General features: G+C 50.8%; 6 protein-coding genes and 2 long non-coding RNA genes across 11 annotated transcripts; 1 reads left to right on the top strand and 7 right to left on the bottom strand.

The window, feature by feature from the left end:
• Positions 1–14,629: 14,629 nt before the first annotated feature.
• On the bottom strand, positions 14,630–15,576 carry LOC136992303 (uncharacterized). Its single transcript, XR_010884489.1, has 3 exons — positions 15,426–15,576; positions 14,997–15,056; positions 14,630–14,680 (listed from the first exon to the last, which is right to left on the bottom strand). It is a non-coding gene; the product is annotated as an uncharacterized lncRNA (long non-coding RNA).
• Positions 15,577–74,122: 58,546 nt separating this feature from the next.
• Positions 74,123–76,712, bottom strand: LOC136992332 (maestro heat-like repeat-containing protein family member 7). The gene is made up of 6 exons (XM_067298609.1): positions 76,689–76,712; positions 75,944–76,058; positions 75,392–75,532; positions 74,906–75,082; positions 74,404–74,559; positions 74,123–74,179 (listed from the first exon to the last, which is right to left on the bottom strand). The coding sequence occupies exons 1-6, from the start codon at positions 76,709–76,711 to the stop codon at positions 74,123–74,125; spliced, it is 669 nt and encodes a 222-aa protein (XP_067154710.1). The 5' UTR covers position 76,712.
• A 13,047-nt stretch (positions 76,713–89,759) lies between these two features.
• Positions 89,760–100,919, bottom strand: LSS (lanosterol synthase). Its single transcript, XM_067298697.1, has 21 exons — positions 100,832–100,919; positions 99,699–99,837; positions 99,185–99,293; positions 98,697–98,818; positions 98,268–98,364; positions 97,300–97,435; positions 96,960–97,068; positions 96,486–96,604; positions 95,936–96,033; positions 95,773–95,800; positions 95,078–95,134; positions 94,277–94,348; positions 93,519–93,569; positions 93,221–93,370; positions 92,790–92,886; positions 92,503–92,608; positions 91,887–91,952; positions 91,363–91,443; positions 90,912–91,082; positions 90,375–90,453; positions 89,760–90,037 (listed from the first exon to the last, which is right to left on the bottom strand). Exons 2-21 carry the CDS (start codon positions 99,775–99,777, stop codon positions 89,852–89,854), a joined length of 2,013 nt encoding a protein of 670 aa, XP_067154798.1. The 5' UTR covers positions 99,778–99,837; positions 100,832–100,919; the 3' UTR covers positions 89,760–89,851.
• Positions 100,920–101,929: 1,010 nt separating this feature from the next.
• Positions 101,930–103,999, bottom strand: LOC136992302 (protein S100-B). Its single transcript, XM_067298489.1, has 3 exons — positions 103,917–103,999; positions 102,835–102,987; positions 101,930–102,509 (listed from the first exon to the last, which is right to left on the bottom strand). The coding sequence occupies exons 2-3, from the start codon at positions 102,970–102,972 to the stop codon at positions 102,369–102,371; spliced, it is 279 nt and encodes a 92-aa protein (XP_067154590.1). The 5' UTR covers positions 102,973–102,987; positions 103,917–103,999; the 3' UTR covers positions 101,930–102,368.
• A 1,733-nt stretch (positions 104,000–105,732) lies between these two features.
• Positions 105,733–107,110, bottom strand: LOC136992301 (uncharacterized). The gene is made up of 3 exons (XR_010884488.1): positions 106,930–107,110; positions 106,387–106,423; positions 105,733–106,176 (listed from the first exon to the last, which is right to left on the bottom strand). It is a non-coding gene; the product is annotated as an uncharacterized lncRNA (long non-coding RNA).
• A 5,071-nt stretch (positions 107,111–112,181) lies between these two features.
• LOC136992300 (protein S100-B-like) lies at positions 112,182–114,266 on the top strand. The gene is made up of 3 exons (XM_067298488.1): positions 112,182–112,237; positions 113,171–113,323; positions 113,649–114,266. Exons 2-3 carry the CDS (start codon positions 113,186–113,188, stop codon positions 113,787–113,789), a joined length of 279 nt encoding a protein of 92 aa, XP_067154589.1. The 5' UTR covers positions 112,182–112,237; positions 113,171–113,185; the 3' UTR covers positions 113,790–114,266.
• A 3,251-nt stretch (positions 114,267–117,517) lies between these two features.
• Positions 117,518–120,483, bottom strand: LOC106492311 (zinc finger protein 436-like). Its single transcript, XM_013952110.2, has one exon. It carries the CDS (start codon positions 120,481–120,483, stop codon positions 119,392–119,394), a length of 1,092 nt encoding a protein of 363 aa, XP_013807564.2. The 3' UTR covers positions 117,518–119,391.
• Positions 120,484–121,279: 796 nt separating this feature from the next.
• DIP2A (disco interacting protein 2 homolog A) lies at positions 121,280–250,169 on the bottom strand. Of its 4 annotated transcripts, XM_067298694.1 has the most exons (38): positions 250,058–250,169; positions 216,788–216,859; positions 195,100–195,219; positions 185,720–185,839; positions 180,478–180,723; positions 173,750–173,878; positions 172,946–173,065; positions 170,322–170,519; positions 168,525–168,616; positions 167,177–167,287; positions 166,248–166,371; positions 165,860–165,969; positions 165,346–165,448; positions 162,331–162,395; positions 161,906–161,999; positions 161,267–161,386; positions 159,706–159,820; positions 158,473–158,612; positions 149,378–149,514; positions 147,869–147,949; positions 147,247–147,374; positions 146,003–146,117; positions 144,541–144,742; positions 143,926–144,035; positions 143,702–143,782; positions 140,445–140,568; positions 139,503–139,624; positions 139,078–139,189; positions 138,748–138,857; positions 138,134–138,264; positions 135,135–135,303; positions 133,312–133,482; positions 129,650–129,711; positions 128,342–128,399; positions 127,679–127,753; positions 126,801–126,975; positions 124,144–124,267; positions 121,280–123,284 (listed from the first exon to the last, which is right to left on the bottom strand). In XM_067298694.1, exons 1-38 carry the CDS (start codon positions 250,152–250,154, stop codon positions 123,032–123,034), a joined length of 4,716 nt encoding a protein of 1,571 aa, XP_067154795.1. In that variant the 5' UTR covers positions 250,155–250,169; the 3' UTR covers positions 121,280–123,031. The 4 variants fall into 4 exon arrangements, with proteins under 4 accessions (XP_067154795.1, XP_067154796.1, XP_013807567.2 ...); XM_067298695.1 differs by lacking the exon at positions 172,946–173,065; XM_013952113.2 differs by lacking the exons at positions 216,788–216,859; positions 250,058–250,169 and adding an exon at positions 196,254–196,336.
• Between the last annotated feature and the right edge of the window lie 7,585 nt (positions 250,170–257,754).

The raw sequence follows: 257,754 nt of genomic DNA, 5'->3' as shown, positions 1-257,754 counted from the left end.
AACAAGGCCACTTCCAATGGCTGCGGATGGTGACCTCTCTGCGGACTTGCAGAAGGGGCATTTTGGTAATGCTGAGCAAACAGGTTTGCATGTCTGCAGGAGGCTGCAGTCCCCTGGGTGGGTGCCTACAGCAGGCAGTTATGGGAGCCACGAGTGCGAAACGTGCTCCCAGCCAAACCTCAGTGTGACTGCTCTAAAGAGCCATATTAGGAAGAGGAGGCAGTGGGATACCAACAGCTTTTACAGGGAACATACAAGAAATCAGCGCTCGAGAGGCATCTGTTAGTGGTGCTATGAAGCAAACCTTTCCATTCCTATGGGAATCTGACCTCCCTGAAGGTCAGCCTCTTTGGGTCTTGTGCCTATGGACTACAGCTGTGACACTACTGTGCAATTAAGACTTTTAACCTGTTAGATACAGTCACAAATGAGTCATGAAATCCAGCCACTGGGACATGCCCTAAATGCCTTAAAATGCCAGCATGTCCAAAGCAAAGAGTCATGGTCTTTGGGGCATTCTTGCTCATGGATTTGCTCAGAGATTCATAGCACTGTTTGGAAATGTGCAACTCTAACATAGGTGTAGAGAGAGAGGAATGAAGGATGAGAACTGGAAAAGACTGAAAAGATGCAGATGGGAAGTAGTATTGAGTGGTGCAGTAGCGACACTAGAGTCTTTCTCAGAGGAACAACACACAGCCTGTGAATGGGCGAAATAGTATCTCTTTAGAGGTTTTAGGCGTTTAGAAACTCAATGCACCTCTGTGTCACGGTGGAACTGGGTAGCTTGTCACTACAAATCCTCATGGGGAGTCAGTGCTTGGATGGAAGAGCCCAGTCATCCACCAATACTGCCAGTGCTATCTCAGGAGAAAAACAGAAACTCTCTGAGACAGAGTTGGAAGATGTTTGCACATTCCTGTGGTCAGCTCAAGGTGAACTTCCAGGTTTTCTTTTTCCAGGCTGCTTATATAGCACAGCGGAGAGAGAGGCCACACACATGACCGTAGAAGAGACCCAGAAGTCATTTTTAGATTCATGTTCATACAGCGGAGAATAAGGGAGGTGTCTCATACACTGAGAGTTTCTAGCCTTGTCTGTAAAAGCCCTTGCTGCTTTGCATGCGCTTTCACAGCCCTGTGTCCTGCCCCTAGGGACAGGATGCGCCCTCACTGGTCTTGTCTGGCATGTGCTGTGGGCCTTGGTTTAGTGCTGTGAAGTGCTCAGATCTTCAGGATTATAGCTCAGCACCCTTTTCCTCACTAAACGGATTCCTTCTCATCTTCTTCAGGCGGTTAGTGTCACCGAGAGTGGGGCTGCTCCACATGAGGGGATGAACTGGGAGTGGAGATGGAGAAGGGACCAATGGGGTGCAGTCCCATAGGTCCTGAACACAGCAGCAGAGCTGGGTGTGGGTGCCAGGGTCTATTGACAGCCCCAGATAAGGTGAGAGGATGCACCAGGACCAGGAGCCAACCAGGGACATCAGTCAGGAACAGAGGATGTGGGGCCAGACAGAACTGGAGACGAGGCTGCAACAGAGGTCCAAGGAGTCCATCGGGGAGATGGGGCCAGAGGCAGGTACGCCTACCATGTAGCTCAGGCCAGGACTAGGTACTGGGTGCTGAGCTTAAATGGATCCCCTGGACCATGAGCAGGGGGTTGGGTGGAGGCCCCTGGTGAGGCTGCTCAGGGCAGTTAAGGCCTGTTGGTACCCACAAGACCCTGCTAGTTTGTAGTGTGCTGGTCTCCGTGGTTTTGTACTCAGCCATCCTTTTTCATTCAACAGTATCTTGACTGATTCTTTTTCTGTGATGATGCTACCTGGAAAGTGCTGTTCTCCAAGTTCTATGAAAATGGGAGATGTTTTCTCACACTAGTATTAGGCAACCAAGTCATTGTTTCTGACCTTCTACATTCAAGCAAGGTTCCCAGTATCACTTGGAAAAGCAAAGACAAGATATATCAGGCAGCCTTTTCAGTTGCTTATATAGATCAGGACCAGTCTGGACCCCAATTTAACAGAGTCTGTGATAGCTCTTAGCTAACCTGGTGTTTTGGCAGTGGATAGTGTTTTGATGGCAAAGCTCCTCAACAGAAGATGCCCTCGAGTTGTTTATCCACTACGGCTAGGACTGTCAGCAGAGGATAATTCTAGTACAGAAATAAATCTAGGTTTACCAAATAACTTGTGCTGTGTCTGTCACCTGTCAAGACCTGGACCAAAGCTGACTTCCTTGGTTGCTTTCTCAGGTAGTCCTTAGCCGATTATCTCTTATGACTGGATCAAACAGCTGGAATGCATTAAACACAGGGTTGAGACAAAATTCCAGTCTGACACTAAATTATAAAAGCCTCTTTTCAAACATTGGGAGTTGGCTGTGTATCTTCCATCCTGACCAAGTTTATTGTGCTAGGGACTTCTGACACTGTTTCGATGAGATGTACTGCACAGCTGAATGCCCTGGGTTGAGACGCTTGCTTACTTTACAAGTAACAGCCTGCTTTCTCAGAACTCAGCTGGGCATTGTGCTCATGAATAAAATATTCCCCCCCTCTATTTATGCATTTTGTGCAAAGAGAAATGAGCGGTGACAGAGCCAAAACCAGGAAACTGTTCTGGGAAACAAAAATAGGTTTCATTTCTATGACTGTCAAATGCTTGGATCCACACCAGACTGAGATTATGTGCCCCATATAGCAAAAAAATATCTGCTGCATGCCAGGCTGTGTGAGCAGTGGGATGTGATGTTGCAGCCGTATGACAGGCTGACCAGTTCACGGCAGGCTTCACTGGTTTCTAGTCCTTTATGGACTGAGTTGGGGTTAACCTTCCTGCTGTCACTTGGACTGTTTTTTTCTGTCCTTCCTCTTGCATGTGGTCCCTGGGGCACACAGCTGGCCAGGCTAGAAAAGCTTCTTGCTCAGGCACTGGAAAGGAGTCTGCTCTTCCCCAGCTGTTACTTGCTTGCATCCCCAGGGGGAAGCTGGGGCTGGGTGCAGGTTGGGGCCATCTCACTGACTTTCTGCTAACACTTCCATGGGAAAGGATGTGCTACATGGAAAATAAACCAAATATAGCTTTATTTCCCCTTGGGAAATAGGAGATTTGCTATGAAGGCATTCAGCTCCCTTTTAGCAATCTCAGCACCCCGATCCCTGGGGCAGGAACTTGCTGTGTTGGGGGAAGGTGTCACCAGAGGGAGCAGGCAAGGGCTGGGATGGCATGTGGAGCATGTATCTGCTTGCTAGCTTGGACTGGTGACCGCTCTGTTGAAATGCAGGGCAGGGACATTGTGTACCTTCAGAGCAGTAGAACATCCTTTATAGGAAATAGGGCTGCATTTCATAAAGACAACTATAACAGCCCACTCCAGGTGGAAATCCTGGTGGACAAGTGGACCACGAGCCAGCAATGCACGTTTGCAACAAAGATGGCCAACAGTGTAAAAGACCAGCAAAGGTCCACAAAGATGATTAAGGGATTGGAGCATCTCTCATGAGGAAAGACTGAGAGAGCTAGGACTCTTCAGCCTGGAGAAGAGAAGGCTCTGAGGTGATCTTATCAATAGGTATAAATATTTAACAGGAGGGTTTGAAGAGGATGGGGTCAGACTCTTCTCACTGGTGCCCTCACCACTGTGCTTAGTGTGCAATAGTGGCTCTGTCTGTAAGCAATGTCAGGTTGGTTGCAAGAAGACTGACCTGGCGCTCCCGAGGGAGCTGTGTTGGTCTTAACCTATTTTGCTCTCCTCTCCTCCTGTTGGGCTTTGTTTCAACACAGGCAATGATGTTTTGTTGCACTGAAGCACTAGAAGTCCCCAGCGAGGAGCACAGCCCTGCCCAGGATGGGGAGGGAGAGAGGACGCAGGTGCAGGAGGGCATGTGGCTAAGTGCCCCAAAGCGGGCTGTGAGCAAAGCTCATACCACTCTGGCTTGGGGGTGTGAGCACAGTGTTCCTGCAGGGGTGGCTGAGCCCTGTGTGTCCTAAGCGGAGGGCCCAGAAAGGAGCCCTTGCTGCTTGCTGGAAGCATGGGGAATCCAGGCACCAGAGACCAGAGAAGACAAGAAAGGCGGAAGGTGAGGAAGAGGCCGAGAGGCTTTCTCCGCCTGCCATGCAACCCCAGCTCCAGCATGGCTCCAGGGGTGCCCAGGGATTAAAGGGGCCCCTGTGAGCGCTGCTGTCCATGTGCTTGGGAGGAGGCTGCTCCAGGAGAGGAGAGGAGAGGAGAGGAGAGCCGTGTGCATTGCTGCCTGCAAAGGCGTGCTCCGGGGTCTTGGCTCTTTGGCTGCACAAAGTCCCTGCTGCCCACTATCCCCACCCCCTTGGCCCTCAGCCCTGAACTCCAAGCAGGTCTGGGGTGTCCCTGACAGGGGGTCGTAGCCATCACGGGGGCTGCCCAACCGCCCGCCCGCTGCGACCCTGGGCTTTGCATGGGGAGGGTGACTCTGTGGTTGGTGCGTGACGGTGACTCTGTGTGTTCGCGCTGTGGGGGTGATGCCATGTGTCAGAGCATCTAGCCTGCTTTCTGGCTGCTGCCAGGCAGGTCATTTTGGGGAGGTGCTGCGATCCGTGGCTGTGCCAGGGCAGCAAGGCAGCTCTGGGCCACTTTTTGTGTGTCTTTTTGGTTGGAGTTTGCAGGGGAGGAGCCTGGCCTGGGGCTTGGGGTGCTGGAGAGCGAGCCGTGTTGCTCTTGACCTCTTTTGCTCTCCTCTCCTCCTGTTGGGCTCTGTTTCAGCACAGGCGCTGCTGTTTTGTTGCACTGAAATGCCAGAAGCCCCTGGTGAGGAGCACAGCTGTGGCCAGGCTGGGGAGCAAGGGAGGAGGCAGGCGTGGGAGGAGATGTCGGGCGAGTGCCCCAAAGCAGGGAGCGAGCAAAGCTCAAGGCCACTCTGGCTTTGGGGTGTGAGCATCCTATTCCTGGAGGGGTGGTTGTGCCCTGTGCAGCCTAAGTGGAGGGCCCAGAAGGCAACCCTTGCTGCTTGGTGGAGGCAGGGGCATCCCGGGAGCATCTGCAAGGCCCCCGTGAGCGAGGTGGGGGGGGGGGGTGGCAGGCTGTTTTGGGGTCTGGGTGATGGGCACAGGCTGCTGGTGCTGCAGAGGCAGCAGCTGGAGCGTGCTCTGCCCAGGGGAAAGGCCACCAGGCTGGAAGAAGCAGGAGGCCAGCTAAAGGCAGGGTGGGTCTGCCCTCAGGACTTCTCGGGTGCTGTCCATGCCCCTGACCCTGTGGGCAACCCGTCCCCCTTTGCTGAAGGTCCTGTTGAGAGCCGCTGTCTGCATCTTGCCCTAGAGCCCTCACGGGGCAGCAGGAGTGTTTCTTTGAGTGCTCTGTGATCTCTGGGCAAACGGGTGTGAGCCCTGGGGCTGGTAGCAGAGCAGTGCCTGGAGGTTGTATTGCTGGGGGTCTGCAGTAAAAGGTGCCTTTTGTTCTCCTAGGTCCCTGCTGCTGTAGCACAGCTGGTGTTTTGCCCCTTGGCCTCCCGTCCGGCTGCCAGCTGCGCCCTGCTCCCAGTTCCATCGGTAAAGCAGCAAAGTACCCTGTGGTGCTGCCATAAACACCACGGCTGCCCGTGGGCACAGCACTGAGTGCATCTGGGCAAAGCCCCGCACCTGGCCAAGCCTCTTCTTGCTAAGGACTTTCGAGCATTGCCCGAGGCAGGTGGGGCTGAGGCCCGCTGTCCTGCTGGGCAGTCGGAGCCCCAGTGGCGACAGCAGTGGGAGCAGCAGGGTTAGAAATGTGGCTCAGGGCCCTCCCCAGCACAGCCTGCACCTTCCCTGCCTGAGGGGTGCCCAGGGACAGGGCTGCTGCCATCCCTGGGCCTTTGGTGAGAGTGACGTGGGGCCGATGATGTCGCCATCCCCCAGTGGCAGCTGCCTGGGGCCACCCTGTGACGCTGGCAGTGCCTGCGTGAGCTTGGTTGAGGGGGAGAGCCAGCTCTCCGCCTCGTTCCTCCTGAGGACAAATCCCCGGACGATGCTGAACCCCGGGTGTCTCCCTGGTCCTTGCTCTCTGCGTGGCCTCATTGCTGCCCGGTGGCCTCGGCCTTTGCAGCTGCCCCAGCTGGGCCTCAGCTGGCTGGGACGTTCTTGCCGCGGAGCTGGAGCAACTGGCCATCGGCACGGGGCACCAGTGCTCCGGCCTGCCCTCTCCTCGGCACCAGCTGTGGCCCCGGTTTCCCCAGCTGCATCTCACCCTGGGGCCCCTGCAGGAGCTTTCTCTGTGCAGCCCAACCCTGGGCCTGCTCAGCAGGCTTCTGCTTGCCTGCTGGCGTTGTGGCAAAGCCAGGGCATGTCCGAGGCAGGGCAGTGCTGGAGGTGAGGCAGGTGGGACGACACCAGGGCACTGGGAGCAGAGCACCGCACAGGCCTTGGGGCAAGGAGGCTTGGCAGGAGGAGTAAAAACCACCATGGACAAGAAAGCCTTGGCAGGCCCCAAAAGGTCCTCTGCCTCTTGCCAGGCCTTGCCATGCCTCCTGCCCAGGCGGCGGGGGGTGGTCTCAGCCTTGGAGGGGGAAATGGAGACATGCTGAGCCACGGGCGGTTAAATCCACCGGGAGGAGAAGACACAGGTCCTGCTGGAGGTTTTCTTAGCACAAGCTGGAGCAGTGCAGTGAGGCTTGAATTTCTGGAGAAGAGGCCAAGTGCAGCCGCACAGGACTCAGCCCCCTGAGGCCCCGGCCTGTCATTCCCAGGAGATGGGCCAAACACCCTCAGGTCCCCTGGGCGCAGGCTGCCAGGATGGGTGCAGCTGCAATAGTTATGATGTGCTCTGCTGGCTGGAGGCAAACCCACTCGGGGCTGCTGAACCCCAGGTGTCTCCCTGGTCCTTGCTCTCTGCGTGGCCTCATTGCTGCCCGGTGGCCTTGGCCTTTACAGCTGCCCCAGCTGGGCCTCAGTTGGCTGGGACGTTCTTGCCTCCATCCTCTTGACACTCTCCCTCCAGATATTTAAAGCCATCGATCAGATGCTGCCCCATTTGGCTTTTGCAGTCAGGGAGCCTGAAGAGCTCCCTTTGCAGAGGGGCTGGAGCCTCTAGTGCCTGTGCAGAGCTCTGCGCCCTGGGGCACTGGTGCCTGCATGGGCAAATCCTGCGGTGCCTGGCCACAGGCACTCACCGCCTTTGGTGTTCAAAGGGGAGCCCAGCGGTTCTTCCTCTCTGAGCGCAGGAGGGCAGGCTGCAGGGGACAGCAACGGGTGCAGCCTTGCCTTCTGGCGAAGGAGACTTTCCCAGCACGGCAGCTGACTTGGCTGCTGGAGCCAGAGCATCTCGGCAGCCATCGCTCTCCACCCAGCTGCTCCCAAGGTCCCTCCTCACAAGCAGCCGCTCCTGCTCCCACCCGCCGCTCCGGGCTCCATGCTGCCCCCGCCGGGAGCCGCCGCCTCCTGCTCCGCTACTGCTGCTGCCGCCATCGCTCCTGCGCCTGCGCCGCACGCGGCCCGACGGCCCCACCCACCACGTGACCGCCCCCCCCCCGCCCTGCCGGGAAGAGCACCCCGCGGCGGCTCCCCTCATTGGCTGAGGCGCGGCCGGCGCGCGAGGGGCGGGGCGCGGCCGTTGGGGCCGGCTAGAACTGGCTGGGAGCGGCCGCGGGCGGCTCTGGACTCTCAGGCTCAGGGCCGGTCGTAGCCTCAGTGCTGAAACCCCGCTGCTTGTGCTCGAAACAGTGGCTGCAAGGCACCGTTTGCCTCTTTCAGCTCCACAATGTTATTGCTTCAGCTTTCCCTCCAGAGGAGGGAAAGAAAACGCAACTCGCCTTGCTTCCATGCGCTTCTAAAGATAAATGCTGTCTGTAGGCGGGTGCCGAGCAGCCTCACCACAGCCATGCCAGCCCTGGTCTCTGCTGCTTCCCAGCGCTCCCCGCCAAGAAGGCAAAGAAACCCCCCACACCTGTGGTTGTGCCACAGCACAAGGAGCAGCCCCAGCCCTGGGGGCTGGGCACAGGTGCAAGAGCCTTTCCCCAGGACAGCTTGGCACCAGCATAGCGCCAAAGTCAACAGCTGCACAGAGGTGCAGCAGCTGCTGCCTCCAGCCCTCAGCTGCCATCTTCCCACCGCCCTTCAGCAGCCCCACGGCTGGCTCCAGCCCCAGGCTTGAAGGCTTCACGCAGCCTTTCTCTCCCTCTCTCTCTCTTTCTTCTTTCTTTTCTTTGGTGAGCAGAGGAGGAAAAAACACAAGCCCTGGAAGAAGAAATCCTCTGTTTGTCCCCTCCACACCCACAGGCCCTACAGCTACCGAGCTAATGTAGTTGGATGCTGGCAGCCCTCGTCTTCCTTCAGTTCTCTCTGTGGGAGTTTGGGGAATGAGTCCCCTTGCTGGGGCAGTGCCTAGTTCAAGAGGTGTGATGGGCACTGCCTCGCAAGTGCAGGCGTACAGGCCTGAACATGACTGCCACCTTGGGGCAGTCTGTGGCTGGAGAGATGTCAAGGGGATTGCAGGGCCTCCTGCTGGCATCATGAGATCCCCAGGGCCATGGAGGCTGGGGATGTGCATAGAGTTTGTGCCAGCCCTGCAGGGACAGCCCTGACACCTGCTTTCCCTCTGCTTTTCCCTGTGGATCTGCACACTGGAGATGGCTGTGGCACATGCCAACTCTGGCCAAAGCCTGCAAAGTCTGAGAGAGAGGAACTGGGAGGGAGAAAACATTCCTACAGGTGGGCTGGGAAAGGTCATTAGCACCTGGAGGAGAAACTTCATCCAGTTTGCCAGCAGAGCACTTCATAGCTATTGCAGCTGCACTTGCCCAGGCAGGCTGTTCCCAGGGCATCTGAGGGTGTTTGGTCCATGTCCTGGAAATGACAGGGTGGGGTACATGATGAAACTTCAGAGCCCCTGCCCACGCTTGGGCTCTCATCATGCCCATGGAAGAGCAGTGGGAGCAGGCTCCTGTGCTTCTTCAGCCAGTGGTCTTTGGTGTTCACCACAATCTCCAGCACATCTTTGAAGAGGTGGATGGAGAGCTCTCTGCCAGCCGGAGCCCTCCCTCCCGTGCTGTGCCTGGGCACCCTGGGGGAGGTCACAGCTTGGCGGTGGATGGGGAAGGGCAGAGGGCTCCCTGCCTCTTGCCTGCAGGGGCAAGCGCAGCCCTAGGGGAGAGCGAGGCTTCCTCCACAAACTCACAGCCAGGGAAGAGATGTCCATGTCGATGCCATCTGAAGTTGATGTCCTGTGCAGCGGCCAGTCCTCCAGCACACTGACCAGCTCCCGCAGCACCTTCCCCGCAGCCATGGGCTTCGACACCAGCACCCGCCACATGGCCGCGGCAGCGCTGCAGGCCCAGAGCGCTCTGTCAGCGGGTGCCGCAGCCACAGCGCTGTGGCCTGGGCAGCCCCACAGGGCCTGGCACACCTGCCAGCAGGAGGCCTCGGACCCCGGCCATGCCACCACAGGCTACTTACATGCTCCAGGAGGGAGGCATCGTCTGTCACAAGCACATCCTGCATGTGCTCAACTGCCTGCTCGTCATCAGTGCTGCCAGCCGTCATGCCCCCGATGGCTGTGAGGATGCCATCTGTCCTCTCAGCGGGCTGGAGGTGTTCCCCAAACATCTGCAGGAGAAAGGAGGGCAGCCCAGATAGATACGGAGCACCCAGCGGTGCCCCCGCACTCAGCCGTTGGCAGCGCCTGGGGCATGCGCACCTCGCGGGGCTCCAGCTCGCAGCTGCCCTCTGCAAGGGCCCCGTCGTCCTTCGCCTCCTCCTGCCAGGCCACCCTGGGGCGGCTGGGGGGTTGCTCCGCCATCCTGGCCACGTGGCAAAGGCTCCGCGGGGCTGCCCGGGGCCAACAGGGAAAGACCTGGGTGCACTCAGGGGGCTCCTTTGCCAGCCCCACTCACTCCCATCCTCTTCCGATGCTGTCCTCCCGGACACTGCCGGGAGCCTGGGGCAGAGCAGGGCGGGCTTGCATCCCCCGATCCTGCCCAGCCCAGCTGTGCCCCCTCACTCACCCAGTGGGAGCTCCTGGGGCACCCACCCCTCATGGGGCTCCAGCTCGCAGCTGCTCGCTGCAAGGGCCCTATCCTCCTCCTAGGCTATGCTGCAGGGGCTGTTCTCCTCCTCCTAGGCCAACGTGGGGCAGTTGGGGGGGAGTCTCTGCCATCCTGGGGGATGGACCCCCCCCCCCAACCATTGCTCCCAGCCACTGGCCTCATCCACTGCCATGAGCACCCCCCAGGGACACATCTGGGAGAAGGTGTGAAAGGAATGAGCCCCAAAGGAAACAGAGGGCACAGCCGCTTGCTGATGGTGGGCACCACTCTGGCAGCTGCTGTTTCTGGTCCACAAATTCCTGTGTGTGGGCTGGGGACCCACTTGGATTTCAGCGCTGAGGAGAGCTGCAGGCTGGGGAGAGCAGGCAGCAGGGACCTTCCCCCGCCAAAGAGCCGAGACCCTGCAGCGTGACTTTGCAGGCAGGAACGTGCATGGTGCCCCTCTCCTCTCCCAGAGCAGCCTCCTCCCAAAGCACATGGACAGTAGTGCTTGCGGTGGCCCCTTTCATCTCCGGGCACCCCTGGAGCCATGCTGGAGCAGGGGTCACATGGCAGGCAGAGAAAAGCCGCTTGGCCTCTTCCGCACCTTCTATGCGTCTCCTCTTCTCTGGTCTCTGGTGCCTGCCCTCCTGCAGGTGCAGTGGGCATAGGTGCCCAGGTACTTTCTCATCAAGGCAGGCTTTGCCTCCAGCCAGCAGAGCACATCATAACTATTGCAGCTGCACCCATCCTGGCAGCCTGCGCCCAGGGGACCTGAGGGTGTTTGGCCCATCTCCTGGGAATGACAGGCCAGGGGCCTCAGGGGGCTGAGTCCTGTGCGGCTGCACTTGGCCTCTTCTCCAGAAATTCAAGCCTCACTGCACTGCTCCAGCTTGTGCTAAGAAAACCTCCAGCAGGACCTGTGTCTTCTCCTCCCGGTGGATTTAACCGCCCGTGGCTCAGCATGTCTCCATTTCCCCCTCCAAGGCTGAGACCACCCCCCGCCGCCTGGGCAGGGGGCATGGCAAGGCCTGGCAAGAGGCAGAGGACCTTTTGGGGCCTGCCAAGGCTTTCTTGTCCATGGTGGTTTTTACTCCTCCTGCCAAGCCTCCTTGCCCCAAGGCCTGTGCGGTGCTCTGCTCCCAGTGCCCTGGCGTCGTCCCACCTGCCTCACCTCCAGCACTGCCCTGCCTCGGACATGCCCTGGCTTTGCCACAACGCCAGCAGGCAAGCAGAAGCCTGCTGAGCAGGCCCAGGGTTGGGCTGCACAGAGAAAGCTCCTGCAGGGGCCCCAGGGTGAGATGCAGCTGGGGAAACCGGGGCCACAGCTGGTGCCGAGGAGAGGGCAGGCCGGAGCACTGGTGCCCCGTGCCGATGGCCAGTTGCTCCAGCTCCGCGGCAAGAACGTCCCAGCCAGCTGAGGCCCAGCTGGGGCAGCTGCAAAGGCCGAGGCCACCGGGCAGCAATGAGGCCACGCAGAGAGCAAGGACCAGGGAGACACCCGGGGTTCAGCATCGTCCGGGGATTTGTCCTCAGGAGGAACGAGGTGGAGAGCTGGCTCTCCCCCTCAACCAAGCTCACGCAGGCACTGCCAGCGTCACAGGGTGGCCCCAGGCAGCTGCCACTGGGGGATGGCGACATCATCGGCCCCACGTCACTCTCACCAAAGGCCCAGGGATGGCAGCAGCCCTGTCCCTGGGCACCCCTCAGGCAGGGAAGGTGCAGGCTGTGCTGGGGAGGGCCCTGAGCCACATTTCTAACCCTGCTGCTCCCACTGCTGTCGCCACTGGGGCTCCGACTGCCCAGCAGGACAGCGGGCCTCAGCCCCACCTGCCTCGGGCAATGCTCGAAAGTCCTTAGCAAGAAGAGGCTTGGCCAGGTGCGGGGCTTTGCCCAGATGCACTCAGTGCTGTGCCCACGGGCAGCCGTGGTGTTTATGGCAGCACCACAGGGTACTTTGCTGCTTTACCGATGGAACTGGGAGCAGGGCGCAGCTGGCAGCCGGACGGGAGGCCAAGGGGCAAAACACCAGCTGTGCTACAGCAGCAGGGACCTAGGAGAACAAAAGGCACCTTTTACTGCAGACCCCCAGCAATACAACCTCCAGGCACTGCTCTGCTACCAGCCCCAGGGCTCACACCCGTTTGCCCAGAGATCACAGAGCACTCAAAGAAACACTCCTGCTGCCACGTGAGGGCTCTAGGGCAAGATGCAGACAGCGGCTCTCAACAGGACCTTCAGCAAAGGGGGACGGGTTGCCCACAGGGTCAGGGGCATGGACAGCACCCGAGAAGTCCTGAGGGCAGACCCACCCTGCCTTTAGCTGGCCTCCTGCTTCTTCCAGCCTGGTGGCCTTTCCCCTGGGCAGAGCACGCTCCAGCTGCTGCCTCTGCAGCACCAGCAGCCTGTGCCCATCACCCAGACCCCAAAACAGCCTGCCACCCCCCCCCCCCAACCTCGCTCACGGGGGCCTTGCAGATGCTCCCGGGATGCCCCTGCCTCCACCAAGCAGCAAGGGTTGCCTTCTGGGCCCTCCACTTAGGCTGCACAGGGCACAACCACCCCTCCAGGAATAGGATGCTCACACCCCAAAGTCAGAGTGGCCTTGAGCTTTGCTCGCTCCCTGCTTTGGGGCACTCGCCCGACATCTCCTCCCACGCCTGCCTCCTCCCTTGCTCCCCAGCCTGGCCACAGCTGTGCTCCTCACCAGGGGCTTCTGGCATTTCAGTGCAACAAAATAGCAGCGCCTGTGCTGAAACAGAGCCCAACAGGAGGAGAGCAAAAGAGGTCAAGAGCAACACGGCTCGCTCTCCAGCACCCCAAGCCCCAGGCCAGGCTCCTCCCCTGCAAACTCCAACCAAAAAGACACACAAAAAGTGGCCCGGAGCTGCCTTGCTGCCCTGGCACAGCCACGGATCGCAGCACCTCCCCAAAATGACCTGCCTGGCAGCAGCCAGAAAGCAGGCTAGATGCTCTGACACGTGGCATCACCCCCACAGCGCGAACACACAGAGTCACCGTCACGCACCAACCACAGAGTCACCCTCCCCATGCAAAGCCCAGGGTCACAGCGGGCGGGCGGTTGGGCAGCCCCCGTGATGGCTACGACCCCCTGTCAGGGACACCCCAGACCTGCTTGGAGTTCAGGGCTGAGGGCCAAGGGGGGTGGGGATAGTGGGCAGCAGGGACTTTGTGCAGCCAAAGAGCCAAGACCCCGGAGCACGCCTTTGCAGGCAGCAATGCACACGGCTCTCCTCTCCTCTCCTCTCCTCTCCTGGAGCAGCCTCCTCCCAAGCACATGGACAGCAGCGCTCACAGGGGCCCCTTTAATCCCTGGGCACCCCTGGAGCCATGCTGGAGCTGGGGTTGCATGGCAGGCGGAGAAAGCCTCTCAGCCTCTTCCCCACCTTCCGCCTTTCTTGTCTTCTCTGGTCTCTGGTGCCTGGATTCCCCATGCTTCCAGCAAGCAGCAAGGGCTCCTTTCTGGGCCCTCCGCTTAGGACACACAGGGCTCAGCCACCCCTGCAGGAACACTGTGCTCACACCCCCAAGCCAGAGTGGTATGAGCTTTGCTCACAGCCCGCTTTGGGGCACTTAGCCACATGCCCTCCTGCACCTGCGTCCTCTCTCCCTCCCCATCCTGGGCAGGCCTCTGCCCCTCACCAGGGGCTTTTCACACTTCACTGCACCACCACAGCATCGCTCCAAACAACCGCTCTGGGCAACTGCTCCAGCACTCACGAACCCTCACAGTAAACCAGCTTTTTCTTAGCTTCACACACAACTTGCTGCGCTTCACTTTGGGCCTCTTGCCCCTCAGCCTGGCACTGCGCACCACTGAGAAGAGTCCTGCTCCGTCCTCTTGACACTCTCCCTCCAGATATTTAAAGCCATCGATCAGATGCTGCCCCATTTGGCTTTTGAACTCACGGTGCCTGAAGAGCTCCCTTTGCGGAGGGGCTGGAGCCTCTAGTGCCTGTGCAGAGCTCTGCGCCCTGGGGCATCTCGGCAGCCCGCTAACTCCTGGGCTCAGCCCCGCAGGGGAAGGCAGCGCCGGTGAGGGCCCAGCTCCAGGTGCTTCCTCAGGCACAAGAGGTCATGGCTTTTCAAGGCAGAATCTCAGCAAGACCGCTGCCATCTTCCAGCCATTCCTGACCCCTTTGTGCGGGTACAGGGGGGCTTCTCCGACTGCTGGAAGAGGGGGGTTACGTTGTGGCTGCCACAGACTGCTGCAGGGAGGGCATGTCCTTCCCCTCTCAGGGTGAGCCCAGTTCCTTCACGGCCTGACTTTTCCACCAATTCATTTGCCCAAAGAAAAGACACTGACACGTGGTGAAGAGACACGGCTGCTCCTTTGGGGAAAGCCCAGCAGAGGGTGGACGGGCAGCACAAGCCTGGGACAGGCTGCACCTGAGGGCTGGAGCTGTCCTGCAGGCAGCGAGAGAGGCCAGGGACCCCCCGACTTCCCCGCACACTCAGGTGGCCCCTGTGCGCAGAGCAGCCTGGCATCAGGACACAGCCGAGCTTCAGCAGCAAACACAGCCACCTCGCAGAGGACAGTGCCACCTCTCCCACGCTCTCCTCAGCCAGTAGCACAGGCCTTCGTGGGTGCCTCCAGATGCAGACTGCCTCCCTGGAGCTCTCAGCAGCAGGATGGTTTGCGCCGCCAGGGAACAGATGGACGGGCTGATGTCCTCCTGCAAGCCTTGAAGGGCTGAGAGGGAAAGGAGGCGAGCAGAGATCAAGGCCCTGTATCTGCACAGGCCCCAGGCATCCCCTCCTGACACAGCCAGTCCCACCCGGCTCTTCCCACAGCCAGGAGGGAGCAGGGGGGACAAATGCATCGGCTGGGAGCTGCTGGCCAGGAATGTCCCAAAGGCGCCTGAAATCTTCTCTCTACTCTACCCACACCACCCCTGCTCTGCACGGGGAGCAGAGCCCTCCTCGCCTGGGGCAGGCCTGGCAGCTCCCTGCCCAGCATCTGTCTTCCTCCCACCAGCCCTGCCTGACACCCTGCTGCCCTCACTCACCCTCGCAGATGGCCTCCAGCTTCTGCCTGCTCCGGCCCCTCATGCGCCGCCCAACGAGCCCTAGGCACACACACAGCCCCCCATAAACCCTGCTCCACAGCCCACCCTCAGCAGCAAACACGGCCCCCAGCCCTGCCCACCTGGCCATGCGCCCACCTCCCCTCGGGCAAGGCTGACCCCAGGGCGCTTTCCCAGTGGGACACCCAAGGGCCTTGCTGTGAGGCACTGAACAAGGCTCCCACCAGCCCCACACGTGTGGCCAGAGATGGCAGAGGGTGACACGGAGCCCCCGGGCACCCAGGCCCTGCATCAGGCACTCGGGGCTGCAGCAGCCACAGTCGCAAGGCTGCTTCTTGCTGCCAGCGCAGCAGCCGGGGCTGGGGCCGAGCCGCCCCGGGACAGAGAGGGACCGCAGCGGTTGGGGCTCACCAGTGAACCTCACAGCCGCCTCTCGCAAGGACTCCTGGGGGTTCTGCAGGTACGACAGGCTCTGGCGCAGGTATTCTTCTGCTCTTCTGCTGCGCTTCGCCAGCTGGGGAGAGCACAAGGGCACGGCCTTGGCGCACACACCCCTCCACGCAGCCAGGCAGTCCCTCCAACCCGGACCAGCCTCCCCGGCCTTCCCCTGCCAGGACACTCGTGACTCCCACACACAAGCTGGTCAGTGCCGAGCTTTGGAGGGAGCAGAGGGCGGGCTGCTCCCCAGGCACGCTGAGGTGCCCTCCCGCTGTAGGGCCCAGCTGGGCCAGAGGCTGCTTTAGCATCCCATGGGTCAGCAAGGGGAGAGGAGCCTGGAGAAGAGCCCGCTGGGGCAGTGTGCTTGGAGAAGGGCAGCGTGAGTGCTGCTCCAGGCTGGCGGCTCTGCGATGCAGCCGTGGCGAGGGGCACAGCTGCCTGCCCCACACACTGGCCATGGAGGGGAACAGGCCTTGTCCGGGCTGGGTCTGGGCGCTTTGTGGCCGTCCTTACCAGGCACTCGCCGATCCTCCATGTCTGCGCTGTCTCAGCCAGGTGCCTGAGCTGCTGCCACTTGAGGAACTCGGCAGCACCAACGAGGGCTTCCTGAGAGACCTGCACAGCAGCAGAGACTGGGAGATGCCACCGCAGCCCAGGGGACAAGACCCTGCGACCCCCTCCTCTTGGCAAGCCTCAGGGCCTTTCCTGGCCCCCCGTGGGAAGAGGCAGCAGCTGGGCACCAAGTCTGCCACAGGGCTCAATGTCCCGGGCAGAGACGGGGAGCAAGCAGCACCTCAGGCACCTCGTCCTGCCTGGGCAGCACAGCAGAGAGCCCCGAGAGCTGCTGAGCTGTCGCCAAGGCCGGGAGGAGGCTGAAGGGCTGCAGTCGCAGAGACGCCTGCGCAGGACTCAGCCAGAACTACCTCCCACAGGCATTCCCCATGCGGGTGCTCGGCTCCCCGGCCTGCTCCATTGCCCAGACTTGTGCCCCGGCTCCTGAGCTGGCTACCCCGGACGCAGGACGAGGCCCCTGCCCGCACTGCATCTCCCTCCCCGGGGCTCTCCCCTCCCCAGGCTCGGCGGCTGGGGAACATGTGGGCTCCCCAAACCCCTTGCGGGTGCTGCCCCCTCTGCACAGACCGAGGGCACTGGGGGCGCAAGATGAACTTTGTGAGCAGGGTGTCGCTTCCTGCCGTGCTCAGGCCTTCGGCAGCTGGGGCATGCCCAGGGCCCTGAGGCATCTCCAGGGCCCCTGCTGGGGCAGAGCACAGGGGCAACAGGGATTGGGGGTCAAAGCCCAGCCTCGCACAGCTGCGGGGCCAGCTGCAAAGCCCCTAGGGACTCCAGTGCTTAGACATTTGTGGCCACGCACTCCAGCTGAGCCCTGTGGGACCCGGGAGAGCAGGTCTGGCAGAGGCCCATGCCCAGCTTCTCATCCGCTGCTTAGAAACTTCTACGCCCCTGGTTAGAAATGCATACCTGGCCCACGCTTGGGCTCTCATCATGCCCATGGAAGAGCAGTGGGAGCAGGCTGCAGTGCACTTGCTTCTCCAGCCGACGGTCTTTGGTGTCCACCACAATCTCCAGCACATCTCTGAAGAGGTGGATGGAGAGCTCTCGCACATGGCTAGACTCCTGGGGGGAAGGAAGAGGGGGCATCTCAGCACTGCCGGCTCCAAGACCACGGTCTCCCTCGCACCTGCTCCTGGCACTGCGGGGCCAAGCACAACACGGAGCAGCCGAGGGCAGAGAGGGCACTGGCTCAACGCACTCCTGCAGCACAGCACACCACGGGCAGCACGGGGCAATGATCCCAACAGCCACCGGGCAAAAAGGCTCCTGGCAGCGCCCGGGGCCTGTGGTGGGAAGCACAAATTCACGTGCTGGGGGCGCACGCACAGGGCAACACACCACAGCTGTGACCCCTGCACACAGCCTCACACGCACACCAGCAGCGCCCCCGGCTCTCCCCACAGCCTTACGTCATCAAAGAGTGGCAGGAGCTTCTCGACCAGCACTGGAGCGATGCAGGCAACCGTCTTTTTGTCCATGATGCGCACCACGTTAGTGAGCACCACCAGGGCCTTAGTGCTGACATCCCTGTCCACATCCCGCAGTCGCTCCATGATGACTGGCAGCAGAAACTGCATTTTTCTTACCTGTGTGAAACACAACGTCATTTTCTGAAGAAACAGAGCACTGCCCTGGCAAAAAAGCCTGGGATATCAGACACCAGCTTCCCCTCTGGCTTCCAAGAAGCTGCCACGGCAACTACTGCAGCAACCTGCCGCCAGGCAGGGCTTACCAGCACAGCCATGGCAGTGGGAGGGACTGGGGGCATAGGAAGGGGGGAGAGCACAGCACCGGCTCCTCTCCACCTGACCAGTCGCCCCCTTCTGTGCGTTCCCCAGCACCCCCCGCCCAGCCCCACGCTGCCCGCACAGCTTCACCCGCTGCCTTCTGCTCACCATCCTCGGGCTCTCGCAGAGCAGGACAAGGCCTCTGAGCACCAGCCCACGCATCACCCGGCGGTCACTCCGCAGATATCTCACAAAGAGGTTCAGGACATTATCAATCATCTTCCGGCAAAGGCCTGGGCAAGCCAGAAGCTGAAACACACGTTGCAGGCAGAAACTGGCAGAGCCGGCAGCACTCCCTGCGTCACGCAGTGCTGGATCCCACCAGCGGCGCAGGGGAAGGGCACCAGGCGCAGACAAAGCCTGGCCCCAAGGCAGCAGTGAGTGCCGAGAGCCCCGCGGGCCCCACTGCCTGCCCTGGGCCTCAGGCAGCACCGCACAGATCCCTCGCCTGCTCCTCCGCTCCTCTCCACCATCCACAAAGGAGGCACGAAATACACGTGCGGACAAGAGCTAGCCCACCACAGAGGGGCCAAGCCAAGGGGACAAATCGCAGTGCACCCACTACCCCAGCTCCACTCACTGCCGCCCACCCCGCAGCACAAGCGCAGCAGAGCAGACGGGTGAGAGGCACCCCAGAGGCACCCCTGGCAGCACGCTCACCTCCACGAGGAAAGCCATGGCGGGGATCTCCCGCAAGGGCTCCTGCAGCCGCAGCAGCGCTGACAGCCGGCGCAAGAAGAAAGCCCGCAGGCGTCTTGAGCTCTTCCTCATCTCTCTGGCACAGGGAAGAAGGCACCGTTGGGCCTGAGCAGCCCAGGCAAACGTCTTCTGCGATCGCATTGCCCCATCCCTCTAGACACTCCCCTACGGGCCGTGACAGGCAGGGCAAGGCCATGTCTGCACTCAGCTCCGGCAGCTGGCAGCATTTGCACAGGGGGGCATGGTCACTCCGCACCACACCTCGCCACGACAAAGCCCTTGCCCAGCATCATTAGGCTCCTTTTGGCGGGGGAGACTGGAAAAACACCCTTCCTGCCCTGAAGTCAGAGCTCCAAGGCGACCCATCTGCTCCTCCCCACGTCGCAGTCAGGCCCCCTGGGCTCTGCCAGTGTTCCTCTGGGCATCCTGCCCCTTCCCTGCTAGGCTGCCCTTGCCAGGGCTGCCTGCACACACACCCCGGGGCTCTGGGTGGCACGAGCCCAGGCCCCTCGGCAGGGCTCTCTAGGGCTTTGCGAGGGGACTGCTGCTGCCCATCACCCTCTCTTGGGCCTCCTAACACCGCATCTCCCCCAGCAGTGCGCAGAGCTGGGCAGCAGCTCTGGAGCAGGAGCTGCCTTGGCCGCTCTACTCAGCCATGCCTTGGTCACAAGGCCTGAGGCTGCAGCCCCTTTCTTGGAGTGCTGGGCACCCCTGCGAGCTCTGGGGAGCACCCTGTCTGCGGGGGAGAAACGCTGGGGCAGAGCAGGGACAAGGGGGCTCTCACCTGGCCAGCAAACCCACTCCCATGTGGTAGGTCTCAGCGCGGAGCAGCAGGTCCCAGCCACCCTTCCTCGCCAGGACCAGCACCTGGCTCTCGTAGCCAGCATGGCAGAGCAGTGCTTTCATGGTCCGCACTGTTAACCTGCGTGCGGAGCAAAGGCCAGGTCACGCTGGCACCCCTGGCCCTGCCTATAGGTCCACGGCAGAGACGGCGGGGCTGCGGTGGAGCACCTGGCGGGGCTGGTGGGAGCAGACTCTTCTCCTCGGCATTCCCTCCAGAAGATGTCAGCCTCTGCCAGCGTCAGCTCTGCACTGAAGGAAATCTGGAAGAGCAGCGCCAGGAAGAGCTGGGGGAAAAACACCTCTAGCACCTGCAGGCAGGGCGGCTGCTGGAGGATCTGCTGTAGCGCTCTGGTGGCCTGCAGAAAAAAAACAGAGACAGCTCTGGCTGCTGAGACGTCCCCGTTGCGCTGCCCGAGCTTGGGGGTGAGGCTCAGGCACTGCCCTGCGCCTTGGGAGAAGCAGCAGTGCCTGCCCTGGCTGTCTGGCCAGAGCAAAGCCATGGGAGCTCTTGGGGCTCAGCTCCTCTCTGTGACATGGCCTTCCTGCGATGGTGTGAACATCACCTTGGAGGGCCACATGCAGCCTGCAGGCCACCCTGGCGTCCCTGACCCAGCCCTTGTGGCCTGCCTGGCCTGTGCATTGGTCGTGCCTGCCCCTAACCATGCCCCGCACCCTCATCCTGCCCCCAGCCCACGTTGCCAGCGTGCCCAGCGAGGCAGGGAGATGCAGACAGGGAGGAAGACAGAGAGCCGCTCAGGCAAGCTCCGGCGCTGTGCACAGAGGGCCCAGAGCAGGCGCGGCAGCCCAGCGTGGTGGCGCGGCCGACGTCGGGCGCTGGCCAGGGCCCTGCCAGCCGCAGCCCTGGGGGAGGTCACAGCTTGGCGGTGGATGGGGAAGGGCAGAGGGCTCCCTGCCTCTCGCCTGCAGGGGCGAGCGCAGCCCTAGGGGAGAGCGAGGCTTCCTCCACAAACTCACAGCCAGCGAAGAGACATCCATGGCGTCCCCATCCGAGGTCACTGTCCTGTGCAGCGGCCAGTCCTTCAGCACACTGACCAGCTCCCGCAGCACCTGCTCCGCAGCTCCGGGCTTCGACACCAGCACCCGCCACATGGCCGCGGCAGCGCTGCAGGCCCAGAGCGCTCTGTCAGCAGGTGCCGCAGCCGCAGCGCCGTGGCCTGGGCAGCCCCACAGGGCCTGGGCTGCCCGCCAGCCCTGCCTCTGCCCACTGCCCCTCGCTGCCCTGCCCCACCAGGCACCACACGCCCAAGCTCAAGTCCCTTGTGGGGCAGGGAGGCAGCAAGGCGAGCGGGCTCAGGGGCTGAAGGCAGGCAGGCTTGGTCAGCTCTGCCTGCTGCAGCCCTGCCTGCTGCACCGGGGCTGCCACACGGGGACAGCGGGAGGGCCCAGCCCCTCAGCAGAGTACTGAAAAGCTCCACCTGGCCTGCAGCCCACATGCGATGAGCTCGAAAGGCTGCGGGGCCCCAAGCACGAAAGGCAGGAGGGCCCGTACCTGTCGCATGATGGCGAACAGCACAACAGGCTCACAACCACCTCCTTGGGGTATGCGCACGTCAGCAGCAGAAGAGCCCTGTCCAGGCTGAGCCGTGCAGACACCTCCCCGATGGACAGCACGCTTCTCCACATGCACCTCACCATCTCTGGCACCTGGAGGGGACACGGCTCAGAGTGGGGCTGCTGCCACACTGCAGCCGTTCGCCCAGCTCCCACCGAGAACGGCTGCCCTTGCCACCGCTCTGTGCTGCCCTCACAGGGGGTCGGGTCCCTGGCACGCCTGCACTCAGGGGAAAAGCAATTCCCCAAAGGCCTCCAGCCTCGGCCTCGCCACCCACAGGCTACTTACATGCTCCAGGAGGGAGGCATCGTCTGTCACAAGCACATCCAGCATGGCAGCAGCTGCCTGCGCGTCATAGGTGCTGCCAGCCATCATGCCCCTGATGGCTGTGAGGATGCCGTCCGTCCTCTCAGCGGGCTGGAGGTGTTCCCCAGACATCTGCGGGAGAAAGGAGGGCAGCCCAGATAGATACGGAGCACCCAGCGGTGCCCCCGCACTCAGCCGTTGGCAGCGCCTGGGGCATGCGCACCTCGCGGGGCTCCAGCTCGCAGCTGCCCTCTGCAAAGGCCGCGTCGTCCTTCGCCTCCTCCTGCCAGGCCACCCTGGGGCGGCTGGGGGGTCGCTCCGCCATCCTGGCCACGTGGCAAAGGCTCCGCGGGGCTGCCCGGGGCCAACAGGGAAAGACCTGGGTGCACTCAGGGGGCTCCTTCGCCAGCCCCACGCGCTCCCGTCCGCTCCCGTCGCCGTCCTCCCGGATACTGCGGGGCCGAGGCCGTGCCGGCGCCTGGCAACGCCGTGGGGTGTCACAGGAGCACAGTCACAAAGGGCCCCACTGTCACCCTAGGGGGGCCTGTCACCGGCCGGGGCAGGGGCAGGCTGTGTCCCCTCGGGGGCGCAGGGCCGGCTTGCCCCCCGTCCCAGGACACCTCTGGTTGCCCTCGGGCTGCCCCGGGGCCCCGATGGGCGTCTGGGCCCCTCAGGGCCGCTCCCACCCTCGCCTGGTCCCCCCGACCACTCTTCCCTGGCCCTGCCCTCAGCCACCCTAATGAGCGCCCCACGGGGACACACGTGGGACGAGGCGTGAAGGGCATGAGCCCCGAAGGAAACCTCTCCTCCACGCGGCACCCTGGCGGATGCTCCCTCACCGCCACCAGCCACCCCCTGGGGAGCACCACCAAACCCTGGGGTCCCCACCACCAGCCTGGGGGCCCCGGGGCCCTCCCAAACCGCTGGGCTTCCCTCAGCCCTCCCAAACCCCAACGCCCCACAGGTGGGCAGCAGGCAGCTGGAGGCATTTGGGGGAAATCAGCACCCTTGGGGGCCTCGCTGAAGTGCCTGTACACACGGGCATGCAGCAAGTGCAATAGATCGAGGAGGAGTTAGAGGTCTGCGTGCAGCTGCAGGGCTGGGATCTCATGGGGATCCCGGCCGTGTGGTGGGATAGCTCGCACGCCTCGAGTGGTGCAGTCGCTGCATACGGGCTCTTTAGGGAGGCCCAGGCAGGAAGACAAGCCTCCTCCAAGCCACACCTGCAGTGCTGTGTGCTGGGGAACCCACAACTGGACCACACGCACGTGGCCCTGCTGCAGCAAGGCCAGCAAGAGGCCACAAAGAAGATTAAGGCATTGGAACAGCTCTCAGGCGAGCAGAGGCAGAGAGAGCTGCGACTCTTTAGCCTGGAGAAGAGAAGGCTCCGCAGGCATCTTCTCAATGGGGACAAATAGTTGATGGCAAGCCCCGCAATGGCCACGACCCTCTGCCAGGGACACCCCAGACCTGCTTGGAGTTCAGGGCTGAGGGCCAAGGGGGTGGGGATAGTGGGCAGCAGGGACTTTGTGCAGCCAAAGAGCCAAGACCCCGGAGCACGCCTTTGCAGGCAGCAATGCACACGGCTCTCCTCTCCTCTCCTCTCCTCTCCTGGAGCAGCCTCCTCCCAAGCACATGGACAGCAGCGCTCACAGTGGCCCCTTTAATCCCTGGGCACCCCTGGAGCCATGCTGGAGCTGGGGTTGCATGGCAGGCGGAGAAAGCCTCTCGGCCTCTTCCCCACCTTCCGCCTTTCTTGTCTTCTCTGGTCTCTGGTGCCTGGATTCCCCATGCTTCCAGCAAGCAGCAAGGGCTCCTTTCTGGGCCCTCCGCTTAGGACACACAGGGCTCAGCCACCCCTGCAGGAACACTGTGCTCACACCCCCAAGCCAGAGTGGTATGAGCTTTGCTCACAGCCCGCTTTGGGGCACTTAGCCACATGCCCTCCTGCACCTGCGTCCTCTCTCCCTCCCCATCCTGGGCAGGCCTCTGCCCCTCACCAGGGGCTTTTCACACTTCACTCCAACACCACAGCATCGCTCCAAACAACCGCTCTGGGCAACTGCTCCAGCACTCACGAACCCTCACAGTAAACTAGCTTTTTCTTAGCTTCACACACAACTTGCTGCGCTTCACTTTGGGCCTCTTGCCCCTCAGCCTGGCACTGCGCACCACTGAGAAGAGTCCTGCTCCGTCCTCTTGACACTCTCCCTCCAGATATTTAAAGCCATCGATCAGATGCTGCCCCATTTGGCTTTTGAACTCACGGTGCCTGAAGAGCTCCCTTTGCGGAGGGGCTGGAGCCTCTAGTGCCTGTGCAGAGCTCTGCGCCCTGGGGCATCTCGGCAGCCCGCTAACTCCTGGGCTCAGCCCCGCAGGGGAAGGCAGCGCCGGTGAGGGCCCAGCTCCAGGTGCTTCCTCAGGCACAAGAGGTCATGGCTTTTCAAGGCAGAATCTCAGCAAGACCGCTGCCATCTTCCAGCCATTCCTGACCCCTTTGTGCGGGTACAGGGGGGCTTCTCCGACTGCTGGAAGAGGGGGGTTACGTTGTGGCTGCCACAGACTGCTGCAGGGAGGGCATGTCCTTCCCCTCTCAGGGTGAGCCCAGTTCCTTCACGGCCTGACTTTTCCACCAATTCATTTGCCCAAAGAAAAGACACTGACACGTGGTGAAGAGACACGGCTGCTTCTTTGGGGAAAGCCCAGCAGAGGGTGGACGGGCAGCACAAGCCTGGGACAGCTGCGCCTGAGGGCTGGAGCTGTCCTGCGGGCAGGGAGAGAGGCCAGGGACCCCCCGACTTCCCCGCACACTCAGGTGGCCCCTGTGCGCAGAGCAGCCTGGCATCAGGACACAGCCGAGCTTCAGCAGCAAACACAGCCACCTCGCAGAGGACAGTGCCACCTCTCCCACGCTCTCCTCAGCCAGTAGCACAGGCCTTCGTGGGTGCCTCCAGATGCAGACTGCCTCCCTGGAGCTCTCAGCAGCAGGATGGTTTGCGCCGCCAGGGAACAGATGGACGGGCTGATGTCCTCCTGCAAGCCTTGCAGGGCTGAGAGGGAAAGGAGGCGAGCAGAGATCAAGGCCCTGTATCTGCACAGGCCCCAGGCATCCCCTCCTGACACAGCCAGTCCCACCCGGCTCTTCCCACAGCCGGGAGGGAGCAGGGGGGACAAATGGATCGGCTGGGAGCTGCTGGCCAGGAATGTCCCAAAGGCGCCTGAAATCTTCTCTCTACTCTACCCACACCGCCCCTGCTCTGCACGGCGAGCAGAGCCCTCCTCGCCTGGGGCAGGCCTGGCAGCTCCCTGCCCAGCATCTGTCTTCCTCCCACCAGCCCTGCCTGACACCCTGCTGCCCTCACTCACCCTCGCAGATGGCCTCCAGCTTCTGCCTGCTCCGGCCCCTCATGCGCCGCCCAACGAGCCCTAGGCACACACACAGCCCCCCATAAACCCTGCTCCACAGCCCACCCTCAGCAGCAAACACGGCCCCCAGCCCTGCCCACCTGGCCATGCGCCCACCTCCCCTCGGGCAAGGCTGACCCCAGGGCGCTTTCCCAGTGGGACACCCAAGGGCCTTGCTGTGAGGCACTGAACAAGGCTCCCACCAGCCCCACACGTGTGGCCAGAGATGGCAGAGGGTGACACGGAGCCCCCGGGCACCCAGGCCCTGCATCAGGCACTCGGGGCTGCAGCAGCCACAGTCGCAAGGCTGCTTCTTGCTGCCAGCGCAGCAGCCGGGGCTGGGGCCGAGCCGCCCCGGGACAGAGAGGGACCGCAGCGGTTGGGGCTCACCAGTGAACCTCACAGCCGCCTCTCGCAAGGACTCCTGGGGGTTCTGCAGGTACGACAGGCTCTGGCGCAGGTATTCTTCTGCTCTTCTGCTGCGCTTCGCCAGCTGGGGAGAGCACAAGGGCACGGCCTTGGCGCACACACCCCTCCACGCAGCCAGGCAGTCCCTCCAACCCGGACCAGCCTCCCCGGCCTTCCCCTGCCAGGACACTCGTGACTCCCACACACAAGCTGGTCAGTGCCGAGCTTTGGAGGGAGCAGAGGGCGGGCTGCTCCCCAGGCACGCTGAGGTGCCCTCCCGCTGTAGGGCCCAGCTGGGCCAGAGGCTGCTTTAGCATCCCATGGGTCAGCAAGGGGAGAGGAGCCTGGAGAAGAGCCCGCTGGGGCAGTGTGCTTGGAGAAGGGCAGCGTGAGTGCTGCTCCAGGCTGGCGGCTCTGCGATGCAGCCGTGGCGAGGGGCACAGCTGCCTGCCCCACACACTGGCCATGGAGGGGAACAGGCCTTGTCCGGGCTGGGTCTGGGCGCTTTGTGGCCGTCCTTACCAGGCACTCGCCGATCCTCCATGTCTGCGCTGTCTCAGCCAGGTGCCTGAGCTGCTGCCACTTGAGGAACTCGGCAGCACCAACGAGGGCTTCCTGAGAGACCTGCACAGCAGCAGAGACTGGGAGATGCCACCGCAGCCCAGGGGACAAGACCCTGCGACCCCCTCCTCTTGGCAAGCCTCAGGGCCTTTCCTGGCCCCCCGTGGGAAGAGGCAGCAGCTGGGCACCAAGTCTGCCACAGGGCTCAATGTCCCGGGCAGAGACGGGGAGCAAGCAGCACCTCAGGCACCTCGTCCTGCCTGGGCAGCACAGCAGAGAGCCCCGAGAGCTGCTGAGCTGTCGCCAAGGCCGGGAGGAGGCTGAAGGGCTGCAGTCGCAGAGACGCCTGCGCAGGACTCAGCCAGAACTACCTCCCACAGGCATTCCCCATGCGGGTGCTCGGCTCCCCGGCCTGCTCCATTGCCCAGACTTGTGCCCCGGCTCCTGAGCTGGCTACCCCGGACGCAGGACGAGGCCCCTGCCCGCACTGCATCTCCCTCCCCGGGGCTCTCCCCTCCCCAGGCTCGGCGGCTGGGGAACATGTGGGCTCCCCAAACCCCTTGCGGGTGCTGCCCCCTCTGCACAGACCGAGGGCACTGGGGGCGCAAGATGAACTTTGTGAGCAGGGTGTCGCTTCCTGCCGTGCTCAGGCCTTCGGCAGCTGGGGCATGCCCAGGGCCCTGAGGCATCTCCAGGGCCCCTGCTGGGGCAGAGCACAGGGGCAACAGGGATTGGGGGTCAAAGCCCAGCCTCGCACAGCTGCGGGGCCAGCTGCAAAGCCCCTAGGGACTCCAGTGCTTAGACATTTGTGGCCACGCACTCCAGCTGAGCCCTGTGGGACCCGGGAGAGCAGGTCTGGCAGAGGCCCATGCCCAGCTTCTCATCCGCTGCTTAGAAATTTCTACGCCCCTGGTTAGAAATGCATACCTGGCCCACGCTTGGGCTCTCATCATGCCCATGGAAGAGCAGTGGGAGCAGGCTGCAGTGCACTTGCTTCTCCAGCCGACGGTCTTTGGTGTCCACCACAATCTCCAGCACATCTCTGAAGAGGTGGATGGAGAGCTCTCGCACATGGCTAGACTCCTGGGGGGAAGGAAGAGGGGGCATCTCAGCACTGCCGGCTCCAAGACCACGGTCTCCCTCGCACCTGCTCCTGGCACTGCGGGGCCAAGCACAACACGGAGCAGCCGAGGGCAGAGAGGGCACTGGCTCAACGCACTCCTGCAGCACAGCACACCACGGGCAGCACGGGGCAATGATCCCAACAGCCACCGGGCAAAAAGGCTCCTGGCAGCGCCCGGGGCCTGTGGTGGGAAGCACAAATTCACGTGCTGGGGGCGCACGCACAGGGCAACACACCACAGCTGTGACCCCTGCACACAGCCTCACACGCACACCAGCAGCGCCCCCGGCTCTCCCCACAGCCTTACGTCATCAAAGAGTGGCAGGAGCTTCTCGACCAGCACTGGAGCGATGCAGGCAACCGTCTTTTTGTCCATGATGCGCACCACGTTAGTGAGCACCACCAGGGCCTTAGTGCTGACATCCCTGTCCACATCCCGCAGTCGCTCCATGATGACTGGCAGCAGAAACTGCATTTTTCTTACCTGTGTGAAACACAACGTCATTTTCTGAAGAAACAGAGCACTGCCCTGGCAAAAAAGCCTGGGATATCAGACACCAGCTTCCCCTCTGGCTTCCAAGAAGCTGCCACGGCAACTACTGCAGCAACCTGCCGCCAGGCAGGGCTTACCAGCACAGCCATGGCAGTGGGAGGGACTGGGGGCATAGGAAGGGGGGAGAGCACAGCACCGGCTCCTCTCCACCTGACCAGTCGCCCCCTTCTGTGCGTTCCCCAGCACCCCCCGCCCAGCCCCACGCTGCCCGCACAGCTTCACCCGCTGCCTTCTGCTCACCATTGTCGGGCTCTCGCAGAGCAGGACAAGGCCTCTGAGCACCAGCCCACGCATCACCCGGCGGTCACTCCGCAGATATCTCACAAAGAGGTTCAGGACATTATCAATCATCTTCCGGCAAAGGCCTGGGCAAGCCAGAAGCTGAAACACACGTTGCAGGCAGAAACTGGCAGAGCCGGCAGCACTCCCTGCGTCACGCAGTGCTGGATCCCACCAGCGGCGCAGGGGAAGGGCACCAGGCGCAGACAAAGCCTGGCCCCAAGGCAGCAGTGAGTGCCGAGAGCCCCGCGGGCCCCACTGCCTGCCCTGGGCCTCAGGCAGCACCGCACAGATCCCTCGCCTGCTCCTCCGCTCCTCTCCACCATCCACAAAGGAGGCACGAAATACACGTGCGGACAAGAGCTAGCCCACCACAGAGGGGCCAAGCCAAGGGGACAAATCGCAGTGCACCCACTACCCCAGCTCCACTCACTGCCGCCCACCCCGCAGCACAAGCGCAGCAGAGCAGACGGGTGAGAGGCACCCCAGAGGCACCCCTGGCAGCACGCTCACCTCCACGAGGAAAGCCATGGCGGGGATCTCCCGCAAGGGCTCCTGCAGCCGCAGCAGCGCTGACAGCCGGCGCAAGAAGAAAGCCCGCAGGCGTCTTGAGCTCTTCCTCATCTCTCTGGCACAGGGAAGAAGGCACCGTTGGGCCTGAGCAGCCCAGGCAAACGTCTTCTGCGATCGCATTGCCCCATCCCTCTAGACACTCCCCTACGGGCCGTGACAGGCAGGGCAAGGCCATGTCTGCACTCAGCTCCGGCAGCTGGCAGCATTTGCACAGGGGGGCATGGTCACTCCGCACCACACCTCGCCACGACAAAGCCCTTGCCCAGCATCATTAGGCTCCTTTTGGCGGGGGAGACTGGAAAAACACCCTTCCTGCCCTGAAGTCAGACCTCCAAGGCGACCCATCTGCTCCTCCCCACGTCGCAGTCATGCCCCCTGGGCTCTGCCAGTGTTCCTCTGGGCATCCTGCCCCTTCCCTGCTAGGCTGCCCTTGCCAGGGCTGCCTGCACACACACCCCGGGGCTCTGGGTGGCACGAGCCCAGGCCCCTCGGCAGGGCTCTCTAGGGCTTTGCGAGGGGACTGCTGCTGCCCATCACCCTCTCTTGGGCCTCCTAACACCGCATCTCCCCCAGCAGTGCGCAGAGCTGGGCAGCAGCTCTGGAGCAGGAGCTGCCTTGGCCGCTCTACTCAGCCATGCCTTGGTCACAAGGCCTGAGGCTGCAGCCCCTTTCTTGGAGTGCTGGGCACCCCTGCGAGCTCTGGGGAGCACCCTGTCTGCGGGGGAGAAACGCTGGGGCAGAGCAGGGACAAGGGGGCTCTCACCTGGCCAGCAAACCCACTCCCATGTGGTAGGTCTCAGCGCGGAGCAGCAGGTCCCAGCCACCCTTCCTCGCCAGGACCAGCACCTGGCTCTCGTAGCCAGCATGGCAGAGCAGTGCTTTCATGGTCCGCACTGTTAACCTGCGTGCGGAGCAAAGGCCAGGTCACGCTGGCACCCCTGGCCCTGCCTATAGGTCCACGGCAGAGACGGCGGGGCTGCGGTGGAGCACCTGGCGGGGCTGGTGGGAGCAGACTCTTCTCCTCGGCATTCCCTCCAGAAGATGTCAGCCTCTGCCAGCGTCAGCTCTGCACTGAAGGAAATCTGGAAGAGCAGCGCCAGGAAGAGCTGGGGGAAAAACACCTCTAGCACCTGCAGGCAGGGCGGCTGCTGGAGGATCTGCTGTAGCGCTCTGGTGGCCTGCAGAAAAAAAACAGAGACAGCTCTGGCTGCTGAGACGTCCCCGTTGCGCTGCCCGAGCTTGGGGGTGAGGCTCAGGCACTGCCCTGCGCCTTGGGAGAAGCAGCAGTGCCTGCCCTGGCTGTCTGGCCAGAGCAAAGCCATGGGAGCTCTTGGGGCTCAGCTCCTCTCTGTGACATGGCCTTCCTGCGATGGTGTGAACATCACCTTGGAGGGCCACATGCAGCCTGCAGGCCACCCTGGCGTCCCTGACCCAGCCCTTGTGGCCTGCCTGGCCTGTGCATTGGTCGTGCCTGCCCCTAACCATGCCCCGCACCCTCATCCTGCCCCCAGCCCACGTTGCCAGCGTGCCCAGCGAGGCAGGGAGATGCAGACAGGGAGGAAGACAGAGAGCCGCTCAGGCAAGCTCCGGCGCTGTGCACAGAGGGCCCAGAGCAGGCGCGGCAGCCCAGCGTGGTGGCGCGGCCGACGTCGGGCGCTGGCCAGGGCCCTGCCAGCCGCAGCCCTGGGGGAGGTCACAGCTTGGCGGTGGATGGGGAAGGGCAGAGGGCTCCCTGCCTCTCGCCTGCAGGGGCGAGCGCAGCCCTAGGGGAGAGCGAGGCTTCCTCCACAAACTCACAGCCAGCGAAGAGACGTCCATGGTGTCCCCATCCGAGGTCACTGTCCTGTGCAGCGGCCAGTCCTTCAGCACACTGACCAGCTCCCGCAGCACCTGCTCCGCAGCTCCGGGCTTCGACACCAGCACCCGCCACATGGCCGCGGCAGCGCTGCAGGCCCAGAGCGCTCTGTCAGCAGGTGCCGCAGCCGCAGCGCCGTGGCCTGGGCAGCCCCACAGGGCCTGGGCTGCCCGCCAGCCCTGCCTCTGCCCACTGCCCCTCGCTGCCCTGCCCCACCAGGCACCACACGCCCAAGCTCAAGTCCCTTGTGGGGCAGGGAGGCAGCAAGGCGAGCGGGCTCAGGGGCTGAAGGCAGGCAGGCTTGGTCAGCTCTGCCTGCTGCAGCCCTGCCTGCTGCACCGGGGCTGCCACACGGGGACAGCGGGAGGGCCCAGCCCCTCAGCAGAGTACTGAAAAGCTCCACCTGGCCTGCAGCCCACATGCGATGAGCTCGAAAGGCTGCGGGGCCCCAAGCACGAAAGGCAGGAGGGCCCGTACCTGTCGCATGATGGCGAACAGCACAACAGGCTCACAACCACCTCCTTGGGGTATGCGCACGTCAGCAGCAGAAGAGCCCTGTCCAGGCTGAGCCGTGCAGACACCTCCCCGATGGACAGCACGCTTCTCCACATGCACCTCACCATCTCTGGCACCTGGAGGGGACACGGCTCAGAGTGGGGCTGCTGCCACACTGCAGCCGTTCGCCCAGCTCCCACCGAGAACGGCTGCCCTTGCCACCGCTCTGTGCTGCCCTCACAGGGGGTCGGGTCCCTGGCACGCCTGCACTCAGGGGAAAAGCAATTCCCCAAAGGCCTCCAGCCTCGGCCTCGCCACCCACAGGCTACTTACATGCTCCAGGAGGGAGGCATCGTCTGTCACAAGCACATCCAGCATGGCAGCAGCTGCCTGCGCGTCATAGGTGCTGCCAGCCATCATGCCCCTGATGGCTGTGAGGATGCCGTCCGTCCTCTCAGCGGGCTGGAGGTGTTCCCCAGACATCTGCGGGAGAAAGGAGGGCAGCCCAGATAGATACGGAGCACCCAGCGGTGCCCCCGCACTCAGCCGTTGGCAGCGCCTGGGGCATGCGCACCTCGCGGGGCTCCAGCTCGCAGCTGCCCTCTGCAAAGGCCGCGTCGTCCTTCGCCTCCTCCTGCCAGGCCACCCTGGGGCGGCTGGGGGGTCGCTCCGCCATCCTGGCCACGTGGCAAAGGCTCCGCGGGGCTGCCCGGGGCCAACAGGGAAAGACCTGGGTGCACTCAGGGGGCTCCTTCGCCAGCCCCACGCGCTCCCGTCCGCTCCCGTCGCCGTCCTCCCGGATACTGCGGGGCCGAGGCCGTGCCGGCGCCTGGCAACGCCGTGGGGTGTCACAGGAGCACAGTCACAAAGGGCCCCACTGTCACCCTAGGGGGGCCTGTCACCGGCCGGGGCAGGGGCAGGCTGTGTCCCCTCGGGGGCGCAGGGCCGGCTTGCCCCCCGTCCCAGGACACCTCTGGTTGCCCTCGGGCTGCCCCGGGGCCCCGATGGGCGTCTGGGCCCCTCAGGGCCGCTCCCACCCTCGCCTGGTCCCCCCGACCACTCTTCCCTGGCCCTGCCCTCAGCCACCCTAATGAGCGCCCCACGGGGACACACGTGGGACGAGGCGTGAAGGGCATGAGCCCCGAAGGAAACCTCTCCTCCACGCGGCACCCTGGCGGATGCTCCCTCACCGCCACCAGCCACCCCCTGGGGAGCACCACCAAACCCTGGGGTCCCCACCACCAGCCTGGGGGCCCCGGGGCCCTCCCAAACCGCTGGGCTTCCCTCAGCCCTCCCAAACCCCAACGCCCCACAGGTGGGCAGCAGGCAGCTGGAGGCATTTGGGGGAAATCAGCACCCTTGGGGGCCTCGCTGAAGTGCCTGTACACACGGGCATGCAGCAAGTGCAATAGATCGAGGAGGAGTTAGAGGTCTGCGTGCAGCTGCAGGGCTGGGATCTCATGGGGATCCCGGCCGTGTGGTGGGATAGCTCGCACGCCTCGAGTGGTGCAGTCGCTGCATACGGGCTCTTTAGGGAGGCCCAGGCAGGAAGACAAGCCTCCTCCAAGCCACACCTGCAGTGCTGTGTGCTGGGGAACCCACAACTGGACCACACGCACGTGGCCCTGCTGCAGCAAGGCCAGCAAGAGGCCACAAAGAAGATTAAGGCATTGGAACAGCTCTCAGGCGAGCAGAGGCAGAGAGAGCTGCGACTCTTTAGCCTGGAGAAGAGAAGGCTCCGCAGGCATCTTCTCAATGGGGACAAATAGTTGATGGCAAGCCCCGCAATGGCCACGACCCTCTGCCAGGGACACCCCAGACCTGCTTGGAGTTCAGGGCTGAGGGCCAAGGGGGTGGGGATAGTGGGCAGCAGGGACTTTGTGCAGCCAAAGAGCCAAGACCCCGGAGCACGCCTTTGCAGGCAGCAATGCACACGGCTCTCCTCTCCTCTCCTCTCCTCTCCTGGAGCAGCCTCCTCCCAAGCACATGGACAGCAGCGCTCACAGTGGCCCCTTTAATCCCTGGGCACCCCTGGAGCCATGCTGGAGCTGGGGTTGCATGGCAGGCGGAGAAAGCCTCTCGGCCTCTTCCCCACCTTCCGCCTTTCTTGTCTTCTCTGGTCTCTGGTGCCTGGATTCCCCATGCTTCCAGCAAGCAGCAAGGGCTCCTTTCTGGGCCCTCCGCTTAGGACACACAGGGCTCAGCCACCCCTGCAGGAACACTGTGCTCACACCCCCAAGCCAGAGTGGTATGAGCTTTGCTCACAGCCCGCTTTGGGGCACTTAGCCACATGCCCTCCTGCACCTGCGTCCTCTCTCCCTCCCCATCCTGGGCAGGCCTCTGCCCCTCACCAGGGGCTTTTCACACTTCACTGCACCACCACAGCATCGCTCCAAACAACCGCTCTGGGCAACTGCTCCAGCACTCACGAACCCTCACAGTAAACTAGCTTTTTCTTAGCTTCACACACAACTTGCTGCGCTTCACTTTGGGCCTCTTGCCCCTCAGCCTGGCACTGCGCACCACTGAGAAGAGTCCTGCTCCGTCCTCTTGACACTCTCCCTCCAGATATTTAAAGCCATCGATCAGATGCTGCCCCATTTGGCTTTTGAACTCACGGTGCCTGAAGAGCTCCCTTTGCGGAGGGGCTGGAGCCTCTAGTGCCTGTGCAGAGCTCTGCGCCCTGGGGCATCTCGGCAGCCCGCTAACTCCTGGGCTCAGCCCCGCAGGGGAAGGCAGCGCCGGTGAGGGCCCAGCTCCAGGTGCTTCCTCAGGCACAAGAGGTCATGGCTTTTCAAGGCAGAATCTCAGCAAGACCGCTGCCATCTTCCAGCCATTCCTGACCCCTTTGTGCGGGTACAGGGGGGCTTCTCCGACTGCTGGAAGAGGGGGGTTACGTTGTGGCTGCCACAGACTGCTGCAGGGAGGGCATGTCCTTCCCCTCTCAGGGTGAGCCCAGTTCCTTCACGGCCTGACTTTTCCACCAATTCATTTGCCCAAAGAAAAGACACTGACACGTGGTGAAGAGACACGGCTGCTTCTTTGGGGAAAGCCCAGCAGAGGGTGGACGGGCAGCACAAGCCTGGGACAGCTGCGCCTGAGGGCTGGAGCTGTCCTGCGGGCAGGGAGAGAGGCCAGGGACCCCCCGACTTCCCCGCACACTCAGGTGGCCCCTGTGCGCAGAGCAGCCTGGCATCAGGACACAGCCGAGCTTCAGCAGCAAACACAGCCACCTCGCAGAGGACAGTGCCACCTCTCCCACGCTCTCCTCAGCCAGTAGCACAGGCCTTCGTGGGTGCCTCCAGATGCAGACTGCCTCCCTGGAGCTCTCAGCAGCAGGATGGTTTGCGCCGCCAGGGAACAGATGGACGGGCTGATGTCCTCCTGCAAGCCTTGCAGGGCTGAGAGGGAAAGGAGGCGAGCAGAGATCAAGGCCCTGTATCTGCACAGGCCCCAGGCATCCCCTCCTGACACAGCCAGTCCCACCCGGCTCTTCCCACAGCCGGGAGGGAGCAGGGGGGACAAATGGATCGGCTGGGAGCTGCTGGCCAGGAATGTCCCAAAGGCGCCTGAAATCTTCTCTCTACTCTACCCACACCGCCCCTGCTCTGCACGGCGAGCAGAGCCCTCCTCGCCTGGGGCAGGCCTGGCAGCTCCCTGCCCAGCATCTGTCTTCCTCCCACCAGCCCTGCCTGACACCCTGCTGCCCTCACTCACCCTCGCAGATGGCCTCCAGCTTCTGCCTGCTCCGGCCCCTCATGCGCCGCCCAACGAGCCCTAGGCACACACACAGCCCCCCATAAACCCTGCTCCACAGCCCACCCTCAGCAGCAAACACGGCCCCCAGCCCTGCCCACCTGGCCATGCGCCCACCTCCCCTCGGGCAAGGCTGACCCCAGGGCGCTTTCCCAGTGGGACACCCAAGGGCCTTGCTGTGAGGCACTGAACAAGGCTCCCACCAGCCCCACACGTGTGGCCAGAGATGGCAGAGGGTGACACGGAGCCCCCGGGCACCCAGGCCCTGCATCAGGCACTCGGGGCTGCAGCAGCCACAGTCGCAAGGCTGCTTCTTGCTGCCAGCGCAGCAGCCGGGGCTGGGGCCGAGCTGTCCCGGGACAGAGAGGGACCGCAGCGGTTGGGGCTCACCAGTGAACCTCACAGCCGCCTCTCGCAAGGACTCTTGGGGGCTCTCCAAGTACAACAGGCTCTGGCGCAGGTATTCTTCTGCTCTTCTGCTGCGCTTCGCCAGCTGGGGAGAGCACAAGGGCACGGCCTTGGCGCACACACCCCTCCACGCAGCCAGGCAGTCCCTCCAACCCGGACCAGCCTCCCCGGCCTTCCCCTGCCAGGACACTCGTGACTCCCACACACAAGCTGGTCAGTGCCGAGCTTTGGAGGGAGCAGAGGGCGGGCTGCTCCCCAGGCACGCTGAGGTGCCCTCCCGCTGTAGGGCCCAGCTGGGCCAGAGGCTGCTTTAGCATCCCATGGGTCAGCAAGGGGAGAGGAGCCTGGAGAAGAGCCCGCTGGGGCAGTGTGCTTGGAGAAGGGCAGCGTGAGTGCTGCTCCAGGCTGGCGGCTCTGCGATGCAGCCGTGGCGAGGGGCACAGCTGCCTGCCCCACACACTGGCCATGGAGGGGAACAGGCCTTGTCCGGGCTGGGTCTGGGCGCTTTGTGGCCGTCCTTACCAGGCACTCGCCGATCCTCCATGTCTGCGCTGTCTCAGCCAGGTGCCTGAGCTGCTGCCACTTGAGGAACTCGGCAGCACCAACGAGGGCTTCCTGAGAGACCTGCACAGCAGCAGAGACTGGGAGATGCCACCGCAGCCCAGGGGACAAGACCCTGCGACCCCCTCCTCTTGGCAAGCCTCAGGGCCTTTCCTGGCCCCCCGTGGGAAGAGGCAGCAGCTGGGCACCAAGTCTGCCACAGGGCTCAATGTCCCGGGCAGAGACGGGGAGCAAGCAGCACCTCAGGCACCTCGTCCTGCCTGGGCAGCACAGCAGAGAGCCCCGAGAGCTGCTGAGCTGTCGCCAAGGCCGGGAGGAGGCTGAAGGGCTGCAGTCGCAGAGACGCCTGCGCAGGACTCAGCCAGAACTACCTCCCACAGGCATTCCCCATGCGGGTGCTCGGCTCCCCGGCCTGCTCCATTGCCCAGACTTGTGCCCCGGCTCCTGAGCTGGCTACCCCGGACGCAGGACGAGGCCCCTGCCCGCACTGCATCTCCCTCCCCGGGGCTCTCCCCTCCCCAGGCTCGGCGGCTGGGGAACATGTGGGCTCCCCAAACCCCTTGCGGGTGCTGCCCCCTCTGCACAGACCGAGGGCACTGGGGGCGCAAGATGAACTTTGTGAGCAGGGTGTCGCTTCCTGCCGTGCTCAGGCCTTCGGCAGCTGGGGCATGCCCAGGGCCCTGAGGCATCTCCAGGGCCCCTGCTGGGGCAGAGCACAGGGGCAACAGGGATTGGGGGTCAAAGCCCAGCCTCGCACAGCTGCGGGGCCAGCTGCAAAGCCCCTAGGGACTCCAGTGCTTAGACATTTGTGGCCACGCACTCCAGCTGAGCCCTGTGGGACCCGGGAGAGCAGGTCTGGCAGAGGCCCATGCCCAGCTTCTCATCCGCTGCTTAGAAACTTCTACGCCCCTGGTTAGAAATGCATACCTGGCCCACGCTTGGGCTCTCATCATGCCCATGGAAGAGCAGTGGGAGCAGGCTGCAGTGCACTTGCTTCTCCAGCCGACGGTCTTTGGTGTCCACCACAATCTCCAGCACATCTCTGAAGAGGTGGATGGAGAGCTCTCGCACATGGCTAGACTCCTGGGGGGAAGGAAGAGGGGGCATCTCAGCACTGCCGGCTCCAAGACCACGGTCTCCCTCGCACCTGCTCCTGGCACTGCGGGGCCAAGCACAACACGGAGCAGCCGAGGGCAGAGAGGGCACTGGCTCAACGCACTCCTGCAGCACAGCACACCACGGGCAGCACGGGGCAATGATCCCAACAGCCACCGGGCAAAAAGGCTCCTGGCAGCGCCCGGGGCCTGTGGTGGGAAGCACAAATTCACGTGCTGGGGGCGCACGCACAGGGCAACACACCACAGCTGTGACCCCTGCACACAGCCTCACACGCACACCAGCAGCGCCCCCGGCTCTCCCCACAGCCTTACGTCATCAAAGAGTGGCAGGAGCTTCTCGACCAGCACTGGAGCGATGCAGGCAACCGTCTTTTTGTCCATGATGCGCACCACGTTAGTGAGCACCACCAGGGCCTTAGTGCTGACATCCCTGTCCACATCCCGCAGTCGCTCCATGATGACTGGCAGCAGAAACTGCATTTTTCTTACCTGTGTGAAACACAACGTCATTTTCTGAAGAAACAGAGCACTGCCCTGGCAAAAAAGCCTGGGATATCAGACACCAGCTTCCCCTCTGGCTTCCAAGAAGCTGCCACAGCAACTACTGCAGCAACCTGCCGCCAGGCAGGGCTTACCAGCACAGCCATGGCAGTGGGAGGGACTGGGGGCATAGGAAGGGGGGAGAGCACAGCACCGGCTCCTCTCCACCTGACCAGTCGCCCCCTTCTGTGCGTTCCCCAGCACCCCCCGCCCAGCCCCACGCTGCCCGCACAGCTTCACCCGCTGCCTTCTGCTCACCATCCTCGGGCTCTCGCAGAGCAGGACGAGGCCTCTGAGCACCAGCCCACGCATCACCCGGCGGTCACTCCGCAGATATCTCACAAAGAGGTTCAGGACATTATCAATCATCTTCCGGCAAAGGCCTGGGCAAGCCAGAAGCTGAAACACACGTTGCAGGCAGAAACTGGCAGAGCCGGCAGCACTCCCTGCGTCACGCAGTGCTGGATCCCACCAGCGGCGCAGGGGAAGGGCACCAGGCGCAGACAAAGCCTGGCCCCAAGGCAGCAGTGAGTGCCGAGAGCCCCGCGGGCCCCACTGCCTGCCCTGGGCCTCAGGCAGCACCGCACAGATCCCTCGCCTGCTCCTCCGCTCCTCTCCACCATCCACAAAGGAGGCACGAAATACACGTGCGGACAAGAGCTAGCCCACCACAGAGGGGCCAAGCCAAGGGGACAAATCGCAGTGCACCCACTACCCCAGCTCCACTCACTGCCGCCCACCCCGCAGCACAAGCGCAGCAGAGCAGACGGGTGAGAGGCACCCCAGAGGCACCCCTGGCAGCACGCTCACCTCCACGAGGAAAGCCATGGCGGGGATCTCCCGCAAGGGCTCCTGCAGCCGCAGCAGTGCTGACAGCCGGCGCAAGAAGAAAGCCCGCAGGCGTCTTGAGCTCTTCCTCATCTCTCTGGCACAGGGAAGAAGGCACCGTTGGGCCTGAGCAGCCCAGGCAAACGTCTTCTGCGATCGCATTGCCCCATCCCTCTAGACACTCCCCTACGGGCCGTGACAGGCAGGGCAAGGCCATGTCTGCACTCAGCTCCGGCAGCTGGCAGCATTTGCACAGGGGGGCATGGTCACTCCGCACCACACCTCGCCACGACAAAGCCCTTGCCCAGCATCATTAGGCTCCTTTTGGCGGGGGAGACTGGAAAAACACCCTTCCTGCCCTGAAGTCAGACCTCCAAGGTGACCCATCTGCTCCTCCCCACGTCGCAGTCAGGCCCCCTGGGCTCTGCTAGTGTTCCTCTGGGCATCCTGCCTCGGGAGGGCTCTCTAGGGCTTTGCGAGGGGACTGCTGCTGCCCATCACCCTCTCTTGGGCCTCCTAACACCGCATCTCCCCCAGCAGTGCGCAGAGCTGGGCAGCAGCTCTGGAGCAGGAGCTGCCTTGGCCGCTCTACTCAGCCATGCCTTGGTCACAAGGCCTGAGGCTGCAGCCCCTTTCTTGGAGAGCTGGGCACCCCTGCGAGCTCTGGGGAGCACCCTGTCTGCAGGGGAGAAACGCTGGGGCAGAGCGGGGACAAGGGGGCTCTCACCTGGCCAGCAAACCCACTCCCATGTGGTAGGTCTCAGCGCGGAGCAGCAGGTCCCAGCCACCCTTCCTCGCCAGGACCAGCACCTGGCTCTCGTAGCCAGCATGGCAGAGCAGTGCTTTCATGGTCCGCACTGTTAACCTGCGTGCGGAGCAAAGGCCAGGTCACGCTGGCACCCCTGGCCCTGCCTATAGGTCCACGGCAGAGACGGCGGGGCTGCGGTGGAGCACCTGGCGGGGCTGGTGGGAGCAGACTCTTCTCCTCGGCATTCCCTCCAGAAGATGTCAGCCTCTGCCAGCGTCAGCTCTGCACTGAAGGAAATCTGGAAGAGCAGCGCCAGGAAGAGCTGGGGGAAAAACACCTCTAGCACCTGCAGGCAGGGCGGCTGCTGGAGGATCTGCTGTAGCGCTCTGGTGGCCTGCAGAAAAAAAACAGAGACAGCTCTGGCTGCTGAGACGTCCCCGTTGCGCTGCCCGAGCTTGGGGGTGAGGCTCAGGCACTGCCCTGCGCCTTGGGAGAAGCAGCAGTGCCTGCCCTGGCTGTCTGGCCAGAGCAAAGCCATGGGAGCTCTTGGGGCTCAGCTCCTCTCTGTGACATGGCCTTCCTGCGATGGTGTGAACATCACCTTGGAGGGCCACATGCAGCCTGCAGGCCACCCTGGCGTCCCTGACCCAGCCCTTGTGGCCTGCCTGGCCTGTGCATTGGTCGTGCCTGCCCCTAACCATGCCCCGCACCCTCATCCTGCCCCCAGCCCACGTTGCCAGCGTGCCCAGCGAGGCAGGGAGATGCAGACAGGGAGGAAGACAGAGAGCCGCTCAGGCAAGCTCCGGCGCTGTGCACAGAGGGCCCAGAGCAGGCGCGGCAGCCCAGCGTGGTGGCGCGGCCGACGTCGGGCGCTGGCCAGGGCCCTGCCAGCCGCAGCCCTGGGGGAGGTCACAGCTTGGCGGTGGATGGGGAAGGGCAGAGGGCTCCCTGCCTCTCGCCTGCAGGGGCGAGCGCAGCCCTAGGGGAGAGCGAGGCTTCCTCCACAAACTCACAGCCAGCGAAGAGACGTCCATGGCGTCCCCATCCGAGGTCACTGTCCTGTGCAGCGGCCAGTCCTTCAGCACACTGACCAGCTCCCGCAGCACCTGCTCCGCAGCTCCGGGCTTCGACACCAGCACCCGCCACATGGCCGCGGCAGCGCTGCAGGCCCAGAGCGCTCTGTCAGCGGGTGCCGCAGCCGCAGCGCCGTGGCCTGGGCAGCCGCACAGGGCCTGGGCTGCCCGCCAGCCCTGCCTCTGCCCACTGCCCCTCGCTGCCCTGCCCCACCAGGCACCACACGCCCAAGCTCAAGTCCCTTGTGGGGCAGGGAGGCAGCAAGGCGAGCGGGCTCAGGGGCTGAAGGCAGGCAGGCTTGGTCAGCTCTGCCTGCTGCAGCCCTGCCTGCTGCACCGGGGCTGCCACACGGGGACAGCGGGAGGGCCCAGCCCCTCAGCAGAGTACTGAAAAGCTCCACCTGGCCTGCAGCCCACATGCGATGAGCTCGAAAGGCTGCGGGGCCCCAAGCACGAAAGGCAGGAGGGCCCGTACCTGTCGCATGATGGCGAACAGCACAACAGGCTCACAACCACCTCCTTGGGGTATGCGCACGTCAGCAGCAGAAGAGCCCTGTCCAGGCTGAGCCGCGCAGACACCTCCCCGATGGACAGCACGCTTCTCCACATGCACCTCACCATCTCTGGCACCTGGGGGGACACGGCTCAGAGTGGGGCTGCTGCCACACTGCAGCCGTTCGCCCAGCTCCCACCGAGAACGGCTGCCCTTGCCACCGCTCTGTGCTGCCCTCACAGGGGGTCGGGTCCCTGGCACGCCTGCACTCAGGGGAAAAGCAATTCCCCAAAGGCCTCCAGCCTCGGCCTCGCCACCCACAGGCTACTTACATGCTCCAGGAGGGAGGCATCGTCTGTCACAAGCACATCCAGCATGGCAGCAGCTGCCTGCGCGTCATAGGTGCTGCCAGCCATCATGCCCCTGATGGCTGTGAGGATGCCGTCCGTCCTCTCAGCGGGCTGGAGGTGTTCCCCAGACATCTGCGGGAGAAAGGAGGGCAGCCCAGATAGATACGGAGCACCCAGCGGTGCCCCCGCACTCAGCCGTTGGCAGCGCCTGGGGCATGCGCACCTCGCGGGGCTCCAGCTCGCAGCTGCCCTCTGCAAAGGCCGCGTCGTCCTTCGCCTCCTCCTGCCAGGCCACCCTGGGGCGGCTGGGGGGTCGCTCCGCCATCCTGGCCACGTGGCAAAGGCTCCGCGGGGCTGCCCGGGGCCAACAGGGAAAGACCTGGGTGCACTCAGGGGGCTCCTTCGCCAGCCCCACGCGCTCCCGTCCGCTCCCGTCGCCGTCCTCCCGGATACTGCGGGGCCGAGGCCGTGCCGGCGCCTGGCAACGCCGCGGGGTGTCACAGGAGCACAGTCACAAAGGGCCCCACTGTCACCCTAGGGGGGCCTGTCACCGGCCGGGGGAGGGGCAGGCTGTGTCCCCTCGGGGGCGCAGGGCCGGCTCGCCCCCCGTCCCGGGACACCTCTGGTTGCCCTCGGGCTGCCCCGGGGCCCCGATGGGCGTCTGGGCCCCTCAGGGCCGCTCCCACCCTCGCCTGGTCCCCCCGACCGCTCTTCCCTGGCCCTGCCCTCGTGCACCCCGATGAGCGCCCCGTGGGGACACACGTGGGACGAGATGTGAAGGGCATGAGCCCCGAAGGAAACCTCTCCTCCACGCGGCACCCTGGCGGATGCTCCCTCACCGCCACCAGCCACCCCCTGGGGAGCACCACCAAACCCTGGGGTCCCCACCACCAGCCTGGGGGCCCCGGGGCCCTCCCAAACCGCTGGGCTTCCCTCAGCCCTCCCAAACCCCAACGCCCCACAGGTGGGCAGCAGGCAGCTGGAGGCATTTGGGGGAAATCAGCACCCTTGGGGGCCTCGCTGAAGTGCCTGTACACACGGGCATGCAGCAAGTGCAATAGATCGAGGAGGAGTTAGAGGTCTGCGTGCAGCTGCAGGGCTGGGATCTCATGGGGATCCCGGCCGTGTGGTGGGATAGCTCGCACGCCTCGAGTGGTGCAGTCGCTGCATACGGGCTCTTTAGGGAGGCCCAGGCAGGAAGACAAGCCTCCTCCAAGCCACACCTGCAGTGCTGTGTGCTGGGGAACCCACAACTGGACCACACGCACGTGGCCCTGCTGCAGCAAGGCCAGCAAGAGGCCACAAAGAACATTAAGGCATTGGAACAGCTCTCAGGCGAGCAGAGGCAGAGAGAGCTGCGACTCTTTAGCCTGGAGAAGAGAAGGCTCCGCAGGCATCTTCTCAATGGGGACAAATAGTTGATGGCAAGCCCCGCAATGGCCACGACCCTCTGCCAGGGACACCCCAGACCTGCTTGGAGTTCAGGGCTGAGGGCCAAGGGGGTGGGGATAGTGGGCAGCAGGGACTTTGTGCAGCCAAAGAGCCAAGACCCCGGAGCACGCCTTTGCAGGCAGCAATGCACACGGCTCTCCTCTCCTCTCCTCTCCTCTCCTCTCCTCTCCTCTCCTCTCCTCTCCTCTCCTCTCCTCTCCTCTCCTCTCCTGGAGCAGCCTCCTCCCAAGCACATGGACAGCAGCGCTCACAGGGGCCCCTTTAATCCCTGGGCACCCCTGGAGCCATGCTGGAGCTGGGGTTGCATGGCAGGCGGAGAAAGCCTCTCGGCCTCTTCCCCACCTTCCGCCTTTCTTGTCTTCTCTGGTCTCTGGTGCCTGGATTCCCCATGCTTCCAGCAAGCAGCAAGGGCTCCTTTCTGGGCCCTCCGCTTAGGACACACAGGGCTCAGCCACCCCTGCAGGAACACTGTGCTCACACCCCCAAGCCAGAGTGGTATGAGCTTTGCTCACAGCCCGCTTTGGGGCACTTAGCCACATGCCCTCCTGCACCTGCGTCCTCTCTCCCTCCCCATCCTGGGCAGGCCTCTGCCCCTCACCAGGGGCTTTTCACACTTCACTGCACCACCACAGCATCGCTCCAAACAACCGCTCTGGGCAACTGCTCCAGCACTCACGAACCCTCACAGTAAACTAGCTTTTTCTTAGCTTCACACACAACTTGCTGCGCTTCACTTTGGGCCTCTTGCCCCTCAGCCTGGCACTGCGCACCACTGAGAAGAGTCCTGCTCCGTCCTCTTGACACTCTCCCTCCAGACATTTAAAGCCATCGATCAGATGCTGCCCCATTTGGCTTTTGAACTCACGGTGCCTGAAGAGCTCCCTTTGCGGAGGGGCTGGAGCCTCTAGTGCCTGTGCAGAGCTCTGCGCCCTGGGGCATCTCGGCAGCCCGCTAACTCCTGGGCTCAGCCCCGCAGGGGAAGGCAGCGCCGGTGAGGGCCCAGCTCCAGGTGCTTCCTCAGGCACAAGAGGTCATGGCTTTTCAAGGCAGAATCTCAGCAAGACCGCTGCCATCTTCCAGCCATTCCTGACCCCTTTGTGAGGGTACAGGGGGGCTTCTCCGACTGCTGGAAGAGGGGGGTTACGTTGTGGCTGCCACAGACTGCTGCAGGGAGGGCATGTCCTTCCCCTCTCAGGGTGAGCCCAGTTCCTTCACGGCCTGACTTTTCCACCAATTCATTTGCCCAAAGAAAAGACACTGACACGTGGTGAAGAGACACGGCTGCTTCTTTGGGGAAAGCCCAGCAGAGGGTGGACGGGCAGCACAAGCCTGGGACAGGCTGCACCTGAGGGCTGGAGCTGTCCTGCGGGCAGGGAGAGAGGCCAGGGACCCCCCGACTTCCCCGCACACTCAGGTGGCCCCTGTGCGCAGAGCAGCCTGGCATCAGGACACAGCCGAGCTTCAGCAGCAAACACAGCCACCTCGCAGAGGACAGTGCCACCTCTCCCACGCTCTCCTCAGCCAGTAGCACAGGCCTTCGTGGGTGCCTCCAGATGCAGACTGCCTCCCTGGAGCTCTCAGCAGCAGGATGGTTTGCGCCGCCAGGGAACAGATGGACGGGCTGATGTCCTCCTGCAAGCCTTGCAGGGCTGAGAGGGAAAGGAGGCGAGCAGAGATCAAGGCCCTGTATCTGCACAGGCCCCAGGCATCGCCTCCTGACACAGCCAGTCCCACCCGGCTCTTCCCACAGCCGGGAGGGAGCAGGGGGGACAAATGGATCGGCTGGGAGCTGCTGGCCGGGAATGTCCCACAGGCACCTGAAATCTTCTCTCTACTCTACCCACACCACCCCTGCTCTGCACGGGGAGCAGAGCCCTCCTCGCCTGGGGCAGGCCTGGCAGCTCCCTGCCCAGCATCTGTCTTCCTCCCACCAGCCCTGCCTGACGCCCTGCTGCCCTCACTCACCCTCGCAGATGGCCTCCAGCTTCTGCCTGCTCCGGCCCCTCATGCGCCGCCCAACGAGCCCTAGGCACACACACAGCCCCCCATAAACCCTGCTCCACAGCCCACCCTCAGCAGCAAACACGGCCCCCAGCCCTGCCCACCTGGCCATGCGCCCACCTCCCCTCGGGCAAGGCTGACCCCAGGGCGCTTTCCCAGTGGGACACCCAAGGGCCTTGCTGTGAGGCACTGAACAAGGCTCCCACCAGCCCCACACGTGTGGCCAGAGATGGCAGAGGGTGACACGGAGCCCCCGGGCACCCAGGCCCTCCAGCAGGCACTCGGGGCTGCAGCAGCCACAGTCGCAAGGCTGCTTCTTGCTGCCAGCGCAGCAGCCGGGGCTGGGGCCGAGCTGTCCCGGGACAGAGAGGGACCGCAGCGGTTGGGGCTCACCAGTGAACCTCACAGCCGCCTCTCGCAAGGACTCCTGGGGGTTCTGCAGGTACGACAGGCTCTGGCGGAGGTATTCTTCTGCTCTTCTGCTGCACTTCGCCAGCTGGGGAGAGCACAAGGGCACGGCCTTGGCGCACACACCCCTCCACGCAGCCAGGCAGTCCCTCCAACCCGGACCAGCCTCCCCAACCTTCCCCTGCCAGGACACTCGTGACTCCCACACACAAGCTGGGCAGTGCCGAGCTTTGGAGGGAGCAGAGGGCGGGCTGCTCCCCAGGCACGCTGAGGTGCCCTCCCGCTGTAGGGCCCAGCTGGGCCAGAGGCTGCTTTAGCATCCCATGGGTCAGCAAGGGGAGAGGAGCCTGGAGAAGAGCCTGCCGGGGCAGTGTGCTTGGAGAAGGGCAGCGTGAGTGCTGCTCCAGGCTGGCGGCTCTGCGATGCAGCCGTGGCGAGGGGCACAGCTGCCTGCCCCACACACTGGCCATGGAGGGGAACAGGCCTTGTCCGGGCTGGGTCTGGGCGCTTTGTGGCCGTCCTTACCAGGCACTCGCCGATCCTCCATGTCTGCGCTGTCTCAGCCAGGTGCCTGAGCTGCTGCCACTTGAGGAACTCGGCAGCACCAACGAGGGCTTCCTGAGAGACCTGCACAGCAGCAGAGACTGGGAGATGCCACCGCAGCCCAGGGGACAAGACCCTGCGACCCCCTCCTCTTGGCAAGCCTCAGGGCCTTTCCTGGCCCCCCGTGGGAAGAGGCAGCAGCTGGGCACCAAGTCTGCCACAGGGCTCAATGTCCCGGGCAGAGACGGGGAGCAAGCAGCACCTCAGGCACCTCGTCCTGCCTGGGCAGCACAGCAGAGAGCCCCGAGAGCTGCTGAGCTGTCGCCAAGGCCGGGAGGAGGCTGAAGGGCTGCAGTCGCAGAGACGCCTGCGCAGGACTCAGCCAGAACTACCTCCCACAGGCATTCCCCATGCGGGTGCTCGGCTCCCCGGCCTGCTCCATTGCCCAGACTTGTGCCCCGGCTCCTGAGCTGGCTACCCCGGACGCAGGACGAGGCCCCTGCCCGCACTGCATCTCCCTCCCCGGGGCTCTCCCCTCCCCAGGCTCGGCGGCTGGGGAACATGTGGGCTCCCCAAACCCCTTGCGGGTGCTGCCCCCTCTGCACAGACCGAGGGCACTGGGGGTGCAAGATGAACTTTGTGAGCAGGGTGTCGCTTCCTGCCGTGCTCAGGCCTTCGGCAGCTGGGGCATGCCCAGGGCCCTGAGGCATCTCCAGGGCCCCTGCTGGGGCAGAGCACAGGGGCAACAGGGATTGGGGGTCAAAGCCCAGCCTCGCACAGCTGCGGGGCCAGCTGCAAAGCCCCTAGGGACTCCAGTGCTTAGACATTTGTGGCCACGCACTCCAGCTGAGCCCTGTGGGACCCGGGAGAGCAGGTCTGGCAGAGGCCCATGCCCAGCTTCTCATCCGCTGCTTAGAAACTTCTACGCCCCTGGTTAGAAATGCATACCTGGCCCACGCTTGGGCTCTCATCATGCCCATGGAAGAGCAGTGGGAGCAGGCTGCAGTGCACTTGCTTCTCCAGCCGACGGTCTTTGGTGTCCACCACAATCTCCAGCACATCTCTGAAGAGGTGGATGGAGAGCTCTCGCACATGGCTAGACTCCTGGGGGGAAGGAAGAGGGGCATCTCAGCACTGCCGGCTCCAAGACCACGGTCTCCCTCGCACCTGCTCCTGGCACTGCGGGGCCAAGCACAACACGGAGCAGCCGAGGGCAGAGAGGGCACTGGCTCAACGCACTCCTGCAGCACAGCACACCACGGGCAGCACGGGGCAATGATCCCAACAGCCACCGGGCAAAAAGGCTCCTGGCAGCGCCCGGGGCCTGTGGTGGGAAGCACAAATTCACGTGCTGGGGGCACACGCACAGGGCAACACACCACAGCTGTGACCCCTGCACACAGCCTCACACGCACACCAGCAGCGCCCCCGGCTCTCCCACAGCCTTACGTCATCAAAGAGTGGCAGGAGCTTCTCGACCAGCACTGGAGCGATGCAGGCAACCGTCTTTTTGTCCATGATGTGCACCACGTTAGTGAGCACCACCAGGGCCTTAGTGCTGACATCCCTGTCCACATCCCGCAGTCGCTCCATGATGACTGGCAGCAGAAACTGCATTTTTCTTACCTGTGTGAAACACAACGTCATTTTCTGAAGAAACAGAGCACTGCCCTGGCAAAAAAGCCTGGGATATCAGACACCAGCTTCCCCTCTGGCTTCCAAGAAGCTGCCACGGCAACTACTGCAGCAACCTGCCGCCAGGCAGGGCTTACCAGCACAGCCATGGCAGTGGGAGGGACTGGGGGCATAGGAAGGGGGGAGAGCACAGCACCGGCTCCTCTCCACCTGACCAGTCGCCCCCTTCTGTGCGTTCCCCAGCACCCCCCGCCCAGCCCCACGCTGCCCGCACAGCTTCACCCGCTGCCTTCTGCTCACCATCCTCGGGCTCTCGCAGAGCAGGACGAGGCCTCTGAGCACCAGCCCACGCATCACCCGGCGGTCACTCCGCAGATATCTCACAAAGAGGTTCAGGACATTATCAATCATCTTCCGGCAAAGGCCTGGGCAAGCCAGAAGCTGAAACACACGTTGCAGGCAGAAACTGGCAGAGCCGGCAGCACTCCCTGCGTCACGCAGTGCTGGATCCCACCAGCGGCGCAGGGGAAGGGCACCAGGCGCAGACAAAGCCTGGCCCCAAGGCAGCAGTGAGTGCCGAGAGCCCCGCGGGCCCCACTGCCTGCCCTGGGCCTCAGGCAGCACCGCACAGATCCCTCGCCTGCTCCTCCGCTCCTCTCCACCATCCACAAAGGAGGCACGAAATACACGTGCGGACAAGAGCTAGCCCACCACAGAGGGGCCAAGCCAAGGGGACAAATCGCAGTGCACCCACTACCCCAGCTCCACTCACTGCCGCCCACCCCGCAGCACAAGCGCAGCAGAGCAGACGGGTGAGAGGCACCCCAGAGGCACCCCTGGCAGCACGCTCACCTCCACGAGGAAAGCCATGGCGGGGATCTCCCGCAAGGGCTCCTGCAGCCGCAGCAGTGCTGACAGCCGGCGCAAGAAGAAAGCCCGCAGGCGTCTTGAGCTCTTCCTCATCTCTCTGGCACAGGGAAGAAGGCACCGTTGGGCCTGAGCAGCCCAGGCAAACGTCTTCTGCGATCGCATTGCCCCATCCCTCTAGACACTCCCCTACGGGCCGTGACAGGCAGGGCAAGGCCATGTCTGCACTCAGCTCCGGCAGCTGGCAGCATTTGCACAGGGGGGCATGGTCACTCCGCACCACACCTCGCCACGACAAAGCCCTTGCCCAGCATCATTAGGCTCCTTTTGGCGGGGGAGACTGGAAAAACACCCTTCCTGCCCTGAAGTCAGACCTCCAAGGTGACCCATCTGCTCCTCCCCACGTCGCAGTCAGGCCCCCTGGGCTCTGCTAGTGTTCCTCTGGGCATCCTGCCTCGGGAGGGCTCTCTAGGGCTTTGCGAGGGGACTGCTGCTGCCCATCACCCTCTCTTGGGCCTCCTAACACCGCATCTCCCCCAGCAGTGCGCAGAGCTGGGCAGCAGCTCTGGAGCAGGAGCTGCCTTGGCCGCTCTACTCAGCCATGCCTTGGTCACAAGGCCTGAGGCTGCAGCCCCTTTCTTGGAGAGCTGGGCACCCCTGCGAGCTCTGGGGAGCACCCTGTCTGCAGGGGAGAAACGCTGGGGCAGAGCGGGGACAAGGGGGCTCTCACCTGGCCAGCAAACCCACTCCCATGTGGTAGGTCTCAGCGCGGAGCAGCAGGTCCCAGCCACCCTTCCTCGCCAGGACCAGCACCTGGCTCTCGTAGCCAGCATGGCAGAGCAGTGCTTTCATGGTCCGCACTGTTAACCTGCGTGCGGAGCAAAGGCCAGGTCACGCTGGCACCCCTGGCCCTGCCTATAGGTCCACGGCAGAGACGGCGGGGCTGCGGTGGAGCACCTGGCGGGGCTGGTGGGAGCAGACTCTTCTCCTCGGCATTCCCTCCAGAAGATGTCAGCCTCTGCCAGCGTCAGCTCTGCACTGAAGGAAATCTGGAAGAGCAGCGCCAGGAAGAGCTGGGGGAAAAACACCTCTAGCACCTGCAGGCAGGGCGGCTGCTGGAGGATCTGCTGTAGCGCTCTGGTGGCCTGCAGAAAAAAAACAGAGACAGCTCTGGCTGCTGAGACGTCCCCGTTGCGCTGCCCGAGCTTGGGGGTGAGGCTCAGGCACTGCCCTGCGCCTTGGGAGAAGCAGCAGTGCCTGCCCTGGCTGTCTGGCCAGAGCAAAGCCATGGGAGCTCTTGGGGCTCAGCTCCTCTCTGTGACATGGCCTTCCTGCGATGGTGTGAACATCACCTTGGAGGGCCACATGCAGCCTGCAGGCCACCCTGGCGTCCCTGACCCAGCCCTTGTGGCCTGCCTGGCCTGTGCATTGGTCGTGCCTGCCCCTAACCATGCCCCGCACCCTCATCCTGCCCCCAGCCCACGTTGCCAGCGTGCCCAGCGAGGCAGGGAGATGCAGACAGGGAGGAAGACAGAGAGCCGCTCAGGCAAGCTCCGGCGCTGTGCACAGAGGGCCCAGAGCAGGCGCGGCAGCCCAGCGTGGTGGCGCGGCCGACGTCGGGCGCTGGCCAGGGCCCTGCCAGCCGCAGCCCTGGGGGAGGTCACAGCTTGGCGGTGGATGGGGAAGGGCAGAGGGCTCCCTGCCTCTCGCCTGCAGGGGCGAGCGCAGCCCTAGGGGAGAGCGAGGCTTCCTCCACAAACTCACAGCCAGCGAAGAGACGTCCATGGCGTCCCCATCCGAGGTCACTGTCCTGTGCAGCGGCCAGTCCTTCAGCACACTGACCAGCTCCCGCAGCACCTGCTCCGCAGCTCCGGGCTTCGACACCAGCACCCGCCACATGGCCGCGGCAGCGCTGCAGGCCCAGAGCGCTCTGTCAGCGGGTGCCGCAGCCGCAGCGCCGTGGCCTGGGCAGCCGCACAGGGCCTGGGCTGCCCGCCAGCCCTGCCTCTGCCCACTGCCCCTCGCTGCCCTGCCCCACCAGGCACCACACGCCCAAGCTCAAGTCCCTTGTGGGGCAGGGAGGCAGCAAGGCGAGCGGGCTCAGGGGCTGAAGGCAGGCAGGCTTGGTCAGCTCTGCCTGCTGCAGCCCTGCCTGCTGCACCGGGGCTGCCACACGGGGACAGCGGGAGGGCCCAGCCCCTCAGCAGAGTACTGAAAAGCTCCACCTGGCCTGCAGCCCACATGCGATGAGCTCGAAAGGCTGCGGGGCCCCAAGCACGAAAGGCAGGAGGGCCCGTACCTGTCGCATGATGGCGAACAGCACAACAGGCTCACAACCACCTCCTTGGGGTATGCGCACGTCAGCAGCAGAAGAGCCCTGTCCAGGCTGAGCCGCGCAGACACCTCCCCGATGGACAGCACGCTTCTCCACATGCACCTCACCATCTCTGGCACCTGGGGGGACACGGCTCAGAGTGGGGCTGCTGCCACACTGCAGCCGTTCGCCCAGCTCCCACCGAGAACGGCTGCCCTTGCCACCGCTCTGTGCTGCCCTCACAGGGGGTCGGGTCCCTGGCACGCCTGCACTCAGGGGAAAAGCAATTCCCCAAAGGCCTCCAGCCTCGGCCTCGCCACCCACAGGCTACTTACATGCTCCAGGAGGGAGGCATCGTCTGTCACAAGCACATCCAGCATGGCAGCAGCTGCCTGCGCGTCATAGGTGCTGCCAGCCATCATGCCCCTGATGGCTGTGAGGATGCCGTCCGTCCTCTCAGCGGGCTGGAGGTGTTCCCCAGACATCTGCGGGAGAAAGGAGGGCAGCCCAGATAGATACGGAGCACCCAGCGGTGCCCCCGCACTCAGCCGTTGGCAGCGCCTGGGGCATGCGCACCTCGCGGGGCTCCAGCTCGCAGCTGCCCTCTGCAAGGGCCCCGTCGTCCTTCGCCTCCTCCTGCCAGGCCACCCTGGGGCGGCTGGGGGGTCGCTCCGCCATCCTGGCCACGTGGCAAAGGCTCCGCGGGGCTGCCCGGGGCCAACAGGGAAAGACCTGGGTGCACTCAGGGGGCTCCTTCGCCAGCCCCACGCGCTCCCGTCCGCTCCCGTCGCCGTCCTCCCGGATACTGCGGGGCCGAGGCCGTGCCGGCGCCTGGCAACGCCGCGGGGTGTCACAGGAGCACAGTCACAAAGGGCCCCACTGTCACCCTAGGGGGGCCTGTCACCGGCCGGGGGAGGGGCAGGCTGTGTCCCCTCGGGGGCGCAGGGCCGGCTCGCCCCCCGTCCCGGGACACCTCTGGTTGCCCTCGGGCTGCCCCGGGGCCCCGATGGGCGTCTGGGCCCCTCAGGGCCGCTCCCACCCTCGCCTGGTCCCCCCGACCGCTCTTCCCTGGCCCTGCCCTCGTGCACCCCGATGAGCGCCCCGTGGGGACACACGTGGGACGAGATGTGAAGGGCATGAGCCCCGAAGGAAACCTCTCCTCCACGCGGCACCCTGGCGGATGCTCCCTCACCGCCACCAGCCACCCCCTGGGGAGCACCACCAAACCCTGGGGTCCCCACCACCAGCCTGGGGGCCCCGGGGCCCTCCCAAACCGCTGGGCTTCCCTCAGCCCTCCCAAACCCCAACGCCCCACAGGTGGGCAGCAGGCAGCTGGAGGCATTTGGGGGAAATCAGCACCCTTGGGGGCCTCGCTGAAGTGCCTGTACACACGGGCATGCAGCAAGTGCAATAGATCGAGGAGGAGTTAGAGGTCTGCGTGCAGCTGCAGGGCTGGGATCTCATGGGGATCCCGGCCGTGTGGTGGGATAGCTCGCACGCCTCGAGTGGTGCAGTCGCTGCATACGGGCTCTTTAGGGAGGCCCAGGCAGGAAGACAAGCCTCCTCCAAGCCACACCTGCAGTGCTGTGTGCTGGGGAACCCACAACTGGACCACACGCACGTGGCCCTGCTGCAGCAAGGCCAGCAAGAGGCCACAAAGAACATTAAGGCATTGGAACAGCTCTCAGGCGAGCAGAGGCAGAGAGAGCTGCGACTCTTTAGCCTGGAGAAGAGAAGGCTCCGCAGGCATCTTCTCAATGGGGACAAATAGTTGATGGCAAGCCCCGCAATGGCCACGACCCTCTGCCAGGGACACCCCAGACCTGCTTGGAGTTCAGGGCTGAGGGCCAAGGGGGTGGGGATAGTGGGCAGCAGGGACTTTGTGCAGCCAAAGAGCCAAGACCCCGGAGCACGCCTTTGCAGGCAGCAATGCACACGGCTCTCCTCTCCTCTCCTCTCCTCTCCTCTCCTCTCCTCTCCTCTCCTCTCCTCTCCTCTCCTCTCCTCTCCTCTCCTGGAGCAGCCTCCTCCCAAGCACATGGACAGCAGCGCTCACAGGGGCCCCTTTAATCCCTGGGCACCCCTGGAGCCATGCTGGAGCTGGGGTTGCATGGCAGGCGGAGAAAGCCTCTCGGCCTCTTCCCCACCTTCCGCCTTTCTTGTCTTCTCTGGTCTCTGGTGCCTGGATTCCCCATGCTTCCAGCAAGCAGCAAGGGCTCCTTTCTGGGCCCTCCGCTTAGGACACACAGGGCTCAGCCACCCCTGCAGGAACACTGTGCTCACACCCCCAAGCCAGAGTGGTATGAGCTTTGCTCACAGCCCGCTTTGGGGCACTTAGCCACATGCCCTCCTGCACCTGCGTCCTCTCTCCCTCCCCATCCTGGGCAGGCCTCTGCCCCTCACCAGGGGCTTTTCACACTTCACTGCACCACCACAGCATCGCTCCAAACAACCGCTCTGGGCAACTGCTCCAGCACTCACGAACCCTCACAGTAAACTAGCTTTTTCTTAGCTTCACACACAACTTGCTGCGCTTCACTTTGGGCCTCTTGCCCCTCAGCCTGGCACTGCGCACCACTGAGAAGAGTCCTGCTCCGTCCTCTTGACACTCTCCCTCCAGACATTTAAAGCCATCGATCAGATGCTGCCCCATTTGGCTTTTGAACTCACGGTGCCTGAAGAGCTCCCTTTGCGGAGGGGCTGGAGCCTCTAGTGCCTGTGCAGAGCTCTGCGCCCTGGGGCATCTCGGCAGCCCGCTAACTCCTGGGCTCAGCCCCGCAGGGGAAGGCAGCGCCGGTGAGGGCCCAGCTCCAGGTGCTTCCTCAGGCACAAGAGGTCATGGCTTTTCAAGGCAGAATCTCAGCAAGACCGCTGCCATCTTCCAGCCATTCCTGACCCCTTTGTGAGGGTACAGGGGGGCTTCTCCGACTGCTGGAAGAGGGGGGTTACGTTGTGGCTGCCACAGACTGCTGCAGGGAGGGCATGTCCTTCCCCTCTCAGGGTGAGCCCAGTTCCTTCACGGCCTGACTTTTCCACCAATTCATTTGCCCAAAGAAAAGACACTGACACGTGGTGAAGAGACACGGCTGCTTCTTTGGGGAAAGCCCAGCAGAGGGTGGACGGGCAGCACAAGCCTGGGACAGGCTGCACCTGAGGGCTGGAGCTGTCCTGCGGGCAGGGAGAGAGGCCAGGGACCCCCCGACTTCCCCGCACACTCAGGTGGCCCCTGTGCGCAGAGCAGCCTGGCATCAGGACACAGCCGAGCTTCAGCAGCAAACACAGCCACCTCGCAGAGGACAGTGCCACCTCTCCCACGCTCTCCTCAGCCAGTAGCACAGGCCTTCGTGGGTGCCTCCAGATGCAGACTGCCTCCCTGGAGCTCTCAGCAGCAGGATGGTTTGCGCCGCCAGGGAACAGATGGACGGGCTGATGTCCTCCTGCAAGCCTTGCAGGGCTGAGAGGGAAAGGAGGCGAGCAGAGATCAAGGCCCTGTATCTGCACAGGCCCCAGGCATCGCCTCCTGACACAGCCAGTCCCACCCGGCTCTTCCCACAGCCGGGAGGGAGCAGGGGGGACAAATGGATCGGCTGGGAGCTGCTGGCCGGGAATGTCCCACAGGCACCTGAAATCTTCTCTCTACTCTACCCACACCACCCCTGCTCTGCACGGGGAGCAGAGCCCTCCTCGCCTGGGGCAGGCCTGGCAGCTCCCTGCCCAGCATCTGTCTTCCTCCCACCAGCCCTGCCTGACGCCCTGCTGCCCTCACTCACCCTCGCAGATGGCCTCCAGCTTCTGCCTGCTCCGGCCCCTCATGCGCCGCCCAACGAGCCCTAGGCACACACACAGCCCCCCATAAACCCTGCTCCACAGCCCACCCTCAGCAGCAAACACGGCCCCCAGCCCTGCCCACCTGGCCATGCGCCCACCTCCCCTCGGGCAAGGCTGACCCCAGGGCGCTTTCCCAGTGGGACACCCAAGGGCCTTGCTGTGAGGCACTGAACAAGGCTCCCACCAGCCCCACACGTGTGGCCAGAGATGGCAGAGGGTGACACGGAGCCCCCGGGCACCCAGGCCCTCCAGCAGGCACTCGGGGCTGCAGCAGCCACAGTCGCAAGGCTGCTTCTTGCTGCCAGCGCAGCAGCCGGGGCTGGGGCCGAGCTGTCCCGGGACAGAGAGGGACCGCAGCGGTTGGGGCTCACCAGTGAACCTCACAGCCGCCTCTCGCAAGGACTCCTGGGGGTTCTGCAGGTACGACAGGCTCTGGCGGAGGTATTCTTCTGCTCTTCTGCTGCACTTCGCCAGCTGGGGAGAGCACAAGGGCACGGCCTTGGCGCACACACCCCTCCACGCAGCCAGGCAGTCCCTCCAACCCGGACCAGCCTCCCCAACCTTCCCCTGCCAGGACACTCGTGACTCCCACACACAAGCTGGGCAGTGCCGAGCTTTGGAGGGAGCAGAGGGCGGGCTGCTCCCCAGGCACGCTGAGGTGCCCTCCCGCTGTAGGGCCCAGCTGGGCCAGAGGCTGCTTTAGCATCCCATGGGTCAGCAAGGGGAGAGGAGCCTGGAGAAGAGCCTGCCGGGGCAGTGTGCTTGGAGAAGGGCAGCGTGAGTGCTGCTCCAGGCTGGCGGCTCTGCGATGCAGCCGTGGCGAGGGGCACAGCTGCCTGCCCCACACACTGGCCATGGAGGGGAACAGGCCTTGTCCGGGCTGGGTCTGGGCGCTTTGTGGCCGTCCTTACCAGGCACTCGCCGATCCTCCATGTCTGCGCTGTCTCAGCCAGGTGCCTGAGCTGCTGCCACTTGAGGAACTCGGCAGCACCAACGAGGGCTTCCTGAGAGACCTGCACAGCAGCAGAGACTGGGAGATGCCACCGCAGCCCAGGGGACAAGACCCTGCGACCCCCTCCTCTTGGCAAGCCTCAGGGCCTTTCCTGGCCCCCCGTGGGAAGAGGCAGCAGCTGGGCACCAAGTCTGCCACAGGGCTCAATGTCCCGGGCAGAGACGGGGAGCAAGCAGCACCTCAGGCACCTCGTCCTGCCTGGGCAGCACAGCAGAGAGCCCCGAGAGCTGCTGAGCTGTCGCCAAGGCCGGGAGGAGGCTGAAGGGCTGCAGTCGCAGAGACGCCTGCGCAGGACTCAGCCAGAACTACCTCCCACAGGCATTCCCCATGCGGGTGCTCGGCTCCCCGGCCTGCTCCATTGCCCAGACTTGTGCCCCGGCTCCTGAGCTGGCTACCCCGGACGCAGGACGAGGCCCCTGCCCGCACTGCATCTCCCTCCCCGGGGCTCTCCCCTCCCCAGGCTCGGCGGCTGGGGAACATGTGGGCTCCCCAAACCCCTTGCGGGTGCTGCCCCCTCTGCACAGACCGAGGGCACTGGGGGTGCAAGATGAACTTTGTGAGCAGGGTGTCGCTTCCTGCCGTGCTCAGGCCTTCGGCAGCTGGGGCATGCCCAGGGCCCTGAGGCATCTCCAGGGCCCCTGCTGGGGCAGAGCACAGGGGCAACAGGGATTGGGGGTCAAAGCCCAGCCTCGCACAGCTGCGGGGCCAGCTGCAAAGCCCCTAGGGACTCCAGTGCTTAGACATTTGTGGCCACGCACTCCAGCTGAGCCCTGTGGGACCCGGGAGAGCAGGTCTGGCAGAGGCCCATGCCCAGCTTCTCATCCGCTGCTTAGAAACTTCTACGCCCCTGGTTAGAAATGCATACCTGGCCCACGCTTGGGCTCTCATCATGCCCATGGAAGAGCAGTGGGAGCAGGCTGCAGTGCACTTGCTTCTCCAGCCGACGGTCTTTGGTGTCCACCACAATCTCCAGCACATCTCTGAAGAGGTGGATGGAGAGCTCTCGCACATGGCTAGACTCCTGGGGGGAAGGAAGAGGGGCATCTCAGCACTGCCGGCTCCAAGACCACGGTCTCCCTCGCACCTGCTCCTGGCACTGCGGGGCCAAGCACAACACGGAGCAGCCGAGGGCAGAGAGGGCACTGGCTCAACGCACTCCTGCAGCACAGCACACCACGGGCAGCACGGGGCAATGATCCCAACAGCCACCGGGCAAAAAGGCTCCTGGCAGCGCCCGGGGCCTGTGGTGGGAAGCACAAATTCACGTGCTGGGGGCACACGCACAGGGCAACACACCACAGCTGTGACCCCTGCACACAGCCTCACACGCACACCAGCAGCGCCCCCGGCTCTCCCACAGCCTTACGTCATCAAAGAGTGGCAGGAGCTTCTCGACCAGCACTGGAGCGATGCAGGCAACCGTCTTTTTGTCCATGATGTGCACCACGTTAGTGAGCACCACCAGGGCCTTAGTGCTGACATCCCTGTCCACATCCCGCAGTCGCTCCATGATGACTGGCAGCAGAAACTGCATTTTTCTTACCTGTGTGAAACACAACGTCATTTTCTGAAGAAACAGAGCACTGCCCTGGCAAAAAAGCCTGGGATATCAGACACCAGCTTCCCCTCTGGCTTCCAAGAAGCTGCCACGGCAACTACTGCAGCAACCTGCCGCCAGGCAGGGCTTACCAGCACAGCCATGGCAGTGGGAGGGACTGGGGGCATAGGAAGGGGGGAGAGCACAGCACCGGCTCCTCTCCACCTGACCAGTCGCCCCCTTCTGTGCGTTCCCCAGCACCCCCCGCCCAGCCCCACGCTGCCCGCACAGCTTCACCCGCTGCCTTCTGCTCACCATCCTCGGGCTCTCGCAGAGCAGGACGAGGCCTCTGAGCACCAGCCCACGCATCACCCGGCGGTCACTCCGCAGATATCTCACAAAGAGGTTCAGGACATTATCAATCATCTTCCGGCAAAGGCCTGGGCAAGCCAGAAGCTGAAACACACGTTGCAGGCAGAAACTGGCAGAGCCGGCAGCACTCCCTGCGTCACGCAGTGCTGGATCCCACCAGCGGCGCAGGGGAAGGGCACCAGGCGCAGACAAAGCCTGGCCCCAAGGCAGCAGTGAGTGCCGAGAGCCCCGCGGGCCCCACTGCCTGCCCTGGGCCTCAGGCAGCACCGCACAGATCCCTCGCCTGCTCCTCCGCTCCTCTCCACCATCCACAAAGGAGGCACGAAATACACGTGCGGACAAGAGCTAGCCCACCACAGAGGGGCCAAGCCAAGGGGACAAATCGCAGTGCACCCACTACCCCAGCTCCACTCACTGCCGCCCACCCCGCAGCACAAGCGCAGCAGAGCAGACGGGTGAGAGGCACCCCAGAGGCACCCCTGGCAGCACGCTCACCTCCACGAGGAAAGCCATGGCGGGGATCTCCCGCAAGGGCTCCTGCAGCCGCAGCAGTGCTGACAGCCGGCGCAAGAAGAAAGCCCGCAGGCGTCTTGAGCTCTTCCTCATCTCTCTGGCACAGGGAAGAAGGCACCGTTGGGCCTGAGCAGCCCAGGCAAACGTCTTCTGCGATCGCATTGCCCCATCCCTCTAGACACTCCCCTACGGGCCGTGACAGGCAGGGCAAGGCCATGTCTGCACTCAGCTCCGGCAGCTGGCAGCATTTGCACAGGGGGGCATGGTCACTCCGCACCACACCTCGCCACGACAAAGCCCTTGCCCAGCATCATTAGGCTCCTTTTGGCGGGGGAGACTGGAAAAACACCCTTCCTGCCCTGAAGTCAGACCTCCAAGGTGACCCATCTGCTCCTCCCCACGTCGCAGTCAGGCCCCCTGGGCTCTGCTAGTGTTCCTCTGGGCATCCTGCCTCGGGAGGGCTCTCTAGGGCTTTGCGAGGGGACTGCTGCTGCCCATCACCCTCTCTTGGGCCTCCTAACACCGCATCTCCCCCAGCAGTGCGCAGAGCTGGGCAGCAGCTCTGGAGCAGGAGCTGCCTTGGCCGCTCTACTCAGCCATGCCTTGGTCACAAGGCCTGAGGCTGCAGCCCCTTTCTTGGAGAGCTGGGCACCCCTGCGAGCTCTGGGGAGCACCCTGTCTGCAGGGGAGAAACGCTGGGGCAGAGCGGGGACAAGGGGGCTCTCACCTGGCCAGCAAACCCACTCCCATGTGGTAGGTCTCAGCGCGGAGCAGCAGGTCCCAGCCACCCTTCCTCGCCAGGACCAGCACCTGGCTCTCGTAGCCAGCATGGCAGAGCAGTGCTTTCATGGTCCGCACTGTTAACCTGCGTGCGGAGCAAAGGCCAGGTCACGCTGGCACCCCTGGCCCTGCCTATAGGTCCACGGCAGAGACGGCGGGGCTGCGGTGGAGCACCTGGCGGGGCTGGTGGGAGCAGACTCTTCTCCTCGGCATTCCCTCCAGAAGATGTCAGCCTCTGCCAGCGTCAGCTCTGCACTGAAGGAAATCTGGAAGAGCAGCGCCAGGAAGAGCTGGGGGAAAAACACCTCTAGCACCTGCAGGCAGGGCGGCTGCTGGAGGATCTGCTGTAGCGCTCTGGTGGCCTGCAGAAAAAAAACAGAGACAGCTCTGGCTGCTGAGACGTCCCCGTTGCGCTGCCCGAGCTTGGGGGTGAGGCTCAGGCACTGCCCTGCGCCTTGGGAGAAGCAGCAGTGCCTGCCCTGGCTGTCTGGCCAGAGCAAAGCCATGGGAGCTCTTGGGGCTCAGCTCCTCTCTGTGACATGGCCTTCCTGCGATGGTGTGAACATCACCTTGGAGGGCCACATGCAGCCTGCAGGCCACCCTGGCGTCCCTGACCCAGCCCTTGTGGCCTGCCTGGCCTGTGCATTGGTCGTGCCTGCCCCTAACCATGCCCCGCACCCTCATCCTGCCCCCAACCCACGTTGCCAGCGTGCCCAGCGAGGCAGGGAGATGCAGACAGGGAGGAAGACAGAGAGCCGCTCAGGCAAGCTCCGGCGCTGTGCACAGAGGGCCCAGAGCAGGCGCGGCAGCCCAGCGTGGTGGCGCGGCCGACGTCGGGCGCTGGCCAGGGCCCTGCCAGCCGCAGCCCTGGGGGAGGTCACAGCTTGGCGGTGGATGGGGAAGGGCAGAGGGCTCCCTGCCTCTCGCCTGCAGGGGCGAGCGCAGCCCTAGGGGAGAGCGAGGCTTCCTCCACAAACTCACAGCCAGCGAAGAGACGTCCATGGCGTCCCCATCCGAGGTCACTGTCCTGTGCAGCGGCCAGTCCTTCAGCACACTGACCAGCTCCCGCAGCACCTGCTCCGCAGCTCCGGGCTTCGACACCAGCACCCGCCACATGGCCGCGGCAGCGCTGCAGGCCCAGAGCGCTCTGTCAGCGGGTGCCGCAGCCGCAGCGCCGTGGCCTGGGCAGCCGCACAGGGCCTGGGCTGCCCGCCAGCCCTGCCTCTGCCCACTGCCCCTCTCTGCCCTGCCCCACCAGGCACCACACGCCCAAGCTCAAGTCCCTTGTGGGGCAGGGAGGCAGCAAGGCGAGCGGGCTCAGGGGCTGAAGGCAGGCAGGCTTGGTCAGCTCTGCCTGCTGCAGCCCTGCCTGCTGCACCGGGGCTGCCACACGGGGACAGCGGGAGGGCCCAGCCCCTCAGCAGAGTACTGAAAAGCTCCACCTGGCCTGCAGCCCACATGCGATGAGCTCGAAAGGCTGCGGGGCCCCAAGCACGAAAGGCAGGAGGGCCCGTACCTGTCGCATGATGGCGAACAGCACAACAGGCTCACAACCACCTCCTTGGGGTATGCGCACGTCAGCAGCAGAAGAGCCCTGTCCAGGCTGAGCCGTGCAGACACCTCCCCGATGGACAGCACGCTTCTCCACATGCACCTCACCATCTCTGGCACCTGGAGGGGACACGGCTCAGAGTGGGGCTGCTGCCACACTGCAGCCGTTCGCCCAGCTCCCACCGAGAACGGCTGCCCTTGCCACCGCTCTGTGCTGCCCTCACAGGGGGTCGGGTCCCTGGCACGCCTGCACTCAGGGGAAAAGCAATTCCCCAAAGGCCTCCAGCCTCGGCCTCGCCACCCACAGGCTACTTACATGCTCCAGGAGGGAGGCATCGTCTGTCACAAGCACATCCAGCATGGCAGCAGCTGCCTGCGCGTCATAGGTGCTGCCAGCCATCATGCCCCTGATGGCTGTGAGGATGCCGTCCGTCCTCTCAGCGGGCTGGAGGTGTTCCCCAGACATCTGCGGGAGAAAGGAGGGCAGCCCAGATAGATACGGAGCACCCAGCGGTGCCCCCGCACTCAGCCATTGGCAGCGCCTGGGGCATGCGCACCTCGTGGGGCTCCAGCTCGCAGCTGCCCTCTGCAAGGGCCCCGTCGTCCTTCGCCTCCTCCTGCCAGGCCACCCTGGGGCGGCTGGGGGGTCGCTCCGCCATCCTGGCCACGTGGCAAAGGCTCCGCGGGGCTGCCCGGGGCCAACAGGGAAAGACCTGGGTGCACTCAGGGGGCTCCTTCGCCAGCCCCACGCGCTCCCGTCCGCTCCCGTCGCCGTCCTCCCGGATACTGCGGGGCCGAGGCCGTGCCGGCGCCTGGCAACGCCGTGGGGTGTCACAGGAGCACAGTCACAAAGGGCCCCACTGTCACCCTAGGGGGGCCTGTCACCGGCCGGGGCAGGGGCAGGCTGTGTCCCCTCGGGGGCGCAGGGCCGGCTTGCCCCCCGTCCCAGGACACCTCTGGTTGCCCTCGGGCTGCCCCGGGGCCCCGATGGGCGTCTGGGCCCCTCAGGGCCGCTCCCACCCTCGCCTGGTCCCCCCGACCACTCTTCCCTGGCCCTGCCCTCGTGCACCCCGATGAGCGCCCCGTGGGGACACACGTGGGACGAGGTGTGAAGGGCATGAGCCCCGAAGGAAACCTCTCCTCCACGCGGCACCCTGGCGGATGCTCCCTCACCGCCACCAGCCACCCCCTGGGGAGCACCACCAAACCCTGGGGTCCCCACCACCAGCCTGGGGGCCCCGGGGCCCTCCCAAACCGCTGGGCTTCCCTCAGCCCTCCCAAACCCCAACGCCCCACAGGTGGGCAGCAGGCAGCTGGAGGCATTTGGGGGAAATCAGCACCCTTGGGGGCCTCGCTGAAGTGCCTGTACACACGGGCATGCAGCAAGTGCAATAGATCGAGGAGGAGTTAGAGGTCTGCGTGCAGCTGCAGGGCTGGGATCTCATGGGGATCCCGGCCGTGTGGTGGGATAGCTCGCACGCCTCGAGTGGTGCAGTCGCTGCATACGGGCTCTTTAGGGAGGCCCAGGCAGGAAGACAAGCCTCCTCCAAGCCACACCTGCAGTGCTGTGTGCTGGGGAACCCACAACCGGACCACACGCACGTGGCCCTGCTGCAGCAAGGCCAGCAAGAGGCCACAAAGAAGATTAAGGCATTGGAACAGCTCTCAGGCGAGCAGAGGCAGAGAGAGCTGCGACTCTTTAGCCTGGAGAAGAGAAGGCTCCGCAGGCATCTTCTCAATGGGGACAAATAGTTGATGGCAAGCCCCGCAATGGCCACGACCCTCTGCCAGGGACACCCCAGACCTGCTTGGAGTTCAGGGCTGAGGGCCAAGGGGGTGGGGATAGTGGGCAGCAGGGACTTTGTGCAGCCAAAGAGCCAAGACCCCGGAGCACGCCTTTGCAGGCAGCAATGCACACGGCTCTCCTCTCCTCTCCTCTCCTCTCCTCTCCTCTCCTCTCCTCTCCTCTCCTCTCCTGGAGCAGCCTCCTCCCAAGCACATGGACAGCAGCGCTCACAGGGGCCCCTTTAATCCCTGGGCACCCCTGGAGCCATGCTGGAGCTGGGGTTGCATGGCAGGCGGAGAAAGCCTCTCGGCCTCTTCCCCACCTTCCGCCTTTCTTGTCTTCTCTGGTCTCTGGTGCCTGGATTCCCCATGCTTCCAGCAAGCAGCAAGGGCTCCTTTCTGGGCCCTCCGCTTAGGACACACAGGGCTCAGCCACCCCTGCAGGAACACTGTGCTCACACCCCCAAGCCAGAGTGGTATGAGCTTTGCTCACAGCCCGCTTTGGGGCACTTAGCCACATGCCCTCCTGCACCTGCGTCCTCTCTCCCTCCCCATCCTGGGCAGGCCTCTGCCCCTCACCAGGGGCTTTTCACACTTCACTGCACCACCACAGCATCGCTCCAAACAACCGCTCTGGGCAACTGCTCCAGCACTCACGAACCCTCACAGTAAACTAGCTTTTTCTTAGCTTCACACACAACTTGCTGCGCTTCACTTTGGGCCTCTTGCCCCTCAGCCTGGCACTGCGCACCACTGAGAAGAGTCCTGCTCCGTCCTCTTGACACTCTCCCTCCAGATATTTAAAGCCATCGATCAGATGCTGCCCCATTTGGCTTTTGAACTCACGGTGCCTGAAGAGCTCCCTTTGCGGAGGGGCTGGAGCCTCTAGTGCCTGTGCAGAGCTCTGCGCCCTGGGGCATCTCGGCAGCCCGCTAACTCCTGGGCTCAGCCCCGCAGGGGAAGGCAGCGCTGGTGAGGGCCCAGCTCCAGGTGCTTCCTCAGGCACAAGAGGTCATGGCTTTTCAAGGCAGAATCTCAGCAAGACCGCTGCCATCTTCCAGCCATTTCTGACCCCTTTGTGAGGGTACAGGGGGGCTTCTCCGACTGCTGGAAGAGGGGGGGTTACGTTGTGGCTGCCACAGACTGCTGCAGGGAGGGCATGTCCTTCCCCTCTCAGGGTGAGCCCAGTTCCTTCACGGCCTGACTTTTCCACCAATTCATTTGCCCAAAGAAAAGACACTGACACGTGGTGAAGAGACACGGCTGCTTCTTTGGGGAAAGCCCAGCAGAGGGTGGACGGGCAGCACAAGCCTGGGACAGCTGCGCCTGAGGGCTGGAGCTGTCCTGCGGGCAGGGAGAGAGGCCAGGGACCCCCCGACTTCCCCGCACACTCAGGTGGCCCCTGTGCGCAGAGCAGCCTGGCATCAGGACACAGCCAAGCTTCAGCAGCAAACACAGCCACCTCGCAGAGGACAGTGCCACCTCTCCCACGCTCTCCTCAGCCAGTAGCACAGGCCTTCGTGGGTGCCTCCAGATGCAGACTGCCTCCCTGGAGCTCTCAGCAGCAGGATGGTTTGCGCCGCCAGGGAACAGATGGACGGGCTGATGTCCTCCTGCAAGCCTTGCAGGGCTGAGAGGGAAAGGAGGCGAGCAGAGATCAAGGCCCTGTATCTGCACAGGCCCCAGGCATCGCCTCCTGACACAGCCAGTCCCACCCGGCTCTTCCCACAGCCGGGAGGGAGCAGGGGGGACAAATGGATCGGCTGGGAGCTGCTGGCCGGGAATGTCCCACAGGCACCTGAAATCTTCTCTCTACTCTACCCACACCACCCCTGCTCTGCACGGGGAGCAGAGCCCTCCTCGCCTGGGGCAGGCCTGGCAGCTCCCTGCCCAGCATCTGTCTTCCTCCCACCAGCCCTGCCTGACGCCCTGCTGCCCTCACTCACCCTCGCAGATGGCCTCCAGCTTCTGCCTGCTCCGGCCCCTCATGCGCCGCCCAACGAGCCCTAGGCACACACACAGCCCCCCATAAACCCTGCTCCACAGCCCACCCCCAGCAGCAAACACGGCCCCCAGCCCTGCCCACCTGGCCATGCGCCCACCTCCCCTCGGGCAAGGCTGACCCCAGGGCGCTTTCCCAGTGGGACACCCAAGGGCCTTGCTGTGAGGCACTGAACAAGGCTCCCACCAGCCCCACACGTGTGGCCAGAGATGGCAGAGGGTGACACGGAGCCCCCGGGCACCCAGGCCCTCCAGCAGGCACTCGGGGCTGCAGCAGCCACAGTCGCAAGGCTGCTTCTTGCTGCCAGCGCAGCAGCCGGGGCTGGGGCCGAGCTGTCCCGGGACAGAGAGGGACCGCAGCGGTTGGGGCTCACCAGTGAACCTCACAGCCGCCTCTCGCAAGGACTCCTGGGGGTTCTGCAGGTACGACAGGCTCTGGCGGAGGTATTCTTCTGCTCTTCTGCTGCACTTCGCCAGCTGGGGAGAGCACAAGGGCACGGCCTTGGCGCACACACCCCTCCACGCAGCCAGGCAGTCCCTCCAACCCGGACCAGCCTCCCCAACCTTCCCCTGCCAGGACACTCGTGACTCCCACACACAAGCTGGGCAGTGCCGAGCTTTGGAGGGAGCAGAGGGCGGGCTGCTCCCCAGGCACGCTGAGGTGCCCTCCCGCTGTAGGGCCCAGCTGGGCCAGAGGCTGCTTTAGCATCCCATGGGTCAGCAAGGGGAGAGGAGCCTGGAGAAGAGCCTGCCGGGGCAGTGTGCTTGGAGAAGGGCAGCGTGAGTGCTGCTCCAGGCTGGCGGCTCTGCGATGCAGCCGTGGCGAGGGGCACAGCTGCCTGCCCCACACACTGGCCATGGAGGGGAACAGGCCTTGTCCGGGCTGGGTCTGGGCGCTTTGTGGCCGTCCTTACCAGGCACTCGCCGATCCTCCATGTCTGCGCTGTCTCAGCCAGGTGCCTGAGCTGCTGCCACTTGAGGAACTCGGCAGCACCAACGAGGGCTTCCTGAGAGACCTGCACAGCAGCAGAGACTGGGAGATGCCACCGCAGCCCAGGGGACAAGACCCTGCGACCCCCTCCTCTTGGCAAGCCTCAGGGCCTTTCCTGGCCCCCCGTGGGAAGAGGCAGCAGCTGGGCACCAAGTCTGCCACAGGGCTCAATGTCCCGGGCAGAGACGGGGAGCAAGCAGCACCTCAGGCACCTCGTCCTGCCTGGGCAGCACAGCAGAGAGCCCCGAGAGCTGCTGAGCTGTCGCCAAGGCCGGGAGGAGGCTGAAGGGCTGCAGTCGCAGAGACGCCTGCGCAGGACTCAGCCAGAACTACCTCCCACAGGCATTCCCCATGCGGGTGCTCGGCTCCCCGGCCTGCTCCATTGCCCAGACTTGTGCCCCGGCTCCTGAGCTGGCTACCCCGGACGCAGGACGAGGCCCCTGCCCGCACTGCATCTCCCTCCCCGGGGCTCTCCCCTCCCCAGGCTCGGCGGCTGGGGAACATGTGGGCTCCCCAAACCCCTTGCGGGTGCTGCCCCCTCTGCACAGACCGAGGGCACTGGGGGTGCAAGATGAACTTTGTGAGCAGGGTGTCGCTTCCTGCCGTGCTCAGGCCTTCGGCAGCTGGGGCATGCCCAGGGCCCTGAGGCATCTCCAGGGCCCCTGCTGGGGCAGAGCACAGGGGCAACAGGGATTGGGGGTCAAAGCCCAGCCTCGCACAGCTGCGGGGCCAGCTGCAAAGCCCCTAGGGACTCCAGTGCTTAGACATTTGTGGCCACGCACTCCAGCTGAGCCCTGTGGGACCCGGGAGAGCAGGTCTGGCAGAGGCCCATGCCCAGCTTCTCATCCGCTGCTTAGAAACTTCTACGCCCCTGGTTAGAAATGCATACCTGGCCCACGCTTGGGCTCTCATCATGCCCATGGAAGAGCAGTGGGAGCAGGCTGCAGTGCACTTGCTTCTCCAGCCGACGGTCTTTGGTGTCCACCACAATCTCCAGCACATCTCTGAAGAGGTGGATGGAGAGCTCTCGCACATGGCTAGACTCCTGGGGGGAAGGAAGAGGGGCATCTCAGCACTGCCGGCTCCAAGACCACGGTCTCCCTCGCACCTGCTCCTGGCACTGCGGGGCCAAGCACAACACGGAGCAGCCGAGGGCAGAGAGGGCACTGGCTCAACGCACTCCTGCAGCACAGCACACCACGGGCAGCACGGGGCAATGATCCCAACAGCCACCGGGCAAAAAGGCTCCTGGCAGCGCCCGGGGCCTGTGGTGGGAAGCACAAATTCACGTGCTGGGGGCACACGCACAGGGCAACACACCACAGCTGTGACCCCTGCACACAGCCTCACACGCACACCAGCAGCGCCCCCGGCTCTCCCACAGCCTTACGTCATCAAAGAGTGGCAGGAGCTTCTCGACCAGCACTGGAGCGATGCAGGCAACCGTCTTTTTGTCCATGATGTGCACCACGTTAGTGAGCACCACCAGGGCCTTAGTGCTGACATCCCTGTCCACATCCCGCAGTCGCTCCATGATGACTGGCAGCAGAAACTGCATTTTTCTTACCTGTGTGAAACACAACGTCATTTTCTGAAGAAACAGAGCACTGCCCTGGCAAAAAAGCCTGGGATATCAGACACCAGCTTCCCCTCTGGCTTCCAAGAAGCTGCCACGGCAACTACTGCAGCAACCTGCCGCCAGGCAGGGCTTACCAGCACAGCCATGGCAGTGGGAGGGACTGGGGGCATAGGAAGGGGGGAGAGCACAGCACCGGCTCCTCTCCACCTGACCAGTCGCCCCCTTCTGTGCGTTCCCCAGCACCCCCCGCCCAGCCCCACGCTGCCCGCACAGCTTCACCCGCTGCCTTCTGCTCACCATCCTCGGGCTCTCGCAGAGCAGGACGAGGCCTCTGAGCACCAGCCCACGCATCACCCGGCGGTCACTCCGCAGATATCTCACAAAGAGGTTCAGGACATTATCAATCATCTTCCGGCAAAGGCCTGGGCAAGCCAGAAGCTGAAACACACGTTGCAGGCAGAAACTGGCAGAGCCGGCAGCACTCCCTGCGTCACGCAGTGCTGGATCCCACCAGCGGCGCAGGGGAAGGGCACCAGGCGCAGACAAAGCCTGGCCCCAAGGCAGCAGTGAGTGCCGAGAGCCCCGCGGGCCCCACTGCCTGCCCTGGGCCTCAGGCAGCACCGCACAGATCCCTCGCCTGCTCCTCCGCTCCTCTCCACCATCCACAAAGGAGGCACGAAATACACGTGCGGACAAGAGCTAGCCCACCACAGAGGGGCCAAGCCAAGGGGACAAATCGCAGTGCACCCACTACCCCAGCTCCACTCACTGCCGCCCACCCCGCAGCACAAGCGCAGCAGAGCAGACGGGTGAGAGGCACCCCAGAGGCACCCCTGGCAGCACGCTCACCTCCACGAGGAAAGCCATGGCGGGGGTCTCCCGCAAGGGCTCCTGCAGCCGCAGCAGTGCTGACAGCCGGCGCAAGAAGAAAGCCCGCAGGCGTCTTGAGCTCTTCCTCATCTCTCTGGCACAGGGAAGAAGGCACCGTTGGGCCTGAGCAGCCCAGGCAAACGTCTTCTGCGATCGCATTGCCCCATCCCTCTAGACACTCCCCTACGGGCCGTGACAGGCAGGGCAAGGCCATGTCTGCACTCAGCTCCGGCAGCTGGCAGCATTTGCACAGGGGGGCATGGTCACTCCGCACCACACCTCGCCACGACAAAGCCCTTGCCCAGCATCATTAGGCTCCTTTTGGCGGGGGAGACTGGAAAAACACCCTTCCTGCCCTGAAGTCAGACCTCCAAGGTGACCCATCTGCTCCTCCCCACGTCGCAGTCAGGCCCCCTGGGCTCTGCTAGTGTTCCTCTGGGCATCCTGCCTCGGGAGGGCTCTCTAGGGCTTTGCGAGGGGACTGCTGCTGCCCATCACCCTCTCTTGGGCCTCCTAACACCGCATCTCCCCCAGCAGTGCGCAGAGCTGGGCAGCAGCTCTGGAGCAGGAGCTGCCTTGGCCGCTCTACTCAGCCATGCCTTGGTCACAAGGCCTGAGGCTGCAGCCCCTTTCTTGGAGAGCTGGGCACCCCTGCGAGCTCTGGGGAGCACCCTGTCTGCAGGGGAGAAACGCTGGGGCAGAGCGGGGACAAGGGGGCTCTCACCTGGCCAGCAAACCCACTCCCATGTGGTAGGTCTCAGCGCGGAGCAGCAGGTCCCAGCCACCCTTCCTCGCCAGGACCAGCACCTGGCTCTCGTAGCCAGCATGGCAGAGCAGTGCTTTCATGGTCCGCACTGTTAACCTGCGTGCGGAGCAAAGGCCAGGTCACGCTGGCACCCCTGGCCCTGCCTATAGGTCCACGGCAGAGACGGCGGGGCTGCGGTGGAGCACCTGGCGGGGCTGGTGGGAGCAGACTCTTCTCCTCGGCATTCCCTCCAGAAGATGTCAGCCTCTGCCAGCGTCAGCTCTGCACTGAAGGAAATCTGGAAGAGCAGCGCCAGGAAGAGCTGGGGGAAAAACACCTCTAGCACCTGCAGGCAGGGCGGCTGCTGGAGGATCTGCTGTAGCGCTCTGGTGGCCTGCAGAAAAAAAACAGAGACAGCTCTGGCTGCTGAGACGTCCCCGTTGCGCTGCCCGAGCTTGGGGGTGAGGCTCAGGCACTGCCCTGCGCCTTGGGAGAAGCAGCAGTGCCTGCCCTGGCTGTCTGGCCAGAGCAAAGCCATGGGAGCTCTTGGGGCTCAGCTCCTCTCTGTGACATGGCCTTCCTGCGATGGTGTGAACATCACCTTGGAGGGCCACATGCAGCCTGCAGGCCACCCTGGCGTCCCTGACCCAGCCCTTGTGGCCTGCCTGGCCTGTGCATTGGTCGTGCCTGCCCCTAACCATGCCCCGCACCCTCATCCTGCCCCCAACCCACGTTGCCAGCGTGCCCAGCGAGGCAGGGAGATGCAGACAGGGAGGAAGACAGAGAGCCGCTCAGGCAAGCTCCGGCGCTGTGCACAGAGGGCCCAGAGCAGGCGCGGCAGCCCAGCGTGGTGGCGCGGCCGACGTCGGGCGCTGGCCAGGGCCCTGCCAGCCGCAGCCCTGGGGGAGGTCACAGCTTGGCGGTGGATGGGGAAGGGCAGAGGGCTCCCTGCCTCTCGCCTGCAGGGGCGAGCGCAGCCCTAGGGGAGAGCGAGGCTTCCTCCACAAACTCACAGCCAGCGAAGAGACGTCCATGGCGTCCCCATCCGAGGTCACTGTCCTGTGCAGCGGCCAGTCCTCCAGCACACTGACCAGCTCCCGCAGCACCTGCTCCGCAGCTCCGGGCTTCGACACCAGCACCCGCCACATGGCCGCGGCAGCGCTGCAGGCCCAGAGCGCTCTGTCAGCGGGTGCCGCAGCCGCAGCGCCGTGGCCTGGGCAGCCGCACAGGGCCTGGGCTGCCCGCCAGCCCTGCCTCTGCCCACTGCCCCTCGCTGCCCTGCCCCACCAGGCACCACACGCCCAAGCTCAAGTCCCTTGTGGGGCAGGGAGGCAGCAAGGCGAGCGGGCTCAGGGGCTGAAGGCAGGCAGGCTTGGTCAGCTCTGCCTGCTGCAGCCCTGCCTGCTGCACCGGGGCTGCCACACGGGGACAGCGGGAGGGCCCAGCCCCTCAGCAGAGTACTGAAAAGCTCCACCTGGCCTGCAGCCCACATGCGATGAGCTCGAAAGGCTGCGGGGCCCCAAGCACGAAAGGCAGGAGGGCCCGTACCTGTCGCATGATGGCGAACAGCACAACAGGCTCACAACCACCTCCTTGGGGTATGCGCACGTCAGCAGCAGAAGAGCCCTGTCCAGGCTGAGCCGTGCAGACACCTCCCCGATGGACAGCACGCTTCTCCACATGCACCTCACCATCTCTGGCACCTGGAGGGGACACGGCTCAGAGTGGGGCTGCTGCCACACTGCAGCCGTTCGCCCAGCTCCCACCGAGAACGGCTGCCCTTGCCACCGCTCTGTGCTGCCCTCACAGGGGGTCAGGTCCCTGGCACGCCTGCACTCAGGGGAAAAGCAATTCCCCAAAGGCCTCCAGCCTCGGCCTCGCCACCCACAGGCTACTTACATGCTCCAGGAGGGAGGCATCGTCTGTCACAAGCACATCCAGCATGGCAGCAGCTGCCTGCGCGTCATAGGTGCTGCCAGCCATCATGCCCCTGATGGCTGTGAGGATGCCGTCCGTCCTCTCAGCGGGCTGGAGGTGTTCCCCAGACATCTGCGGGAGAAAGGAGGGCAGCCCAGATAGATACGGAGCACCCAGCGGTGCCCCCGCACTCAGCCATTGGCAGCGCCTGGGGCATGCGCACCTCGTGGGGCTCCAGCTCGCAGCTGCCCTCTGCAAGGGCCCCGTCGTCCTTCGCCTCCTCCTGCCAGGCCACCCTGGGGCGGCTGGGGGGTCGCTCCGCCATCCTGGCCACGTGGCAAAGGCTCCGCGGGGCTGCCCGGGGCCAACAGGGAAAGACCTGGGTGCACTCAGGGGGCTCCTTCGCCAGCCCCACGCGCTCCCGTCCGCTCCCGTCGCCGTCCTCCCGGATACTGCGGGGCCGAGGCCGTGCCGGCACCTGGCAACGCCGTGGGGTGTCACAGGAGCACAGTCACAAAGGGCCCCACTGTCACCCTAGGGGGGCCTGTCACCGGCCGGGGGAGGGGCAGGCTGTGTCCCCTCGGGGGCGCAGGGCCGGCTTGCCCCCCGTCCCAGGACACCTCTGGTTGCCCTCGGGCTGCCCCGGGGCCCCGATGGGCGTCTGGGCCCCTCAGGGCCGCTCCCACCCTCGCCTGGTCCCCCCGACCACTCTTCCCTGGCCCTGCCCTCGTGCACCCCGATGAGCGCCCCGTGGGGACACACGTGGGACGAGGTGTGAAGGGCATGAGCCCCGAAGGAAACCTCTCCTCCACGCGGCACCCTGGCGGATGCTCCCTCACCGCCACCAGCCACCCCCTGGGGAGCACCACCAAACCCTGGGGTCCCCACCACCAGCCTGGGGGCCCCGGGGCCCTCCCAAACCGCTGGGCTTCCCTCAGCCCTCCCAAACCCCAACGCCCCACAGGTGGGCAGCAGGCAGCTGGAGGCATTTGGGGGAAATCAGCACCCTTGGGGGCCTCGCTGAAGTGCCTGTACACACGGGCATGCAGCAAGTGCAATAGATCGAGGAGGAGTTAGAGGTCTGCGTGCAGCTGCAGGGCTGGGATCTCATGGGGATCCCGGCCGTGTGGTGGGATAGCTCGCACGCCTCGAGTGGTGCAGTCGCTGCATACGGGCTCTTTAGGGAGGCCCAGGCAGGAAGACAAGCCTCCTCCAAGCCACACCTGCAGTGCTGTGTGCTGGGGAACCCACAACCGGACCACACGCACGTGGCCCTGCTGCAGCAAGGCCAGCAAGAGGCCACAAAGAAGATTAAGGCATTGGAACAGCTCTCAGGCGAGCAGAGGCAGAGAGAGCTGCGACTCTTTAGCCTGGAGAAGAGAAGGCTCCGCAGGCATCTTCTCAATGGGGACAAATAGTTGATGGCAAGCCCCGCAATGGCCACGACCCTCTGCCAGGGACACCCCAGACCTGCTTGGAGTTCAGGGCTGAGGGCCAAGGGGGTGGGGATAGTGGGCAGCAGGGACTTTGTGCAGCCAAAGAGCCAAGACCCCGGAGCACGCCTTTGCAGGCAGCAATGCACACGGCTCTCCTCTCCTCTCCTCTCCTCTCCTCTCCTCTCCTCTCCTCTCCTCTCCTCTCCTCTCCTCTCCTGGAGCAGCCTCCTCCCAAGCACATGGACAGCAGCGCTCACAGGGGCCCCTTTAATCCCTGGGCACCCCTGGAGCCATGCTGGAGCTGGGGTTGCATGGCAGGCGGAGAAAGCCTCTCGGCCTCTTCCCCACCTTCCGCCTTTCTTGTCTTCTCTGGTCTCTGGTGCCTGGATTCCCCATGCTTCCAGCAAGCAGCAAGGGCTCCTTTCTGGGCCCTCCGCTTAGGACACACAGGGCTCAGCCACCCCTGCAGGAACACTGTGCTCACACCCCCAAGCCAGAGTGGTATGAGCTTTGCTCACAGCCCGCTTTGGGGCACTTAGCCACATGCCCTCCTGCACCTGCGTCCTCTCTCCCTCCCCATCCTGGGCAGGCCTCTGCCCCTCACCAGGGGCTTTTCACACTTCACTGCACCACCACAGCATCGCTCCAAACAACCGCTCTGGGCAACTGCTCCAGCACTCACGAACCCTCACAGTAAACTAGCTTTTTCTTAGCTTCACACACAACTTGCTGCGCTTCACTTTGGGCCTCTTGCCCCTCAGCCTGGCACTGCGCACCACTGAGAAGAGTCCTGCTCCGTCCTCTTGACACTCTCCCTCCAGATATTTAAAGCCATCGATCAGATGCTGCCCCATTTGGCTTTTGAACTCACGGTGCCTGAAGAGCTCCCTTTGCGGAGGGGCTGGAGCCTCTAGTGCCTGTGCAGAGCTCTGCGCCCTGGGGCATCTCGGCAGCCCGCTAACTCCTGGGCTCAGCCCCGCAGGGGAAGGCAGCGCTGGTGAGGGCCCAGCTCCAGGTGCTTCCTCAGGCACAAGAGGTCATGGCTTTTCAAGGCAGAATCTCAGCAAGACCGCTGCCATCTTCCAGCCATTTCTGACCCCTTTGTGAGGGTACAGGGGGGCTTCTCCGACTGCTGGAAGAGGGGGGGTTACGTTGTGGCTGCCACAGACTGCTGCAGGGAGGGCATGTCCTTCCCCTCTCAGGGTGAGCCCAGTTCCTTCACGGCCTGACTTTTCCACCAATTCATTTGCCCAAAGAAAAGACACTGACACGTGGTGAAGAGACACGGCTGCTTCTTTGGGGAAAGCCCAGCAGAGGGTGGACGGGCAGCACAAGCCTGGGACAGCTGCGCCTGAGGGCTGGAGCTGTCCTGCGGGCAGGGAGAGAGGCCAGGGACCCCCCGACTTCCCCGCACACTCAGGTGGCCCCTGTGCGCAGAGCAGCCTGGCATCAGGACACAGCCGAGCTTCAGCAGCAAACACAGCCACCTCGCAGAGGACAGTGCCACCTCTCCCACGCTCTCCTCAGCCAGTAGCACAGGCCTTCGTGGGTGCCTCCAGATGCAGACTGCCTCCCTGGAGCTCTCAGCAGCAGGATGGTTTGCGCCGCCAGGGAACAGATGGACGGGCTGATGTCCTCCTGCAAGCCTTGCAGGGCTGAGAGGGAAAGGAGGCGAGCAGAGATCAAGGCCCTGTATCTGCACAGGCCCCAGGCATCCCCTCCTGACACAGCCAGTCCCACCCGGCTCTTCCCACAGCCGGGAGGGAGCAGGGGGGACAAATGGATCGGCTGGGAGCTGCTGGCCAGGAATGTCCCAAAGGCGCCTGAAATCTTCTCTCTACTCTACCCACACCGCCCCTGCTCTGCACGGCGAGCAGAGCCCTCCTCGCCTGGGGCAGGCATGGCAGCTCCCTGCCCAGCATCTGTCTTCCTCCCACCAGCCCTGCCTGACACCCTGCTGCCCTCACTCACCCTCGCAGATGGCCTCCAGCTTCTGCCTGCTCCGGCCCCTCATGCGCCGCCCAACGAGCCCTAGGCACACACACAGCCCCCCATAAACCCTGCTCCACAGCCCACCCTCAGCAGCAAACACGGCCCCCAGCCCTGCCCACCTGGCCATGCGCCCACCTCCCCTCGGGCAAGGCTGACCCCAGGGCGCTTTCCCAGTGGGACACCCAAGGGCCTTGCTGTGAGGCACTGAACAAGGCTCCCACCAGCCCCACACGTGTGGCCAGAGATGGCAGAGGGTGACACGGAGCCCCCGGGCACCCAGGCCCTGCATCAGGCACTCGGGGCTGCAGCAGCCACAGTCGCAAGGCTGCTTCTTGCTGCCAGCGCAGCAGCCGGGGCTGGGGCCGAGCCGCCCCGGGACAGAGAGGGACCGCAGCGGTTGGGGCTCACCAGTGAACCTCACAGCCGCCTCTCGCAAGGACTCCTGGGGGTTCTGCAGGTACGACAGGCTCTGGCGCAGGTATTCTTCTGCTCTTCTGCTGCGCTTCGCCAGCTGGGGAGAGCACAAGGGCATGGCCTTGGCACACACACCCCTCCACGCAGCCAGGCAGTCCCTCCAACCCGGACCAGCCTCCCCGGCCTTCCCCTGCCAGGACACTCGTGACTCCCACACACAAGCTGGTCAGTGCCGAGCTTTGGAGGGAGCAGAGGGCGGGCTGCTCCCCAGGCACGCTGAGGTGCCCTCCCGCTGTAGGGCCCAGCTGGGCCAGAGGCTGCTTTAGCATCCCATGGGTCAGCAAGGGGAGAGGAGCCTGGAGAAGAGCCCGCTGGGGCAGTGTGCTTGGAGAAGGGCAGCGTGAGTGCTGCTCCAGGCTGGCGGCTCTGCGATGCAGCCGTGGCGAGGGGCACAGCTGCCTGCCCCACATGCTGGCCATGAAGGGGAACAGGCCTTGTCCGGGCTGGGTCTGGGCGCTTTGTGGCCGTCCTTACCAGGCACTCGCCGATCCTCCATGTCTGCGCTGTCTCAGCCAGGTGCCTGAGCTGCTGCCACTTGAGGAACTCGGCAGCACCAACGAGGGCTTCCTGAGAGACCTGCACAGCAGCAGAGACTGGGAGATGCCACCGCAGCCCAGGGGACAAGACCCTGCGACCCCCTCCTCTTGGCAAGCCTCAGGGCCTTTCCTGGCCCCCCGTGGGAAGAGGCAGCAGCTGGGCACCAAGTCTGCCACAGGGCTCAATGTCCCGGGCAGAGACGGGGAGCAAGCAGCACCTCAGGCACCTCGTCCTGCCTGGGCAGCACAGCAGAGAGCCCCGAGAGCTGCTGAGCTGTCGCCAAGGCCGGGAGGAGGCTGAAGGGCTGCAGTCGCAGAGACGCCTGCGCAGGACTCAGCCAGAACTACCTCCCACAGGCATTCCCCATGTGGGTGCTCGGCTCCCCGGCCTGCTCCATTGCCCAGACTTGTGCCCCGGCTCCTGAGCTGGCTACCCCGGACGCAGGACGAGGCCCCTGCCCGCACTGCATCTCCCTCCCCGGGGCTCTCCCCTCCCCAGGCTCGGCGGCTGGGGAACATGTGGGCTCCCCAAACCCCTTGCGGGTGCTGCCCCCTCTGCACAGACCGAGGGCACTGGGGGTGCAAGATGAACTTTGTGAGCAGGGTGTCGCTTCCTGCCGTGCTCAGGCCTTCGGCAGCTGGGGCATGCCCAGGGCCCTGAGGCATCTCCAGGGCCCCTGCTGGGGCAGAGCACAGGGGCAACAGGGATTGGGGGTCAAAGCCCAGCCTCGCACAGCTGCGGGGCCAGCTGCAAAGCCCCTAGGGACTCCAGTGCTTAGACATTTGTGGCCACGCACTCCAGCTGAGCCCTGTGGGACCCGGGAGAGCAGGTCTGGCAGAGGCCCATGCCCAGCTTCTCATCCGCTGCTTAGAAACTTCTACGCCCCTGGTTAGAAATGCATACCTGGCCCACGCTTGGGCTCTCATCATGCCCATGGAAGAGCAGTGGGAGCAGGCTGCAGTGCACTTGCTTCTCCAGCCGATGGTCTTTGGTGTCCACCACAATCTCCAGCACATCTCTGAAGAGGTGGATGGAGAGCTCTCGCACATGGCTAGACTCCTGGGGGGAAGGAAGAGGGGCATCTCAGCACTGCCGGCTCCAAGACCACGGTCTCCCTCGCACCTGCTCCTGGCACTGCGGGGCCAAGCACAACACGGAGCAGCCGAGGGCAGAGAGGGCACTGGCTCAACGCACTCCTGCAGCACAGCACACCACGGGCAGCACGGGGCAATGATCCCAACAGCCACCGGGCAAAAAGGCTCCTGGCAGCGCCCGGGGCCTGTGGTGGGAAGCACAAATTCACGTGCTGGGGGCACACGCACAGGGCAACACACCACAGCTGTGACCCCTGCACACAGCCTCACACGCACACCAGCAGCGCCCCCGGCTCTCCCCACAGCCTTACGTCATCAAAGAGTGGCAGGAGCTTCTCGACCAGCACTGGAGCGATGCAGGCAACCGTCTTTTTGTCCATGATGCGCACCACGTTAGTGAGCACCACCAGGGCCTTAGTGCTGACATCCCTGTCCACATCCCGCAGTCGCTCCATGATGACTGGCAGCAGAAACTGCATTTTTCTTACCTGTGTGAAACACAACGTCATTTTCTGAAGAAACAGAGCACTGCCCTGGCAAAAAAGCCTGGGATATCAGACACCAGCTTCCCCTCTGGCTTCCAAGAAGCTGCCACGGCAACTACTGCAGCAACCTGCCGCCAGGCAGGGCTTACCAGCACAGCCATGGCAGTGGGAGGGACTGGGGGCATAGGAAGGGGGGAGAGCACAGCACTGGCTCCTCTCCACCTGACCAGTCGCCCCCTTCTGTGCGTTCCCCAGCACCCCCCGCCCAGCCCCACGCTGCCCGCACAGCTTCACCCGCTGCCTTCTGCTCACCATCCTCGGGCTCTCGCAGAGCAGGACGAGGCCTCTGAGCACCAGCCCACGCATCACCCGGCGGTCACTCTGCAGATATCTCACAAAGAGGTTCAGGACATTATCAATCATCTTCCAGCAAAGGCCTGGGCAAGCCAGAAGCTGAAACACACGTTGCAGGCAGAAACTGGCAGAGCCGGCAGCACTCCCTGCGTCACGCAGTGCTGGATCCCACCAGCGGCGCAGGGGAAGGGCACCAGGCGCAGACAAAGCCTGGCCCCAAGGCAGCAGTGAGTGCCGAGAGCCCCGCGGGCCCCACTGCCTGCCCTGGGCCTCAGGCAGCACCGCACAGATCCCTCGCCTGCTCCTCCGCTCCTCTCCACCATCCACAAAGGAGGCACGAAATACACGTGCGGACAAGAGCTAGCCCACCACAGAGGGGCCAAGCCAAGGGGACAAATCGCAGTGCACCCACTACCCCAGCTCCACTCACTGCCGCCCACCCCGCAGCACAAGCGCAGCAGAGCAGACGGGTGAGAGGCACCCCAGAGGCACCCCTGGCAGCACGCTCACCTCCACGAGGAAAGCCATGGCGGGGATCTCCCGCAAGGGCTCCTCCAGCCGCAGCAGCGCTGACAGCCGGCGCAAGAAGAAAGCCCGCAGGCGTCTTGAGCTCTTCCTCATCTCTCTGGCACAGGGAAGAAGGCACCGTTGGGCCTGAGCAGCCCAGGCAAACGTCTTCTGCGATCGCATTGCCCCATCCCTCTAGACACTCCCCTACGGGCCGTGACAGGCAGGGCAAGGCCATGTCTGCACTCAGCTCCGGCAGCTGGCAGCATTTGCACAGGGGGGCATGGTCACTCCGCACCACACCTCGCCACGACAAAGCCCTTGCCCAGCATCATTAGGCTCCTTTTGGCGGGGGAGACTGGAAAAACACCCTTCCTGCCCTGAAGTCAGACCTCCAAGGTGACCCATCTGCTCCTCCCCACGTCGCAGTCAGGCCCCCTGGGCTCTGCTAGTGTTCCTCTGGGCATCCTGCCTCGGGAGGGCTCTCTAGGGCTTTGCGAGGGGACTGCTGCTGCCCATCACCCTCTCTTGGGCCTCCTAACACCGCATCTCCCCCAGCAGTGCGCAGAGCTGGGCAGCAGCTCTGGAGCAGGAGCTGCCTTGGCCGCTCTACTCAGCCATGCCTTGGTCACAAGGCCTGAGGCTGCAGCCCCTTTCTTGGAGAGCTGGGCACCCCTGCGAGCTCTGGGGAGCACCCTGTCTGCAGGGGAGAAACGCTGGGGCAGAGCGGGGACAAGGGGGCTCTCACCTGGCCAGCAAACCCACTCCCATGTGGTAGGTCTCAGCGCGGAGCAGCAGGTCCCAGCCACCCTTCCTCGCCAGGACCAGCAGCTGGCTCTCGTAGCCAGCATGGCAGAGCAGTGCTTTCATGGTCCGCACTGTTAACCTGCGTGCGGAGCAAAGGCCAGGTCACGCTGGCACCCCTGGCCCTGCCTATAGGTCCACGGCAGAGACGGCGGGGCTGCGGTGGAGCACCTGGCGGGGCTGGTGGGAGCAGACTCTTCTCCTCGGCATTCCCTCCAGAAGATGTCAGCCTCTGCCAGCGTCAGCTCTGCACTGAAGGAAATCTGGAAGAGCAGCGCCAGGAAGAGCTGGGGGAAAAACACCTCTAGCACCTGCAGGCAGGGCGGCTGCTGGAGGATCTGCTGTAGCGCTCTGGTGGCCTGCAGAAAAAAAACAGACACACCTCTCGCTGCTGAGACGTCCCCGTTGCGCTGCCCGAGCTTGGGGGTGAGGCTCAGGCACTGCCCTGCGCCTTGGGAGAAGCAGCAGTGCCTGCCCTGGCTGTCTGGCCAGAGCAAAGCCATGGGAGCTCTTGGGGCTCAGCTCCTCTCTGTGACATGGCCTTCCTGCGATGGTGTGAACATCACCTTGGAGGGCCACATGCAGCCTGCAGGCCACCCTGGCGTCCCTGACCCAGCCCTTGTGGCCTGCCTGGCCTCCGCATTGCTCCTGCCTGCCCCTAACCATGCCCCGCACCCTCATCCTGCCCCCAACCCACGTTGCCAGCGTGCCCAGCGAGGCAGGGAGATGCAGACAGGGAGGAAGACAGAGAGCCGCTCAGGCAAGCTCCGGCGCTGTGCACAGAGGGCCCAGAGCAGGCGCGGCAGCGCAGCGTGGTGGCGCGGCCGATGTTGGGCGCTGGCCAGGGCCCTGCCAGCCGCAGCCCTGGGGGAGGTCACAGCTTGGCGGTGGATGGGGAAGGGCAGAGGGCTCCCTGCCTCTCGCCTGCAGGGGCGAGCGCAGCCCTAGGGGAGAGCGAGGCTTCCTCCACAAACTCACAGCCAGCGAAGAGACGTCCATGGCGTCCCCATCCGAGGTCACTGTCCTGTGCAGCGGCCAGTCCTTCAGCACACTGACCAGCTCCCGCAGCACCCGCTCCGCAGCTCCGGGCTTCGACACCAGCACCCGCCACATGGCCGCGGCAGCGCTGCAGGCCCAGAGCGCTCTGTCAGCAGGTGCCGCAGCCGCAGCGCCGTGGCCTGGGCAGCCGCACAGGGCCTGGGCTGCCCGCCAGCCCTGCCTCTGCCCACTGCCCCTCTCTGCCCTGCCCCACCAGGCACCACACGCCCAAGCTCAAGTCCCTTGTGGGGCAGGGAGGCAGCAAGGCGAGCGGGCTCAGGGGCTGAAGGCAGGCAGGCTTGGTCAGCTCTGCCTGCTGCAGCCCTGCCTGCTGCACCGGGGCTGCCACACGGGGACAGCGGGAGGGCCCAGCCCCTCAGCAGAGTACTGAAAAGCTCCACCTGGCCTGCAGCCCACATGCGATGAGCTCGAAAGGCTGCGGGGCCCCAAGCACGAAAGGCAGGAGGGCCCGTACCTGTCGCATGATGGCGAACAGCACAACAGGCTCACAACCACCTCCTTGGGGTATGCGCACGTCAGCAGCAGAAGAGCCCTGTCCAGGCTGAGCCGCGCAGACACCTCCCCGATGGACAGCACGCTTCTCCACATGCACCTCACCATCTCTGGCACCTGGGGGGACACGGCTCACACTGGGGCTGCTGCCACACTGCAGCCATTCGCCCAGCTCCCACCGAGAACGGCTGCCCTTGCCACCGCTCTGTGCTGCCCTCACAGGGGGTCGGGTCCCTGGCACGCCTGCACTCAGGGGAAAAGCAATTCCCCAAAGGCCTCCAGCCTCGGCCTCGCCACCCACAGGCTACTTACATGCTCCAGGAGGGAGGCATCGTCTGTCACAAGCACATCCAGCATGGCAGCAGCTGCCTGCGCGTCATAGGTGCTGCCAGCCATCATGCCCCTGATGGCTGTGAGGATGCCGTCCGTCCTCTCAGCGGGCTGGAGGTGTTCCCCAGACATCTGCGGGAGAAAGGAGGGCAGCCCAGATAGATACGGAGCACCCAGCGGTGCCCCCGCACTCACCCGCTGGCAGCGCCTGGGGCATGCGCACCTCGCGGGGCTCCAGCTCGCAGCTGCCCTCTGCAAGGGCCCCATCGTCCTTCGCCTCCTCCTGCCAGGCCACCCTGGGGCGGCTGGGGGGTCGCTCCGCCATCCTGGCCACGTGGCAAAGGCTCCGCGGGGCTGCCCGGGGCCAACAGGGAAAGACCTGGGTGCACTCAGGGGGCTCCTTCGCCAGCCCCACGCGCTCCCGTCCGCTCCCGTCGCCGTCCTCCCGGACACTGCGGGGCCGAGGCCGTGCCAGCGCCTGGCAACGCCGTGGGGTGTCACAGGAGCACAGTCACAAAGGGCCCCACTGTCACCCTAGGGGGGCCTGTCACCGGCCGGGGCAGGGGCAGGCTGTGTCCCCTCGGGGGCACAGGGCCGGCTCGCCCCCCGTCCCGGGACACCTCTGGTTGCCCTCGGGCTGCCCCGGGGCCCCGATGGGCGTCTGGGCCCCTCAGGGCCGCTCCCACCCTTGCCTGGTCCCCCCGACCACTCTTCCCTGGCCCTGCCCTCGTGCACCCCAATGAGCGCCCCGCAGCACTCTCTGCTGGCATCACAGGGTTTGGGGTGCCTGGGAGACCTAGAGTCAGAGAAGAGACTACCCTGGAGGCCTTGAGCCCCAGTCACGTCACACACAGGCTGCTTATGTGCTCCAAAAGGAAGGTATCATCTGTCACAATCACATCCAGTATCCAACCCGACCTGCTAGCCATCCCTCTCTTCGTCCAAGTCCCATGCTCACCCCACACCTGGCAGTCCCAACCAGCGAGGCGCTCCTTACCCTGCTCATTTCGCTGACGTCCTTAGACCCCGAAAGCCAGAAGCTGTTGGCAGCTTCCCAGGCCTGCTGGAGCTGCAGGTGCTCTGGGCTATCCTGCGACAGCTCCCTGCCTGCACAGGAGGGGAAACGCAGGGCGGTCAGCAGGAAGGCTCCAGAGGGGGACATGGCCCACTAAGGCGGCAGGGAGAAGTCTCCCCTGGCAGATGAAGAGGGCATGCCAGAAAAGGCTGGGCAGCAGGACGCCCAGGGAGGGTCTGGGCCTATTGCAAGGCGCGGGAAGGGCAAATTGCTTGCAAGAATACAGAAAGGCAGAATGACTCCGAGCGGATGCTCTGGTCTGAGGCAAGACAGGAGGCCTTGGAGCAGCAGGTGCTGCCAAAGGTTTCCCAGGCCACCGCTCAGCACCACAGGGATGAGTGCCTGCTGTCTGGCTGCCCGTGACTGCAAGGACCCACCCGACGCAGCTTCTTACTCTCTTCCCGCTGCAGGAATCTGTACAGGTGCCAAAGAGCATCCGCTGCCTCGTGACTGCTCCCCTCGTCCTCGTTGGCGCAACACAGGGTGAGATGCCCCACCAGCTGCCCCACGATGGGGACATAGTTCTGCTCGAGGCTGGCAGAGCTGGCATCGATTCCTTCAAAGCAGCCGCGGGCCTGGGGGAGGGAGGCAGCGCTGACACCGGGCCTGAGCTCAGCATCAAAGCCCTCAACCCACGCGCCATGCAGGCCTGGATTCCCAGGGGAGCCAGAGCTTTGGTGGCCCCTGACTGCCCTGGCTCCCAAAGCAGCTGCGCAGCAGCAGCCAAGGCCAGGGACGGCTGCCAGACCTGCTGCGCCCACGGCATGCACCCAGGGCAGGCCTGGCCTGCACGGCGCTGGCGGCACAGCTGCCTCCTGAGAGAGCAGGGACCACAGGGGGAAGCCCAAAGAGACAGGCCAAGACCTCAGCTTCAGGGCAGGCTCTTGCCGAGGGCCCTAACCACTGCCCAGGCTGCCCTCAGAGGGAGCCCGCAGCTGCAGGCCACTCGGGGGTGATGACAAGGGGCCATGGGGTGGCTGGAGCTTGCCTGCACCACACGCTCCTTACCGGCAGCAAGAAAGAGCCGATCAGCAGATCACTCAGCCTCGCAATGCGTCCCACGGCCCTCTCACGCACAGCTGCTGGCTGGCACGCGGCGAAGGGCAGCAGCACCTGGGAGGAGAAAAGCTGCTGCTCTGCCCTGGGCCCTGACGGCTGCTCCAAGGCAGGCAGCTCTGCCAGGAGACACTGCGCTCACAGCAGAGCACCGTGGGCAAGCCCGCTCCCACGAGGGAGCCAGGCCCCTCCCGGCAGCGTGCTCTCTGCAGCTGCTGCTGGGCAGGGAGGGGTCCACCTGAGGGGGGATCTTCCCTTACAAATGAGGGACTCGTCCTGGGAACCCCACTCTTGGCAAATACCACACCTGCAAGATGTTCTGCATCTCCAGGAGGCCCGAGGTAGGGCAGTCGAGCGCCAACACCTGCAGCATGCTGTCCAGAGCGTCCAGGGTCTGCAAGGGGCACAGAGGGTTGAGGTGCTTCCTCCCCATTGCCCCTTACCTGCCCGAGAGGGCCTTGAATTCCTCCTGCCCGAGGGGGACACCCATGGTCCTGTGGAGCCCACGGAGAGGCCCCAGGGCAGGAGAGCTGCTGCACAGGGCCCAGCCTGGTGGCTCTGCCCGGCACCCTGCCCAGGGCAAGGCGAAGAAGGCATGGGGGTGGCAAAGCCAAGCCTAGAGCCTGCCCTGCCTTGGAGCTCTCTCTTGTCTCTCGGCACAGGGGAGCCAGGGACCAGGCCAGGCAGCCTGGCGCGCCTCCCTAACCCACCCAGCGCATACCTGGGAGTCGAGGGCAGCAGCCCGGCTCCGCAGCTCCTCCCTTGGAGGCAGGCAGAAGACGCTGCAGAAGCAGGCGTGCAGCAGGCTCTTCCTTTTGCTCTTCGCAAGCAGCCCGACTTGGCTGCAAGCACAGAGAGGGGCCTTTCAGTGCCTGCAGCTGGCAGCAGGACCTTTGTGCCCTGGCAAGGGGGATGCAGACCCGGGCGTGGCAGACCCACGGGGGATACCCGCACTACGTGGGGAAGCCACCTCTTCCCCCCACGATGCTGGCCAGGGACAGAGGACAGGCCTGGCAGCCACAGGGCATCGGGACCCATATCTCCTGCCTCACCCTTGGGGAAAGCTCAGGAGATGTGGGAGAGCCCCAGGGCCCTCTCTGCCCTCGCGTCTCCACCACCCTGGGGCCCAGCGCAGGCCCAGCAGATGACACCGGCAGACTCCTCCAGGATGGGGGAAGCCTCCCAGCTAGGACTGGGGCCACCGGCACGTCTGCTGCGGAGGCCCTGGCCAAGCCAGGGGCTGCGACAGCTACCTCATTGCGCTGATGGCAAGCATGACTTGCTGCCGCACCGCAGTGCCCAGCTGGTCGGTGGGCTCCTCTTGCAGCAGCACCTGCAGAGCACAACCACGATGGGCCATGGCAGCTGCCAGGGCCCAGCGAGCAGTCTGCAGGGCTGCCAGAGCCCAGCTGCCCCATGCCACCACTGACACCCAGGCGGCCCCCTCCTTGCCCAGGACCCAGCTCCCCCGCCTCCTCAGAGGCTCCAGCAGCCCCACACTGGCAGCGGCTCTGCCCACCAGCCAGGGCCCCACAGCCCCCCGTGCTCAGACACCCCCGTCCTGCCCTCATTGCTGGGCCACCGCCCCCTCCCTCCACCACGCCTGATGGCGGTCCCCTCTCCCCTCACCTCCAGCGACTCCGCCAGTTCCTGCCTGCACAGCAAAAGCTCCTGCCATAACAAGATATTGGAGGGGGCCGCTGTGCAGAGGGTGCGGACGCAGGCCAGGAACCGCAGCTTCTCAGCCGCCTCCTGGTACCAGGAGCAGAGGGACAAACAGAGAGCGTGAGAGGGGCAGGGGCACGGCCAGCAGCACCGCAGCACTGCAGGGCCTGCAGCCACGGGTGCGGCGCCTGCAAGGGAGCAGCCCTCCACGGCCAAGAGCCCTCCGGGGGCTTCTGAGCGTGGCGCACCCCCAGGCACCCACCACGAGATGCAGGCTCAGCCCAGCAGGCAATGGCGACACTCACCTTCCCTCGGCGTCTCAAAAAGGCGCGCATGTACCCCAGGGCTTCCGCCTCCTCTCTGGGCACAGTCAGGCCGGGAGCTGATGCAGAAAGAGAGCAGGCAGAGCTGCAGGGCTGCCAGAGGGAGCAGAGCAGACAGCCGAGCCCTCTGCCCCGCCGCACGCCTGCTGCCATGCACGCAGCCAGCCCCGGGCCAGGCACCTGCACTGGCCCACGGACACCCCGGCTGCCCTGGGCTCGCCAGGCCTGCGAGGTGCCCAGCGGACGGGGCGCAGCGCTGCAGCACAGCACTTTCAGGCCCCGCGGCCCCGGTACCCCCACGGCAGCCCCCACGGCAGCCGGGAGCCTGGGGCAGAGCAGGGGGGCTCACCCGGGGCTGCCCTTCTCCCCAGCCCCATCACATCCAGGCGCCCTTTGCCTGCCTCCCCTAGCTTCCAGCCATGGCCTTGCCGTGGGTTTCTGCTGTGCTCGAGGGTCTCACTGTGCTGCCATGGCAGGGACCCACATCCCCAGCCCAGCCCCGGCCCCAGGGACAGCAGCCACCGAGGGCTACGTTGGCCCCTGTCCCCCTGCCATGGGGGGATCAGGGTCACCAGGCCAGGAGAGCAGCTTCTTCTGGCAGCTATTTGCAAATGACATCCTTACCCTGCCCACAGATGGCATTTGCATCGGGCCAGGAGATGGGGGAAGAGAGCAGCATCCAGGGACAAGGGCTGCAGCACCCCAGCTTTGTATTAGCTTTTAGTTTCTTGCTGGAAGGGGAATCCCAGCACACTACAATATATTTTGCAACGAGGGGAGGTACTGGGCATCTGGGTGCACAGTAGGCCGGTATCACTGTAACTATTTAGGGCATCCTCAACTTGCCTTGTGTTGTGGGTGTGAGCCTATGGAGCTCCTTGCGCTGAAGCTTATACCATTAAGCCTTCAAAGTGAGTAAACCTCATGCAGAAATACCTAGCTTGCTGCCAATAAAAAATCACTAGGGCTAGATAAGGTATTTGCTTTTGGACAAAATTTCTAGTGTTTTTGCTTCTGAGTGTGGCATTCAAGCAGTTACCTGCTGCAACTGGACAAATATTAAAGCAATGGAAAGCCTTCAAGAAGTCCTTATCACATTTGTGATGAAAAAGCTTATAAGAGTGCACATGTAGGACTGTTCCTGGCACATTTCCTTGCTGAAGTTCTTACCTGCTACAGGTATTTGAGCTACCCCGTGTACTGAAATAAACTTCCCTCTGAGCTGCAGACGTAATTGGGTCTGCACATCTACCTTAATTGACAAAAACTGACATAGGGTTAAAGCACAACATGAGCTGCTCGGTCCTAGTGTTAAAAGGACTGCATATTTGACTGCATTGGACAGCAGGATCTATATGTGCAATAAAACTTGGAAATGTCTTTCACAATTACTTCGGATTCTTGCATATTAAACTAAATAGATTCATCCAAACCCTGTTAGTTGCAAAGAAAGCGGGGTTTAAGTTCTGGGTACTGCCTCTGAGAAATTCTGCATGTTTTGCAGAGTGATTCTGCTACTCAAGTGCAGGTCTCCAAGGAAAAGGGGTAGATCCCGTCCCCCTCCTAAAAATTGAACCATTGTTCTCCCATGCATCAAGTAGTATCTTGGGTGTAGTGTTCCTCAAGCCATCTCTGGGAACTACAAATGACTTCCAGGTCAGCGGTGGGTGAACAAACTGGGGATTGAAAACTCACTGAACTTTTATGATGAAGTGAAGTCAAACTGTGACTGCAGGGTATGGATCAAAATACTTAAGTGGAATAAACCAGGAATATGGCCTCTGTGCTGCACAGTTCACAGACGCCTGAGCCATCACTTTGGAAGTGTGTGGATGATGAACGCTGGTTGGGGATGGCAGGCAGGACCTGACCTTGCATTGCTTTGCTAAAGGCTTAAAATTAGCCTGAGGATGCAGCCATTCTGTGTGTTCCTGGGGAAAAAAAACAACTTGCTTTTGCTATTTGAGATCAGATGCAGGAAGCCAGTCCATTAGGCAAACTGAGAGTGCTGGTCCCGATACAGCCTCAGTCGCAGCGGTCAGGAGAGCAGATCAGTGCAAACAGCAGACATTGTACTAGCGGATACACTGCAGTTTTCTGGTTTTATTCCCCTCTCTGAACGAGGGCCTGCTACAGATACGGCGATGCTCTGAATTTTAGTCTCAGCATTCATGTCCTATTTCCCTCAGGTTTGGCCACCGCTGGACTTTGCTTTTCATGTCATTCCAAGGTTTAAATGTTGACTGGTTCTCAGACGCAGAGAAGCAAAAAGCTGATTAGCATTACTGCTAGCTCCAGGGCTGAGAAAACTTCTTGGGGGAAAGGTTGACATCAATTATTTGGATTATTTGGCCACTTAGGAAGAAAGCAGAGAAACTGAAAGACAAGACTGGGCTCCCTGTGGCTTGCAGAGAGCAACCTGGTTTGCTCTCTGGGGCAGCCGCATTGCCACGCTCTCTACCAGCTCCAGCCTAGAGTTGCTTTAAGGTAATTCACTCTGGCATCGCTTCATCTGGGACACGACAAAACAGGTGGAATTGGGTCAGATTAGCTTTGTTCTAGCAGAACAATACAGGTTTATTTGGATGCCCTTTTTTAAACCTTAGCAGAGGACTTCTGTGCAAGGAAGGCGTAATTCTTGCCTGTCTGACTTCAGAGATGAGAGCGAATCACTCTGGAGACCTGGGCAGTAGACCGGGAAACAGCTGCAGCCAAGCAGTACAACACAGCTGGCTGTGGGCTACTTATCACTTGACATAGTCAGTGTTGGATGGAAGCCCATAAACTGCTCTACATGACCCAGACACAAAATCCAGCAATATGTGCTTGGAAGTTGGTAGCATTATGCCAGGTATACACCGTATAAAGACCCAGGATCTTGCACAGGGACCTTCAGGTGGTTTTTGTCAACCCATAAGCTCAGGTAAATATATCATAGGACAAACCTTTCTCTTTCTAGACCCCCTGAATTTTTCCGGTTGTCTTCTTATTTTGGCACATCCCATGTTTCTCTCCCTTTGGGATGTCTCACTCCTGGAACACAAGCCCTTGCTGATAGATGCAGCTTCCCAGTGGTGTTTCTGGGTGCTGAGTAGGACAAGGCTCCACTTGGTTTCACCCACGCTGGCCTCTTCAGGTGCTCAGCAAGTGCATCAACTCGGCAGCAGCATTGAGAGCAGCGGAGAACAGGAACTTGACTGACACCATCATACCCAGGAAGCGGTAAAGGAGAGGGAGAGTCAGACATCCCCAGCCTCTGAAACATTAGCGTGACTTCCAAACCCATCCCTTGGTTGTTTCACCTCCCTGCTCATGCCTTTCCCTCCCAATTTTGCTGGTACTATAGAGAAAATATATCCACTGAAGTACCCTCAGCGCTTGCTTTCTCCCATGCCATGTTAGCCCTGCAACGTGCATGACTGTCAGAAGCTGACAACCTGTAATACTAACAGCAGAACATCATTTTTAGTGTTTTGCATTTTCATTTTGCATTAGTATATTGCATTTTCAACATATGTTTTGTAGCAGCTGGCTAAACCAATCTGAGATGAGCTTAATGCAGCTGGATGAGCTTAATGCAATTTTATACCTGTGTGCTGGAGACCAGAATCCCAGCATGGAGTGGACTATACAGCACAGATATATGCATGGAGCTGGACCAGACAAGGGCTTGTTTAACTTCTCTCTTTACCTCGTTGCCAGATGCGGCCTCACAGAGTTGGCAAGCGATGTGCTTGTGTCAGATATTAGAGTGCCAATTGATATGGAGATCCATATCTTTTTTATTCTGTACTTAGCAGAAAATAGCGCATCGCGTCGGGAGTGTTTTCAGGGCTTTGCTTTTGATCTGTAAAGCAGCGTGAAAATCCCTGAGCAAGTTTAATGATGCAGTAAAGCTAGAGCTTCTCTAGGAGTAAAGACTGTTGCCTGCTAATAAGTTAATCAACAAAGCCTGGCTTTCCAGGTGAAGAATTAATTAACCCCAAGTGCTTCACAGGCTGGCTGCCATAGTAACAAGGGGACAGGTGAGGGGGGACAGAAAAGGTTTGGTCTGAGAAGGTGAGTTTAAGTAGGCAACTCCCAATATGTAAGGCAGAGCATCTCCTTCCCCTTTACCCCTGCAAATGCTAAGCTTCCTGGGTCAACGCTTTTGTCGCAGTTTAGGGAGTCTTCTGCTTGCAGGCCAAAGCAATCTGTACTTCCAGTGTGGCTGAGCAACTTGAAGGTCCCCTGTCCTGCTCACCATCTGCATATGCTGCATTCAGCACAAGCACTGGGCAGGGGCGAGTCCGGGAGGGTAACACCACGGGGGCTGGTGGGTTTACAGCAATCCTACTCACCTTCACCGTGCTTTGCATTTCCAACAGGCCACGGGTGTTGCCTGTATCCGAGGCATAGGAAACAGCTTTCATACTCTATTTAGGAATCATAATTATGGTTTTGTACTCTGTACAGAAACCAGCTTAGTTTATGAGCTGGACATGTTACTTCTGCTTGTGGTAAGGAAATGGTCAGGTTGCTGGAAAAGCCAGCTGCCATTGATCCAAAGAAGTAACCAGTCCAGCATCCCAACTTCTGAAAGAAATCTAGCTTCCCAACTTCTTAGACATAATTGGTGTGTTTTTTTAATTGACCAGGACTCTCTTGGAAATCAGTTTAAGCTCAACTAGAGCAGCTGCATGAACAGCAAAAGCTGCAAACTAACTCCATGTACATGGAAACAAGAAGTATGAAAAATGTTTTACTTAAATATCAAACTTCTGGATCTCTTCAGTGACTTTTTTGGTCTTTGTCTCTCTTGTCTATCTTGATATAATCATATGTATGATATCCAGGGGATAAGAAAGTGCTATTAAATCCTACTTTAAGAGTAGAGCAGAAACTAAGTCCAAATCCCCATGGGTATTTAGGCATCCAAACAACCTCTGAAACCCTTGAGAACAAGGCACTTCTGTGTCTTGAGCTCTTCCCAAAGAAACCAGGTGAGGCTGCCCAGATAGATCTGCTCAGAAGCCAGGTTTGACATCATGTCTCCTGGCCTACCTGACCTCACCCCCCCCCCCTCCCACTCAGGAACAGGACAAAAACAAAGTTCAGGCGGAAACCCCAAATCAACAGGTTTGGTTTAGCTTTAAAGAGAAGCTATTTGCTGCCTAATATCTCTACTTTATCTGATCTAATGACACACATTAGCTTTTAGCCCATGACTCTCCCTCTGCATAACAAAGGAAACATTTTCCTACCCCAAAGCTGAAGGAAAGTTCCTGGAATTCCAAGGGAGGAAAGAAAATAAACACCATTCAATAAGTTTAGGGTCCTGCCTTGCAACTTTTACGATCATAATTTTGTTTGGTGAAAGAGCAAGATGTTCTCAAGCCAAAGACCTAGGTGGAAACCAAACTGCCACATCCTCTCAGGATGCACAACTCCATAACGCTTGAATCAGTTCAGCTGCAGTTGGAAGAAAGCTTGTTAAACACCACTCCCTGCTTGTGATCACATGCAAAGATGAAAACAAGATCATCTGTACAGGGCATAAATGAAGCTAGAGAACTCCGGTATCCATCATCACAGATCTTTGCCCCTTTACTAACTAAAGTGTTGGTAATGAAAACAGGATCACAGCGCTAAAACAGCTGCTTCTTTGCAGCACTCCTAAGGACATCATGTTGTTTTGAGCATTAGGTAACTGCATACCATTGGGGGAGGAAAAAAAACAAAAACAAACAAAAAAAACACTTGCAATAATATATGAAAGGACACTGGTTTTAGCAAGTTTTCCTATGATGACTTAAAAATATCTTCCTGTTTTTGATGGAGAACATTGAGGTGCTTTAAATGCACAGTATTATCACAGAGAGGTTTAAAGGAGCCCAGAATTTGAAAAAGGCAAACAAGGCTGTCAAAACAGCCCAAGTTGAGTTTGCTTGAATAAGCTTTTCAATTTAACAAGGGCAAGAGGATGGAGCATATTCTTAGCAAGCCTGGAGACCACACCAAACAGCAAGGGATACGTGGGAGGGCAGAGCAGCTACTAAGAGGCTGGAAAAAACAGACTGGTGACCCAAATCAGGCTACAGGCCGTTGCTGGACAAGCTCCCTGCTGCCTGGGACACACACCAGGGCAGGCCAAGGAGACCAGCATACAGCTACATACCACAAGCAACACCATTAGTAATTTATTAACCTGTCACTCAGCATGACTTCCAGCTCCGATGACAAAAAGGAAATGCCCCAACACACCACTGCCCAGAGGCATCCCCTCCTCTCCCCGTGACGGAGGGTGCCAGAAGGCACAAATGGCCTCCAGTGCAACTCATCCCCGCTAGAAAACTAGCGTGCCCGCTGCGCTGGGGGAAGGCTGGGGCCCAGGAGACCCAGGCTTCGTCCCTGACACCTCAGTGCTTTCTGCCTCAGTTTTTCTGTCTGGTTTTTTCAAAGCGGGAACAATGCTGGCAACTTCCCCTGCGAGGCTCTGGGAAGCCAGGTACCACTGGGAAAAATGGGTGAAGCACTCCTCTTTCCTAACCAGTTGGGGGGACAGATGCTCTTCCCCTCCCAGTGACGGCTCCAGAGCAGAGAGCACTTCAAAGGCAGTTTTTCGCACTCACACAGCGGAGGCTGGTTCAGCAGGGTGTATAGCGTACCCCATCACAATGCTGGGCACAGGGAAAACCCCAAATCCCACACTCTTGCTGCAGACAGACAACCTGAGAGAGCCGGGACAGCACAAGGGGAAAATAAAGACAGCTTTGCTCTACCCAGGATGAGAGATCAAGTCTGTCTAGATGTCTAATACAATATAGCTGGGCAGCTTTCTCTTTGCAGATCATAGTTTGATCCAAAAAGGCACCCTGATGCATGTCCTGTGGGGGAGGATATACCCAGAGAGTCTTTCAAAAAGCTGAGTCTTAGAAAAGGGTCAACAGAAAGCGAACGGGGACCCAGCGGCACCATGGCAGCACTCTCCTCCCTGGGAGAGGCAGTGGTCCAGGGCTGCGGTAAGACCAGCATTGAGATCCTGCAGGAGGAAATAGCCCTGTGCCCCCACGCAGCAGGCAATAGCAGAGACAATTTGGAGGCCACAGTGTCCGCAATGGCCCGGGCTCAGGCGGACAAGGCCTCCTCTGGGGTTTTCCCTGCCCCAGAGGAAGATCTGGGCTGCAGTTGCCCAGCGAGAGGGCTGCTGGGATGCAGCCGGGAGAAACGCCCCAGCGTCCAGATGGGGAAGACATTGCGGTAGGAAGTGTAGCTGATGGCGCATGACTTGTTGAACACTCCAGCAATGTTCTCCTGAGAGAGAGAGAGAGAGAAAAACAGCAAGGCGGTGTGAGTGACAGGGGACCCACTGCAACCCCCTCATCCATGCTCCTCACTGTAGCATCGCCCTCTCTGGAAGCACTTCCCTCTACCCCACGTGAGCCTTGGGCTGCTGTTTCACTACCACAAGCAGCCAGTTGTGTCCAGGACATAGGGCTGAGCTCATCTCCTCCCTGGGGCCCCCCCAGCAAAGCCCACAATTGGCTTCTCTCACAGATAAGAGAACGCGCTATTGCAATAGCTGCACGGTGCCCAGGACACCTGCAACACCAGAGGAACCCCTTGGAGAGACAAGAATGGATCTACGTACCTGAGGCCAGTCCCCGTTGGGCAGCTGTTTATCGATCAAGCTTTTGATGCCCCTTTCCAGCACGCTAATATCAGGGTACCTGCAAAGCACAGAAGAGATATAAACACTCCCAAATCTGGACTGTCCATGTACCCCCATCCACATGCTTAGGGAACTCAGCCACCTCCAGGCTCCCCATGCTTGTCCCCAGCATGCCAAGTGCTTTGGGAAGACCCCTTACAACCCTAGGACACTAGACATTATAAATATGGCAAAACTGTCCCAGGCCTGAGGCTTGAGGTTGTGACCCAGACTCCTGCTTTGCACAGGCCACCCTTCCCCCAGGCATCAAGAACCTCACCAGCCCGTGGATCACAGCTCCAGCCAGTCCCTCACCGCAGCAGGCTTGTGATCGACAGCATCTTTCAGGAAATGTCATATGGCACACGGCTGGGCCCAGGGCTCATGCCAGCTCTTCCCTATAACTTGGCCTGCATTTCCTATCTCACCGGGAACTCCAGGCCACGCAGTGCCTGAAGAGGCGAGGGCTGCTCCTACCTGACAGCCATGAGCCCCAGCAGGGCCCAGCACGTATTGTGGACCTGCGACGTGGCACTCTGCACATACACGCGCTGCTCGCATGACTCAAAGTCTTCTCCCCAGCCACCATCCGCCATCTGCTTGGAGAGCAGGAACTGGCAGGCCCGGGCCACCTCTCTGCACGCAGCCCTGCAACGATGGGGCAGAGAATCAGGTGGGGCTAGGGGCCAAGGAGAGTTTGCGCCCGCGCACCCCAGTCACAGATGGGAGCCATGCTCTACCATGCCCATGGTGGGGGGGCTGCCCGAGAGAGTTTGAGCCTCAGGCAGCGAGTGCCCTGGTTGTATCACAGGTACAAAATTTGGGAGGAGGAGAGCTTGGGCCAGCCAGGAGATCAGCTCAGCCCCACCACATGGTCCTGCCTCTGCCAAGAGAGAGGGGCAGGGGAACCATACTGCCCCTCACTCACCCGTTGCGGTACGTGTGCTGCATACTGGCAAACGCCTCCAGGCCAAACCAGGTGCCGTAGGTGAAACAAACCCCCCAGCTCCTAGGAGGGAGGGGAGAGCAGTAGTGTCAGGTTTGCACAGCCCAGGGTAGACGCAGGCTGCCACGCTGCTGTGGTCAGAGCAAGCGCAGAGCTAGGCAGAGGCACCGGACCCTGCAGTCCATGTTTGCTAAGGCACAACCACGTCCAGTCCCACCAGGACTGCTCCCAGCTCGCTCAGGAGGCAGCAGTCGCTCAGGCACCAGAGGAGGTGGAGCTGCACCAGCCCCCAGGGATTGCCCAGGCCTTGTGAGGCGTGCGAGGTGCCTGCTCCATCTGGGCTGGAGGGAGAGGACAGGAGCACAAAGCACGCAGCAGCTGAAGGGGGAGGAATCGGCCCCCACTTGCCCTTCCCACACATCCTGCCAGCCAGGAGCACTTGCCTCCATGGTCCCTCTTGACCTGGGGCTGCTGGGGGAAAGCTAGGCCCTGGGAGCACTGCTTACCCTTCCCACGACCCGTCGGCTCGCTGCGTCCTCCGACAGAAGTCCAGGCCCTTCTGCAGAGTCTCTCTGGTCAGGAGAAAGATGCCTGCTTCAAAAGCAGCCCAAGCTGCCTGTGCAGCTGTCGGTCCCTCTGAGGATTTGGTGGGCCCCCATTATAAGATGGCCCAAGAGGCAAGAGAGAGCAGACAGGCAGCCCCACGGTCCCCAGGGGGGACCCGACAGGATCTCACAGTCAAATCATGCACCATTTGGATGCTTTTCTGCCACGAGCTGGCACACGACAGGAAACTCAGCTGGCAACTGGCTGCCAGATCGAGGCAACTGCTAAGCGAAGAGACAGGCAGTTTCTTCACCAGTTCCCCCCCGCCTCATGCCATCAAGACAAGTGGCCTGTGCCCTGCTCCTTGAGCCAGGCTAGGCCCCAGCCTCTTATGGGAGGCTCTGGTTTGGAGATGTCAGCAGCATCCCAGCCTTGAATGTGCCAAGGGCGGCTCCACGCCAACACAGAGGCCCCTGACAAGGCTCAACAGGGCCTGTGACAACTGGGGCCGTGGCAGGCAGCATGGGTCACTGCAGCCTGTCTCCCCCCTGCCCCACTCTCCTCTGAGTGTCTCACCTGATCTCGGGGGCTCTGTGCTCAGGGAACACCTCGTGAAAGTGTCTGAGCGCCTGCATGACAGCCGACGTGCACTCCACGTAGGTGTAGTCAATCATGATGTCGCCTGCCAGTGGGAGGAGGACAGCAATGCAACAACCGGCAGCACACTGCCAACCCCTTCCCTGGCCCCAGTGCACGCTCACCCTGCAGAGGGACCTGGGGCAAAGCCAGGCACCTGCCGGGCACGGCAGGGCCAACCCCCTTTGCAGCGGGCGGGACAACCAGCCCCACACAGCTCCCCTTACCAAACACCTCCGAGGGGTTCAGCAGCTCCAGTAAGTGACCTCCTCGCTTGGTTTCATATGTGGCAAAGCCTCCATCGGAGTTTCTCATGCTCAGCAACTGCCCGGACAAGCAGAGAGTGGGGACTGGACTGGCCCACAGCCAGCGCCAACCCAATCCACCCCCGAGCCGGGTGTGAGGACAGAGTCAAGCCCACAAGGTTGGCAAATAATCCACATCCCAACCCACAGTCATAGGCACATCCAATCTGGACCATCACTCCAGAGACTTGTATCACAGTAAATATGGTGTCACCATTGCTATTAGCAGGCCACAGGCCTTGTACCAGCTTACCCAATACCAGGCCTAACAACTCATCAGGCCTTGCCTTCTCCTATTTTAGCTCAGTTTAGCTATCTGCACTTCTTGCAGCCCCAGTTTTTGCAGCACTTACCACGTTCACGGCATCAAAGAGGCGCTCAGAGGGGACGAGCTTGGTTATGAAGGGGCACTTCTCCTGCAGCAGCATCACCGACTTCAGCCCCTCTGCCGTGCAGTCAGCCACGATCCAGCCACAGTCCCGGGTGCTGAAGGGGAAGCCACCCTGGGGAAGGGTCAGGAGGGCTCAGCAGCTTCCCCCAGACTTGCTCGGCCCTTGCACAGAGGAAGTCACTGCCCCTCAGTCCCATCCCCTCTGCCCAAATTGCTGCCCCAGTTGCTCATCCCACAGCAGCCAGCTCCAGTTGTTGTACCTTGTTCATATGGCGATAATATTTCTGGTAGTCGGGTGGGTTCTCTGGGATCTGCAGAGGACAAGAGCAACAGTGAGGGCAGGCCAGAGATGGCTGGCAGCAGAGACGTGCTGAAACCATGGCAAGAACAGAGCTCTGTGGGCCTGAGCACCATCCACCCTTTACTGAGGGAGGCAGCCAAGACCAAAGGCTGGCTCTGGAGCAGCGAGAAATCACCTTTGGGCCTGATATTCTGAGTAAATCCTGTCCCCTCTTCATTGCTTTCCCACCAGGAAGCCATCCACTTTCAATGCTCCTTTTGCCAGCACCATAAGCAAGACCTATAGATGCATCTGTTGTCAAGCCACCCGTGACCCCACAAGTCTCGACAGCAGGAGCTGAGCCCACGTGGTTACTAGCCAAGGAAGCCAGATTTCCCAGCAGAATATCTCAAACGTGGTCACTGGGCAGGATGAGGGGCAAAGAGTCTCGAGCTCTGTTTCCCAGCTTTTCTTAGCCCAAGGAAGCCAACCCGTATGTCCCACAGGACTTTGCAGAGAGCCCTAGAGCCAGCCAAGGTCCTCTCCAAGTTGCAGAGGTCCTGTCCTTGATGTTCCCCAGCAAAAAGGATGCGGGAAACAAGAGGTTGTCCCCAGTGCTTTGCTAGTCCAGCCCTGCAGAAGAGCTCTTCAGAAGGCAGCAGAGGCATTAAACAGGGCTGTAAGACAACACAGTCTGCACAGCCAGCGCAACAGACACCACTGACCAGCTCTGCTCACCTGGCTGAACCTGAGGAACTCATGGGCGCTTTGGAGGCAGGACGTGAATTCAGGGATCTTCTGGGCTTCTGCCTGGAAACGGAGGCACACAGTCAGCAAGGAGCTGTGGCTGACACACATGTCCCTTGGGTAGAAGAGGAGGTACTGGGATCTCACTGACCTGCTGGTCTAGGTGCAATCAACTCCTGCCCTTCATATAGCTCTTCCCATAGGTTTGCATTCATACTTTGCTCGTATCCATCTGACTGTTTCCACTAGAAGCTTCTACAATTGGAGCTGAACTAGCTGTTGTTGCCGGTACTGGAGAGAGGCATTTGCCTGGCCAGGGTAGGGACTTATCTGGGCAACCACATCGCCCTCCCAAAAGCACACCCACCACAGCTAGCACCCCAGCGCTTCAAAGCGGGGATCCTGCATGCTCTCCCCGCCAGACGGGCAGGCTCCGGGGCCAAGCAGAGCACAGAGGAAGAGCCAGGGTTTTACCACAGGCTGCAGCAACAGGGAAACCGAACCTGACCCATTCGGCAACATCAAAGGCCTCTTGCTTTGAAAGCCGCTGGCAATGCTGGGCTGCGCCAGCTGCACTAGGCACCTTACGTGCCACTAGGGCCTGGGTGGTGGAGGTAACAGGTCAACAGCTCTGAGAAGGAGCATGTTCACCCAGCCCTGGTGTACAATGTGATGCCAGGATCCGCACAGCAGAGCTCGGAGGGGATGCGCAATTGGAACCACTGGTATTTGGGGATGGGCCAGGAGAGGCCACTTTCCTGAGGCAGCACACAGCCCTGAAGGGAGCATTACCTCCAGAAAGGCTTGGACGGCAAAGGCAGTATCCCAGAGCTGGGATCCATTTGTCCCCTGGAAGAGAGAGTAGGCAGTGAGAGGCAGCTGCCTGTGGCAAGAGGGCAGCCTGTCCCAGCCATGGGGTCTCTGGGGCAGCACCTCCCTCCTGCATTACCCCCCCATGAGCTCCCTCCCCCTTGCGTCTCAGTTCCAGGTTGTGCAGCACCATGGCTGATGCACAGGCACAGAGGGGACAGACACAGCAGCACAAGGATGGCAAGGGGATAGGAAATCAGACTGCCAGCACAGCCTGTGCCAGGCACAGCCAGGACAGGAGAGGCAGCCAGGGATGAGGAGCAGAGGGAGGCAATGGCCAGGAGAAGTATGGCTGTGCGCACATGCAGCATCTGAGCAGAGGGGCAGGGGCCTGCATCATTGTGTCTTCCTCCTTCTCCTCTCCCAGAGCCTGGGGGAATGAAGGGGACAGAGGCCTCAAGCTGCCCCTCGGCGGACAGCCAGACACAGAGAGGCAGACCAGCAGGACAGACACTGTCCACTGCTGGCACAGGGGGACACAGGGGAAGTGGCAGTGAGACAGGCAAGGTGAGCTGTTGGGACCTCAGCCCCAGCATGAGCAAGCTATCCCATCCCACGGGCTGCCACGGCACGCCTGGGTCCCTCTCAGTCACAGCCGAAATCCCACAGCACTTCACCTGCATCTTCATGCCGTCGAGGCCCAGCCTGTGGGAGAAGAGAGCACAGTGCTGCAGCGCAGGCACAGCGAGAGTGCTGGGAAGGGGGCTGGAAGCCACAGTGTGCTCACACAAATGGATCAGAACCCCGTGCTGTGCCAGGTGGGCCGTGCTCAGCCCTTACCAGAGATAATCTGGGATCCTGGAGACATGCTCCTGAAAAGCTGGGGAGTTCTCCCCATCCACGAACCAGCGAACCAGCATATTGATGGTCTTGGAAATCTGCCAAGAGAGCAGTATCATCACTGCCCTGGAGACAGCATCCTCCAGCCCCAGAGATGTACATCACTCCCACCCAGCACATAGCCCTGTAAAGGTCCCAGGCTTTGTCCCAACGGCTCAATCCATTGGGTCACCCTAAGTGTGGCACTCCGCCCAGCTCAGCCACGAGATTATCCCAGGGCTTCCCCCCAGATCATTTCCCTGGACATGGGGAAAGGTGCCCCTCATCAGGGACCACAGCTGCCCCCACGTCCGCTGCATCTCCAGTGCCCTGTTAGCTGTGAGCTCTTTAGCATTAGGAGCAGCAGCAGTTGTGCCTGAGCAAGATCCGTTGGTTATGGTTGCAGGTCACACTGTGAAGGGCTAGGGGACCCCAGCCTAGTCCCTCAAGGGCACAAGAAGAAATAGAGCCAAGGGAAGGGCTTTTAAACGGTCATTAGCAAGTAGCCTACCGGGCCAATGCTGATGCACTTGGTGAATCTGTCATCAGCTTTGATGTGGTCGTACAGCTCTGCCACAGCCCGCTGCCGCAGGGAGGTGCTGTGGTTGGCTTCGTACACATTCATGATGGCTGCAGGAGAAGAAAGGGACATGCGGTAAAAAAAAAAACCTGCCTTGTGCGGTCAGAGCCACTTGGTGTGGTTGGCTGTGCCACTGCTCACACCATGACTATTTGAGGGAAATATGGGGATTATTCTGCCCCAAAGAGGCAAGAGGAGCCGGACACAAGGCCCCACAGCTCTCATGGAGGCAGAAGCTTGTGGATCACATGATCAGAGTTTCCGTTCTGGATCCAGGACGTGCACTGGTAGCTGGCAGTAGACCTTAGAGAGCCATGGTACAAAGCAGCCTCAGCTCCATCACCAGCTTGTGCAAGGGCAGTAACATGGCAAGAGCCCTCCCGCCCCAGCCACCGCTGCACTCACCATAAGCCACCCCCAGAAGCCAGCTGTGCGGGGTGTACACATCGCAGGCGGCCACGTTGTTCCTCTGGGCTGGCCAGTCTATGCTGGCGTAGTCCTGCACGTACAGCTCCTGGCATGGGAGAACACAAGGCATCAGCCTGGCAGGTGCAAGCAAACACCCCGAGGCAGCTTATTGCAGACAGCTGGCTTTGCTACCTGGACAGAGAGACCACTGCCCCTGTGCAGGCAAGAGCTGTCACTTTGCGACCCAGAGGCTGGCCCCAAGGACATGGCTGGCACAGCGGCAGGTCAGGGAGCCACGTGTCCTTGTTGGGGAGCCCCACCAGGGTCACCTGCTTACCTGCCGCAAGCTCTGTATGAGCTCATCCTCTTCTGCTGACAGACGCTTGGCGTAACAGTAGCTCATGGGGAGGTAAACCTGGCGGCAGTGACACCAGAGCCGGGACGGGTGGGCTGGGAACCACGTAGGGAGCAGCCTGTTCACAACAGAGAAGGTACTAGCATGAGCGATAGGGAGGGCCAAGGGAGGCATGGAGAGATGATGTGCTGGCAGGGGGACGCCTGGAGCGGGGTGGGGTCCCTATCCCCTGCACCAGGCCCTTTGCTGCCAGTACAGCTGCAAAGGACAGAAGCGAACGTCCATGCAGCCTGGCCCCACGCAGACCCTCCTCAGCAAGGCTGCTCCCTCCCCACCAGGGCCAGCAGAGACCTTTCTTGGGCAAACTCAGGCAGGGCAGGGAGGACCCTGAGCTCAGAGAGGAGGCAGAGAAGTCTGACCGGGGACACCTCTCCTCCCAGTGCAGTCTTGAACTGAACTGAACGCATCCGATGACAAAGCTCAAGCAGCCCTTGGCACTGGGCACCCTCCGATTTCTCCCAGGGGAAAACATTCATCATACTCTTTCCCTCTCTGACACCAAGGAGCTGCTCAGGACCCTCTGAGCGACCACGAGTGTGGGGGTTAGAGCTGACAGCCTTACACACAATAAGCTCTGTCCTGCTGGGGCCCAGGTCTGGTTGACCATGAGAGCAGAAGATAGTGGTAGCAGAGAGCTGATGGATATATCAAGGTCCCTATGGGTAAAGCTAACAGGGCCAAGCTCCAGCATATCACTTCAGTGCAGCGTTCAGTCCTGTCCACCCGCTGTCTGGCCTTGCTGCTGGTCTCCCAGCTCACAAGTGGCCGGAGCAGCCCCGGCTGCAGGCGGGGTGAGCCCCGTAAACACCAACGCTTGGGAGAGCTTGGGGGCCAAGGCTGACAGCAGGACTGACAACACTCCCCACTTCCACACCAAAGGCAGCACATACCACATCTCTGGGAGAAGCGTGTTCATTCCCTCCCAGCTGTAAACGTTCAACACAGCCAGCCAAAACTTCCCCCACGAAGGGATTCCCACAGCACCTCCTGCAGAGAGGGATATTAGCTCTCGGGGCTAATGCAACCACGCCAGTTCCCTGCTTTCTCCCACATCGCAGGATCTACTTCTCCCCACGTTTCAGAGCGTGCCGCTGGGGCTGGGACACATGCCAAAAAAACAGCAAGCAGACCATAGCCCGGAAACAAAACATGCTTCCTCAGGCTTAACCTGAAATGCAGGTGCCATCAAGGGCGAGCAAGCGCATCAGCTCCTCCACTGCCTGGCAGCCCCCCACGCTCCACTCAGCCCTCGGGGCCGGCCAAACCCCTCTCACCGGTGTCCCGGCCCCACGGCTGCTGTACCAGGCAGCAGAGCTGACCTTTGCTGTGCAGGTTGACACGGGCCCGCACAACATCAGGGTCATCCGGCCCAACCCCCAGGATCCTCAGGGCTGTGTAGTTGAGCGCTGTGCCGAACACTGTCGATTTGTCTTCCACATGCCTGTCACAAGCACACACACAGGACAGCCATCAGACACAACCCACTGCACAGGGCTTTCTCTGCCAGGGCAAAATGGGATGCTAGGGATGACTGTAGAAAAAAAAGACCCAACCCGGGTAGAAACATTTTTACTCCGCACTGCCCTGAAACACGTTACGCTTTGGGATAGCGCCAAGGAGGAGATGCAGCCAGGCTCTCAGCTCCAGTGGGCTCTGTGGCAAGGCACAACCCTGGAGTCCTCCCCAAGCAGTCTGGCAGCCACCCAGAGGTATCATAGCTGCCACCTCCCGCTCCCCAAGCCCAGGCAGATTTGGCGGCAGCTCCACTTGGAGACACCACCACAAAAGACGTCTCTCTGCTACTCACAAGCCCCAGCCACCGTCCGGGAGCTGCACAGAGCGCAGGTAGCGCACCATCTCTTCCCGAAACCCTTCCGGCAGCTGGATCTTAGCAGTGTGGCAAGTGATGAGGAGACCTGGAAGATCAGGCAGACTCTCTCACCACATCCAACGCAGGGTGTTTACCCAGCTGAGAAGAGCGCGCCCTCTCCAGCCAGCACAGCCCAGGGCCTTGGCACGCTGCACCAAGACGTGACAGGGAGCCGCCCCCGTGCTCAGCGGTGACACTTCTGCCGACAAGGCAGAGACATGCCGGGACATAGCAACACGCTAAATGTGCCCAGCCACGGCCAATTCGCCCCTTCCCGCCTCGGCAGAGGGAAGGGCCTCCCGTTAGGCCACGTCCTGCCCCCAGCTTGCGAGGCCGAGCAACGCCGAGCAGAGCAGGCCCGGAGCACCTGGGGGCTCCTCCTCGCCGCGAGGCAAAGCTGAGGGGTCACCCAGCGGCGGGCGGCAGCGCCGAGCACCCCGCCGCGACCGACCTGGGAGCAGGAAGAGCGGCCCGCCGTAATCGCCGGCCCAGTGCCCGTCCTCGGCCTGCAGGCCGGCGTAAAACTGCATGCCGTTGCGGGCTGCCTCCCGCACCGTGTGAGCCGCCGGCAAGGGCCGCAGCACCTCATCCTGCGGGGAGACAGCACCTCAGCCTGGGGCCCCCTCCCCTCAGTCTGGGCCTCAGGAACCCCCCTTGGCCTGGGCCCTGGGGGCACCCCAGCCCCAGGGACGCCCCTCAGCCCCAGGGACACCCTCTAGTTGGGGACCAGAGGGCACCTCAGCCCCAGGGACCTCCCTCAGCCCCAGGACTCCCCCCCCAATTGCAGACTGGGGGCAACCTGAGCCCCAGGGACCTCCTCGAGTCCCAGGGACTCCCCCCAGTTGGGGGCCAGGGGGCACCTCAGCCCCAGGGACCCCCTCCCCTCAGTCTGGGCCTCGGGAACCCCCCCTCCAGCTGAGTCCTGGGGGCACCTCAGTCCCAAGGACGCCCCTCAGCCCCAGGGACCCCCCCAGTTGGGGACCCAAGGGCACCTGAGCCCCAGGGACCCCCCCCCAGTTGGGGACCAGGGGGCACCTCAGCCCCAGGGACCCCCCCAGTTGGGGACTGGGGGCCACCTGAGCCCCGGGGACCTCCCCGAGCCCCAGGGACCCCTCCCAGTTGGGGACCGGGGGGCACCTCAGCCCCAGGGACCCCCCCAGTTGGGGACCCGAGGGCACCTGAGCCCCAGGGACCCCCCCCCAGTTGGGGACCAGGGGGCACCTCAGCCCCAGGGACCCCCTCCCCTCAGTCTGGGCCTCGGGAACCCCCCCTCCAGCTGAGTCCTGGGGGCACCTCAGTCCCAGGGTCCCCCCTCAGCCCCAGGGACCCCCTCCAGGTGGGGATCAGGGTGCACCTCAGCCCCAGGGACCCCCCCCAGTTCGGGACTGGGGGGCACCTGAGCCCCAGGGACCTCCCCGAGCCCCAGGAACCCCCCCCGGTTGGGGACCGGGGGGCACCTCAGCCCCAGGGACCCCCCTCCAGCCCCCCCCCCCAGCCTGAGCCCTGGGGGGCACCGCAGCCCCGGGCCCCCCCCACCCCCGCGCCGCGGCCACCGCAGCCCCCGGGCCGCGGCCGGCGCCTCACCGTGTCCAGCCCGAGGCAGTGCGCCTCCAGCGCCGTCTGCGCCCGCCGCCCCGCCGCCGCCTCGCCGCCGCCGCCGGGCCGCAGGTAGCTCCAGGCCTGCCGGCCGCCCTCGCAGCTCAGCCGCCAGCCGGGCAGCGCCGTGGCCGCCGCCGAGCGCCGCGGGCCGCCGCGCCGCCGCACCGCCCTGCCGGCAACCGCCGCCGTTAGCCGGAGCCCGAGCCGGCGCCCGCGCCCCGCCGGCGCCCGCGCCCCGCCGGCACCGGCACCCGCGCCCCGCCGGCACCGGCACCCGCGCCCCGCCGGCACTCACCCGCCGTCCGCCATCCCGCCGCCGCCGCCGCTACACGCTGCCGCGCCGGGGCCGGGAGCGGGGCCGGGGCCGCCCCGCACAGCGCCGCCCTGGCCCCACATGGCCCCACGCGCCGCCGCCAATGGGGCCTCGGGGGCGGGGCCTCAGGCTCCGCCCCCGCCGCGCAGCACCGCCCCGGCCGGGCTCGGCGGCAGCGGCGGGGCGGCAGCAGCGGGGCGGCAGCGGCGGGGCGGGACGCGCGTTGCCGCCGGGGAGCCGGGCCGGGGCCGCCCGGCAGCGGGGGCCGCTGGGCGCGTGGGGCCGTTTCGCAGCGGGGAATGAGAGAGAAATGATGCTGACGCCCCCAAGCAGCTTCATCGCGCGTCGGTCGGCGCAGCCGCTGCTAGACCGTTCCTAGCTGCGCGGGCCTGACTGACGGATCCCCCCGCGCTGGGCACGGGGCAGCAGCGACGCAGGAGCACAGGCTTCACGGGAACCACCGCAGCTTTAGTTCTGCCTTTGCAAAGACGCATTAGCGCAAGGCCCGAGGACAAGCCCGCCGGCAGCGGCACGTCCGGAGCGGCCACCAGCCCGGCCGCGGTGCCTTTGCTTGGCCTCGGGGTGACTTTGGCGGCAGCCAGGCGGAGCGACGGCCCCGGACCTTTCGGGCAGGCTCCAGCCTTCGCCTGCAGCTGCTGCAGTGTGGGCTGGGCCGGGGAGCAGCCCAGAGCCTGGGAGGAAAGGAGGCGACTTCCACAAGAGCCTGGTTACAGCCCAACGGCCGGAGCAGCGTTTTATTGTCGCTGTTTCCATGCGCTCTGGAGGCTGCGCTAGTCTACGTTAGAGCACGGCGGCCGCGCCGGACGCATCCCTCCTTCGCCAGTGCCTCGGCACCACGCGCTGGGTCAGCCCTCTCCTCCCTGCCCACACCCTTCTCCAGCGCGCTCGGACGTCCGGCAGCGTCCGGCTGCCTCCGAGCCCGTGTGTGCCCCGCGCGTGCGGCCGAAGGGAGGGAGCTGCGGAGAAGGCTCCCGGGCCCCGCGGCCGCTGAGGCGGGCGCTGCCGAGCGCCTCTCGTGCGTGCACGGGCGCTTGTGCTCGCCAAGCGCGGAGCGGCAGAAGCTGCTGGCGTCCGGCAGACGCGGGGCCCTGAGGAGCTGCTAAGCGCTGCCGGCGTTTCCCGGGGGGAGCGCCCCGCCGGCCCGTCGCTCCGGGGGGAGCCGGGGCTGCGGGGCTGCTTTTCGCCGCCTCACTCGTGCTCGAAGAACTCGTGGCAGGCGGCGGTGACCATCGCCACGAAGGCTACGAACTCCTGGAAGTCGCACTCGGCGTCGCCGTCGCTGTCGAGCGCCTCCATGACCTTGTCGACGGTCTCCTGGTCTTTGATCTCCTGGGGGGAGAGGAAGGGGCCGCTGCCGGGGCAGGGGCGGAGCGAGGAGCCCCGCTCCGAGGAGGCTCCCGCTGCTGGCCCTCCCGCCGGACGCGTCCCAGCCCAGGCGTGCCGCGGGGACGGGGCCCCCGGAGCCCCTGGGGCAGGACCGTGCCGTCGTGGGGCAAGGAGGAGATTCCCCTCGCGCCCAGCCCCGACCTCCCCCACTGCGGCCGCGGCCGCTGCTCCGGGCCCGGCTGGGGGCAACGCCTGCGCCCACGCCATCGGCACGGGAGAGCGGAGGCAGCCGAGCCGGGCGCCGCGGCATGCCGGGGGCCGTACTCACGCCGAGGAAATGGGGGAGCTCGTTGTTGATGAGCTCCTTCAGCTCCGCTTTCTTCAGCTTGTGCTTGTCGCCCTCCTTGCCCGAGTACTGGTGGAAAGCGTCGATGATGGCCACCATGGCCTTCTCCAGCTCGGACATGGTGGCGGCGCGGCCCTGGGGCGGGAGGGAGGCAGCGGGTGCCTCAGCCCGGGCTGTGCCAGAAACGCCTTTGCTTGGCCAGCGCCGGCCCCGGGGAGCAGTGCCCGGCCGTGGCGCCGGCCCCGGGCGCTCGCAGCGCGGCGGAAAGGCCCCGCTGGCGGCTCTGGCTCGGGGACCGAGCCCCGGAGAGGCAGGGAAGGGCCCCCGTCAGCTGCCCCCAGCCCTGCTTGCAGATGCCCCCCCGGGAGCGGGGCGGCCGAAACCATTTCCTCGTGCCGTTTTCTCCGGGTGCCACCCCCGCCCTTAAGGACGTGCGGCGTCGCCTCCCTCCTTTGCCCCCCGCGCCTTGGCCCGTGCTTCGTCCGTCTCTGCCGCGGGCGCCTCGGAAAGCTGCTCCTTCGCCCGCCCCGGCGCGGGGTCCCGCCGCTCCTCCGCCGCCCGGTGGGTGCCGCGGGCCCGTCCTGCCCGAGCAGCGGGGGGACCCGAGCGGCACCCGGCTTTGGTGCCGCCCGCGGGAGGAAACAAGCCCGCGCCCCAGCGTCCGTCGCCCGCCCTCGCCCTGCAGACCGTCGCGGCAGCGTCAGTCGCCGGGCTGGCAGCGGTTCCTGCTGCCGCCACGGAGCAGCCGCTGCTCAAGGGCAGAGGTGCAAACCCACCCCCCGAAAGCCTCCGAGCGCCGAGAGCAGCCGCAGGCTTTATTTCCCGGGAGGCGGCTGCTGGACGAAGCGGCGCCTGGCCCCGGGCTCCCGTTTCGGCAGCCCCAGGAGCGACGCTGCAGGCACTGCGGTCGTCCCACGGCCGCCCCTCGGCCTGAGACCCTCCGCGGTGCCGCAGTCGCTCCGAGCCCCGTTCCGGGGGCGTTTCACGGAGGCCGGCGTGCGGAGCCCCCCTGGCACCGCCGCGGCTCGCCTGGTCCGGCCGCCCCCGGCCCCTTCCCCGCTCACCTCCCCGCCGGCGGCTGGGCTGCGACGCAGCGATGCGGCCCGGGCGCCCGGGCGGCCACCGGCTTCTTATGCCGGGGGCGGAGAGCCGGAGCCGCGGGCAGCGCTGCGGCGCCAATGGCAGCCCGAGGCGGGGGCGCCCCGAGCCGGGCACCGGGCACCGGGCCCAGGCTGCGCTGCGCGGGGATGCGCGCGGGGACGCCGGGGCTGGCAGCTGGCCCGCAGCCCGGGGAGCCGCCACTGGGGTGTCCCTGCCCCGAGCTGGGTGCCGGGTGCGCGCGGGCAGCACAGAGCCCCCCGACGTCTGGGGGCCCCGTCCCGGGGCTGCACCAGCCTCGTGGTGGGGGGACGGGGCTCATTTTCTTGTATGGGATGGGGGTTTGCCCTGCTGCAGCTTGTGCCCAGGCTGTTCGTCCTTCTGCTGTGCCCCTCTGACGTGGGGCTGGCTGCACCAGCCCTATAACCCCCACTGTGGCTCTATCAGGCTGCCAGTGGCTGAAAGACAGAGTTAGTGGCGGCAGCACTGTCTTTTTGGTGAGTGGTATTTATGGGGACAGTGCCAAATTCATGGGTATGCCTTTCCGTAGCCTCGCCAAAAGCCAGGTGACGTGGGTTTGGACTACAGAAGGGTGCTTTCACAAGGCTGTCACCTGGCCAGGGACCGACTCCACCACAGCAGCAAGGGAGGGCACGCGGTGTCCATTTTGGGGAGCGTGGCGCTGCTCCGTGGCAGGTTTCTTCTGCCTTCGGTGGTCGTATCCATTTCTTTCTTTGGCTTTGGCTGCCTAAATGCATCTTCAGGGGCACATGCTGGGCCCCAGTGTCACCCTTACTGGGGGGGGGGTGTCCTCGATGAGCTTGCAAAGCCAGCAGGATGAGACTGCTGAGTCCGAAGCAGCGTTTTGCAAACACTGCGACAGCCCCTCTGGATGTGTAGCCTGCCTTGTGCTCCCAAAATTGTCAGTGGCCCCTCTCCTCTGTTGAGGCTGGGCATGCGGGATGACCAAGTGGACCAGAGATGGGGGGGAAAGAGAGGAGATGAGAGAATGCAGTGGGGCAGGAGAGAGCAGGTGGGAGCCGGAGAGCTCAGACGGGAGCTTGAGTCGGAAAAGACCTCCTCTTCTCTGTGCTATTCCCATTTACAGTTGTCCCAGTTACTGTTCCGCAAAATGGTAACCAGCCAAATCCAATGTTTAAGTCCACTGGCTTTCCCGTCCCATCCCCAGCCCTCTCCCCCAAGCCCTCTGTGCTCAGCCAGCCCCACGGATGCAGCCACCCAAGGAACGATGGCTCCCTCCTATGAAGGTATCTGCCCTTCTCCCTCTCCCTTTCTGGCAGAGAAGGCAGTTGCACTGGTCTGCACAAAAACCGGTTCCTGTGAACTCTCTGGGACCCCCATTCTCCTTGCTGGGTGGCCCAGACCAGGCTGATGGTCCTCTTACCCCTGGCGCACAGGTAGGCCCCTGGGTGTGGAGAGATGTGGAGATGCTGGAGGGACATCCGGATCCCCCAGCCCTGGCACAAGTGTCCAGAGATGGGGGATCTTCATCCTTGGGAGTTTCTAACCTCGGCCAGGGGGATGGTGTTGGGGGTGGCCCTGTCCCGAGGGGGAAGTTGGAGGGGAGATGTCAGCAGCCCTGTCCCACCAACATGCCAGTGTCTGTACGTGCAGTAACAAGGCTTACAGGGGTAAGCTGGGAGGGCAGGGGCTGCAGGAGCCCTCATGCCTGTCCGTGCCCGCTGTGTGGTCATGTCTGTGTGGGCAGTGTAGCTCAGAAGTCCTTTCTGCCAGCTATAGAAACCATTTGGCCCAAGCAGAGGCGTTAAATGGACTTTTATTGAAAAGAAAAAGCTGTAAGCCTCAGTTTCTGGCAGAGACTCTTTTGCAAGGTTGGGCACAGATCAGACGGAGGCGATGAGATGGGGGAGCTGCAGGGCAGCAGGCGACGTCTCTCCCCAGATGCTCCTGGAAGTGCAGGATGAGCAGGTGGCCCATGAAGATGGACACGTGCCAAAGAAACCAGGTTTCCGTGGCATTTCAGTGCTCAGCAGTGATGTCCATGTGGTGGACCCGGTGGGTGGGGACCCGGTGGGTGAGGACCTGGCGGGTGGGGACCTGGTGGGTGGGGACCCGGCGGGTGGGGACCCGGCGGGTGAGGACCTGGGTGACCATGAGGTGCGGGCGGGTGTCCCGGCCTGAAGCAGCCTGGGTGCCCCGGCATGCCAGGCCCGGGGTGCGGTGGTGGTGGCCCTCCATGCGGTCCTGCAGGAAGAGGGGACGCGTCAGGGAGCGCGGCGAGGCCCCAGAGCCCTCCCTGCAGAGCCGATGCCCGCGGGGCCGTGCGATCCTGTTGGGGGGGTAGCCTGGCCTCGGTCCTTTGGGTGCCAGTGGTGACGGCACCAAACGGCTCCCAGGGCCGCGAGGGCCAGGTGGTGCCTGCGGCTCTGCCCCGGCCCCGCTGAGCCCCCTTACCTGGGTGGTGGTTCGACATCCTCTCGCCACCCCCCAGCTGCAAGGGAAGGACACGCTGTTAATGGCCTCTCTCGTAACCTAAGGCCACCGTGCAGGGTATCCCATGGGACCCGTCCCCCACCTGGGCAGCCCTGGCCCCCTCCAGCCCCTGACCCTCTGCAGAGCGTGGGCTAGGCGACGCCTTCGTGCTGTGAGCGGCCAGGACCCAGCTCGCCCGCTCCCAAAGCTGCCCCCGAGCACAGAGGCACCCATCTCCCCAGGGATCTCACCCCACCACAGGTCCTCCCGGCCGCCCCGTCCCCCTGGGTGTCCACCAACCCAGCAAAGGCCACTGCAGCGAGCACTCTGCCTTCAGTCGCTGAGCCAGGGGCTGTCTCCAGCCCGCCTTGGCTCAGGGCCTGCTAGACACGGCAGGGTCCTAACGGTGGGTCCTAGCCCCCCTGCATGGCTGCACTAGAGCTTTCTCGAGACCGTGCATAGCCCCCCCCACACACGTGCAACACGGCTGTCAGCCCCACTTGCCATAAATGTAAAATCTCAAACCTCCGCTTCGGTGGGCAGAGAGGAACCGCAACCTCTCCCAGCAGCAGCCCTGATCGCTGTCCTCGGCGCGGCTCTCCCTGGGGTGGTAGGACCAGCCCGCCGGCACCCTTTAAGTAGGTGGGCCCTGCCCAAGCAAGGAAGAATGCTGAGGGCAGGGCTGACACCCATAAAAAAATTCTGTGTGTTTTATAGGTGCTGTAACCATGGAGATGCAGGAAAACATCCGTGGGCCTGGGCACGAAGGTCTGCCCGGCCTTGTAAAAAGGTGGTCAGGGATGGGGTGAGGGAGGGTGGTGGTTTCCACCGTCTGGCATCAGCTGATGGGGTGAGTCAGGTGTCCCTGCCATGTACCCCGGACTATGTCCCGGGCACGGGTGCAGGATCCCGGGAGGGGTCCACCACGGGGTGCGGGACTGCAGTGCCCACGGGACGGAGCCTGGAGCATCTGGTGTGAGTATCGCCATCTCCCTCACCTCCACGGAGGTGCTTAAAGTGCCCGTCCTGACTTCACGGCAGCGTGGATGAATTCCCCTTTCTTCTCCCCCCTGCAGAAAAGCTCTTTATGCCTTATCTGCCCCTGCCGGGAAAGATGGAGTTTTTGTGAGAGCCGCTATAAAAACCATATCTGTCCTTGGAGGGAAACATGTAAACCAGAGATGCTGAAATTTCCACTGCTGTGTGTTGGGTGGGATTTTAATGATCACTTGCTTGAATTTGGCAATAAAATCTGCTCCTGCTGCCTTTCAGAGGGACCTGGAGTCCTTCATCCTGCAGAGGTGAGCCCACATCAAGCAGAACGCAGGATGGCCGGGGGGGGTGGTTCAGGTAGAAATGTCCAAATTCATAGCTGTAAATACCTGGGTTTAAAATCCAGCCTTGACTTCAAGGCGTTGGGTCAGGGACTGTCTGTGTCTGCCCAGCATTCGGCACAGTGGTCCCCTGGGCCCGGGGGCTGCAGGGATACAAGCGCTACTCCCAAATACAACATCTGTCGGCACCCCCGGACAGAAACACGCCTGTGAGATGATACCTGTTATACATATATACTACAAGTTGAATTTAAAAAGCTCCTGCACGAGCAAACAGCTGTTTGTCCTGCAGAGCCTCAGAGCTTATTCGGGAAGATACAATAAACTGATTTAACTTGAGAATTATGCAACTAATTTGTTATTTATTTTATAAATTAGGCTTAGTTCACACTCAGGTTCAACCCTGGGTACGTTCAGTGACAGTATAGTTTTTTCTGAATGACTTACAATTCTGGTGTCCTTCCCATGGATGTCATTATGTAGGACAGCGCCTTTGACTTGTGCCTGGAAACGCTTCCACTCTTGTACCACGGGTCCTCGCTAGGGAGAGCTGTGCTGCTTCTCTCATGGAGTTTAAATGGATAAAGGCAACCAGAAGCAGCTTAAAACAGTGATACGGGTATTGCATTTTGGGCTCAATAGCCAGCATTATTGTTATAACGAATCTCTCAAGATGGGCTCCACAAAGAGATCTGCAGTTCCAGTTCTACCAAAATCCTTGGACAATTTATGATAATATTTGTCTATAAAAGGCAACAATGGAAGACAAACCATTTGATTTTATTTTTCTATCTATATAATGAAGCTGCTTTAAAAATTTAGAAAATCTAGTTACGAAACTTGTATTTTTAATAATTGCCCGACTTTATTGCCCAGTCTTAGTAGCTGTCGTACTTTTACCTGGGGACATCATGAGACCTCAGACAGCATGGTCAATGCTTGGCTGAAGATCCTGCTATGCCTCTATATGCTTTAAAACATGTGCTTAATGCTAGACTAAAAAATGCAAGGGTACCTTAAAACTGTGGGACAGGGTCTCACATGTATCAAAAGAGGATTGATCAAAGGGCGTTGGCAAAACAGGGGCTAAATAAGGCTTTCTCTGCTGTGAGAGAAGACAGACCTGAAACGGTCGCTGAGAGCCACAATAGATTCAGTGGAAACGCAGGTGTTTTAGAAGCAGCTGAAAAAGAGTGATTTCCTTCTTCCTCTGTCCCTGTCACTGCAATCTGGATCCAGGTGGCCAGGGTGAGCGTTCAGCACCCTGCTCCACCACTGTGTCTTCCCTTTGCACACACCGCAGCCCTCTCACGCCATGGATGCCGTCTATTCCGGGAGCCAGAGAGATGTCACAGACCGGTCCTTTCTCATGGACGGGTTTGACGGAGAACACAGATTTTTCTAATGAACTTAAGAATAGTGTCTTGTTGTTTCAGCTGAATTCAGCCAGGAATACACCGAAGTTCAAGGCCACGTTTCAGATGAACGAGAGCATCCTGGTGTTTTCAACTTCAGAGAACTTGTTGCAGCAGCAGTTTGGTGTTTTCCTAAAGGGTTGCAAAAACTGCCAAGGACACAGCGCCCGGCTGGCAGCATGGTCCAGAGCTGCTCCTCTGCACAACCCGAGTGCGGGGTTGTGCCGGGAAGCTGGACACCAGCTATTTGAAGGGCCCGTGGGGGACGTGGCAGGGAGCCAGACCAAGCCCAGGATTTATGAGATGAAAACGGACATGTGGCTACCTCCATTTGTGGTTCCCGACAGGGAGGCACCGTCTTCAGCTCCTAACCTTGCAAATCTTTGTTGGCAGGAGAGATACCCCGCTCCTCCCGTGGCGCCAGCCTAGTCTCTGCTCTTGCTCAGATGGAGGCGCAGGGAACATTTGCAGAGGGGTGGCAGAGGTGACACAGGGCCCAGCAGGTCCTTCCTGGGGCAGACAGGCCCCCTCGGGCATTGTGGCCCTTCAAGCAGGGCACTGAATCGAGCCTGCTCTATCTCTCCCCATTGACTTTTACAGGCACCTGCCTGATTCCCAGATGCATCCTGGTGCTTCAGTTCCTAGGGCACATTTGAGGCTTCCCATGAGGGTCCCAGCTCATCCCCGGCTGCTGCGTTTCCAGGTTCAGAAACAGCCACAGCGACCACAGCACCAAGCTGGGGGATCTACAGCAGTCCGGTCTCTGCAAGGGTGCTCTGCGCACCGAGACCGTGAGCACAGCCCCGCTGAGCTAGAAACATCTTCTTCCCCCTCCCACCCAAATTCCTCCGCTTTCATTACTTTTCTTGCCCAGTTCAATGACCGCCAGCCTTTGTCTCACGGTCTGGCAGAGCCTGGTGCCACGACGCCGGAGAAACAAAGAAATACACTGGCTTTTCTCCCTGTGCGCGCTATGAAGAGCCCACATTGTGCTCTGCTGGGCAGAGGGAGGCAAGCAGAGTGCTGAAGTGTTGTGCTCGGCGTTGGGCTGTGTGAAACCTTCTGTTTCTTTAGACACATCAGTGCAAAGCGCTGGCAAGAAAGGGGTGACCCCGAGGAAAGCAGCCCTGCAGTTACAGTCTCCTTCGGGAAGATCAGGGCCGTGAATTTCCAAATATCGGGAGCAGCTCTTTGGGGAGTGCTGAAAGGGGTAAATCTGAAAGTGCGGATCAGTGCTGGCTCCCATGTCCAGGCCTCCGTGACTTGTCACGGGCCAGGTCAGAGGGGAACCTGGCCGGCAGAGCAGTGTTTGCAAGGGTTTGAACCTGGACAAGAAGCAGGGACGTCACTTGGAGCTGCTCGTTAGCAGCGGCAGGAAGGGGCCAAGGTCTCCAGGTTCCTGCCCGGTGCCTGGAGCTCCCTCCTAATCCCCCTGCTCCTTCCCACACTCTCAGCCACCAAGGAGCTCTTTACCTGTGAAATGTAGAAGCTCAGAATGAGCTGGGGTAAAGTGGACAGTGAGAATGGGCAGGAAAAAGAATTTCAAGACTGTTCGAGTTTTGATCTGCCAAGTGACAAGTTTTCTGTTCCATTTTAAGAACAGGTCACCTCACCGTTAAGAATGACATCAAAAAGTGAAGTGATGAGGCAGAACAACCTTGTCTCTGACTACAGTGATGTGCATTGATGCATTTCTTGGCCAAAGAACTAGCGAAAATATCGACCAAGATCAAATTGCTATTGACGGGGAAAAACACTGCACTCCTTTCCTGCTGACTGAGAGCCCCATTTGCATCCAGCTCTTAAAGGAACAAAAATATCCTTGGAAAAGCAAATGTTGCAAGATTGCTGACAGACCACCTCAGCTCTGGGAACACCACCGCCTAGGTGGAGAGCTTCTGAGTAACATGTAAGTGTTGCCTCAGTGGCTTTGGGGAAGAGGGATTGCCAGGGACTGGGTTGTCCAGCAGGCCTGTCTGAGGGCATCTGGGAGATGTTGCTGCATTTGTTTCCACTTCCATCATTTGGGTTACTCCACAGTTTGGGGCTACTTCCCATTTATTTCCCTCTGCCCAGAGCAGACCTGAGGCAGGCTGAAAGCTGGAGCAGCAGCACCTGAACATGTGTGTATCCCAGCTGCTCTTTACATTGCCTCTTCCAAGCAGGGACATTTCAGAAGAGGTCCAGGCCTTCATCCTGCCCCACAAGCACAAGGCTCTTAAGCCCCTCACAATTCTACACAGGAGCCAAATGCGGTAGAAAACGATGCTTCTGGCCTCTCCCTCATGACTGAGACTAACCTGTTTTCTTGGCAACAGAGGTGTCCAGTTCTCAGTGGGTCACACCAATTCTGAAATTCAATAAAGTCCAAAGAAATATTGCAAATATCAATTCTGTGCTGTGGTGGTGGCATCGCCTCCAGCTGTGCCGTGCATGATGCTGTAAGGGAATCTCAGCTGGAAAGCTTTTTTTCCCAAGCAAAAGTATATGTTTGGTGACTCAGGTTGGGGCACCATTGCCAAACAGTTTCTGTAGCTGGCAGGAAGGAGGTCTGAGCTCCACTTCCCGCGTGGACGTGGCTACCCAGCAGGTGCAGACAGGCATAGGGTGCCTGCTGTCCCCCCACACCAAAATGGGGCAGCCAGTCCCACGTCAGAGGGGCACAGCAGAAGGACGAACAGCCTGGGCACAAGCTGCAGCAGGGCAAACCCCCATCCCATATAAGAAAATGAGCCCCGTCCCCCCACCATGAGGCTGGTGCAGCCCCGGGACGGGGCCCCCAGACGTCGGGGGGCTCCGTGCTGCCCGCACACACCCAGCGCCCGGCTCGGGGCAGGGACACCCCAGTGGCGGCTCCCCGGGCCGCGGGCCAGCTGCCAGCCCCGGCGTCCCCACACGCATCCCCGCGCAGCGCAGCCTGGGCCCGGTGCCCGGTGCCCGGCTCGGGGCGCCCCCGCCTCGGGCTGCCATTGGCGCCGCAGCGCTGCCCGCGGCTCCGGCTCTCCGCCCCCGGCATAAGAAGCCGGCGGCCGCCCGGGCGCCCGGGCCGCATCGCTGCGTCGCAGCCCAGCCGCCGGCGGGGAGGTGAGCGGGGAAGGGGCCGGGGGCGGCCGGACCAGGCGAGCCGCGGCGGTGCCAGGGGGGCTCCGCACGCCGGCCTCCGTGAAACGCCCCCGGAACGGGGCTCGGAGCGACTGCGGCACCGCGGAGGGTCTCGGGCCGAGGGGCGGCCGTGGGGCGACCGCGGTGCCTGCGGCGTCGCTCCCGCTGCTGCCGAAACGGGAGCCCGGGGCCAGGAGCTGCTTCGTCCAGCAGCCGCCTCCCGGGAAATAAAGCCTGCGGCTGCTCTCGGCGCTCGGAGGCTTTCGGGGGTGGGTTTGCGCCTCTGCCCTTGAGCAGCGGCTGCTCCGTGGCGGCGGCAGGAACCGCCGCCAGCCCGGAGACCGACGCTGCCGCGAGGGTCTGCAGGGCGAGGGCGGGCGACGGACGCTGGGGCGCGGGCTTGTTTCCTCCCGCGGGCGGCACCAAAGCCGGGTGCCGCTCGGGTCCCCCCGCTGCTCGGGCAGGACGGGCCCGTGGCACCCACCGGGTGGCGGAGGAGCGGTGGGACCCCGCGCCGGGGCGGGCGAAGGAGCAGCTTTCCGAGGCGCCCGCGGCAGAGACGGACGAAGCACGGGCCAAGGCGCGGGGGGCAAAGGAGGGAGGCGACGCTGCGCGTCCTCAAGGGTGGGGGTGGCACCCGGAGAAAACGGCACGAGGAAATGGTTTCGGCTGCCCCGCTCCTGGGGGGCGTCTGCAAGCAGGGCTGGGGCTGGGGGCAGCTGACGGGGGCCCTTCCCCGCCTCTCCGGGGCTCGGTCCCCAAGCCAGAGCCGCCAGCGGGGCCTTTCCACCGCGCTGCGAGCGCCCGGGGCCGGCGCCACGGCCGGGTGCTGCTCCCTGGGGCCGGCGCTGGCCAAGCAAAGGCGTTTCTGGCACAGCCCGGGCTGAGGCACCCGCCGCCTCCCTCCCGCCCCAGGGCCGCGCCGCCACCATGTCCGAGCTGGAGAAGGCCATGGTGGCCATCATCGACGCTTTCCACCAGTACTCGGGCAAGGAGGGCGACAAGCACAAGCTGAAGAAAGCGGAGCTGAAGGAGCTCATCAACAACGAGCTCCCCCATTTCCTCGGCGTGAGTACGGCCCCCGGCATGCCGCGGCGCCCGGCTCGGCTGCCTCCGCTCTCCCGTGCCGATGGCGTGGGCGCAGGCGTTGCCCCCAGCCGGGCCCGGAGCAGCGGCCGCGGCCGCAGTGGGGGAGGTCGGGGCTGGGCGCGAGGGGAATCTCCTCCCTGCCCCACGACGGCATGGTCCTGCCCCAGGGGCTCCGGGGGCCCCGTCCCCGCGGCATGCCTGGGCTGGGACGCGTCCGGCGGGAGGGCCAGCAGCGGGAGCCTCCTCGGAGCGGGGCTCCTCGCTCCGCCCCTGCCCCGGCAGCGGCCCCTTCCTCTGCCCCCAGGAGATCAAAGACCAGGAGAGCGTCGACAAGGTCATGGAGGCGCTCGACAGCGACGGCGACGCCGAGTGCGACTTCCAGGAGTTCGTAGCCTTCGTGGCGATGGTCACCGCCGCCTGCCACGAGTTCTTCGAGCACGAGTGAGGCGGCGAGAAGCAGCCCCGCAGCCCCGGCTCCCCCCGGAGCGACGGGCCGGCGGGGCGCTCCCCCCGGGAAACGCCGGCAGCGCTTAGCAGCTCCTCGGGGCCCCGCGTCTGCTGGATGCCAGCAGCTTCTGCCGCTCCGCGCTCGGCGAGCACAAGCGCCCGCGCACGCACGAGAAGCGCTCGGCAGCGCCCGCCTCGGCAGCCGCGGGGCCCGGGAGCCTTCTCCGCAGCTCCCTCCCTTCGGCCGCACGCGCGGGGCACGCACGGGCTCAGAGGCAGCCGGACGCTGCCGGACGTCCGAGCGCGTTGGAGAAGGGTGAGGGCGGGGAGGAGAGGGCTGACCCAGCGCGTGGTGCCGAGGCACCGGCGAAGGAGGGATGCGTCCGGCGCGGCCGCCGTGCTCTAACGTAGACTAGCGCAGCCTCCAGAGCGCATGGAAACAGCGACAATAAAACGCTGCTCCGGCCGTTGGGCTGTAACCAGGCTCTTGTGGAAGTCGCCTCCTTTCCTCCCAGGCTCTGGGCTGCTCCCCGGCCCAGCCCACACTGCAGCAGCTGCAGGCGAAGGCTGGAGCCTGACCGAAAGGTCCAGGGCCGTCGCTCCGCCTGGCTGCCGCCAAAGTCACCCCGAGGCCAAGCAAAGGCACCACGGCTGGGCTGGTGGCCGCTCCGGACGTGCCGGTGCCGGCGGGCTTGTCCTTGGGCTTTGCGCTAATGCGTCTTTACAGAGGCAGAACTAAAGCTGCGGTGGTTCCTGTGAAGCCTGTGCTCCTGCGTCGCTGCTGCCCAGTGCCCAGCGCGGGGGGATCCATCAGTCAGGCCCGCGCAGCTAGGAACGGTCTAGCAGCGGCTGCGCCGACTGACGCACGATAAAGCTGCTTGGGGGTGTCAGTGTCATTTCTCTCTCATTCCCCACTGCCTAACGATTTCACGTGCCAACGACCTCAGTTTTCAGATGTGACCATCATGCTTTTCCCATCTGCCTCCCCGAGCTGTGGAAGGGCACACAGCCAGGGACAGACATGCAAGAGAGATGTCCTGTGCTCAAGGTAGAATTAAAGCAGTTTTGACAGCCCAGGTTAGTGCTCCTTTATTAAGGAGTCATTTAGCATCCAGGTTACTCCTGCCACATTTTTAACATCCTCATCAGACCTTGGGACTGCTCTCTTTCACCTATTTCCATGAGCAGTTAGGGACCTGAAGCTGTGCATGTGGACACCCAGTGGGGACAGTCTGTCCCAGAGCGTCCTGGGGTTATGCAGGGCGGATGAAGCTCTCATGACTCTGAGCCTGAGCCTGAATTCAGCAGATGGGTCTGATGTTTCAGCACAAGGAGCTGCAGGTGAGGCTGTCTGGCAGGCCTCCAAATCCCACCTGCCTTTTTCCATGGGCGAGGAATCCTTCCCCAAGACTGAGCCTTTCCAGTGGCTCTGCACAGCTTTGCAGTGGTCCTCAATGAAGAACTGAAGGTGTAACTCGTGGCTTGAGCCCTGGCAGAGCTGGTGAGGCGCAAGGCTGGCTCCCTTGTCCCTTGACTAGCAATGAGAGCAGGAGCAGGGGGTGAAACAGTACGTGCGCATGCATTTATGGCAGTAAGGCTGGTACCATCTCAGGGACCCCGTTGCTGGGACTTCACAGCAGCTTTACCTTGCACTGGAGAAAGCGCAGCAGAGCTGGTGTTTCTGGCCAGAGAGGAAGAGTGCTCAGCTTTGGCTTCCTTCGAGCGAGCACCAAGACTGCTAGCGGTGCAGGAGGCAGTGCTCAGGCTCCCGGCACCTGACCACGGCGTCCAAACTTGGTGTTGGCTTAGGAGGGCAGAGACATCACAGCAGGGTTCGTAGGAGGCTCAAAGGGCTAAAGCAACCCACCAACCTCCCAGTGGCAACAGCCTAGATACCTAAAAGCACCAGTCCTGATGGCACTGGTTTTCAGGCTCCAGCAGGGACAGACCACTCTGCAGGCAGGGAAGGTGAGAGGCTCATGAAATTATTAAATAATTTCTGGTTGTGCCCCCATCCCAGGCAAACAGTGAGGCGTGCGTTCTCCTACAAAGCCTCACTGGCCGTTCTTGAAGCCAGCGCTGGTTAAGAAGGATCTGATACTGCAACGAACCCAGCAGAGCTCAGAAACGCCACGTTTTTGTCTTTAGTGCAGACTCCTGCGTGACTCTGTGGAAAGGTTAGTTTGCTAACGCGGAGCTCTGGGGTCGCTCTGGGGGACCCTCGGGGCCCGTCAGCAGCACTGTAGCAGCAGAGCCTCCTTCGTGTTTGGATAGACCTGGGAGCGTTGCGCTTCTGACAGCCCACAGAATAGGATGCAAGTGATGTTAATAAACCAACGTATGGTTTATTAACATCAAATGCCCTGTCAAGACAAGAACTACTTACCAGTAATACAATACTGAAAGTTAGAAAGAGGAGAAAATACGATAAAAGGAGGAGTTTGAAGTGTTTACCAGACTCCAGATTAACTTCCAAAACTGAAGAAGTGACAGACAGGGGAGCGGATTTGGTTCATGCACGCATAATTCAAAACGTTGCCATCACCTTTTGCTCTGGGTGATTAAAATCTGCATTTTTAACTCCCTCTCCAGATCTCAGTGATAGGCAAAGCACATCTGTAAAAGGGAACCCTCCCTCTGAATTAGACACAGGATCACCAGCACTGGAGGAGCACTCACAGACCCCCACAAAAACGTTCTTCCAGAGAGAAGAGAATCTGATTTTATCAGAGTGCTGATTGTTGCTAACAGCCCATCGAAAAAATATTGTCTTGTTAATTGTTAATGGGATATGCATTCAGGCTGAGTCATACTACAGCAGCGTTTATGTGCTGACAGCAAGAAAAATAGTTTACCCAACACATTTAAAAAGACAAACAAAACACGTTTTTTTCCACAAATCATCCACAAATCAAACGAGGGCTTTTGCTTTTCCAGCCCCCAGAGGAGAAACATTCCTGGCCTTGTTGGATGGCGTAAAGCAATCCCGTTAACAAAGCGCCGCGCTGTTGGGCTGCATCTCCCACGTATGGAGACTCTGCACCGCAGGTTGCAACAGCATTGAGACGTGCCTGTCCGTCCTGGCAGCCTAAGTGACATAGTCCTGCTCCCTCCGTGCATTTAGCTGGAAAACACATTTCAAAAGAAAGTGGCAGCATTTCTGTGAATGATCCATGACCTGAATATTTTTCCCCCATCAGATATTAAATCTACAGGATTTGCCTAGCCTTACTTACTGCACTGTAACAGTCAGGGCATTAGAGCATATTTTCATTTTTTCCATTCTGAAATATTCTTGGCACTGATTTTTAATGTATAAATGCTGCATCCTGGACAGCGTGGACTTCCGATCTCAGGGAGAAGGCAGCTGACAGAGCAGGAAACTACAAGAGCAAAATGGGAAGATGGAAAAAAACATTAAAGAGCGATATGGAAAGAATAAAAATGATCCTTAAAAGGCCTGCTCTGTGTTTTCTTGCCACTAAAATTTTGATGCTGAGTGTAGGCATGCTATGTTACAAATACAGAAACAACCATTGTGCCACTGTCATCCATGTTTTGCAAAGAAAAATGTCAAAAATAAAGAAGAATTGTTATTTCGGAGTTACCTTTGCTAGCTAAGTTTTAAGAATGCTAGAAAAATCAGCAAATGCTTTTCACTTCTGGAAGCAAATGTTTTACTGCAGGTGGAGAACAGGTTTAGAAAAAAGTGACCGGAGGAAAAGATAGCAGTGTATATTATTTTAATAACATGTATCGAAATACAAAAAAGATAGAACTCTGCTTATACAGCACTGGCATAACAGAACTGGAAATAAAACCCAGTGTGCCCGCTTCCTCCTAAGTCACACAATTGGTCACAGAACAAAAATCTAAAGACTGTAGCAAAAATTTACATTAGAATTTGTCATGACAAGAAACTCTGGCTTAGAAACATCTCATTTGAAATATCTGACCGTGTAAATATTACAAGTATATTAACCAGCTGAATATAAACATCAGTTTAATATAACTTAAAGAATTATATCTTAGTATATGCAGCATCCAGTAAATTCTGAAGTGCAAAAAGTCAGAGAACTATTCATTGCAGTTTTGTTACCTGTAAATTAGTTATTAGATAGAATTCAGCTCTATTATCCGCTAACATGACTTCTGACCTGATACACTGCAATATTTTAATGTGCAAGCTTTCAGAAAATTCCTTTTCTGCCTTAAAACATATAGTTGTGAATACACTACAGAAATCAAAACCAGGCGCCTTTCCAAAAAGATCCTTAAAGTGCAAAATATGTGTTTTCACACAACGGCAGGAAAATAGTTAGTTTAAAAAAGTCAAGAACTCAGCACAGAAAATTGGGAACATGTACTTAAAATGAACCCACTGATTCCTTTTTTTCTGCTTTAATGAATTCCTGGGTAACAATAAATGATAAAGGCTCAAAGTAGCCTCATAGTACTGTTGCTAAAAATGACATAAAGCTTATAAAATTCGGTGCAAAGTGCTGGCTCACAAAGAACGTTGCTGCAATAAAGGCAGTTTTCTTAATGTTTTTCGTCTATTTTAGAAAGATATTTACCATTCACTGAAGTCTGACCTAACACATCAGGATAAATTTAAAATATTCTGATTCGACAGCAATCGTTTCATGGCATCCCATATCATTCCCTCAATGTGAGAACTGGCTAGCGTACCAGTTACAGCAATTTGTTAATTCAGAAGAAGACAGGGCTTAGAATGCCTTTGTTACCACATTTTACATTTCAAAAAGATTAGTTAAAAAAACCCAAATCATTCTTGTAGCTTTACTACAAGTTGGTATTTCAAATGCTAAACTCATTCAAATTAAGATGAATTACAGATTTTTGACACTTGCCTCGTAAGGTGAATAAAGTTGCTCTTTGGCAACATCACAATAAAACGCGCTGTGCTTTAAACGTATTTCATACACAGCATTATCTGGATGCTAAGTACAATGCCTTGTTGCAATCAACAGTGAGAAAAATGGAAAAGGCTCAAAGACGCTGTCCTCTGGCTATTTACAGTGCTTTTAAAAACAAATCACACTTTACAGGATAAATTCCTGCTTGTTTCTTAAATCCACTGTCAGCACCAGGGCAAAAAAAGAAGTACAAATCCATTTTCTGTAGGTGCATCCCCCCCCATCTTCCACAAATTTTTCCCCTTCATCTAAAACACTACAACTTAATTTGCTTCTCACATATAAAGAAACATCTCTTCTTCAACCTCTGTAAAAGCAGGTGCTTTGGTTGATCAGGAACCTTTCTCTACCTTAGAAAACGCTGCCCACATAAAACAAAACCACCGGAGCTCGTGAACCGTATGAAATTCCTCTGCAACCACAGACCATCGGCACGTGACGCCGACCCCCAGGAGCATCAGTAGATTCGTAGTTATCTGCTACGCCAAAGAGAAGCGTTTGCATTGCACTGCTGCTCAGGGAAATAATTCCACTGGGAAACGCTCTCTGGACTAACGCTGCTGCGGCACATCCTTTCCTTTCATGGAAACTAAGCCAGCCGCTCTTCCTCCCGTGGGCCATGGCGAGGAGGACCACGGACAGTCCTTGTCTGAGTGACGTTTACTGCCTGCCCTCCTGTTCCTGCTTTGGGTCAGCCTGCTGAGGCTGCTCGAGGCTGCTGCCGAGGTCCTCTTGGTGCTGCTGTTTCCGTTCCTGCCTTTTCCTTTCGGCCAGCGCTTTTGCCCGGGTGGTCATTGACCCGGGCCTAGCATCAGGCCTCTCTTCGTCCTGCTGGTGCTTTTTACAGTGTTTCTCGAAGGTGGAAATTTTGGCGTAAGTTCGGTTGCAAACCAGGCAGTGGTAGGGCCGCTCCCCACTGTGCGTCCGCATGTGCAGCTGGAGGTAAGAAGACCTGGAAAAGGCGCGGCTGCAGACGGAGCAGCGGTGGGGCTCGCGCGCCTCGTGGGTCTTCAGGTGCTGCTTCAGGGACGACGCCTGCTTGAAGGCCTTCCCGCAGGTGGAGCACTTGAAGTTCCTCTCGCCGGACTCGAGGAGCTGGTGCGACACGAGGTGCGCGGAGGAGCGGAAGTTCTTCCCGCACCGGTCGCACTTGTAGGGCCTCTCGCCGGTGTGCAGGCGGACGTGGAGGACCAGCCCGGCCTTCTGCGTGAAGGCCTTCTCGCACTGCGTGCACTTGAAGGGCCTCTCGCCCGTGTGCACGCGGCGGTGGGTCTTGAGGTGCGAGGCGCGCCCGAAGTGTTTGCCGCAGTCCTCGCACTCGAAGGGCCGCTCGCCGGTGTGGATGGCCTTGTGGCGCACCAGGTGGGAGGACTGGAGGAAGAGCTTCCCGCACACGGGGCACTGGTACTTCCGCTCGCCCGTGTGGGAGCGGAGGTGCAGGGCGAGGTGCGAGGAGGAGATGAAGGCCTTGCCGCAGAGCGGGCAGGCGTGGGGCCGCTCGCCGGTGTGCGTGCGCTTGTGCAGGACCAGCCCCGAGGAGAGGGCGAAGGCCTTGGCGCACACCGGGCAGCGGTAGGGCTTCTCGCCGGTGTGCACGCGGCGGTGCTTGGCGAGGGCGGCCGCCTGCGCGAAGGCCTTGCCGCACTGCTCGCAGCCGTGGGGCCGCCCCGCCGCCGTGGCCGTGGCCGCTGCCGCCGTGGCCGCCGGGCCCCGCCCGCCCCCCGCGCCCCGGGGCGGCCGGCGCGGCACCATGGCGGCGGCCCGCGCCCGCCTCAGCCCCGCCCCCCGCCAACGGCCGCGCTAACGGCCGCGCGCGCCCGCCCCGCGGGCGCCATTCCCCGACCCGGAAGCAGCCGCGCGCGGCGGTGGAGCGGCCGGGGGGGGAGGGGAGGGGCGTGCGCCGCGCGCATGCGCCACCGGCCCAGCCCGCGCGCCGCGGTGACGTCAGGCAGCGGCGCGGGCCGGCTCAGGCCGAGCGGCGGCCATCTTCGTGTGCGGTGGCAGCGGGCGGCAGCGAGGGGCGGCAGCGCCGCCGCCGCGCCGGGGGGTGGGGAGGGGAGGGGGCCGCACTTTTGGCGCTTCATCCATTAAAAAAAGCCCCGCCGCCCCCCTTTACGCTTCTGTAATTAACAAAACAAAAGGTTTTTAAGGTAAACGTGCTCCGTCTGGGCCGGCGCCCCCCTCGACGCGCCGCTTCCTCCCGCAGGCGGAGCGGAGCCGCATGTAGGCCGAAAGGCTGGCGCAGGGCCCTGCCCCGGGTGCCGGCCCCGCCGCTCGGCCTCCTCCCCCCACAGGGAGCGGCCCCGCAGGCGGCTCCCCGGCCAAGAACCTCCTGCTGAAGTACTGCAGGATGCAGGTATGAAACACCATGGCCATATTTAGGAACACCCAGCTTTGCATAACTGTAAAGGAATGTTACAAAAAAAACCCAAACCACCAAAACCTAAGTGTTAAACCAGCCAACATGCAGGTGAAAACAGTGCACTGTAGAAAAGTTACTTTTTGCGCTAAAGAGGCACGAGAAGTTTTACCATTCAGCAAGGCAAAGTTTCAAGAGCAGTTTTGAAATGTTTAATGTGCTTTTTGTTTTAAATCTTACTTTACAAGGCAACTTGTCTCACTGTCACCAATATCTCAATACAAAAATCTTACAATGCTTTATTTGCTAAAAAACTACAACATTAAAATTGGGGTTAGGTAGTTCTTTCCTTTTGCCAGCTGTTCAGTTACGAGGAGTGTCCTGTAGTCCATTGCTAAAGGTCACTGTACTTAAACAATAAGTTACACAAGTTCTGTACATAATTACAGTCAAGAGTTCCAAGATATGTAGCCGTATAATACACCACAGTCAAACACCATGAGGGCAAAGAATTACTATATATGAAAGCTTTTTGTTGAAGAATTTATAGTTTATTTGAGCAAGAGTCATTTGATGTCCTCCTCACAGGGGACTGACATCCATCTTTCTTAGGCACTGATCCAGGCAGAATTGCCTTGCAGAAAAACCTGGCTGTTTTGCCAAACTCATGCATTATTAAAAAAAATTCATGTAGCTCAAACTCTTTATTAGCTCTATAAAAATAATTATTTGCTAGACTCGTGCTTATCTTCAAATACAAGTAGTACTTGAATAATTTCACATTCTCTTTCTGAATTAGGTTCACTGCAGTGTAAGATCAGGCAGAAACTTCAAAACCTTAATTAGTCGAGTGGGACTCAACCAATTGGATATTTCAGCTTGAACAAAAACTCTGTCTAAATACAACTAAAAGATGAAAGTTTGTACCACAGCAAATCCAGCTAACTCTAACACTGAATATCTTTTCCATGGTGGAAAAAGTCACTATTATATAAGTTTTAGCACAGGATATTCAGGGAAAACATACTGTAAGATCATGCTTTGTAGACAGTTCTACTACTGATTCAGAGACTATTGACTTTGGAATGAAGTTTCAAAAACTTGGCTTTATGCAGGGCAGTAATTAACAGCTTAATGCTATGAAAACAAGCAACTTTACTACTTAACATGAAGTTATGAGAGCAAGAGCAATTAAGCCTCCTGCATCAAGTAGTTAAAACTGGATATTTATCTTTCATTATAAAGTTTATAGCATTACAGAGTCCAGCTTGGCACTGTAAGTAACCGTGTTACAGATGCAGTATTTGTTTTTGCTTGGTACGAAAAGGCTGAACAGCAGCATAATTGTTGTAATATTGAATCCAGGATTGGAATGAATTGTTTTCTTCTGAATGAGGATGAGTCAGTGATTTAAAATAAAAGGCTGCATTTTTAAACCTCAAATATGTGCAAATTCCTTTTGGTACAGTAGAGAATCTGGTAGAGATGCGTGCAATCTTGAAAGTTATGTGCCAGCACAGTTACCGCCAATATATTGCAAACAAGCACATGGAGAGTTAACTCCAAATGGTTACTCACAACTTTCAGTATTATTTGCAAGAGTCCTCCTCACAGCTGGTGTTCTCTCCCCACCCCACTTTTATGTCCTTTTATGCAGTGCATCAAGATATTGACATTCATAATTATTGTAAAAAAATTGGTCCATGATAGTTCTATTAAGTTTCCTTCAGGAATTCCAGTAAATTCTCCATCCTAAGACAGCTGTAACTGTTGTAATGGATTTTATGAAAGCAAACGCAATCTGAGAGATGAAGGCCCTTGAAGATCAGCATCTCCATTCTCCTAAGGTCTTCAGAAGCTTTTAAAAACACAAAGTGATTCAGATGCTATTCAGAAAGTCTCTAGATTTTGGTGCTTTAGCCTTGGTGTGATTTTGTGTTTTCACATGTTGTAGGCAACATAAATAGGATCCAGCTGGTCAGCTAAAAATCCATCTCTCAAGTGCATTCGTTGCTTTTCACCACGGGAATTGATAGGAATAACACCTGGGTCCACAATGACCACGACACCGACTATAAGGTAATGCTCTTCCAGAACGACATTTGTTACCAGTGCAACCAAGTCCAATGCTTCTTGTTCTGAGCCTTCTAATTCCACAACCACCACAAGCAAGTTGGTCCATGTAAATACAGCACTGTTGGTTTGATACAAATATTAAGTGTGAGAAAAAAAAATTCTATAGTCAAAGGAGTTAGTCAGAGAGAGACTCACTGGAAATAAATCTTCCAAGGACTTGAACAAAATGGTGAATGGGAACAAATGATGTAAGTAATAGTGATATGAAAATATTCATAAGTCAAGAGATATCAAAGCTGTAATTTCACAGGATAGTCTTTGCCACTTGTTTTTAAATTGTCCATATAGAAAATATAAGTGGGTCTTTTTCTCTTATATGCACACAATCATGTATTTAAGTCCTTTGCACTTATGCATTAAAATAAGAACCACTAAGTTTTCACAGTCAGTGTCTGCATGCTTGATATTAATGTACTTTTAAATTTCTCCAAATATTTTCAGAGAAAAAACAGAACCTCCTCATTTAATAATTATAGCAACCACTCTAGGACTAAAGAGGACTCATCGCCAAATGGCATATATTGTCCGTTTGTCCCAAATGAGAATAATTATATTAGAACTTACCATTTAAAAAAAATCCCCAAGATACCTATACCACAGCCAAGTGTATACATTCTGACAGCTAGGAAAATCCACAACACAAAACTTAAAGTGCCCTGCTACCCTGCTCGCATCCTGCCCTCCCCATCTTTCAGACTATGAAAATTAAACTCTAATAAAGTTGTGGGGGGGTTTTTGAGTGGGAGTGTGGGAAGGAGGGGAGGTTATTTTTCAGTTACTCTAACAGCAGTAGTTTCTAAAGCAAAGTTTGATAAATTCACTCTTTACCGCAGGCTGTCAATCTAGCCTGCTGCTCTGCAAAAACGTGACTCCAGAAGAAATAAAAGGATAGAGAGAAGTAATTCTAAGCCTCTTACCATTCCGCAATGCTCTTATGTGCTCTTATTACAGAGGTCTCTATGTCAATGGGATGATACCTCATTCCTCTGAGCTCCAGTGTTTCATCCAAAGAGCCTACCACGTACAGGGCATCATGCCTCTCTGAAATATAGCACAGACATTCAAAATATCATCAGGTCTGAAGAACAGACATCTTCGCTTGTACGTGTTTGTTCCTAGCGTTCTATGAATTTCACGGTGCTTCCTGGGAGAAGCACGCTGTAATACACATCAGGCTCTACCATTTGGAAAGAAAAGGATTAACAGCTCATTTAGCATTTCCTTTTGCTGGCTTAAAAAGGAAGAGGAACAGGACTGAAAAGAATTTTGGGGTCATCCAGTTCCACCCCCTCTATTACATACAAAACATAACGTAATTCCCCTTCATAAAGTCAGTCAAAATCCACTGTTAAAACATCTTTTTGTCCTACTATTCTTACTGAAGAACTTTTCTCCTCTTACGAATGGGCACATTCTTCCAATTTTCAAATTTAATTCACTTTTTACCTGCTTCTACCCACTTGTCCTCATGCCAACAACATTCTTCTGTTCTTAAGCTCCCCCAATTAATGCAGAGAGAACAATTCTGTTCCCTCCTTAGCCTTGGTTTTGCTAGGTTAAATAAGAGGAGCTCTCCTAGACCCTTCTTGCAGGACAGGCTCTCCGCATTGCCGTTTGTTCTGTAGCTCGGTTCTGTTTGAATTCACTTTTTTTCTGCACCTGTTTTAGGAACCTGCTCAATTGTTTAACTTGAAATTAAAAACACGCTGGGAAGCAGCAGTATATTTCATGCATACTTGCAAATAATTATCATACGTGGTCTCTCTCAAACTGGTAACAAATTAAGGATAACTGGCATTGTTCCACAGTGGAAAAAAATCCCCATGATAAATGATTTTTCAAAAAGCTACAAGGCACAAAAAGTTACTGTAGTAATCTGGTTCCTTGCCATCTGTAACTTCTCTTTTTTTGTGAGCGAGTGTCTGCTCAGAGATTCCAATTTCTGTAAGCTTCCAGCTTTCTCAAGAAGAGGGAGCCATTTCATTTTGAACAGTGACTGAAGGACAATTCTGCCAAAACATCCTGTGCAGAAGCTTGTGCTAAACAGCAGTACAATGCGCATAGGAGGTTAAGCAACTGCCCTAGAAAAATCTGAGTGGGGGAAAGCAAGGAAAGCTGAGAGCACCCTGGCTGAGTCTTTTCTAACGTGATCTGCCAGCTCTTAAGGAGAAGATAACATGCAATAAACACCTTTTTCGGGGAGCTGGATCTACCTTATGATCTGCTGGGACTGCCTCCCTTTGATGCTTCAGGAGCTCAGGAGCAGCAGGCCAACAAAGTACTGCTCAGTTTAACTGTTGCACAGGTGGGGGCCTGGTGCCAAGAAGGGACCATCCTGCCTAACGGTTGTAGCTGTGGGCGGATGCCACGACTCTGATGCAGACTGTTCCTTCACTGGAGCGTACTCTCTGCGCTCCGATGGCACTGACTGTGGAAGAGGGAGGCCTGCAGGAAACTACTCTGGAGGAGATGGAACTTCATCTGCCTAGTAGTGAAGTGAGCTGCAGGGACTCCTCCAGCAGGAGTGACAGCACCCACCTTACTTGTTTGCGAGAGCCCAGGGGGAGACTGAATCACAGCAGAAGAGCGGCCTGGAGCACATCCTTCTCTTAGTGACTGATATAACAGAGTTGCATCACAGACCATTTCTGAATCCCGGAGAACTGGTATCCAATGCAACAGATGGGGTAGCTCCTCAAAAGCCTGGGCTTTCAACGAATCTCTCTCCTTGCCCACTCTCCTTCACATAATGGAGAACTAAAGGTAGAGTGGAAGTGCGTGGGGTCCCACAGACAGTTATATTCCAGAAGTGGGAACACTGCTTTTCTATCTTGTATAATGAATGATTAGACAAAACGTAAAAGGTGTCTGCGACCTCTCTACAGCTAATTATCCAGTGACAGACACACAGACACACCCACTGTAGATACCACTATTCACTGAAGTCTAATCACAAGTTACAGTAGATATATTGCTAATGAGTGATAAGCATTCAAACTTGGGATGTTTAGAGATTATTATTATATACATTTTTTTAAATACATGATGATCAAGAGATACCTAATTCCATATTCCAGCCCAACAGAAAAAGGAGCAGAGTCTTTCCTCCAGGTACTTAAATATCTCAAATTCACTTCTGAAGGGCTGGGAAATCATTGCTATTTGTGCATGTCCTAAAACCATGGCATGAATTGACAGTATTCTCTAGATCAGCACTGAAATACCACATTTTTGTCAGTAAGGAAAAAGGCACAGGGGAGAAGTAAGTAGAATGGCACTAATGCTTTAACTGATGTGCTCATGGCATTTTGTCAAAGTAGAAATAAAGGACGAGGATCCTGTTTTCTAAAGCTATCAAAAGGGCATTATGAATTTCCCATTTTGCATGATTGTCCAGTATCATTATAATCAATGAATATATACAGCGTAAGAAAATGTTCCTTTTACCTTCAGCACTTATCTTTTATGGAAGCCAGTAAAAACTTGCAGGACAGCTTACTCTTTGCTAGCTCAGCTACCCCGAACTGTTTTAAACAAATCCTTCTGTATTTTCTTTATAAATGTTTTCTCTCACCTCCGCTAGCATCAGTAAGCTCTGTTCTGCGCAGAAAGCCAAGGTATCCAGTCCGTGCCCAGACAGTCTGAGTGTCTCCAAAACTCAAGCGAGCAGTAAAGTGATCAGCGTGCAGTGCTTCCTCTCCATACACTGTGTAGTAACCGGTAGCATTATGTGGACTACTCACCCATATCTAGGGGATAAAAAAAATGACAGAAGGGAGCTATTCCCATATAAACATAGGTTATTTTGCCAGATCCAGGCAGCATAATTTCTTGATTTAAGAAAATCTGTTCCATTGACAATTTTGCTGTTCCTAGAATGACAGAAGTTATTTTAGAACAGTCATTCACTGACTTCTGCCCCATAGAAAATGACTAGGAAAAAGGACTAAAAAGTGAGTTTTCTATACATGTAACTTAGTAGAGAGGAAAAATGAACTAGGCATTTGGCTCACCAGAAAGGAAAACTTTTTAACCAAAGGTCTTCTATTAATAGATCTTAATACACTCAAATCCAAATGCATATAGAACAGAGATTAAACCAAGCAGCAAATTATCTCGGTGCTACTCTCCACTGATGGAGTACATAATGAAAACAAGACAACGAGATATTCACTGCATCTTCTAGCTGCCAGTCAGACACAGACTAGTCACCTGGTACCACCACTTGGTATGCAATATTTTGGCAGAGGAGGGAGCAAACTTTGCAGACGTTCACAGAAGCATGCAAATGTTTTGTGCTTCTTTGTGACAATTTCAGCTCTGTGCAATTCGTTTGCTTGCCACATTAAGGTGATCACAGTTATCCCACTAAGAGACAGGCATTTACCTAATGATTCATCTATATATTAAATCACTGCTGATAAATAAAGTACAAGAGCATCAACGCTTTACCTCTCCTAAATGCGAGTCTCCCAGAGGTCCCTTGGTTTCTGTGTGTGCTATGATAACCTTTACCCCTGGAAGAATCTGCGACAGGAAGCAAATGTGTAAAATAGAAGTTAAAAGTTGAATTCATCAAAGGAAAGGTAAGTTAATAATGCAGTGCCATAGCAGCCAGCAGTCCCCCCAGTTCTTCCCTTTCTACTCCCCTCTGCTTCACAGATATCAACCATGTTTTCCTACAAAGATGCTTAATCATTTAAACACTGAGCAGCTGTTTGCAGCTTGTACTTAGCTTTGAAGTTGATATATCTATTTCACACCTGAAAACTGCCTTCTGTGTGAAGGCCTGTGATTTTTCCAGCTGTATCAACAAAACATCCTGTTACTTCACTTTGAGCTTTGCTTCATTTTAACTAGCTGTTCCTTTTAAGCTCACTCTCTCTCTCTAGTGCCTCTCCCAGATACACTGTGATTAGTGAAGCACATACAGCATCTTACCGCACAGATTCTGTACTGAGCTCCAACAGAAGCAGCTCAGCACGCAGATAACGGTAGCGAGGGGATAGGACTACTCCGTGCTTTCTCAAGTCTGGATAGCTCCAAGTGCAAAAATAAAACAACTCACAAGATAGCTGGATGCTGCTTTACTCTAATGCTCTCTAAATCTCTCACCTTCCCAGACTCCATAAGCGGCAGACTGTGTGGAGAACCTCTCTCTACCAAACGTACCCTGAGAAGATAAAAGAAGAAATTTGTACAAAGACTTATGAAGTACAGTGAAGTTAAATATGTGTATTCCATAAGCTGACTTCCAACAACTGAGATTTAAGCGTGCAAAAATTAGAGAAGATCAGTAGTCACAACAGCTGTGGGTTAACAGAAGCCACTGATTTAACATTATCAATGGTGCCTTTCCTTTAATTTTTCTTAATGGCATTATGTTACTTTAAATACAGAAACAAATACATACAAACATGTATACATATATACATATGTATATGTGTGTATACATATGTATATGTGTGTATACATATGTATATGTGTGTATACATATGTATATATATACATATATATGAATCCTACTAAAAATACAGCCTGAACTTGTTACTGCTAGCAGTTGTATCAACCAAGTTAACTAAGAGGCAAGATAACAGAAAAATCACAACTACAGAATAAACTCTGATGGAAAATATCCTCAGCAAGTTTGCAGAAGACACCAAAGTGTGGGGGGGCAGTCGATAGGCTATAGCGCAAGCCTGACACTCAGAGAAACCTAGGAAGGCTGAGGGAATTCAGTTGGTTTGGCCTGAAGAATGAAGTCTAAGGGGGGATCCAACTGCAGTTTTCCACTACCTAAAGGATTGTTACAGAGAAGATGGAGCCAGATATCAAAGTTGCGCACCAAAAGGACAAGAGGCCAGGAACATAAGCGGCTAGAAGGGAAATACTAAGGAGAACTTCCTCCCCAGACCAGGGGCACACCCTCATGAGAGGTACCCAGAAAGGAGGAAAATGCCCATCCTTGGAAATTTTCCAGACTTAACTGGACCTGGCCCAGAGTAACCTGATCAAGCCTTGAAGTTGGCCTTGCCTTGAGCAGGAGGTTGCGTGAGGGACATCCAGAGATCCCTCCCCACCTAAATGATTCTGTGACTAACCAGCCAACTGGCAAGTGACCATTTGCTCGCAGGTACGGTTAGGTAAGAAACAGCTAATCTAGATTATATGTGATCTTGATGAATAGACAGCAAGTTAAGTGAGGGTTTAGAAAGGAAGAGCAGAACAAGTGATGGAGGGGAGGCCGGAAAACTTCCAACACAAAGTGGCCATTAAGAGATTCTCTAGGATGGGGTTCCTTGCCATACGATAATGAGGGATTAACTGCTGCCAGGAGTATTTCAACACACCAGTGCAATGCAACGGGGCTGAACTGTCCCCTCCACAGACTTCCAATAGTTAATGCTTTAACATAATCTGTACCTGTCATGTCGAAGTGCTCTCATATCTACATAGACTGTTGTTGGATCTGGTCCTGCTGTTCCCTAGGAATACAAAAGAAAGAAGGAAATTGAACGGAAGCCAGAAAATCCTGTTCTCATTTTCACATCCATACTGCATAAATTCACACATTCCTCTCCCTCTTTTACCGATGCTTATAAATTACTGCCCTACTCTACTAGAAATATAGTAAAACAGCCCCTCTATAGAGTGACTGCCATAAAGCTTTGATGTTTTATGGTAACCAGTAAATGAATGCACAAATGAAGTATGTATTTATACAGGTAAAAGCCTTTAAGTGCACCAAATTTTGTTTTTGTATGCATCTCTAAAAAGGCTACATAGCAAGTGGAAAGCATGTCAGCACCAACCTCTGCAGGCACATAATCCCTTTCCCAGTGCTCAACCGTTCTACTTTGTAACAGTTTTGTCAAGTTTCATTTAAGAAGAAACAAAACCATTTAACTAAAAGATACCGAACCAACCCAGACCTTTTCAAGGCTCCTGCCAGTTACTGCCTAGACAGAGGCAGATCTCTGTTGCAGTCAGAGGCTGATAACCTCTCTCACGAGAGGTTATACTCCTAAAAGAAATCCACTTCCTCACATGGGAACAGGGGATCTTTTTTTCCCCAGCAGTACTTAATCTCAAAGCAACTAAAACCTACTGTGAAATGCCTACTTAAACTTAAGCTGAAAAAAATAGGCAGACACACCATGTCTATCCCCCATCCCCCCCCCCCCAGGGGAAACAACAGTTTCTCATTTATTTTAGAGAGAAATGCTTAAAATGAGGCCACTGTGTCATCAATTTAAGATTACAGTGCTAGAATAGCAACAATGTCTTTATAGTGACATTGCTTAATACTTTGTAGCACCACTGCACTCAATGTTCCTGCCAACCGTTCCAGATTAACAGTATGATCTTTAAGAATAATCCATTCTTTAGTATTAATCCTTGCTATACCCAGTTTCTGCTTGTTTGAGAAAGTGTTTGTACTTCAGCTACAAGTGTTCTTTGTGAATAAAACCAAACTCCTTTAGAAAAAAAACTCGCTTGATCTGTTTCGGGTGGAAACTCCCTTATATGGGACACATTATTTACAGAGCAACACTCTAGCACGAGATTGACTTTAGGACATTACAAGCACACACATGCAGCACTATACCTGTTCAGCCAGCTTGCCCAGCCTGTTTGGCTGACAGAGGGACCACAAACAGAAGTAACAGAGGCCATCAAAGTGAGTGAAACAGAGAGAAAGGGGAAAAAAAGAAAATACAAACAAAGAGGCACTGGAGACATGAGATACACACAGCAAGATAAACAAAAAAACTCATACTGTTTTAGAGTGAAAAGAATATTCCCATTTCAGATTCCTCAGAGTCCAGCACTTAAGTGGTTCACTGGGAAACATGCAGGTCCCGCAAAATAAACCAGAAGAGATTCAAGCAGATACTATGTAACACCTATTTCCTTATCGTAACTCCCTCCTCCATCTGCAAGTATCTAAAGGCTGCTTATAACTTCAGAAATACCTCTTCAGTAAACCAGTCCATTAAGGTTGGAAGATATTATGTATTTATTTGCATGCTAACTTGTATCAAATATCTATTCGGTTTGGTTATTAATCTATATTCACTTAAACACAACAGTGCCGAATACAGGCTTTGTTTTGGAGAAATGGGGGAAAGCAGAAAAACAAAAAGAAGGCTATTGAAGAGTGGTAAACAGAGATGAAAAAAGGTATAAAATGAGGGGGAAGCTTAACTGCCCAGCAGCACTACATTCTTGACAGTTTTCCTGAAATATTTTTCACATTGTCATCTTAGAAATGCATTTAACATTCTGGGAAAATACAGGGGCTATTTACTTAGCATAAAACAGAGTATTCTACAATAAAAAGAGACTGAGTATTTCTCATATCTGCTTGTGAATTATCAGAAGGAGCTCTTGATATAAGAAGCTGTCAGCAGGATGTTATTACAAGTATTTTCTTCTAGATTCTGAAGGCTGCTCTTAGATTAATTTGATAGTTACGTGCTTCCACATTTGACTGCAGAGAAAGCTCTTTACTTGGCCCTAAATTGATCTCTTCTCACTTATTTTGGACAGTTTGAACAGCAGGTATTCAAAACTGGCTTTCTAAATCCTTATTTAGATAGGAAATTCAGAAAGCTGCTCTTTGGCACTTGGCATCTGAAATGTTGTATCCAATGAATTTAAAATCCTTCTGCACAGCCTTCTTAATTTCATCTGCAGTCTTATTTTTCCATCTGATTCATAAAATTGCTCTGACCTCATTTCTTTTTAACTGTTTATCTAGGGGTTGTTAAAAATCTTTTCCCTTTTAATGTGTGAAAGAAACCATATATTTCTAAAGGACAGTTACTAACAGCATCATATTTGAGAAGCTCAGGGCCCAAAGTGTGTGCATCTGTCTCTAATGGGAAAATCGAGGACAACATTAAAATATATTCTGAGAGGAAAAAAAAGCTTTCCTTCCTCTAGGGAGCACCAGCAAAAAAAAAAAAAAAAAAAAAAAGGTGTGTTTTATAAAAGCACAGTAACAATTTTTATAGAACCAGCTGGTCCAGCCAGCTTGCATTAGTGAGCATGAACTGGACCAAAGTTCAGTTCATGCTCATTTAATTGTCTGCAAATAAAATTTACAATTACACACATACTTAATGCACATGACATCTTTGGAACTCCTCACATATAAAAAGCTATGTACTGGCACATCTGAAACCTGAGCAGTTTATTTATTAGCTCAAGTATAATCCAAAAATCCAGGGTGCTTTCCAATTTCTACACCATGCTTAATACTCTTGATTTTAGGCAAGCTATGGCATGCACACTTTTTTTTTTTTCTAATTAGAGAAGAAACACATCCATTAAAAGAGTTAGATGTAAATCTGATTAAATTACTTAGATCAGATTAATTTCAGTTGAGTACTGAACTACCACAGACAGACCTGGACCATAGCACGCCATTATCCCTAGTCTGGGAAGTAGGGCTATGTATTTAAAAGGCATATTATCCCCCTCAAAGCTTCCAATTTTATACCTTTCATTGAAAGAAGTCCAAGTCTCACATGAAGCGAGACAAACATATCTGCATGATAATAATGCTGATTTGAGAGCCTTCAAAACAGAAAAAGCCACCAACCTTGTCAATTTTCCTTGGTCTTTAAGGCAGAGTTTTTATTTGAGGAACTCTACCTTCATTTAATTCCACATAGACAAGCTACTTTTCCAACAGGCAAAATCTGAATCACATGAAAGCTGAAATAGCATTGCTTGAAATATTTAAGATGTTTATCAATAAGAAGCTCTGTATTTAATTTAGTACTGCTCCTTCACGGTAGGAAGGAAGCAAGTTTCTTAACACCGATCCTCCATATTAAAGAGGCATCTCAATTGCTCAGTTAGCACGAAAAGGAGAAACTATCATAATTCACATTCCTCACCACAAGCATGCAAGAAGATCTTCAGGGCTTATTTAACTTGAAGAAGAAAGCACATAATGAAGCTGCAGTTTATAAGGTTCATTAGAAAAAAATTACATACAGCTGACTATGATTTCCTATGCAGTTCTCAGATATGCTGTGGTTAAATGGAAGGAATAAACAGCTTAATCTCACCTGTAAGCAAATTGCTACATTGACCCGGCACCCAAAGGTAGTGCTCACTGCACGAGCAGAGAGGCCCAAGTCTTTGAAGAGCTTAGAGAAAGACTGTGTTAATGTAATCCTTGGTCTCTCCTCCGCAACCACCATGCATGTTCGCACACAGGACAGGTTAACGCCTTTCATCTGTTTGAGAGATTTGGTAAAGAAAACGATACATTTTAAAAATCAACATTTCTAGAAAATGTCGAGGTCATTTGAATTTGAAGGACAGCCTGACTTTAAAAACACTAGAACAACTGTCTCCTGGAGGAAGGCTCTCAGGAAATAGAACAAATAGATACAAACATTAAAAAAAAATATATGATCATCACCACCCCCACCGTTGTTTTTCTTGTGGTCAAGACTCAGCAACAAGTTTGCCTAAAAAAATAAAGGCTACACCCCCAGGTTGGCTCATAAATACTCTCCCCTCAAGGCCCTGACCCTGACTATCCACGCTGTACAGATATGGGTCATTCCCTGCTCCCGTCTGGAGAGAGGCAACTCTCCCCTTTGAAACGAAATCTGAGCACAGTTAACAGCACAGTTTGTTTCGATGTCTGATCCGGTTAAACGGCATCGACCTGGACTGCACTCTGTGGGGCTCCATCCATCCAGAACAACCCTCTAGCACTGTGCCAAGAGGCTTTGCGCTCTCATGGCGGGGCTTGACGGACCATTTACATCATGTAGCACTCTGGTGGGCTGCAACACAGCCACTCGTGGTTTTGAGCTGAAAAACCACAACACATAGTTGTCTCAGGGCTGGGCAGGCACCACGTGAAGTTCACAAGAGACCTGCTCACTCCACGTAGGACGCAATTCAGATACAGGCAGAGCGCTTGGGAGGATATTAGCTCTCAGCAGCAGGACTATGAGCCTGTAGCAAGCGGCTCAGGGCCAGGATTCACTTTACAGCGAGGCCCAGGAGGACAGAGGAACAGACTTTGTCTATATGGAGAATAAGCACAATGCAGCTTCATTCTTGCACACAGGCAGCTGCCAAACATTCCCAGCTAAAGTGCTGAGCAGCTTAGTTACTAAAGCCATGGGAACTCTCCTGCTATTGAGACAGAAGCGCCTCTTCAAATAAATTAAGTTTCAGTTAAGAAATTTCCCTCAAAAGAAGAGAAAAAGATGCAGAAGCATGTAATTACTACTGTTAGTGAACCTAATTATTTTGGTTTACAGAATTTGTTACTCTTCCATATGCTCTGTATAGGAAGTTGAAATTCAAAAATAAGTCCAGACATCCATTTCTGATGATGCAAAATTGCTCAGATTAACGGATAACTCTCCAGTTTCACCATATACTAAGACTTACAGCTAAGACTTTGGCATGGCACAATTTGCTGTCTCTGCGTACCAATGGGCAATAAATCAGCTTTACAAATCAGCGCTTTTGGTGTGAGGAAATCTGAAGGCAGGGGACACCTGCCAGGCTTGGGTTTTTTTCTTTTTTTTATTGCTTTCTTTTTCTTTCAGACAAGAAAAAGTTGTTCGGCTTGCTAAGTATTTTGCCCAGAATTTCACAAATATTTATCAGTGCGAGAGGCAGTACAAATAAGTCAAGTTGAAAACAGACTTCTTTCAGAAACGTGGAAGCTGAAACTTCCAGCACATTCAACGCTTGCCTAAAGCAAGTCCGAAAGGCTTTCAAAGAAACAGAGAGGAGTCCATCTTATACAAGCTAAAATGAAATAATTTCAGAAAAATACTTTATATGTCATATAGATAAAGATATATTATATGATACATGATATATGTCAGTATGTTAAAAAATTAAGTCCTCCTACCCGCAGCATATCAGTCTGCGTTCCAAGCCCTTTGGTGCACATCTCCATCACCGAATAAGAGCAGAATGTGACACGCACTTTGTACTGACTTACAGCAGACAACCACAGAGACACGTTGCTCTCCAGCTCAAGAGGAGGGACTAGAATAGACTGATGACCTGAATATACGCTAGAGAGGGGAAGAAAGATAAACACAAAGAACTTCAAGCCATCATAAAAAAGCCAAAAGTTACAGAAAGTCAAAATGAAGCAAAGGAATACGGAAAAAAAAATCGAGAGCTGGTTATCTATTTAAATTTCAAGTTATCTTCTCCGTAAAAAGCAAGTATCTCACTGTGGTTTCAAACTGATTAGTTGGGTAAAAGCTACAGGTTAAAGCCACAAACTTTAAGGCAAGTATATACATGCGGCTCAGTAAATTGTGCTGAATTTACACACTGCCTTCAACTTTAGGCAAGTCTCCATTTTCAAATGAACTGTACCGAGAGGAGGGAAGAAAATGTTTGTGCCACCCCATAAGCTTTCATGCAAAGCCTCCTTCCCATGATCGGCTTCCCTTGGCAGGCTGTGCCTCCTCGCCTATTCTTGGCGGCGTAGCTGGCTCTCAAACCTTTTCTTGACGCCCGCCTGGAGGCGCAACACGCTCTCTCATCACAGTTATACCATTGCTAGCATACATTTGTTGGGGAGAAGGGGAAACCCTCTGGCTGTTACAGTTCACTAAATGAGTACTGCCCGTCTGTCCTTGGCCTACGGCCCAGCATCACCCATGGCAGACTTTCACAGTGAAGTTGAAGAGTAGCTATCCTCCTTGGCCCCCGTTTCCTGTGGGGAAACGTGTTCACCTCCATCCTTACTCTTTCTTCACGTTGTCCACAAGCAGCCTGGTATCCAGCACAGACTGCTTGCAACTGCGTGCTTGGAAACCAGCACCACTTGTGTCTGCCTCAGGCAAAAGCACCTCTAATCTGCTTTCTGAATCAGAGAAGAAAAGCTGCATTTGGTAGTGAAGATACTGTTGCAAGGAGCTCACAGATAAAACAGGAAACATGAAAAAGCGCCACTTTCTAATGAATGTAACTTACTTGCTTCCAGATGCCCCCAAAAATCTTTAAAATTGGCCTCCTGCCCAGAAAAACATTGCATATTTGCCATTTTCCTCACTCATATTCAAGTGTAGGATAAAAGTAAAACCCAGAATACTAAAGCTACTTTCATTAGAAGTTTCGTATAAGGATTGCGTGAAAAGAACACAAACAGCCCTTGTGCCAGAAACACCCCCTAGCTGCAAATTAGGAAGCACTGAGAGAAGAAACCTTTCCAATTCAGCAACGAAAACAAGAAGGGCACTTAACAAGGCCAACTGATGCACGTCCAAACTAAAGAGCAGAAGAACAAATCTGGCCGTCCTGTCAACAATTTCTGACAGCCTAGCAGGGAATTAACACTGGTGAAGTATTTAAACGGAATATACATAATTTAATCATAAGGAAAAGCAACTGCTCTGTTGACAGTTTTAAAGCATTGCAGATAAGCTCTGAAGCGTTAGTGGACTAATTTTCCCATTCACCTTGTGTTCATTCCCTTCTTTTCATGCCACCCTCTTTCACTTTTCTGCCAAGTGAAATCTAAGATGTCTTTTAGTCCATGAGTGATAGTCTAAGAACAAAAGCTAGAAAATGCTGAAGTGGCCATTACAAAGAGAACTTCTGACACTAAAGAGTTACCGTATTTTTGAGACAGTGTTACAGTTAGCGGTTACAATTGATAATTAAGCTTTGAGAGTCAGGCTAGTGAAAGCGCACCTTTTCATTAGAGTTAAAGGGATCTTAATATTGCAAAGCTATATCTCACCATTCAAGTTTTTACTGCACTTCTCCTAGCCTTTGCTATAGGGCCTGCCAGTTTTTGAACAGTGTTTATGTGAAGTATTTGGCCTAGAAACCAGTTAACATGAGTGGAGAGAAAGTCAAATTCAGAATCATGTCATTTTTTTATTTTTATTTTTTTTAAATATCATAAATGACCAAGCAGTCTTAAATTGTCAAGTATTTGTTTAAAGTAGTTACTATCAAAAAAATCAGAGTGACATGGCCCTCTGTAAAACGAGGCTTAGATAAAACAACTCATTTTGCAAGACTAATAGCATCTCTGATCGCTTTCAAGAGGTAGCTTGACACACCTGCTGCCATTTCTCCTGACTAAAGTTGGTGTGTGTTTGTAGCTGGCACTATTTTTTAAGTTGCTGAGCAGATAAAAATCATTCTGTAATAAAACAAAGTCTTTCATACAAAATTAGTGCCCCATAAATCAAAAACAAAGCAATACCCTCAATTAAAAAAAACCCGACATTACATTAACTCCTGGATAGAAAGCATGACGTGCAACTCCCTTGCCCAAAAAAATTTTTTAAAAATCCAGTTTTAGATTTTAACTCTTCCATCACTGAGATTTCTTTTTCCCTCCACCCTGCCTCACTTTACTGATGTTATAAATTATCGAACGTTACCAAAGTTAACTTTTTGCATTCTTTCAACACACTTGTTTCCCTGTTTGAGGGACTAGAGAGGCAAAGTTAACTACAGTGAACTAAATTTTAGTGAACTTAACTTTATTATCTGTTTATAAAATAACCTTTCATATTCGGTTTCTTTATTTTTAATTAAATATCTAAAACGCACTATTTTTTTTTCCATACTGGACACATTTCGTATGCTTTAACCAATTTGAAGATTTAAAAGGCAAAAACAATTTCACAACTGTGCAAGACGTGTTGCATTACAGTAGTTTATCTGACTGAATCAAAGAAACTCTCATTGGTTTTCAGACATTAAATTGCTTGCCTTAGCGATATTTATTAGTGCACAACAGTAAAGTACCTATAACAAAGTCAATTGGGGCTACTTTGACAGTCTAATTCACTACCGGTCACTCTGTTTCTAGAGAAGGGAAGAGTGTGCCGGGGATGTACGAGTAAGCCCAACTTTTAAGTCACCTACCTGCACAGGCACCATAGCGCAAATCCCAAGCCACAGTAAGGGTCAAGGCAGATGGCAATCTGACGCGAAGGGTACAGCTCGCACTGTAGCTTTATCGAGCGACATAAGGCACTTGTAGCTGCGTGTGACATCTGTAAGAGAAAAACAGGCTCTCTCAAGAACAATTAAAAAAAAAAAAAGGGGTTCACATTTAACAACTGATGGAAACATTTATTATAGAAGATACAGCAACGGGTAATGATTTTTAAGCACTTTTAAAACAGGAAAGGGATCACAGCCCAAAATTGCGTAGGTGCTTTTCGGGCTATCAGAATACGACGTGTCTGTAGTCACACAACATCTCTGATAAGCACAACAGAAAACATTCATGAACATTAGCACAAACGCTGTCCCCTTCAGACCCCTCAGTGATTGTTCGGATATAAGACTGAATACTTCCAAAAATGCATCAAGAATTTTTAATGTCACGCAAACTTGAAAATAAACCTTTTGAACAGTAAGACATTTCTTTTACCATTTTTATATATTTTTTTCCTCTGGCAGGATGCAATAAATACCGAATATACCTGTACACGAGGAAATTAAATATATTAACATCTGTTCTATTACTCTACCTTTACTCCTGCTAATATACCAGTAGTAGATACACTGAAGTCCAAGTATGCCAACATATCTGGAGATGGAGGTCTAAAAATATTAGCCAGCTTCTTTTTAGGCATATCATCTATTTAAAATATGTAACAAAAAAAGGATATCGTATTACTATTTTGGAATAAGAGCACAACAATATAGCATTAACACAGGATATTTTCTATAGTTTATGAACAGATACATTGGTGCAAAGCAAGAAACATCCATCCAGTTAGCCAGCTATTATGTAACAAGATAAATAATTCAGTCTCCACGCTATTTATGCTTTATCTTAGTGGGTAAACATTCTGTACCTGTATCCAAAATAGTGGGCCATGTTTTAATATCTACAGCTGTTGCAGCTTCCTTGGACTTCAGCAGTTTCATTATCGCTTGTGTGGTAAGTATACATGCAGATTTACTGACCTGTAAAAAGACAGCATTAAAAATATTTATAAAAGCAATAAATGCATGTTCCAGTGATTTCATATCCATCCAAGGCAGATAAACAGTGAGCTGAATGCAAAGAAAAAACACTGAAAATAAAGCAAATAAATTACAACAATAGAACATTTTAAACCAGCTTTAAAAAAGGTATTTATTAGCACACTAATTTTTCTCAAGCTTATTTTGCCTTGTCTGAGGCAAAGCAATTCATCAGGCCGTGTTACTAGCTGCATCAACAGCCCAACAACCACGAGCATTAAAAAAAAGCAGTGTCTTACGTGTATACACATACCTCTACAATCATTTTGACGGTGGGCAGAGTGGTAGCAAGATTCTGTGGATGAGGGGGGCGAACGGTGATAGGTATACAACCAGCGTATAAGCAGCCATAGAAAGTTGCTATTAGGTCTACTCCTGTAAAGGATATTTGTTAAATTAAGGCAATGTTATCATAACATGAAAATCTAAATAAGCACAGAAAAATTTTAATAAAACGTAAGGATTTCTTGGTCACAAAGGTCTTTTCAAACCAATGGGCTGCTCTTGGTCATGCCCAGGTCTATAAGGTTACAATATTACACATTTCAGAGTTAGCAGGAATTATTCAAACCCTTCAAGTTTGTAGAATATACTTGCAGGGACAGCAGAACAAAGGAAATTATATAAAAAAAACAAACCTCAAGGTATTGTAGGTCATGAAGACGACAAATAAGATACTTTTAAAAAAGTATGCATCTGTTTTTCACAATTATCACTATGAAAAATGCAATTATCCTACTTCCAGAGGGTATTACTTCTTTCCTGTTGCACACCTGTAAACCCACAGTAGCAATACACAAGTCTGAGATCCAAATTTCACTTCCAGCAATAGCCATTCAGGAGGTTCGAATAACCGGCCTTTTCCTAATCTAATTTTCCATGGGTACAGATACAGTTTTATTCCCTTTTCTGAGGCTGAAAATCCAGAATCTTTCAAGTAGTTTAAATCAAACTACTTTCTCCTAACTGTCCAGACATCTGGAAGGGGGTAGATGAAATATATTTGGTAAATCTAGTTTGTCATTTGGAGAAACAACTGATTAACAAAATGACAAAGAGGAAGTCTCTCCTTTGACACAGTAAGTCACTGCTGCATACCACCACCTTAAATGGACATTTGAATGCTCTACCTTGGCAAGATTTGTTTTTCCTGCGATGCCTAACCTTACGGGTTTTGCTGTCTGTACTGCCTTACCTGGGGGATAAACCAGGGCTACGTGGTCACCAACATTCAGTCGTCCTTTCTCCAGCAGCGCAACCGCCACTCTCTCTGCTCTCTTGTGCAACTGTATGCACGACGCAGTGCTGGCCACAGTGCCCTGCGCAGAACAGAAGCAACTTCGGAAAACTTTGCGGAGAACACTTTGAAACGGTGTAACGTACTTGCTGCTGGTGCGATATTTCACTGTAGTTCTTTTTAACAGTAGGGCAAAGAGATTTAAAGACTCAGAATATGCTCGGGGTTTCAGAAACCGTGCCGATCGTTCCATGAACGCTAGAGAATTTTGTATGGACAATTTCAAGCTTCAGACAGTGAAGCAGTTTCTAAATGCAGATGCTGCTACAAAAAGAATACCTTACAGATTTTGAAATTTGCAATCCAAGTATGAAAACACCGTAGTAAATGTACAATTTTTTTTTTAGCAGCAAGTGAAGCATTGCATCAGGTTTGTCTTACTCAGAGGTGCATGAAGATGGGGATGTTACAGAAAGCTCTCAATCTTAAACATTTTGCAGCCTGTTTATGCTACATTGACAGCATTACCTTGCTCTCACTGACCTTTTTTAAATTCTGTTTCTCCATCTCTTATTACCTTCTCTGCAGATCGCTAATGATTGTAACAATTACAAGTTCTACTGCGTCGGGAAGGGGACCAGGAGAAGTTATTCCCAAATAACCACCGTTTCAGATGCACTGTCCAAATGTACGTTTACACTAAGAATACACACGCCGCAAACAGTAGAGCCCGGAGACTTCTGCTCTTCTGTTTCCTAGCTAGGCTGTAAACCTGAACAGTTTCTCTATATCTTCAACTCGCAGGAGTAAAACGTGGGATACACCTTGCATCTTTGCATTACTCCTAACAACAGCTTAACGAAGCTTCTGGGACAGAGAGGACAGCAGGTATACACATAGTCAAAGGTACTGGCAGTTAAACTTTTTTTTCCCCCCCAGTAAAACTTCACCTGGCTGGATGACTGGTGGATGACACAGTAGATGACTAAGCAATAAACCCTCCCAGCTGTAGGTTACCTCAAAGTGCATCTCTAAATCTTCCAGGCAGCAAAGAATTATGGAATTACTCTGCCGAGCATAGTCAAACCTCTAGATGCCTTTGTAAGCAGAATTCTTAAGTGTGAAAGGATTCAGCTGATGTCTTCGGTACAGATATTCTTTTAAAAGGTCAAAGAGGCAACCTGAGCTCTGGTTGGAATGCACTGAGACTTCTGCTTCAGCGCATTTACTATCTGTCTTGTAGAAAGTGGATTTCCCACAATTATGTATTCAGAAAGTCTTCACATGGAAACAGCTGTGTCTTTTTTTTTCTTAAGCAGTCACACAAAAAGTCATGGAGAGCACAAAAGGTTTAATCATATTTTTCGTGTGAAGACAGAAAAGATCCTTTTGCTATCCAAAGAAGTGATGCCTCAGTCTGAAGGCTGTTAGTTTGGGATGTATCTGTTTCTAAGACTACAAGCCGGTTCAAGAAAGTTTGGTGGGACAACCACCTCAAGAGAGGCAAACGAACATTCACAGAGACTGAATCAACCCTCCTGCTGTACTGACAGGATATGCCGGACATTTGCTGTGATAGTAAGTATTCAGTTTTAAGTCCAAGATGAACTGCCACATGCAATCCTCAGCCCAGGCTTTCAGCTGACTGATCCAAGGCCTAGCGTGGTGTGGAATGGCTTTGGCACTCTGGCTCAGTTTTACTAGGAAAATTGTTGTTGGAGTGTGAAAAAGTCTGCGAGCTAAAGCCATGCACAATAAGAACAGTAAGAACAGAAGTGTACTTGTTGAGATAGGAATGGTTAGCAGCTCAAGGATCCAGAATAAAAATACTGACATGAAAAGGTATAAAGCCTTAAAGAAGAAAAAAGAAGAGTAGAGAATGTGATGACATCAACTCAGCAACATCAAGGGTCAGCCTGGTCCAGGAAGCAGCAAGAGCTGACACTTCCCCACCAGAACGATGCCTGCCGGGCCATCAAAAGACTCCTTGGTTCTCTCATGGAGAGTGGCAAACATGTTAATGTTTTTGCATTGTAGCTTGCTAGTCCCAGCTGTTTAAGGCACATGTTAGCCCACAGATAATTGCTTTGTGTTTAAGTTGTGCATCTCCTTTTTGCAGAGTCTCTTTCTGAAGGGTAAAAGTTGCCTGAATGAAGTGACCCAGATAGGGAATTCTTTATTCTTTATACTAAAAACACCCCCTTCCAAAGACCTTTTCTCTGAGAGAAGAATAAAGCAATTCTTTGGCTTTTAACAATAACCATACTGAAGCAGCAGCTTCTGCTAAAGCAGAGTCTCACGAGAAAAGTGAAAACTTTGAACCATGTCCTAAACCATTTTGGCTTTCTGAGTTACAGGAGCACACAAAGGCAAAGCTTAAGCCATCCTTCAGTTCCTGAGGCTGCCGCTGGATGTTCCTAAAGGACATTCAGTATTTCACATGTCTGGGACACAAGCACAGCACAGTGTACATCTAATTTGTTACTGGGCTGTTATCATCACTGGAAGGGAAATTATTGAGGACAGGCTCAAATCAAAATTTACTCCAGGAGACCAACTTTGCCTCCTGGAAAGAAAGGAGGGTAGAATGAGGAAAAAAAACAAAAAGGTGCCAGAACAACAGCAGAAGAATCTAAACCATCTGAATATTCTGAAATGTGCACAACAGTACTGCTCCTTAAGCCCAGGAAGGTTGTGAAGTTCTGAGGAACATACAGAACCGCACTATTTTTTAATGCCCCTTTATGAAGTGTCGGACGCACAGGGTATGCATATACTCCAAAACTACTGACAGTCAAGTGCGGAACAGAATGGCTGTGAGCAAACGTGATCTACTTGGAAACAAGACAGCTACCTTGTCATACGCCATAAGGGTTCAGACAACCCTTGAGCAAAATAGGTATATAGAGCTCCTAGTCTTGTGCTCAGTGACAAAGGCACTACTGTGGCTTCCAGTAATGTGACAAAATGTTATGTAGCTGCTGGAAATGCAACTGCTGCAGTTTTTTTAAGCTAGGCAGAACACCTACTGAAATTCCAGATACAGAGTAAAAATTTAACCACTTGCTAACTAGCAGTAATTTACATCTGCTTCAAAACCATGACATCCCACACCGTCAAAATCTGACACATTTTAGGGAGAAGTCTATTTGTTACTTTCTTAGAATCCAAACAATCATGTACTGATCTCAAAATAAGACCTAAGTGCATCTCACCTTGGAATTTAACAACAAGAAGAGAGGATGGTCTGGAGTTGTCTGGGCTCGCCACTGAAGAACGTCTGCTAAATACAAGAACTGAAACAGAAAGAAAGAACAAAAAACACACAGATTCACTCAAAATGCATCAGGCTCAATTTCACCAAAATACCATAACTGCCCTTGCCTCATCTTGAACAGGCTGATTCAACTATTTCATATTACCAGGAAGTCAGCGTTACCTTTCTCGCTTGGTCATTATCTTCCAGCTGGGTAACATCTCTCCCTGAGGCTTGTGCAATTCTCTTTCCTGCAACAAGGTTTCCTACTATCATTGAAGCAGGACCAACATCTGCATTTTAAAAAACAGCACAAAATGAGAAAACAAAAAACAATCTAAGGAACATACAGCAATCGACAGTTCGGCCTGCAGATTACTATAACAACACACGCAACTTAGATCTGAAAAAATGAAAAGCTAAAATCCAAAGTCATATCTCATGGAACAAGAGAGTAGATAATAAGGTACACTAAAATAATCAATCATTCAGGTCTGTCTGTACTTCCGTACATTACTGACCTTTAAGATAGCCAGTACAGGACCCATTTGCAACACAGCTATGGAAGCGTGAAATTGGTACACGCTAGCTGTCCTTGCATTTATCTAGGATTTCAGCCAGGCCTTAAAGCCCTTGCTGAGCTCTTTGCTGCGGTGGCTACACCGTTAGCTCTGCCAAGTTAGGAGGCTTGAAGCCGCCTGACACGCACAGCACCGAGCTGTCACTGTGCCTCTGGATCACACCCCACATACACCCTCAGGAACAGCTGTGCAGAACAACACATCCGGGTTTACTCACCTGGCTGTTTCTGTCGAGGCTTGGGCAGGTTAGTAACACAAGTATGTGGACACATTAAGACATTACAAGGGTGCAGAGCCCCCTCTAAAAACCGCTGCTTGGTTTCTGAAATATGGATTCCTCCAAGTGGAGCCTTTGGCAAAGTGTTGGCTGGCACCAAGGCAAGACAGTAGACGCCCACTTGGTGAATGCTATCAATTGCCTTGATAGAAAGAAAAGAAATATGTCCTACATTATAACCTAGGATGTAGCTAAAGCAAGAATTTGAATTCAAGTCATGTAATAACATTAAAATTTTTACTTGCACCACAATTTGCAAATAAAGGGTCCAATTCTGCACTCACTGAACTCATAGAAGTTGTGCCATGACTTCAATGGGAGCAGGAGCAGACCCAGGACTTTGCTTGTGCACTCTATCAAGGGGATGCCACCTGCACATCAGGGATTAGGAAAGTCTCTTAAAAGTGGGCAAAAAGTGCAGAGAGATTTTAAAAAAGCCAAAATTATATCACAGCAAATTTAGCACGTATGGCACAATCACAGAAGCGCAGTAGAACATAAAACCACAAAAATAGGGAGGAAAACATTTTGTTGCCTAAAACCTAGTGTCTATTTCAGCTAAGACACTTCTAAAAAGAGAATTAAAATAATTTTTTTCACTGTGAAAGGCAGTCTTTCTATTACCGGGTATGATCTCTGAAGGTTACAAAACCAAAATTAGATAGAAATCATTATTACACAATTGTCTTCTGCTTAAGAGGCATCTCCCCTTACATTGTTCTCTCTACTCCTCCCTTCAATAATCCCCTCATCTGAATCTTCTCCCTTAATTGCGCTCTCACTTCCTTAGAACTGATTGATTAATTCTGAAATCCTCAAATGTTACTGGGGAAAGTTACTCAAAGCAGCTGCTCTTGTTAATGGTAGTCAGAGGAGAGAAAGTACTCCTCCACCATCTAAAATGCAGCTGCCAGAATTCTTCCCCCCCTGCCAAAGAAACACTAGAATGCAATCAAGGGAAAAGAGTTTCAGTGCTTACTGTTGGAGATCAAAAATGCGGAAGTTGGTGATACATAAAGATTTTTAGGGTTTGTTTTATACCAGGCACAACATTCCCTGAGAAGTTTTCAGGCACCTAACTCTCCCAGCCAGTATGAAAGCAGCAGAAATTCATATAATTAAAAAAAAACCAACCCAAAACAAAAAACTCCAAACTATCATTTTTAGGAATTTAAGAATTCTAGCAATACGAAATCAAAAGCATTTTGAAATAAAATCTTACTTTTTATAAACTGTGCTTAACTGTCAACCCTGAAATACTTTCAGAAGTCAGCTTATTACAGCTGTTTGCAGTTATACTGAGAGTTTATTCTTACGGAAAAAAAAAAAAGATGCTCTAAGATTCTCATTTCATACGTTAGCCTTATTCACCTGCAAAGAGAGAAAGGACAGATCTGACTACCTGTAGAACCCTGCTCATCCACTGAAAACTATCCTCCTCTGACGCATCAGGGCGCTGCTCTGCCACAAGCACTATTCGATCATCATGCAAAACGGTCACAGAAAACACTGCTATCCTAAAACACAAAGGACAGAAGAATGATAGATGCAACGTATGATGAACATAGCATGGCTTATTATAATGCGAAAATGACTGAAACCCTCAGTGGTGCTGTGTTCCAACAGACACAAGCATTATTCATGCCAGATTTTCACAAAATCATGGACAAATTTAGGACAAATGTGGGTGCCTTACTGTTATTTATTTCTTCTGGAGTCAAGTGAATTTGCGGTCACTAATGTAGTATGTGTTTATCACAGGCAGGTTCCATACATGCAAGGGCTGTGCAAGCCTTCCCTATATAACTCCATCATGCACACTAAACTTGCTGCACCTACCTACCACCCTCTCTCCTGAAAGGAGGTAAGAGAACTGTGCCATATTACTGGATATCATATCTAGCAATACTTGCACTGACAAGTACTCCCCTTGGTAAATTAAATTAGTCTTAAGCCTACATCTTCCGGGATAAAATATTAATAGTGCCTCAACCAGGTATATGCCAATATTTGTGATAAGTGAACTGCAGAAGTGATACAAAAATGAGGGAAGCTTGACTTTTAAAGTCAGTAATAGTCCCTTGTGTCACTGCCACAGCCACAGAAGAAAAAAAACACTTGAACTGAATGACCCTGAATGGAAGAGCAATATGGGTGGTGATACAACAGTGTCTTTGAAAGTCCTTCAGAAGTCTCAAAACACTCCTAGTTTGTTCTTTAGAATATGCTGCAAAGTTCTTCTCCTAGGCCACTCTGCATAGAAGAACTCGTGTGGGCAAAGGGACTTGCGTTTTATATTCTGTAGCAAGATTCATTTGACTGTCTTGAGAAATATTTTGAAAAAAGTTTTAAATAGAAGCTTAAAGACCTAGGTTTACACTACAGGAAAGTAACTTTACATTCAGAAATCTAATATGCCCAAATCAGGTTGTCAGTTTTTGCCTTCCGGGTTAGCATGGACAGCAAAGTTCTCTTATCTGGCATGCTATACAACCTTATGCCACCTTTCCTGTAAAATATATATGTAAAAATTCACATGCAGAATTCACACAGTCTCATAATTGTTGATCGTGTGTGTCCGCGCATGTGTGTCTGTGTAACACCACCAAAAAGGAACTAATGGTGGTGAAGTTTTAAGATACTCACCTTCCTCGGTAGACAAACTTCATTGGTTCTACTGCCAGCGCGGTGGCTACCACGTCATCTGCATTGTGCCTGCGGCCGCTCACTGTCATCAGGCCATCCAATTTTCCCACCACAAACACCAAATAGTCCTGAAAAAGAGACAGAATTAGAAATAAAGAGGGGGGGGGAAAAGCCCCCCAAACTCCTACAACGTATGCCCGCCCAAAGCACAATGATATTCTCAAGATCCACGTGAGGCCGCTGCCTCCAACGAAGAATTTTGTTGAGTGCACGTGTGCTCGCAAAGGAGACGGCTAGCTGCCGACACAGGCTGCCCAACGCAGGTACACGCACACCATCTACTTGAGACAGGATCCCCACGGCTGGCGCCAGTCAGGAAGCAGTCAGAAGACACAGGCTGACTGCTGTTGAAAAAAATCTATGAATACTCTTGCTTAGAAGCGGAATGCTAACTTATTTCACTTTTAGCTTCGCTTCCTCTGCGAGCTACCCTAGCAGCCTTTCTATTCTGTTTCCCCAAGGCCTCCTATCTCCTCTTCACTGCACGTCAGCTCACTTGGGTGTTCACTTAAGAGTTGGGAGTCAGGACAGAGTCGGGCCAACACGGCTTGTTTGCACTTACGGGACCGACAAAGCCTAGCAATCCTGTTCTTGTAAAGGGTTGATCTGAAACAGGCACACCGGCTGCTGTCACTGGAATAGCCTGAAAGCACACAGAAAATAAAGTATTCAGACACTCATAGTATTAATAAGAAAACTGAAGTTAAGATGCTTTCTGCCTCTGCTTCGTTGCAGCTCCACATTCAGTTAAAGAATTACCCGACTAATGTCAGCATTTACTTCCATGGCTAGCAGGAACGACAGCTTTTTGAATAACGAAGAACACACCAGTTCTTAACTCTGCACCAGCCGTCTTTCCTATCCTTCTCTCAATTACTTAACCTTCATAATAAGACACCACACCACCTTTTAAATCTGGTTTTATATTCTGCACTACTATAGCACTTAATCAGAAAGTCTGCTACTACTGTTAATGCTCCCCTTATGAAATAGGTATCTAAGTATAATCACTTCAAATGTGACAAATGCTGTATTATCCAGGCTATCAGAAAGTTAAGTTTGCTGCAATTCTGGGGCAGTCTACAACAGAGAACCAGAATAAAAATAGCAAGTTCACCAGCAAGTTCCTCTCATCTTCTCACCTGGTTTCCTTGCTGTGTATTTTCTTGACTATCTCATTACCTCGAGTTTCTCACCAGTTCTCTCATGAGCTAATGACAGTGCAGAAAGCTAAGCCGATTAAAGTGCTGAGATTTGGCAAATATACAGAAGGAGCTTTTCTGAAAATGAAGATTGTGGACAGGATTTCTTTCATCTCTCTGTTAGCATTTCAGAAAATACTGTGTTTTCATTTGGGGGTGAGGAGGGAAAGGTTATGTCTATTAGGGAAAATACAACAGTGGGGTACAACTGTGAGGAAAAACCTGGGCAGAAAGAGTGCTTTTGCTTCATTTTGACAAACTATAAGGCTGTGACTGTTCTTCTGTCATCCTTACTACATCTTGTCTTCAGTCCACCTAGGAACATAATTTAAGATTGCACTGAACTACAAACTGTTGAGTGTTCTAAGCCTTACAGCAAATGAACACTCACAGTGTTTATTACACTGTTTATTACTCATCAAGTTCATATCGAAAAGTACATACTATTTGCAATACATAAATGAAGCTTATTTTAAAATAATGTATCATATCTGAACGGCTTGTGAATATCAGACTGAATTCTAAAGCTACGTCCCAAGCTGTGCACCAACAAACTTAAGCAGTCTCTGAGTAACTTTACATAAGACTGAGGTGTTAATACAGAACTAAGAGGAATTTTAATAACATACACATGAAACTGGATTACAGAATGTAGAAGCAGCTGATTGACTGCCGATGGTAGTTTGTATTTTGGTTATAAGAGAAGAAAATTCAAGTTCTGGCACGCAGAATGAAGCAAAGTGTGTTTCGCCGTGGCTTTTTATTAACAATCTAAAAAAGCAAGCTAAAGGAAGAAATAAATTTATTTGCAAGAACACTAAAGCTGTACCAATGAAAACTTTATATTACACAAATACAGAAATACAAACCTCAAACACGTTCTTGGTGATTCCAAGGAGGCCAAAATACGCCATCCCTGTTGCACCTGAATTCACACATATTTCTCCAACCTCATCAGCTTTACATAGATAAGGAGTGCCATCCACCTTCACAACGCACACATTCGCTAAAGGGTGAAGAGAAGAAGGCAGCAGAATCACGACACAGGAATGTTTCAGTAACTGACACAGATTGGTTTCCTACTGACAGGCAGATAGGATTTTGATAGCAATTACCTATCAGCTATAGCAAAAACACAGCATGCAACAGAGCTTTATCTATCTTTTTGACAGCCTGTGTAATGTATTCGGCAAGATTAGATAACAAAGCAAGTTCTCAAATTTATTTTTTCCTTAGTGTTTCACAGCCTAGACATCCTCAGCTGCAACGGACGCCAAAACTGGAGTGATTGCTTTTCAATATAAAGGCGGACGGTTATCACATACAGGAGTAAATGAGAATAAAGATGAAAAATGTGTAGATACCAATTACAGACTTACAATTCCTTTCATTTTACTATTGCACACATTGGTATTCATAGTGTCATCCTTTAAGTTACATGAAAAATACATTAGAAATGGGAAGAGAATTAAGCGATTTTATTCTTCCACTGCTAGATCAATGATTTTTTCTACATTATGTCTTATCTTCCTTTAAAGCAGGCCAATCTTCCAAAAGTTATTTGGAGACCATGTTATAAGACAGCTCATCTCACATTAACCAGCAGAATCCCTTTCTGAATATACTCCCATGACTACGTATTCTCTCTTTCCCATCTTCAGTTTGATGACCTTCAACTCATTTAGAGGATTCTGTTTTATAAAGTTCCTACAACTATTATCTTTACCAATTTTTTTCTGAAATTTCAGAATTTTACCTATACCGAGATATTTTCAATCTAGGATATACATACTTGTAAACCAATTATTACACTGACCTTTGCTGCTGCCACTGGTCATATTTGCCTTCTGAAGCCCCTGCTCTTTTAGAGGTTTCTCTGGCTAACTAGACCCCTTACTTACAGCAGTCTGGATTTGTCTTTTCCCAGCCCCAATGGGAAGGGAAAAAGGATAAGGACAGAGAGGGCATGATGGAGCAAGGCAGTTTAGCTTCACAATTAGATGTTAAGATTAACAAAGAAATAAGAGTGGCCCGTCTGGGTCAAAACGACATAAAGAGAGCTTTTAAAAAACAGAGACTATGCCTTAAATCAATTTTCTACCCTTTTGCATTGCACCTGCTTCCAACTCAGATTCTCAGAGCACTTTGTGGTCACGTACAGTACGTTAAACACTCCCCCCACCCCTCCTCTCCCCTGCCTAACTATAAGAGCCCAGAGGTATGAGAAATCTATTTAGATGGTTTATTTATATCACGGTCTTTTTGAATGTTTCGGCCCTGGAGCACATGTCAGATTAGAAGCCCAGATAAGGCTAACAATAGCTATTACGAAGGAGTGTATTACTGTATTTTAATTTGGTCAGCCTTTAGCAATATACAGTAGCCCTTACTTTTGCCACTATTCAACCAGCACCAAGAGAAATCACAAAAAGAAAGTGGCACATTTCATCTGATACTGATAATACATGATAGAGCCAGCTCTGCTGCAACTAGGAACCAAGAACTCCTCTGGCAAAACAGGCTCTTAGGTGCAATGATAAGTCTCAGAGAGGTGTTCAGCCCTTGTATCTGAATGGGAGGGACAGTCATTCACCCTACTGATAGATCAACCTCTAAATTATCATGGTCTCATGAAAATTATCTATAAAAAACCCCCCAGCATTTATTGTATTCAGGACCATGCAGCGATAATCTTTGCTGACTAAATAAGGAGGTATCATTCCAAAATTCTGGAATAGGGCCAAGTCTGAAGTAGAACAACAGTTGCTGAAAATGATGTGCATGAACCAGAAACTTGGAATTAAATTACACAGTACAAACCATCAGTTCATGATTTAGTCATGCACAAGCTCATTTTGCGATTTAGGAGGAGAAAGCTGAAAAAAGGCAGTTTAAAGTTTCATGGCAAATTGAAACAGAGAATAAATACTTTATTACTGCAGGAAACAGTTTTGAGATTAACTCAAATTATCTATAATACTTGAACAATGATGCAGAATGAAGTATTAATAACTGGAGATAGCACAACAATTTGTAGATATACACAAATGCTGCAGTCCTCAGCTCATTCACAAACATGGAAAAAACAACAGACTAGCTTACAGTTCTAAAATGATAGTCCACCTATGAAGCCCAGAGACAATCCTATCATCCTGATCAAGTCAAAAGAAAATACTTACCAGTAACCAGTGTGTGATATATGTAGTCTACATGTACATTCTAACAGCAAGCATAGTTCTGCCCTGCCAATTGATACTGCAAGGTTTTCCTCTTGCAGTATCTGTAGAGTGTATACTCTTGCTTCTCTTCTTTTTCTGCTTCATGTGTGATATACAAGAGAGTGCATCTACCACCATTTCAGTCTCTCTCAACAGCTTCGCATCTGAAAAAGAATTAGAGAGAAGGGAAAGGCAGATGGGATAGGAATGTACATGTGGACTACACTTCACGAAGAACAGTGATTACTGGCAAGAAAGCTTTCTTCGAATGAGTCCACATGTACATTCTTACAGATGGTGACTCCCAGCTGTTACCCTGCCATGAAATTTTTGGCAGAGGATCAGAATCCTATCGTGCAAACAAATGACTGCACCAATGCCCTACCAAAGACTGGATCAGCTTTGGATGTTTCAGGAGGAGCACTGAGTGCAGAAGGAACGTCAGACACCTGCAGAGCAGATGACTGGAACAGAAATACCAGGCCGTGCTGCTACCAAAGGTGCCTGGTGTGTGTTAGAAAGTGCTCTCCTGCTCTACTTTCATGGTTTCATAGGGAAGCAGTATGCAACTGATAATCCATTTGGATTGTTACTGCATGCCAGCAGAGGAGATCCATGATCTTCTTGTAATGAAGAAGCCTTCCTAGACAGCCGGGGTCAATGAGAATAAAACCAAGAAGGCCCTCCTGGTATTGGAAGTGTAAGTCACAATTTGCTCTAGAAGCACAAAGCCTTAGGAAAAATGCCAAAAGGCTAGGATAAACCACCACTTGTTCCAGAGAAATCTAATCTCTGAAGAAAACAGCATATGGTGATGTTCATTGCAAGGCCCTGAATCTATCTCCCTCGTCCAGGAGAAGAAGCACTAGGTATAAATAAAAAGTCAGCTTTCTGGACAAGAATGAATAAGCATCTTGACTCAAAAGGAGGTCCGGTCTAGAATCTAAACTCAAAGGGAGGTCCCAACAAGCATCCAGAGCACAAGATTTAAATTGGAAGAAAACATCTCATTTTAATTGTACACACTGCTACAGATCCCCAAGAGAAGTAGCTCCAGAGTGGAAGACTGTTGTGCCATCATGTGGTAGGCTGAAGCCAAGTGGAACACACAAAACTATGATTTGCTACAATAAATTCTGCAGACTGAGTGGGAATGAAAAGTTGCTTCTTCGCATTACAAGAAAGCTAGGGATGAAGACTGAAAGCATCACAAAGTAGTCCCATAACAACAACTTTTACAAATCAGGCACTGAGATGAAGGAACCAGATTTCTTTGCAATGAAGATGCATCACGATAGCTACCAGAATCTGGGAAAACATTTGCAGAGCCATGGACAGAGCAAACAACGACATCTAAGACATCCACAAACTGGAGACATTAAGTAGGCATTCTGTGGTTTGAGATGTGAACCATTCTCCTCGATCTTCTGGGAAGGTGTTGAACAAAGTTACCATCCAGAACTTGAAACTGTAGATGCGGTAGCTGACGTTCATCTTGCAGAAGCCTAAGAGAGGGCACCGACCCAAACTTTTCTGCTTGGGTGTAAGAAAGTAATTGATGCAGCAAACTTTTCATTAGCCTGCATTAGCATAGGATATCCCTACAAAGGGGATATAGGTCTTCTAGACAAGAGACTGTTACCTTCATGTCAAAGAAAGAATGCGAGAAGGACCCCTGCAAAAGAATGAGAATGGCAAATCAGAAAGTAGCAGCAAGGCAGACTCAACTGAGTACCCCGAGCATTCACTTCCAGGTCCAAACATAAGATATGACATGTTTCCAAGATGATAGATGACATGTCAAACACATCCCAACCGATGGGGAAGTTGGAGGCACAAAACAGGCAGAGGAAGAGAGGTTTGGTACTCTCACTAGCACCTTTACTAGTCCAATCAGAAAAAAAGAACTGATGACTGTGATGAGCCAAATACTGCTCTTAGCAAGGCTGGTTCCCAGACAGGAGCTCCCTAGGCAGGGTGTGTAAAATAGCCTGAGGTGGTCGACATGTGAGGCAGAACATCTTCCCTCCAGGAGCTGCAGAGGAGATCTCAGGGGAATGCATACTAGATTCTCTTAGGGATTCCCATGCTGTCTTTCATGGGAACATTTCTTCGTGGATACTTCCACTTCCTTGGTGACCCTTGTGACTGGCATTTGCAGTAGGTGATGAAAGTGAACAGCCAAGGCAATTGAAGAGCGTGGGGCATCAAGAGAGGCCTATGGCTTACACAGCAGTGACATAAGACTTCATGCCGGTGCTGAGGGGCCTGCCTCATTTGCTGAATAAGATCCCACCATAACCTGGTGGATCCACAATATCTCAGAACAAATAGCAAGGTCTGAAGAAAATGAAGGCAAAAGTGGACGCTTCAGCCATGACCTTTTAGCCAGATGGCTCCTGAATAAACTATACCAGGGATCTTCAAGTACTGAGATCAGAATCACTTGACTTGGCTGAACAAGCCTCAGCATGGCTACCAGCTCTGGGCTGGAAGATGACTTTCACAGCACACACCAAAAAAAAATTCAGGAATGTGAGCTCCTGTGTCCTAAGATGTTCGAGTGACTAAGGCATGCAGTTGTCTCCAAGACATTGCAAACACATTCAGTGGGGATCAGAAGATGGATCACGGTCATCTGGGGTGGCACAAGATTCAAATTAGGCCTTCGGTGAAAGCACTGCAATCAAAGGAAAAGAAAAAAAGGGAAACGGGCGAAAAAGCAAGACTCATCAAGCAGCAGGAAAGGAAATGGTGGTGAATATGTTCTCTCCTGTATGCCAAACACCAAGTGAGAAGGGGCAGAGCACATCATCCATGAATACTCCAAAGAAAAAAGCTTAAATCTTATAAGGCAAAGTAAAAGTATATCCACTGTTAGAATGTACATGCAGACTCATTTGAAAAAGTCATTAATTTCCTTAGTTCCTTTAGCACACATCTATAAACAATTGCTAGCTTTTCTACTTTCTTCATCATCTGAAAGCTTTTTCTTCTTGCCTTTTTTTTTTTTTTTAAGAGACATTCACAGCGAATAAAATACTTAGATTGTCCTCTAGAAAGCACTCTATTGTTTATGTTCTAACTTAAGGAATGTACAGAGACACTGCTGTTAATATGTACCCTCAGGGATGGAATCTTTATTGTTTTGTCAAATTGAAGCTAATCTGTCCTAGATACTAACGTTTTGATGAATGTGAGAGTTTAAAAACAGTTAATTAAGTTGTCCAACTCTGGCTTAATCTACAAGTATTTTTGCCACTTAGTACTATGTTCTGAAATAGCGACAGTCATCAAAGACAAGTCACATCACTTCGAGACACTAGATGGATACACACTGGTGACTATTATCCCCTCAAACATGTCACTCCTTGGTGCTTACTAACACAGAAAGTCATGTTGGTATTGTCAATTGTCTGTAAATGGCATCCTAAAACATATGGAACAGAAGGGTCCTGACAACGCTCCAAAACATTCAACAATGGAGAAGGAATTTATTTGTCAAAGATCCCCCAAACTACCCAGTTGTGCATTTCACAAGAACAGGGACACATTTAGCATTTGCAACCTGCATGGAAGAGGAAGATGAAATGACTTACCCACAAACATGCAGATAATTCATCCAGCATCCTAAGGCAGACCTGAATCTGCTCACTGAGCAAATGCACTACAGAAGATTAACCACATGAGCTTCCAGCTGTAATGCTTGGATATGAAGAGGAGCATCAGGTGCAACACACCTATAAGGCTATGTGCCTTAGTGTAGTCAAGCACTCTCCACTCAGAGAACAAGCCTACAGCAAAGTCAGGAGGAGGATCTTCATGCATTTAAATGATCCAAAGATTTTAACTGATGCTGAATCAAGTACCACTTTTCTGAATTTTAAATGCTGGATGAATGCCAAGTTCAACCTCAGTCAGCTCACTAAATGATTCATAACTATCTGAAAGGAATGCAAACTTGTTGCCTACATGTTCCTGAGACTAATCAATAATCAAAGCAGAAGAAACTAATTGTGAATGCAGCTAAATTTTGATGGAGTTCCAAGAGGACATCAACAGCCTGAACAGCCAAACTTGACAGCAGTAGTAGTATAAGCCATCTGTATTCCGGCTGAAGTGCAAAAATAACCATTCTGCAGGTTCAGATGCAGAAGCCAGTCTTGTCTGGAAGGACCCAGAAGGAGGCTGGCTAAGCTTAAGAACCTGAATTTGAACTTCCAGATGAAGAAAATCAGAACCCATTAAGCCAGATTAATTAAGTCACCATGCTTCTTTCTTTTCTGCTCATGATCCTTGAGCATGCTCTCACATTCAGGTCATATGATGACGAATAGTCATTATTCTTGATGGCTGTACTCACCCTGGCCTACCTTTACAGCATTACTTCCTAGAGTTTAAGTTGAAGCAGAAATTCTGGTGTTGTAGATTAACCGCCTGGCTATCTTGACTCAGATCTGTGATGTCAGATCTGTAAGAGCATGCTCAAGGATCACAAACAGAAAAGAAGGAATATGGTGACATAATGGTAACTGCTGAAATCAACTGAACACAAGGATTTTTCTGTGTAGGATTGTTGGCCTGTGACCACAGACACCACTTGCCTGAGGACACTTGGCACACTGAACTCCAACAGGATCTGCAGAACGCATACAATCCTGTGAAACATATCTAGGAGTGTATTTAAAATCCTCCTGCTGGCCACAAGGCCCTTGCTCCCAAAAGAGCATTGCGGACATCCTGCCTTGCCCATCTACCTTGAGGGTCAGAGTAGAGATGTTCAAAAGTTCTGCAGTTAAAATAAGTAGGTCAGGCATGAATCTCAGTACCAAGGGCTTCTTTCCCTTTATGTACAGAGGATATGGCCAGTCAGGGGCTGAGATGCAGAGATTCTGCTTACTCTCTTATTGGTAGCAGGAGGAAGTTCTGAACCTGAATTTAAGTTCAGTAGGACTAACTACCATCATCCTTAGCGGTGACAAAATGCTTCTGGGAATAATGAGGAAAATGATCCAACATCAGCATGACTTTCTACAAGATGGCTTGAGATTTTTATCAGCAGGCTAAAGAGGAGTTTGCCTCCTCTTACTGATAGGAGGACCTTGATGTCTAGAGAAGAGGTGCTTGCTGAAACAGCAGAAAATGGCTTTTCCTTTCATCCTTCCTTACCTTGAATAAATGCTGTACAGAGGAGGGGGACTTTGGAATCATATCTCAGCATAGTATGAGGTTTGTAACAAGGCTACACCAAGAACAGCAAAGCCACAAGTGCCAAGGGCATGACCAGAATTAATCAGGTTCTCTGGACACCACACAGTAGACCCAAAGGAGCAAAGAGAATTCCAAGGAATCTGCATCTCATCCTCTCCAAGTACACCCAGCCCAAGTCAGGACAGGGCTTGAAGCTGCTGGTACTCTCAGACAGATGCTGCCAGGGAATCCTACATCACCAAGCTTTATGTTGCAACCTTCAGTACTGGAATAGAGTGCACCAAGTGGTCTTTCGGCACGCAGACAGAGGCCAGTCATTGCCCACTGTTTTTTGTCTGGTTTGGCACTTAAATTTTATTAAGTTTCTTTAGTGTTTTCTAAATTTCAATACATGATTCCAGCCTCAAAGGAGGACAGCAGGGAAGAGTCAAGAAGCTTTTGCTACAATCCGCACAATGGGGCTGGGGAACGATGCCCATAGATACCTTAGGAAGTAAAGGGGACCAAACAGATGTTACTAAGAATCTGAGCCTAATCGAGGCTCACCAATCTGCTGGGATGTCCACAGTCTGGAACTCCAAGTGTGACAGCTTTATCAAGAGAAAAACCCAAAGCCACTGCTTCCTGAACTTTCAAGTAATTGGGAATCACCTACACATCCAGCACCAAATAGAACATGTGCTTCACAAAGACTACCTCAATTCAGAGAGCTTGACAGGAGTACATATACTTAGTATCAGGTTCAAAAATGAAAGACTTCAATGCTATCTTAAGTGTCTAGGCCACATAGAAATACTAATAGGTGACAGGCTACATGTCAGGGTAAAGCTAGGTCTTGAAATGTTGGAGGGCTAAGTGATAAAAATAAGAAAGCAGCAATAAATATAAAGCCTACAAAATCAGTAAACCATTGCCAGATATTGAATGATCTCAACTAAAAGACTGCTCTCATTCACATTGTGACGGCTGAGAGGAACAGAGGTGTCGTCTTGGCCTGCATATGCTTCTATGTTATAGAAACAGTCTTAGATCACCACTGCAGATATTGCTGAAGAGAAGAGCTTTCACAGCTCCAAGAGCTCGTGGCTTGGAGTACAAACACATGGACTGTCACTCAAAGAAAGAACCGCTAGGTGAAACAAAATATCTCAGGTACAAGTATTTCTAAGATTTTTCTTCTTCTCTCATAAAAGTTTTGTTCTGCTTTATTTGCTATTATGCAACTATATGTCAGTTAACACTAATGCTAATTAAGGAACAATAAGACAACACTGCAAACCAGCCAAGAGCAACTGCCCATACCAAAACTTATGGTCAGATTCATATTTATTGTAGGTTAATACTCCACTACAAATTTTTAAACTATTTGAAAGAGTACTTCATCTTCTAGTGTTTAGGTGATATGTCAAAACATAAGGCCACATTATGCTGAAAGTATTTAGCATTTGACAGTTTTGTTTATGTGATCAGCACAAGTATAAAGTAAAGATAAATTATGTGGAGTACGATTAAAGCTACATGAAATGTTTTCCTACCTCCAGGCATAATCTGACCAACATCCTGTACAGTTAGCACTGACAACTTCTCTTCTGTATCCACTCTTATCACACTGAAACTCAAACAGTTCATAGATAACACTGCTTTTCCTGGAGGAGGCCCACCCAGTTCTGGAGGTCTGAAAAACAAAGATCAAATCCAGATATGAATCAACAGACCAATGGTAATACAGTCATCAAAAACATGGTGCAAGTCTGTCAGGCCTGTTATTAAGGTTAACAGAATTAATGGTTTCTCATCTTACACAAGCGCAGTATTCAAGCAAATTATGCCAGGATCTGACTGGAAATGTATTTTATTAATGAAAAAAGAGATGGAATAAAACATGACAGAGCTTACTCCCAGCCTAGAAAGTTACAGAGAGGTTTTAGTTCTATTATGTGTAATGAAGTGTCAAGAATAAGCATTCCAAGGCTAACTTTTCTGAACACCAGAAAAATTAGGAAGTATTTTGAGGACTTCAGCTTTCTGTATCTCTGAACAGAACTGACTATTTTGTGATAACTCTCCAGCTTTCAGGCTGGAACAGAACAAAAGATTCCCAGCATTTTTGTAAAACAGTTCTCCAAGTGCATTTTTTTAAAATTGAGAAAGGTCAGTTCTCCCATCAGAGAAAGCACTCTGCAAAATCTCAAATCCTTTTGTTTCAAGTTTTCTTGAAATTGGTTTTCTGAACAGCACATTTTGATTAAAAACACTGTCAAAAAGCTCCAGCATACTCTATCCACATGTCAGCTTTATAATCAAAGTATTTCCTTTTTTCAGAGCATCCTTTGCAATCTCCTGAACTCCCGTAGTATTTTTTAGGCCAGTTACAAAAAGGTTTTTCCCTTTAGCTCCCTAGTTAGAAGACAATGTGTATAAAGGACTGAAGATTCCTCATCATCTTCCTACTGTATAAGTACCCATCCTAATAATGATTTTGGGGCATTTTCTAGAGGTCCTCCAACAGAATCAAAGATGCGACCTCACTTTCCTGAATGGTAAATAAAAAGAAAAAAATTTTTAGAAAGTGTTAAGCAAAAAAGGTTTCTTTTGTTTTTGAATACACATGTCCTTCATTGAAGGAGATATCTGTAAACCTCAGACCTCCTCTGTCTGGGTCTTAGGGCATTTTTATGTTGTACTCTGTTCTGACTACCATCTTAAGAGCAGATACAGTTCAATAATAAAGAAGTGTTTTCAGTTTGTTTCTCGCAAAATAGAATTACCTGCGAATAGCAACAGTTAGCGCCTCTGAAGAACTAGCACAGGGACAGATTACTTCTGGTCTCAAACCTCTGGACTGAAATACATTGAGGAACGCATCACATGAAGATATAGACCCTGTAAAGAACAATCACACAATTGGAAACATTTTGTCAAGGGCAGGGAAGTTTGATCTGCAGAATTTCAAAGTCTATGTTTACTCTCAGTTCAGCTGTACAAACATGATTGCAATCTTGCACAAAAACAACACACTTTCAAAATGTCTAAAGGACATCCCAGTCTATTAGTAGATGCTACTTTTGGAGATAAAATAGTGGTTAACAACTAATTCACAGAATGAAAATCACGACTGCCTACCCTCTCTGGTGGCACTCAGCAACACTTAACGTTACCGAAAATCCTTGAGTGATCTAGTGAATATTCTGTCTCTAAGAGTAACCGCATCTGAGAAAAGTCTTTAAATGTTTTCTATAGAGATCAGAGAACCAAAGAATTTAAAATTAACATTAAATGCTTCTGAAAAAATCTTCATTTGCATTCAGAACTCTACCTGGCCTTTAGCACTCAGGCCAAAATCTGAAAGGACACCTGATCACTTAAACTTTGTGTTTTACAAGACCACAATCATAGCACGTAAAATAACGCGCGACAGTAAACTTCACTGATCATCCTATATCCTGTGTATAATTTCACGTCACTTCCTATAACATGGTACAGCACTAACAAAAAGATATAATGAAAAATGCGCTTACACAGCTACACATGGCTAAGAAATGCAAACAGTAGTGAAAAAGCAGTGACATTGAGAGTACAGTCAGTATTTTACTGTAGAATGAACTGCTTTCTAAGCATCAGGTCTGAAGCACTGCTTACAACAAATATAATCTTAGCAAGACCAGTTCAAGCTTTAATCTTTGGCAGACATGACTTGCTGACCTCTCATCATTCAGCTGTCATCTCCACAGAGTCTGAAATACTCTAGATTTTGCAGTGTAAGAGAACAGCAAAATAAAGCAACTAATGCCTATCCATGCCTGTGGCAAAACCCCCCTCCCAGCTGCTTTCTCATCAAATTACTGTAAAACACCATTGTATGACGGACAGCAAAAGGGAAGACCCTACTGCATGTTTTAGTTAGAGATGTCATTGGCTTGACTTAAGGTTTTGACTGAACTCCAGTTTTTATGTCCTTGCACACTATTGAGACAAGCCCTGGGGCACATACAGAATCAGACACACTGCAACTCAAAGACCTTATGTCCACATGCAATACGCAAGCGGCTATTCTGAGACTGGCATTATGATTTACTTGAAAATGATACAATTTCTTTTAAATTACATTGCCAACTATTCTTTATAGAAAGAGAACATTTTCTAGGAAAGTTTTGCTCCAGTGTCCTTGGCAAAGAAGTGCCACTGCCCCCTCTCTTTTGCTGAAGATGAACTACAGCCAGTGCTGCGGAGCTCCTTCAGCACAGGTTCAGAGTTCCACGATTTACAGTGCGCTTCACTTCATCTTGGACAGAGAACTACCACGGATCCAGAAAATGCACTCATACTCACATGGATTGGCTCCATCTGCCACTATTAACATTCGTAAAGAGCTCAGACTGACATCTCTTTGATCCCTCTGAGCTAAAAGTGACCAATGCATATCACGTGATTTTACTACTGCTACACGGGCTGAAAATAGGAAAAGAGACAACAATTATGTTGTGTGTGCATACTGACCAAAATAAATTAAAAATTATATATAAATATATGTTTATGCATTTACTTAAACGTATGAAACAAATTACAAAAGCAGAAAACAAATAAATGCCACATGTCTAACTGCTATGACACGTGAATACTCAGTGTCTCCAGATGGACTTGATTTTAGCATTTACTAAAACTATAAATTCAAATACTGAGATGAGAAACACACTTGTCCTTAAAAGTCTATCAAAAGAAGCCAACGCAAAGATTGATCCCGTTTGTCACTCATCAACGAATCTATCAGTACATCTAACATTGAAAGGGACTACCCGATTCCTAAAGCTGAGGCATCACCCTACGCACTGGTGGCAAAGGAAGTCAGTTGGATAATAGCAGTGGCTTATAGTTGAGCATATATTTTACACAAACAGATTTTTCTTTAATTTAATTTTGCCTTCTGTTTCATCCAGGAAGACACGGGTTACGAAAGAATATTAAGGTTACCTTTGTATGAGCAAACTTTCTGTATCCATGAAAGTGGATTAACCTTCATTAATGCATAGGGAATACTGATGACATGCATTCTGTTCATAACGCTCTATGGGAAAAATATTCAAAAATAAGTTTTAAAGTGGCTCAAAGAATACACAAAATGCACAATACCTTAAAAAAAATAAAAATCACAGCTGCAGTGTCAACTCTCACATTTAACTGCTAGTGAAAACTATGTGCATAGTCAATAAAAACATAAGTTATATCTGCAAAGTATATTACCAAAAAATAGTATTTTATACTGAAAAATATAATTATTATAATATAAATAGTTGGAGACTGATACATTTTATGACCTCATTCTGATACCAATGCTCTACCCCCAACAAGAGATGCTCTTCCCTGCAAACATTTCTTTTTTTAATTCAAATACTCACTGTTAGTACTCCATGCCAAAGACCAGCATCTCTTTTGAAATCCAAGACATTTGTTAGTGTTTCAGCTGAAAACAGAGAAAAACCCATCACATTTAAGAAGCACTTTTATCAGAACATTTAAGGATCCAAGATACTTGCTAAAGTAGATATGATACTTGCAGGACGACTAGGAAATCAAAGCTTTATTGCCAAGCTATGTTGTCTATACAACAGGCTGCTTAAGCTGAAAGTGTCTTATATTATTTATTGCAATCATCTTTAAATTATGATTATAGACTAAACTATCACACAGTATTTAAGACCAAGTTCTCATTATAGTACTGTTTTCAGGTGCTTGTTACCTTCCTTAACTATGCAGACCAAAACTTTGTTTTCAATGCCAACTGATGAAATTTTCCACTAACAAAAACATTTCGGCTATATCCGAAAGAAATAGGTTCGTCAGAAATATTACCATACCTGTACTAAGTTTTCTTTAATGCTTTCTATGAGAAATTCAAACACCTTACGTGTTTTAAAACACGGAAGCAAAGTTCTGCATCAGATTTAGCCTGATTTGAGGGGGCTAGCTTTTATTGTCAGGTGAAAACCTTGCTTATCACTAATAGAGAATGGTTGCAGGTAAAAGAATTCTTTTTTGGTGGGTTTTATTTTTCCTTTTAAGGTTTGAGAAAGTACGCAGCTATTTTCCAATAAATAAAATACTTCAGTAAATGAGCCATATATCCTTTCATTTTCCAGGTGACCGAGAACTCAAGTGCTCTGTGATAAGTACCTAGGTCTCAGCCATGAGCACGTAGATAGAGAAATGCACATCTTCCATATCCTCAGTGCTTTTCAACCTTCAAGAAAAACATACTGCACATAACCGCATTGGCTGGAGAAAACAGTTGGCAGTTTCACATCTTTAGATGTGACTCCATATGTCCCAGGATAGATTAGCACACTCTACCGCATTACGCATGTTGAACCATGACATTCTTCCAGGCAGCAAACAGATTTCAAAGAGAAAAGCTTTTGGTTAAGGGCAGCACAGATGAACCCAAGTACAAGTTCAGTGCCGCATGCAACTCTCAGCTATTCATCAAGGGAACCACTGAAACTGAGTAGATCTATCACTTGCTTCAAAGCTCTGTGGAGACATTCTTTTGTGGGCCATGATTAATCAAAAAGGAGAACCCTTTCTTTCTGAATATAGGGCCTACTGAAGCCAAAATCTTGAAGCTACAAGGGACTAGGAACAAACCAAAGGGCAAAGCTTTATACCGAGTATGGTCTATACAGAACAGAAATCTCACAACAGCATCTGTAGGATGCAGCAATAGAAATGTGAAAAATAAACATCCTATAGGATGACAAGAGAATTCAGTCTCCTCCGTGAAGAGCTGAAATGTTGATGGCTAGCATCTGTACTTTGCATTTTTTTGAAAATTAAGATGTTTAGCCTCCTTCAGTCCAGAGCTGATTGCCATAATCCTTTCAGGAATCAGTAACAGCTGTAAATCCTTTACCTCCAGGATGGGTGTGCCCTCTTATCTCCCACCTTTCTTGTAGCAGGCAGCTGTCATGAGAAGGTGTCTTAAAAGGGAAATGGAAGATGGGCCTCTTTGATGACAACTCTAAAAATCATACAGATATCCTACTGTGATAACCTCTCGTCCACTCTCATATCACTTGTATGGAATTTGGAGAGCTATGGGAGTCAGCCAACTGCCCAAAGCAGGAAGGAAAAAAATGACTGAAAGAATGCACAGTTAGTGACATCTGCTCATGCCTTCAAATGTGTTATCTGGAAACATAGACCTAGTTCAAGTTATTAGGCTAGATGACTTGCACTGGTAGAATTTATAACTTTGAGCGTTAGGGAGGCAGGGTCATCACAGAAGGAGCAAGAACAGTAAAGCCAAGCAAGACAAGGCTTTTGTATATAATTCTCACACTCTCTTGATCAACACTTTCTTTTTCAGGGATCAAATGTCACACTCCTAGGAATCACAAAGTAGAATAGTTATAAGGACCATGAAAGATATTACGTCTCATTGAGTTCCAAGTCGAGACTTCAAAGGGAAGGTCAGTAACTTCAACCTCCTGAGAGAGCAGAAGCTGTATAATTGGCAGCCAGCCTGCCTGCACAGCACACCTGCCTGCACTGTCAGAGCAGCTCCAGCCCATCTGGATGATGAACTGGCAGCATCCAATGCTTAAAGAGATCTGAGCTACCCAAATGGCCTCCGGGATGAGTGGGAGAAAGCTCCCTCAGTCTCTGCTGGGAGGACTCCTCTAACTCCGCATGTAGTCATCTCAAACTTGACTGTATTTAGCAATAAGCACTTGGTAATTCATATAGGCAGTTATGAGGACAACTAACATCCGAGCCCTTTTCCCAAAACAGTATCCAGCTTTGTGGCCTTCAAACTCCCTCAGAGCTGCCGAGAGTCACCTCCTTAAGAGTCTGCCACCAAAAACAAGGGCATGAAGTGATGAGGTGACTGAACAAAAAATCAGTTTCAGCAGGGATTGAAAAAAAAAAAACTAGTATTCAGGAGAAAAGACATGGCAAAATTGAGGTGGGTTAGTCCAGTTCTGAACTGGCCCCCTTACAGCTACCGAAATTAGTCAATGCATTCAAAAGGTATTAGGGAGGGAAAAACAGATTCTTAGCAAAAAGGCAAAAGTCTTAGAAGCTGCTTTCAGGAGGATGGAAATCAATATAGCCATTACCACTAACAGATTTACGAAGACTGAAAAATCCAAACTCTTGAATAAAATCAGTAAGGATCTTAGGTTCAAGAAATAATAATACACATTGACTGTTGTTTCACAAATGGCTTCTTACTGTCCTTCACATATCATATCAATTAGAAACAAATAAATCAATCTTTCCCTTTTGCAATGGAAGCTACCACTACCTATCTGAAGTTCTTCTAAGGCAGTAAATATGATTTTGCAACATCATTATTCTGAATATTCAAGCACCTACGAGCACCATTTGAAAGCTGTACCTCTGTAACTTACCTTCTGAATAGCCACACGCCTGAGTCAATGCATGACAGTGTGCCAGCATGGAAGCATGAGATATAGTAATGCCCACTGTGCTGCCCTCTTTGCTTGTCTTGTACTGAAAAGACAAAGTTTACACAAGCATTAGTTTAACAACAAATATGGAGAATTTACAGTAGTGAACTGAAAGGATTTTTTATTACAAAGCAGGGACGTACTTTTTAAAAAAATTTATATATTTATGTTCAGAGTATACACTAGCATCATATGAAATCTGACCATTTCTCTACCTCACATGTTTATCTGTCCCAGGGATCCCAAATGCCAATTATCCCCAAACTTTAGTCTGACTCAGCAAAACCACTCATACGACAGTTTTCGTGGCAAGCTCTAGGGAAACATTCTTGTCCCACAGTGAAAAATGTTGTAGCCATCTCTTCTGTAGCATTAGGAGATTAAAGAAAGAAAATATGCTGTGACATAAACCACAGTACTATAACTGCAGGTTAGGCATATTATGTTGCATCACCTCAATATAAGCAATCTCAGCACTGGCATCCCGTACTTGCGGATGCCAGTCCTTAGTCGGTTTAGCCAGATGCTTCCCATCAATCACAAACCAAATGAGACGTGGCCAACCTTCAAAGAAAAACAAAAAATTACTGTCACTACACTTCTAAAATCAGTTTTTTTCAAGTATTCTGGGATAGCAACAAATAGGCAAGCAAAAGCTCCAGCATCATACTGCTGCTGGGAAAAAGTGTGATTAACTCGGTTGGGACATACTGTCTTGGCAATGATGCCAGTTTTTCTTTGTAAGCTGTAAGTACGCAAAGTCATAAAGGTGATTTAATAGCAGGACGCAATATATAACATTCTTTATCCTATAAAGAAAGAGGAATAGTTTAAAAACATACCTTTGAATGTAACTACTTCTCCAGTCTGAGCTTTAGGAAGGCCTTTTTGACAAGCATCAGTAGTTAAAGCTAGTGTTACTCCACAGCTGCCCAAAAGAAATCCAATCTGTTGGCTGCCAGCATCCTACAGAGAAACCATAATATTATGGCAAACTTGCAAATAATCGAGCTTTAGTACAGTTTACTGCAACCTTCCCTTGTTTAGAAAGCCAATGTATGTGGAAAAAACGAACTTCTGGCCAATAAGGCCTTTACACAAGACAAAGCATTGAAGTCTACATTCAAAATAGTTAAGCTTTGCTTACTGCCAGCCACATTAGACATGGCAGTATATCTGGCAAGCAACGGAAGCAATGTAGTGGCAAAAGCAAAGTTGCACATCCCTCTGCAACACTACAGGAAAGCTTATAAGCTCTGGCAAAACACTGAGCCAATTAGATGCCGATTCTGGGTCCTGAGCGCCTGCAGCTTTTCAGCTCTGATTTCACATCTGCCCCAATCACTTCAATGGATCTGGGATTACCTAGGTATTTTCAATGTCTAGGGTGGCTCTTGCCTCTGCTCCCATTATCCAGCATAAGGGAGCTGAAATTACAGCATATCTACGTTATATTCGGAGCAACACTTTCACAATTCTCTTCAAAAAGAGCAAATTAAAATAATGTCTACAAGAACGTATTCTAACAAAGTTAACTTACTAGCTTCATGCAATTGCCCCCCTTTCTCTTTTAATATTCTCAAATATTAAACACCGTCCAAATATTTAACATGCCCTACACACTACCAAATATTGAGAAGCAGAAGTTCAGCTGGCGCACCATACTGCTTTCTTCAAGTGCAGGCTTTCAGGGGTCTCCTACAAGGACAATTGGATCCACAGTCCTCCCTTTATTTATGAAGCCATAAAAACTTTGGATGCATTCACCTACCTTTCTTGTTAGCGGAACTTCTATTGGGACAGGAATAAGTTCTGCCAGGAGACATCCATAAAATGCCACCATGAACATCACTGGATCACTATTAGGAAATACAAGAGCCACCTGCAGCAATACATGAAAACAACAAGAGATGTTTTTTTTCCAGTTTAATTCACAAATTTAAAAATGCATTCACAACACTGTTCAGGTTCATAGCTATACTAACAACAGAAATACTAAATATTGTGATAATAGAGTATTGCAAGTCATAGCATTATATGACTTCCTTCAGCTAAAGCTGCTCCTGTTTATCCATACAGACCATCTTTGCTGTCTTGTCTGTAGTACAGCAATTGGTATATAGAAAACACATGGATAACGAAAACTATCCTTGCTGGTCTTTTCAACCTTTGTCACAGGATCTCAGTAGAAATTCTATGCTTGTGGCCAAGCTGAAGGACAAAACACATGCTATCGCATGAAGACAGAAGGTTACTTTACGAAAATATTTTCATAGCTGTCACGTATTGTTCAGATAACCGCATAAAAAAAGCTGTGCGTGGGATAAGGAAAACACTCGTTTGACTTTATGCATCTACTCTTTCCATTGCTAGCAATAAGAACAACAGCTTTAGGAACAGACTTGTTAGTGCTACAAATTCTGTCTGTTGTCTTCAAATTGCTATTGTGCTGGTAAAAGGCTAAATTAGCAACTTAAAAAGTACTTGCTAATGGATTTCGAGATCTACCTGTACTCAGAGTTGCAAAGAGTAAGGCAAAGCATATTGTTTTTACAGCTGAATTATGTAGCTGAAAGCTGTTTTCATAATAGCTACATTTTGGACATCTAGATATTCACAGAAAAAGGAAAAGAAAGGTAACTGGAACCAAGCCTCTTCTCACTTCCTCTAAGACACCAACATTTCTTCCTTGAGGTTTACCTAGAAGTAAGATTGGGAAATACGAGCAGGGCAGGAGCAGAATGCAGCTGGCCAGTCCTGGGAGTCACTAAGCTACTACCGAGAACCGAGCACCTAGCTCCTTATGGGATTCTCTGATACTCCCATCAGGCTGAACAGCCCTGGCACCTATGAGTAGGACGGAATGGAAAAGGCAGAATTAAAAGGGAGCGACGCTCTCCTGATAGGTATCGCACTGTGATAGAGGCATTACAAGCCACCTTTGCTGGCAAAGCAGGTCCTTTTGGAGACGGCCCTGTCTTACACATCATAAAATCCAGCACGTTGCTAAGCACTACAGAAATGAAACAACCACTAGACCTGAAAGTCAGAAATACCATTTATTTTAGATTTAAACATTAATTTCTGTTTATTCTGATGCAGCTCAAACCAAAATATACCCGGTCTCCAGGCTTGAGTAGCGGTTCATTCTTAGCAGTCAGCTTGTTTAACAGGGTATACGCTAACTTCAAGCTCCGACTCCACAACTTGCCTAAAGAAAGAACAAATACACAAATGAAAAAGTAGTAACCGAAATTGTAACATTTAATCGGCAAATCTGAATGCGTGACACGCACTAGACAAATTGATTGCATTAGAACAGAATTAGCAGGCACATGAGTAAAAATACCGGGGAAAAGCCAAGACTGATTTTGTGAAGGCAATCACAACTCACAAACCCACTAAGTTCTTCCAAGGTATCGGCGCACATGCACACACACAGCAAGTCTGCTTGACATAATCTAATTGGATTTCCAAAATGCGTTTAACATGGCTCCTTACTACGGGCTCTTAGGGAAAGAAGCTGCCTAGGGATAAAAAAACAAAATCCTAACCTGGACAAAAAAAATAATTAAAGCTCAGAAACAAAGAGTAGGAACAAATGCTATAAAACCTGACTCTGTGAAATGTCAGTTCAGCGTTCGGTAGCAGTCTACACAGCTTTCAATAATTAGGAAAAAAAAATGAATCCAAAGCTACTAACTACAAGGACGCTCATTTGACACAATATAAAAATCTATCAATATTTACTTTGTAGCCTTCAAAAAATAAAAAGAGAGTTTTGCTAAAAAAAAGGTTGTTCCTAAAAAACTGAACACCAGCAAAACCTTTCCACTGCAAAAGGTAAGTCAAAGGATGAAGAACCCAAAGAAACGTTTTACTTGTGCTAGCCAGCATGCATTTGTAATACACAGTTTTCTAGCACAGTATCTTATTTTGGACTGTCATCCACACCCAATCCTTTAGACACGCAGCAACCACACACCCCGGTTATTTTGTGTTTGTCAATCTCCTAAACTTCCTCATTCAAGAATTTTTTGCTGTGTAATTTCGAGTTATACACAAAAAAGTTATTCAGGACTCAAGCATATCAAAACAAATACCTCTACTTTATACAAATGGCCATATAATGCAGTTAGCAGAGAGTCCAAATACACTTTTGAGCTTGTTTGTTTGTTGTTGCCGTTTTTTTAAAACGCAAAACTAAACATGATCTTTTAAAAATTTTCAACCTCTCAAAGCTCCAGAGTTGCAAAGGAACAAAACTAATATACCTGCTCAATTACATTTCCCATAAGCATACATCACATGTAATAATTCAAAACATGAAATTTTAATATTCCAATGTACTGTACAATGAAATACAAGTAACATACTACTGAGCTGCCTTGGGGGACACAATTCTCTTCTAAAAAAACCCCATAATTATTGTAATACTTCTAGTTCATTGATGCAAATACGTTTCACATTCCACCATAACATCCTTAATATGTTCCGAATTACAAGTCATCTCTATAAGGATATGCAAGAATAGGTATGCATGCTAAAATCAAGCATCCACTCTGCAAATCAGAAGAGTTCATTATTAGTCATCTATTCCTTCCTACTATTTCACACAAGTCTCTCTTTGGCTTTCCTTTGCAGGTTCTTTTAAGCAAAAGAGCACAATTTTTTTTAAGTTGATGTACAGCAGCTTGTAAAGAATCTACATAATATATACATTTTTTTCTTCATTAACATTGTTTTTACTGTTGTATATGTCAAAACAGATAAGTGACCAATGAATTCACAATCTGCATCTGAACAGCAGCCTCAAAGTGTCTGTCACTAGCACAGTCAGCCCATTCCAGGTAAACCAAACTGTTCCTTCCATAATGACCATCTGATTCTTTCTTACAGTTATCACCAATACCTACCATAGGTGAGCGTATAAATAGCTTTGCCGGTAGTATCCAATGCAGTCAGGCAGGGGGCTTTTGGCTGAGTAGTTCCCCAGCGCTGTAGGGCAGCCAGCAGAGAAGGGGGCCAGTTGGTTACCACACCTAAGGGTTCACCTTTAAGGACATTCATTTGATTTCCCTCAGGCTTTGGTTGATTCGGATCAGGCTGTTGCACTAAAACCAGAGAACAGTAAAATGACATAATATCAATCCTTACGAAAGGCGCAAATTACACTTAGACTATTCTATGAATCACTCTCACCTTCCTCTTCCTCACAGCTATCATTACGTCTCCTCTGCTTTATGATGATGCTACGCTAATCATCTGTGGGTTTCACAAAAAAATTACCATCATTTTGGAGTTCTGATTCCACATTAGTCAAAGGACCTGGCCAGAGGAACAGAATTTGAATCCTGCGTTCACTCTTTTGGAGTAAATCTCTTTGGAAAATGTTTTCTGCTATTTGTTCTGCATGTCTATTTAAATGCAAGCCTACACAAAGTCGAGAAGCATTATCAGATAGAATGGCTTCAGTGAGAATAGGATCTTTTTTTGCTGCACCAAATTTCCAACTGGTTAATGATGAACGACACTCTGTACTTCCATAAAAGTATAGAAAAGTACACAAGACGTACATACAGAACAACCCAGATGAAATGGTCCCGGCAGGGATTGTTTAAGTTTGAAACGTCGCAGCTAATGGAATATTTTGTTTGATTACTGGATCATTTCTCACAACCATGTAATATTGTTGGGTTTGCATAATATTTGATGTTCGAGTAAACTGCTGTTAAAATTGTGTCCCAAGCTACCTAAGAAGCTGAAGTGTCTTGATCTTGGCTAGCAAAATGAATTCATAGCTGGATTTAGCTAACAGCCAGTATCTGCAATAACTTAAAAACCAGAAGTTCTAAGAGATGTTCTCTCTGTTCTCCACAATGACATGCATTCAATGAAAATTTGCCTGGAAAGTCTTTAGGGGAAAAACTAGAATTAATGATTTCACTTTTTAAAGCATCAGACAAATAGTATGCGAAATCTAGTAGCAGCTGCTCGAAAAACGGTAGCCACAAGAATGTTTTATTTGTAAGACTATGAGAACAGGACAAAAATTCTCCAAGATTAACCAATACAGCTGGTTTTAAAGAAGGCTACTTTTTAGTAAGCAATTTGTATGTAGGGTAGAAATACTACTCTTTCTGCTTAGACACATGCCTGCAAAAAGAAAATGAAACAGCTTTTTTAGCTGAGCAATACCTGCAGAGCACACCTAACCTCTATCTTCTCATGCAGTGCACAGACCAGATGTACTGCACAGTGCACTCCATGCATTTAATTCTGCTGAACCTCTAAAATCATGAAATTTTCTGCATTCCAAAAAGCCAATATTAACATGCACGCAAACAATATTATCACAATCAATTCCAGTCACTAGTAAGAAACCTTTGTCATCTAAATATATCTGGACATTGACCAGCTAAAAAGCAGCTTTTCAGAAGAGGACCTGGGGGCACTTGTGGACAAGTTGAACGTGAGTCAACAGCATGCCCTCAGGACTCAGTCAACCACATATTGGTCTATTATATTAGCAAGAAAGTAGCCAGCAGGGTGAGAGAAGGAACTCTTTCCCTCTGTTTGGTACTCAATGAGACCATATCTGGAGTACTGTTCCAGTTTTGGGCTCCCAAAACATTAACATACTGGTGAGAATCCAGTGGAGAACCACCAAGATCATTAGGGGGACGCTGCTCATGACATATGAGAGGCTGTAGGAGCTGGAATTGTTCAGCCTTAAGAGAAGACTAAGGGGGGAATCTTATTGCCATCTACAACTACCTAATGGGAGGATATGGAGAAGCAGCCAGACTCCTTTCAGAGGTGGAATGTGATGGAACAGAGGGAACAGGCACAAGGTGCAACACAGGAAATTCCAATTAGATATATTGAAACATTTTTCCACCATGAAGGTGGCCAAATACTGGAACAGTGGCCAGAGAGGCTGTGGAATCTCCATTTTTGGAGGTACTCAAAACTTGACTAGACACAGCCCTGAACAACCTGATCTAGTTAGACCTACTTTGAGCAGGGGGTTGGACCAGAGACTTCCAGAGGTCTGCTCCAACATAAATTACACTAGGCTATGCACAGATTTACTCCAGAGAATACCCCCTATAAAATCTCTAATAATCACAAGGTAGAGCTTAGAATCTCTCAGGCAAAAGGTGATTGTAGGTCCATCACCAAAGAGTACATGATTTCTGGATGCCCCAATGAAGTTCTTGGCAAAATTGTGAACAGAAATGCACTGAGTATCTGTAAGTCACTAGGATTCACTAGTTCATCACACTGGTCCAAGTCAGGCTGAATCAGAAGTTTCCAAAGCAAGGGAGTAGGGCAGAGTACAACTATACTGAGGGGAAGGATTGAGTTGAAGATTATGCTTCACTTATGACAGTATATGACCTCTCTCACTAGTGTAACCACCCTATCATGATTTGTTTTCTGCTGGGAAGAGAAAAAGGAAAGACGGCTTGCTAAGAAATGTCAGTACTTGCTTGGGTAGTTATATAAACAGGGAAAAATTTATTTGAAAAAATACCTTCGAGCAGTTCTTCAAAATCATCAACAAAAAACTCTTTCAAGGGTGGGCGCTTTGGTCTTTTCAAAGTATTTAGAAGCTGCTGGATTTTAGAGGACACTCTGCTATTCACTGGCACACCTGCCAAACAGAAAAGCCTTATTACTTACCATATGTTAACAAACATACACTAAAACACACATGCTGCCACATTGCTGACATCACCACTCTAAGCTCAGCACAGCTTTCAAGTGGAAGAGTTGTTCAAGACGAGAGTAACTTGTTTGGGAAAACAGCTCTAATCGATAATAGTTTCAAATATGTATTTGATTTGCTTTAAAAGAATGTTATTCCTAGGTATTTGCCTGCTGACGATACGTTCTCATACTTTAATCTAGCTTTTCAAACTGCTTACTCCATGAGATTCCAATATAAATCTCAAGAGTTTTTTTTTTTCTTCCAGAATATAGGTATTTGCTATAACTTATGTTAGCTCAGTTCTGAAAGGTGTGAAAATGCAATAAGAATTTTGGAAAAAAAAAAGTGAATCTTACAATATTTTACAGTGCTAGCAATAATCACAACACAAAATCAGGCAGAATACAGATGACATTTACAATTCCTTATGTGATACTTATATTTTAATAGCCTTTAATATAAGTATGTATGTTTATATCTATATTATGTGATAATTAAAAAATATGAGGCAATATAAAATCATAAATACATTAAAACATAAATAATTAAAATATAAAATTAAATTTTAAGACTAAAGGGCTTTCATTGTCAAAAAATTGAAAGGTGAGAAGTTTATATTATAATCACCATCTGCAGTTTCCAAAATGCTGCTGTTGTAGCCTCTGGGAACTCCTCGTACTGAAGCTACTTGGGGGCGCTCATGATGCAAGTGTTCCACCAGGCCTGTGGTTACATCAGGAGGTGCAGAGTGGTTATCTGCAGAAACATAAGAAACAGACACAGAAGCTCATCAGTCATCTTAAGATTCAATATATGCAAAGTTGCTTCTTAGAGCATTCTCACTGTTTTCTCACTTTTTTTTTTTTTCATCTCTCAGAGGTGAGGGGAAGAGATACTGCATTGTATCTTGAAAGGAACAGTAGTGGCCTTCCAGGATGCTTATAAGCTATTCCAACTTTTGAAGTGATTCAAACAAATGAAATAACTAAGTGATGGCTGTCTCCCTCACTTCCTGGTGATTACCAGGAGATTCATCATGAGTAAACAGCAGAGGTCTAGAAAGAAAGTCTGTCTCACAACTTTTAGTAGAAATATAGGCTCCCAGAATCTTGCCACAAAACAGAAATGATTATCTTAAGTCCCACGAGAAGAGAAAGGAACAAGCATAAAGCTTCAAAGAAGGGAACTTTTGACCCAGGATAACATCAAGTGCTTATCTAGGTTATGCAGGCTGTAAGAGGAAGAATGTTTCACTGAGAAATACAGATTGAGATTAAAGATGGTAAAGGTAACACAGTTAGGTCCAAATGCATCTTGCAGATGGACATGGAGAGATGAGAAACTCCCTCAGAGGAAAGTGACTGCTGGATTAAAAGTTGTCACCTGTAGTTCATAGGACCAATAAGTCCAACTATGCTACAGTTTTCCATTTGTGGCTGTTCTTACTGCTTGTTTCTCACAATCTCTCAGTGATACTGCAGGTAAGACTTCTCGTTTACTTTGTGGTACAGACAGGGTGCGTTCTTCACATGGCACATAGGCATCTATCAGCGAGAACAGCTGGAACGCCTGTAATGCTCACTTAAAAAAACTGTCATGTAGATGTTGGCATCACACATTTCTGCACACCAGCGCTCACAAGAGATGAAGCCCAGGGTTTTCTGAGGCATGGTGGGGTTACTTACAGCCCGACGTGACAAGCAGTTAATTTTAATGTTGTGTGCTACAAGTAGCAAATACTTAAATGATCTATAAGGTACTTTTACATAGAGAAAGCAGGGCAATTCTCAAATGCTGATATATTCACAAGGGCTTAGGAACTGCCTTGTAATAACTTTGAGGCAAAAAAGCCTGCTTTGCTTGGAACTGCACCATCTTTCTGTGCTACAGACCACTATGAGGGAATACTGCCACTCCAAAACTGGGACCCCTCTTGCTGAATGGTTTTGAATGCAAACACGTGCACTGCTGATATCAAGAACCAGAGACCCAAACATGCAGAATCCTAATGAATAAAAATAAAAGTGCAACAGGGAAAAGTCAGAGAGCTCTGCAGTGAGGCAAGGAAACTGATATACCTTAAAGGACCTTGATACGCCACAAATTGTGCATCAAGAATTCATCAAGGCATAATGAGATATAGGCACTACTGTGAAAAAAGTACTTTAGCCCACTCATCCTGGGGAAGTGATTAGCACCAAGATGACTAGTATTTATAGCTCTGTTCACAGATTTCCAAAGGTGAAATACAAATCACTAGTAGAGCTCCAAGCAGTTTTAGAGGGATCATCAGAAGGGAAAAGTAAAGCCATTCCCCTACTTTCCGACCTTCATCACTGCAATGCCAACTTTTGCCTTATAGATACCGGTCTTGCCAGGTACTAAGGGAGGAGCACGAACTTCTTTGACATGGGAAGGGACAATGTACCACTTGATCTCTCTGACAAGTTCCAAGTTACAATCAGTTACAAGAAAAGGTGACTCCTTTTGCTAGTGTGGCTTCATCAGTGGAATATCCCAAAACAGCATTAATTAGGTACTCAGAAAATAATGTAAGGAAAAAGCTGTTTGGGAACACTCACAGAAAAAAGACTGGTTTTGGGAACAGCTCAAAAACCCACACAAGACAATTAGAAGGTTCAGCAAACAAGCCAAAACCCTATTAATAACCATCCTCAATTGAAAACAAGCACATAAAATAGCAATATATGGAAGTGCCGATCCACAGCATTTGAGTTATCTTACAAGCACCTCAGAGCCAGGTTTCATGAAAACGAATGTCCCTAACCATAGGAAGAGAATGGAAGGGGTCTTTACGAGCAACTTCTCGGCTGTCTACAGCTACTTTATCCTACATACAGCAGAGAACAGACAACCCATTGCAGCTCTGTGCTGAGAAGGCAAGATTCTTTCTACCCAAGTATGAGGAAGAAGTTCAATTTTCAGGATTATTTGTGCTCAGATAAAACCACGCTAGCTTCATTAATTATTTAGGCACTTCGTTCACGTATGCCCATGAGAATCCATGAAACGGATCTGTATCATCTACTGGGTACCGTGACAAAACATAGAAGAAGTGGTGAGCCGTCAAAAAAAAAAGTCTGAACAGACATGACTTGAGGAAGAAAGGTTAATTAGATTTAGTCTGAAACGCCTTTCCATTATTGATTAGAAGTGACAGAGAGAAATGCAAAGGAGAGCAGCGCCCAAGAAAGTATGGAAGACGGCACAGAAAATTAAAAACTAGGTAGCAGACAGAAAGCGATCTCTAATGAGGAACCTTAGCGTGAAGATTCAGACTCTATAGAAAAGTCCCATTCCCGACCTCGGCAGGAAGACAGTTTAGACCCAGAGACTGCTGCATCTGATTGTTTTATCTCCAGGAAGCCACTTGACCAAAACAGACATTCAAAATAAGTTTATTAAATTGTATTGGAACAACAATAAAAAGCAAACAAGCCCAGCTAGAACACAATAGGGTCCACACACAAGCCGCTACTTCATTCCTGTATTTCCTCTTCAGTTAACTCGTTGAAACCCTGTTTCTAGCACGCTTGGCTCTTACAGACTGCAGTGGAGCTGTTGAGAGAATCACTGCGGTTCAAAGCACCAACTCTTGCACCCCTGCTTCCCCCTTAAGAAAGGGGATTATATTTTTAAGTCTTTCTATAAATAGGTCATGGGTCAAATATCCTGATTATCCATTTCCCCAGACAATCCGCAAGAAGGAATTTGGGAAAGACGATACGGCTGAGACTGTGACCTTGTAAAAACCCGGACACACTGCTACCCTTACTCATTCTGAAAAAAAATTTTACACTAAAAGAAAAAAAGCCCCAAGAACAGATGTAGATGCTGTCCTTGCTTTTACCGATGAAAGACAAAGATATCGCTTTGCACAAGATGCGCATTTATTTAATTTTACACCACCCTCTAACTTTGCACTTTAGCACTGCAGTCTATTGCTCAGACTGCAATTTAGTACGATCTCGTCATTATAAATGCAAACTGGAGAAGACGAATCACAAGGGAACAAACTGCTAAATTTAAATTCTCTGACAAATCAAAATTATGAAAAAAGTTATTCAGTACACACTCAAAATATAGAATCTTTTAATATAACATAGCATTGAAAAGACGTAGGATGTCCTTTATATCGCTTACGTCAACAAATTAAGTGAGAAATTAGCTAAACTTATCTTATGCTCTAGGGATAAATCACAGCAGCACATTGTGAAAGTACTCTGATATATATCAATAAAAAAAGGGAGTTACAACATAAAAACTGAATAAATTTTCATATTCTTATGAGCAAGGAAGTCCACAAACATGCTGATGAATTATTTTAACATAAAAAATATTAAAACTGAACTGCTATTGGACATGCATGAATGCTAGAAATGAGAATAAAAGTCGACAGAACATGGCAGGTATTCCAGAAACGAGGAAGACTTCTTTTGCAAAGAGACATTTAATCCTTTTTGTCAAAGGCATTGGAAATTTTACCTTTCTAAATATTTTTTGGAGATTGGCTCTAAGCTTAATGATTTCTGAACTTCCTTCCGGGTATATACTATAATTGCATATTTATTTCCCACACACAACATTTCAAACCACTCCACTGCACACAGTCACATGTTCAGCTATTTAAACTCTGAACTTTCGACTGTTAATAAGGCATTAATTTTGTATATGATTTTCATGAGTAAATAGTCTGGATGGATAGGCCTTAAGTAGTTGATTGTGAAACCTGATGTGTATTTATATGGCCTGAGATATTTCATATAACAGGATGTTGGGTTACATTTTGCGTATGTTGTTATTCTGTTTTGTAAGTTTTTACAGCTATGTTAAAAATTTCACTAACAATCATACATACAACAAGGCTATTCTTCCAAGTTTATTTGTTAATTTTAAGGAGCTATATATGATCTCTTTGAATCCATTACACGAAAACCCAGCTGCCCTCAAAGAGCAAAGCAAGCTGTAGGAATATTCCAACTTATTTCCATCCAATAAGTACAAACCCCACAAATTTCATACTTTAAGAGATTCTGAAGTTAGCAGGCTTTCCAATATTGTTGCAGTGTATCCTGCATGCTGGACACTTTGCAGTGGAACTATGACCTGGCAGCAGCATCTCAAATCCCTAAACCTATAAATAAATAAGCTTGAAAATGGGAAGATAAAAATTTATAGATGCGTTTACAGGCAATGAAATGGGTACTTTTGGTACAGACAGGAAAAATCTCATTAACAAGGAAGATGCCCCAAAACTTAACCTAAGAGAAAAATCTATCTAACTAGTTTATTCATCACTGATGAAGCACAGGAAAAAAAGGCAAATGCTGCCCATAACTTTGGTAAGAGAGAAAGAAAACAAAAAACAACATTTCAGTAGGCAGCAGCTTTCTAAGGCAACAACATCAAACAGGGTTGGGGGAAGAAGAAGAAGAAAAAAGCAAGTTTTGCCTTCTGTAAAAGCTTAGAAATCAGAAGTCCTCTCCACATTTCATTTCCAAATTAAAGAGGTTCGTCTTCAAAACAGAAGGAAGCAAATGTAAGTAGCAAAAAGGCAGACGGCCCTTCTCTGAGACTCCCCGACATCAAAAGAGGTAGGGAAACACAGAGGGGGAACACAGGGAAAAAGCTACTCCCTCCTCCTAACTCGGCTCCGCTTGCAGGAGAAAATTGCCAGCGCTATAGAAACTTGGATGTCAGACATGACAAAAAGATTCAGCCCCCCTTTCTGCCAGCACCTACTCTGTGCAAGAGACCCAGAGAATCCCTTTTTTGGGGAGCCAGTAGCTTCCTCTCTTCCTTTCGTAATGTGCTTTGGGAGTCTGGGAAAGCGAAGCTTCCAGTCAAACCGCAAACATGCAGTTAAGCCCACGGCTACTAGAAACTAAAGCTGATGCTCCCAAAATAATATAAGGTAGAAGTATACTGGCAAAGAACTACGAATCAACCCTCTCCAGGACAGCAGCCTCGCGCTGGATACAAAGACGGGAACACTAGTATTAGAACAAGAGAAAACCAGAGGAGAACTGTGAACTATTTGTATCACCTAAAATAAAAGTCTGAAGAATACACGATTGGGCTGTCAACAGATTTTGAAGATAAGAGCTACACCAGCTAAATTAATGGGTATTTGAGAAATATATTTGTGCCTTAAATTCTCGTGTGTAATGGATAGGGAAGTTTGTATACTCGGTTTTAAGTCTGCTGAAGCATTTCAATATCTGCATTCTCCTTATCTGATTTAACTCGTTCTCTGTACTGATTTATTTGAAGACTGTCTGTATAGCGTACATGCGCATACAGCTACAGTTAAACAAAAAGGCAGGTAAGTAGGGGGCCAAAACATGAAACCTTCAGGAACAATATACAAGTGATATTGATTGCGTATTACTAAAAATATGAGATAAGAACTTCATGTTGTAGTCCCAGGTGAAATACAAATCTAACTCTTCATTTTATTTGCTTTTTCTAAATTACTTCCCAAAATGATAAATTACTTGAAATGCAAAGTTATTGTTCCTCCTCCAGGTCCTGTTCCAGTTTTACATTATTGTACATCTGTTGCATACACACAAACCCACCATTTATCTTCACTAGAGTGTAGGAAAAACATTGTAAAAATTATTTCTACACTGAAAAAGCAGTCCTTTCTCCCTCCCTACCAAATCTCCTAAAAGCACAAGACCAGTGCTCTGCATTTTGGACAGAAACAAAGTAACTTGAAGTTCTGGACCCTCAGCATTATAGAGAATGAGAAAAAATTCCCATTTGCATTTTGGCTTACCAGTGCTTCTACATTTTCACTTTGGTTCCATTATAAAGCATTATTATTCATGACTTTAAATTTAATTAAAGGAAAAAAAATCACATTTCAACTTGAAATCCAACTTTGTCAGTGCCTCTGATTTCATAACTTTCCAAAAGATACTAGATGTTTTTATGGTTGTTTGGATGTTTACCGCTTGAGTTACTGTTGAAATCCACAACCTGAAGTTATCTAGGCTAAATGAATGCAGAGCAGAAAGCATGCATCAAAAATCTGATCCCTTTCAAATTCTGATTTTTAATCTACTACAATTTTCACTTTAGAGAGTTTCTTGATAAATTAAGCATTTTATCAAGAGAAGGCATGTTCAGATCTCATGAACAACTGGTTTGGTTTAAATTAAATACATATACATCATACATACCTGGTCTGTGGACTGGACATTGTAAGGCTACTTATGGATACCTTCTGGTGAAGCACAGCACTCATACCTGACTTTTGTGCTTATCCCTGCTTTGGGTTTTTTAATTTGAGTTTGTTTTAACCACACAGGCAGTTCTTTACTGACCTAGCTGGGTGTGTGCCATGAGATCTGCAAGCACAGTGGCAGCAGCGGTGGCAGTAGCAGTATTGGAAGCAGCGGCAGGTTTCCCTCCGGGATGAGATGAGGTGGAGGATGCAGAGGATGAGGTGGAGGAGCCCTGAATAACCCGGTTAAGCCAGGGCTCTACGTTGGAATGGCTCTGGAACGGAGTGGAGGTGATCCGCCCTTGCCGACGTAACGAGCCCTCATCTTCTGATGCTGACGATGTGTCTGTGATTAAAATAATGATGACAGGCATGTAATGTGGGAATGACCCAACAGACGGGAACATGAAGTTTTTCCATGTTCTCCCCGTAGCGTTCTCATGTGCTAAACACGAGATGCATGTATTAAGCAAATGGTATATTCACATGCACTAATTCTGCTCATTGCCTTTTTTTTAGGTTAGCGTAACAACTTCTACACATTATAGCTAGAAAACACTTGAAGCAAAGTTTCATTTACTTCCTGTTTTTGGAAAGACAGACGACTTGAAGAAGCTACTGCCTAAGCTACCTAGTACAGTCACCAACCAGTGTAAGCGGGCACACCATACCTATTCCATTGAGAGAATATTTCTATTCCGAACAGATGAATTGGGACTCATCCTCCCTGAATAAATTCTATTATGTTTTGGGAGGTTTGAGGTTTTTTTGGAAAGTCTTCGCTTACAGATTTTCTTTTGACCACATTTTTGAAAACTAATTACTAAAAAAGCACGGTATTAGAAAGTTCAATAAAAGTCATTTCATTAATCTAAAAATAATTTTAAAAGGATTAAAAGGTATGTATTTTAACCACACAAACTGATACTAATGAGCACTATATAGAAATGCTTAGTTAAGCATCTTTTCACTGTGGATGTGTATTTGTTGCTGTTAAAGTCTGATTAAGGGCTCCTATTTTAGTTACCTTCCAGTTATTCACAACTTGCCAGAAGTTTCCCCTCTGTACTCATTCCACATTTATTATCTGCTTGACAGCAATTAAAAAGGTCTCTTAAAGATCAAGTTCTGGTTCCGAGTGAAAAACAGAAACTTTTGTTACAGAAAAATCTTCTCTTTTTTAGTTTGACTTCTCCCATCAAAACTGTTGCGATGTGAAACTGAGGCTTGTCACAGAGGTGACCACTACATCGGTTGGACATTCAGTCTCTTCCTAAAGAAGCTGCTGCATTTTAAGGACTAGAACCTCAGCATGTTTTTTTTTCCTCCCTCTTCTAGGTTAATGAAAGGAAAGCTGCTAAAACAATGCACTTCCTATATATTGATAAACTTCTCATTAAGTCAGTTCGTGAATAGCTCCTGAAACAACGTACTGCCCATATACTGATAAACTCCACGTTAAATCAGCTTGTAAAAAGCAGCTTTAATTCACACGTAGTGGCCAGGACAATTAAGAAAAGGTACTGCAGACAGAAGACCACAGGAATGGTCGAAAAAAATAGCGTCCACTAACGAAGATATATTCTAGAGTCTTTTCCAGATGCTCAGATCCTGCATGATGGTGGGAGTTACCCCAGAAATTCTGCAACCTTAGCTTTGGCATTTTTTTAATCCCCTGAACGCTTAACTGTTCTTAAACAAGTAAAAGCCCAAAAATCAGAAAGTATTTCATAAGGATCCGGTTTGATGCAATGGCCTTTTCAAAGCTAAAATTGCAGCGCTCTCACTACTTGACCACCCCTAGTCAAACATGACAAGTTTTGAATGAAAATACCCCAACAATTGATCTTTGAGAAGATACAGCTGTGGTAGATCACCATTCCTGGGTCTGTCCCCCGTGCATTTCTGGTCTACTCCCATAGTTGTAGTTTTTGGCTGCTGACTCCCTCTCTTCCTGGAGAGGAGCCAGACCAACTCCTTAGTGCTCGCAACCTTCTCTTTCTTTTAGGCAGAAGGCAAAAATAAACAATTTCAGGAAAATCTAACAAGATAGGATTCCAAACACTCAGGTTTAGCAAAAATGCATTTGTGATTTATTATCACTTCAGAGTAAGAGTACAGAAAAAATGGTTTCTCAAAGGATACGTATTCTCACAGTGTCCCTTACCCAGACATTAAATTTAATGAAGTCTTTATAAAAATCGCTAAGATTGCAGATATTTTATGTAAGCCAAAAACAACTTTAAGCTTCTAAACTTCACGCTATAAACGAAAATGTGAAATTAAATGAGATGCTCGTAGGAACAGAAACATTCGAATAACAAAACACAGTTACAGCAGGAAAAGTAGCAAGTTGATGTCAGTAAGTGAGCTCTCCGACAGTCACAGAGTTAAATGTCGGCCCTTGATGTGCTGCGCGCAGAATGCTATGTACTTGGCTTGCAATTCTTCCTGGCTGGGAGCTGACCCAAGATAGCCACAGAAACCACCACCCTTTGGACCAAACATGCATCGAGACTACAGCTGAAGTTCTGATCACATGAAATCAGTCCAGGGAAGAGCAGAGACTCACCGAGAGGAAAACAAAAGTGCATTAAAATTTTTGGAAGAATGACTGATAAAAGCAGTTCCAGTACTGCCTATCAAGGGAGTTGGTTTTGAACCTAACATTGTGACTGGAATCCGATGCTTCCTTCCTGAGCAGCGCGAGTAACTGCTTCTTGCACAATTTCAGCTTTTAAATGCTAAGAAAGCCTGATTTTAACTGCATTAACTTCTGCTAATACACGGATTTTGAGGTAGAGTTTAGCGGTTCAAGTCTATACATTCCCAAGTTCTCATATTTAGACAAAGCTATGTGCACTCCCGTAACACGGTACTTATTTTGCAGCACAATCTTTCTTGAAACCTTTACCAGTTAATATAACTTGCTGGTTTGGGGGTTTGGTTTCAGCTTTTGCGGGAGGGAGGAAGGCGACCACCTCCAGATCCAGCAAGTCTTCTGTAATCTCCTCGCCAGCGCAAGGATCTGTTGCTGGTGCTTGACAGCAAAAGTCGCAACTCCAGGGGTGACTCAGGTTCTCTGCAATGCAAGATTTGTCTTGCCGAGCTGGCTTCGCAAATAAAGGGAAACAGTCTTAGCCACGGAAAGACTACCCTTGTAAATAAATATAGCTGAAGCAAATCCGCAGAATATTTTTTAAATGGCTGGATCTTTCAGTGATACAAAACTCATCCAGTGATCCACTCTCTTATAGAGAGAACGAAAGGAAAATCCCAGATCCTGTAACTAGTCACCTTCACTTAAATCCAACATGACAATTCCCAGAGACAGAACTTAATTCTTCTTATACCACATCAGTTAGGGTGCCTCTGTATCCTATTAAAGCCCAGCGCAAGTATATTTGGCATTTGCGCTAAACACTTGGAGAGGCACGTTAGAAGACACCCTCTAGCAGCTCCTGGTTAACAGCAATTTTTTCCTAAAAAGAAAGAGTGAAAAATCCACTTCCCTGACACCAATAAATTCCAGTGCATTCCTGAGCAGGGTACTTCACAGGAGCTTATCTTATCTCAGCTCCGTAACCATGCTTCACAACAAAGCATGCTGGAATGTATTTGATATGACCTGAGCTGTACGTGCACATACAGGGAAGCTAGCTAAAATTTTTGTAGAGTCTCTCAAAATCCCCAAGACTTTTTCTCCTCTGAAGCAGCATGCAGAATTGTGACCGCAGACTGAGTGGCTGTAGCAGCAACTGCAGGGGGAACCATGAGAACTACTTCAAATCTGTCCTGAGGGTTTTGAAAATAGAAGGATATTTTGGTTAACTCAAAAAGAACTGCAAGGAGTTTCCTTCTAGTTTTAAATACTAAGGGAGACGAGAAAAATCTGGCTGAACCCCTTGCTCCCTTAACCCACACAGCTCAGCTCCTGGATGCCAGCTATTTTTGTATACCAAACTTCAGCACGTTCTTTTCTTGTCACAGTATACCTCACTCCAAACACAGAGTAACTAGGAACGTTATGGGAATAAGAGAACAGGATAGAGTGATGCTATATAAAAAGCATGACTGATTGTTCCATCAGAATTTATTTTGGACAGCGAGGAAGACTATTGCCTTTAAGGGCCATAAACAGAAGCTGTAGGACTTCTCTCCTGAAGCCTCAACATACAGATACAATTTCAATTTAGGCAATTCTTGACAACTTTCACATACAAAAACAACATGTATGCAAGATGCGTGACATGCATGCAACATGCTTTGATAACCACCCTGCTGAAATAGTAGCTTCCAAGTAAATGAATGCTAGAAGAGTAAGCTACATATCTTAAAGGAAAAAAGCGTAAAGGTGAAGACAGACCAGATTCAAGACTACAGAAGATATTATTTCTTTTTAACTAATGAAAATAACCAAAAAAAACCCACAGAAGAATATTATACAAAAGCATGCAACTAGCAAAGAAAATAAAATTTCCTCTGAGGAAGAACAGAGACAAGAAACACAGCCCAGGGTGCAAGAGAGCAGCACATCAGAGCTCCTCTTACTGATGGGGGCTAAGGAAGAAAACCGCTGGAGAAGGGCACTAGAGGTCAGTGTGCTTCTACTCCAGGGCCACATTAAGAAGGACCATACTAAGAGCACATCATTCAAAACTTAAGAGCTTAGGGGAAATTCCTTTTCTTTGTGTGCAAGATACGGGCCCCAAAATATTTGGCTTGCTAGCACAACATGTATCTGGAGAAACATTTTTCTCAACCTCTAGAGAATTCATTGTGAGACAACAGGAAGACCATTTTTTTTCCCTTAAAGTTTTAAAGAAAACATTCTGAGCTAAACAACCTAAACAACTATAGCGTATGATTACTTGAATGTTTTAAGTTGCCCACAGTCGAGACGGTCTGATGAACGTTCTGCAAGCTAATGCAGCAACTTAATACTTCAGCATTTTCTTCAACTCAAAGGAAAGGATCTTATGCAACATGAAATAAGCTATTTACAGCCCTGACACGCTTGCCAGGATTACGTCTTTCCAAGTGAGACTTTATGTATGAGAACGCACTTAATGCATAAAGGGCAACTGCTCACCCTAGCTGTTAGAGCTTTCACGTGGACCTCGGCAGCTACAGTCTCTCTAGGTGAGAGACTAAAAATCTTGAGGAAAGACACATCAAAGAACAAATCCAACCAACACCTGATTTATCAGGAATTACAGCCATGAATATGGAAGAAGTTTATTGCAACATACTTCCAAAAGTAGTGGAACAAAGCAGTGGCTTTTTGTATTTTGCTATTAAGTTTACCTGGCAAGATTTACATATGTTAACTCAGTAGATACCTGGAGGCGTGTACGTTTCTACTGAAGAGTGCACAAGAACGGATCGTCTTTTCGAAGGCATGGGCATTTTTCTCTCTTTGTATTTCGCCAGTGCTGCTTGTACTGCTTCAGTGTGGACGTCTATATGCAAATAAACAAACAAACAAAAAAAAAGGTTAAGAAATTAAGTTTAATCGTGATTTCCTTCTAGAAACACAGAAAGCCTCAATTCCACCTTTTACAAGGTGAATACAAAGTACAAAAGCTGAATCACATTATAACCCTTATGGCTTTAGTCCTGGATATTTGGACTGCCTACTAGCATCCATTTCTCACAGTTGCAGAAAGGAGGAAGTTCTCAGTCTCAAAGGAGCAGCATTTCTTGGAGAAGAGAAAGGTCTAAGGCTAAGCCACGGTAGCACAGCTTTGAATTCTCAGGCAGAGACATCTGCACTTATTCGGTCTGGGAGAAATACAGTTGAGACCTATGGTATCACTGCTCTCTCCCCAATTCAGTTCAGAAGCAATTGATGCAAAATTAAAGGGAGGATATAAGCAAGGAGGGTGCGGGGAAGAGCTTTGATTAGGAAGAACACCCTGAAAACCAATGTTGAAGTTACCAAACACCTAGAACATCAACTGAGCTATGAATTTTTTTTATAATAAATTTCAGTGCAGATACTGTAAATTGACAGCTGTGTTGGCTTCTTCCTGCCTCAAAATCCACAATGGGAGAAGAAATATATTATGAAAAATCTGCACCAGAAGCTCCTATAAAAGAGTGGAAGAAGCAGAAAGAAACTGCTAAATACACACGAAGAATCAGGGAAGGGGCACAAACTTTCCATTTTCCTGAAAGCAGAAATTATGCAAATATAGTCATTAGGTATATTTCAACTTTTCTTATTTTTAAGCTGCAACTAAATTAACTGAGATTAAAAAGGAATTTACTGTTCAGTCAAATCAGGACCACATTGTTGATAAAGTTTAATGAATTTAAATAATTATAAATTGTCTTCAACAAATGTTGCACTTCCATATAGCTTTTGACACCAAACACATGAAGCTCAGGCAGAAAAACAATTGCAAGAAACGGACAGATGTCAAGGAGAAAAGAGACAGACCAAAATACACTTAAGCTTATGACCTAAGACTGCAACTCGTGAAAAACTGGTACAATGCAGACACACTTGCAGGTAGCTACAGCTGGCCAAAAAGCAAGTATTTTGGTAAGACCAAAGCATATAGCCAGTAACATTTCTTTTATACAGAAGATGCTGTAGCAGAATTGCAGAATCACATTCAATTTGCAAAAAGAGCTGTATTCTTTTCACTGAGTATCATCTAAGGCTGCAAATATTTAACAGTGGGTTGATAAACCTGTAAGTATGAAAGAGAAGGATCTTTGAGGATGACCTTAAAAGTATTCTTAAATTAGTGAATATATAACTAACTCTATTTACAGACAAGTTATTCCAAACACAAGCGCAGAAGCTGTAGGTCTCAGCTGCGTCCCACCCTGCGTACGACACCCACAGTCTGCGCATCATTTTCGGCACAAGGCGTCGCTCCTAAACCTTACTTCATGGTAGCACGCGGTCAGCAACGCTAGCAAAGAGGTCGTCTTTTTGACAGATGCAGAGCTCCTGCGCTTGCTAAAGGCGCCTCCTTCCGGCACTATCCCAAAACTTATTGGATCATGCTCAGCATGACCTTCTTCCTAACAATTTTGGAAAATGCTGATCAATTCTAGTTAATTCTGACAACACAAGAAGGCTCAAGGGAAAGCTAATCGGTACGTATTTTTATGAAACTGAGATTTTCCAGCATCCCAGGGAGCGAAAGACTATTAAGCAGCAGAGCACAGCGCAGGAGACCAATATGAACTTGTAGGACACCGTTTGCCCCCAAGTGCTGGATAAACACCTGACGTTTGGGGGACGAGTCTTCAATTCTCAATTTCAAAAAGAGATTACAAGTGTAAAGAAACGGGTCTGCTACCTATAACTTAGAAACCTGATTACGCACCTAGGCAGAAAGCGTTGCATGTAATATAATATTTGTAGCCAACTATAACGACAGATTTTGGCAGAGGAAACTTTCTTTCAAAACTTCTCTTCTAAGTAAATTAGCCCCAAATCACCGCAGCTTAATTCGAGACATCTTTTCCTAAGTTACATGGACACTGCTCCATTTCCAAACTTCAAAACTTCTTCTACTAACTTTCAGGCCCTCATTGCACAGCACGTTTCCCTTCCAGAAATGAGTTCAAACTGATGTCGTGAAAAAAGCAAGCTAAAACCCTTTGGCAGAAGGTCACAGCGCCTTTCAGAGAAATACCAAAAATAAAAACAATCCAGAGGGGAAAAACCCACGTCCCACTCTTAACCAAAATCAGGAAGCTCCTTTTCTTAGTCACAAATCTACACGAAAAACAAACCGTTTCCTTCAGCCAGGCCAAGCAGATGAGAAAAAATAAATAAAAATAAATTTCAAAAATTTCAAAAAAAAAATCAAAATAAGTGCTGTGCTTATGGTACCAGAAGCCTGCTAGCTCTTTTTTTAGTAACTGTCACTTCTCATGTCTGCAGCTCCTCCAGATAATCTGTTCAGTGCTGCATTTAATACATACGTGCAAGTATATTATATCACCTGTGTATTCTCACAAATACGTTAAAATTTACTTTTTTTCTTTTTATTATTTGTGCGACTAACCTGAGAGGTTCAGGGACACCGCTGTTGTGAGAACATCACCCAGCAAACCTCTGCTTTTGGAGATAAGATTTTTTTTTTTATCCCAGCCGCTGTGCTAGATTCCTGCTGCCATCGCTCACAGCACAGATTAGTTAACAGGTGCTTTCTGAGTTTAAAATTCGCTACCCTCCCCACCCACCCAACACACATGCACCTGGACTACTCCTTTTTGCCTAATCTTGGGGTCTCCTGCTGCCGCTTTTGGATTTTTTTTTGGTACGTGTCCACCTTTGTGCTTGTGGATGCCCAGAAACGTGACGGAAATCTCTTACTTTCGTGAAACTCCCCAAAGTTAAAGCAGAACTGAACACGCCTGTCACTTCACTGTGCTGCTTAAATGCACCGAGGACGCTGCTGCTATCCGTTGACTTGAAAACAGTATTTAGATTAAAAGTTATTTTTGCTTTAACATTTGATAGGAACGAGTGGGACAGAACAAAAGGCATCTATTTTCCAGGAAAAGTCTTCCAAAAGAGAAAAATAACACACAACTTTTACGAGTCTGTAGTAAGTAGCTCAATAAATAACCTTGGAGATAAAAATAAATAAATAAAATGAAAGCATTTCTTAACTAGCTGCATATTTAGGGAATGGAAAGGACTAGCGGAGGCAAGGATGTGCTCAAGTACAGTGGGATAGGTCATAACATCATACAGATTTGGGGTGGCAAGCAAGCTACTTTTATTCCATTTCCAGAAGGCAAAATCAGCACCTCCTTCTCCTCTAGCCCCCTCATCCTCCCTGAAACCTGGGAAATACTACATTACATGATAAATGTAACCAGAAGACTGTCACGATTAATTTTTTTCTGCCTTCGCGTGTTATTTTCCTGGTGCCGACTTCATCAGCTCCTTCTGTATTCACTTAAGAAGTATTTCCACGTTCAAAATTCTCTTTTAATACCTTGTCCTTAGATAACGACTGGGTAGGACCATCCTCTATCAGCCAAATTAAAGTAACTGGTTTCACCTTCCTGGAACGCTTTGTTCTTTTTCCACGTTTCCTTTAAGAGCTTTTCTACATCAAGAAGACAGCGAAACCAACTTCACTAATAAAGCGGAGAAGGAATTAAATAATTTTAAGGAAACAGAACACTTGGGGTACAAATATTCAAAAATTTTTATAAATTAAAGTTTATCTGAACGTAAAATTGCAGAAGGAAACTGTCTAGCATCGCCTATTGCTAAACTCAAACATTTACTTATGATTTAACATGCAATAGGTAAGAAATGTAGGGTTCAGCTTTCTCCACCTAATTAAATAACTACATAATTAAATAATAAATAAGTAAATCAAATCAAACCTAGCATTGTCTGTATTATGCCATGTTTCTGAGAACAGGGAACACAAACGTTCAGCTGGGCACACTGAAAGAGATGAACAGCAAGCCCAACTCTTAATTAACATAAAGATTAAGCCTACCAAAGCGAGGAAGAAATACACGTGCTTCCACCCAAAAGCAAAATTCAACAAAGGGAAGTGCAGGGTCCTGCACCTGGGGAGGAATAACCCCATGCAGCAGTACAGGTTGGGGGTTGACCTGCTGGAAAGCAGCTCTGCGGAGAAGGACCTGGGAGTGCTGGTGGACACCAAGTTAAGCATGAGGCAGCAATGTGCCCTTGTGGCCAAGAAGGCCAATGGTATCCTGGGCTGCATCAGAAAGAGTGTTGCCAGCAGGTCGAGGGAGGTGATTCTCCCCCTCTACTCAGCCCTGCTGAGGCCACATCTGGAGTACTGCGTCCAGTTCTGGGCTCCCCAGTACAAGAGGGATGTGGCACTACTGGAGCAAGTCCAGCGAAGGGCCACAAAGATGATTAGGGGACTGGAGCATCTCTCTTATGAGGAAAGGCTGAGAGAGCTGGGCCTGTTTAGCTTGGAGAAGAGAAGGCTGAGAGGAGATCTTATCAATGTGTACAAGTATCTGAAGGGAGGGTGTCGAGAGGATGGGGCCAGACTCTTTTCAGTGGTGCCGAGCGACAGGACGCGAGGCAACGGGCACAAACTGAAACACAGACACTTCCATCTTAACATGAGGAAAAACTTTTTCACTGTGAGGGTGACAGAGCACTGGAACAGGTTGCCCCGAGAGGTGGTGGAGTCTCCTTCTCTGGAGATATTCAAAATGCGCCTGGATGCAATCCTGTGCAATGTGCTCTAGGTGACCCTGCTTGAGCAGGGGGGTTGGACTAGATGATCTCCAGAGGTCCCTTCCAACCTCAGTGATTCTGTGATTCTGTGATTCTGTGAAAAGAAACTGTCTTGGGGGAGAGAAAAACACAAAAACAAGAACAGTTGTAGTTCACAATTTTTATTAAGCTGCAGCAAACTATCAGCTTCCTATTTATTGATGCAAAACACACTTTTTTGGGGTAGTTTCTGTTGTAGCAAACCATATCATCTTTTCCTCCACCTCATTTACCTATCTACATCTTCCTTCCTTCAACATCTCTTTAAAAAAAGATGGGGGAGGAAAACTTAGGGAACAGCCCCTGGTTTATTTATCACCAAAACTGTTACACCATAAACCCCCTAGCTACTAGCAGAATAGTGTTTTTCTGCCCTGCCAGTTGCCTCTGCTTGTTTATCAGCCTGATTCTCGTCCCTGTTTTAGGCACAGGAGCAAGAATTTCTACAGGTGTTCAAAGAAGAATGGAATTAAGCAGCTCACCGGTTGCACCACTGGGATTAATTTAAGTATAAACACTTTGGCATATAGATTGGAGAGGTTAAATCTGTTAAGTGGTCCAAAAAGGGAAGTCTTATAAGCTAATAACTGGGGATGAAGCCTTCCAGTTTTTATAGATATTCTAAGAACGCATTATTGCGCCCTCCACACCGAATCTCTTTCACAAAAAAACACTTCTGCTGGAAGCTCTGCGTTTACTTTGTCCTGCTTTAAGTGTGAAATGTTATTTCTCATATTAATAAAACTGGTATGACTGCAGCAGGGCTGGTCGAGCACATACAGGATCAGCCCCTTGCGCGCTGCCGTGCGGGCACCACGGCTGCACACCGAGACCTGCGGCAGATCCCCAGATGCACCTTCGTCTGCTCCTTCAAGGCTGTCAGCAGAACAGGCTGCGGATTACGGCTCTCTACCCAAAAAGGCATCGGCAACAGGCCCAGCGGTGATAGGCGGCAATGTAATTACTTGGAAAAAACGTGAAGAAGTGGAAAGCAAAAGTGTAGTTGCCACGAGAGCATCTTCAGACACCCTCAATGCTGATCGGCTAACTCGCGCGCTTAACCAAAACCATGCGGCAGCGGAGCCTGACGGTCTTCACTAGAAGCGGCGTATCCCGACGGAAGGCAAGCCAGCAGCAACGGCAGCAGACGGGATCGCCGAGGGGTCCCTGAGCTGTGGGTAGAAGGTGCTTACGGCTCAGCGGCCCACACCGACGCCTGCAGAGTCTCTGCAGTTCTCATCTCCTCCATCACACCGCTGTCATTAAATAGAAGGAAAAATCTAGTTCGAGCGCGGTAATGGTAACCGCTCTTCCGGGAACACTTTCACTGTTGAAAAATTTCTGGTAACATTTACCGCTTGAAGACAAAAATCTGTGGCTAATGAAGAAATTTAAAGTTAATTTAAATGGAAGATGACTCTAGGAAACTATAAAAAAAATCTGCTTACAGCTAGCGAGCAGCAGATGAATTGCATCTAAATGCAAAAATGTTTCTCTTGCTTATTTTAAGTAATTTATGTCGATGGTTCTAAAATAACTATAATTGCTCCAGAAGCGATACTATTTTTTATATATATATAAAAAAGCATTCTGTCCTCATCAGCTACTCTCAAAATGGACATAGCAGAACAGATGAGATACAAGGAAAGGAAAAAAGAAAGAAATAGAAGGAAAGAAAAAAAAGAAGAAACTAGAAAAAAACCTGAAGCCTAACGAACAAATACGGCATACAGTCGATTGAAGAAGCAATCGCATCCAGAATGACAGCCTGAAGCTGTTTATCCCGCGTTATATTTAAATTTCACCGTACGTTGACACGTGTTAAGAGGTATTGTTTCAAAATGTTTGCGGTAGACATCTTTTTGGTTGGTAGAAACTGCTTTTAGCACAGCCAGAACCTCTCAGATGAATTCGGATTGCTTTTAAGCTACTGCGAAGCACAGTGATGACTCTTATTTATGCCAAAGTATTTGGAAGGAGGGGGGAAAAAGTTATTTACCAGTAACTGCTGTTCTCCGAGACACGGAGTCGACATCTGTACTCACACTCCATGTATGTCTAGATCTCACAGCAGAAATAACAACGAAAAAGAGCACTGATGCTGCAGTAAAGCATTTTCAAATTCAAATCAACTCGATGATCCAACGTGGGTTAGAATAAGGGTGGCAATACTTTCAAAGAGTAAAAATCCGTTCAAAAGCCTTGCATTTTTCTTTCACTCTACCTTCTTCATGTAAATAAAGGAGAGAAACACTAGTTCAACAAATTTGAAGTCCTTTTTCTAAAAACTGGAGAGGGAAGAGAAAAGGTTACTGGCTTCTGAAAGCTCTGTCTACATAATACATCATACATAAGCTTAACATAGATCAAATGAATCAAGTAAATCCTTTACTATTTGATTTTGATACTATCTGAGCACACTAAGTCTTGCCATATTACCACTAATGGGAAACAAAAATCCAATTTCTTACGTTACAACTGAGAACTTTTCCCCAAAGAGTTTAAATTCCCAAGGCCAGAACGCATTTTAGGCATGAATTTTAAATGAAACATGAGTTAGAGGAGCAGTGATGGGAAACCACAGAATGACGTGACAGTCCGTTGGAAACACTACCTGGCATTTTGGCAGCGGCCAGTCATAAGTACAAGAAATAACCTAAAAAAATCCACGTATCAAGCCTCATCTCAAATAGCTGCCCGCCGACAGGACTGCCTGGATTTAGAGTCGCTGGGAAAGTCTCATATTGAAATGTAAAAATATCAGCGAAGCCGGAAACCAGCAAAACTGTGAATAGCACTTCAGAATCGGATCGAAGCCGATTCAAAGAAACTTAAATCATCAAGACCATAGAAATATTAACTGAAGCTCCAGGAAAAAAAGATAATATTTAAAAGCCATCTCTATTCATTTGGAAGTGTGCTAGCAGAAATTGCTGAAGTTCACACACTGCTACGCCTTTTACACTGTAAGACTACAGAGCCCTATGCTAAACTTTCCCCAAATAATACCAGTAATATGACAGTTCCCCCCAACCCAAATTAAATAAGACTTGTGAGGCTCTAAGACAGAAAAAGTGGCCAAATACACGTTTCTTTAGGCCCTCTTAGTTCTCTTTGCTAACGGTTCCCAAGTATTCCCTGTTGTAAGTGTACTCTTTTTTGCAAATTTTAATTTCTGTTAGACTAACAGGAAAGGATCAAATGCCCCTTTAAATAAATTTCTACATGATTTATGACTCAGCTTGTAATTTACTTGGACTCTACTTAGCACTAACTTGGAAATCAGGGCTGTAATTCAGCCACTAAATCTTATTTTTTGAAGTATATTCACCAGTAGAACTATCTTGCAGATACACTTGAAATGCAAAGGTTAATTTAAATGACAATTTGTGCATTACTCTGAAACATCTCACTTAATTCTGATACTACGCAATCTTCCCTGAAACGGAGAAGTTTTTCTTTGCATAGCTGACTACATACACCATTCCCAGGTGTCCTTATAGATCCTCAGACTATTTAAGGTTTCTCATTCACCTTTTAATTATTCATAAAAAGCCCACGCAGATGTATCATCTCCATTTTTGGAGCAAGGTTTTCTCAAAGTAAGTGTCATCAATGCAAATACGATGCAGTTAGTACTGCGGCCAAGCAGTTACACGGCAAGGTGACACAAGACCAACAACCTATTAAGGAAATTTAGTACATGTCATTACTTGCACTCCCTCATCCCCAAGAGACATTTCTGAGACATATAATTACCCTGGAAAATAAACAGAAAAACTTCCACTTAAAAGCCTGAAGGTATTTAGAAGAAAAAAATTCCCCAACACCTGCCTTTCTCACTATTGTGACAAGGAATTTCACAAGGAAACAATGTATTTTAACCACCTGAAAAGTAACAATGGAAACAGGATGTGATGAGGATACAGATATTTTCGCAGAAGTTTCCAAAACAGGTTTGTCGCAGTGGTGTCCATTTAAAATTAATGTAGAATATCCATTGTGACATTTCCCTTTTTTGTGCATTTGCTTTAAATCAGGAAACATTTGAAAGTGAGCTATGGTAAATATGATAATTCTATAATCTTCCTGTTTAAAACAAGAAAACAAAACAAAACGCACTCTATAGTCCTCAGAGTGTTTAAATATGTGTTCTAAAGACCGGAAACCTGATCAGCAAACAAGAGAAATCTGTTCAATGTGGTGTAAATTCACAATAAGGAAAACATAAGAAACAATCTACAATTTCTACAATGTCTACAATTTCTTCCTCTCCTAGCGTTTCCTCCATTCTGGAATTCAACAAAAGCACTTGTGTATAGAAATCCACAAAGCTTCCATAAAAACATTCCTTAGTTTTTCCCCTCTTCCAAGGCACTTCCAGCTCACTCCCGGGTTGTACGCACTGCTTTGCTGCTGCACTTTGCCTGTTAAGACACCTTCTATTTTTCTTTTTCTTACCAGATCGGAAGCGCTCATCCCTTGAGTTGGTAGAACGTGACTTCTGCTGTTTGGACACAGCAGCTGTAGCTTGCGAAGAGCCCAGGACTCGGTTCTCTGCTTGCAGGGATGGATCCACACCTGAAACACAGTTTCGCTTCAGTACAAGTTCAGGTTCCAAATAAAACATCTGTTTCATGTTCACATTATTCCACCACCCTTGATACCTACTTACAAACCAACTGCAGCACTAAGTCTATTCCTTTAAAAACCTCATTTTCTTATTTTAAATTGACATTATTCGAACTAAAACCTAATTTGATGTTATCAGCATTTTACCCAGAATAAGAAACACTTCTGAACAACTGGAAAACTACCTTGCTCTGTTCAGGAATAAATAATGGAGATAGAAAACTGAGAAAGAAGTGAGGAAGGGTGATGTTGTTGCTACATCCCAGATGCATCCAGCTGGCTGCAGGGAGGAGGGGAAGGGAACCAAACTCCTCTTAATCCCTGAACTCAACTTACTGTGAGATGACGAGAGAAAAAACCGCAAGCCATCCAGCACTAAGATGCATCTAACCCTATTAACATAAAGGTAAGCCTGAAAAATACCCAGCAGAAGAGAAAACCCATTTCCACAACCAAATCAATTCAAGGTTGTTTGCAAGGATGACTAGAATTATGCATCAGACCTGGAGCTGCTGAAGAGTCAAGGTGACGCTGCTCTATTTTTCAAATAACTTGAACAATTCTGTCAAATTCCTGTTGACTCCACAAACGAGACAGCCAGTTTGAGTATAAAACTTGGGATGTGCATACCTGTTTAATCTGTACCCATTTCACAGAGCAAAACCCAGAAGATTCGTATTTTATAAGAACTCTCAATTCTCTAATAGAAATTTGACAGATAAGGGCAGAATTAATCTGTCAGCTTCAGCCATCTAAAGACCACTCTTCTAATCTCGGTTGGCTAGTACTTTACATATGCCGGAAAGAAATGCAGATCCTTTCTGGACACTGTTTATTCCATCCCCTAAAAAGATAACTAAAGTAAGAGGAACCGACCTGCTCTCTAGGACATCTCCTCTGCACCAGTCCAGGATAGGACTCTAGACAGATAACCTAGAGCCAACATCTATCTTTAGCCTAAAGTTCAGGAAGATGAATCCTACCTTTACACTCTAGCATGGCAGAAATAAGAATCAAAGGGGTGGACAGTCCTTCGGTAGCTATTAAATATCCCTTATTACTCCTCACTCCTGAAAAAGAGGAGACATGCTTCTGGCTCTTGATAGATCTGCAGGGACTAAACAAGCTTGAATTACAACCACTCACTTATACTTGCAATTTTTTTTCTCATCCATTATACATCTATGCTTAAACTATAAAACCCCAGACTGAAAACTCTACGGGTGCTCTCTGAAGATACATGTCACACTGAAAGCAATGAAGCACCAGAACAAAAATAAAGGAAGAAGTAAGTGGTCTCTTTGGCTTGTATTGCCGTCTCTAAAACTGGTGAATAATACAGTCTTCAGAAGAAAGTGCAACAGGCACAACATAACATGTAAAACATTTCTGATACTATATTGCAGAGGAGAGGGGTTTGTTTTTTTGTACTAACCTGTCACGAATTTACGCCCTTACTTGGTTTATTTGGCCTACTGTCGAGCTTAATAGTAAACTGTCTTTAATCCAGGTAAGATCTGCTGCACCAAGTTTACTATGTTACCAGCTCTTGTGCCAGACCAGACTAAGTTTCATCTTCCACTATTTTACTCCTTACTTCCCTTGAAGGGCTTATGCCTTCTTGCTTGTGCTCAACCTCACTAGAATTAGCCACAATACTCTCCAAATCCCGATAAAGTCAGAAAGCAGCTTTCGGTGAACTCAAGCCATCAGTCTTGAGGCAGCAGTGCCAGTTCTTTCGGAAGGAAAAAGTAAAACTTTAAAAGGCAAGAAAGTATTCCTCTTCCCCTCAATGGGTTTGTGTTCCCTCTCCTTCCCCCAAATGCATACCAAGAAAGAAATCAGTAATTAATTAGTAATAAAACTCATACTTGTAAGAGATTTGTTTTTTTAAATCTTCCTGGTTGGACCTGTTTCTATATATCATTTTACTTCGGTATCTGTTAAGATCATTTGCAGCTAATTGTTAATAGTTCTGGGTACTCAAAATGGCAAACTTGAATTAGCCATGAGTTCTGGAAATAAATATGAGCCTCAGTAGTATAAAAGGAAGTAACACAAAACTTAATCAGTGTGATTAGTGTAAGAAATTAATCCAACCCCAGAGAAGCGCTTCTATCTTTTACAATTTGCAAATACACTCACTCAAGGACGTTTTCCTATCCTCCAAAAGCAAAATTTTTGAAGTATATGAAGGGTTAAGTAACATCAAATGTATCGAACCACTCTGCCAATAGGGAAAATGTCCCAGGCCAGAGAAGAAACTGAAGTTCCCAAAGGAGAAGAGGCAAACGTGGAGCTCTGCAAGCATCAGCTATTTCAATGCTAACCAATATAAAGAGATAATATTTCTTGCAACACTTGAACAGAATCTTGCTTCTAAAAGGAAAGACAATTTACCATACCAGCTGAATTGATTCAACATATCTTACACTTGAACAGTGGTGCAACCACTTCAGAATTGGATTTTACATTTCATGTAAGCAAAAAGTTTTACATCTCCCCAAATCAAGAGCCCAGCTGGATTTGTTGGTTCGTAAACAGTTAAACAAACTTCTTGAATTCATAATCGGTGAAAAAAACGGAGGCAAGCCATCTCCTCAAAGCCTGGGCCAAGAAAAGAACAGATGCAAGCAGCTAATGTGATAACTGAGGGGGCGAAGAAGAGGAGAAAAGGGATGAGCAGCTAAGCTGGGAGTCTCCCGAAAATAGATTGCCTATTTATGAAACTTTCCAACAACGGCAAATCTACATTAGGAGGGTACCCATCCAAAAATGGGCCAAACGTGACATCAGTTTTGTGTGATCTTGTCTCAAAGGACCTCGGAGAAGGAGGCAACAAAAGAGGACGAGAATGATAATTTTTGTGCCTTTTCTTCCTGGAGAAGAAAAAAAGGGGGAGGTGGGAGTTATTAATTGCAAGTGGAGGAAGAGATTAATGTCCTACTCAACCTGCCTTTCTCCCTGGACGTGAAATATCCCGTTACTGCTGCCTTCGTCTGGTTTCTGTAGCTTTTGGGCTGCAGATGTGCAGCAAGCAACCGCAGAACCTTGGAGTCCGGACCCACAAGGCCACGAAGACCCTTTCCTGCTCTGATCCCGTGTGCCTTGCAAAGCTGGTCAGCATAACCTGACATTGCTGCATTGGGCACACGAGTTTAGTCCTTGAACATACGGGGAAAAACAGGAAGCTTTAGATGGGAAAAAACGAGCAAACGTGGAATATTAACCAACCGAAGACAAGCTGCAGTGGAACGCTCCTGAGCCACGTGCAACTTGAGCATTGGTATTTGGCCACTCCAATATTGGGGTTTTGAGGAAGAGGGGACCATAAATGAACGCAGCAGACTGCATCAAAGCTCACCAGCTCCAAGAGCAGAAGCTTCTCCTCCACCAACTCCTTCAAAGCACATTTCTGCGGATCAGAATTAGGGTAGTTGTATTGCAGTGAAATACATACTAGTGAGCTGCAGAAGCTCCTTTTAGGTCAGGATGGCGCACAAAAATCAGAAACCAAGCTTGTGTTTCTGTAGGTTAAATCTCCCTTTTCCCTTTCTCAGAGAAAAAGGTTTCAGGTCATAGCGCAAAGCACCAAGAACAAGCTCTGGAAAATACCGCTTTTTTTGTAAAAATAAGGTGACTAAGGTGACTAGAACTTGCACCTAAAGCTTAAGCCATGTGGTTACATACCAGAAAAATCCTGTTCTGCAAGGCTGGTGAACTTGTTAGTTTGTTCCGGTACTATGCAAATCACTACCTTCCTACCCTTTAGCAAAACTAGATGGATAATTAGGCTAACCCCCCCTCCATCCACAGTAAAGACAGACAGATCTTTCCAAATGTAACATTTTAGAAACTCCCCATTAGAGAAACTCCATCCCCTATCACTATATCCTGTCCATTTTGAACTTATCCCCAAGCAAGCAAGAATGGAAAGTCATCTTAAAGAGCCTGCCGGGTAAAATGCACGTTCCAATTAATTGGATTGAAGAGGGTGAGATTAAAATTAATATTGGGATTATAATCGTTTTTTTCCATCCACCAACCTTGTAGAATTAACAGAGCTAACACTGACATTTCTTGCAATTTTGTTTTATACATGCACAAATTATTACATCGCAACAGGCAACGATTAGTTTGCAATACCAGGAAAGCTCTCCGCTGGCATTGCTGGGGAGGGTGCAAAAAAAAACTTAACAGACAGCTCTCGTTTGTATTACACAGCTTGAGTTTGCGAGCTCCTCAGGGTAAAGCGGCACCTGTCTTTTATGGCTGAACAAAACCTCAGCACAATGCACCTGAACCTATACTGTTACCTTAACAAAATAAGGAATAGCAACTTGAAGACAGTTTTTTTTCCCCCCCTCTCTGAGGTTCTGGCCACTAGGAAAGTCACATTCTGCAATCTCTCAATTTTTGGATAAAACAAGTACAGCAGTAATATTTCCACAAATACGGATTAAAAAGCGCGCTTGCTTTCAACACAGACAAAAACCCAATCCAATTTGTTAAACTAAACACAAAATACTTTGCAAGACAAACACAGATTAATGCTGCCTTAGACTCGCTGGCAATTTGCAGTATTCAGAGGAAAATCTCTCCTAAGTAAAGTTTTAACTGTAGAATCAAAACCGAGTTAACACAGAAAACTTTCTAGAAGTCTCATAAGCTTCCTAAAGCTACTATAAATAAGAACTAATACATGGTTTTGGTGGAACAATTACAACTGATGGTCTCAACATAGAAGACCAGCATTTTACTAATGCTACAGATAAAAAGTACTTTCGTTTTGTAAGCTATTTTGTATACATACAATTATAGCTACAAACAAGTTTTTCCCACTTAGCCTCCATAGCAAACATGTTACACCTGTACATGTCAATTAAAACATACATTTAACCACAGCATAAAATCAAAATGCTGCATGGAAGAGAGAAGACTGATTTGAAAGTGAGAAAATTTGTGATCCATACTGACTTCTGAAGAAGAGTGAGCTGTGTATTTTACAGCAATAAATTTGTAACCACGTAGCATGCGAAAACATGCTGCTGAATTACGAACAAGCTCGGAAGCAGAAAAATTCCAAGTAAAGCGAGATTTAACAGCCATAACCCACCAACTTTGCTATTCTGTACGAAACAGCACTTGAGCAAAGTGCATGTATTAAAGTCTCCCCCTTCCTACTCAAAAAGCTTTATTCCTCCTATCTATCAAAAGCACAGACCTCACTGCTGGAGGACTTTCCTGGGGAACGTACTTGCAGAGCAGTTGCCCTCCTGCCTCTTCCATCTTGTCTACGTAAGACAAGTAACTAAACAGTTTTTGAAGACTTTTCCCCCATGCCGCAGCAAATTCTTCTCCGTGACAGTTATTAAACATTTGAATCTAATTATCTTTGCAAAAAAACCCACTCACACCGAAATGCATCTCCCAAAATAGAAATTCAGTAATTTCATTTCTAAACTAGGTTAATTTATGAGAGAGAGTCGTACCAGTTTACTAGCCAAATCTTTCAAAAATCTCTTCTCTCCAGTTTTAAAGGTAAACTGAAAAGTAAAAGCAAAGCAGTTAAGACGCGGCAAAATATCCACTCATCCCAGGTTTACTTGCGTTGCGTTATCCATTATGCCTCCAGCCATTCCCAGTCTGCATAAAAGGACATCTCACATTAAAGAGATGGCTTTGCAGAGAGGAGGGGGAAGAGGGAGGCCCGAGAGGTAACTTTAGGCTCCGTGCGCATCTTACGTAGTCCACTGTTAAGTCTTTGGGCAGCTGTTGGACTGGTTCTAGGAATGAGAAAGGAGCACAAGAAGAAAAACACAGGTTCAAAGTGCTAAAGAAAGGAAAAAGGAGTACGACAAAGCAGAAACTACGACAAGGGTGGGAAACTGCCGGCCTGGCTCTAGGCCAGCCTTGCAGGCTGTTCAGCCCCGCTGCGGCGCCTCCTCCGTGCCCACCCCAGCGCTCTACCCTAACCCGAGCACCCCCTGTGCTCCCTCCGCCCCCCCCCCCCCCCAGTGCCTCACTGCTTTCTGATGCCACCCAACACGCAGGTAGGGCTCGGCACCCGACAGGGGAGGTTTACACCAAGGAACACAGTGTTTCTCGGTTCCCCCCTCTGCCTTTACCTGGCCCAAAGGATAGAGATGCTTTCTGGAGTTTCTCAATTTGAGAAAGTCTAGATGAATAGGTAAGGTCCTTCCTGGCAGGGTTTTCAGGTGGATGGATGCACGCAGCAAGGCTCCTTCCCAATTTGTATGACTTTGCACACCACGGCACGTGCGTGTCTGTGCAGTGGATTCACACATCTAACCTCTCAACCTCACCCTCACGAGGGCAGCCCATACTCCTCAGTCTTCTCAACCAAAGGTGCACAGCTGTGCTAACGTGTACCTAGCTTATCTAGGATCTCTCTTGACTTTTTGATCTGAATAGCCTCACCTCAGTCGTGAAGCTTCTTGTCCTTCCTTGGGTCATAGCTCAATCTTACCATTCCTTCCACTCGCACCACATCCCAGGGCCTATTACCTGATACACACATTTTCAGCTTGAGGTCTGAAAAGACAGAGGTGTTCGCAACTTCTGGGCCAATAAAACTGAACAAGGGTCTACCCAAATTCATTTATTAGCTGGCACAACATATCAGAAAAACATGAGTTAAGAAAAAAGAAAGAAAAGAGCAGCTTATACATACATTACACTTGATCTCATCTTGTGCTGTTCTACAACTTTTTCCTCTACACTGACTGCAGATAGAAATTTTTTGCTAAAAAATCACCAAGAACAACTCTTCACTAGATAAACTCCCTTTCTATGAATGTTATGAAGAGCCGAGTTTCAAGGATCTCTCTCCCAAAATTAAATGGTGGGTACAATAAGCATATTACTCAATAATCTGCTTTGAAGTTCAGCTGATAAATTTCCATTTGGAGAATATGAAACACTCAAGGGCTTTCTTCCGCCTTCTACTGAAGGAAGCATACTACAGCAACGAAAAATACAGAAACATAGAAAATGAGCCCCAGTCTAGCCAGGGAACTAAACTGCCTAGAAGATACTGACAGCAAAAGGCACAGCAATTTAGACACTGTGCCAAGGCTGGCAAGGAGAACATCTATGTGACCTTAGCTCAAGGTTTTGCTTCTTAAAAGCTTTCGCTTCACTATCATATTTCAGGATGGTGTTGGCTACATCACTTTTGCAAATTTGGGTGTATCTGCTGAGCCAGTACTGATGGTGTCTATTTAAGCACACGGATTAGGAAGGGGAAGCTACCAAGGATGATAAATGCAGCCAGGTTTTAGTCCCTTCCTGACAGCAACAAAGGTATTGAAACTGTGAGTCTGAGCAAAGTAGAAGGCATTCTTTACTGAAAGAGTCCCTGAAACAGCAGCAGCAACGCTTCACAAGCACAAAGGAGTGCTAAGGGCTACCATCTACAAAACATATCTAAGAAAACCAGGACACATGAATCCTGCATCCTAGTCCACATTATTTCTAGGACATGCATTATCTCTAGGCAAAACTCTGGGATCATAGAAGCGAGGTTTTAGCTTTTAAAATGTGATGAGAACATGTATTTACCTGGATGTTTCCAATAGAATGAAAACTTTTGAGTTTAATGTACTACTGTAGAGCATTTGATCATTTGCTCTTGGTTCTGCCAGAAGGTCTATGTCATGATTCATAGTGACCCAGCCTCTAAATCTCCAATCAAATATTCTATAAGATCCACATAAAAGAGACTATCTTTAAAAGGATGCGATTAATAAGCTCTACGCTATCTAGGTGACCTCAACCATCAATTTTCTAGGTGGCAACCATCGACTGGTTATCAAATGAACGGTGAGGAAAGATGAATGGCTTGGACCTTGAAGTTCAGACGACTTGAAAACCACCCGCCTGAGAACTGATTTCTGTGATGTATTCTGTATACAAAGAGAGAAATCTCCAAAATTTAGTTTCTTCCCTTGGCAGCAAAAACAAAAACATCTGTTGTACTTAGATGGATATGGCTAGGTTGATGGTGGAAGACTCCTACCTTTCATTAAAAATTTACCACAAAAAAAATCATGGCCAATTTTATAGCCCAATTTCCATATTCAACTTCCCAAACTAGAAGAATGCACTATGAAATTCGGTCATAAAGATTTCCCAGTGCGATACTAAAATCACTTAATTAAAAAGGCACATGAACAACAATCGCTTGATATTTTCAGAAACTGTTAGCTATAAACAGCTTCTTAAACTAGCCCACCTGACCACATTAAATTTTCATATGCTTTATGTAAACTAATTATACTAAGATTCAAATTAGCCTATTAAGATCTGGACATACCTTGAACACAGCTGTTTACAGCACTAGTATAAAGTGGATGTTTTAATTCAGTAGCATGCATAAAGACCATAATTGCTCTCTCTCCCTCTTTTCTTTTTATTCCCCCCCTCCCCTTCTATAAGGAAACTTTAAAAGCTATTATGAACTGCAAGGCACCAGAGTAAACTGCACGTTCCTCAGAAAAGGAACTACAGAACAAAGTGGTACAGGGCTTGTGAAACTGGTCCCGTTCCAATTGAATTACTAGGATGACAGCCCACAAAGTACAAAAAAAGATATTTCATAGTTATATAAAATTAAAAGTAACGTATCCTTGTTAACAGCAGATGCACTTTTCAGAGACTGAAGCAAGTTCAAGTGACTGCAGACTCTTATACCCAGTCTCCAACGTTAGCTGACTATTCTGTAAATAATCTCAGTCTACAATATGCCCTTATATTTGGCAGTGTCAAAAGAATATGCACTCAGCAGTTATCAGGTAACCAAAAGTATCACGATGCAAGAAATATGCTTTTGATTTTCAGGACTTCATATGGCCAGAACACAACACTCAGCCATACTAGGCTGTACTGCTAAGTTATCTTAAGTAGCACCAGAATAGCGACTGCAGTCACAGCCTGAGTTACACAGATAGACAGGCAATTTTAATTTAAACATTAACATTGTAAAAAGTTCAAACAGAAACCAGTAAACTAATAAAATGACCATTAGGAGGCTACAGTGTAGATGTCCACAGTCTCATGAGTTAATTTTACTCATGGAGTTCATTTTGCTATGAACAGCAAAATTCAGAGCTTCAAAAGTTTTCAACAATAACACTTATTCAAGCTTTAGGGAGGTCCTTTATTCTTGTAGATACTCATTGGAAGAATCACTTTCTCCTTCAGTGTAACCTCTTGCAGTCAGAACATGAGGCCTGCTTTTTTAGGAGACATGAAGGACCTGTTTTTTTTTTTTCCAGAAAAGTCTGAGCAGGCTTTTAGAAGAGGTTTAGAAGACTGCACGTATTTGGCTTGCCAGTAAGGACAGATGCAACAATTATCTGCTCTCTGTGCACACGAGCACACATGGTGCAGTTGGCTCATGGGCCTCAGTCTTAGGATCCACTTGGCCGACACAGATGAACATCTCAGGAGGATGGATTTCACTGACACCCCCAAAAAACTAGCCACAGTGCTACTGAAAGGAGGTTCAACAGGACAACCCAGTGGCATCATAGAGAAATCCTATTTCCACATTAGCAGCCCTTATGGAGGAGGAATGTCTCCATGCAAGAAGGCAAGAGGATAATGGGGGAAAAAAAAAAATCCATAAGTGTGTCTGCTAAGACAGCCAGATCTCCCCATGAATCAACAGACATCTCTTTTCTGGGGGCAAAAACCCCACTGACAAAGGAAACTACAGTGCTGGATGCTTACATTGTGCACCAACTGTCTCAATTTCTGACGGCATCAGAAATGGCCACATGATGACTTGCCACCTGGGTGGCAAGGAGGAAGTTTTTAAAATGTACCAAGCATAGTCCTACAAAACATCAGGGAAGAAACCAGCAGACACAGTCCGTGGGGGCACCAGTAATGCAGGAAAGGTGGGACAAAGGTTTTGGGGTTACAACTTAAGCTTTTAGAAAGGAAGCTGAAGACCAGCATCCTCATGGTAATGCAACTATACCGGGTAACAGATGCAGAATTACATCAGGAGATGGAGACTACGAGTACCCGAGAAAACTGTGTAACAAAAAATGTTTCCAATTCATTGAAACTGATGAACTTTTGGAACGGGAAGCTTTTGGAGGAAGGACAAGATTAAATTTAGAATTTAGATTTTTAAATTTAGAACTTAAATTTCATCTGAATCGAGCTGCTATGTGAAGTCAAGAAGGCTATATGCTGAATGGTGGAAAGCAGAGGAAGTACCTGTGCATGGAAACACTCCATAACACACACCTTGCAATGCCTCCCTAACTATCAGAGAAAGCTGGAAACCTCCCTTCATCTTAAGGGAGGAGAATGGGGGCCCTCCATTCTTCTCATGCCACACAGTGACTGCGCACATCCACCTATAGAGCTACGTAGTTATACAGCCACTGTCCCACCATGCAACTACAGTAAAAAATGTCAGTGAAGGACTTCATCCCTCAGTAAATCATTCCTGTTCTCAAATTCTTCTGAAAGATGGCCAAAAAGTCTTTCATGACTGGAAACCTCCTGACTGCTGTGGCACCCTTCACAACCTAGAGAGAGGAAGAGGAGGGAGGACCCAGAATATACTGACCCACTATCCTTAAGGGTCTTGGTGATCCTTTTCCCTGTGTCCCTAACTGAGGCCTGGAAACTTTTCACCTGACTTCAGTGATGTGCAGCAGGTCTCAGGAACAAGGGCACAGGGAGAAGCAGTAGCATCGCAGCAAGCAGAGTATCTACAAGTGCATGGAAGCAGAATTAACACTTGTGGCAGATGCTGTCCCCCACCCCTGTCTTACAAACTAGATGATGATCTCTTCCGTTTTAAAGAAATTTCACTTTTGAATGTTTTATGGTTCCTCCTTCCCTCCCATCCAAGAAAAAAAAAAAGATATTCCTTTATAAGGTTCTCATCTTTTCATTTTGAATGAGGCCCCCCCAGACTCTCTGTATTACTTTTTTCCAAGAGCCTCCTCCAGTCGTGTTTTGCTGAAACTTGATCAAGACTAATGCTCCCACAGTACTGTCTGGAAAATGATGGGGAAGAGGGACTTATCCTACAGGCCAGGGCCAGCAACACCTACACAGGGCTGTTTCCCATTCCAACCTTGCATCTCAACTTCTTCAGAGAGAATTACAGAAGAGAAACACTAATGTAAGAAGTATGGAGTAGCACCTTCATATGGTCACAACAGAAGCCCCTCAGCTAATACCTAACACCAATCTCCTCCTCAGTACAATATGATCAGATGGAAAAAGGACAAAGGGAATTTTAGGGCTGTTTTTCCTGCTCACACAGTACCCAGGGAACTGGTCAGGCTGTAGTTACTAACACTAGCTTTAAGCAATCGGGACAACTCTGGATAAACCAGAAAAGTTGGCTGGTACTGATAGCACCACGTTTACTTATGATAAGCCCTTTGTTGAACCTCTCTGCTGTTGAACTAATATGTAACTAATTCACATTGGCCATTACCACACCCTTCTGCAAACACTTTGAGGAATTCTGCAGTACGATTCTTCGGGGCAGCCATCCAACTCACATAACCCATTTTACATTGAGGAATAAACTCTCCCTCTGCTATCCTTGCACATAATCCACCCCCTCTTCTGCTGACTCTTGAAAGCAAATAGCTGCAAAGCACAAAAAAAGGGGGGGGGATAACATCTAAGATGCTTATTAATGTTTTGGGGGTTTTAATGACCCAAACGAAGGAAAGCCATAAGTGGCAAGTTTGGAGCAGAGGAAACTGCAAACCAAATCATAATAAGGTTTGTGCAGAAAAATAGTATCTCTCCCCGCATCATACAACTCCTGTGCATCCACGGGTTCTTCATTTGTAGCAGACATACCAGCTGGTAGGAAAAAAAGCCAGCCTGTTGGACTCAGCATCACATGGCTACCAAGCAATACTACCACTAACGATACTGGTCATGTTTTAAAATTTCAAACTGCCTCTATAAAGCCCACGCTTATAAAGATGTTGATGTAGTAGAAAGTATCAGCTCTTGGGAACAGACTAGCGAGTAGAGGACGCTGACTGAATAGCATTCCTTTTTTAGACCTCAAAGAGCTCCTTAGAGATCTGGGAAAGAGCAGGCTAAAATCACTTGTCCTTATTTAAAAAAAATCTGAACCTTTTTTTTTAAACCTAAAAAAGATTATCTGTTTCCTTTAAGACTATTTTACCTTAATTATATATTTAAGTAAAGAAACTCCTTCTCCAGCTGAAATATAAGAAAGCATTAGTAACAAAAGTGAAAGATATCTCAAGTATGCTTTAGTGTATCTCGGATCAGAGCAATATGAAAAGTTGGCTTAACTGATACCTTTTAATCTGTTTCATGATCTTAACACCACACTACATTTAGATCTCATAATATTAAGATATCAAATCTATTCACAGGCGTGTTTTTATGGTATTAAAGAAGCTATATACTTAGGTTACTTGTCATCTACAAAATGCAACATTTAGGGCCACATTCAACTTAATGAATCAACCTATGATCTGCTGCTATGTATCATTTTTTCTGCATTTTTATAAGTATTTTCATAGATATTTTATCTTAATAATGAATATTAGAAACAAACTTATTATTTTGTTAATGGCAACCAATTTGCAGATTTTTGTTCTCATCGGTTACACTATTACTGTAAGAAAAAGTACATTGAGAGACATACAAGTCTCTGAATATCAACCACAGGCAATCCCCAAGACAGCAAATTTGCTAGCTACCAACAACAATGCAAAACTTAGCACGGTCACAGTTAATTTTTTTGGATAGTGGTACTGGGAACTTGCCCTCAAACCTTGGGCGGCTTTTTTTTTTTTTTTTTTTTTTTTTGTCCTTTACAGTGTCAGGAGATTATACTTTATGCCAGATTTCACTTACCTAAGTTTTTTCAAAATTACTGTTAATCTGGACTAACACTCTGGGTTCACAAACACTCAATGTCTTGCAAATAACAGCTCTCAGAGGAAAACACAGAATATGTGTTGTTTCAAATATATAAAGTGGAAGTACGTCTAGCTTAGTATTTACTCTCCATTCTTGTCTTCTTTATATTTGCTTTATTGTTACTTATCATTAACAGATAAAGCAGCAGTGGCAGTTGTACTATGCTTAATTTACTACTTATTTATTTTCTTCCAAGATAAATTCATAAAAGTAATCTTAAAAGTATTTGACCAAGATTAAAGACATTTGGAACTTCACGTGAAACCTAGTAGTCAAAGAGATGATCAGAGGAAAGCAAGGTGTGAAAATTATGAGTGTTAATTTGGCACAGATAGTTCTCACCAAATTGTCATGTCTGTTTTGGTACATAATGAGAAACTAATAGACAGACTAGTTCACAATGGAAAGATATCCATATTTTAAAAGCTGTCTTCACAAGGAGGTCTATCGGTAATGCCAACAGATATTCTTTTGGGAAACACACGTACTTTTTGCAAGAAATCAGATTCCTAACTACAGGAGAGTCTCCAGACTTGTCAGCCCACCATCTATCGCAGACAATTCACTACAAAAGTATTTGAAAGACTTGATAAACAGAAGGCCAGGTAATGTTTTCTTTGGGAATTGATGTAACAAGAGAAAAGCTTTGGCCTCCAACTTGAAGGTCTTGAAAGACTGATGTCACAGCAAGAGAAGCTTCCTTACAGCTGATGAAGAAATGGTCCAATATACACTTGTTCTGCTGGTCCAAATATATTCACAAAAACTTTGAAAAGTTAACTTTGCATGAATAGAGTTTATATACTAGATGAGGTACGCTTTGCCCTCTCAGCATTAAAAAAGCCAACATGAACATGCTGTCATGCATTCTGGCTAAGTGAAATTGTGTAGCTGATCCAGAACAAATCTGTATTATTGGATGATTCAGTGCAGATCCGCTCCCGATTGCAAAGCTATAGCCTCAAACAGAAGCAATTACCTTCATGACATTACATGTCTTCCCTGCCATCTCCGGATCAGATGGGCTTGACTTTATCTCATTTCTGCTTTGGCTTGGAACTGTTCTTGAATCTTTAAGATCACCAATACCTACCATGCTCCTCTTTACTAAAGTATTTTAAGCTTTTATAACAGTTCGGGCTACATTCTATTAACTTCTCCAACTGCTTCCAGAAGAGAAGAAAAAAGTCACCACTTGTTGCTTGAGAGAAACAACTTCTGGAAAAAGGAAGCCCATCCCAGTTTTTTAATCTCACCAGCAGAGCTCTGCCAGGATTTTTCTAGCTACCAAACTGAGATCTCTCTTGGATTCACTCAGAGAATAACCTTAGAATTCATTCTCAGTGTCCTCACAAACTGTAAAAACAGGGAAAAGCAGGTTTACATATCTTTTTTCTCCAGACATACAGCATTCATTTAGGCAACAAAAGTTGTCAAAGTGTCTATCATCTGGGAGGAGTATTTTATTATCACAAGACTATTAAAAACACATCCTAGTGGGGAGAAAACACCTTAGAGCTCTCAAAGAATGAGTTTATATTATTACATTATAGTAATGAGTATTCTTAAGAAGCACTGCAGAACACTTTTGAACTTTAGCTGACCTATCTATTGCACCAGAGATGAATTTCCAACAGCTGACAAATAGATCTCCGGCTTCTAGCCATTTTTTGCTATACTTTTTCATTAGTTGGTATTTTGAAGACTTAAAGACCAAATAATCCTTCATGCGAAGAAACCACAAATTAATACAGGGAAAAGGTCAATGACTTCACGGCATTTTCGTAAAAAAAATCTTGCACATCTGACTTTCTAGATTAAGATATTTTAAGTGAGTTTTGAACTACTGAGACTGATTCATTTTCAGGAATTTTTCTGCCCACACTTCCTTTCTTTTATTTGTAGTATTAACCTTTGAACATTGCCTCTTATCCACAACTTGCAGAAGGCAGATTCTCAGGTGGTACCAACTGCAAGGCAGATTAGCACGCCAGCTGTATTCTGCCAGAGTAAGCAACAGCAACAATGAGAACTGGAGACCACACGGATACGCGCACACGCTTGAAAAAACTAGTGGAACGCAGCACGTACTGCCAAAATTCACGTAGGTAGCTACGAAAAGAACCAATTCTTTGGCTGCTCGTGATGCAATGGTGGCTGATACGAGAGGTTGCAAGGAGTTCAGGTGGTTTTGCTTGCTTCTAAAGACCAGCATCTACATCAGGCAAGAAAGTCAGCACTCATTTTGGGTGTAAATGCTACCACAGCCTGTGAAGGAACTGGTTGAGAGACTGTAATTTTTCCTATAACCACAGCAAAAACGCTCTGGTTTGCCAGTAACACTTCCTCTCCTGGAGTTGACTCATAGTCCAAATTTTACCGACCAGATTTCCTACCTTGAGGTTCAGTAGGTACAGCTACTTCTGCTGAGTTCCTGAGCACCACAGCAAAATACAACGTAATGTAATACTGCAACTCTAACGGTTTAAGAATATTCATAAGGTGAGCCTAATAAAGAGGTAGTATCTTAATTAGATCGACCTGCGTGGTCGGAGGAGCAGGGGAGACGAAAACAGACTTCCCAGGCATACAGATCTCTCTCTAGCTCCTTTATCAGGATTCCCCCACAGGGACAGGCGGAACAACTGAAATGGTAAGATACAGCACATAACCTTTTCCATGTTAACAGTAGTGCTAAGATACGGAATCGGTCTTTAAATAAGAATCTAGCAAATCATTTACCAAAAGATCTGCCCACCAGAAATTCGGAGACATTTCTTTCAAAGCCTCAGTAAAAACGCTTCTGCTTTGAGAACGAAAGGAAAAAGGGCACGGCAGAACCAGGAGGTCAGAGGGATGGGCAGTTCTTGGAAAGGCTCTGCTGGCCGAGACTTTAAAACTACGGAAAATATTTGTTTCTTAAAGAAATTGCCTTCACACCTGGTAGGCGAGCAGGAAAGCAGCACCATAGCTGTGCTAGCGCCTCCACAGTAATGCATATTTAACGAAAGGAAACACAGATTTTGCTTCCAAGTGACTGACTGGTTGCTGTCAGAACCTCGGAGGATCTTATTCTGTCTTTCCCCTTGGTTAAAACAGTTTCATAATGGTTTCCAATGCCTGGAGTACCAGCTAAATTCAGGTAACCATTAAAAAGAAATCTACATTTACCGATACATCATATATGAATGCAAAGAAGAAATAAGATTTATTGCACATTCAACAACCCATCATGATATTCCACTTCCTGAGATGAAATTTTTAACGTCAGTGACAATTAAAACTTTACAGGTAAAAATTACCTCTTCCTGAAATTCAATAGGAAAAATAGACAGTGCCCTGCGGCACACCAGCTTGCCTACTTCATAATTTCATTAAGAGAAAATAAATGCTCTCAAGGACACTTGTGTCACTTCTCTCTGTCCCTGACACAAGAGGTCAGCTATAATCTGTGAAAAGTGTGATTGTGACAAATAAAAATAAAAAAAATGCTGTGCTGAATGTCTTTTAATATTTTATTTTTTTATAACCAGAATGATTATAGCTGGTACCATGAGCTTACAAGCCTACAGTGGCTGAAAACGCTTCTCAGGGGTGGTGAAATTTGTTCCTGTTAGCCCATACCCTGAGCTGGTTCATCTTTCAGACAGAGTTTAAATATTCCTCAGAGTTTTGTCTGAGATCTGGGTGATGAAGGTTGACTGACAAAAGTCAGATTATGTCAAGGGCTACTATTACTCAATATATTTTTCTGTTTAAATTCTTGTATAGTGCATCTGTCTGGCTGAATCAGTGGAAAATAACACATTTTAATTAGTATTTGCCCATAACTATGTAGTTTTATGGTTTCTATGTGAAATCTAGCATTTCCATTAATTCTTCGTAACTGCAGGTTTGGATTTAGAACGCACAACAGAACATACAGAAACTTAACTCCTGAATACTGCTACGTTCTATTTATTTTTACTGTTAATTGATAACATGCTTTATAGCCATTCCTGTTTTTTCTGTTCACCAAGCTCTCTGTGGGGTTATCTCATGCTGCCTGTGCAATGATCTGGTTCCCCACATATTCATCCAAACCTTTATCATATTACAGTAGAAGCTTAATCCAATCCATTTCCATCGGCATTGAAAAAGAGTAAGTCTCCTCACATGGTTCGTTTTTTACATCTCAGCTGAGGTGGTTGAAGATAACAAATTGCACTTCCAGAACTCTCATCTCAAGAGCGGGTGACTGTGCTTTAAGTCAAAAAGGTTATACAAATTGATTCATAACTGTTTAAAACAAACAAAAAACCTACCTGTGTAAATCTGAATCCTATGATTATGGACATCTGCCTTCCAATTTTGTAACAAGGCAGAAGTATCGCTTACCCCACAATCTTCTGTTCATGTTCAAGCCTAAGTTGGTGAATCTACAGCAGACCTCCAAGCGCTATCATGTGGGGAGTCATCCCCTCCCTTCAATTTTTAAGCCACCTCTTTCCAGAGTTGCTACCAAATCTGTGCCACCTTTTGTTCCCCCTTTACAAGGAACCACATCAATATGAAGTCCTACCTCAATATCCCTAGTGTTTTCACCTTTCTTAAACTTATTCTAACCACAACTTGTATTTCAAACAATTCTTCCTGCATTCCTTTGTCTGCTTTCATGCCTCTCCCCAGGAATTTTATTCCTTACATTTCGCCAGCATTCTCAGCGTCCAACCTACATTTTGTCAAAAGCCTTACAAATCGGCAGAATTGTCCTACCAGCTCAAACTTCCCAAAAACACAAGCAGAGCTAGCTGCTGATGCAGTATAAGGAAGATATCGGGTGCTGAGAAGTTCAAGTACTGACATATAAACACCAGACAAAATTAACTGGTCATAAACGATCTTTACTTCAGCGACCAACAGAAAATAAAAGATGACAGCACGTATAAAAGAAATGGAGACCAAATCAACTTTATAAAGACATGAAGGTCATGGGGGTGGCGAAATCAGAGAACAGGATCTCTTCAAAGCTAAACCACTGGCATCTATCAGTCAGCAAACCTTGATGGATAACGGGAAACTTAATGAATCCCACTAGGAATACTGCTAGGCACAGAACATTACAAAAAAAATAAAAAAAGCCTATGATCAAATTGTTAATGATCAAAAAAAAATTACTCCATGCACAAAGCCACTGGGACTCCTACACATAATTTGAGCCATGCTTAAGCTGTGTCAATTAACAAAATTCAAAGCTAGAACTGGGTTAATGGAACATATGTCAGGAAACTGAAATAAGTAGTTAGCTTAGGGTTTTAAGCAAACTCAGTCTTTTTGCCAAAGCGTCCTTCTTTGGGCTCAGAGGCAGATAGCTCACCCACTCTGTTTAGCATATTAAAGCTAGATTTCTGTCATCTTAATGCAAAGCGAGGCAAAAGCGGTAAGCAAATTAGGTAATCTGCTACTTAAGAAATATGGTGTCAAGCAAGTAGGACAAAACATAGAATGAGCTATTTTTAGCCCACTCAAAATTATTAGGAAAGAACTGGATGAACAAGGAGACTTCTTTTTTCTTTTAAGAAGCAGAAAGCCTAAAGGGACAGAGAAGTAATGCATATTACCTATGCCAGCCTAAATTTTAAAGTTCAAATTGCACCGTTGCTTTCTTAGTTAAGGCAAACCTATGAGATCACAGCGTGCCGTTGTCCCCCAGTTTTCCTAATGCCATCTCCTTAGGATATGTTTTTCTAATATTACTGTCCAGAATGTTAAGGTGTTAAACTTGATTGTATGAAGTCAGTTCTCCCGAATTAAACACTCCTGTTTGGAAAACCTCAAGTATGAAAGAGAAACTTCAATGCAAATATTCTATAAAAGTGCCATTAGACTAGTGTTCTTCCTCATTTTTCGCCCCCCAAAGCCATCTAACAAGTCAATTCTGCAGTCTCATACACTGCTTCAGCTGAAAGGGTTCCTGAATAAGCAAGTTACCTAAATATAATATTATAAAACACCTTCCAAAGTTACACATGTATCGTAGAAGTCTTCTGGGCCAGACAGAACTGAATTTGTTTGGTCTGACATCCACGCAAACCCTACATATTTCTAGCATAGGAGAGTGTTTGTACAGCAATATCTTCACATCCACTAGTGTCAGGGAGTTTTCCAAGTGCTGCTAGAAGCAAAAGACGGAAGAATTTTATTCAGCTTTATTTTAACGGGATCACTTGATTAAGATGAAAAAGTCCTTGCCACATCCTAAGCTACAAAACCTAACCACATAGGAATCAGTGATGCTTCTAAGACAGCGAAACTTGGGATATTATGTGGAGCCAGTAGGATTCATGCAGAAAAGGGGAATGTGGATGGTTTACACTGCAGCCTAGGTTTAAAGTTAGCTTAAAAAAATGACTGAAAGACAAAATGCTGTGTTTTTCTAAGCTACTCTTGAGTGCTCAGAACTTGAAACATTTGTGCAAACAGCTTCTCTACTTAAGGGTTGAGAAGAAAAAAAACAAAACACACATTATCAACAGAAAAGAGAGAAGCCGGAGAAAATCAAACACCTATGATTAAAACAAGAGAGAGAAATCCAAAAGAAATTACTTTCTAGTAGACAGAGTCAATTGACAAACCATTTTTAGTGTCTCTTTATCCTCACCCCAAACCCACACTTAGCCTGATCTCAAAATCTTGAGCTAAGCTGATTCTGGGGACCAGATATTTTGAACAGAAAATTAAGTCACTTCCTTAGAGAAAAACGGTGTAAAAAGGAGGTGGTGTAGCTGGTAAAGATAGAGCTTGCTGTTGACTGCAATATTTCTCCAAAAAGTATGTATTCAAGGAATGAGCCATTTTATACAGATGAGTTAGGTTCTGTGTAGTCTACAGAGGATTATAAATTACCCTCCCATGGAGAAGCTACAGCTGGTTGCAAAAAAAAAAAAAAAAAAAAAAAAAAAAAAAAAAAAAAAAAAAAAAAAAAATTGGATGATGACACACTAGGATCATATTCCAACTGCTACATGCCAAACACGCACTGTAAAGCTACCGCAATTCAGCAGTCAGCAGAAACTCATTGTGACCTGGAATGAATAGGTGGTTACTAGAACCAGCACGTCAACCTAAAAAAGTTAATGCCACTTCTTCTGCCTAAGAGCGTCCAATACCTATTTGGACAGTAAAGGCATTTTAGGAAGGATCCAGGGTGCAGAATCTTTCCTGTGGCAGCAATACCCTCAAATCTTCAGGGAGATTATATAATCCATGAGCAACACATTCCCACACACCAGAAGAAGCTGAAGGTCTGGTTTCAAATGAGGTTTCCTCAGTGAAAGTTGAAACCATGTGAAAAAGCCTTCAGGAGTAAATGGTGCTGCCAGATCAGTTATGACGTAGTTGACGGGGGGGGGTTGCCCCCTTAAAATAAGGGCTATGCAGCTTGGAGACTGGAGAAATAGTGGAAACCACCATCCTGGAAGAACTAGTGAAGTGGAAGGAAAACTTCTGGAGAACATAAAAACGCTGAACAGACTCAACTCTCCCTGACAAGAAACGAGAATGAATCTTTTGTCCATCCTGCTACACAGAGCCACAGGGGTCACTGCACTGAGATTTTTAAGAGCAAAAGAAGCTATCACCTAGTTCAACTGTTTGTAGAGCAAACTGGCCAGAGGTGCTCATTCTTGCTCAATAATTTCCATAAATCAGAACCGAAGCAACAGCACCAGAGTCGCAGCATTTTCCCCCTCTGTTCTCTGACATAGCGTTAACGTTGTGTTCTTACAAGATAATGCCTGTAATTCTTTTTATCTCATCTACTCTACAGCGTCTCATTATCAATTCCACTTTTCTTGGTCTTCTCACTTTCCCGTATCTTAACAGGAACCTCTCAATCTATAGAAGAATTGTTCAATGACAGCACAAAAGCTTTAACCCAGAGTGATTTAAGTGTCCTAGCATAATTAAAAAAGAGTTGCACCTCTAGCTTTCTTGCCATTGAAGAAAGTCTGATAATAACCAGCTGAAGCATATAGCAGAAAAGTCATTATTTCGAAGAAAATATGGAGAAAGTTAAGTCTTTGAAAGGAAATATCAATTAGTAAATGCCTAAAGTAACTCACTGACAGAAGTGAAAAACACCCATGATCCAACAACAAAATTGAGTCTGCCATGTTCCCAAATTTGAAAGTTAGCTGCATGTCTGTTGCTAATGCTGGTTTAAAAAGGGGGAGCGGGGGGAGGGGAAAAACTGACTAGCAAGTGTATTCATTTAATGAAACCAGCAGACCTGCCATTTCTTAGATTTATTTCTCAAACTAAAGGAGATTTGCTAACAAAAATGTTACCACTTAATGTTTCACATAAAGCATTAAAAAATATTTTAGACCTCAGTCGTCTTCTGTACTTCTCTATGAGATAGCACTTTTTTACTACTAGGTGGATACAATTTGAATCAAGTAACGTTATTAATTCATCCATTCTATTTAATAAGGACTTTTCTGTTCTACATTTTCACAAATTCAGCGTAAAAGACGTAACCTATAAAGTCTCTTACCTTGAATGAGTGGTATGTACCGTGCTAGCAGCTTTGCCCTTTTCTTTTCATATCCTTTCTGAGTGATGTCTCCTAAAGGAACAAAGAAATAAATTCATATTGCTTTGAACAGTTTTTAATAGCTTCTCATTCACGCGATACCTCTGATTAAACTCATTAGCTTTGAATAAGTCACATTAGCAACTAAGACGCAGGCAAGTCAAAGAAACAATTCATTGTTATACATGCACATGCAGTGCTATCTGGCCACAACACGAAAATGAGTTTTAACTCTCTTAAACCTTAGATTTTATGCAGCACAGGAATGGGGTTTTTTGCCCGCAGCACCCGCGTGGAGCCTGGTTCTGGGTATATTTGCCGTAACGCTGAACGCAGCAATTCCACAGCAGCACAAAGGATTTGCAGTGCGATGTAAACCAACAAAGACAACGCGCTTGGTTCTGCGCTGTTCTGGGGCACCAGAAATTCTTACGATACCAAGGCTTGAGAGAACATGCTTTAGCGCGCGTCTGTGCGGCACCTTTCAAAACTCCAGGATCTCTTGTCATCTACTCCGTACAGCACAGCATGTCAAAGGCTCTTCTTGCAAATTCGGGGAGGCGATAATGTTTCCAGTGCTAGTTTTTATTCCCCGTTGTAATCCAGCATCGTATTTTAAACCCATATTGCACAGACTTCATTGTCAAAATGCGGACATGTCTTTGTGCATAGTATAGACAAGAACAAAATTACTACAGAAACCCACAAGCAATTTTTGGACACCTTTTATAATCCAGTACTTCCATGCTTCTACCACCAGACCAAAAAGGCTTTCTGCAAAACTAGCAGCAAGTGCAACAGAAGGTCTTATGAATGATCTTAACGCATTTTCTAGATTTCTGCATAGACAAGACATGAAGATAGTGATCTGAAATACAACCTTAAAACCACTCCCCGCTTCTCAAAATTCACACTTTCACAGAGAAGGTGAGATACTACACAGTTCCACTGACAAAGTGGACTTTTATCCCTCTGTATTTGGGAAACGCATCTCTGCGGGAATATAACCAAAACCACAGGTATTAAAAATATTTAACGATGTTTTTGAAAACATATTTAAATATAAGCTGAATTTTAGAACTGTATAGAAGCCTGTATGCAGACGATTTTCTTGACTCTAATCGGGACCCAAAAGTCAAATCTTTATATTTAGATTTTTGCTTCTAACACATTTCTTCCAGCAACATGTTAGTGAAAGAGCCTATCAAACTACTGGGGAAGGGGTAAGGAGGAGGAGAATTGCACGTATAACGGCCTACCACCAGCCATTTGACTTCTGCCAAAACCCAAACTCTTCCTGACCCTATCGAGACAAGGAATCTAAATTTGTTATCTGGAAACCATGAGAGAGAGGAAAAAAAGTGAGCCTTGGCATGCTTGGTGATTGAATGGATCTAGGATTTGCATTCGACAGAACTCCCAAATTATTATTCTGGGGCCAGATAAGGCATGTACAAGGCCTCTCTGATGTTGGTTCTCAGGCGTCTAGTAAGAACTGACAATATACTGCAGATCTGGGACATAACTGGGTATCTTTGCGCCCAAACTTTTTGGGACGCAACCAGTAAAATCAAGAGTTATGAAACCAATCCAAAGACAGATCATGAGCCACATGGGCTTCATTCCCTTTGGAACTGGAATTCAGGCTATAAAATATTTCTAAAAGCAATGGTATTACTAGTACCTGTCATGTGAATTCAGCTAGAATATTTGTCTTAATATATTGGAGAACATTTTTCATGTTGTCCATAGCAGGACACGTGCTAAACATTTCCTCAAAGACCCACTTCTCTCCTGCATCGGTGTGCACTACTAACACAGAAATCACTCCATCCCCACTTAAGTGGTGAATAAGCACATCTACCATTAAGGTACCGACAATATGCAAAAAGAGGCAATGAGAGGTTGAAGGTACTGTTCCAAACAGATTTAAGAAAAAAGGTAAATTCCAAAATGCTTCAATCATTGCAATTATTTTGAATATAACAAAACAGAACACGTCAGTTTTTAACCAAGAATCCTGTCTAAATATTTCATATCACAAGCTTTGCACAGAGAACAAAAATACTTTGGGTATCGCTTTTCTTCAGCGGAAAAACTTTTAGTAGACATTAAGACTAAAAATGTAATACAGGAATTAAACTAAAACAAAAAGAAAACTGTCCAGCCAGATTTGTGGCTGAGAAAGGCTGATCAAAATGACAAAGTACATTCTTTAAATAAATCATTTGTACAAAGTTAAAAAAAAAAAAATACCAAAAAAGATGTTTGTTCGTCCCCACAGCTGAAAAAGATGCAAGAAACACCCGCCAGGAGAACAGTCCATCTTAAAAGTAATCTGGAAGGCTAAAGCAATTTCTCCCAGGAAATGCAATAAATGACAAATCCTGAACATGACATAAATTTGCCATACTGTAACGTCAGCGAGGACAACAATTTTCACAGCTCTGTGAACAATTCAAGGAATCCTTACATCAAATCTCTGCGCAGATCAGTCACCTTGCCAAGAATCGCCCCTAACTGAAGAGGTCTGCTACAGAGCAGATCAAAACAGAGGTAGAAAAGAAAGTCTCATTTAAACTAGAACATCTCGAACTTTTGCTTCTTACCACATTTGCAACCTCACGGATTTTACTGCAGGAAAAAAAGGAATGCTGGATTAAAGCACTTTCCTTGAACCGTGCTAGGAAAAGTCGGAAGTCAAGAGCATCTCTGTAGACTTTCGCAGCCCCGCAGGAAAGCCTGACGCTGAGCAGCAAGGATTTCTTTGTTCCCTTCTCCAAAGCTCGGGTGGTGGGTGGATTCCTCCCTGACAAGTGCTGCCCACCCCCCTCATCCACACGGCCTCGGTGGGATTAACCCATTGTCTGGGGTTCTTTGTAATCCCTCACCTCTCCCCCCCCAAAAAAAGAAAAAGAGGCTGAGCCACATCTGGTATGTCAGGGCCACAGCTGCTGTCATTTAGCCTCACTTTCTCCCTAGTTATTAGGTTAGACAAAAGCAGCCTAATGTTCCTCGGCCTCGGTGAACCAGCTGGGAACTCTGCCGCGTAAAGCTGGAAACTGGTTTGGATGGTTTGAGCCGGCAGTTCTCTGCCTGGACTACACACGTATTTTAAAATACGTCAGAGGTTCTAAGAAAATTAGTCTGGATTTTTATGTTCATCCTTTTCTTAATTAGGACACGAAGAAGCCGCAATGCAGTTATCCCAAGCATGTCTTTATCTCACAGTGTTAGGGCTATAACAAACAGAATATTAATGCCAAACCAAATAAAAATCAACCTGCATTTTATTGGGTTTGCATGGATTATTTTTGATTGGACACCCGCTTTCCAGCTTCAAAAATTTCACCTAACTAGTTCTTAAATTCTGAAAAGTAGGTGAACATTAGTAACTGCCTCAGTGCTCTTCAAAAATGCAAGAATAAGAAAAAGCACGTGATTCCCTGTCTAGATAGGGCTGCCACACTTACTCCAATTGCAAAATCCTGACGTTGTAATCTCAGTTATGGCAACCCCACACACTGGATAACAACGCTTAGAAAAAGATTGTTTACCAGGAACTGTTTATGCACGAGCTGCGCAGTCTGTAAATACAGCACACCGTACAGAGGACATTTTTTCCTTTTACATCCCCAGAAAAGGACACGCATGCAGTGCATGAATACGCAGGGCAGAGCACACCCAGTGCCGTTCCAGCTCCTTCCTACCTCTGGGTCCTTGCGGGAGGGACTCCTAGAAGGCTTCTGGTGGAGAAGAGAAGATGTGCGAGATGCAGACAGGGGAGAGCAGCTCAGGGAAGAGTAGGCTTGCTACCAAGCAAGCAACTTCTCCTGCCTGGGCACTGAATAAGGATCAAAAAACCATCTTCCCCTTGCAGATCTCACAGTGGATCTTCAAGGATTGCACTGTTTGACCGTTTGTGAGCACAGTCACACTCAGGTCTATCAACTGTTGACAAACCACTGCAGGAACTTTTGCTGGTTCCTTCACTGTAAAGTGAAAGTACACATATGCACAGGTGTGGACACTGCCTTCTGCCTAAACAGGCTGGTTTTTGATGGTTTAAACAGGTGGGCAAATTGCCTGGCTACAGCAGAACCCAGAAGTCAGCTGTGAGAGATTTAAGGTAAATCTTCGGTGTTTCTGGGGACAAGCTGTCTTTGCATCTGAAAGATCTGTATTGCATTGCTTCATTGCATTGCAGTGCTGCATTGCTTCATTATTTTGAGTTACTCGCTTCAAAGTCCAAACCAGCAAAAATCGGGAAAGAAATACTCTGAGATACACGTCTGAGATTTCTGCCCACTGTGAAAGCAAGGATAATCAAGGCATTTCCAAGAACTATGATGAGAGCCAACAAAAAGAAAAGCCAGTAACAGTTGGTGCTACAGCTGGAGAACCAAAGGATGGCACTGAGGAACGCTGAACCGTGCAGCCATTGGATGTAATGGCTCGGTTCCCAATGTTATCTGCCCTCCAAATTGTAAGTAATGTGCCAGCCAGTCCTGAGGAAATTGCCCATGAGGGAAACATAGGAAGAGAGAAAAGCAAGCAGCTCTGCAGCTCTGTGCTACCTTCACAGGGCTAATTGGAAGCTGGAATTGGTACGGGCTTTTTGATCACGAAAAGCTTGTTTCTCTAACGTTACTACATTAGACATGCAGGGGGGTAGCCACCCATTTTAACTGCAGCTCCCAAGGCGAATACTAAGTCCTCATTGGAAGTCAGATCTATATTCTCACTCATATATGCTATGCCTCAAGGAATGCCAGTCACACGCGGCTTCCCAGCTTGGGAAACCCGTAATATCTAATTTAGTACAGCACCAGGATAGACAACATTCGGTGCGGAGGCTCTGAAAAAGAGCAGGGTGCAGCACTGAAATACAGCAGGACAGCTGTATTATGCCTCAAATTGTTGTCACAAAAAAAACAAAAAACAAAAACAAAACAAAAAAACCACCCTGCTGCTTTCAGGAGGAAGAGGAGGAGGAAGAGGAAGTGCTCTCCTCGGTGCTGAACCCTCTCAGCAGTCAGGGCAGCGAAGCACAACGCCTCTTCCCACTGCGGCGTTAAAAAGCTGGTGCAAAGGCAAGGTCAGTATCTTACCAAACAGAGAACAGCTCTTCTGTTAACACCTCATACCAAAACAAAGACTGAGCCTCAATGTTTCCTCCAAGGACGCAGCTTAATTGAAATTAAAGTCTCGAAATCAAGCATTAGGAGGATGTTTCCAAAGTCTGCCTTACAACACAGAACATTTTGTTCTGAAGAAGATAAAGTGATATGAAACAGGTGACTGAGGTCTTGATCTGCTCACTGACTTGCAAAAACCACCACCTCCGAGCTCCATGGAAAATTTCATGGGCTTTTCCAGAAGATCATCATGCAGCTTGAGCTCGGTGCTTAAACGTGCTTTAAGGACTGACCTATCAAGCATTTGGAAAGACACATATCCCCTTCCAAGGTGGCAGACGTGTCTCACATACAATATACAGTTACAAGTAGTTCAAGGCTGAAATATGACTTTGAGGAAACTTCCTGAAGAGGAATCGAAGATTGAAATGACAGTTCTTAAAGAGAAACTGGGAAAATTTTGGAAGGAAAGGGAGAAGTTGCAAAAAAGCCTTGCAGAAAGGAAATACTCTTAAGAAAACTAAGTGGTTTATAGACACGTTTTCCCCATATACACACCCACAGAACTTGAAGCCGGGCAGCATATAAGTGCACCATCAACAGGTTCTGGAGAGTCACAGGTTGCTCTCACATGAGAGTCTGCAATCATATTCCTACTATCACTCATATACATTTTATGACAATTTAAAAATAAAACCCCAAAGAACTCCCCCAAATCTACCACTAGCACCCGTTACAAGCTTCAGTTACCTGCTACATGTTCTTCTCCCAGATGCCTCGCTTCTCTAAGTGCGTGAGATCAAACTAATCAACAGGTGATTGGAGAACTAGAAGATGAAAATTATCGCTTCCAACTAAAGTGCTTGGGCTCTCCAAACTGTGTAGAACCCCACATCTGCTGCAGTCCCCAAGATATTGTCTCTGCTAGATCTATGCTAGATCTATGAATTTTTAATCAATAGCACATTGATAAGCCAGCAGTACATTTCTCGCCCATCTGTAAAACACCTAGTAGCCAACAGCCTAGCTTCTGTTAAGGAGTCTTGGTTCTGCATTTTCAGGCACTCATGCTTTTTCCGCTTTCAATATTAACTTTCCAATTCTTTCCCTAAAATTGGCTAACAGGCTGTATTTCCATGATTAGTGAACTTTATAGCCAAAACCAAACTATATATTGATTAGTTATACTGTTAAACTTGTTTTTTTTTTTATTTATGGAGTGGTAAGTACATCAGTTTCTATTTGCTCTTCTATAAAACACTCATGCTTTCCAGTCACTGCTATAAAGAAGCACTTTTATCATATAATCTGAGCTCCATTCTGGAGCTCAATTGCCAGTGACAAGCCACAATTTTCTCCATACAACATACCTTCATTCCAAAACTCATTCAATAGCACAGCATTTCAGCCACAGCGATAGCTCAGCTTAAGTTCCTGTTGCCTTTGAAAAACATAGAAAACTGCAGCAGCACAAGAAGCACGTGAAGCTTTAGCCCCAAATGTCCAGAAAAGAATACCTCTATATATCTAACAGTTTGCAAAATATTTAAACAGAAATCCATCATCCTGAATCATCGCAATTTTCCTAAGCAAAGGCTACGAGATTGGTATTTTAGTTTAGCTTGCATACGATGAGCTAAGGGAAGACTGTGAGAAATCTTGATTACAGTCTTTCATATTACATGAATCTGTCAAAAACGGAAGAAGTGGTGACACCAGATCACTCCATATGGTGCCGGGTATGACTAACTTATGTAAGTCATGCTATTTCTAAAATCCTATTTTAAACAACCTGAGAGTATCAAGGTGCCTTTTAAGCAACATTTTAAGTTTAGCACAGCTTCATCAAGGAAGCCTGGTGTTATCACTAATTCCTGATTTGCAATAAAAGAAGTTCACCTCTCTGAAAGAATTTAGCTTTCCAAAGGCCAAAATCTGTCTGCACACTAAGGCACTAACATGGAGATACATCGCTATTTAAATGCATACAAGTTCTTTAAATCATTGCAACACAGAATGAGGTCACTGAAATATAAATTCTAGAAGCTCGGCAAATCTTGACTAGCTAACTGCACGACTTCCTTAATGACCTAAATGTAAACAATTTTACTGCTATTTTAGTAGTAGAAGACTGGAAATTTTTCACTTCATGTCCAGTTGCACAACGGGATTATCTAGCGTGCAGATTAACCGTCAAGTGTGCTTCGTCTTGACCTGACTTTGGTCTGATGCAGCCAGTGGGAGCTTTGCCACCAACAAAGCAATGCAAAATGTATTAGAAAAATCCGTTCTGACACAGATCTAGATACCACCTTTTCAAAATTTCAAAGCAGTTGCTGGATAAAGGCATTACTTACATTGTAGAAATTAAAAAAGACAAGGGGACTGAAGTATATAGTACAACAAGGATGAGAAAAGTCTAAGTATCCCATCGTACTCTGCACTGCACAAATCCGTACTATAAATTGCGCGTATGCTGAAAGACTAGATAGCCAGTCTCTTAAATACTGAGCGGCCTGACTCTAAGGCATTATTTGCTTCCTCTGCCAGGAGTCGGGATTTAAGAGGGAAAAAAGAAGGTTAAATAATTGGATCACAAAAGCAACCTGGCACATTTCCAGGCTCACTTAGCCCAATTAATGAATTGTTCTTATACTGCTTCAGTAAATCCTTAAGCTCACTCCGCAGGGAGACTGGAAAAGCTCAACCCCTACTAATTTTGTTCTATCCCATTAGCATTCTCTATAGACTAGAGAAACAGATTGACAGATGTCAGCTATATTCACATCTGTAGGTGTACCAGGCTGACACCGGCTCCTGCTGTTACAATTCTTTAAAAGCTGGTCCTGTTTTAGATAAGTCGATACGAGCTTCCCTGCAATGAAGCATACTCTTATCTACTATTGTACTAGAGGGACAAACGAAGAACCATTTCCATTAAGTCCATGTTAAATTAGGGTTTGCATTTTCACTGAAGATATAAGCTTCGAAATATAAGTTTGAACTGTTCGAACAGAGTTGGAAACGTAAATGCATTTCCAAACCATTTCAACTCCTGCAACTTCATAACATTGAGCATTTTTAAGTATGAAAACTGGTTTTTAAACATTAACAACTGATATGTCCCATTGATTAGAATCTTCACCCAGAGGTTAAAAAACATAATTTATCAAACCAGAGAGCGCTTTCATACCACATTATTATGCAAATCATGAATGCTGCCTCCTTTAACAAGCTGAGGAAAGCTATGGGCAGCCGGTGGGGGTAATCATCTGGTACATAGGGAATGTGCTGTCTGCTTCCCACAAAAGCAAACAAGAGAAGTTGAACAAACAGATTAGCAATGGTTGAGCACATCAATGAATAGCATATTTTAAAATTAGAGCTAAAAATACGTTCTGACATACGCGGATGAAAATTGCTTTGGTAAAATACAAAAATGGAAAGTTTTTAGAAGATGTTGCGTGTAATGAAATAGCACTTTCCCAATTGTATTTAAGAGAGGAACTCAATATAGCCAAAGTTTCAGTATACTGCAGAGATGAAAATACTTAGACTTTATGATTGCGACTTCCTAGATGCATCAGGAATACAATACGGAAGCAGAATAATTATGCCTGGCATGCAATAGCCAAGTATTATAGTGAATGAGGCCAGAAATAATTGTTTGGACCAAGTCATTTTAATCTCAAGCATGCAGAAAGGAAGGAGGGGGGGATGCTTTAATGGGTGCAAAGACATTTCATGGTGCTTCCATGGCTGTAGTGTCCAGGAACAGCCTCAGACCACAACTCGATACAGTTCTTATCACAGAAAGACTCCCTGAAAACTCCTGCCCCAAAGATCCAAACCCAGAAACAACTGACTATAGAGATATGTGAACACAAAGCAAAACATTTTCTATACTACCTTTTGCAACAATATTAATGTACATTCCCCTCCAGTGACTCTGTAAATAAAGGAAAATTACTGGCTATATACAGTTTTCTCTGTATAATTCTCTCTATATATTTCTCTATATAATTTCTCTATATAATTCAGTTTTCTGAATTCTATATAGTTCATATTTAACTTTGTAATAAATGCCTTAACCATGAAGTCATCCCTTACCTTGAAGGCTGTGTGTGTAAAAATAAAACAGGATATACGCATCACAAAATGCTGTTTAGAAGTGTTAAGTTGTTATAGCTTTCTTTTTGCTCCAAGTCGTCACTTGTTCCTCTTTCACCTCCCCCATACGCTCATGATACAAGGTACCATTAATGAGCAAGATGGAGCCATTTCAGAATATTAAAATTCTTCACCTTGTATTAAGTTTCATTCTCCTGGTGCAATGTCAATGACACTAATTTTATTTTCTCTCCACAAATGACCAAGAGGCTGGTCCATCAACTTTGTTCAAAATTCAGAGTACATTCAAAGCATACAAATAGAAATCACATAACCTACAATATCTAGACAGCATGCAGAACTCTAAGTTATTTAAACTTCGTAAATTATTGAACTTTTTCACTGGATTTCTAGTTCTTGGTTTCAAGATTGATTAGTTACCTGACACCACTTTACCAAATCCTCACATGCAAAGCCCAACCTTATTTTTAGAACAAGGTCAAAGGGAGTTAAAGTTGATCTTGAAATAGTTACGGGGGGGCAGAGGGGGAAATTGGCTACTGTGTATTAGTAAGTTTTACTCTGAATGTAGTCAAGATTTCAGATTTTTTAAAAAAAGTAGTATTTATTTTTAAAAAAGTCAATCTTCATCAGTGTCCATGGTAAAGCTACAGAATAATGTAGTACAATATCATTTTCCCAGGAAATCAGACCTAGCTAAAAAGACTTAATATTGTATCTAGTTAAAAATCAGCTGACGTGATTGCAAAAACACTGAGGAAATCATTCACAGGGTTTTGGATGAACTACAAAAACGATAAACGACACTGAAAAACTGAAAAGAGAAACCAGCTGAATTATTCACAGTGCAAATCAGCTGGTACACACGCACGCCTCCCATAGCAGAAAAAACATCCATCCCTATAACAGCCAGAATGCTTCAGCGCTTAAAAGCTCTGGAAGCCCCACTAGAGGTTCCCATGATGGGTAAACTTATTTACATTAGTAAGTACTGTTTTGAGCAGAAATGAAATATGCAGTTGAGGTTAGGCACCTATATATGACCAGCACACACAAAGTATCTTTCCTGACTGATTTTTCAGTGACCGGAAAAGTGCAAGAACGTGGCTTGTGGAAGCCTATCTCGGTTACTTGTAAACACAGGAGCAGTTCCTTGCCGGTCCAGTTCGTCACGCAGGATGCGCCATATATGCTCGAAGCCAACATCTGCCAGGACTAAGAAAAATTAAACTGATCATCTCGCTCAGACTTTCTGCTTAGGAGGGTCTTATCAAGCATCAAGCATGTTCCACCCCACCCCAGGCTCCTATCAGTGCTGGTTAAGGATGTGTTGGATGTCTTCTTTTATTGCACTCCTCCCTGCCAGCTGTCCGTTTTGCTTATCCATCCCCACTTAATGCCCAAACAGAAGCCAGCAGTTTGCTACTGATACTAGGGAAATTATTTCCTCCACAGGAAGATGCTGGGGTTTTTTTGTTTGTTTTTTTTGTTTGTTTTTTCCTAAATGTCTTCATATCCTTAACTTGACAAATCATTCTTGGAAAAAAAAATACTACAAATGTATTCTTTCTGATGAAAAGTTGTGTTGCATGGCTCCTTACAGCAGCAAGGACAAAACTTGTGGCCACTGCCAACTCCAATTGTACTTTTTTCCTCACTGACCTTGTTAGAAAGAATCAAAAACAAAAAGCCAAATTCAGTGTTTGTAGCATTCAGATCTTAAACACACAACTATCGCCCTGCTTTGGGTTGAACTTTACACACCGCTACCATTTTATTGCTGAGGCAGTGGCTAACCAGGAATATTTTCTATCAATAAGTTTTGTTAGAAGTAATGCAATGCATTCGTTTTATTACATGAAATATTGAATGCAAACAAACTTCTTTAAATTGGCTACTACAGAAAGACGTGTGTTAGGGAGGAAAAGTGGGGGAAAAAAAAAAAACAGGAACAAAACAAAACAAGACCTGTTTCCACAGTTTCACCTAAAGAGTGATATGCATAACCCAAAGGCTGCAACGTGGCCGAGATGCTCCTCTACAGTACAAGCGCCCTCATTTATCAACGTGACAGTGATGCAGAAGTTCAAAGTAATCCTGTAGAAGAGGATCCGGGAGCACCACTAGGGCAATAAATCTGCTTTCCAACGAGTGCCACTATCAATTAGGTAGGAGAGATATAATCTTGCTGCATTTATTAAACGCTCCTAACATAACCAGAAGTTGTCTGCTGTCAAATTGATGGCACTCTCTAAGATTCTTCTCTATGGTAAACTGGGTATTCAAAACTTGAGACAAAAGCTTAGAATAAATACCACGGCTAAATGAATACTAGTGCCAGCACAAGGCATCAGGGCTCCTCCACTCAATAGCATTTTGGACTTATGTCAGAATAAATTGGCCCAATCAGGGTTTATACTTTTTTCCCCCCAGTACATTTAGGAGCATTGCCATGGGATTAGCTTCTAAACTGACCTTAATTATTGAGCAAAGACCTACTTCTTTGAATTTAAGCCTGATCAAAACTGAATGCTTACTTGATAATTTTATAAATGTAATACGAAGATCGGGTCAGCCAATTTCATGTCTTTTATTCCAGCAAATTACTGATTTGCTTTTAATCAATCCGATAGCATTATTTAGTTTAACATCTATAGCTCAGCCTTTGCATGTATTAAAATAGAAAGGTATTACCTTTCTCTTATAATTCAAATCTATTAACTCATGGACTTAAATTACAAGGCAAAAAACACTGAGATTTTAGGCAGATGGACCTGACCAACTGCTTGGCTACCTAGCAAACAACCATTTGTTATTCACACGGTGTGCAAAGTCTGATTTCAAACACAATTTCCCGGGGTTTTTGTTTGAATGAAGCTCCGTTCCATTACTAGGAAGGAAGCGTTCAGTGGCATCCCATCCCCGTTTAGCAGCTACACTGCTGGAAGAGCGTGTTGAATCGTGAAAATAAAGATAACATAGGAAGCATGAAGAGGATATTGGCAACTCAACCAGGAAGTCAAAGTGGAAAAAAAAAGGAGAATAAACGGGCATGGCATCTTTGCTTACCAATTATAGTCTGCTTAAGCACAGGGAGCAGTTTCTTCTTTTGCTGTTCCATTCGCACTCCACTAAATCCTTGATACATGTAAGCGACTGCCATCAAGAATTACAGCAGCATTTTTTCTAAATAGTCACTTATTTTACATAACTGCTCCAATTAGCAGCTCAAAATCTTCACTTGGTTGGAATACAAATGTCAGCTAAAAGACTGATCTGGAACAGGAAAAAAACCCTGAAGTTCGAAGTGATTTAATTTAGCAAAAAGACATTCTGCAATAGTCTGGTACAGTTTTGTAGTTGCTACTCAAGAGTTAAGAATTTGCACAAACACAGCATTTTTCAGAATGGGAATTATGACTAGTGACCTGTTTTTACACCTCGATGTTCAACGGATTAACAAAAATAACTTGTATTGAGCTTTGTAAGACTTCCCCAAAAATGACGGATTCAGCTTTTAGAAAAAATACATTCCTAAGCCATAATGGCTCCTCCCCATCTCATGCAACATTCCTTAAAAACTAGTTTTTATAAAGCAGGATCAGATACATTAAGTTTATTATTGACAGAAAGACATAATCCCTTAGCTAGGTCCTCAGTATTGGTCAACACTGTAGAGAAGGTTTATCTAGTTGATACTCTTCCTAATGCAGGCCTTTAAACTGCAGTGGGCTTTAACGGCAAGTTCAAAAGTTGTGTTTGAACAACAGTATCATTAGGAATACATCTCACCTTGATTTCAAGTATTCTAATAGCAGAAAAGGTGTTGCAGTATTTCTTGTCACTAAAAACAGGTGCTTACTTCTCATGTGAGGTTATGTTTCCAGACGCTGCCTCTTACTGTTCCCTGCTGTGACAGCTTTGTAGGCCTCATCACCTTTGCTTTCCACAGAGGCACTATCTAGCTTCCTTCTGAATGAAGTCAGTCGAAGCAGAACTTGCAAGCCTAAATCCTTAACGTATTCTCCTATTTCTCCGCATTGTCTCCATCTTTCCGGGTTGCAGGCAGCAGAAGCAAACAGCTTCCCAATAGCAGATGTGCACACACCGTTAGAGAGCTGTTACAATCTTTTAGAGGAGTTCTGCTGATGTATTCAGTGAGAACATCAGCTGCCTTGGCCAGTGGTTCACAAACTTGCTGTAGCCGAAGACCAAGAAAACTGTCAAAGCTCTCCCGCAGGGCATTCAGGTCCTCGCATCTCCCACCCCTACTCCCTCACTATCTCCTCTTGCCCCCATGGCAGCTATTTATTACTAGGTCCATATGAACAAGACAGATTCACAAGTGTTTCCTATTCACAGACTCCTCATCCTGTCCTAGGATATGCCCATCTCTTATCCGAAAGATGCCTGTGTTATTCAGTGCATCTGAATTCCCTCCGAGTCATCCATTTAATGGTTCTCTTAAAGCTGTGGAGGATTCCTTGACTTCTTAAGCCTTTTTCCTGCCTTGCACAAGCTATGCCTTCCTGAAGTAGTTCCTCTCTTCCGGCTCTACTGAAAAATTAACACACGATCATAGAGTAATTCATGTTAGAAGGGACCTCAGGAGGTCTCTGGTCCAACCTCCTGCTACAAGCAGGGTCAACTAAGAGGTCGGAATGGGTTGCTCAGGGCTTTAACCCGTCAGCACTTGAAAAACTCTGAGGATGGATGCTGCACAGTCTCTCTGGGCAACCTGCTCCAACACTTGATTGCCCTCGTGGTGAAAAGGTTTCTCCTTACACCCAGCCAGATCCTCTCTTGTTTCAGTTTAAGTCCATTGCCCCTCATCCTCCCTCCATGCACCACTATGAAGAGCTTGACTCCATCTCCTGGATAACCTCCTTTGAGATATTGGACATCAGCAGTTCAGAAATCTCCACTGGCCTTCTTTTTCCCCTTTATCAAGAACTTTTGAATACATGGTGCCCTCAGCTGCTGATTTAAAATGGTCTCACTCTAGTAGACAAGGCTTAACATTCTCAATTACTGCTAAAAAAAGGCATATAGCATCTTCTACCCCTTCCCTATCCCTAACAGGGAATTTCATCAAGTACTTTAGCCTTTCCCAAATTGAGAACTCTACAATTTCCATATGGTTACAATCCAGTATTTCTCAGGCTTCTTTTTTCTTGATATATTTATTCTTCTTTCAGTCTCAGTGTGTCATAGATATTTTTATTCTGACCTTTAGCTCCAAGTTTCTAATTTACATAAGTTGACATTGATTTCTATGTCATGCATCTTTATAGTTACTTTTGGTAGGCATCAAAAACAGACCTTAAAACAAAAGTCACCCCTTTAATTATTGTATGTTTTCTTTGAGTGACTGAAGATCTCTCCACAGGCACACGTTGTCCTGTGAATTGGGAAAGAAAAAAGAAAAAAAAAAGCCATCCAATTGAATCTTATCTAACTTTCAAAAGACTCTTTAATGTTTCTGTGCTCAGAACCTGGGAACGACAACATTTTTAACTACAGAGGATAGTTCCTCACCTGTTCTTGCAGTGTTCATACCTTTAATTTTCACCCGCCTCCAGTTATGCAAAATAGAATCGCCCTAGTCATTATAATCTGCCAAAGTAAGCCTCTGGTTTCTTGGTGGCCAATATATTACTTTCCTGAGTCTGGGAAAATAATTCTCTCCAAATCGGGTCAGTGAGAACGATGACTACTTAGACAATTCACTGTATTGTCAGAGCTTGTTTTTCCTAACCACAATATTTTCTTCTCACAGAAGCCACCAATACAGTCCTCATATGGACAAAGTCTGGCTTCAGGTCAGAAAGGAGAGAGCAGTCATCCACTGTTGATCACAGTGGGAGAGTGGCTGCAGTATATGGAGTACAAAACTGTATCTCAAATAAAAGATCATAGACTTTCTCTCAATATACATTTGCAGTCTCAGCAGCAGCAATAGGCAGGAGAAAATCCTAAAAGGCAGCATGTACTTAACAGAAAAGAAAGGGCGTAACAAATAGGAAAGATCCTGAGCCAAGACCAAAGGATACTAAGGAAGTAGGATCTAAAGGAAACAGATGAATTTCTCCAAGTATGTCAACACAACACAGAGGTCAATTGAATAAGTATTGCTGCTCAAAGAACCACTAGCCCTACTTACGTTTCCCAGGCACTGCATCTTTCTATATGTCAGCCTTAGAACGTGTGTGATTACAAGGTATGCTGAATTAAATGACTAACCTGGCAAGTTAACAAAAAACCAGAACTATTCACTTTGTGGCAGATAGGTTTTCTGTTCAGTTAATGAACTGACATAGCTTTTTTTGGCACCAGCAAGCTGTTACATCTTCTCAGTCCCTAAGGGTAACTGGATCCTCATTTTCATTACCCGCACTCTTTTTCAATTTTGAGATCCCCCCCCCACAGAAATATTAATAAAACGCACATAAAATGTAATTGTACTAGAACAATCACGAGTGCTGAAGCCAGATAACTCATTCAAGAGATTTTCCTTATTTTTTTCACGTGGGCTTTCTCCATCTTCCTTTGCATCTTGCCCATGTCCATACCATGCTGCTTTACCCACCAGTTAAGCCAAACGTGGTAGGCACATTTGGTACTGTTGTTATTACTGCATGTGTTGTTGAAAGGACATTTAAATGCGCTGAAGATTGTTTCAGTTCATTAAGAGGGAGGCCGAGGAGGGGTGCGGCAGCACAACTATTTTTCGCTCTGGCAAGGAGGCGAAGGGTGCGGCTGCGCGGCGCAGGATTGCAGCTGGAAGAGGCGGGCCTGCTCCCCTCCAGTGCGCCCCGGACAACGGCTCTGCCCCAACTCCGCAGCGGCTCCAGCACTCCGACCCCTCCGCAACCTGACTGAGCTTATCAGCCCTGCAGAAACAAATGAAGAACAAAAATGGGACGGGCAGGGAGAATTAGTCTTCTTGTAAGTTAGTGATTGGAATTGGCTCATGGAAAGGTCTGTTGAGTCCCACAGTCAGCATGTAGCGCAACATCCCTTGGCCCAGAGTAAAAGAGGAAATATCAAGCAGCGATAGACTATTTTGCCCTAGCCACCGATGAAATACAAGTGAAAAGTCTTCAGCTCAAGAGCAGACATTTATGGTTTTTCAAGCTCTCCTACTACCACCAGCTTTCACAACACCTCCTTAGAAGCTATCACTAGTAAGTGATTTCTCATCACTTAATCACTTAAAATCGCTTTATTAAAATGAGATTGCAAGCAATCCCTTTGAAAGGATATATAAAGGTTCACATATTTGATGCCATAAGAGTGAAGCCTAGTACCGTCTCCTCTAGAAATCCGAGCCCAAAGTCTGGTTGCACAAAACCCAAATCTGGACAAACATTAAAGCTACAAAGGCAAATATCAGAGTTCGAAAATGTCAGACTTAAGCCCGTCCATTCCATCCAATGCAGTCCCTTGCGTGCAAGCACTCAGACAATCTACATGATCACATTTATTTTTCAACAAGCCATCTGACTCATCCAGTGCACTGAAGAGACATTGTTCAGTGAGCAGAATATTGAATAGTTTTTTTAATTGTTTTGCCAAGATGGGACAGGCTTCAGAAAGAGGCAGGAAGAGAATGCAAGAACAGGAAGGTCACAGTTGGGGTACAGAACTGCAGTAGTTGTGAAGCCTGGTGTCTCGTGATCAAAGTTTTTCCTCCTAAAATAGAAGATCCGAATTCATTTATACTCAGAATAGTCTTATTCAGATATGTTACAGTATGGAAAAAAAAAAAAAAAGCACCTTATCCTAAATTTGGATTAGTCTCCAAGCGTGGATTAATCTCCAGGCTCTCATTAAGACCTCCAGGCAGCACCTCCCATGTCTTCGCAATCTGATGAAGCTGAAACAGCAGCTGCTGAATGCCTGGGACTGGAGGCAGTACAAAAAGCAGGACTACACAATGATTAAAAAAAATGAGATGTCACTGCTTGCACTGAAGGCAGGATCTCCAAAGAAACCACCTAGATCTATTTTCACCGTGTCTAAGTTGCATTTAAACAGTTTCCAGATGCCTGCAGAATAAAGCTGTCTACAGATGAGTCTTATTTTTTTTATTCAGGCTCTTGCACTTAAAATTAAGAACTGGAACATAAAAAGTTCCGGTGTGGGAATTCATTAGCGAAGTAGCCCTAGTCTGAAGCAACAGATTGAGACTTACCTCCAAAAACCTTGGCAAACTCAAGGCACCACAGACATTACCCTTCCAAATGCTGCGTTACAGAAGTGCTCTGCACAAAATAGAAGCATTTTCTCAGCCAGGCAGATTAGGTGGTTTGTTTAACATACTGCTGTTAAACACAAGTCTAGACCCAGATTAGCAAATCTGTAAATTTCAGAACAAAGCCAAAACTGTCTTACGAAAAAGATTTTTTTTGCCCCTGACGTCTGAACACTGCATTTTCAGGAAAGCAGCACAAAAGCTATGCAATCAATATTTAGATTTGCTTCTCACCAAAAAGGACTCTGGCACAGTCATAGAACAGCACAAATGTCAAAAACGAACTCTTCTGTCTGAAAGCCATGAAATTCTTGGGGGAGGGTGTTCAGTGCAACAGTCACTATGTAAAAAACACTTTTATGATGGTGACTCCTGCAATTCTACTGAGGAGGACCACTAACTTTCAAGATTTTGAGATAAGGAATGAAATGCACTGGCATTTTTAGATTGACACCACAAATCATGTTTAAATTGTTCGATGAATTGGTTTAAACATCCGTAAGACAAAGTCATTATTGTTCACAAGGGACCAGTGCTTCAGGGATGGATATTATTATAGACTAGAACACAGAAGTCCCTACACAGCTAATATAAAAAATTACAGATACCCCTAGTGCTAAGGATTTCAGAATGCTATAATTAGTCCCTTCATTTTGATTGATGATCACTTTAACAACCTTACTGCATTTTATAAACAGCTAAGGAATTTTAAATCAATTTAGATACCATTCAATCCAATACACAGAAGCCCTTGATATCTCCTGTGCAAATGTTAAGTTTCATCTGCTTTGCTCATTCATTTAGCTTGATTAGGTTTCTCAGAAGTTCCCCAGTCTTCACTAATATGAGGAAAAAATTCCAATAAAGCTGCTACCCAGCCATTTACCATGACTTTTACTAATTCATGAGAAGATTTTGCTTTTAACTCCTGCAATATTTTGCCTGTTCAGAAGCCCAGTAGGACATACTTGAGAGGGCCTGAGTTGCATTGATTTCCCTACTATCCATTACTTTGACATCTTCAAATAAGTCTACAAAATTAGCCCAACACAATTTTCATACATGTGTTTGTACGAGATTTCTCTTTTGGAAAAGCAACTTATTTCTCAAGAAAATTATCTTGTTATACCATTAACAGCTCCATTTCAACCCAAATTCTACACTTTTAATTTTATCAATATTCTCAAACTTTTCTGATTTTACATGTGCCAGTTTTTTCTTTGCATGTATCTTGGTCTGTGGGAAAAGAGAAGCTCCCTTTTTAGCTTCTCTCAGGCACTAAGGGATCGGAGTTTCCCATAATTATCTTACTTCTCAGCTCTTCCAGTATATCTCACATAATCCAGAAACCACGCGTTTAAAACACTCAAAAGCCGACACAAGTGGATAACAATTTCAAAGCCTCTTACATTCCTATTAGCCACTTAAGTGTTTTTTCAACGGCTAAAATGATTTTCTCAAATTTAGAAGGTGATTTTTACTTCCTAATTTATGTAAGATAGTTTAAGTTTAGAAAGCCTTAAGCTTTCACAGTTGCCAAGGTTCCCTGTTCTCCCCCATCCCATACTCTTTGAAGCAACATTGTTTTAGTCTTCATCTTAGAAAAATTAAGACCGAAAGCAAAATATTCTGAGTATTCATGTTAGCCATCAGCACCATTCCTGAAAAACTGTACAAGTCACTGTAGCTAGGGAAAAAAAAAAAAAAAAAAAAGTACTTTTAAAGCCCATATTTTTCATGCAGGTTTTCCTTAGGGTCCTAGGATTATTTTGTTTATTGTAGTCAAAAATAAAATTCACTACAAAAGCTACCAAAAAAATCCCTTCCTGCAAGAACTGGAAGTTTGTAACATTCTTAATATGGAACCTAATAAGACAGTTTTTTTTTTTTTTTTTTAAACACAAGTTTCCTTAATCTTAAAATAAAATCTACTGGCATTCAGCATTAAACACCCTATAGTTTCTTTCCATTAAATGTAAACTATTTCATTGCTAATAATAATGTCTAAAAAAAGCGTAAAGCTACAGAAGAATTGCTACTTTACCATCACATTTTTACAAAAAGGTATCGCATCAACACGATCTTTTTTTTCTGGTCACAGTGGAAAAGTGTCATGCTTACAGAAACACCTTCATTTAAAATAATCTGAAACATTTTGCCAAAGATACGTCCGCTAATTATACACGACAGCGGTCTTTTTCCAGTGAACAGCAATGCTATCTTCCTAGCGCAAATCTAGGCAGCAGTCTCTATACAGCAATAATTACAATTTTAATGGGGTCATTCTACCAAATACAATCTCTAATGAACACGACTGAAAAATAAAGTCTCAAGTTTTGAAGTTCAGGACTTCCCTTATACAAGGGCACTGAGAATCTATTCTGCGATTAACACAATCTTCGTAATATCAATACTGCAGGAGTCCATCCATCCAACAGTATATTTCAGTCATCGCAGTGAAGTATCTCCTACCAATTCAATCTCTCCTTATTTTGCATTTTCAAAACATTGCTTGTTTGAACACTGCAAGATCACCTCTTGCTATGCCTTTGCCAGTGTCGCCATTATTTTATGACGATAACTCCTAACAGGCTCAGTGAATAATAGTCAATAATGAAAAAAAATCACTGGAGAATAGCAAGGAAAGAAAACGAATAGGTCACAGAATACTTGTCAGAAGTGTTTCTCTGTAATGAAAGTATCTTTCAAAAGTTTGTTATAACACAGCTGTTCATATCCCCCACTCATTAAGAAGCGCTTATCCTGCTATCACACTTTTCCACTGCTGTACATAGCGGTATTACCAACATGCTAGAGAAGCAGCTATTGAGCTTCAGGCATTGAATTATATTATAAGGGATACAATCTACCTCGTTTACAATGTATAATCTTTGTTATTCAAAAAATATCATTGCGGACTTTAATGTAGAATAACATTAAATTAGCATATGCATGAATGCTCAGAAAAGATGCAATTCAGTTTCTTGAACTTCTAAAACCCTATCAACGTGGCAAGCAAGATTAAAGCACTGCAGAAAACTGCTCAAAAAATGCAAGTTAAACATAAAATATCTTAGTTCGCCTCACAACTATCAAATATTCATTAAAAAAGGCAAAGCTTCTGAAAAGCTAGTGAGTTGTCACTAGCGCTGAAGACACTGGACAGACTAGTTATTGCATTGCATAAAACCAAGAACAGGCTTTTTCCAATTGCCTATGCAATCAGTAAAAGTCTACCTATTTGTGTAATACCACAGTGACCGAAATGGCCCCAAAAGGAAAAGCTCTAGTGTGAGAAGCACCACTCAAATAAATAGTAAAAGCAATCCTGAGGCAAGAGCTTACCAGCTGGAAGATGCCAAGATGCAATCAAGTGGGTATAGAACAAAAAACATGAGTGATCATAGAAACAAATTGTTAGATATTAGCTGTGCACAAGTTTTGCATATTTAAAATTATATTTTAAGTAGTAAGCTGTACTTATTCTCCTCTGGATGCATACCTGAATGGACACACATTTGAGGCAACACTGGTCCCGCCAGGGCAGAAGGATCAGCGTTACGGCACTTGTGTTGGTAGCCAGCCAGTTACTGAATTTGTCAAGTCTTATTTATATAAAGTTTCTATTTAAAAAGTGTGAGGCCTCCTTTATTCCCTGCTACTCTCTAGGCATGCTGTTCTTCCAGCTCCCTCAACTCAAACCAGTCTGTAAATTACCTTTATCATCACACCTATCCTGCTAGGATTTAGCAACACATAGGCTTACCAAACTTTAAGACCCATACAACTTGCCAGGGCAAAAGTAATATGTAATCAGGATTTGTACACGGCAATATTAATATGTAAAGTTTTATGTATAATCTTAAGGGTAATGTAAGATTAGACTATTAGACTATTAGACCAACACAGAATATGAGACCCCCCTACAGACAACAAGAGTTTAAGAGGAACAGAAACTCCCAAGAACCGAGAATCATGCTAACGTCGCTCCTAGACCTCTGTCAGACCCGGGTCAATTATTCCATCTGCCAAATAAGAATTGATACAGGAAGTGCACAAGTAATTTTTTTTTGTCACTAATGCTGGAAAAGCATGACAAACAAAGCTCCCTCCCTATCTTTCAGGATCTGGCTATGTTTGGTAAAATCTTGCCCGACTATTAGCCGAGCAGTTCTCAGAGGCAGATTATTGATTTACAGTAATGAGATACAGGTTATCACCTGTTTCACGTGGTTCCAGCTCCCTTTTTCTTCCTGGCAGAAAATGAGGCAAGAGTTTTTGTAGTTTTTGAGAGCAGGCTGTTGTTTCCACTGTTAAAAGAAAGGTCAGAAGAATTTCACTCTGACCAGGAAACAGCGATGACTACAGAGGTACCTTTTGTAGCCATTCTTCTTCATATAGTCTTTGGAGCAGCCCTTGCCTCCTGCAAACAGCTCTACTGCTGAAAGTATTTCAGCGATGAAAGTTATTGGTTTAATTAACAGAATCCGAGTATTCTGCAAAACATCTGAAAAATACCTTTCATTAGGAAGGGAAGATTGTCATTTGCTATAGCTTAATAGTGAATCTCAGGCACTGATAACATTACATATTGATGCCCTATGAAAATAAAATCAAAACAGAATAGTGTCCATATCTGCTAAAACCCAAGTTTTGAGGAAAGCAATCACTTTGTATTCATGTAAGCAATAGTTTGATCTCTCTAACCCTGGCATCACAAGTGTGAAAAGTCTAGAAATGTAGCTGTCATTTGCTCCAAGCACACTATTTTTTCTTTCTTCTTTAAAAAGGTATTCTTTAATTAGAAAGTATTTCCTGATGGAAAACACCCATTCCTATAACACGTCCCCTCATCTGTCGCACAGTCACATTAGTCAATTATTATAGCAACGCTTTTGTGTTAGAGCAGTTTACTGCATTATTCAAGAAGAATAGCAAAGCCTCACAAACAAGGTCGGCATCGCTGAAAAGGGAGCACACGGACAAGGGCACGCATGAGCTCTTTAATCCTGCGCCATTGCCGAGACTGGCGTATCAAGCCACGGTTCAGGAGCTGACCATCCCAGAAGTACCTTTTTTTCAGTTTACCAAACCACTCGAGGAAGAGAAACTTTTAACCAGCAAATGCATTTAAAAGTTGCTCCTGACAATGTTAACAACACACAAACCCACAGCAGCCAAGAATAGTCATTACATCATTTGTATCCTTTGAGTAAAGTATAAAAAGTCAAGCAGACTGTATTGAAGCAAACAGGGAATTCAGCTGCACAAGAGCAAGGGGAAAAAAAAAGCCATCTAACTCTTGCTTAAGAGGGAACTCTGGCTTCATCAGTTTTGATTTCTAAGAATTTTCAAGGCCATGTATTTCACTACGCATAAGTATAACCCAAAGGTCATTATAAACAAAGAAGCGATAAAGAATCCGCAGCTTGCAGAAGTCTCAAAATACAGCCGTTGTAACTCGCACAACATACCGCACTCTCAACTAGCTGCTTTACATAGTTTAAGCTTCCTTGTGTTTCTGCCTAGTAAATAAACAGAGAAAAAAAATTTAGTAAAGAGTGCCCAAATGTAAATACTTGCCTTCTTCAAATAAGCTAATTTAATAAGCAAATACAAAAAATGTATAAGCAAAAAAATATTTTATAAGCAAATTAAAGTTTTTAAACAAAAATAGGCTTAAGTGTAAATAAACATATTTTTTCTGAATGTGTTTCTAATGCTGCCTCCCAGCGTGTTTTAATGACACGCTATTTCTGACATGCTTTTTCTTTCACTTTCTTAACTTTCCTTACTCCTTAGCATGCCAGACAGTTCAGAGATCTCGTATCATGGGACTGGAACAGAACTCGGTCTTCACACCAGGAAGCAAAACCATCTTGACGGTCACAAAAGCCAGCAGCATCCTCACCCTCAGCTTCCTCTTGGTACAATATTAAAGCGTATGGATTGTTTCTGCCAAAAAGATGCCTGGTCGAAGCCAAAGGTAAAAGGTCTGAAGTTGTCATAGGACACAAACAGTGAGCTGGAAGCCTTCCTCTTTTCGTTATATTGGGATCGTAACTCTAAAGATACATGATGATGCAGAGCACCCTGGCACAGGGGGTACAGAAACTGTCAGGAGAACGCGGCTGTGACAAAGTATGGGTGTCCTCCTTCATCCTTCTCCCCCGAATCTAACCGTTCCCGCTAGCTTGGGAGCCCCTCTGATTAATGATAAGCCAGTTCAGCTCACTAACCTAGTTAAAAAATACTCACTTTCTCTCACATTAACTTTTTGCCACTGTACCGCAGCAGACAGACACCAGATCTAGCTCAAGAGAAGAGCTGGGGGCACAGGAATTTCCCTTTGGGGCAATCGCTGCTTATTTAGTTCAGCTGTCTGGTGAAACAGCACCCAAAAACAGAGCTGGGGGACAGAAAGAGACAACTTCCAGCTTCCTTCACAGCAACGAGAAAGCAGAAAAGCATGGCAAACACAAGATCCTCATTGTAAAAACTAAGAGCGCTTTGTGCGAAAGAAGGGAAATGGAAAAAATGAGTTTTCTCCCAGAAGCAGAAGGGTGCCCCAAAATTTAATCAGAAACCCACCAAACAAAGGATAATAGGACAGAAAGGAAGCAGCAGAATCCCAGCATTATATTCTTTCCCGGTGGGAAGGAAGGAGCTGGCTTCTAAACTGATACTTCCCCTATATACGTAAATATATATGTATACAAAGTTTCAAGAGTGTGTGTGTGTGTGATCAGCCTGCAGTTTTGCAGGAGCGTGGAATATTGTTTTAAGGATAAATAGGGAAATATTACCTCACAACCTTCAACAGTTTATTTTGAAAGCCAGTCTAGAAATAAAGATAACTAGAACTGAAAGAAACCAGAAAAGTGGGGAAAAAGAGAAAGTTAAAGATAGAAAAAATTTGTTTTTAATTGAGCCACAATGAATTATAGTGAAAAGCTAGCTTGACACCAGCTACTAGTATACTTCTGTTTTTTTTCTATTTAGGCACACTACAAGAGGCAGAGTTTGTCAGTCGGTTCTTGCTGGAGTCCTGGAGGAATATTTGACCAAAAGTGCCTGCTATTGAATAGAAACATCTTGACCTCAGAAGGTAAAAATATGTCATGGAAGATTAAGAGTTTCCTTCTTTCCTCCACTGTCTTGTCCCTAAGCTTATCATAGATCCCTGCTACAAGACACATGACCTTCAACAACAAAAACAAACAAAAAAAGATCAAAGGAGGTTTGATAGAAAAGAGATTACAGAGCAAGAGGTTTGACCAAAAATCCATTAAAATCAAGCTTGTCCAAAACACTTCTTGCAGACATCACGTAATCCTCTCAGCAAGCCCTTCGGTCCACCAGCACCTGAAGCCCTGTCTCCTCAATCCTGTGGTTGAAGAGCAGCACCCACCTGGTGGCTACCTGCTAGCATCCAGGCAATGAAAAAAGACATCCCCCAAGCTGGAAGCTTGTCAGTATATGGGCATGCTTACCCAAGAGTTAGCTGGCTGACTTCTGATGCAAGGAGATAATATGTTGGTACTCGGGCAGCAGGAAGGCCAAACATAACGCATTTTTCAACAGGACTTTTGGGGAAGAGTTGCAACCAAGAGCTATTTTTGTGTCCTTTTGAGTAATGCTAGGGAAAGAATGGTGGGAAACAACAAAGACGATGATAAAATAGCGAGAGAAATGTAGATGGAGAGCGTGATGATTTGGAGGTTTTAATTGTTCAGCCACAGATTTCAACTTGGTCCCCTGAATTCCGCATTACAGAACTGCTTCCTTCAGCATAACCCACTAATCAGCACAGCAAAACCATACAGATACATCCTACGGTAGTACCTCAAATTTGGGTCTATAATCTTCACTTCAGGAAACTTGAGGAGAATGCAACAAGTTTATGCTTCCTCGAGAGATACAAACCTTGTGACAAGAAATCACCAAACACTGATACTTATTACAAGGAAAATACGTGGGTTCTTTATAACCAAATGCCCAGTGTGTAAACAGAGAGAAAGAGATGATCAAACTGTTTTGCTTTTATATTTGCAAATAAGTATAGCAAAAAGATCTTTCTTCCAGTAACAGGTGACGTATCTGTAACTCATAAGACTCAGTGGTATAAAATCTGACCAAGCTGGCTACCTGTATCATTCTGTATTCAGGCAAAGAAAAGAAAGAAAGAAAGAAAAAAATCTATAGCCCTTCATTAATCAAATAAAAAGTTTTAGAAGAATAATTTCTTCCTTTAAGAAAAACTTCTCACAAACACCAATTTAACTAGCAAACTAAAAAATCCTTTTAGGCTGTCAAAGCTGGCAGAGCTTGGGTTAGGTTTGCAGGGTGAGAGGGGTTAAGGAAATGGAATAGATGACAGTATTCAACACTAATTTTATAAAGCTCTGTTTACTTCATAAATGTATGCATTTATGATGTTAAGGGAAGCTTACTTCTGGATGGGAACACATGGAAGAAAATGCTTCTCCTTTAATTCTCTTAAATAGAAGCTGCCATCATACTGCTGCTCCTCAAGAGAATTTAACTTTCCTTGCCAAGGCAATACAAAAAAGAATGACAAGCCTTCTAAAGGAATATCTGACAAATGCTGCCCTTGTTTTAGCTAAATATTTCATGATGACTATTCTACACGGTTTTGCAAATCTCAGACTTTACCTAAAGGAGGCAAAACAAAACAAAACCACCCACTATTGAGTACAGCTCCATTAAAGAAGATCTATCCAGCATTTTACAGTTATTACTGTTGCCATTCAGGCCAGTAACGGGTTAAGATATTTCCCAGGAACACAATGAGCTGCCACTTAAGTCTTCAACTTCAATCTCCAGCAACTACAGTCAACCATTCAATAGCGAATTGGTTCTCAAAGAGACAAAGAATATTTTACATTCTTCCACTTTAAACATTGGCTAACTATAGCAGAAATCCAACAGACAAATAAAAACCTCAAGGACCCAACCAGTTGAGTCTGAAATCCTGCTTTGACCAGAAAGAAGGTTGATGATCTGGAGTTGCCATCTCTCCTGGTTGTGCATTTTCTGTTTTCTTGAAGTGCTCAAGATAAGAGAGTATTTTACTCCTTCCTTGTAAGCCCTAAAGCCCCTCACTCCTAAATAAGTTGGAGGCAACAGACTTCAAAATAAGACAGAATTTCCTTATGCTTTTTCTAGGCTTAAAGTCCCTTCACAGGACTGCTTTCATCGAAAACAGCTAAAAATAAAAAATGTAAAGATACTCCCAGCTAAGATGGGTACCTTATTCAACTGCCTTCTGGAACATGGGATGAAAAAAAAGGGAGGGAGGGATCAGAATAACACTGGTGGAAAATGAACGTGACGCGAGTGGGAATCAGCATGAGGTACAACTGCAAAAGGAAATGAATAAATTAAAAAAAACAAATAAGAAACCTGCTTCCCTTTGTATAGTGTCTTATTTCAGTTACAAACAGGATCTAAGGGATCCACATAGCTTGTAAGCACATTAGCCAATCAGTTCTTGAGACCTGCATAAGGTGCGACGTGTGAGAACAAGTTTTGTAGACTTAGTCAGACCCACTGGGCATTTGGCAAGCTCCACTACCATCCCACAATTAACAGTTTCTGTAGGAGAGGCCCAGAACTTAAGTAACAGAGATGCTGCAGGTCAAGTTTCACGAATTGCCGTCCTCTTGCAAGGCACATGCCTCTCTCCAGTTCGAGTAGTTCTTCACATTGACAGCTTCACATTACATTCATCGCCAAGTTTGAAAATGATCACAGAAATGGTAAACAGCTGCAGCTTAGACATACTTTTTGCAGACTCCTGTAACAGAAAGCTATCACTTTAAAATCAGAAAATACCCAAATACCATGCTTTATCACAAGGAAGCAAGGTAAAAATAAATATGCATCTCCCTTGCCTGATTTCACGTACGATATTTTAATAGCACATCAATATTGCTAGTGTAACAAAATTTATAAGTTAAACTTTTCAGCTATGACACTGCAACGCTTTTTTTCTCTACACGTGTAAGATATAAATGGGCTTAATACTCAGCACAGCCCGGAGAAAAGTTTGCCAATAAACCCCCAACAGTCTTGGAAGATTATGTCTTGTAAGAAAGGTGTTCTGCCCAGAAAAATATTCTGCAATCAAAATTTTAAGAACTGACATGACAGCTAGCAGGAGCTAATACTTACTAGCTGGTAGTCATTACAGAAAGTATTTGTAAGATTCAAAGAATAGCCAAAAAAGTTAGCCATCAAATATGTTCATATTTTTCAAAAAACCCTTGGTAGCTGACATCCTTTTCCATTTAGATGCACGCACCATACTAACTGCAGTATCTCAAAAGATGCCAGAACAGTCAGACAAAAAGCTAATCTATTTCTGAAATATTTATACGTACTAAAAATTAATATGACTAAGTTACGCTGTCAAACACATTTTTTTTTTACTTTTTCTTAAAAGGGAAATACTTAATTGGATCAAAAATATGTAAAAGTGAGCTTTTTGGCCAGCCAGACACAAACATCTCATCAGGAACCAGAGCAACCTGCCCATCAGACTTTCCATCTGAACTGCAAACTAAAAATGCCGTGCTTTCCATTAATACCTAACCAGGTATAAAAGAAACTCTGGAGCGATGTGTTAAGGGATAGAAAACAGAATAACCCAAATAAACAGGAAAATGAAGTTGTAATTAAGACAGCAAACTGCACTGCGATCCATTTCTATCTACAGCCTGTTTGACAGAAGGCATCAAGAAGAGAATTTCCCATCTGACAATCAGTGGAGTAACTGAACTGATTTGGACTGAAAAAGATCTTCAGCCTCTTTAAAGTAGGAAAATATTTTCAGGATTTTCAACTCAGTTCCAGAAGAAGTCTGACCTACAAATCCCTAAGAAACAGAAGAAGAAAAAGCAACTCCATATACTTAACTTGTAGAGTTGATCTGAAATACAGACCAAACAGAAAGGGTTGTAACATTCACACTGGTCAAACAGCCACCTGAAAGTCTCCAAACCCACATTTTTCTCTCAGCTTTTATGCAATGTTTACTGGATGCTAACCATACGTTATGCATCCAAATGGCCCGGTCTCGTAAGAGCCACATACCAACAAGTACTACAACAAACAGGAAAAATAAAAGTTCAAGTCCAGAAATCACCACAGTCAAAATAATCATATAAGATCCTGAACCGCCAGCTGAGGGAAGCACCACTTTTAACAACTCTAGAAGACAAAAACCTCAAACTGCCTCAGTGGGATGGGTCTTCCTCGACACTACATGGACACATACTACAGTTTTATCTGTGACTACTTCCACTCCATGTTCATATTGTCTTTGGATTATGAAGGAACAAGTCACATTTCCTTGCACGGATGGTCTGAAAGAAGCAAAATGCTCCAATTCCTCACCCCCTAGGCTTGGAACAAGAGTAGAAGTGAAGGTGAGCAAATGGCAGAAGTGTATTGCCTAGCGCTCTTCAGAAAATAGATAATCACATAGAGTTCTTAAAATGTCAAGATGCATTTCTGTCAGAAGAAAGAACCGGTGATTCACAAGCTTCTCTCACCCAAAAGATGTGTCTTGTCACACAAGCCAGCAAATTGCAGCTACGTACCATGTAAAAAGTTACAGGGGAAAAAATGGGAAAGCTCTGAAAAGAATGAAGGTAGAAAATAGGAGCCCTTTGCACAAAAGAACAGGTGAAAGATGTTCGGAGGCATAGCTTTCAAATAAAACATGGTTTTAAATAATGGATAAGTTAAACAAGTAGCATTTGTGTCTAAATGAGACCTGTTCTTCAAAATCATCATATATTAATGAAAATCAATGTATCAATGTATTTGTGTGAAAACACACGTATGTGATACACTAACATAAAACTGATACTGGCTTTAAAAAAAGCACATTGAGATCTGTCCTACAAAATCTCCACTGCAGATGAAATTTAAAAAACACTCTTATAACCTGTAGCTCTCTTTCAGAGCACAAAAGAAAAAAAAAACCACTGACTAATAAAAATCTGAAGTACTGCACTTTCATGTCTTCACTTTCATGTTTTTACAAAAGATCTTGCCAGGCTGTACAGAGAACACTGTATCCATCTTTCTATTGCAGCATCGTACAGTCTTAAGGTTAACACAACTTCCACACAGCCTGCAGACCAATAAGTTGGTGGCCTATCACTTAATTTTTTTTGTCGTGATCTCCCCAATAGAAGGTTGGGTCAGATCTTTCAGTCTTCACATCTGTAACAGACATACAAGAGAAAAAAAAATACAATGTTGATATAACAATGCAACATAGCAATACTCTAGGTTTTCACCTATTGCTTTTCGAGGGCATGGAGAATACAAGTAGCTGTCAACGGAGAGAGGAGAACCTGGGGAAAGCTCCTCACAGGGCACGTTATCAAGATCCTAGCAAAAGCGCCATTCTTGTCTAAAGTCCTTATGAGCAACAGTGCTACACTTCTGATTTTCAGGTGTCTCAAAGAAGCACCCACGCGCTTTGTCTGTTTTCATTTTTCTCAATTAAACATTTCCCAAATCTCACTACCACAACTTGTGACAAAATGGGAGGAAGTTTATATTCATATTCCTGACTTATGTATAAATGTAAATAATTTAATCAAGAGAACATAATTCCCAAGACAGCATACATGACAATTAACAAAGTGCACAGCTAATTCTCTCTTGCTGGCTTTAAACAACACACAGTAGAAAGGGACTTAATCTCCAATTCCTGGTCTTTTCTTCTCCTCTTTTCCTTCCCTCGCACTCTCTCTCATGTTATAACACCCTTACAGGCATAGCCTTCTTTATTTTATATTCAGCATGAGAAATTCCCTATTTAACACCCCCAAGTCTGCCTGCTTTTGCAATAATCTATAAATAAAAAACCTGGCCCTGGCCAAGACAGGAGTCCACTGCAACATCTACAAACAAGGTGCAGAAGACCACTGTATATACAATAAAAAGGTTTCCGAGAGCTTCAGGAAGTTGCAGTTAACAGTGGTCTTCTGTTATAGGTTGATATCTCTGTTAAAGCACTACAGAGTACTTCCAGTTGCTATGCCAGAAATACCTGCTGCATTGTCACAGCACTAAGACTTCCAGAGCACCAAGAGAGTCTCCCTGAGAACAGGATACCACCCCACCCTGAAGAGTGAAATAACCGAGTCTCTGCAAGTATCAATTTACTTCTTTAAAAGTACAGAAGAGTACTATACACAATTTGTATCCACTTTACATAAATTAAAATGCAGATATCTAATCTTAATTCACTATTCCTTCCCATCCAAGTAGGCAAGTTCTGAATATTAATGGAGAGCTCCATTAAAAAAAGCATATACAAACGTCAACCGATCACAGAACACTAGCACCTGAAGTATTACATGAAGCATTAGCATTTTATCCAACCACATAGCCATGCCAGCATCTATACAGCAATACAAACTTCCATTATTAGATACGCCACGCTAAAACGCTTACCCCCATCACTCTGGGTGCTTCACAGACGTAACGTATTGCAGACTCCTACAGGGAAGGAGGAGGGGAAAAAAAAAAAAAAAAGGCTATCCCAGACTATCCTGCATGATGTACGCTCTAATACGGACATGAGAAAGAATTGTTCTGCCAAGCATAGTCACAGCACACAGGCAGTGACTGCCTACAACTCAAACAAGTCATACAAACTCCTCTTGCATAAGCAATAAAATGTTTCAGGTACTACTTCCTAGTACTCTGACAGACATGCAGCAACAGGTTAAACTTGGAAAACTCAAAACTACTAATCCTATACTTCTCCCCTGCCTCTGCAGGAAAGGGTCCACACCTGAGGCAAGGACAGCTGGTCTGTGAATCATTTCCTAAACCACTAGATACTTCAGCTAGTATACTAGGGTTTTGGCCACCTGAACGTACTGATCTGAAAACTGCAACACTTGAGGAGCAGACCAAATGTCTCAGGACCATGGCAATAGCGACTGTAGCTGTCCTATTTCAAGGTGCAGGTTGACCATGTAGCTAGTGAAACTGTAATAATTAACTGTTCCCAGAAACTGCTGTCTTGGCCTCCTCCTCCCCCCTTTGCCTGTTCTCCTGCAACAAGTGCCCACACCTACCTGTCTGCATGGTGGGCCAAGGCAAGGAACTCATGTGCAGAAAACCCAGTCCTTCCAAGAAAATTCCTCCTGGCTTATAGTGTAGTATAATTCCCGTGAGGCCACGCAAGCATCGTTACTGCCAAAGACAAGACTAGAAGCGGAGGGAAAGGCACCCTCCCCCCCATTTTGGGGACAGTAAGTCAAGAGAAGGGCTTAACTGTATTGTCAAACAGCAACCTCAGCCTGCTACTGTGTATTTATCACGTCAGATCAAGTAAAGGCTCTTTAACTAGAGAAGCTCATGGAATGTAACAATCTTCCCTCCACAACAGAGGTTTTTCTAGTCCAAGTTATTATTCTGGATCAGTCTCCCAAATTAAGATTGAAGAGCCAGTAATAATACTACACAAAAGCTTAATTCAAAATGGCTATAATTAGAAACTTGATACAAGAAAGCATAAAAATACTTAGAATTATTCAGAGAGCGGTAGCTAGAAGTTTAAAGTTTTAGCTATTACTAGAAAGATGCATTAAAATCTTGGTATTTTCAGATGATCCACAGCTGCATACTAACTGGTACATCGACCAGAGCAAGCAAGCACAAGACTATAATGCGACCCAACTCTGCCCATTCCTTTTGGTATTCAAACAACTATTTAAAGAGACACTTTAATGCCCTCTGGCTCTAGAAGAGCAGAAAACATTTCAGTGCACTTCAGATTAAACAGAAAAAACATTTCAGCGCCAGTTAAAATACTTCTAAAAGCACCTCGATCGTCGTTTTTAATCACAGCACTGGGGACCGATAACAGAGGACACCAATCCGCTGAAATAACGCCTCTCGGAAGCAGTTAAGGAGCCCACAAGTATTTTGTGAATTCTACAGCGTGGCAACTGCTTTGGTGAAATACACCTCGGAGGAGAAGCAGCTGGATTCAAGGAAGAGGCTAAAGGGGGGGAGGACACGGCGCAGGGCCTTTCAAGCTCAGTATTAAAGCCGCTCGCCACCTCTTTAGGTAGATTTGGGGACAGGAGAAACGCCCTAAGCAGCTGGGGGATAGCGGCGCTCCGGCGCAGCGAGAGGCACCGCTGTGTAACGCAAACGCCGCCGCCGGAGAGCGGCAAGGTGACGGGCGCGGGGAGAGCTCGGGCAAGAGGCTGCGGCGCGCTGCCACCCGCGCACAGCCCAGGCACACCGCCGGCGCCAGCCGCCGCCGCGCGGAGCGGCCCCTCCTCTCCCCTCCTCTCCTCTCCCCCCGCAGCCAGCCGCTACTCCCACTTCCCGGGGAAGCCGGCCCTCCCGGCCTCCTCCCGAAGCCAAATGTCACGGGGCGGACAGCGGAAACGCGCCGCGGGCTTCCTGCCGAGGCGGAGGGCGACCACGCACGCACCCGGGCGCGGGGCGACTCCTGCCGCTTCCCTCCGGAGCCCCCGGAGGAAGGAGGGAGGGAGGGAATCGCCGCGCGCCCTAACGGCTGCCCCCCCCCTCCCCCACGCAGCCCAACGGCCGCTCCCGCCGCGCGCGCGCGGGCGCCCCAACGGCCGCAGCCCCCGCGCCAACCGCCGCCGGGGCGCCGCCCGCTCCCACCTTCCGACAGCTCCAGCTCCAGCTCCGCCAGGCTCTCGCGCACCTCGGGCGGCAGCGGCACCGCGTCCAGGGAGCAGCCCCCGCGCTCCGCGGCCATGGTGCGGGCGAGGAGCGAGCGGGCCCCGCCAGAGCCGCCGCCCAGCGCCGCCTCAGGTAGGGTCGGGGTCGGAGACGGGAAAGAGGAGGGGAAGCGGCCCCCAGCCGCAGCGCGCGCGCGGAAGGGAAGGGAAGGGACGAGGGGGGAGCGGGGAGGAGGCGCTGCGCCGGCCGCTCCCGCACCGCGCAGCCGCTGCCGCAGCCACGGACGCGTGCACAGCGCGAGGGGACGGGGCCCGCGCCGCGGAGGGGCGGGCGGGGCGGGGCGGGGCGGGGCCTGGCGGGAAGGGGCGGGCGCTCCCAGGCCGCCCCGCGCGAGCGGCCGGGGGCGGGGCGGGGCGCGCGCGCCCCCTGGCGGCGGAGGCGTCTCGCGGCGCCGCGGGGGGCGGCGGCCGTTGGCGGCGGGGGCGGCGACCGTTGGCCTCTGAGGCAGCGCGAGACGCCGCGGCCGCTGGGCCCGGGTCTGCCTCAGCCCATAGCTCCCTGCGGGCCCCAGCGATGGAGCCACCGGCTGTGGCCCTGCAGGCCCACGGCAGGGCGCCGGCACCCCGAGGTGGCCCCGCTGCCGAGGAGGTGCCCGGGCACCTTGGACGTGCTGCCAGCCCGCTCCCCGCAGCTCGTCCAGCTGCTCTCCTTCCTCATTTACTTTGAAATCCTTCCGCAGCTTTACCTGTCCTGCCTTCTGGTGCTGCCCCTTGCTGAAACCGCGTTTTCTCTCTCTTCCCTTCCCTTCCCCCTCCTCACCTGCTCCTTCCACCTGGCAAAAAAGGAAAAAAAAGGAGCCCTTGGGACTTCACCTGCCCTAGGAACATGACCTGGAGCCCTAGGGACCTAACCTGCTCCCTAGCGTTTGCCAGGAGAGAACTTAGAGTTTCTCAAGGTGCAGAATTACACTGTCTCAGGCAGCTTGAAAGCCTCCTGTCTGCTTCTGGGTGCAAGCTGGTGATTCGAACTGGATAAAGTTAAAATAAAGAGTGTCTTTTCTGAGCGCAACCATACTTCAGGGGCACTACAGAAGCCTGCAGGAAATGTTTGTTTTGGAGCATGTGATCCATCGGCTTGTCCAAATTTAACCAGTGGCTCCAGGGTGAGTGTGTGGCAGCATGCTGAGGCGTGAGCTTCTGCTGGTGTTAGTCCAGAGAACCAGTCTCTGCAGCCACCCAAAGACATATTCAAGGCCAAAATCTAGGATCTTGCCAGTGGTCCTGACTCCTCACCAGGACTGATACTGGCACCCACTACTAGTGCTCCTGATTTCAACTCATATTACTGCAATGTTTTGCTATACTTTCTAAGCTGGGATGCATTGGGGTGTTTGTGAAATAATGGCACTGGGCTCAGAATTGCAGGGAAAAGATTCTTCTGTAAAAAGAATCTGGAGCCACAAGGTATAGAAAAAATCTAGGAGAAATTTTCCATTAACAACTACTTCTGTCAGAAACAGCTCTCTCTTTTTTGAGAGACTAGATTAGTGCTGGTGTCATGCATGAGGCAGTGACAACACGGTTCTCCCAGGCTTCCAAACTAAGCGATTTCTCTGCACCTTCCCCTTGTGAATGCAGAATGTTGTAGAGTACCATGGTCATGGCACCACAGTATCCCTGTGGATCTGGTCCCTGAGCCAGAAGGAGAATGACAAAGGCAGAAGGGTTTCCATTTATTCTGAACACAGAACACTTAGCTGCTGAGGAAACAGCTTTTCCCCTCCTCATGCACAGACATTACAAGTATAAGAAGTCACACGATTGTCTGCCCTGACTCTGCTACTGAGGGGGAGCGGCAGCAGCGTAGTCCTGCTTCTGAGACTTCCCCGGGCCATCTATGTTCATCCAGGGCACATCGTAGCATGGCTACTTGTGTTGGCTTCAGAAGCCTGGGGTTCACATCACACAGCATCCATGGTATGGGACCACTTTCATTTTTAGCTTTGTTGGACAGCCTTCAAACAGAGCATCTGGGGCTGTAGGCCTACAAGTGGCAAATAGAAAGGTTGTGTTCAGGTTTGCCAACATGATGTTGCTTCCTTGTTGTTTCCATGGACGTGGGTTCACAGCATGCTGCCTCAATATGAGACAGAGATACAGGCGGACATGTGCATTAGCAGATACTCCAGGTTATTGAAGTGGCAGGAGGTTCTCAGTTCACTCTCCATTCAGCGAAGGTTATAAAAAATGACTTAAAGCATCAACCGCTTTCTGTTCCTGTCACCTAGACCTAGCCCGCCCTTCCCCTTCCCTTTTTTTTCATTCCTACTGTGTCTCCTTCTCCTTCACTACCCTGTCCCCAAATGCCTGGGGCCTGTAATTCCTCTGTCTACTTGTACTATTGTCACAAGAGAGTGCGTCCTGTGTCACGCACCTGATGGAGCACAGAGATACCTTTCCAGTGCCTGGAAAGCCATGGTATTCAAAGCTTGACTCCACCGCCCCTCAGCAGGCATGTCTGTCTCAGTATTTCCACTGCTCTTCAGACTACTGTGGCTTTCAGAACCTGGGAGCTGACAGGAGAATGGCCACAGGCAATACTGCATTGTATCTCACAGATCCTCAAGGACTGACAAGCTTTTTCTCTTCTCTGCAGATTTCTTTTCTGAATAAGAGGCTGCCTCTTCCCCACAAAATCCTCCCTGTGTTTCTGGAAGCAGTGATCACCAAGGAGGCCATCCCAGAGGAGCTGCTGTGGTGCCTGAGAAGTCTCTATGGAGTCTCTATGAAGAGAGGAAATGAGGGAGGGGAAGAACAGTGTTGACTGTCATGGAAAGGTTCCTACTTGGACGTGCAGCTGGGCTGCCAGCACTACGTAGCCCACTTGGATCAAGGCTTGTGGAGGTTTGGGAACTGGGAAGACTCAGGAAGAGCCCTGCCATTCAGAGGGTACGGAGCGTTTGGCTTCTAAGCAGGCTGTTGTTTACTGGGTGGTGAGATGTCACATTCCTGCTCCATGCTTACAGGTGCGGCACATGTGCCTTCCTTGCATGTGTGTCAAGGGAAAGGATGCAACACGGGCCCGTTCCCGCTACAGACTAGCGCTAGCATCTCCTTGGCTGTACATACAGCCACTTTCTGCCTGTGGTTTGTCCTCACTGCAGTCCGGGCGGGCCTGCCCTGCGGTTCAGAATCCCCTCGGCTCTGAAAATGGTCTATCAATAGCCCGCACTGCAGTGGGAAGGGCACATTCACGCTGAAGACCCGTGGTTAGTCTTCGCTTGCGGAAGATGTAGGCAGAGAGCCTGGCCTCTGGCTACCTGCTTTCTTACTGACGTTACAGATAGAAAGCAGGTGGAGGCAGGAGAATACAGAGCCCAGGACACAGGGTGACAATTCTTATGAGGAAGAAATGGCAGAGGGAAAGCTGAAGCTTCAACCAAAAGCCTTGGCATAAGAGATGGCTGAGAGCTGGACAAAGGGAAACACAAGTCTCCCATTTCCTCCTCCAGACCTGTCACAGCTGGCTGTTCCCCAGCCTTCTCCCCCTTACCCGTTCCTTCCTCCCTTCAGAGCAGTTGCTGTTTTCTCTAGCTGCTTTTGGCACAAATTCCCTTCTTCCCCCCGCTTCCTTTTCTCTTGAGCTGTAGCTACTGCCCTAATGGCTTTTCTCGAGCTTTTCTCCTCTGCTGAGGGCATGCTCTTGCCTTCTCCTGAGCTCCTTGCTACAGGTCAAGTGCCACAGGTGAGTGAGTGAAGGTGCCAAGAAGTAGTTGTAGGAAGATGACTTCACTCCAGGAAAAATGACATTAAAGGAATAACTTCAAAACTTCCTTGTTAGTCTTACCATTACACTAGAAAAGTCATTGGCGTTCGTTCTTTTTCAGCACATTCCCCATCTCCCACTTAGCTAAGTCTTGGACTACACTATGGGTCACAGCCCTTAGCAATCAGGGAACAGACAGCATCCCAGACAGGAATGCCATGCTGGGCTGAGCACGCAGCTGACAAACTGGTCTTGAGGTCCCAAGTCTGGCAGAAAAGGCACTTCTATGTCCCTGAAGCGATTATGCAAGGTGAAAGGCACCAATAATTCGGGAGGGGGGGGAGGGGTTGGGAACCCTAGCAGCAAGTCTGTCACGCAGGGTCTGTCATCGGCTGATGAGACAACCAAATGAACACTGCATGTGGAAATAACATGGTTAAATGGGGCATATAACTGCCAAAACATGGTCTCTCACGCCAGCCATGCAGGTGATAAGTGGTGTTGCTCACACTGCAGATGGGACTTAGGTACTGCACATAATTGTGTCCTTCCTTGGGAAATTGCTGCTGGCATTCTCCCTAATTCTAGGGCCCGGGCTAAGAAAATGTGGGTTTCATAAGACTGTCCACTGTAGGACAACAGAGTAGTAGCCCTGAAGTGTTATCCCTGTAGGCTAGGCATCAAATGGGAACATAGATCCTATCCTAGCAGTCCGAGGATAGCTCAGCCACCAGAGACCAAAGCCCAGATGATTTCATCAGTGTCACCTATGTGCAGTGCACAAAGAGTGGGTGGAGAATGACCTCAGAGACTTTAGTCACCACTTTGCCCATGCTGGACTTGCCCACCCCCTCTAGTACCCACTGACCAGCAGGGAGTCGGGAGGCTCCGCAGAACAACAGCCGGTACAAGCTTCTGGGACGGCATGCAGGGCTGGTGAAGGTGCACGCCAGCTCCTGACACCAGGCCGCAGTGCAGCTGAAACCCTTGGGACTTGGGGTGACCAACAGTGGACACAAGGATGGTACAGACCCAGCTGACTCTGAGCAAAGCACACAGTGGCAAGGACCCCCAGAAAGCCATCCCCCCCCCTTTTTTTCTGAGGAATTAGATACAGGAGGACGGAGAGCAGGTTATTGAAGGTGGGCTGGCGTTACTGCGGCAGGATTAAGCACACCACTTCTCCCCTGCATGCCTTGCTGCTTGGTGTCCAAGCACAGACTGGGGAGTTAGTTTGAGGAGCAGGTACCACAGCGTTACTCAGAAATGACACTAGCAGCAACAGTAAGAAGGTTTCTGCATGCAAGGTTGTCTGTGGCTGACACACGGACACCGACATGTTAACAGCATCTGTGCAACACAAAAGGGCAGTGGTGTTTCCCTGCGGGAACACAGTCAAGGAAGCAACGCTTGTCGAAGTGAAGGTGTCCTACAGAGTTTTGCACTAGAAAGGTGATGCTGGGCTAGATAATACGGTAGCCAGAGTTAAATCCCTAAACTGGTTTTGTTGGAGATACAGGAAGCCTCAGCATCAAGTACCTCCAAGTTACCAGTCTGCTCTCATACCTCAAATGAATTGCTAGCAAACAACCTTACTTCCTTCACAATCCTCATTTTTGAGAGGGACAAAATAGAGCATGCAAACTTAATTGTTCGTTATTCCAGTGTGCTTGCATCTGGCACAAAGTGCTAATGGAAAATAGTGTTTGTTCCTGGGACTTCTGTGTACATGTTAAGGCAATACTTGAATCCTTTTCACCATATCAGTGACTTCAGTGTAATGATTCTTTGGGACATTGATTTACACCATAGATGAGTTTGAAAAATGTGCCAGTGTGCCATACAAGCCAAGATGCATTTGAAACAAAACTGGTCCTTAAAATCTGAACAACCTACCAACACCAGGGTATATGCTGTGATAAAAAAAGAATAGCTGTAACTTACCTTTTATCCCTTAAAAGATGTTTTCTTAGTCTCTGCCTACAAGTGCCAAATTTTAAAACTAAACTTTAATTCAGGTTAGAAGATTTGTAATATCACTGCTTACTGTTTCATTATGAATACAAGCCCTAAGGTCTAACAGCTTTTCTGCTTACAAAGCAAAAATGAAAAGTGCAATTCACACACTTAAGTGTGAAATTACAGATTTGATTTAATGTCAGGTTTTAACTCTGGTGTCTAAAAACCCACATTATTTATGAGAAAATACGCTAATGCTATGCTAAACAAAACAGATACCAATAACATTCAGAGCGTGCAATTTGACAGAATGCTAAATTTAGCATTAAGACTCCTAGAACTAGATTAAAAAAGTATGCCACAGTCACATAAAGCAATCACCAACATGTCAATTCAAACTGGTTTAGAACATCGGGCAAGTTAACTTAGCTTCGGCAAGGTCAGGTATTGTTTGTTCATGTCCCTCTAATTTTATGCCAAATCGGGTGTCGTATGTCCTCCTATAGCTGGCATATGGATAACAAACTCTATAGTGTATGCCAAGATAACGTTGCACAAACTCAGTCACATGCCCACCCTGACCCAAATGCTATGTAGGACAGCGCACAGATCCATTACCGCGGATTGTGGAACCACAGATTGAATCGTGCCTTACAGCAGCAGAGCCAGGATCCTCTAACACACATAACGTTTCATCTCCTCTTCCATGCAGACGAACCTCGTACCTTTTAAGGGGGAGGACATTTCATACCTGTTGTAGCGATGCCGATGTGAAGCCCAAAGCTAACTTCCAAAGTTAGCTGCCTTGCCGCTGTTTTTCAACACAACCTGCAGCCAGCAAAGTAAAAATTCTCAAAGCAAGGAAAGAATTGGCACCATGGCACAGCGCTAGCTCACTCGTAGTAAGAACAGGCATTGGGTAAGGTCTTATCGTTATATGGAGAACAAGAAGTTATCAGTTTCCCTCAGAAGTGCCAGGACATGATCCTGTGATCTTTTTCCTCTGCTAGAGTTCTTCAGGGGCTAGTCCAAAGGCCACCTGCAGCCTGCAAGGCCCCATGTGGCTCCGCACGCACATTTGCTGCTGGAACAGGCAGCCTGGACAGTAGCAAAGGAAGCCCAGCAAAGAGGTTCCCTACTCCACCCTTTTCTCCCGGCCTTGGCAGGGCTGTGGGAAAGGGCACGTTCCTTTTATCTGTCCAGACTCATCACCAAAGTTACAGGGTTGCTCCAGGGCAGCTTTGCTTTCCCAGGGCTGCAGACAGGAGCCTGAATTGCACACTGTCCTGCCCCGCTGGCTCTGGTCCAAGGGCTGCCTGGGGACTCAGGAATACACCCGTGGATGCTCCCACTGCCACCAAAGGGCAAGAATACACAGACCTGCCAGGCACAGCACTTTATAGCGCCCAGGTTCCAAGCGCCCCAGAGACAACAGCACCTGGTAAGGAGTCAGGAGCACCAAAGACAGTCCAGAATCCCACGAGAGTCTCAGAGACCATCATCTTCCTTCATTTAGGGTTGGTACCAAAGCTCCACAGAAATACTTCCCACCTCCAAATGGTGCAGAAGCTCTAGGCACTTCTCATTTCCCCCAGAGAGGGGCTCTGAGCACAAACAGCTCTTCCCCGTCCCATACCAGCCTCTTTTCCTAACTAGCTTCTTGGAGGCCAGGCTCCTCTAAAAATGTATCATATTTTTTTTTCAAGTGAATTAAATGGGTCACTACCTGATGATATGCCATAGTGAAGCCTCAAAAGCACATCAGCACTTTCAGAAGATGGAAAGTGGTATGAAGGGAAGTCTTACTGAAGCTCCTAAATCCCCATGTCAGCTACTGAACTTTTCCCCTGGGAATGTACAAACTGCCATACTGATTTAGACCAAGACGGCAGTCCGACTCAGTGGCTAATTATGAATATGAATGTTCATCAAATGGAGTAAGATTCAGGGTT

This window comes from Apteryx mantelli, chromosome 6, assembly GCF_036417845.1.
Source record: "Apteryx mantelli isolate bAptMan1 chromosome 6, bAptMan1.hap1, whole genome shotgun sequence".
NCBI lineage: Eukaryota > Metazoa > Chordata > Aves > Apterygiformes > Apterygidae > Apteryx > Apteryx mantelli.
Note: the sequence above shows the minus strand (reverse complement) of the source record. Positions and strands in the feature narration are given on the sequence as shown.

Bases quoted from the DNA above. Each gene is read 5' to 3' on its own strand.
- LOC136992332 (XM_067298609.1), bottom strand. From the start codon at position 76,711: ATGGGAGTGGGTTTGCTGGCCAG. The intron at 76,059-76,688 runs GTGAGAGCCCCC...TCCCTGTGCCAG, and splicing joins GGAGTGGGTTTGCTGGCCAG to AGAGATGAGGAAGAGCTCAA. The intron at 75,083-75,391 runs GTGAGCAGAAGG...TGTTTCACACAG, and splicing joins TCTGCGAGAGCCCGAGGATG to GTAAGAAAAATGCAGTTTCT.
- LSS (XM_067298697.1), bottom strand. From the start codon at position 99,777: ATGCAGTTTTACGCCGGCCTGCAGGCCGAGGACGGGCACTGGGCCGGC. The intron at 96,605-96,959 runs GTGAGTGCAGCG...CTTCTCCTGCAG, and splicing joins GCTTCTGGGGGTGGCTTATG to CCATCATGAATGTGTACGAA. The intron at 95,801-95,935 runs GTAAGGGCTGAG...CTTCTCCCACAG, and splicing joins AGGATCCCAGATTATCTCTG to GCTGGGCCTCGACGGCATGA.
- LOC136992302 (XM_067298489.1), bottom strand. From the start codon at position 102,972: ATGTCCGAGCTGGAGAAGGCCATGGTGGCCATCATCGACGCTTTCCAC. The intron at 102,510-102,834 runs GTGAGTACGGCC...CTCTCCCCCCAG, and splicing joins AGCTCCCCCATTTCCTCGGC to GAGATCAAAGACCAGGAGAC.
- LOC136992300 (XM_067298488.1), top strand. From the start codon at position 113,186: ATGTCCGAGCTGGAGAAGGCCATGGTGGCCATCATCGACGCTTTCCAC. The intron at 113,324-113,648 runs GTGAGTACGGCC...CTCTGCCCCCAG, and splicing joins AGCTCCCCCATTTCCTCGGC to GAGATCAAAGACCAGGAGAG.
- LOC106492311 (XM_013952110.2), bottom strand. From the start codon at position 120,483: ATGGTGCCGCGCCGGCCGCCCCGGGGCGCGGGGGGCGGGCGGGGCCCG.
- DIP2A (XM_067298694.1), bottom strand. From the start codon at position 250,154: ATGGCCGCGGAGCGCGGGGGCTGCTCCCTGGACGCGGTGCCGCTGCCG. The intron at 173,066-173,749 runs GTGATTATAATA...TCTGTTTGGCAG, and splicing joins CATTTTGGAAACTGCAGATG to GTGTGCCAGTGAATAGCAGA. The intron at 162,396-165,345 runs GTAAGTTACAGA...CTCTGTTTTCAG, and splicing joins GGCGTGTGGCTATTCAGAAG to CTGAAACACTAACAAATGTC.